This window comes from Psittacula echo, assembly GCF_963264785.1.
Source record: "Psittacula echo genome assembly, chromosome: 5".
Lineage (NCBI taxonomy): Eukaryota > Metazoa > Chordata > Aves > Psittaciformes > Psittacidae > Psittacula > Psittacula echo.
Window position 1 is genome coordinate 50,456,579 of NC_137739.1, and position 288,358 is coordinate 50,744,936.

A 288,358-nucleotide genomic window follows, 5' to 3' on the forward strand; every position below is an offset into this window, starting at 1 on the left:
TCTTCGACCAGCAAAACCGAGCATTTTTTTTTTCTTCTTTCAGCCCTCCGGATGCTGCTTCTCCGGTGCTTTCCCGCTCCGTGCGCAATTCTCCCAGCCACTACGGGTACCCGGGTTCCTCTGTTGGTCCCTGTTCGGGCGCCAATATGTCGTCGCGCACGGAGGGAACACATGCACAATCAATATGATTGATAAAAGTGATCCGTTTATTGTGCTCCAATAATGGGTATATATAGTGTCAAACTGCCACGTACACACAGCTTCCCGTAGTGATTGGTTGGCATATACAGCATTGGGTACATTCCAGGTGCATCTCGGTGATTTTCCCCTGCTCATATACACATCCTCCCCTCAAGGTCTCTGCTCCTAGTTCACAGACAATTTTTAGCTACAAGGTAGGCCAGCTGGTCTTCTATCTCTATTGGTTAACTTCCAGGGTTTTTCCACTGTTGGCAACTGTACACAACTGGTGTTTTTTCTCACTTTCACAGAATCTGTGCTTAATTAAGCTCAGACATGGGAACATGACCTTTGCTTGCTAACCATGCCTCCACAGAGAAGACTTCTGGAAGCTATATTCTGAGAGTAGCATGATTTCTACTCTATCGTGTCCGTGGTACTGAGCAGTGTCGTGGTTTAAGCCCAGGCCGTAAATCAGAGCCACGAAGTCCACTTCCCCCCCCACCTTTCTTCCGTCCGCTCCTGGAGGGACGGGGAGGAGAATCAAAAGAATGCAGCTCCCACGGGTTGAGATAAGAACAGTTTAATAACTAAGGTATAACACAAACCACTACTGCTGCCACCAATAATAATAATAATGATAAGAGGAATAACAAGGGAAGAGAATACGATACCGCCCGCCGGAAAAGAGAGCCCGACCGAAAAGAGGACGTGCCCTTCCGGGTAGCTCCCAGTTACATCCCCGGGCATGACGTGCTGCGGTATGGAATACCTCTTTGGCTAGTTTGGGTCAGGTGTCCTGTCCCCGCTCCCTCCCGGCCCCTCCTCCTCCCTGGCAGAGCATGAGACTCACAAAGTCCTTGGTCAGTCTAAACATCGCTGTTATCAGCTTTGTTCCTAGGCCAAAAGTCAAAAACACAGTGCTGCAACAGCTACTAAGAAGGAGAAAAACTGACTGCCGCTGCTGAACCCAGGACAGTATCCACCCCTTATTCCATACCATTCACGTCATGCTCAGATCCCACATTTTCCATATACCCTCACTCTCATCTCGGTGCACTGTTATCTTAGTGCACGGACCAATTCCTATAAAGCTACTGAGTCCATTCGGTTCATGATGTTGGGCTCCATCTCTTGTAACAGTCTTTCAGGGCAGGAGAGGCTGTGTGCAATGTTGGATCGTTGCCTGCTGATGCTGATCATTCCTTTACTGTAGAACTCGTCCGGTTCTATCAAAGTCCATTCTCTGTTGGGATGATGGTCGGAGGGAAGTCAGGGCCAGTCGCTGGTGCCCTGCAGGCTTCTAGTTGATGGGCTATAGCAGGCAACAGCGTACAATTGAGTTCATTGGCTGTTTTCCCCTAAAATCAAATCCCCTTGAGGTACGCATCGGACTTCCCCAGCTTCCCGCATTACCCACCAAGTATATCCAGGTCCCTGAGCAAAAGCAATCCCACGAGTGGGTTTGCCTTTACCTGAAGCAGGAATAACCCAGACTGTCTTCCCCAGCAAATTCTTCATGTGCACCACAGGAACTTTGTCCCCCTCTACAATATGTAAAAGTTCTGACTGTGCTGGGCCAGCCCTGTTGGCAGACCCTCTGGTGTTGACCAACCAGGTGGCCTTTGGTAAGTGTGTATCCCAATGCTTGAAAGTTCCCCCACCCATTGCTCTCAATGTAGTTTTTAACAGCCCATTGTACCGTTCGATTTTCCCAGAGGCTGGTGCATGGGATGCCATGCTCTTTGGCCCAAGTGTCTATAAGGTTATTCCGGAAATGAGTCCCATTGTCTGATTCAATTCTCTCTGGGGTGCCATGTCGCCACAAAATCTGGTTCTCAAGGCCCAGGATAGTGTTCCGGGCAGTGGCATGGGGCACAGCGTATGTTTCCAGCCACCCGGTGGTTGCTTCCACCATGGTAAGCACATGGCACTTGCCGTGGCGGGTTGGTGGGAGTGTGATATAATCAATCTGCCAGGCCTCCCCATATTTGTACTTCAGCCATCGTCCTCCATACCAAAGAGGCTTTAACCGTTTGGCTTGTTTAATTGCAGCACATGTTTCACACCCGTGAATAACCTGGGCAATAGTGTCCATTGTTAAGTCCACCCCTCGATCATGGGCCCATCTATATGTTGCATCTCTGCCCTGATGGCCTGAAGTGTCATGGGCCCACCGGGCCAAAAATAATTCACCCTTATGTTGCCAATCTAAGTCCATCTGAGCCACTTCAATCTTAGCAGCTTTATCCACTTGTTGGTTGTTCTGGTGTTCCTCAGTGGCCCGACTCTTGGGTACATGGGCGTCTACATGGTGTACCTTCACCACCAGGTTCTGCACCCGGGCAGCGATATCTTGCCACAGTGCAGCAGCCCAGATGGGTTTACCTCTGCGTTGCCAGTTGCTCTGCTTCCATTGCTGCAACCACCCCCACAGGGCATTTGCCACCATCCATGAGTCAGTATAGAGATAAAGTACTGGCCACTTTTCTCGTTCAGCAATGTCCAGGGCCAGCTGGATGGCTTTCACCTCGGCAAACTGACTCGATTCACCCTCCCCTTCAGCAGTTTCTGCAACTTGTCGTTGAGGACTCCATACAGCTGCCTTCCATCTCCAATGCTTTCCCACAATACGGCAGGACCCATCAGTAAACAAGGCATACTGCCTTTCACTTTCTGACAGTTTATTATATGGTGGGGCCTCTTCAGCACGCATTACCTCCTCCTCTGGTGACATTCCAAAATCTTTGCCCTCTGGCCAGTCCATGATGACTTCTAGAATGCCTGGACGACTGGGATTTCCTATTCAAGCTCGTTGTGTAATTAGTGCAGCCCATTTACTCCACGTCGCATCGGTTGCATGATGTGTAGAGGAGACCCTGCCTTTGAACATCCAGCCCAGAACGGGCAACCGGGGTGCCAGGAGGAGCTGTGCTTCAGTGCCAATCACCTCCGAAGCAGCTCGACTCCCTTCATAGGCTGCCAGTATCTCTTTCTCAGTTGGGGTATAGCTGGCCTCAGATCCTTTGTATCCCCGACTCCAAAACCCGAGGGGTCGACCTCGAGTCTCCCCTGGAGCTTTCTGGCAGAGGCTCCAGGTAGGACCATTCTCCCCAGCTGCGGTGTACAGTACATTTTTTACATCTGGCCCATTCCGGACTGGTCCAAGGGCTACTGCATGAACTATCTCACGTTTAATCTGCTCAAAGGCCTGTTGTTGCTCAGGGCCCCATTTAAAATCGTTCTTCTTCCGGGTCACATGATAGAGAGGGCTTACAATCGAACTGTAATTTGGGATGTGCATTCTCCAGAACCCCACAGCACCCAAGAAAGCTTGTGTTTCTTTCTTATTAGTTGGTGGAGACATTGCTGTTATTTTGTTGATCACATCTGTAGGGATCTGGCGACGTCCATCTTGCCATTTTATTCCCAAAAACTGAATCTCCTGTGCAGGTCCCTTGACCTTACTCCGTTTTATGGCAAAACCAGCTTTCAGCAGGATTTGGATTATTCCCCTCCCTTTCTCAAAGACTTCTTCCGCTATATCACCCCACACAATAATGTCGTCAATGTATTGCAGGTGTTCTGGAGCTTGCCCCTCTTCCAGTGCATTCTGGATCAGTCCATGGCAGATGGTAGGGCTGTGTTTCCACCCCTGGGGCAGTCGGTTCCAAGTGTACTGGACGCCCCTCCAAGTAAAAGCAAACTGTGGCCTGCACTCTGCTGCCAAAGGAATTGAGAAGAATGCATTGGCAATATCAATCGTGGCATACCACTTGGCTGCCTTTGACTCCAGTTCATACTGAAGGTCTAGCATGTCCGGTACGGCAGCACTCAATGGTGGTGTGACTTCATTCAGGCCACGATAGTCTACTGTTAGTCTCCACTCTCCGTTAGACTTTCGCACTGGCCATATGGGGCTATTAAAGGGTGAGCGGGTCCTGCTGATCACTCCCTGACTCTCCAGACTACGGATCAGTTTATGGATGGGAATCAGGGAATCTCGGTTGGTGCGATATTGCCGCCGGTGCGCTGCTGTGGTCGCGATTGGCACTTGTTGTTCTTTGACCTTCAGCAACCCCACAACAGAAGGATCCTCTGAGAGACCAGGCAAGGTGGACAGCTGCTCATTTTCCTCAGTCTCCAAAGCAGCAATACCAAAAGCCCATCGGTACCCTTTTGGGTCTTTGAAGTACCCTCTCCTGAGGTAATCTATGCCGAGGATGCATAGAGCCTCTGGACCAGTCACAATGGGGTGCTTTTGCCATTTCCTTCCAGTCAGGCTGATCTCAGCCTCCAGTACAGTCAACTCTTGGGATCCTCCTGTCACTCCAGAGATATAGATGGGTTCCACCCCTTGACAGCTTGACGGCATCAGGGTACACTGTGCACCGGTATCTACGAGAGCTTTATACTTCTGTGGGACTGATGTGCCAGGCCATCTGACCCACACAGTCCAGTAAATCCGATTATCCCCTACCTCCACCTGGCTGGAGGCAGGGTCCCTCTAACAGTCATCACAACGTTGGACACTTAAGTCGTATTGAAAGGGATTATTCTTCGTTATCATAGGAGCTGGAGTAAAATCAGCTCTTCCGCTCCATCTGGGAACCTGCTCACCAGAGACTGAAGCCGCAGCTCTCATGGGATGATTAGTCTTGACCCTTGTTCCTATTTTCAATTCATGCACCCGTTCCTCCAAAGCTGAAGTAGGTTTTCCATCCCACTTCGTCATGTCTTCTCCATGATCCCGCAGGTAAAACCATAGGGTGGCCCGTGGTGTTTGCCTTCTATATCTTCTGTCTTGAACAATAGGACGTCTTTTGTTAACAGCTGAGACGTGTGTTGGTACACGTGAGGAGCTGGATAAATCAGATAGATCGTCCCTCAATTGTTTGACATCCTGGGACAGTTTTTCCACAGCTGAGATGATGGAAGGGGTGAGATTGTCTTCGAACTCTCGGAGTTTGTGAATCATTTCATCCACTGTTGGTGTTACTATGTCACCCCAGGTTACTGTTGCCAATGAATGGGCATATGATGACGGTGCATTCCGTGTAAGTTTTCGCCACATGGGTCGTGTACATTCGACTTCATCTGGGTCTATGGGTACATCTCCGTTATTCGGTTTGATGTGATAGATCATCTCCACGATGGCTGATTCCCTCAGAGACTGGATGCCTTTGTCTAAAGTAGTCCACTTGGCCGAACGACTCGTAACATCATCCTTGTATGGAAACCTTTCTTTCACAGCTGCCAAGAGCCGCCTCCAAAGACTGAGGGACTTTTTCTCTCTTGCAATTGCTTTGTCAATTCCAAAAGAACTGTCGTGGTTTAAGCCCAGGCCGTAAATCAGAGCCACGAAGTCCACTTCCCCCCCCACCTTTCTTCCATCCGCTCCTGGAGGGACGGGGAGGAGAATCAAAAGAATGTAACTCCCACGGGTTGAGATAAGAACAGTTTAATAACTAAGGTATAACACAAATCACCACTGCCGCCACCAACAATAACAACGACAAGAGAAATAACAAGGGAAGAGAATACGATACCGCCCGCTGGAAAAGACAGCCCGACAGAAAAGGGGACGTGCCCTTCCGGGTAGCTCCCAGTTACATCCCCGGGCATGACGTGCTGCGGTATGGAATACCTCTTTGGCTAGTTTGGGTCAGGTGTCCTGTCCCCGCTCCCTCCCGGCCCCTCCTCCTCCCTGGCAGAGCATGAGACTCACAAAGTCCTTGGTCAGTCTAAACATCGCTGTTATCAGCTTTGTTCCTAGGCCAAAAGTCAAAACCACAGTGCTGCAACAGCTACTAAGAAGGAGAAAAACTGACTGCTACTGCTGAACCCAGGACAAGCAGCTATTAGTCTTTCCTTGGTACAAGTCAAATATTGAATCTCTGGATGCAAACACTTACGGATTTTCTCACTTGGCTACTTCATGGCAATCAGGCTGAATGTTAGATAATTACTTCAATTTTCCTATCCCCTTTTTTTCAAGTGAAAAAAAAAATAATCTGACATTAAACTCCAGTGTTATAGAATGGGAGAGCTTTGAGCATGTAAGGGTAGAAATCCTCAGCCTGGAGAAACACAGGTCTTCGAGAGATGTAGAAGCCATAAGAATCATGAGTGTTGTGGAGGGGATGCATGGGGATTATTTCATTACTGTGTCTTACAGTACAAAAGTGGCACCAAATGGTGCTGGTAGATAGAAGTTTCAGATAAAAGGTGAGGTTTCAGATGAAACCAGACAACACAGAACGTTATGCTGAGCAACTCTTTGCCATGGCATGTTATGGATACAAGAAGTTCATGTGAGTTCAAGGGGAGACTGGCAAGTTCATGAAAGAGAAATCCAGCATAGCTTATTAAATAACCAGACACAATCTCTGCCTTGGGAAGTCCCTCCAGACAGCTGGAGACACAGGGAGTGTCTCATTAAAGGTTGTCTGTAGTCTTCATACTTCTTGGGCATTCATATCTGGACATTGAGCATAGGGCTACAGAGACTTTGCCTCTGACCCAGCAGAGACCATCTTGCATTTTCATGTTCTCCGTGTTCCAGTGAGAAGCATCACAGCTTTAAACGCTTCATGTCTGCCCACAAAGTGCTTCCGTAACAAAGGGGACAAACTCTGTGTCCTGTAATACATAAGGAGATTAGAAAGCAAGGTAAAATATACTGAAATATTCAAGCAGACTCTTGATGTAGGGTGCGCACAAAATGCACCTGTGATCTGCTGTTCCAACAAAGAGTAAGCTCATCTAACTATCATCTTTTAAAACAGAGGTGTGGATATCAAAACACAGTTTTGAATTCTTTTGATAACCGACTTTAACAGCCTTCCCACAAGGAGCAGGGGAAATCCAAGACGCTGAAAGGCAAAAAGAGTGTATATTCCAGAGTTTAAATTTGGGGAATTTCCCTTTGTTCTGGACACCGATTAAAAAGATTCTTTTAAACACCACATTATTAATGCAGCTGCGGCAACAATTCCTCATTACGAGTATCTTAAACACGGTTTTTGAGGTTAGTGTATTCCTGTGCTTTAAAACTATACATATTGAGGAGGAGACGTGGAAATACTGTGTTTAGAAAAGGAAGCGCGGTTGTGCTTCCCTGGCTGGCTCCTGAAGGCTCTTTTCTCCGTCTTCTGCCGTTCCCGTCCATGTTCTCTAGCGCACGTAGAGCTCGTATAGCGTTTTCGATGAATCAGAAAACAGTTCAATCGACTCCCAATCCCCCCCCACTTCCACCTCCATCCGACTTCCCCCTCGCAGCCCCTCTGGTTAAACTCCTTCCAGCTGCCGCATTTCCCTCACGACACCGATGACATATCACGGTAGGACAACCCTTAGCCGCACGCATGCCTGAAGGATCCGGCGGCTGGAGAACGGCTGGGAAGAGGCGCCGCCGAGTTCGCGCGTGCGCGGTGAGGGCTGTGCAGCGTGACGGTGCGCGAGTGGAGCGCGCCTCTGCGCTTGCGCGGCTCGCGTGACCCGGAAGCTCTCCGTCGGGTGCGGTGTGTGCGGTGTCGGCGGGCTGTTGTATGCTGTGTGTCCCTCGGCCGCGCCGCTCCTTCTCACAGTGCCCGCCATGTCCCGAGGCTCCAGCGCCGGTTTCGACCGTCACATCACCATCTTCTCGCCGGAGGGGCGCCTCTACCAAGTCGGTGGGTGTCCGGACACGGGGATGCTGCTGCTGCTGAATTGCCTCGTCACGGGCTCGGCCTGCCTGCGCCGCTGCCCGCCGAGTGGGGCCGCACCGGCCCGGAGAGCCTGCCTCCGCTGAGTCTGGCTGCCTCTGGGGAGGGGGGAGCGTGGCGCTGCCCGCTGCCGAGGTGTCTCGGTACCCGCTCTGCCTGGCCCCGCGGTGTGCGGGGAGAAGCCCGGTGGGAGCCTGGAGCAGCTGCAGTCACGGTCATGCCGGCGTGGGGGCCTGGGAAACGGCCTGTTTGCTCTCCGTGAAGTGTCTTTATTTCTTTGTTTTGCAGTTTCTCTTGTCAGACTTAACAAGCGTTGTGTTTTGGAACCTATGAACTTATATAGCTGTTTGAAATAGGACTTGAGCTGCCTCAAATCCTGCATGTCAGAGTAACAAAGCCAGGTTTTGGAGGTAACCCATGCTCTCTACAGCTACACCTGAGTGCCATATGTTCTGTGCATCATGGCTTGTGAGACAGGGCAAGCATCCCTTTTTTCTAGGTATCTTTGAGCATTCTGCAGCTAAGCTGAAGTGTAGCTTCATCTTGCTTCTTCCTGTGGCTGCTGTAGGCTTAAGCCTTTTATTCTTATTTTTACAGTACACCAGGTTCTGCAGAAGAGCCTCATGGTGCTCCTTCAGCAGAATACTCTATACCAACATAGTCAACTTGCAGTCTGGCAGAACAGTTCACTGAGGGTGGTGCTGGAGAATCCTCATAACAGGGCCAGATGAATTGTTCTGGTGGCATCATCCTGATGCCTTTTTCACCTGGAGCTTAGTGGTTCTTCCCCAGCTGCAGTGGCTTCACTGCAAGGCATGTCCATACTGCCATCTGTTCTCCAGCAAAGGAAGTTGCTAGGACCAGGCTGCATGAATTCTCCATGGTAGTCAATAGTTTCTTTTGTGTCTGCCCTTGAGTTTGTCTCAGGAAGAAGGCTATGTGAAATAGGCTTCATGGGCTGGCAGCTCAGTCTTGAGCAGACTTTTTTCCAAGGAGCAACTAGGAGAGTGCCTGTGGTGTCTATACACAGGTAGAAAGTTACCTGTACTAGGTACCTGGAGTTCGTATAAGGCTTGTGTGTGACTTGCATAGTAAGCTTTATACATATGAATGGTAGGGACAGTACTTAAAGAGGATGTCAGTGGTTCTGACCTTCTGTTGCCATTAGAACAGGCTGGTTGGTCTGCATCACCTTTTTGGCTGTTCTGTATTTCATACTTTGTGTTGGGAATGGTTTCTGCATCCTGCAGCAGAGGAAACCAAGCCTTAGTTTTCTGCCTCCTGGGTATATTCAACAATTAAATTAATGTATGAAAGACGTGCATTACCTCCATAGCTTTTACTGGCTTCGTAGAACCGAGTCTCTGCACATGTATTTGAGAGTCTCTGCACACCGCCTGAAGCTGTCTTAGAGATATTTTAAGTACTAATATACTATGGGAATTAAAATTCATAGATGGGCATAGTTAACTTCAAGCAAGAATGAGCTCACTTTTCCCCCTGCCAAGCTGGTAACTCTGGCGTGGTGCCACGCTAGTGTCTCTCTTGGTCAGCATCTAGCCACAGCATGGGCAGAAAGCTCACGTTTGCTTTTGGCCAAATGTCAGAATCTAGCTGCCCATCTTTCTTCCCTCCCTTCTCTTATGAAGCTCATGTGACTTTAAAGTGATCTCATATTATAGAATCATAGAATAGTTAGGGTTGGAAAAGACCTTAAGATCATCTAGTTCCAACCTCCCTGCTGTGGGCAGTGTCTCGCCCTGACCATGTCACCCAAGGCTCTGTCCAACCTGGCTTTGAAGCACCTCCAGGAATGGAGCATTTACTACTTTTTCAGGCAACCAGTTACAGTGCCTCACCACCCTCACAGTAAAGAACTTCTTCCTTATATCTAACCTGAACTTCCTGTGTTTAAGTTTAAACCCATTACTCCTATCCCTACACTGATACTGTGTCTATCACTACATAGATGTATTAGAAAAGTGTAAGTTATTTCATATATATTTCTCATTACTGTTGTTAAAATCCCTCAGAGCATCAGTGTTATCTTGCCACCTATTAGTTCCTGTCTTCAAATGTGATGCTTCATCTAAGTGGAATTTTGGTAGGTGAAGAAAATAATTATGTGTCAAATTTGTGAGTGTTGTGATGTTTCCAGGGAACAGTGAGGGATGGCTCTTCTCAGGAAGAACATGTGCAGTGCTACTGAAATACTTAAAGTAGCAGAAAACATACTTAAAACACCACTAACCATTTGCATTGGTTATACTTTAAGAGCCACTTTACTTTTTGGCTTGCTTCTGAAAACTGAGCAATGCAAATGATACTAAGAATGGTGCAAGAGGGGACTGCGGCTCAGTCAACAACCCTGGTTGTCACTACTTGTGAGCAGAACTAGTTTGTGAGGGCACCTGTTCCTGCTCCCACAGAATGGTTGAGATTGGAAGGGAGCTCTGGGGATCATCTGGTCCAAACCCCTGCTCAAGCAGGGCCACATAGAGCCGGTTGCCCAGGACCACCTCCAGACAGCTTTTAAATATCTCCAAGGAGGGAGACTCCACAACCTCCCTGAGCAACTCGTGCCAGTGCTTGGTCACCCTCACAGTAAAAAAGTGTTTCCTCATGTTCAGATGGACTCTGCCGTGTTTCAGTTTGTGCACATTGTTTCTGGTCATGTCACTGGGCACCACTGAAAAGAGCTGTTCATCTTCACACCCTCCCTTCAGGTATTGTACACATAGATAAAAAAGTGTTGCGGAGCCCTGGCCTGGGGCTTCAAACATGACTAGTCTGTGGGCAGTGCTAGTTCATGTCTCACCAGGTTCTGTGCTTTGCTGCAGGCTAGCACTGGTCATCCTGGGGAAGGCAAATGAACAGGTGAGCAGAGTTGTGCATCTAGCAGAGAGAAAGGGAGAACATTCTTTATGACATGTTTGGGTAACCAGCAAATGCTCTGGTGCCTGAAAGTAATAAATACAGTGCCATGAATACATGGCAGGCAGCTCTTCCACAACACTGACTCAGCAGATTGAACATCAAGACCCTGGTATTGCAAGAGTTGGTTATAATTTTGAGATTATTCCTCTTCTGTTGTGCAGTCTATTCCATAGATCTGAATGCAGCTTTTAAAACAGATGAGTTTCTTGCCTCCCTTATTTTAGAAGATAGTTTTAGCAGCTAGATATATTCTAAATTCAAGTTTCATTCACATAGCTAAGAGAGAATTCATCTGCATTTAGCTACAGCCTGAAACTTGCCTCTCCTAACCAGATAGTAGGAAGTTTCGCATATTTATCATACATTGCTGGATAAACAATTTATAAAGTTGTTGTTCCTGAGGCTTTCGAAGCCATTAATCAAGGGAAATTTATTTCATGGATCACATAAAGTAAATCATAATCCATTATATTTATCTGAATAATGCTGTTTAGTTGGCATGTGCATAGGTTTCATTTTAAAAAGTGAACAAAAGCATTGCAGGGTTTGAATGTCAAGTCAGAAAATGTGACAGTGAGGTTAAACCCCACCTTCTGTGCCTGGTCCATCATTTCTGTTTTCATCTGTATCAGTTAAAATCTACAAAAGAAAATTACATCTTTGCAATGATAACAATTCTTGAAATACTAAGCTTCTGCATGTTAAAAAAATTGTGAGGATTTGCAGTTACTGTAGGTGAAGGTTGGACCACTTTGGGCAAGCACAAAACAACTTCTTTGTTTTAAAACAAATCCTGTTGCTTTTAGGCATTCCAATGGAACAAAAGGGCAAGTTATTAGAAATATTTGAAGGAAGCAGTGGTAGTGGTTTTGTGAAGAGAGTCAGTTGCTTCAATTCCTATCAGAAACTCACATGCATTTTACCAAAGACCTTAAAAACACCAAGTGTTGTGAAGTATTAAAGTATTAAAAAAGCCAGAACTTGGTGAGATTTCTGTGTTAGGGGAGGGTGTCAGACTTAATTGTTCTGATATCTCTAACACTGTTTTTTATTAACATTTACATATTTTTCTAGAATATGCATTTAAGGCCATAAACCAAGGTGGACTTACCTCTGTCGCTGTTCGTGGGAAAGATTCTGCAGTAATTGTAACACAGAAGAAAGTACCTGTAAGTAGTTTGGTTTTGAGAGTGGGGGGGACTGGAAGGAGATGAGAAAAAAGGTGTGGGGGATGAGACTTTGATATTATATTCGTTAGCACTGATCTGTATTGCTGCTTGGATTGATTATCTTACTATCATTCTGCTTATTACAAGTTCTAGCTCCATTTAGTGCTCAATTGTACATTTCTTCACTAAGTACCGTAGTACTGGTTTTCTCTGTAGTTGTGGGAGGAATAAAGCTAAAACACGAAGTTGGTCCTGCTGTACATTAGCATGCATACATTTCTCTGGCTTGTAAGGGCTGTAAGGTCCATAATCAGTTTCATGATTTCTTTAATACCCACTCACAATGTTGTACCAATAGCAAGTAGAACTATTTCATGAGTGTTTCAGCAGAGTGGTGATGACAAAGCGGGAAAACCTTGTGTTTGAAGGACAGTATGCAATAAAAGCTGTTGTGGTTTAAGCCCAGCCAGTAACTTAAATACCATGCAGCTGTTCATTTGCCCTCATTCTCTCCCCAGCCCCCAGTGGGATGGGAAGGAGAATTGGTAAAAAAATGTAAAAACTCATGGGTTGAAGTAAGAACAGTTTAATAATTGAAAAATAAAAGTAAAATATAATACAATAGTAATAGAAAATAGAGGAAGGAATAAACCCCACCCCCTCCAAGGAAGATGCCCAGCTCGTTCCCAGGCAGCGATCAGCCCCTCCTGGCCAACTCCCCCAACTTTATATACTGAGCATGACACTCTGTAGTAAGGAATATCCCTTTGGCTAGTTTGGGTCAGGTGTCCTGTCTCTGCTCTCTCCCGGCTTCTTGTGCCGCTCCTCACTGGCAGAGCATGAGACACTGAAAAGTCCTTGATCAAGGTAAGCGCTGGTGAGCAACATTGGTGTGTTATCAGCATTGTTCTCAGACTAAAGCCAAAACGCAGCACTGCACCAGCTACTAGGAAGAAAATTAACTCTATCTCGGCTAAAAATGAAGGCATAAGCACAAGTTTTTGTATTTTGTGTTTTCAAAGTTTCTTCAGAGGGAAAAGGACTTTGATGTTGGTCATACTCTAGCTGTCATCCATTTCCAGATATTGCAGTTTTATCTTCCCTATTCTCCTATTTCTTCTTTTCATGCCTATAGCAGTAAGTAGTGGTGAGCCTGAAAGGCAATTTCTAGCTGTTATTTGATCCTTTTGGGCTTTTCTGTAGATACAGGAGTATCCCAAGTCTGGTTTTGGGGGGTTGGTTTATTTAGGGGTTTTTGTTTGTTTTGTTTTTTTTTTTACTCAAAGGACAGTGTTTTCTATTAGTTTATTTCTGTTTCATCTTTAGGACAAGTTACTGGATTCCAACACAGTGACTCATTTATTCAGAATTACTGAAAACATTGGCTGTGTGATGACAGGAATGACAGGTATTTATTTCACTATCTTTTTTAAGCATCTGAAGCGTGTAGTTTGCCAACTTCGCGTCACATAAAACAAATAAGTGCTCTAGGAGATTTGTTCCACTCAGTCTGGTTTTGGAAAACTTGTCTAGTTCTGATGTATGCATGTAAAGGTGACTTAAGGTTGACCCTGGAATTTGCATTCTCAAGCGATGCTAGGAATAAACATGGTACATGTTCAGTGAAATTAATATTGGTTCTTCCTGTCTAGCTGACAGCAGATCTCAGGTGCAGAGAGCTCGCTATGAGGCTGCTAACTGGAAATACAAGTATGGCTATGACATCCCTGTGGATATGCTGTGTAAAAGGATTGCAGATATTTCTCAGGTTTATACGCAAAATGCTGAGATGAGGCCTCTTGGTTGCTGTAAGTATAATGTATGAAATTAATCTTTTCTGTTTCTTGTCTAAGCTTGCAACTTAAAGTATAAGAAAATCTCACCCATTTTAAAGTTGTGCAGATACAGATGTAACTGAATAAGTAAGAGGGATGAACAGCCAAATGAGAGAGCAGTGTTGGAAGTCTTGAATTGGAGCCATGATTTTGCTGTTGAGTCAGCATTTGAATTGGAGTAAATGATTTAGCATCTTTAAAATGTGCAGTCCTATTTCACCTTGGCTTCTGGGGCCATGCTTGTGCAGATTTTCTGTATCTTAATCATGCAGATTAAGGATGAAAATCTGCATGATTTTTGCTCTTAACCATGATATATGTAATGTAGAGAAGTGCTTAAAAATATTTGACATGCAAGCGTTTCTGCATCACTCTTGTATAATAACAGCAGACGCAGCTTAAATTAAACAGATGTGTGCAGAGTTGTTTTTTGTAGGTATTTCTGGTCATCTGTGTATTCTGAGGTTGGTTCTGACTTGTTTTTTCTCTTACATTTGGCTGTGGGCAAATTATAACTGTACTGTTAGACTGTCTGGGTTTCTTTTTGCTTGCTTGGTGGGTTTTGGTTTTTGGGGGGTTTTTTTGTTTTGGTTTTTGGTTGTGTGGTTTGTTTGGGTTTTTTTTAGGTTTTCTTTTTTTTTGTTTTTTTTTTTGTTTTTTTTAAGTTTTTTTTTTCTCTCTACTAAGTGGAATAGTTTCAGAATTGGTGAATCACTTCTCATAATCATAGTAGGCACCAGCACTTCTCACTACAGAAGTAACAGTCATGGTTGCACCACAGTTTCCATGATGGGGCAATTTTCCCATGTTTGTGATGTTCAGGAATGATTGTTTCGTTCTTCCCTTGGCATTTCCCCATGCCTTCATACTACTGGAAAGTAATTTTTGGTGTTGAGTTTTTTGGTTTGTTTTTGTTTTGTTTTGTTGGTTTTTTTTTTTTAATAGATGAATGAAAATATCTTAACTTTCCTTAAGGTTTTTTGAAAAGATGCTGGGAAATTGTTTATCTGTTGTAGTAATAGCTGCTCAGAAGCTTATCAGCTGTAACTACTAGTTAAAAGTTTCACAAGTGTAAAGCAAATATAATTTAAAACCTTGATCCTGTTCTGGTGGTTTTTTTGTTGTTGTTTTACTTTTAATATGCCTATTGAGTCTATACAAATCTAGAGTGTGGGTGAACATAGATGCATTTCAGTGATGTGACCAGTTTGTCACATCCAACTTGAAGCACTTAATCAGATGATCTTCAAAGACTGAGTTCTATGTTCTGTTATTTCCACATTCCACAATTTTTCCAGATTTTTTTTTTTTTAATTATCTTTTCCTTTGAAGAGGAAAAGGGATGTAATGCAGAGCTTTTCAGAATTGCAGTTGAGAAATCTAAAGTTGATCTTTTAATATTTCCATTAGTTTCAACATATTTGTAAAGTTGCTTTCTTGTGGAAGGCACCTGTTAATAGAACTATTGTTTACACTTTTTGAAGGTGCCATATAGTAAGCAGGATGTGAACTGTGGCTGGGTTAACTTTGTATTGGGATTAAATACTTGTATTTCCTGACTTTGTGGTTCTCTACACACATGGCAAAACTGTTTCTACATTTAATGAGGAGCCTTCTTTGGTAATGACAGAAATCTAGTTTGCACTAAATGGAGTTGCATGCCTGTTAAGAAGATGCTGGTAACAAATGGCAAATTGTAGATAAAGAGGAAGTCGCAGCTCTTGGTGTGGGATTGGTTCCCAAAAATGTACTGCTGTGCATGCATGATTTTCATAGAAGGGGGGTATCTAATCTGTTCTTCAGCTTAGCGAAATTGCTAAAATTGGGGAAAGAAACAAATTAACAAATTTTCTCTTCAAGGTATGATTTTGATTGGTATCGATGAAGAACACGGCCCTCAGGTATACAAGTGTGATCCAGCAGGTTACTACTGTGGATTCAAGGCCACAGCTGCAGGAGTTAAACAGACAGAGTCAACCAGTTTCCTTGAAAAGAAAGTAAAGAAGAAATTTGATTGGACATACGAACAAACGGTAGAGGTAGGCCAGCAGAAGGAATTAAAGATCTGATAAAGTTTTTTTAATGAACACGCTGTATGCAGGCTTTTGATGTAGAGGAATGCAGTTAGGCATTTCCTGTTTTCTTACAGTTCTGTATTGCTGCCAGAGCAAATACAGCTACTCTAACCAGAGAATCTTTTGGAGGTATTTTGCAAATGCTTGAATGGTCATCGAACCTGCTTTACGTTAGCTGAAGCAGAATCTGTAATTGTAGCACTTCCGCTGTAGCAGGTGGTTTGTTACTACAATGCTTGATTCTGGGGATACCAGTGCAATTTCCATTTAGTGGCACTTAAAACAGTCATTGTGTTAGAAAGCGTTTCAAACAGGACATGGTAGTGCTTGTCTGTCAGTTTAGTCAACATAACAGTTCTTACAGTAAGCACAACAGCTGGTGTTCATGGCCCATGAAAAAGATGTATCCCACTTATAAAATAATCCAATGAACTTAGTTTATAAATCATCCTTAATTTTTCACTTACGCTATAGAGATCTGTCTGAACAGTCCTTTTTTGTGGCATACCTGTTTCCCCTGCCAGGCCTTGTTCTTCTCTCATAATGTTACGTTTTCCGTGTCACAAGATGAGCAGTTGAAATGTAGAATAACAACAACTGATGCCCCTGTAAGATTATTGTATTGAGATCCCTGTGAGTGCTTTGCAGATTTAGACCTTCAGCTACATTACTTGTGAAATCTACATTGCTGTGAAAGTACCATTTAACCAGAAAGTTCTTCAGCATAAATTCATAAGGTTTAAGTGTATATCTTAGTAAGTACTGATTTCCTTAGTATGTGAATTCTTTCATCCTGAGGGGGTTAAATAATCATCCTGAAATTGAATGTATTTGCAATTACTTCAGAGATCCTTTCTTACCCTGGCTAAATATTTTTCACATTAAATGTATTTTTCTGTCACTGCTTGATTATATTATGCATGCCTCTTGTTGAGAGGTAGATCATAGAATCATAGAATAGTTAGGGTTGGAAAGGACCTTAAGATCATCTAGTTCCAACCCCTCTGCCATGGGCAGGGACACCCCACACTAAACCATGTCACCCAAGGCCTCATCCAACCTGACCTTGAACACCGCCAAGGTTGGAGCATTCACAACCTCCCTGGGCAGCCCATTCCAGTGCCTCATCACCCTCACAGTGAAGAATTTCTTCCTTAGATCCAATCTAAACTTCCCCTGTTTAAGTTTGAACCCGTTACCCCTTGTCCTGTCACTACAGTCCCTGATGAATAGTCCCTGATGAAGCATCCTTGTAGGCGCCCTTCAGATACTGGAAGGCTGCTACGAGGTCTCCACGCAGCCTTCTCTTCTCCAGGCTGAACAGCCCCAACTTTCTCAGCCTATCTTCATACGGGAGGTGCTCCAGTCCCCTGATCATCCTCGTGGCCCTCCTCTGGACTTGTTCCAACAGTTCCATGTCCTTTTTATGTTGAGGACACCAGAACTGCACATAATACTCCAAGTGAGGTCTCACGAGAGCAGAGTAGAGGGGCAGGATCACCTCCTTTGACCTGCTGGTCACGCTCCGAAACAGTCTTTTTATTTTCTTGTTTTTAATTCATAAAACCTCCATGGTATGGTGCAGATGCGTACTTGGTAATTAATCTGGCAGTCAAATCCTGGTTGCGCTTCTATACCTTTAGTTGTCTTTTTAAAAGTGCTGAGATTGTGAACATAGATCAGACACTGTTACTCTAAAAGTTGGCAGTGACACGGAGAAGCAAGTCTCAAGCAGAAACAAGAATCATGTTTTTGTTGTGCTCTTTGCACACACGCTGCCTTTCTTTTTTTAAAGCTTGTGGTGCAGGAGAGGTACTGCTCCAAGGGTAAGAACTCTGGGTTTTCTTAGTTTAGTGGGGTTTTTTTACAACTTAGCAGTCTTCTGATAATGCATCTTATATGGTCTTATAGAATTATTGCAGAATCAATATATTATCCTACTGAAAATAAAGTTTATCTTGTCTGGTGTTCTACACTTACTAACACTTTGCTGATCAGAATTAAATGGCAGCATGTCAAAATAACTGATTTGATAAGCATCTAGCTATATAGCTGTCCTATGAAACTTCTTTTTGTGCTCAGTCATCATTTTAAGGATATATCTGTGGCATTATTATGACCCTACTTCAGGGTTAAGTATGAGCGAGGTTACAAAGAACACCTTTTAAAATAGTTTATGATTAGGGTGCAACAAAAAATAAGTTAAGCCATGATGAAATACAGCTTTTAAAAACAGCCAACATAATTTTAGTTACCAGAAGAAAAAGGCAAGATGGAAGCTACACAAGTGACATGTGCTCTGAGTAATTTTGGACTGTAATACTGATGTCTGTTATTTGCCACTAATGAAACATATTCTCTTTTTGGGACCTGGGCTTTTAATCTTCTCATGACAAAGTTTTGAGTTTTGTTGTGTGGTGTTTTTGTGCTATGAAACCGACATGTCCCTTTGTTTTTTGTAGATTGGGCTTTTTAGGGAGAGGACTGGGGCGGGACTGTATTCTGTAACAAGGGGAAACTATTCGAAACTTTTCAGCTCAGGTTTTGAGGTGGAAGGAAATAAAACTAGAAGGAAGGGTAGTTGTGAATGCTATGTCTATTTAAAAAAAAAAAAACAAAACCTTAGTGCTTTCTGTTTAATGGTAGGGGTTTTTGTCATCTTTCAGACAGCAATAACGTGCCTGTCTACTGTACTATCCATTGATTTCAAGCCTTCAGAAATAGAAGTTGGTGTAGTTACAGTGGAAAATCCTAAATTCAGGTAAGTGATCAGTGTTATAAAACTTGGTGTGTGTTTCTCTAGTTTCGTGCAATTAATTTGAACTTCTTCGTAATGATAAGAAAAAAAAGAGAAATGTCAGAAGTTGAAGTTTTTGAAAATGTGTAGGGGTATAAAACATTGTTAAAAAACACAACACAAAACACATCTTTAAAACATTTGACATGGTTAAAGGATGTCAACAAAAGTGTTATCTTTTGTTTCTTTAAAGGGTATTGCTTTATGTGATGATTAAAATGTAGTTACATCTGGTATAGGTGGTTTTTCATACTTAAAAGAATAAAGATTTTTCTTTGTACTAGTATATGAAGTCCACTTCCAGATCATAGTCAGGACAACTAACACAGTGAAGTCTGTTTTTATACTAGGGAAAATTTTGCAAGTCACGTAGGTTTTTTTATCTTTTTCTAAATGGGGTCTTTAAATTACTCTTGCTCATCTTGTAATTGCAGCAGTTTTTAACATCTCCAGTATATTGTTAACACATTATGAATTTGTATTCTTTGAAATGCAAGATTAAAAGATTATTTTAGAAAAGAAATTTGGCAAGATTAAAAGATCCTGGGTTTAAAAATCCCTGCAATATGAAACTGTCTTGAACTTCTACTTTCTGAGTACACTGCATTCCCACCTAGCATGAAAGCAAGATGCCTGCTATTTTCTCCCTCCCCTGTTACTGCTTGAATCTGAGTGTAATGCACTGTGTGCAACAAACCAGTCAGTCTATTAAGACAGCACCTGGAAATCTTGCTGCTGAGGGCTATACCTCACGTCAGATACAGTGTCCCTGGTGGTCTTTGCACAATACAATGTATATCTGTGGACGTATGCATGAAATGTGGGACAATATGTTTTGGGGCTTTTTTGTTAATGCAAAAAGACCCTCTGGGTATGTGTTACCAAAAATTTAGGTAAGTCTGGCTTACTGCAGAAGAGTGCAGTTATTTCTGCCTTAGCCTTTTTTTTTTTTTTTTTTTTTTTTAATTATTATTTTATACATTTTAGTATATACAATTTTTAAAAATTGAGAAGAGAGGGACAGCTGAGTAGGGAAGGTAGGTCCTCTGCTGCTTTAGTTTAGCTACTTGGTAGGTGGGGACTGGAGAGAGGCTTCAAAGCTTTGGGTCTAATGTGTTTAAATTTGACATGGTGATGACAGGTGTTTTTGCATTTGCTGTGTGCTGAGGACAACAGAATAGCATAGATATTTTTGAGAAAGCATGCAAGGAGCTGCTTTACCTGTTTTTCTACTACTGGTCAAGGGTCAAGTGCTAGCTGTCTGGCAACCTTCACTTATCATTCTGTGTCCTTTTCAGAAAGGATAGATAAGTAGAGGGAGAAGGCTATGAAAACCTGTGTCCCCCTTGCAGTATCATACTAATTACCATAGCCATTCTTATCACAAGGTCCCAGCTTGCAAATATATTAGTCATAAGGAATGAGGAATGTTGGTTTACCATTTGTTACCTCTTTGCTTTCTAGTGCCTTTGATTCTTCCTTTATTTTTCAAAAAGAATTGGAATGTTGGCCTGTGGCCCTAACAGCAGGGCTTTAAAGGGCTGAAAGATGCGTTGTATATAACTTACTTGTGTAGGTACTAGGTTATAATATTGGAGTTTAAGGTGAAGAATCATTTAAGCTATTTAAGATTTCATTTTGTTCTTTCAGGATCCTTACAGAAGCAGAGATTGATGTGCACCTTGTAGCTCTGGCAGAGAGAGACTAATTAGCATTCCCATTTCCACTGTCTGTGCTTCTGGCCAGGATATTTGGTGAAACGAAAACACTTATTAATGGCTTTAGATTATGGGTGGAAAACCATGTTCGCTATATGATGTATTTTACTCTGTACAAATAAAACAGAGGTTTTTGAAATACTTAGTGTCTCTTTTTAATGTATTTTTTTAACTTTAAGTTCTATGAAATTATTATCAAAATGCTTCATACTTTGAATGTTTTTGTGGTGATTCTTGCTTTTTAGTTGTATTTTAAGAGAAATTTTATACTCTGCATGGTATTTTTCATCTGAGCTATTTGGCTCCTGACGTAAAGTTTTATATCGGATTATGTGGTGTGTATGTCTTGAGATAATTCTTATATTTACGTGTATTCTCTTTTTGCCCTGATACTGAAAGGCTTGTAACATTACTGGTTTAACTGTGGGGAAATTAAGATGGTCCTTAATATTTGCTCAGGTTTGGATGAGGTTATAGGACAAATGTTAAAGGAAAAAAACTTGAGCTGCAATTCCCAGTGCATTTCTTTAAACTGATTTATTTGGGGTGCAGGTAGTGAATTTAACATACATCTGCTATTAAGAGCTTTGAAGCTAACATTTATTTAGGGAAATAGATTGTATATATAGTATCCTTTGGGATTTTGGCTTCCTATCGCCTACCTGGTTTTGAGGCTTTGAGTAGCGCCAGAAACAATGTTGGGGCTGGATTTGGCTGATAGACAAAGTCCATCAACAAGAATGCCTGGGAAGCAATTCCCCTTGCTCCTTCAAAGTTCTGGGTTAGAAGAAAAGAAAACACTGCAAAAATTAGAGTCAAGGTGAAGAAAAATGGATTTTTGTTTTGCTGAAACTGAAGAGGCTTCAGTCTCAGCAGCAAAAAGGGATATGAAGTTATGAGGAAGCAGACACTGAGGACGAAGGGAAGATTACTAGACATTTTTAGCTGCTGGGTAGACATGGGAGTCATCTTGGAAGAATGCCAATAAAACCTACCTCCCTACCTTCGGTTCTGTCATACTGTTCCTATATTTGCTTTAATTACTTCAAAATTCTTGCTTTACAGTTAAAGCCCCTTGAATGTGTATTTTTCAAGTTCATTGTAGTAAAGGAGATGTAATTCTGTGTTTGGTGGCTTTAATAAAAGATAATGCGAACCTTATGTGATAAGTGAGTTGAGGAGACTCAAATGTACTGTGAACTGTTGACTTCACAAAGCTTCCTGAATTTCCCTTAGTGCCTCCAAATTTCAGCTTCCCTCATGTCAGATAGTGTAGTATAGGTGACTAGGTTAAGCCACCCTTGCTTCTGGTTTTGGGTAGGTTATCTGTGAATTCTGTGTGCGTTTGTGCAACAGTTGGCAGGACTAATGGCACATTTGGAGAGGTCTGTCCATCTGTCAGTGACGGCTGAGTTTCTGAAACTTCCTGGGACCTTTCTTCCTAATACTCCACTTGTATAACAACGTGAAATTTTAGTAGATTTAAGTCATCATTTCCTCTGCCATAAAATATAATCCACTGATACTTTGTTCTCTATCAGCTTTAATTAAGTGTATGAAACTTCACTAATGACTTCTTGAACAAAACAAATGAAGAAGAAGATGACAATCAGGGAGCTGTATGACTAGTGCATGTTTGTATGGTATTTTAGTAGCTAAACACTCTGCAATGCCTTTAATACTAAATTTTGGAGCTTGCATGTGATTGTATAACTCGGGTGGTGGTTCTGAGAGCAATGGGTGTTTGTTCATACCTTAATGCTTTTGCAATACGGAACATCATATCTTGTGTTCAGAGATGATGAAATAAGCTGTCTACAATATATTTCTTCGGTATGTTACATCATGTGTTAATAAGCAAAGTTAAAATTGCAGCAACTGAAATACCATTTTTGCTGGTATATTGTCCTATAGTGGAAATTCACAGTTCTCTTTTCATACTAATGATGGGGATTTTTCTTTTCCAGTCAGAGCTTTTTGTTGTTTAAGATAAAGGCAGCTGTGCAGATGGGGATACCTGACCTAATGGAAAAAAACCCCATGTATTACACATACACATGATTGCATTCCTCACACCCTGGAGCAGATAGCACCTGCAACACAACTGTGTAGCAGCCATGAGTGGTGTTGAACTGTACCTGATATCACCTGCTGTTCCAAACCTGGCACACTTCTGGTTTGGGTAGAGCTTATCAAGAGTAATACCAGACTTGGGCTCGCTCCATGTATTCATGGTTTGTTTGCCAGTGCTGAAAACTCTGGCAGGTGCAGTTATGTTGTGAATGCACAAGTAATGAAGCAGGAATAGGAGTAAGTCTTATTTGCATATAGACCCAGTTCAGTGTTACCCATACTAAACTCGGACTGGCTCTGCACAGCCTTGTAACTGTGTCCACGTTATGTTCCCAGTGCTCTTTATTTGAGGTGTAGAGTGTAAGGATGCAAACGCCGCATACGTGCTGTCAGCTTAGGTAAATCAGATGGATTATGTGCAAAGCATCTGGATTTCTTCTGAGCAGCCTTGCTCACTCCCTAAGGGGGTCCCAGAAGCAGTAACAGCAGGTATTATAGACAGAAATAGCTTAATAGGGAATCTTAACATAAATTGTCTGTGGGTCATCAGGAGCTATCTGTGTATTCATCCTGGGAACAAAAGATGTTAAGGCAGGCAGTAATGAACTGTTCCAGGATTTCCAGTACTTCTCAAGTGCAACATGTGCTTTGAATCGACTTCTTTTGAATAGACTTGTAATGCACAATGTTTAGACCCTATCTTTTTTCACTGTAAAGCCTCCAGTGGTGACAGTCTGAGCAGCACAGAGAGGTAGATGGGGAGTTCAGGTGGAGTGAGTATGTGTAGATATATTACAGCAATTTTAATCACATGGAATAATATGCTGCATTTTTCTCTTCCTTCTCTGTCTTGTTCCTCATTAAGCCAATGTCCAGGTGTACCTAATAAGAAATATTTTTGTTCAGTGCACATTGTGGGAAGTAAGATGAAAGAACTAGATTGTGAAAACAAACAACTTTACTATTTTTTTCCTGATACAGATGCAAAACCCACTGTTTTGAGTTCTTCCTAGCAGCAGCATTGTTGGCTCATGAGATCAAGTTCTTTGAAGTGTTTCCATGACAGTATTCATGTTTTGTTCTGGGGTAATAATGGCAGAGACATTGCTTTTCATTCTGTAATCAGTGATTTTTTAATTTTTTTTTAATTTTTTTTAAGATGGGAAATTCTTAAATTGTCATAGCTTGTTCCAGCCAGTTCTTGCTAGTAACAGTTTGTTCTGTTCTCTTTGTTTTGCCATAACCCAAACAATTTGGAAACAATGCAAGACATCCTGTAGTTCAGGATTTGTTGGAACAGTGAACTTAAACCTCTCATGCCCAAACTAAACCAAGCAGCATCTTATGCTGATGCACAGCTGATGAAAATAGTGTCTGGATTTTTTGTTTATCATAGTTTTCACATTGTAAAACAAAAACAAGCCCTCAGAAAAAAAGGAAAACAACCACCAAACCACTTTATCCTGTCCTTTGTACTATGTCTGTACAGATACACTTGCATTTCTTAAATGACTGATAAAACTCTCAACTATTAGCAGTATTTACTGCTGTTCACGAGGCTTTTTTTAGCACAATAACCTTTTCTCTAGGAGCAGTCTTACCTGTGTCAACGTTCGCCATGAAAATTCTGTGCTACAGTGTTAGATATGTAAACTGTAATATACTTGACAGTAAACCTGGTAAATAAACAGACCCAGCAGATCACTGGGTCAATATCCAGCCAACTGCATCTGGCAGAATTGAGTTATATACAAAGAAATGTGGTTTTCCATTTTTTGGGTTAGTATTTTTCTCCTGGTCCTTTTTTTAGAACCTGACAGCCCTAGCTAAGCTTTCCAGTGCAGCAGATGCACTACATGGCTTTGCTGTGCAACTCATTGTGGCTTCACTGATCCATATATTGAACCACAAGCCTGTGGAATAAAGTTTTCTAGCTAAGCTTTAGCTAAAGCATGGTGTAGGACAGATGAGGAGACACAAAGCCAGGCTGTGATTTTTTTTACCAGCAAATTGTATGTTTCTGTCCCAGAAACTGCCTCTTGTGACATCCATTGGCATAGAGACTTGTGAACATAAGCTATTTAATCCTTTATGGGATTTCTTAGTCTAGAAAGCAACCCTCTCTCAAGTTAGAGAATAAAACTTTGTAGTTGTGGGTAGAAGAACATGGCATGCATGATCAGGACTAAGGATGCCATTCAGTGACATCTGATGTTGCTGTGATGTTTGTAGGTATGTCTGCTCTCCCTGTTTTGATACCCGCTATGTCTGCCCTCTTCGTGCAACCAGCACTGCTGCTCATTTACATTTGTAATGAGCTCTTCTGTGTACTGAACTAAGGGAAAACATTGTTTTGTTTGGTTCAGTTCTCTGTTGGATTAGTGACCTGAATCAGCTCACTGCAGGCTGAAAGTGGCTGTAGTGCTGGTGAAAAGGAGGGAAATGGGATGGCACTGCCTCTGGCATAGGCTGCAGTGGAAACCACAGCCAGCATCACCATAGGAACGAGAGTATCTGTAGCTTGTTATCCCCTTGACTATTCTTTGACTGGAACCGATGTGATGACACCTGGTCCACCAAAGTGCATTTGCCTGTGTCATCAGGTGGCACAAGCCTACACTTGAGCAGCAGCCGGACTGCCCCCTTCTAGTCTGAAGAAGGTTTCTCTGGGACAGTGCTGTTCCAGCAGCTCCTCCCTGACTCCTCTGCTCTTACACCCATTGTGTAGCTCAGCAATTCCCAGGGGAACCTGATTTGGAAATAGCTATGTTTAAAGAAAAAAAAAATAATTTAAAATTCCATCCAGGGAAATATAATTTCCTCAGTTTGGATGCTCCAGCACCTGCAGAAGGGAGAAGGTAAGATTCTGTGGAAGCAGGGAGGGCAGGACGCAGTTTAGGGCAGTTTGATGTTTTAGCATCCTGTTGGAGTGCAGAAACCACGCCTCTCGATTTGGCTGTGCCACGTACTGCGGGTTGCCACGGTTATGTCATGTTGGTGTTTTAAACTGTTACCTAGGAGAATAAACAGTTGCTCTTGGCCAACTTCACTCGCGTCACTAGCTCGCAGCACTCTCCCGCAGTAAAAGTACAATCCTCCAGATGGTACTTCAGCCCACACTGCAGGTACCTACTCATTCATAGCCATGCAAACAGTGTGAAGCTCTTTGTGTGTGTACCTTTCAGCTCTGTGTCAAATGGGTGCTTGAAAGGGATGGATTTAAGAGCTGTGGTTGCTGCCTGGAATAGTTCCTGCTGGTGAAAGGCTCCCACTCCCTCCCTCTGGTCTTGACAAATACTGTGGAGATGCTGAAACAGGTTAGCTGTGCTGGCTAGTATGTTGTTGCCTGCTCTTCCATAATGTTCTGCCTCTGATTTTCCTTTGGAAGGTCAGTTGAAAGTAAATAAAATAAAGCAATAATCTTAAAGTGCACCTATGCTGAAAGAGACATGTCTAACACAACTTGAGTATTTGCAATAACTGTGAGCAAAACCTGGGTACTTGGTTTTGCACATCTGTTGACTTTTAGAGCTGGGAAAGAAATCAGTGTTGTCCTCAGTATGTAGGGTCATGTGAGGATAACTGGCCTAGAAAGGAAGCCAGTCCAAACGCTGCTGTGGTCTCGCGAGCCTTGTGCTGTGGGCTGCGGGAGCGGGTTCAGAACAGCCATTAAATATAATTGCAGCAGAATCTGCTTGGCTTGTTTCTGTTGGATCTGTGCTTTAACATTTTGATTAAAAATATCCTCGCTTAGTGCGGTCTTGCCAACTCCCCCACTAGTCTTTAGCACTGCCTGCTAACCCTGTAGGGCACTGTGGTTAGCTCACTCCAGGCTGCCACTGCACTATGCCGCGGCTGGCTCTTGAGGAGCTCTCTGCCACCGTTAACAGATATACTGCCTCCCTTCCTGCTTTCCTGTTCTTCACCATAAATTACTGTTATTCCAACCTTCTTTTAACATGTTTAGAGAGTTGTCTCATGCAAACTGACCAACTCCTGTGAAATGCTCTTGTGGTCAGGTGTCTTTAAAACTCTTACACCCAGGTCATGGGCATACTCTGATCTGAGAGAAGGGATCAGGCTTCTTTTTTGGAGACAAAAAACGATGAGAAGTTCTGCTACAAGTAAGTTATAAAAGAGCAGGATAAGGACAGTTTGGTATTTGTCACATCGGTGCTTGTCCTAGTCCTCACCCCTCCAACTTCCATACGCTTAGCAGTTGATTACTCCTCAAACTATAAACAGGAGAAGCTTTCCAAAGCAATTTTCCCCACCCCCAGCTGCTCCAAGTCCCACCCTCAAAGGAGCAGGGAGAACCTGGGCTTGTTTTTGTTGGTACCACACCTACAGGCAGGGCTCCACCTGGGAGGGAATTCCCACACTGGTAGGTAATGCACTGCAGCAGTACTGCCAAGGCTCAGCAAGCCCACGGCCCAACCTGGCTGCAGAGCTTGTAAATAAAGCACAAGTCTATGTGAGCATGCCCAGCCTTTTCAGAGAGTACTTCCTCCTCTGAAGATAATCTGTGCTAGTGCCTTTGAACATCCTGCAGCTGAGGCAAGCTGTTATCTGGTCAGTGCAGAGAGATAGCAAGGCCTTTGCAGCTGGGGTAGTGTGGCTTTGTTTGCTTTTTTGACAAACAGTGAATAACAGGGTTTGTGTGATAATGCTAGAGTGTTCTGGTCTGTGCTTTTATCTCTTGTGGTCAGAGAGACAGTGACATCTTTCCACCTAGGGGCTGTAGGTCAAACCTGTGTTTCAAATATTGCAATGCAGATAATGGCTTCACAGCAAAATTCGTGCTGAGTTAGCTGCTGCAGCCAAGGTGGGCGATTAAACCTGGGGTTTGGTCTCCTCAGCAAGTTTGTTGAAAAGGTCTGCTAGGACCAAATTAAGAGACAAGTTAGAGTCAGAGGGTGTGAGCGAGGAGGTGTTGCAGACTGTGTGAGGACGGTGCAACTTATCTGTGCCCGGGCACGTATGCATCCCACCTTGCACTCCTCTCCATGCCACGGAGCATGACGCGCTGCTACCACTCTGCAGGGATGTAGGACATGGGATGTGAGGGAAGTGTTTCCAGCGGCCCTACACCACGGTGGGACACAGGAGGAGCTGGGGAGAGCTGGTGGGTGCAATGCTGGCTGCTGCGGGTGGATGGAGCTCGTGGGTCAGTCCCATCTTCATGATCCAGCCCAGCTCTGCCAGCAGCGTTTTGTAGTGTCAGCAGATCCACAAGCAAATGAGGCAGGAGGTCAGTTATGTGCTTTGTGTGCACCTTACAGAGCCTGCAAGGTGGTTCTTATGGGGTGGGGACACTGCCACAGCTTCAACCAGGATCTGAGATGCTGGCTCAGCGAGGAGAAGTGAAGGTACCAAAACCCCCTCCTGTTTCCCAAACTTGTGCTCCATTCAAAAGTACCATGTATAAAGACAGTGTTGCAGTTTGGGAACCCCCTGTCTTGCACAGTTTCCTTCCTCTTTTCTTCTTCCTGAAATGCAGCGGCTTTGTCATTACACAACCACACAATGTCCTCTTAGCAAGGAAAGGAGAGAGCATGCTACATCCCAGTCAGAGTGAGCACTGTGCAGCTCCATTCATAACAGTTTCTGCAGACTCATCTCCCCAGGAGACCCTTCTGGTAGGAGGAGGGAGAGACGCTCCTTTCATCCTCAGCCATTTTGACAGAAGGATAGACAGTGCCTCTAGGCACAGGCAGCTTCTGAAAACCACAAACATTCTAACTTTTTTTCTTTTTTTTTTTTTTTTTGGTGAAAATGCTCCTGATTTTAAGCAGATATGAAGCAAGGAAAAACAGACCCAGTGTGCAAACAGAGAAGAGATGCTTTACAATCAGCACTAACAGAGTATTTAACTTCAGTAGATCTATGTTTTTCACAAAGAGGAAAATCCCTTCAAATCCCTCAAACCTGATTAGTCAGCTACATAATCTGGAGAATGAGGGGCTCTATGAACACTGCAAGCCTTGGTTTTCCTCCCCCTCCTATCAGCAGGATGGGGACCAGGCATTACTGCGGGCTGTGTGACATATAGTTCACCCCAGTCCAGCGCATTTGCTCCTCTTCTGGAGGTTAGGGATTATTTTCTGGCTGCTGAAGGGAAGCTAGCTTAGCCACAATGCTGATTACCTTCCTCTAGAAATCCACCTGAGGAGATGCCGAGTAAGCTGAACCATGGATGCTGAGGCCAGAGCAATGCCTTCCTCCTAGAGCAGATGTTGGCACATATGACCAAGCAGATGAAAAATAAGAGAAAAGGACAAACAACCGAACAAAAACACATGGAAAGAAAGGAAGGGAGGGAAAATGGGCGCAGGGAGATGTTCTGTCACCATGTAGATCTCTTGCTGTGTTCAGCTGCAAAGCAAAGCTGGCTGGAAGAATGGGAGGAATGTGCCTTTTTTTTTTTTTCTTCACATCAGGACTGCAGTGTGTCCATCCCACAGTTCCTATGGGCTTCATTTTCATACATCTTTTCCTACCTAAGCAATCTGCCCTTGGATGTGTGTTTCCACCACAGTCTTGCAAGCTTGCTGAAAACATCCTCAAGCGTTTCCTCCTCCAGATAAATGATCAGCAGGAATAGGGGAGACCCCAAGTGACACCTGGATTAGGGCAAGGTGTCCCAGCTCATGGACCAAAACTTCTGCTTCTGCAGTGCTTCAGAGCAGCAGAGTGCTACAGGGAGTTAAATGGGACTAGGATGGGGAATACAACTAATTGTCACTGACCTTCGGATCAGCATGTGGCCCTCTGAGTCTGAATACCCAGTGGAAATCAGGCCCTGACATTGTTTTTCACTTGAATCACTATGAAAATGGTTTCTCCCCTACTTGCCTGGGGATACCTCGGTGCAGGGAGCCACAGGAGCATCCCCACCCTGGCCAGTGGCATGGTCCCAGTTTGGACCTGAGGGCAGCACAGGACACTTCCCACCTGTGGTAGGGAAGTAAGAAATGCTTTAGTAAGACCCATCAGGTGTGTGCCGTGTTTGCTTTGGTCTGGGTGATTCCACAGAAAACCACAGTGCAGGCCAAGTGGGTAGCTCGGTGCTGGTGCTGGTACAGCTCCCCCAGTGCAGCCTTCTATGAGATTCACAACAGTAGCCTCTCCACCAGCTCCTGCAACAGCTAGGCACCCCTAAAGGAAGAAAAGAGTGTGAGGATGGAAAGATGATCCTCCTGGCTGCTCCTGAGCCCACCGGAAAGCCCTGCCTTCTCCCCAGCATGTCCCATCAGGGACTCTCCCTGGGGTGCATGAAAAAGCATATTCCTTCCAAACCCAAGAACAGGATTTCATCTTTGCAAGTTACCACAGGACACACTCTGCTTTCTGAGCAAAAACACTGAGAAAAATAGCAACTGTGTGGCACACCCGTTTGCACGGGAATCCAGTACATGCAGCTAGAAATTGCACGAGCTTGATCCAGGGGTCATTTTGCTTATAGGGTAGCAGTTTCAGGCAATGTCTTCATCTCTATCTCTCTACCCTGATCTGCTTTGGTTGCCTGACAATTGTCTTCCCCCATTGCTGAAAGTTTCTGCAAGTTTTTGTGTTTCTACCCTCACCCCTGGCCCTCACTGAGTTTTCCTAGGTTCTCACAGATGTTGTGGGTAACGTCATATAGTTACCATCCAAACCAGGGTTTTTCTGGCTGCCCCAAGGCAATTCCACACTGGCATCTGCTTATGCTCCTTCAAAGTGTGACGCTTTCTCACTTCAGGGTCTGGATCTTTCCTTTCACAGCTCTTCTGCATTGCCCATGCTCAGTACAGCGCATCATCAGTTATAGTGACTTCCAGGCAAATCCACCCTGTAGCTCTTTGCCTTCTAAGGAAATGGAAGAAGGAAGGGCACCACCAGCTCAGCTATGACATAAAGGATCCATGAACCAAAAAAGAAAGATCAACTCAAACATGTGCCTTGCTAGCTTAGCTGATTTGAGTGGAAGTGGCAAAACCCTCCTTGACGAGTGGCTGCAGGTCACAAGAGCTGAGTCACCAAGACACCTCTCTGTCAGCAGGTGATTTGGGAAATATCAGCCGTCCCTCAGAGGACCTGCATATGTGATGGCACGTGCCGTTCACATTGCAGGTGTTCAAAGGGATCAGATTTAACTGAGCACGTTAACAAGGCGACAGAGGGTGGCTGTCACACCACAGCTGACACAAGAAGCGAAGGGAGTCCTGCACAGAGATGCTTTTACTTTCAGCACTGGTTTTGTTTATACAGCCTGGGTGTGGACAGGAACCCCACCAAAGCAAGTTTGCAAAAGGAACATTTCATTTGTGGAAGGAACCTGGAATTTCCTGAGGCAAGAGGAGTGAGTTCAACTGACTGCATTTTCATTGAGCAGCTGGCACCCTTTCCAGTGCCCCACCTCAGCTGCCCCAGCCTCCTTGCAGGCTGAGAAGGGCTCCAGCTCCTTTGGCTGACAGCCAGGCCTGGAACTCAGCGACCGCCTACCTGGTGCCAGGCCTGTTTTCAAGGTGAGCCCTCGTACGTGAGCAGAGGCAACACCCGCATACTGGGACAGCCTGCCACTCGTCTCCTCTCCTCCCTGATGCGCAGTGGCCCAGGGGGCTGTGGGGATGGAGGCTGATGCTGCCAGCCACCACGGGGAAGCACTGAGAGCAAGAGAACTCTTCTCCTATTTTTCTCTATTTTCTCTGTTTCAGTAAGGCAGTCACTTGGTGTTGCAAGTTGTCACTTTGCCTGGCGATTTCTTACAACAGCCCCGTCTCTCAGCACGTCTACCATCCACTTCCCTGGAGTCTTCCTGGCATTGGCTGCTCCCTTGAGGGTAGTCCTTTCCTACCTCCAACCTGCTCTGTGCTCCCAAGCGTTTGCAGGCAGTCCTGCCAAGTTCTTCTGATCTTCCCCGTAATAAGTCTTCAGGGCATTCTCTGTCTTTTTATGCAGAAAGTGCACAAACTTCACTTCTCTGCTCCTCTGGGCTCACCCAAAGCCTCTTTGCCTGCTGCTAGGAAGGGATGCTGCTGCCCGCCCACTCTGGTAACTTGATGGATTTCTAGGAGGGGTTTCCTGCATGCATTGGGCCACAAGCACTTTTCTTCCTCCAAACCCAGCTCTGGAATTGATTCTCAGTCTCCCTGCTCGCACCTACCCCTCCCTCTGGAGGTTGCTCTCCCTCCGATGGCGGGTGGAGTAATTAGAGTGCAGTTCCCTGTGCTTGCTTCGGGCAAAATTGCTGAGGTTAATTTGAGCTCGTCTAAGCCACCCTGGCTCGTTCTGTCAGAACCAAACCAGGGGAAAGCTCATTCAGTCCTTTCTGCCAGCTGCAGTGTGTGTACCGCAGTGGCCAGGCAGACCAGGGACATCATCTCTTCCACCAGCAAAGCTGGGGCTTAAGCAAGCCTTGGCCTGGTGTTGTGCTTCTCCGTGAGGGGCCAAAAGCATCAAACCAGCCTCCTCTCCTTCCCTGATGCCAGGGATTCAGGGTGGTGGCATAGGGTAAGGAGCAGAGTGTGTGAGAGTGTGGGATTAGGTTGCTCAGCTGGGAGGGAGGGAAGATCTAGAGTCCTTCCTCCCAGGAGGGTGCATGCAGTGTCCATCAAAGGGTCCTTGGGTAAGGCATATGCCCAGGCAGACCCACAGCTGCCCAAGGGACTTCCAGGCCAAGCAGAGAGAGGCTTCTAGTGAGTTGTACACATTGCAAGAGGTAGGGAGCTGCTGAGCACAGACTTTCCAGATGGTGGGTTTGGATACAGACTTCCGCAGCCTACCCACATCCTGATTTAGGGTCTTAGAGCTCTTCTGGGATCTGTACCCAAGCGCTGATATACACTATGCTACTGGAGAACAAGTAGTTTTTCCTGAAGCTGGTATGTAATAGCTGGTGTGTAAATACTTCTGTAGGCCCTACAGCATCAGCTCCAGCTGGGATTGGATTATACTGTTCTTAATTCTCCTGCTGCTGGGTAGTTAAAATAGTCACCAACATGGGCAGAAGCATCTCCCTGCACAGGTCTGCACTACCAGTTGCCTAGGAGCCCAAGAGATGGTGAGGTTATACCCCAACGTTTCCAGCATTAGTCATGGCTGAAGACAACACACAAGACTGGAAAGACCTCTGGGTTGGTGATTGCGGTGGCCTTATTAAGTGTTGGAACTCTGCCTGTTGCTCAATGAGCTGTTTTCTTCATGTAACCCAGTGTCTCTGACCCAGCTTGAAATAGCCTGCCTAGCAAATAAACTGCAGTGTGATGAGCAACGTGATCAGCTCCCTCAGTGGCTCCAGCATGTGCCCAAGGGTGATCATCCCTGGCATAAATTATGGGTTTGCTCAACTCCAAGGACGAGACCTCTGTTTTACAGTGTAAATATAAGAACGCATGAGCTCAGATTACCCCGAACACAGCTTTGATTCTCACACTGTGCTAGTGCTCAGCAAGCCCATGGAGCTACTGCAGCGCCTGCCAGAGAGACGTGCTGGGGCCAATGGGGAAGAGCGACCATGTGTCACCATGTCCTGGATGCTGAGGGTGTTGCAAAATCGCCTGCCGGGGGCTTCCCTGTTCATGTAACTCCTGGCACTGCCTTCCTGCAAAGCTGGCTCTGGTTGCCAACAGAGGTTGCCAGCTCCTGTAGCAAAGCTTCTAGGAACGGACTTGTTTATCCCCTTCAAGCTGCTAAATCTAAGCAAACAAAACACAAGAGTGCAGGGAGCTGAGAAACCTACTTGCATTGGAGCTTGTATCAGAAGACAGGACTGGGCACTCCAGGCTGGCAGCTGCAGGGTGGTAATGGGCCCAGAGAAAGTGGGAGAGCATTGGGATTGAAGCTACAAGAGCAAATCCTGGAAGCTGTGTCTCCTTGTAGGTAGCTCTGCAGCCTGGTGGGAGCCTGGATCCAAGCACTGGCATTAAGATGTGGCTCTATGACTAAAGGCATCCTGCCTGCAGCTGGAACAGGATTGATAGCCAGCGGTTTACAGGGGTGCTTTTATTTGGGTCATAGAAAGGTTTGGGGGTGGGGGGATTCCCAGGTTTACATGTCATCTGATTTTGGATGGCTGCAAGCTAGTGGCAACAGAAAAGCAAGCTGTACCATGATTAATGACAAGCTACTCCATGCACAGCCCTAGCTGCTGAATTGGTGGCAGATTTCTGTCCAAACCATGGCTCAGACCAGCCAGGAACTCTTACAGCCTGCCAGGACATTTGTGGGGCATATGGAAGAGGCCAACAGGGCAGTGCATAGCTCCATCCTTGAGGAGAGGTCTGCAGGGGAGGATTTCTCTGACCTTCTCCCTGGAGGAGATGCACTGAGCACAGACCAGTATCTGCAGCCTCCCTGTGCTCTCCCTTGGGAAGTGTTTGTGCTGAAGCTGAGTACTTTGGCAGCTGACACTGAGCAACCCCAGAAAACAGCAGCTGTGACCGGTCACCTGAGCGTGCTTGGCAATCCTGGACTCCATATTACACTACTGCAGCTGAAGTGCCCTGGCTGTACTGCACAGACTGTTCCCTCTTCTGCTGGAGATCCCTCGCACGCAACCTGCCAAGCTTACCACAGGCATGGGTAACCTCAGCACAGGCACCTTTATTTTAGACCAGGAAACCCCAAACAGAAATAGGGCAACCCCTGCCTACCCAAGCAGCTTGCTGGGATTTCTCCTTAGCAGTGCACTGGGGTTTTTCGCAGCAAACCTGTAACCCAACTTGCAGTGAGCTGCATGCTTTTTCCAGCCTGCTGCCAGGCCCGGGCCCAGTCCCGTTCCCTGTGGGACAGCCTGCAGAGGCAGGCCCTGCAGCACGCCTGGCTGCCAGCACGGGGGCAAGGCCTGCAGCTCCCTTTGGCAGGCAGCCATGGCTGAGGCGCTGCGCTGCCTGCCCCAGAAGATCATAGCATTTAGTTGCACAGGAGCAGGCTGAAGGGGTGGAGGGAGTGTTAGTGTGGAGTTCAGCTCCTGGCTCTTCAGCCGAGTGTTACTTAAGCCTTGCACAAAGCATGTCTGGATTCTTCTAGCAAGATATCTACTCCTCTCCAACCCGTGGGGATTTGTGGTTACACATTTTCCAGTGGAAAAGAAAGGAGGCAAAATATTCCAGCTGTTTTCCCCCTGCCCTCTTCTTCTATGCAGAGGGAGTTTCTGCTCCAGTATTACAGTGCTTTGGAGCAAGCCTCGCTGGGCTGTCCTGCTGCAGGAAAGGGACAGTCTGCAGAGCCCTAAGCTATCCTGGGGTGTGCTCCTTTCTGCATGCCTCAGATCGGGGGGACAAAAGGAGAGGCCACAGAGAGCTCTTTCCACAGCACAGCTCTGCCATGACCTCTGATCCTGATTCACTTCCTTCTCCCTACTGTACTGGCCAGCCTGGTACTGGAGGTGCACCTCTGGCCTTGGCATTCACCTTTGTTTGTGTAGGCAGCTCCTTGCCCCCTGCCCTGGGCACTGGATGCGCTCTGTGGACTCCAGTGAGCCGGGAGGCGTGTACAAGTGATGTCTTATGCCTTTCCGAGGAGCTGATCTTTTACATCACATCCAGTTGTCCTTCTGTACACACAGAAAAGTCCTCTGGAAGGAGGAAAAGGCTTGGAAAATGTCCTGCAATTCAGTGTGCCAGATGGTCCCGGAAAACAGCACCGTGTGGCTCTGCACTTGCTGAGGTGTGGTAACCAAATCTCCAAGGAGCAGCTTGAAAGAGAGAAGGGCTTTTTCATTAGATACAGCTAAAGTGCAGGGAACGGGCATGCAGCACCTGAGATGGGAAGGAAACAGGAAAACCTGTCACTGCTTCATGCGTTTTACTCTCAGCAGTTGTCTTCTCTATTTCCCTTAAAAGAAATAAAAGGCAAAGATGATTCATGTACCATTCCCCAGCTCAGCCTTGAAGCAGTGTTAGTGTGACTAAGGTCCTCACTGCATCATTTCTTTCCCCATCTGATGCTGAGAAGGTGGTAGCAGGGTAGGCTGTGATTAAGTGGAATTTCTCAGTGTTGAAAGATATTTGAGAATGGTCCCGGTGATTAATAAGATAACTTGAGGGGCCGTAGGAAAATCTGATCCTATAGATTTATGAAGAGCTCATACCTTTTGAAAGTGCCGTGTGTGAAAGCTCAGAGAACAGCATTTGCATAGAGTGCCTCTGCCAGCAGGGCTGAGCAAAGGTGAAACCTGCTCCGCGGCATGGCCCCCACCCAGCAAGAAATCCTCCTGAATTTCCAAGTAGCTCTGCTTACGGGAGTCCACAGCCTTTTACCTTGCCTTGTTGCACATCACTGGCGGAAGTCTGCTCATTTAGTAGAGTCTAAAGAACTCGAGGGAGGCCTGGTGCACAGGTGACAGCCCAAATCTTGGCTGACCTGACAGACATCAAAGTGAGTACATATGCAGCTGGAAGCACCAACTACTTTAACACTGTAGGTGCTGGTTTTACCAGTTCATATACCTTGTGGCTCCGCAGAGGAGGGGACTGGAGGCAGCTCTGCAAACACCTATTTAAAAGTAGTCCCTGCCCTAGGGAGCTTAGAAAACAGAGCTGGGGCAGCAATGCTGCAGGCCACAGGGCTGGCATGGGCTGTGACTCCATGCCCTACAACAACATTTTGTGTCTGCTGGTTTGCAGCACCCTAAGGTGCGTGTGAAGCCTGACCGGGTGAGGAGCCGCAGAGCTACATGGGCTGTCTGGGCTTTGCCCCAGTCACACGTGGTGAGCAGCAGAGATGGAGCTGGCCCCAGCCTTTGTCAGGCCATGCCGCTGCTGTCACCAGAAGGTGCTTTAAAGGAGAGGTAATGTTTAACTTTCTTGTCGTCCTCTAGGTGCTGTTAAGGAGCAGGCTGAGCCCTCCTGTGCTGCAGCATAAGCCACTTATTATCTGTACCTCAGTTTTCCCCATCGGGGACTTACAGCATTTGTACTACAAGTATTTTTGGCCATGCTCACTGCTGTTATTGCAATTCCTAAATTTGCTGGCAAATTTGCTGTTTGCTAGCAAAAACATTTCCTTCCCTCTCCCTCATTCCTTTGGTATTGACCAGCCTGGCTTCTCACACAGAGGTTTTCTCCTGGGACATCTGCAGCCTCAGCTGGCAGATGCTGGAAGCACACAGCTCTCACAGAGGCCCCTCCTGAGGACTCTCAGACCCTGCCAGCAGCGTATCTGATGTTACAGATGAGATCTGTGTGGTGCTGTGCAGGGACAGAGGGCCCAGCACGTTACCAGTTAGCAAAAGGGAGATGCTCTGCGTTTATGCAGTTGCAAGTTCACTAGGTATATCATTACAGCTGTGCAAGACATAATTTATCTGTCAGCAGGAGAGAGACACCAGTGCAGCTGCTGCTCCATCAGAGAAGAATCATCCTATCTGCAGCTTAACGCAGCTCATGCTGCATGCACACAGTTCAAATAATTTCCCCTTTCTTCTACATTTCTTGTAATGCCAAAAGCAGCCGTACGTGTTGAGTTCTCACTGTTAAGAGCAGATCTTCAGTACATATTTCGACCAAATCTGACTAGGAGCCAAAAAATCCCTAACTGATGTTGATGGGATAAAGGGACTTATTTCCCAGCCAGGAAAGCAGTCAGTCATTGCAGCAAGATCCATGTCAGTCATAAGTTCAAACCACACAGCTCCCTTATCCTTGTGCTCAGGAACTGTGGAGTTGCTCAGGTTCCCTGCTGAGGCCTTGATGTCTTGCAGATATTTGCATTTACCATCACTGCCTCTTTTTCTCACCAGTGCTTCATAAAAAAAAAGGTAAAATGAAATCCCATGCAAAGCAGCTCAGTCACTGTGCACCAGCTTGCTCTTTCCTTTCTGAAGAGCTGCTGGCGGCTCAGTTCAGAGATGGTGAGTAGGTTGAAGTTACATGGTGCCTCTCTGCTTTAACCCTTTAAAGGGTGACATTTGCCGTGTTTACCCTCATTTTGAAGCTTGCTTTCTTCTCATTGTCATGACTGTTTACATCCGCTGTTGGTGATTTATGCCCTGAACTCTGGATTCCCACACGCCGACAAATTGATGAGGTTAAGTGAGACCGTGCTCTGCATACTTCACTGATCTCACACATCTTGTTTTTGACTTCCTCCTGTGGTTTGCTGAAGCAGGTCCCTGAGAGCTAACTGGATAGGGCCTGGGGTGCCAGGCACCAATGTGCTGCAGGGCCAGGGACACCTCCTGCTCCAACCACAGGCTCTGGCATCAGGAGCACTTGCACGCGATGGCCAGCTCTGGACAGGGTTGAGCTGCCACCGGGAGCAAACAGTAACCACTTTGTGTGTGTCACAGCACTGCTCTTCAGGCTAAGTGATGATGAAACGTGATACAAAAGTCTGCTCTACCATGAGGGCACACTCGCATTTCGGTTCGCTCTTAAAATCCCCTTTTGAGATGGGGCCCAGCAGTGCTGCATTCTCCTCATCTCTGTGCTGGGCCAGGGTCATATCCAGCCTGGGACAAAAGCTGTCTCTTTCCTTGCAGTGCCAGCAGGCAGACCTGTGGGAAGGGGCACTGAAGGACAGGAGCACTTGTGTTGTGCCAGCCCTCTGCACGGAAGAGCATCTTCACCAACGCAGCATGGTGAGAGGCTTGCCACCACCTAAAATGAAGCTGCTCCCAGAGGATTTCTTTGCTATACACAGAGACAGGACTCAGATGCTCTGGCAATTGAAGATTAAGGTATTTCATGTGCTATCAAGCAAAATTATTAATAAGGCCACACAGAGCTGTCCTCATCCTATGCTTATAATGAACATGCAGTTTTATCAACAGCATTCAAGGGCCCAGCTGTAAACTCAGTGAAGTGGAATGGATGCAGAGATAACATTTTTCCTATGATGATGTTGCGAAGCCATGTGCAGTGGTGTTTCATGACAAACGTTCTTACAATGCAAGGGACTTGCCTCCAGGAAGAGGACACACCAAGCTGCGTTTGCTTTATTGATGAATGAAAGCATCTGCGTGGGAAACACCTAACACTCCCTGGGTCATGTGCATTGGCTTCACGCCTTGGGTTGAATCAGTCTCCAGATATGGTCTAGGTCATGGGCAAATCTTGCAGCAGGACACCGATTGGTGTCAGAATCATAGAACAGTTAGGGTTGGAAAGGACCTCAAGATCATCAAGTTCCAACCCCCCCGCCATGGGCAAGGACACCACACACACACTAAACCGTGTCACCCAAGGCTCCATCCAACCTAGCCTTGAACATTGCCAGGGATGAAGCATTCACAACTTCCTTGGGCAACCTGTTCCAGTGCCTCATCAGAAGCCATACATTTGCCATGGATTGATTTGCAGCCCCAAAACTTTCAGCACAAGAATGCTCTCAAGATCAATTTTGAAAATATCATCTCCTGCAAGCTGAGTTTACGTGGTGTATTTAGAGCAGTCAAAAGATTGAGTCAATGGGTAGAGGGGACAGGATATATGCATGTGAGGAGGGTAGATGCTGGGATGACGAGAGGCAGCTAAGCAGACCTGATGGAAGGCTGCTAGCTGTAAGGCTAAGTGAAGATGTGCCCCTACACAAGCATGAGGAGTTTAATAGCTATTATATAGATGGAAATTGCATGCAAATTTGGGGGTTGGCTTTTCAGAGATGACACGGTAAGCACCAGGTTGAAGGTATGCCCAGTTCACATGAGTCAGGAGAAGACTGGGAGAGGAAATTCTGCTATGTTGCAACTGCAAAAGCTTAGGACTAAAATTTTTTTCAGGTGAGTGAGGAAACAAACACCTGAAGTTGTCCAGTGAGTAAGGAAAAACAAAATAAATTCTTGTTTTCTGAGTCTACAGAAGTGATCTCTTTCAGCTGGGAAGTTCTCAGTGCGATTTTTGTCATACTATTCTTTTTAAACAATACATTGTTTCTAGCTGAAACAAAGGAGAGCAAAACATTTCCTTTGCAAAATGGAAGCAATTGGTTATTTTGAATTATCCCACTTGTCCTCAAATTCGAAGCAGAAAATTTGGAGATATTGGCACTCATTCTAAGGATCCTGTGGTCACACCTTCTGCACACGCAAGTCTTTGTGAGAAAAGTCTGGTCCTACTTGCGGCACAGAGCTGCCACATGCTCTACTGAGATGCTTTTCTCTAATTTTGTGCACTGCATGGATGCAGCTCAGTCCTCTTGTCTTCTGCCCCTCAGCATGGCTGTTTTTAGGAAGAGGCTTCCCAGAGCACCATGCCTAGGAAGGCTTTGTCATGCCACCATGTGCCTGGAACTGCTGATGGAAGGAAGCTAACTGCCAAGTAACCTGCATGGTTTCCCTTTCTTATTTGCCCAGACTTCTCGGAAACAGGAAATGAAGATTTATCAGTTCCTTACTCCACAAGTCCCTCAGATGCAAAAGGGGCTTGCAGAGGGAAGTGAGTGATAAGATCACGCTGGGAGCCAGCTGTGTGGAGAAGGGAAACTGGCAGAAGGCAGTCCTAGCCAGAAGTCCTGGCCTTTCCTGGACCTGCTCACATCCCTTTCCCTGGGACAGAGCCAGAGGGGAGGATGCTGTGGGGCATTAAGCTTAAGCATTTCTGCGTGAAAAATGCTGCTGCTGGATGTGAAGGGGATGTGGCCACCCCAGCAGTAGAGCTGGGGGAGCTGCTGGGCCGTGTCTGCTGCCAGTGGTACCTCACCTAGCTTTCACACCCCAGTGGCACTGCTGATATTTTCCCCTCTGCCTTCTGGCCATTTCATACTTATTGAGCATGCCCTTGTGCTGTTTGATCGCCTATTTAAACCGACTGCAGGCAAAGCCTGCCAGCCTCTCACACCACTGCCAGTTAACCCCATTTCCACCTAATCATTTCAGTTTCCACAGGTTTGAGCTTTGTCCTGTGAGACTGATTGTCAAGGCAGGAGACATGACAGTCTGTGAGCTTCCCTTCACCTCAGTGGGGTAGTCTAGTTGCTTGGCACCACACATATCAGCCTGCGGCTGCTGGGAGTCAGGGCTGCAAAGATGGGAGCATGGAGAGTCTGGGGTGGATGGACAAACGGATGATGTTAGATGTTTTACTACAGCTCAGGAAACTTCATAGGCTGTTTGAGAGGAGGTGGAGGTCAAGTGTGCTTGGGGTGAATGGATAGTGTGAATCCCCCTCCTTGGGAGGGTTTTGCCCAAGCAATGCTTGGCACAGTCCGGGATAAGGAGTCTCCATGCAGCTTGGGGGAAGGCTTGCTTGTTTGCTTGCTGGGGCAAAATGACTCAGAGAAGCTGCTGCCAGAAGTCAGATCTGATTTTTTAGAGGAAATCCAGAAATATCAGTCTTGGTGCACTCTGGAATGGAAACCCATCCACCTAGGGAAATCTGAAAGAAGAGGGTGGTTTCATTTCTGTGTGCTGCACAGGTTGGGCAGCCACTCTTACTGACTGATAGCCCTTAGCACACATGCAGAGCTTTGACTGGGTCCTTTTCTCATGCAGAGAACCACCACACAGTTCTCCCACGCTGCATGAGGGAACACCACGGGCTCTCCTTTACCACCGGTCACTCCTCCTCCAAGGGACTTTGTCTCACTTGACCTCTGGGCACTGCCCAGTGCAAACAAGGAGAGTTGCTGAAGCGGAGCAGCAATGCTTACAGAGATCTTCTACAGAGCCTTGGGAAACTCCCTCCTCCAAGCTACTGAAATCCAGGGCTAATAATTAACTGGGTTAAGTGTCACACTGTAATTGCAGCTGTGTGCCCTTCACTGGGTGATTGTGTGTTAAAAATACTTGCGTTTTAAGGCTCTTTCTTGCAACACTTTGCACACATTCACTCTTGTTTTGCTTTCAGCTGGAGGGATGGAGAGCTTCCCTTGAAAGGTGGGGAGGAAAATGATTTTGAACTAGCTAAAACTGGGAATAGGAAAAGCATTTAAATTAAAAGGGTGCAGGCCTCTTCCTTCAGAGCAGGGAAGCCCCTGGGGCTGGTGGTGAGCAGGAAGAAGGCTGCACTCCCACTGATGGAGAGGCAATGGAGCCTGGTGCCATAGCTTGTGGCTGCTGTGAAGGGATAAAACTCCAGAAAGGAGTGAACGGGGAAAACCCCAGCTCTCTTCTGACAGGGACTGGAAAGTCCTGTTTGGAAAATTGGACAGGGAGACTGTTCTGGGAAAATCTGAACACTGGAGCAAGGGGAGGGAGGAAGGGCAGGAAAACCTCCAGGGTGTTCAGGGAGGTTTCAACCCCTCCAGACTTTCGCTTCTTACACTGTGCCCTGATAAATGTGTCAGTGTTTAAAGGGAGCCTTTTGGCCCTGATGCTAGTATTTCAGAGAGCTGCCTGAAGGATCATAGAGGAGTGAGGTGCCAGAGCTGTGACAGGCTGGAGACAGGGAGAGGCTGTGCAGTGGGGAGTCCCAGTAGTGTATGCCACCCTGGCTGGTGCAAGGAAACAGGACTTTCCTGCTCCCTCATCCCTTGAGATCCCACACAGCTCTCGTTCTCCAGCAAAGCACAGGCACTGGGAGCACAGTAATGCTGGAAAAGCCCTTCCTCCACCCCCTTGAAGTGAAGGTGGGCTTTCTTCTAGGGAAAGGGTCCTCCCTGCCATCCCTGAACTCCATTCTGCAATACTTCTTTCTAGAAACACCAGATGCTTAATTATTTCCACAGCTAAACCCCGCAGAAAAATGATCTGTGCTGAGCCCCTGCCCAGCCCAGAATCCACCAACGTTGAAGAGATTTCCATTGAAACAACTCACAAATTATACTTCTCCTCCTCCTCAGAGATCACAGTCTTTCCTCAGGTTTTGTTGCTAGTTCCACCTCTTCCTTTCCTCACTCAACCATATTGCTCATCCAAATATGAACTGAGGCTGTAGGGCAAAGGCAGCAGTAGTGGGGCTGCCACTTTTAGGAATAGGTTAAGGGTCCTGGTGACCTCACTGCCTTCTGGTGCATCAAGTCCTGCTGGGGCAGGCAGGTGGATGTTGCCCACCAGCTGGATGCCAGGTGCATGGTTGGTAAACACTGTCCATTGGCCCCTGTCTGGTCCTATAGTTCTTCTTGATATGTAAAGTGCTGAGTAGTCAATAGGAAGCCCCTTTCTAATGTCAGAAGACTGAAGGAGGAGGAGAGCAGAAGTTAAGGCACCCAAGTTAGAACTGTGGCCTCTCATGATCGCCAAGCCCATCAGCAGCTAGGCAGCTCCCCAGGGCTGCCCATCCCATGTCTCTCTGCTGAGGGAGCCAAGACACCCACCTATGCATCAAGCAGCCCACACAGCCCAAGCTGCATGCAAGAAGCACACTGTGCCGTAACCCGAGAGCAGCAGAGCGAGCAGGTGGGCAGAGTGGTGAAAGGTCTTTGCTCATAACTGCAAAGGTCAGGCTGGTGCTGGAGCTAGTGGGAGGACACAGCCTCCCCATGCATGTCCCTAGGTGCAGGGCTGCCTTTTGCCCTTGCTTTTAACACTTTCCAAAGCTGCAGTGAATGGAAGAGAAGGGTTCCCAATTTACTGGGGAAAAATCAGATCCTGGTCTCTGCTCTCTGCCATTGCTGATCTGGCAGCCTGCATTTTATCTATCAATCACCACCATAAGGTTCTTGAGAAGTCCAGGGTTCATGCTGAGTGAGCTGAGAGGCAAGGACTGAAGGTGGCCCCTGTGTTGTGTCTGGGATGAGGGAGCTCTGCAGGGAGCTATAGTGCAAGGAGGAAGAGGAATGTGTGGGAAGAAATGGGTAGTTCAGCTCTTTGTGTGCAATATAAGGAAGTATGAGAATATCCCTGTGGGATTATCAAAGAGATTTACAAGAATGGGCAGCAGAGAAAGGCTGAAAACAGAAATGCAGCCTCATGTTGTGCATTGTCATGATGGGTGGATGACTTCATGGTGAGCTGGTGTTGCAGGAGAAGAGAGAGGAAGAACCTGAGGAAAGGTGCTCACCCTGGAAGGGAGAGAAGAGCAGGCAGAGGTGGACACAGGGGCAGTAAGAGCAGAGGGCACATGCATGTCAGGAGCTGAGGAGAGAAAGGAGGCTAATGGAGAGAAGGTCAAAGGCAGGAAACAAAAGCTGAACTTCAGAGGACCTTGATCTGCAGCATCATGACTGCTCCTGGAGCTTGCTGAGCCACCCAGGGCAGGTGACAAAGGTGCTGGGAGAGAATTTTGAACCCTGTGCCAGCACAGGGAAACACTCATAGTAGAACAAGCGAGAGCAAGCTACTGTGCTGCTAATAGCAGCTGAATAAGGAAAAAGTGATGCTGGCAGAATAAACACATAAGGAGTTCTTGCTCCGAGTCCTGCAAATAGGATCATGCAACTTATCTGCCAAAGGGCCAAGAAGGCAGGTTATCATGAAAGCATGAAGGCAGGCTATCACCAAAACTACTCTCAAGTCTTTCTAAAGACATAGGTGTGGAAGAGCCCAGAGATAGGGTGGACATGCAGCAGTTAAGGACACACATTTGAAACTGGGCATGTGTGGGGGTGGCTAACAGTGGACAATCTCATTATGTCATCAAGTGAACAGGCAAAACTCCCCACTGCATATCCCCATGATAGCAATGCACAAATGCACAACACGCCCCAACCTATTTTGCTAACAAACACATATTCTCACATTCATCTCTGTCCTACTTGCTTTACCTACGGTTCCTCCACATAAGACACTAGGTTACTTTTGCATGACTGGTAGAGGCAAACAGTGGCATAACTATCATGCGGTACCTGTGCAATGATTTGTTTAGCTCCAAAACTTCCTCAGTGAAGCATTTGCTCAACTTATTAAGTTATTATAGCATCCTTGCAAGATTGTAACAGCACCCTCCTGAGATACTGTTTGTCCAAATGTTGCAGTGGGCAGCAGGGAACCTGCTGCTGCCTCTGAAACTACTTGACCAACCTGGTACTAGTGATAACTGTTCTTTCCTCCCTCCCTCTGGCCTTCGAATAAACAGTATTTGCTTTCAGATGGTATCTATTTAAATATTTGCATAGTAGGTCCAGCCATGTACATGAGCACTTCCAGAACACTGATACCAATAGCTGGTGAATGCCTCTGCAAGGCCTCGGCGGCATTTCCAGGTTCTGTTTTGCAAAGGGGAAACTGAAGTGTAGCTTGTTAGAGGAACATTGCCTGTTTTATTTCCAGCAGTGACAACATTGTGTTTAGTCAAGAAAGGTTGAAAACCACTAGGGATTCTTTGCAGCAGGTGGTAATCCCTCCCCCCCGCCTGCCCCTCTCCCCCAATCCCAGCTCAGTTTTAATAGCCACTTGGAGTGCAAGGTGAATTCCCAAGAAGAAGAGGAGTTTGGCAGATTCTTACCCAGCCCCACACCTGGAAAACTTTGCAGGTTTGCAATGCAGGCATGGCCCTGTCTGCCAGGAGGAAGTTCCAGTGCATACACCTGGGCTATGCTCATGCAATGAGAGTGGAAGGGAAATAAAAATGACTCAGGATGACAATTTTATATAATCCTTTCCACAATGGCCTTTGGCTCCCATGCAAATTAGGAAGCACCCAGCCAGCTGTGGTGCTCTTCCTCATACCAGAGACCCTTCCTCAGAGCAGGTCATGTGTCAGGAACCCCTTGGGAGAGCAGAGCAGAAAAGCAAATGGGTGTCCCTGTGTAATCTGGAACTCTGGCCTTCTCCAGTGGCCTGAGCTGGGCTGGGTGCCAGCAGCACACAAGTCTTCTGGCCAACACTCTTGGCAGAGCTCGGTCCTGCGTCAGCAGCTCTGCCGTGCCCCATCCCCATCCAGGGGGTTACAGCACAGAAGGAATGGAGCACAGTCACCCTTCATGCAACCCATCGTTTACATAGTCACACAATGGATTAAAATCCGTGGCTACAATTAGTCCTGTGCTGCCAACAGATAAGCAGGTGCAGGTGAGGATTTGAGCAAAGTGATTCCATCAGCTAGAATGCTGGAGGGAAACAAGCAGGAGTAACTGAAGTGGGTTAAAACCACATCCTCCACTGCTCTGCATTGGACAGGGAAGAGCTGTAACTCCTGCAGCACGGAGGGTAGGGAGGCCCCATGCCTCAATTTCAGGGGTGGAAGGCAGCAGCACGTGTTCCCAGGCGTGTGCTCCCTCTTCCTGCGGAAATCCCCTTTGGAAAATCCGAAGGTGTCTTAAGTTCAAACCAGAGCTGGGCCAGGTGATAAACAAGAGGGCAAGCAGTGTTGCAAAATCCAGCCTCCACAGGCAAGTCCCGGCAGGAGCAGCTGACTATTGGAGCTGGAACAAAAGGTGCTATGAGGGTGGGTAGATGCTGCCACAGCCAGCCTCAGAGCCCCTCTGTAGCAGCAGAGACCTGGTGCTTGGGTGTCAGAGGGGGAACCCCAGCCCCACAACCCACCTGCTGACACAGGCACAGGAAACGCCACCCACATCTTCTAAAATTAGCTGCCGCAGAAGGGCTGGGAGCTGCAAGCTCTTAGATGTCTTCCTGCTGCTGAAACCACCTCAAACCCCTGAGCCTGTGACCCCATCGGTCTACAAGGTGTTGAATGTTTCTTGAAAAGCAAATCATGTGGATTCCCCGGTATCTCAGGACAATGAGGAGGGCAATGAACCATTTCACAAACCAGGTACAGTAATCTGACTTTTTTTAATAAATACATATCTCACAGTTACCAAAATAATTATAAACAAAAATGTACAGTATTTACACAATATACAATTGCTAAAAAGTGTAGCTATTATGACACACATGGTGTGAAACATACTGTTTCCAATGCCCACAGTTAACATTATTGCTGCTTTTCCTAACAGCCTAGGAGGTCACCAGACCCCTGCCTTGATTCCTCCGCCTGGGACACGACACTGGGAGCAGCCGAGTTTGGTCAGTAAGGCCAGACAGTGCCACCAGCCCAACACAAGTTAACACAAAGTCTCTGAGAAGATGGGGTGCTGGTACATGCCTGCCTTGTCATGAGAGGATACTCATTCCTTGTGGTACTTGATGCCACAAGAGAGCTTGCTGATAGCAGGTTAGATGTGTAGTTGGCTACTTTCACAGGGTTGAGAACATAGGCTGTGTGGCTCTTTATCAGATGGTGTGCATAATCACAGATCCCTACTGTTGCTACACATTCCACTCCTGTATTTAAATACAGGCCAGAACCTGGAACCGTCCTGTCACAAGTATGTGCTCCTTGCTGGGCAGTGTAGTATCCCCCTCCTGGTTCTTCCCTCTGCATTGTGACTTTCTTTTTAAACAAAAAGCCAGTTCTTTTTCTATACATATGTGCACAGTCACTTCTTTTCACAGAAGGCTCTGCTTCAAAATGTTAGCTGTCGTCCTCCAATAAGGCAGTCATCATACATAAGCTGCAAGAAAGAAACAAAAGGCTGTTAATGCAAAACTGACTGGGAGTATTGTATCCACTCCGGGCTAACTGCCAAATTCTGCATGCCCTGACTTAAGCAGTGTGGAAAATTTCTACACTGAAATGGTTACATTTGCCATTTAACAGCACTAAGAATGTTAGAAAAACAAACGCTAGGGAGGAGAAAACCATCCATTAGCTTGAATCGTATTTCACAGGTTCTGTAGGTATCAGCAAACAGAATGGTGTTGCATGAAGCAACATTCCCTCAGGTTATTTTTTACCTTTTATTCTTTTTCTATTTATATGCTTGATGGTTGATAGTGCAGTCTTACTTTACGGGCAATTTATACCCATCTGTTACACAGATGAAAGATCAAGGGAGCACCACGAGAAAACCTACAAAGGCCTTCTCCTGAAAAGGCGCAAATAGCTACTTACTTCATCCTCTGTTGATTCGGGCTCCGATTCACTGCTCTCCTCATCCTCACTTTCTGGCAACATCTGCAGGTCAGCCATGGTCAGCTGCTTCAGCTGTTCCTGTATGCTGGAATTCTCTCTTCCCCATGTGAGCTGATATGGGGAGTATCCCTGGTAGGTCACTTTGTTCACGTCCGCCCCATGTTTCACCAGAAGTGACACCAGGTCTGAATTCTGCAGGTCGACAGCCAAATGTAGTGCAGTCCTGCCATTGCATGGCTCCTGTGTGAAAATAACACAAGGTTTGGCCATGTTAAGAGAGCCAGAGCCTGTGACAGACCTGTTGATTCTATCAACTACACAGCCCAGCTCAGTTAAATTCACTGTATACGTTACATACCTGCGCATTTACATCTGCTCCCAAGGACAGCAAGTATTCGACAACAGCAAGGTATCCTTGAATAGATGCCAAATGGAGACACGTATGTCCTGCAAAACAAATTAAGGGAAGATTTGAGTAAGTTTAACCTCATGTCCTAGCATTCAGTTAAAATCAATATAATAGGATGGGATGATATCTAAGTTTGCAATTCATCCAAGGCAAAAGGGTGTTTTCCATAAGACAGCCTTCCAGCTTCCAGTAAGTATGAATAACAGGGTTGGATTTTGGAAAGATTTCTTAGAGGCTTTATTCCAGTGTTTGAGTGCAACTTACTGCAACCAAAGGAAACAGGAGCACTGCAGAACTACTTGCTAAAAAATGCAAAATTCAAAGCCATCAGAGCCAATAATCAACAGTGAGGAGGCCTCTAAGTGACATATTGAAGTCAAGACACTGCTGTGTGCTTTGGGCTTCTCAACTCTCAATCAGGCATAACGATCCTCCTCTACCTCTCCAGAGGTCTTTGGTTTCTATGGAACACCAACCCTAACCTCAGCACAGCACACCGACATTGATGTACAGCAGCGTGCCCGTACCGTTGTAGTTGGTCGCCTGTAGGACAGCGAGGAGGTGGTGTGGCTGGCAGTACTGAGTGAGGACACTGACACTCCTGAGGGAGCCCTGCTGGCAGGCGATGTGCAGGGGGGTGTTTCCTCGGAAGTCCCTGATTTCCAGGTTGCATCCAGCCTTCAGAAGATGCTCAGCAATTTCAGGCTGGTCGGTGATCACTGCCAGGTGAAGAGGAGTCTACAGGCAAAAGAGAAAAAGCAGACCTGTAAATTACACCACAAACTTGGCAGCAACATCTGGACAGACCCCTCAACCAACCACTTGGTGGTTTGTTCCCTCAGTTAAAATCACACCCCATGAACTCAGCTCTTTATGCTTCCCAACATATTGCAGAGTTGCCCTTTAGTCTGGAAGTGACGAACTTAGGGCTCTCTGGATACCTTTCATATAGATTGACTGTTGGGTATCATTAACATCCCAGTAAAGAGAGATGCAACCCATTGCATCACATTCGAAAAATACGGGTGTTAAGTGCCACTCTCGGGGTAGAGGAAGTGTCACAGTAACTCCGGCTGGAGGCAGCTGGGGACTTGCCTGAATGCAGGCTTTGATTCAAGCAGACTATGATTTAATTGATTCCATCGATTAAAAAATAAAATAAAAGAGAAGTTGGTGGGGGGGGGGGATAGTTCCCCAGAGAGCCTTTGTGGGGTGGCAGGGGATGATCTGTATCTGGGGCTGCAGAGGTGCAAGTACCTGGCTGAGGTTATTCTGGACGTTCAGGAAAGCACGGTCCCCGGCCGTCTGGCGGATCACCTCCAGGCTCAGGGCTTTTTCCTCGTGAATAATCGCCAAGTGGAGAAAACTGCAGGGGAGGAAATAATAAACCCTAAACATCCCACGTCAAACCCCTCAAACCCCACGTTAAAACCCTCAGGGCCGAGGCGGGCCCGGCGCAAGGTCATGCGCGTGTCGCAAGCAGGGGCTTTCGGCGGCCGGGGCTTTCCGCGCCGCGGAGCCGCCTCTCCCTGGCGCCCCTCCAGGGACTTTCCGGCCTCCTCCTCCTCCCTTCCCTTCCCTCCCCACCGCCGCCCGGCCGGCGCCTCCCCGCTAGCAGCACATCCTGTCCCGTTCCCACTGTGCCATGTCCCCGCCACGTCTATGCTCATCGATCCCACCTTCCCCGACCCCCGCTTACGTGTCCCCATCCTCCGTCAGCTGCTGTGCCCAGGCGGGCGGTTCGCGGGGCTGCAAGCGTATGTCTTCCAGCTCCTTCACCAGCTGCCCGTAATCCTCCTCCTTCATGGAGCCCAAGCCGCTGTCGTGGCGATCGTCGAGCGGGAGCCCGCCCTGACGGTCTTTCTTTGGCTGCTCGTAGCCCTCCATAGCCGGCGGCTCGGCGAGACGGCTGGCACTGATCATGGCGGTGGCGTGCTGCGAGTGAGCGGCGGCGGCGGCGGCGCTTCGCATATACACCGCGGACAGGGGATTTCTGCAGGGGAGGAGCCGCCGAGGACGGGAATTTCCAGCCACTCAAAGCCTGACCGACGGGTCTGGTCCTGCTTGATGCCGCTGGCAGGGAGGGCGGATCGGCTCGAGCCAGCCCCTCCCTCACCTCCCGAGCCAACCTCTTCCCTCCCCTCCGCCGCCGCGGGAGGGGACTTGGCGTTTATCCACGTCAGGGGGAAGTACTCGCCTCTCCGGCGTCCCCGTCGGTACTTCCCTGCTGCGTCCTGGGCAGCTGCCACTTGCCGGCTTTCCCGGGGGGCTTTCCCTGCCCTGCCCGGTCGTGGGGCTCCCGGTGCCCCCTCCCCACCGGGGCTGCGGGTGTGAGCACTGCTGCGGGGTCCCTTGCTCGCTGCGGGGGTCATTGCTTCCTGGGCACCATCATGCCGGGCACTGCTGGCACCCTGCATCCCCCGCGACTTTCCACCAGTTGCTGTTTGTTAAGAGGGGCTGTGGGATGTCTCAGGCCAGAAGGCCAGTGTGCAAGCATACAAAGCGGTGGAGATCGCACTCGTAGAAGCTCCACTACCCATGAGGTGCAGCGCAGTGCAACAGCTCTCCTCCACGGCCCTCATCTGCACAAGGGCAGATTTCTGATCCTGGGATGACCGTTCTGAGGGCTGGTGAGAGGGACTCCCTTAGGAGTTTGATGAGCCAAGACCAGGCTTTGTAGCTAGTCCAGGGTAGCAAGGTCACGCAAGAAGTTCAGGGAACCAAAACTACCCAGGGTAATGCTGAGGCTGCAACTGCATCAGCATGCTGCAAGTCTCCTCTGCTGTTGCTTGGGGGTGCATGGCTTTTTGGAGAGATTCAGGTAATACTGCACATTGCTGGTGTTACACTGTCATGAGACCTGCAAGTATGCAGGTGTTGCCTCAGAGTTCAGAGGACTTCTCATCTCTGCTATGGAAGTGTTAACCCTATTTCAGTACAGTGAGATCTGGAATGAACAGGAGAATCCTGAGCCACTCATGTACATCCAGGTCTGGCACAGGACTAAACAGGCCTCTTTCAACAGGTATATTTCTATAACGGAACAAACCTCTTTAAGAAAAAAATTACATTTTCTGCCGTTCTTACTTTCTCTGGCCATTGTTAATGATTCTTTGCTGTTGTGCCATCTGTGGGTAATGAAAACTGGATAACTGCAGGCTCCTACATGGATAAAAGGCATTGTCTGTGGGGCTGAAAGCACTAAATTTTTCCCTGATGAATTTCTGCTTCTACTTCTCAGATGTGGGGGATTCCCATGAAGAATTTTTCTTCTCTTGCAACTATTGCTGGCTTAGCTGAGTAAGTGTCTGCGTTTTTGTCTTCTTGTCATTTTCCCATGGGATGGCATCCCTTTGAACAAGAACTTATGAGAAAATCCAAAGATGAAAGGGGGAGCCAGAGGAGACGGCAAACGCCTAACTTTCTGTGAGCAGATGTTCCTGATTTTCAGCCCAGCTGTGCCATTCCTGAACTGTTTTTTGCCGTTCATCACTTGGCCTGGGACAACCCGATGGTGCTTTTGGGCAGGTTTAGAAAAAAGCCGTACAACTCTTTCTTTAATAGGTTAAGGGTTATGAAAGTTTTGTGAGCTTCTTGCAACAATTTCCCCTTTGTAATGGAAATTGGCAGGGGAAATTTAATTAACAAATGAATCTCCTCCTACCTGCTTCCCTGCAAAAAAAGGAGGATGGGAACTGGAAAGCAAGCTCCTGCTCTGACTATCAGGGGAATCAAGCCCAACCATGCTGCCTCCAACCCTCCTGGGGTTTTGCTAGAACCACACAGAAATTAAACTTTAAAACTTCCTGTCCTCACTGTGGTGGTTGGAAACCGAGTTGAGCAAAGTGAGTTTCTTTGCCTCTTCTGTAAGTGACCTCCAGTTGCTCTCACAGGCAAGCACAGGGCTATTTTTAGCAAGCATTTGCCAGCAGAAACCTCTTTTTGGAAGCACGCGAGGTGCTTTCATTTTGGGTGCGTTTTAACTCAGTGGTACTGCAGCCACTCATAGGTGATGGAAAGGAGATGGAAAATGTTTTCTGGATGGAAAGTCACGCCACTGCCCACTTCCTGCCCCATGGAGATGCTGCCGCCCCACAGCTGCTTTTCAGCCTGGTCCCATGCATCAAGGGGGCCCCCAGACATGGGCCAGCAGCCCTGGGTGTCAGGCAGCCAAAAGCACAGGTAGAGAAGGGATTCAGCCCTACACCCTGATCCACATGTAAAGTATCAGCCAGCATGGATGCAGTGGTGGACAGAACCTTTGTTAACATTAAAACAAATAAAGCTGCTGTCTTATTTGTAACTCCTCACAGCTAATGAGTTTGTTGTAAAACGTTTGCCTAAAGAGATGCATATAGAAATTGGTATAAAGCAAAGGTTTTGCAGCAGTGATAGGGTCATTGAGGCTGCTTTTGTGCTACTGAGGTGCTGCCCTTTTTTTTTTTTTTTTTTGAAAAGTAACACATTCTAGCAGTTCTTCTGTACAATTTTCTACATGGTCCACAAGAGAAAAAGAATAGGAAAAACCAAGCTCAGCTTTTGGATAAATGGTTTTTGGCTGTAGAGTGGAGCCTGTCACAACTCTTGATTTCCTACATAGCCTCTCACCCACTTGTAGTTCTGGGAGGTTTAGGTATGTCTCAGGGGATGGAGGATAGGGGGGACAGGGGTTAGCTGTGCCGAAACAGGATCACAGCTTTATGAATGCTGCACTCATCTATGCCAAACTTAACCCTCATTTTCTTCTGTGTATTCTGGTTTAATACCTCTGCTATGTCTCAGTAATTTCACAGGCGTGTTTTTTATGCTTATCAGCTTGAGAGAAGATTAAAGTTCTCTGCACTTTCTAATTGGGGATTATGTTAGCAGTCTCCACTGCCTGGTCCAGCAGGCTGTTCAAGACCAAGGGATACCTAGTCACTCTAACAGTGTAGAAGGCTGTAAGCACAAGAGGTAGTTTTGCACCTGATACCTAAGGGCTAGATTTTGCAAAAGCCTCCTCCACTCTGAGTGCCCCGGGCACTCAATTGTCAGGGCTGTGGGGCTGTAGCAGGAGATGTTTCTTCTTATTCTACCTGCAGAAAACAGCTGGCCAGGTGTTGAGAAGCTGCCTTGTGTGCCTGAATGCTGAAAAGGGGCAGTAGCGTTTTAATCAGTCTTTAAAGTACATGAAGGATTCTCGTGCTGCTTCCTCCAGCAAACACATTAAACCGTAATTTTCTGATTGCCACACTAATCATGAGAGCTGTCTAGTGCTGTCGCTGTGGTGCTGTTGATTTACCAGAGTTGGTCCCTCAACTTCATCCTTTTGTGATTGCTGCTGCAGATACCTATTAACTGTTTCCTGTCATTTAATCTTGAGGACTATGCATGGCTCACAGCAAATGTACCAGGAAAGATGGTTCACAACATCCAGCAGGATCTTGGCCCAGGCTGTTAAAACCGAAAGCAAACCTGCTGTCTGCATGTGTATGTACATATGCAGATACCCCTTTGGAATAGGACTCCAGTTCGTTGCTCCAAGTCTACATACTTTGCTAGCGTGATGGAAGCCAGGGAACACTTAACACTGTCATTCTGGTAACGTTTTGCAATTAAAATCCACATATCTCAGGCTCCCATTTGCAGCTGCTGTAGAGATAAGAAAGAGGCAGCTCTGAACAATTAGTCCAGTGGTAAACAAGGAAAACATATTTCCTTCCTGCTAATAATAGCTTGACTGTTACTAATTTGAAAGCTTTGAAAAAAATGACCAAATGAGAAGTATCCCTACCTCCTCAAACTTTTTCTTTGGAGACTATTATGGGATAGTCAGACACTCCAAATAGCAGTGTGGTAGATGCAGTAGGGAGCATTTCTCCACCTTATTTGAGCCAATATAATATCCAAGCAAACAGTGTGAGGAGTAATTTTGGCACGTAAAACCAAGGTCCAAATTAGGTCATTTAAGATCCTACCCATATCCCACAGATACAGAAATGGAGTTAACTAGGGTGTTGGGCTACAGTCTAATGGGTCTACATTTCTGGCTGGCTACATTAATCTCTGTTTTTACTTTTAGACTGCAGATTATTTTTAGCATCTCTTAAACTGGTGTATTGTGTCCCTGGAAGATCTACGTTTCTCTGCTTGAAGGGTGGGCTGTTTATATACCCTTGCATTTCTGGGGATCCTTAGGGATGAGAAGTACTATACCAGCTTAAACTGCTTTTATTGTTATGCCTTAAGAGTAAATATAGGTCAAGTAATTTGAAATTGGTTCCCACTTGGAAGGTTTTCTGTAGTGTCATTCCCCTTCTCATGTGGAAGTTTTGTTAAAGCATGCTGCTTGTAAAGCTTTAAGCTGATGCTCACTGCCTGATGCAGCAAAGCTTGCTGCCACATGTGTTTCATGTAAGAAAGAAGAGACTCTGGCTGGGGGCAAAAAGAAGCAAAGGCACTTTTCCTGAGCTTGTACAACTTTCCCTTCAGCAATATGAATAACACTGGTCCCCATCAGTACAGCCCCCACTGCGGATGCAGGCAGAATGGAAGCACCTGATGTGGAAAACATGAACTGGGAACATGCTAGTGATTACAAAGGGACTTTCCCACTGCGGGCAGCTGTGACATTTGGGAATGTCATAGCCTCCGGTTCTTCCCAGGAAGTGGGAATCTTGCAGAGGTGGAGAGAGTGGCATGGTGGGACAGTGCAGAAAACTGACTGGGTGAGACTGAGGGAAGGGAGAGCTCTGCCTGGCAGAGGGTGAGCGTGGGCAGCCAGCGGAGCTGTGCCAAAGAGGGGGAGCTGCTTTCCACTTGGATTATGTATCCAGAAGGTCAAAACTGGATCTGGATACAATTTTCCTGTGATGCTAGGTAATATTCTGAGCAAATGAAAGACCTGAACTGAGTTATGCTGGGCTGCTTGAGCCGCAGGAGGCTGCATACAGGTAGAGCAAGCCATCTGTCTCAGCAGAGTTTGCTCCAAGCCCCCTTGTGCTCTTGTGGAACCGTTGTGCCTAAAGCTGGTGGGTGCAAATCATCCTGGATAAACATAAAGAGGCCAGTATGCTGCTTCTGTGAGAAACAGAGCCTGCTGCAGCAGACAGGCACACGGCAAGCCTTAACTAGAAGCTGAACTGTGTGTGGGCCCAGGGATTTCCCTGGGGACGGATGTGGCAAATGCAGGGGCTAATGCACTGAGTGCTATAGCTGTGTGTCTGCGCTAGCAGGGGAGCTGCCAGAGGAGGAAGCAGGAAATACTAGACAATACTAAGAGCATAATTCTGAAAAAAAAAAAAAAGCCAACAAGCAACAGAAGATGAACTTTGGGCTGGGTGCTTCCTGAAAAAGCCCTGGGACTGCCAGCCGAGGGACTGTCTCAAGGTAAGTTCCTCCTGTGCACACCCCCTTTGGAGGAGGGCAGGCTCTCTGCTTCATCTCCTAGTGAAAGTCCTTTGGAACCCTGAAGCCCAGCAGACCACATGGCTCTAGAGGGGGTAACCCCAATCTGCCACCCACAAATCGCCTGAGGCTGGCAGCAGGTGTCAGCAGCAGCTGCTGCTGAGATAGTGCTAAGGGGCACTTGACTTCAAGTATGTCAGTGCAGAATGCCCATCTGGGTGCTCTGGGGCTTTGCTTGGGAAGTTCCTTGGGTTTTAACCTCATTTTTTTCTCAGGCAATTGTGAGCCGTGCTCAGAGCTGGAGCATTGGCTGTGCCAGCACATAGTATGCACAGCATTGCCAAGGACTGGATCTGCTCCCGGTGCCATGTCCTGCTGGTCCAGCTCATCCTTCTTCTACCTATGCAACTGGCTGTTGCTGAGAGTGGGGCTGCAGCACCTGGGGTAGCTCAGTTATTCTCTACAGGAGAGCAAGCTGGAAGAAGAGCACCAAAGGACAGCATTTATAGGGGTGCTAGGTGAGCTCTGATTTACATACTGAGTCAGGCTCGGGAGGGTTAAATGCAGATTTTTCCAAACTTACAGAATCATAGAATGGTTTGGGTTGGAAGGAACCTGATAGATCATCTAGTTCAAATCTTCCTGTCATGGGCGGGGACACTAGACCAAGTTGCTAAAAGCCCCATCCAACCTTGAACACTTCCAGGCATGGGATATCCACAACTTCTCTGGGTATCCTGCTCCAGTGCCTCACCACCCTCACAGTGAAGAATTGTTTCCTAATGTCTAATCCAAATCTACCCTCTTTTATCTTAAAGCCATTCCCCCTTGTCCTACCACTACATGCCCTTGTAAAAAGTCCCTCTCCAGATTTATTGTAGGCTCCCTTTAGGTCCTGGAAGGCTAAACTCTCTCTGAGCCTTCCTTTCTCTGGGCTGAACAACCCCAGCTCTCTCAGTCTGTTTTCGTAGGAGAGATGCTTCAGCCCTCTGACCATCTTCATGGCCCTTCTCTGGACTTGCTTAAGCAGGTCCACATCCTTCTTATACTGGGGGCCTCAGAGCTGACCGCAGTACTCCAGGTGGGATCTCATGAGAGCAGAGTAGAGGGTGAGAGTGGAGCAAAGGGGGAAAAGTGTAGTAGAGGATCCAAATATGCCATGCCCTGCACTTTCAGGTTCTGTAGATCAGGTTATAATAAAATCTTGATTTCCTCATACAGCTCTTGCTCCATTATATTCCTGTTTGTTTTCATGCAGCCAACTGCTTACTCTGCACATGACCTCTCCTGGGGCAAGTGATGGCTGGCGGTGGGTTCAGGGCCACCAGCACTTGTGGGAGCCAAGGGGATGAGCAGTGTCACACTGTGGGGCTGTTTCACCTCTGCCACCCAGGCTGGTGGTTGGAGGCTGGCCATTCCTGAGCTGCTTGTAGGAAAGGGGAACTGGAAGCAGCAGTGTCTTTCAGAGGGTACCAGCGGCAGTGATTCATTACTGGACCTGTGCTGGGGAGGAGTGGAGCAGATGGAGATGGCATGCAGATTTTCCAGCTTGGATGGATGGAGTCTAAATTTATCTCTCTCCAAGGCTGCATCCGTTCCTGGGATGATTTCCCATTTAGCGTATGCCTTGTAGGGCTCTGATTTCTTCCAATTTCATGGGCGTTGTTTCCTAACTTATGGCTCTGGTGTTTCCCAGACAGAAATTACGGGTCCAGGATAAGTTCCTGACTTTCTAGGACAGACAGTTTATACACAGTTCTGTGAACTCTCTGTGCTGTGCGTGTGCCGTGGTGACGTCTGGAGGGCCTACACATGGCATAGTCCCAAGGGCATACAGTGCTGGACTTCCTAGATGTCCAGGAATCCTGGACAAACAGGGCAAAGGTAATTTTCAAGTTCTTCCCAGACTGACTCTCTGAGCAGGGAAAATACAACTTGCTTGGGAAAACCCTGACCTCTGGCGACACAGACTTAGCACCACGGGTTTGGTTTTGTGCTGGAGACAGAAAGATTCATGGAGGCTCTGAAACATGTCTGTGGGAAAGCCAGCAAGGGAAGTGAGATGGGAGGGGGTGATTATCCCCAGAGCACTGCAGAGAAGCCATGTTGGTCCTGTTTTCCTGTTTTGAAACAAGTGTTTGATGGTCATACTTTTTAATTCTTCTTTTGCCTGCATCTGCAGACCCAGACCCTTTTACTGGCTGCATCCTCTGCCTCCCAAAGCAGTGTTTCACCCTCTGTGTGTGTACAGGAAAACACCGTGTCATAGAATCATAGAATAGTTAGGGTTGGAAAGGACCTTAAGATCGTCTAGTTCCAACCCCCCTGCCATGGGCAGGGACACCTCACACTAGACCATGTCACCCAAGGCTCTGTCCAACCTGGCCTTGAACACCGCCAGGGATGGAGCATTCACAACTTCCTTGGGCAACCCATTCCAGTGCCTCACCACCCTAACAGTGAACAACTTCCTCCTTATATCCAATCTAAACTTCGCCTGTTTAAGTTTGAACCTGTTACCCCTTGTGCTATCACTACAGTCCCTAATGAATAGTTCCTCTCCAGCATCCCTATAGTCCCCTTTCAGACACTGGAAGGCTGCTATGAGGTCTCCACGCAGCCTTCTCTTCTCCAGGCTTGAACAGCCCCAACTTTCTCAGCCTATCTTCATAAGGGAGGTGCTCCACTCCCCTGATCATCCTCGTGGCCCTCCTCTGGACTTGTTCCAACAGTTCCATGTCCTTTTTACGTTGAGGACACCAGAACTGCACACAGTGCTCCAAGTGAGGTCTCACGAGAGCAGAGTAGAGGGGCAGGATCACCTCCTTCGACCTGCTGGTCACGCTCCTTTTGATGCAGCCCAGGATACGGTTGGCTTTCTGGGCTGTGAGCGCACACTGAAGCCGGCTCACGTTCATTTTCTCATTGACCGACACCCCCAAGTCCTTCTCTGCAGGGCTGCTGTGAATCTCTTCTCTGCCCAACCTGTAGCTGTGCCTGGGATTGCTCCGACCCAGGTGTAGGACCTTGCACTTGGCATGGTTAAACTTCATCAGGTTGGCATCTGCCAACCTCAGAAGTGTTCATTATGTTATATTCATATCTTCCCTTCTAAGAGAAGGTCCTCACCAACCCACACTGTCTGCTGTTGCTGTCATGGTAGTGTCACTCTGCATCTCTCTGTGCTACTGGCACTTCTGTGCTCTGACCTCTGCCCGGAGCAGCCTCCTGGCACCACTCAGTAAAGTTGCATGCTCGTGCAGTCCTGCACTTCTTTAGGACATCTGGGATGCTTGTGAACAATTAGCTAGCGAGTAATGGACAGCAAAAGGTGTGCATGCGATACCCTCTCCCACCCTTCTTAGTGAGCAACATCAAGTCGCTGTCACCTTGAGGTCACTCAGGTTGCATGACTATGGAGAATGCTGAGCCCTCCTGTGTGGGACAGAATGACTTCGCTCTCTGGGCTGGGGGTGCAGTCCCCCTGTTCCCCTTGGTTATGAACAACCTGCAAGTCTCTGTGGCCCTTCCATGTGTTTGGCTTAGCTGATTTCAAATTACAACATATTGTAGAATGAAAATCAAGCCAGATTGCCCCATTTCAGGCACAGCATAACTGTGAGAGTTAGTGACAGTTCTGTATCCCTTAATACCCTCCCCCAGCTGCCTCATCTAGAAGTCTCTGGGGATCCTGGGGAGTAAAACAGTGTTCTAGGGAGACCTCGTTCCTTGTGGAAGCTGTTGATCACAGGGAAGCAGGCATGGGTACACTCTTGCTGCTGGAGGAGATGTCTGCTCATTTGGGCTTTTCCAGACAGCTCCAAGTGAGAAAATTAACATCAGCTCTGAGCTCTCTACATTGGTATGATGCACAGGCAGAACCTTACCTGTGTCCCTCTGCATGTGGTAAGGGACGCCTGTGGAGAGATGCCTACAAGCCCTCCTGCGTAGGTAGGCAGTACTATGGGGCTGGGGATCAACCTGAATTTGGGAGAAGTGAGGCTGAGCCCCTCTGTGGAGGAGGGGGCAGGAGTGCAGCATAAGGGGTGTCTTTGCTCATGGAGGTGAGTGTGGGGTGTGCTTAGGAGGGTGGAGGAGGAAATATCTCAGCTTATGCAGGCTGTTTCACTGGTGCCTCCTCAGGTGGCGCCCACTCAGGCAGAGTTTGGAAAACCCCCACTTCAGCTCAGTTTAGCTCACCTTTTCTTCACCCTTTTGAGGTAAGCTGCTGTGAGACATCATCCCACATGTGATCAGGCGTGTGTGGGAGGAGGCAGGAACAGTTCTCAAATGGTTCCATTCCTAAGGACCATCCAGAGGGACCTGAATGCACTGAAGGATGGAGCTGCTGGGAGATGGACTGGGCAGATAAGTACTTGTCTTTGGGATCCCAGCTACACACTGGTTTCAGCTGCATCATTATAGTGAGTGATTCTATAAAAACAATTAGCTGAAGAAATATCACTGAACAGTAATAATTATCCAAATGTCCTAGCATTGACCATTTAGATGACTAAATCCACACAATCAATTGTGATAGTGAATGCTAATTCAAATCGAATAACCTTCTGGTTTATTTGATTATGTATAAAGAATTCACCTGCAGCATTGTGACAGGATGGGGCTAGAGAGCAGCAGGGTGATTGGACACCTGCCTGCCGTGTAGTCTCTGTGCATGTGTTGTCCCTGGGCTGCCAACAGCACACACAGCGTCCACGAGTCAGGCTTGGGAGCAGAAGGAGATGATGTCTAAGGACCCTTCAGCTGGGCCAGGAGCAGCTTTCATGGGCTTCAGAGGGACTTGTGCCTGTGCAGAAATGTAGAGTGGCCTCCTAGGAGAGGCTGTGTTCTCCTTTCTGCCTCCTTGCCTGGAGGGTCTCATGGAGGTCTGAATCTCCCAACTGGACAACTGGGCAAAATCACACAAACACCAGAAATCCAGATCGTCTGCCTGAGAATAATGGGGTGTGGAGGGAACTCATGCTTAAAAATGAGGATTACCATTTCAGTCAAGAACAAATCACACTTTGTAACTCATGCTGGAAATGGAACTTCTGGTGCAGGCTTTCACTCTTTCCTCATGTCCTTGTCACTGTGGTACCTAGGCTCTGGAGGCACACAGGTCTTCCATGCAGTGTTTCATGCTCTGGAAGGGCTGTGATACACGATCATTTTATTATGAATGGACATAGTTTTGTTGTGTCTGGACAGTGGCATCATGCTTGCCACTGCAGTACGTGGATGTCTAGAATAGTGGACGTTATACACCAAGTGGGATTCAGATTGATGCCGGATTTGCCCTCAGGCTTCCTGCAAAGGTGCAGTGAGCTCCTCCTTCGTCAGTGCCAACAGACCCACTCTTCTTAGCTGTTGTCTGTGGGTGCTCAGAAAAGGCGAGTTCAGGAAGCCTTGTTCTTTATCAGTATTTCAAGAAAGGAACCAGCAAAGGTACCAAGAGGGCAGCCTGCCCTGAGAACTGATGTCTGCTGTGGTATTTGCACATATCTGTAGAAATCATCATGTTTTGCTCTCCTCGTGCTCTACAGATGCAGGAAAGAGTGAGCGTCTGGCATAGGGACTGGTGACACACTTCCGCAACACGGGGTGTCAGGGATGGCGAAAACTGGCGCCTCTGAGGTCAGTGGCTGTCAGTCTGTACTCATATGTCTTGTGTCAGTGACCTATCCATTGAACTGCATTGTTCCCCTCAGGTGGAAAACAGCACAGGCATCAAGGTGAATTTCTCCTGCTGTCCTCACTATGACATTGTAGGGTTTTCTAAATGGGGTTAATACACAGTGAATCCCCACAATGTGTTGCAGCAGGTCCAGCTTGGTCCCACTTGCACTCAGCATCCACAACAGGACCAGCAGCTGCGAACATTTGCCATCAGCTGAGAGAGCCTGGCCATGCTGTTGGTAGCACATGGGAGCAGCCCTTGTACTGCAAGGACAGGGCTTCTCTGCCTGTCTGCTAGTATTAACATTCATTTGCTCTCTGAGCGAGGCTGGCTTTATTTGGTTTTTAGGTCATTCTGTATAACATAATCATATTGGAGTAAAATTCTTCTACCTAATCAAATGAAACTTCATGTAGTTAGTTTGTCATTAGCATTTACTAATGAATGTGATTGTGAGGATTTAGTTTCTCACATGGTTAATAGGAAGGCATTTAGATAATTACAGCTGTCTAGTGCCTTTCCACTGCTAATCGCTTTTACTGCCTGGTTCATTTCCAGACCAGCAAGTGAAACTCTGGCACACAGTCGTGCAGGAAACTGTCGCTGTGGTTACGCATTGCTGTATTCCTGATACAATGCTTTGTAGGTGTGAAGTCAGTTCCTAGTTCCAACTTATGTTCATATGAACTTCAGAAAATCACAGCCTTGCTGTGATCCAGCTTTCCCACTAGGCTGGCTACACCATGCCAGGTCACATAGTCCAGCACTCTCTCTCGGACACTGGCCAACTGAAGACATCGAGGGAAGAAAAACATATAAGCAGATATGTAATGTTCATGCTTGTGGACTGCACGTCTGGCTTTCAGAGCTTTAGAAGCTTCCCATGCACCTGTGTTTAGCAGCTACCCATGGATTTAGCTACAGTGTGAACTTCTCTAATCACTTGGTGGGCTTCTCCAGATCTTTGGTCTCCACAATATCCTGCAACAATGAGATTTAATTATACGTGTGCTGAAAAGCAAACTCTACCAAAACTTCCTGGTGTTTGTTTTAAAACTACTAGATGGTATTTAAAAAAACTACTAGATGGTATTTTAATTTAGAATAAGGAATATTTCTGTTATGTGAAACAGGGAGTGAGATTCGTTCTTCTCCTTTTTAGGCCACCTGAGACTGAGCTGTCACCACCCTCTGCTGTCTGGTTTCCAAGCTTCACCTAGTCCTGCTACCCTGGTTAGTTTTTTCTCATATGGGAGCCTTTCCATACCTGATCACATTTCATTGAACCTATTTTTTTCTGGCTCTTTGATACAGAGCTCAAACTGTATTTAAGAAGGATTTATCTTAATAAGGGAGGTGAAATAATGTTTTCTGCTTTTTTCTCTTTTTATTCCTGTTCATTCCTATTAATTTTGACCACCATGGAGCCCTGATCTTAAGCATTCACCGTGGCTCAGAGATTTTTTTCCTAGTAAAAAGAGTTAATTTAATGACTGTGACATATATAAATAGAGTTTTCCCCTCAGATGCTATACAGTGCATTTGTTGATGTGAAATTTAATGCAAAATCTGACTTCTTACTGCTCTGCTCATCACATTATGAAATATTTTTGCACTTCTCAGCTGTAGTTTAATCTTTTCTGAATCATTCCATATCAGCTGCAGCCTTTGCTACTATGCTGTTCATTCCCTTTACTACATCATTTATGGATATGGTAAAGAACTGGACATAGTTTTCTTTAAAGACAAAATCTGAGGGAGGAGACCTGTATTCTACAAGCTAAGTACAGTATGTTACAATGATGATGGTAATGATAATTCTCATAGTGTCATTGTTCTGTCCTTTGGTAGCTGTCTTCTTAGTAACAAACAATTCAGTAGTTTTTCAGAACAGTGCTGTCTTTTTAGGAGCTAAATGGGTCAAGGGTTTCCTGCCAGCAGAGTTGATTTCCGTACTGGTAAGATAAAGAGAACCAGGAGGAAGCTGTTTCTGGGTAACAGTTACATTAAAGTTAAGAGCTGTGCCCACTGGGTCTGAGAGGAGCACCCATGCACTTTCAGAAACTTTAGCATCCCTCCCAGCTGCTCATCGGTTTATTAAGAATTTTATTTTTAATTTTTTTCTTCTTTGTCATCGTCTTCTCTTTCTTCTCCTCCTTCTCCTTCTTTCCTCCTTCTCCTTCTATTTTATCATGACTTCCCCTCGTCCATTCCCGTCTGCGCTCCGTGCGGCACCCCCTCTGCCGCTCCCCCGTGGTGAGGTGCGGTACGAATGCCTCGCGGGGCTGCCCGACCCCTCCCGCTCGCCTGTTTCCGCCGCCCGCCCGCTCTCCCGCTTTCGGTGCCTCGTCGGGAAGGGCGGAGGTGGAGCGGTGTTTCCCTCTAGTGGTGCCTGAGCACTTGGCAGAAAAGCCGACAGTCCCCGCCGGGGGGCGGGCACTGTTTTGCGGGACCGTCTGGCTTCCAGAGCTCGCAAAGCTCAAGCATTCCTCCCGAAAGATGAGCCCCTCTCGGCTTGTAAAGCCACTGCCGGCGGCACGGAGACATGCTGCCGTCTCCACGGCTTTACGGCAAAAATATAGCCAGGTTTCCTCCATCAGGCTCCCAAAGTATGGCTTGTACACATGAAATCAGTGTTCGTCGTTGCATCCTGGTTCAGTAGCAGTGCTAGTAGAGTTTGTTGCAGTCCCAGTCCACCGGCATTCGGCACAGCTGAAAAGCCTGTTTCCAGAAATCCATATTTGGATAAGTTAGGATGCTGAAGTATCAAGGTTGTTCCCAGTCACCTGATGCGTATTTGGGGAAGTCCATGCCAGGGTGCGTGATTCTTTTGCTAATTTGTTGTTACTCAGTATTCCAAGCAACAGGCAGAATCTTGAAGAGTTCCTGTTTCAAGAGAAACAGGAGAATTGGTGAAAATGAACATACTGTACTGTGTATCTCCAGGGAGAACAGCATTAAACATATCAGACTGAGGCCTTGTATGGACAAAATACCTTGTATGGACAAGAAACTCTTCACCAATAACAACCAGAGATATTCTCTAGCCACAACAGAAACCACCTAGTAAGCTTCTTCTCTGCAGCTAGTGGCAGGGCCTTCAAACTTTCTAGAGATGTTCTAGGTCAGGAGATTTTCACACCCTTTGAAATAATCCCATGTCTCAAGGCACTTGGAAGTGTGTAGCTAAATCTTCCAGCTCCTCTTAGATGTAAATGCCATCAATGCGTGCATTGAAGAGATCCTTAGTGGCAAGGGCTCGGTGTGGTATGGAGCATGCTGGCTTGAGCCCAAAAGTGGGGGAGTCCTAACTGCAGGGTGTCCTGCCTCAGGATGAGGTGCCTGTGCCCTTTGGAGTTACTCTGGGCAAGCATCATTATGTGCCTGTTTCTCGCTGCCTGTTGACTGTGAGTGCTAGGAAAGCCCGGTGCGGTGTTTGTAACCTGTCCTGTGCATCATTAGCCAAATCAAAGACTTGGGAGGAGCAAGGTGCAGGACTTGCAGACCCTAGCCTCTGAGTCTGTTAGCATTCCATTGCCTTGTGCGATTGTGTCACTGCTTCAGAGGAAACCTCTTCCCTGCCTCAGTCTGACTGCATGGTCTCTCCTGAGACAAGCAAGACTGTGGGTAGAGTTCGAGGCAATGCCACTGTTGCTGATCCACATTTGACCATCTTGGGACCCTCATGCTGGCAATGTCACTTAAATTCTCCATTATTGCCCTTGTCCTTGCTTCCTCTGTGTACTTCCCTGCTAACCTGCCATCTCTCTCTCTTGGTACCTTAATCAGCAGCTGCTAGCAGCCATTGAGTAGCTGTACTCTCCTCACCAGTATCTTGGTGCAGCTCCAGCTCCTTAGCCCAGAAGCTGCACTGGCTGCGGAATTGCAAACCTTCTTTTTGATTTTCATGTGTATGTGCCATCATGACAACAACATTTTGCAAGGATTGTTGAAACCTCTCCTGGTAAAACTACGCAAGCATACAGTGTCCTCCTTCATATCTGTTTTTCTTCTTCCCCTTCAGAAAGGCCTCAGACTTGGGGGAGTATATGGCATACTTCATTGATTTGGGCAAATAATATGAAAAAAGGAAATACCGTTCTGTTTCTTGACGTCTGGTAGGGGAGCAGGTGATTCTCCTGATTATTGCTCTTAAAATTAAAAAACTATTATGGGTACTTTAAATTGTTGTTAGTGTGTTGAAGGAGTAATGTTAATAGTTAAATAATATTGATTCATTTGTGTTCATTAATATTATATATAGTAAATACTATTGTTATTATATTAAGCCTTGTAGGAGCAGCTTTAAAGGTTCTTAATTAGCAATTACTAAGGCAAAGCACCAGTATGAGGAGCGGCAGAGCAATGACTGGCAGATGATTCAGCTCCAGGAGGGATGTGATCACAGGACTCGGGTAGAACTCAGATGCTTCGGTTCAAAGCGGTGCTGTGGGTCTCCTGTGCCTCACCTCTGACACAGTGCTGCTTCATGTAGACTCTTCAAAATGTCTTCTGTTGCAGCAAAAAAGAGCAACTGGGATAACATTTACACAGGAGAGGCTGTGCCAGCTCCACCCCCTGCTCATGGCTACCCCATGGCTACTTCAAGGGAAAGACAAGCTCTCACTGGAGCATGGCCAGAAGCCCTGGACACCCCTGGCTGCAGGGGAGCACTCCCTTTCCTCATTGTCTTTCACAGTCTCCTGAGGATGCTGAATGTTTACAAGAGGTCAAAAGTGAACGGATGGAAAAGCCAATCTATTAAATCTATTAAATATAAAGACACCACTCAGGAATTGCCTGAGCCAACGATTACTGGCTGTTGAAAAGATATTTGGAGGAAATTTCACTTTGTGCTTTCCTGTTGCTGTACTTTTTCCCAAGCACCTGCTTTTGGCCACTGTAGGAGACAAAGTGCTAGGCTAGATGGGCTTTCAGCAATATATCTATAAAATATAAAATATATTTATATTTATAAAGCTACACAGGCTTTTGTGTGCTGCCTTCTTGGTAGTGTGTCGCAAAATCCCAAGGTTTTTGTAAATGTCTTTAGCAGTGATTCTGATTGATTGTATCAGAAAGCTAAAGATTGACCAGATAATAAAGTAATGAAAATGAAAATAACAGCATTAAGTTTGCAAAGTTAAGCACTTAGAGGGAAGAAAAAGTTAAAATAAGTGAGCTTATATTCTTAGGATTGTAACATGTTGGAAACTCCGAATTGGATGTCCTCCTATGTGTGCTAGGAGATAGAATTGCATTACACAGTAATACTCTTATTTTTAATGTAGGGTTCCTCCCTTGTTCAGATCACAGAGTGGAAGGTGTCAAGGGCCAAGTGGCGAGAACAGGGTAAAGGAGAGGGCTGCCTGCAGAGTCCTACCTCTACCTCCTCCACCTCCTCCTCCTCCTCCTGCCTGTGGGAGCTCATGGGCAGGAGAGAAGCTGCTGGTGAACTCTGAGGGTGGCTGCCTGGTGGTGTGAGCCCCTGCCCCTGGAGTGTGCTGCTGTGATGCTGGATGTCTTGAGTGAAACCACATTTTTCAGGAAGGGCATAGACAGTCCCTCATTTCTGGATGCTAACTGAGGGCACCTGGTGCTTAGTTATAGAATGGTTTGCCCCCACCACATCCGAAGTCAGCTAAAACTGTACATGGATGACAGCTCACTCATAATCTAGTGAAATTTCTACTTCAGATCCCAATTCTATATTTCTTTTACACAGTAAACAGGATTAACTTGCAGTATTTGGAAGTACATGTTTTGAAGTATGTATCTTTGTTTATAGCTTTATCCATGTAGTCATTTATAATTAGGCACCATAATATAAAAATAACATGAAAGCGAGTGTTTTGGTTGTGACAGTACTGATAGCTGGAATGTTGTTTAATGCTTGATATACAAGTACATGTAAAAGTAGTTCTTGCAAAATTGGATGTTTTGGTATAACCAGATTCTGTTGTGATCAGGTATGTGCGTATATATAGCTTGTCATGTTACCAGCCTGATAAATCTGAGCAAGCAGTGACTAATACGAAGACAGTCCGTCCTCTTGACAGATGAGCACTATTTGCGGTGTCTAACGCTGCAAAGTTGAGCAGCAATGAGTAGTCCCTCTGCCCAGGAACTCCCCAGCCTGCTGGGCAGATGTCCTGGCAGCCTTTGGCGCCTGAAAGTGGATTCTGCTCTCTTGGTCCCCACATTTTCATGAGCCAACAAAGGTTCTTTGTTTCTGTCATCTCGCATTATAAATATCTTCAGTTCTATCTTTAAGTCTGGTAATGCTTCCATTTACCTTAATAGTTGCCTTCTCACCTCAAATGTAACATTTCTTTTTTATTATCTTCCAGGATCCCATTTGTCACCTTTCCCTTATCTCCATCTCTTCTGCTTGAAGTCTTCCCTCATGGTGGCACTGCTGGTTTCTGGGATGAGGTTAGGGTTCAGGTGTGGGTTACAAATGCCAAATGGTGCTTGTGCCTATACAGGCTTCTTGGTCTGCAGTGAAACTAAGGGGAGTTTCCCATGATGTGGAACAAAACACGCAGATTAAAGGTGTCTAGGTGCCTAGACTGAGTTTCTTGGGCCAGAGAGAGACCAAAAAGGCTATCCAGAAGGTCTGGTTTGGGCTATAGTGAGTTGCTGCTGAAGGTGTCTCTCTCTCCACTGAGCATGGAAGGCATTTAACCAACTAATTTAGCTTAGACACCTGTTTTCTAAGTGGCTAACATTTGGTGACATGAGCAGGGACATCTTGACCTTATCTTCCTAGAGTCAGTTATAATCACATGAAAGGTGATAATAACTTCTGATTTAAAAAGCCCCCAGACAACAAAACCATAACCAGTTTCATTTTCTCTTAAAGGATGACTGAGAGCTAAAGAAAAGAGCGTATTTTTCTAATACACTGCTGTAGTTTTGCCTTGCCTGAAAAAAACAGTCACCACGAAAAAACACACCTGCAACTAGACCTGAAAATTGCCTTCCAACAGTTAATGAAGATATTACTTCCCTCTGTGATGAAGTTAAAATGTAATTAAGGTTATGTTGCTTTGGAAAAGTTCATTGTTGATGTGCTGGAAATTAGCATGAGGTGTTACGCACTCACAGCAATCTTTTGCATGTCCTGGCTGTTTGTCATGGGAGTGTCTATTGAAAGAGGTGATGCTTTGACTGTGATAGGCAGCGGGAAAGCATGCGATAAACAGGGAGACTGGTGCGATGGGGAATTTTCTAGAGTATTGGGTCTAAACTTAGTGTAAGCGGATTATTAGAAGGGGGTAAGTGTGTGTAAATAACTATTGGCATCATTTATCTGTGTGGAAACATGAGAGAACTTCCCCTTGAAGTGAGAAAAGAAACTTCTAGAATAAAAACTTCTAAAAGATTATCTGCTCAGATTTTGTTAGTTCCCAGCATTTCTACTAGTTACAGTGGAGACTGCAGCAAAGACAGTGAAGTTTTTACTGTCCATTCTTATAATTAAAATATCTGGAAACTCATTTAGCAGCAAATTTAAAAAAAAAAAAAAAAAGAACAAAACTTGCACAAAGTCCTCAAACAAAACAAAAAACCCAATAGGTGTTGACACATCCTATCATCAGGCTTAGAAGGTAAGTACAAGAAAAACGATTGTTATCAGGTGTGAATTAACATATAGTGAGTTTGCTTGCAACTGAAGAAGGTGACAGATATAACATATGCATTAATAAAACTCCAAATGAAAGGTATGGCCATCATTAGGCATGGTACTTGGGAGAAATGCTATTGATTCCAGAAATTGAATTTAATTTGATGGCTTTTACTGTAATTAACGCAATGGTTTGTACCAGCATAGATCTCTTAACATTATTAGCTAAGGTGACAAATTATGAAATTAAAGGTTCAATTAAGATGTAATTCAAATATTCTAAAGGTTTTCTCGAGTCAATGGGTCTCAGTTAATTTCCTTAGAGCTAAGAGACTTGACTTATTTTTTATCCTGCCAGTTTTCTGCCAATGAAGATACTCCTGATTTACATCAATACTGCAATGAAGGAAACATGCACAAAGGAAACATTTACTGGTTCTGATGAGTTCTTGACAGCCCCCATTGCGATTACTTTGCAAGCTTGAAAGGTATTTTCTTTGTAGCATTAGATTTTAATGGTACTGAATGGAACGTGCACATATAATAACAATAATTCATTTTCCTTTTGTTTGCCCATTTCCCTTGTTATATATCTACTAGATGCAGGGTCTGGTTCTCTTCTCTTTTACACCTCTTTTACCTGAGGGCTGTTTATTTTGATGGAGTTACTCCTGATTTAGACCTGTGTATATGAATCTGTTATCTGAGAGAGGTAAATTAATGCTTTTAATCAAGAACACTCTTCTGCCTACCCATCAACATCAAAGCCTAGACATGCTATTAGTTATTGAGAAAGGAAACACAGTGCGAGTAAGCAGCCCTCAGCTATATCTGGCTTCCCATTACCAGAATTTTAGCACCATTACCTCAAACCTGTGAATACTTTTATCCTCACAGTCACTTGGAAAGGCTATATATCCCCATTTTACAGACCAAAGCCACAAAAGGATACAGAAGTTAGGCAGAAAGGGGGACCTAAATCCAAATATAATCCTCAAGACTAGTTTGCACAGCTGCTTCCCAAAGTCTTTGAAGGTGCCTGTGTTGCGGACATGAAAGTCCCACATACCAGCAGATTTCTTTCTGGCCTTGAAGGACCTCAGTCTTGTCAGGGGATAGCAGCTGCACGTCTAAGCTTTCCCCTGTCAGAGCCTGTGGTCTTAGCAGGACTCTCTCAACTGGAGGATGAATCTGCCACCATGTGCTCAGAATGTGCTGAAATCCTCAAGCCAGATTTCACATTTAGCACCAGTGGAATTACTTTTTTTTTTTTTTTTTTTTTATATTTTTTTTTTTTTTTATTCCCTTTTCCCAGATACAAAGAGCTCTGGTATCCTTATCACTGGTCTTGTCTCTGGTAGCTGAATTAATAGATCAGTCACGCAGGATGTATGTAAGATGAGAGAAGCAAACCCTCTGTTTGGAAGGATTCAGAGCAGCCTGTGCATGCTTCCAGTTAACTGCCTGAGCCAAGGGCTAAAAAGTAGGACTTCTCAAATTACTGAGATCCACTAATTTCACTGAAACCTGGTGTCTTTGCATGCCATCACCTCAGGCAGAACCAGGCCACTGTGCTGAACTTGTTTCCTCAGAGATGGGTAAGACATATGGGATTTTGTGCTAGATTCCATGTGGACTGGGCAAAATATTCTTGTAGGCAGCCCTGTTATAAGGTACTATATAGAACAACTGTTGGATGAAGAAGGAGCCACTCTTGGAGCAAGGACAGATGGCTAGATTTTCCTCTGGTTGTCTTAGCCACCAAGCAACAAAGTTGATCTCCTTCTCCCCTTCTTCATGAGTATTTAAATAATTCAAGAACGGTGACCTCATTTCTGCTGAAGGAGTGGAGAGAGCCCCAATGCAGCTGTCATTAGATGCTGGGGGACACTCTCTTATACAGACGAAGGGTGGACTCTTCTTGACCAGACAAAAACATTGATTCTGGTTTCTTGTGTCTTGGGTGAATGTGCTGAGGGTGTAAACCATGGTGTAATACATTACAGAAACACATTATCCCTTCTTTGGTTTTCCAAACACGCAGCTAACATGCCTACCTTAGGAAGAGGTTCCAGGTCTCTGAATCCCACGTGAGCAGAAGCACTTACATGCAACGCTGAGCACCTGTTTGAGCTGGGTGTTGCAGCAATGAGCTTGCACCGTGGTGGCAAGATCTTTTCCTGGGCGCGGTGGGATTAGGAAGCAGATGTAAAGGGCATTCAGGCACTTGGAAACAGAGCGGAGACCGCCAGCCGAGCCGGGGCCTCGCCGGCGGAGCTGTTCCCTCCCCGCGGTGCTGAAACGCCGCGATGGCGCCTAATGCGGGACCGGCTCCCTCCCCAATCCCTGCGCACTCCAGCAGAGACCTGTAAGTGCTCGGGACGCGGAGAGCAAGGGCAAATTAATATTATAAAATACGTGGCCCCACATGTAGACTGCAGACTTTCTCTATTTGTTGCCTGATTACAGCTGTAATTGCTTTGCTATTTATCCGTGGAGTAGCTTCCTCCGTATTGAGGATAACAGCATTAGGAGGCCTGGTGAAGAATACCAATTACTTAAACCCAGAACTTTAAATTTTGGGTCTTAAAGGCAAAAGGAGGAATTAATTAAAAAGGAGATTCAAGCCAGGGTAGGTGGCTAAAAGCGCTGAGACAATATATGTGCTAGGCTGCTGACCTGAACAATATTCCTCAGCAACAGCAACAGCAGAAAAGAAAATGGGGGAACAAATCAATAAGCAATTCAGCTATAGAATTATTTTAAGGAGACAGTTAGAAAAGTGCACATTTATCAAAACAAACATTGTTTGTTCCAATACTGTTGCAAAGTGAATTGATGAAAAATTAGTAACAATTACTCCCAGAAGAGAAAGAATTCTTTAAGCGTAAAAAATAAAACTTAAACTCTAGTTTTACTTCTGCACATGTAATTTGCCAGACAGAAGTAATGAATAAAATTATAATTAATAATAATAGTAAAGATAATGCCAAGTTTCTATTAATGCCTATAAATACATCTTTGTTAATCACATAATGACTGATAGAAACACTCAGAAAGTAGTTAAGAGAGATTTTTTAAAAAACAAATGGCTAAGAAATATAATCCTACTGTACCTCAGTAATTGTTAAGGAAGGGCCCATTATCTTAATTATGTTTCTGGAGCAAACATTATTTCAATGTGATAAAAGATGACATGACACTAAAGGTAAAGCTACAGCAGATGTTACATGAGTAACAAGCCAATATGCCCACATTCTGGTAATTTCTGCCCCCCTAGACATGTTCTCATTAATCTGTGATTAATAGGATTTGAGTATAGTAAATGATGTTGATCTATTGTCTGTCTTTGTCCCACACCATAGAGAGAGCAATTTGTCAGCTCAGCTTTTGTGTGACTATTTAATAGCAAAGAGGGGGAGAGAAAAGATGCTAATCTTCTAATTGGCATCTACAGAGAAAGGTCTAAGAACACTGCCTGCCTGGAAATAGCTTGTGTGCAATTCCTATGCCTGGGAGGCTGAGGCAGGCAGACAGCTGCGCAACCATGGGTGCTCACCAAAGAGGAACTGTATGTATCTATCACACAATCACACGCTGTCCAAAGGGAGGCTGGAGAGCGAGGCACAATGCGGAACAAGGTGCAGTTGCTAACTCTTCAAGGTCTGTTATGTTTCAGCCTGTTACATGTTGCAGAAGTACTTCTTGGCTGGTGCGACTTTATTAAAGACAGAAAGCTTCCTCCTTCCCAGAACAGAAAGAAGAACAAGGTGGGAGATGAACAGGGCACAGTGATGGAGACCAGAACAGTCCTCTCACATGGAAATGGAGAGAACATGAAGTACCCAAATGACTTTCCAGAGATATCAGGTGAACAATGGCTTTGTGCTAAGATGGTGCCACTTGTAATGTAACTGTCCTCCTAAAAAAAATATTGTCCTTCCCATAGGACAAAATACAAATAAATTCAAAATTAAGTCACTAGTCTCAATTCAGCAAAGCATGCAAACTGCTGCTTAACAATAGGCATGAGGAAAAGTGCTTTGCTTTTCCCCCATCCCTGGATGTCTATTTGATGCCTTCTAAAGGGTCAGAATTGGGACTTGGGTTTTGGGAGCAGTTGAGGAATAAATCCCCCTGGCACATCTACACCTCAAAAAAATGCAGGTTTGTTTCATGTAATGATTTCTTGAGTGGTGGACGTAGCTGAAAAGTTCCTCATTCAGTTTAAACATGGGAGCCATTCTGACAATACAGCTATTTAAGTCAGTGAAGTAACCTTCTAAAAAGATTTTCTTGAGGACAGTTGGTAATCTTTTTACTGGTGCAACTTAGGGCACATTTTTAAAAGTAGCTTTATCAATCCAGTCAGTGGAACTAGAATATTGCATCAAAGAAGCGTGGAACTATCTTGAACCAGCTTTGCCACTGGAAACTTTACTGTGGACCTAAGCATAAAGTTGTTTCTACCTATGTAGCTCTTCAGTGAATATAACATAGAAAATCTCTGTTGTCTCTGTTTAATGCTAATGCACGTGAACAAGATTTAATGGAAACTGATGAAGTATAAAGATTGAATAAAGAGATATTTCACTAGGGGAGGAATAAAACCACTGACAGGATTGAATCTGAATGAAAAAAAGGAGAAGAATTTAAGGAAAGAAGTTGGTAGTCCTGAGGTTAAAGAAAAGCACTCAGTAGTGTGTATTTCAGTTTACAATACTTACTGCCACATTTCAGAAACAATCACATCCCTGCTTGAAGCCAACAGAATCCACTGCTCGGGTGTATAAACCAATGCTTTGGCATGTACAGCAGTTGTGGTGTCTGGGCTCTGCAGTGAGAATGCTGTCTGGATCTGGAAAGTAGATGTGAGTCTGGACAGGGACAAAGCAAGTGGGAAAGTGGGATGAATTGTACTATCTTGTATATGAATTTACAAAAATCGAGTGTTTCCCTGCTGCTTTGTGATGCTACTTGTGAGCATGCTGAGCATAATTATCACTAACCACAGAGTTTAGCCCTTTTTCTGTTTTCGGGGGTGAGCACCAACCTTTGTCCCCATTTCAGGCATGGCAGAGAGAACACATCCAAGCTTTTCCGGTGGAAAGAGCTCCCTAAGCAGAGATGCTGGTGTATTTGTGTCTCTATCAGCCACACACTGGGGAGTGCAGTGCTAAAACCTGTGCCTGAGCTGGCGCCATGTGAATGAGCTGAAACATAGTAGTACATCCATCCATGTTGGTATGTCTCTGTGCTCTAGTTAGTATGTCTTTCAGAGGGAGGAAAATGTCCATCTTGCTTCTGAACATGAGCTCATGAAGCATAGTGCCAGGCCATCAAGCAATGTAGATTTACGGTCTTGAAGCTTGGAGCTTTCTGCTTTGTGCTCTGGTGTGATGAACTCTAGTGGGACACTTGCTCTTCTGGACTGCTGTGATGAAGCAAGGGAGGATTTCATCATCCAAACCCAGGACCAGGGTATATGGCAGCCTTTGAAAATTGCAGGGTATCTAGGACTATCTGGTTGCTTCCACCAGGCTCCTTAATTCCCTTTGTAGAGGCGAGATGGGTACGGCGGCCTGGCTAGACTGTACTTAACCACCCTGTTTACACAGAAGTTATCATAGATTTCTCTGTAGTGGTCACTGGGAGAAGAGGGGTAGAACATACACCCCTAACTCCAGCCTTATGCCACCATTTGAAGGTCTTCTTGATGTCAAGATCTAGTGCCACAGAGATAAAACTCTCCAAGACTGCACCCATCTGTCTCTATGCAGATGTTTTGTGAGGGCAGGGGAACCACAGATAGCCAAAACAATAACCAGTAGTCATACATTCCCTTTTATAGGTTAGAGTGCTTTATCCTGTCCAAGACACAGTGAAAAATATTCCGGTTCAGAGGGAGTTTCAGTCTAAATACATACACTTAGGGTAAGCTCAAATCTGATGCAATACTTTTGCACAAATATACGTTGTGGTCAGGTTCAGATATGTAAGTTCTAGCTGATTTGTAAAAAATTAGGTTAGTTTTTATTTTTAAAATGCTCAGAGCTATGAGAATGGGGAGGTTTGTTAATCCTATAAGCAAGTAACTAAGCAAAATGCCCCAAATGTTTGCTCTGAATAGACCAGGAGGTGCTGGGAGGCTGTGGGTGGCAGGCTGTGATCTGAACTTCATCTGACAAAGTTCTCTGCATCAGGACATGAATTTATTGCATCTGTCCATCAACACAGCTCATTACATGGAACTTGAACTTAAGCTGTCACATATTTTCCGACAGATTAATCTCTATCTAGCATGTGAAGTTGTTGCGAGCGCTATTTGTTATTTGATATTTCATGCTCTCAGCCTGTTCAAAAAGCTGCCGAGTGAAGGAAGATCAAAATGCAGAGTGACATTTCTCTTTAAAAAGGCATTATTACAGAACGACTCCAGGACTGTTAAAACTTGAGAATACAGTGATAGCAGCGAGTGTTGTAAAACTTATTCTAAAACATGACCTGTTTTCTGCCTGTCCCTTAATTTCACTGAGCTTAGAGGGGAAAGGAGGCTGTTTTTGAAGCAGTTATCTCCCAGGCAGGCAATAGCATCTGGTGATATTAAAATGTCATCAGATGAAAATACATGCAACAGCATCAACCTCATTTGAATATGAAATACGAAGACAATCCAAGGCAGACAAATGCTTGTTTAGAGTGATATCTGAATCCAAAGGCTGGATCATCAATAATAGATTAAGGGTTTTTTGCTTGCTGTAAATTAGAGGTCGGATGGGTATTGTTGTTTTGTTTTTTAATTATTTATCACATTAGCAAGGCTGGCTGTTACAAAACACCAGCCAGAATAAAAATGTGAAGTACAAAGTGGGAAGAATTAATTTTAAAATCTGACACTAGAACAAAGCTTCAAAACCCTGTATCAACTACACTGAAAATTAGATAGTAACATTCTGGTACTTCTGTCAAAGTCAAATACAGAAGCAATTGTTAAGTGTTGATAGGCAGCGGACAGAAGGTGTAATCCACTGGGAAGGTTTTGATCCAAAACGAAACAGTTTTCTACCCCTGCTAGTCAGGCAGAAATCTAATTACTCTCTTTTGATCTCTATGGAGAGGTAAACCAAAGCGTTATAGGTTATGGACAGTTTTATTGATTTTTATCTCAGAAATCAACAAGTGCAGGCTTTACACTTTACACATACTTGCTTAGCTGGTGTTAGGATCAAATGTTTCAAACTGGCTTTCCCTGCTACCAAGTCAATAAGCATTTTAGTTGTTTTGCTCAAGTTGTACTGTTGATGTTAATATTACAGAACTTTTTTGCACTTGGAAGCTTCGGAGGAAAAGTATAGCCAGGTTTTTACTTGGGTGTTTTAAGCAGAAGTCTAAACATTTGTTTTTACATCTACTTGTTTTTCTCTTGCAAGACTTCATTGTTACATTATGGCTATAACTGGACAAGTGACTGTGTTTGCACTTCAGCGTGTAAGAAAAATATCTTCATTGTAAAGACAGCAGAACCAAGAACCTGAACAGGAAGGTTCTGAGAGTTTCTGGACATTTAGCATCCCTTCCACTGACATGATAGAGAAGGATAACTGTGATTCAGCTGGTAACAACACCCAAAACCATGTCCCAATGTCCCAAGACATTTCTATGTTAGTCCTGGAGTGCAAGGGAGAAGAAAGGTTTCTGCTTCTCGAGTATGCAGTGCATGCAGTGCACCTTTGAGACAAACCAGATGCAAACTTCTCTGCTCATATTCCAGCACTGAAATGCACCTTCTCTTTTGTCCTGTTTCTGTGGGTACAGACATTTCCACAACTACCCACTCTCATCAGCTGCGGCTTATGGAAATATTTAATCTTAACACCCCCACAATCCATCTTCGCCAAGCTACTTACCATAAATCCTTTGTAATTTTGCAGGGTGAGTTCAGACGTGGGCCAAAATGATCAATAGAGAGTCCCAGCTTTTCATGGAGACCCTCTATATGCATTTTTTACTAAGCTTAAATATATGGGAAAGAATTCACTGCTAGTCTTACCTAAAACCTTGGCACTTAGTCATGTCCACAGTTCAGCAAACAGGAGCTGTGCCGTCAAGCTAAAAGATGTCAAGATTTCGTGCCAGCTTTTTAAAGATGTAATTACTTGGGGTCTATTGTTCTTAATTACACATTTTCATGCAATCTAATTGGTCTTCAAGAATGTGCATCAAGGCAGGGTCTGCTTGCTCACGCACACAAAAAAGCCAGTCACTCGCATCTAACTACGCTGTCAGAGGCATACGCACAGACACGGAGCCTGGGATGAGTGTAGCTTCAAGATTATTTTGATAGCTTCTCTTCCCCGTGTCCTGGGAGATAAGGCTGTTTCTCCCACAGCTGCATTTTCTCCTGAATGACTGACAACCCCTTTAGAGGAGATCAACCCCTTTTTGTGCCCTTTCACTCACTCGGAGGTTATCAGCTAAAACTGCACTCAGCATTCAATCACATCTTTCCCCTGTGGCTGTAACTCCTGTTAACACAATTAACCTTCTGATGGGAACATAAAATGAATCTAAGGAGGGAAAAAGAACAGAAATGCATTCCCATGTTAAGGATTAAATGTCCATAGAGCTTATAGCAGTGTTTTTTCACCTCTTTCTCTTCCACTACATTGTACGTAAGGGGCTATTAGCAGGAAGTCACCTGTCACAGAATTCTTCCTAGCAATCCCAGCATCTCTTATTTCACTGGCAATTCTTTGAATTTAAGGTTGATGGAAAGTATTATGGAACATAGAATCAGATCACCAAAAAAGAAAATTCGCATTTGTCTGTGTTTTGGTTTGCTGACCCTTCTCAAAAAAAAAAAAACAAACCCTAAATGTGAAAGATATTGATTGACAGCCAACATTTCCCTTTTGCGTTATTTTTTGGGGGGTGGTGGTGATGGGGACAAATAATATCTGTCTTCTTTTGGGTTTCTTTTTCTGTGACTGTATTTTGAAATCATAAACAGACCCACTGTATGCTCATCTTTGTTTTCATTTACTGTCCATGTTTGTGTCCTGAGCTCTGTATGTCTGTGTGTGTCTCCCTGGCTGTGCCCTACCGTGTGTCTGCTCTAAGAATGTTTTATTCACCGTACTTTTGAGGAGTCTGATTACACCCCCAAACCTCCTGAAGCTAAGACATGAATATTCACTCAATTTTTCCATGCACAGGTTGCAGGCTGTGACACCAAGGGTGCTGTGCAGGTCTGGTGCTGGTTTTCACACTGGTTATCTATCTTGAGCAAGTTAATGCTCTGCCCTGATTTCCTCTACAAAGATACGCGTGGAGGATTTCCCCTCAATTTTAAGTGCACCAAAGTCCTTGAGCAAAGAACTAGGTGTGTATTTGAGCTGCAGAGGTGAAGCAACTTAGAGGACACCCCCTTGGCCTCACTGACTCCCAGAGGTGAGGCCGCAGGTGGAATGCGGTTGCAAGGCATTTGTTCTCTGACTGACTGAATCTATACCCCTGCTGTGGTCAGGAGAGGGGCCTGGGGATGCTGGGCCTTTTGACCTTCTCTGGTCTTGCCTATTCTGACGTGTTGTGCAGCAGCAGATACTTGGCCTGTGAATGGTTTCAGTACTCCACGAGTTTGCAGAACTCCGTGGTGAAATTTATAACTGGACAAGGGATAGAAACTAAGTACCACTTCTGTAGCATAGACATGTCTCCAAGCACAGAAGGTGGTTCAACTGAGGCAGCAGTTGAGATGAGGACATGCTGTGTTTTCCTGTAAGATTACAATAATGGTGATTTTGATTCTACCCCATTTACCAGGTTTGCATAAAATCAGTAAGTGTCCAGGTCTAGCTGCTAAGGACGCATCTGCATTCTTTTTCTGATGGTTGAATTGGCTTTATCCAATGCCTCTGGTGACAGATTGAGGGAACTTTGGTCATTTTAGCATCAGGCATTTAGCTTGCAAATGCAAAATTTGTGTTTTTAGCATTCTTCACAGAAGTAGATCTAATTGCTTAAACAGTAATTGAAGCAGGCAGCGAAAGAAAAGAAGCCGCATTTTAGTATCTGTAAGTTTTTACAGGTTTTTGTATGGTGTGATGTAAAGAACAAGATCATAATGCACATTGTAAGAACAAATGGGCAAGGCAAAATAAACATATTTTTGGGACAGACTTTAATGGTGTCCAGCCTGATTTGTGTGTCATTACATTTCCAAGTTTCTTTCTCTCTTTCTCATTACAGCCCCGCTCTCCCAAGTAGGGGTTAAGGGGTGATCCGAACATTGTGTGGATTTTCCAGTGTTGCTATTGTAGATTTGGAAAAGTGCCACAAGGTTAAAACCTATGTTGAAAACCCCACAGTTACTAATGCTGGAATGTGTCCCTGGCAAAATTAAAGAAAGTCTTCGCAGCTAGAGACAAGTGCCTTGTGCCGCTGAAGAAGAGCCAAGGGAGCTCTCTGAATCTGCCAGTTTGTAGATGGAGCAGCTGTTGGGCATGCAAGAAAAGAATGAGGAAACACAGTTGATGGAAACAGGAAGATGCAAGGATGCCAACTGACAGCCCAAGGCTGGGCTATTTTTTTTTATCTGTTTCATACCTCTTTTCTCTTTTCAGTTCAGATGTGTTAATTATTCTCCTATCCTTGTCCTGAGAATTGATTGTTGCATCCAAGTGAGATTGCTGACATGAAGAAAATACTTACAAGTAATTAAAGTGAGGAAAGCTGATGTCAGGCTTGCTTGTCCCTTTCAAAGGAACTAAGAACTTCACCAGACAGCAGTTTTGTTTCAAAGCAAACTTCATTCCAGTGGATGCAGTATTCATATTGAACCAATTGAAATACAGCTTGCTGTAGTTCTGTAGCAATGGAGCACAACTGTGGAGCTCTGCAGTGGAGATCACCCTTAAGGTAAGCATACAGCAAAAGAATTGCATATAAAAAGGCCAACAAAGGACTAGGCAAGGTTAAATGAGATTGTGCCCCTGGCTGACACCAGGATCCCTTGGCTGGCTTCTCACAAGAGATACCAGTAGGCCGTTGCCTTTTCCCACACAACTGCCTCCAATTCAAGCATCCTCTTATATGTTCCCACTGCGGTATCTTTAAAGGACACAAAATCCATGTGCATTTGGGGGGGTCACAGGGGGGTGGCCATGAGCAGATGCAGTGTGTGTCAGGGTAAGGGTCACACCCAGGACACAGGATGCGCAAGTGCTTTCTGCTGAGCTGAGCCTGCTGTGAAGCTCATAACTCAGCATGCTGGTAGGCTGAGGGCAACGGTGGTAACTCAGGTTTTCCCACTGGGGAGAGAGACATGAATGTAAACCAAATGGTTGTAAAAATGTGAATTCAGGACATATTAAGCATTCTTATCCTCCTGAAAGACATGTGAGCTGGGGTGTTATGTAAATCCTGAAAGGATACAGCTCCCAGCTCATCCCCTTGTTGAAAGGGATTAAGCTTCTGTGAGCACTGGGTGCTCAGGGATTGTGGCTCAGCATCCAGAGGGGGATACACCAGAGGTGATTTATGGTGTTTAAGGGGCTTTATACCTTCACTCAACACCTACAGCTGTTAGGATCTCTTTTAATTGTTTTCTGCAGATGGCAGGATACAAACTCTTATTTTTTCCAGGTGCTGTTGAAATGCAGAATATCATGGACTCTTTTCCTGTATCCACACACAGATGTGCTCCTGAAAGCAGTATTTGAGAGATGGCACCAGGTATTTACTACTAAACCAGGCCACCTTTACTCAGAGCAGCTATCACGTGTGTCCTCCTTCACTGCCCAAGACCCACAGCTGTACCAGGTGGATCTGTCACCAACAGTCTCCCAGGAAAGCCTCCCTATATTTTACAGTCCATGGCACTTCAGATTACTTTTTCATGTAAAAGTTCAGTGTTGCGGTCCAGCCCCTGGGAATTACAGCGTCTGAGCTGGCTCTGCAGTACTGGCGTGATGTGGTTATTAATCCTTCTGATAGGGCTGGAGCAGTCACTGTCTGGTGCAAGGGCTTGTGCATTACTACATAATACATCAAACCTCTGGTGCGGCAGCTTCTTCCAAAGAGCAGATAAATTTTCCACTGCCCTGTGTGCCTCCGTGCAGGGCTCTGCCATCCTGTGGACCAGTGATCTGCTTACCAGCATCAAGGGACTCAACCAAGAGAGGGGCAGGTTAAATCTGATTATGCTGAAAAACGCGACCCACTTAAGATGCCGCTTAAACAACTGTGGGGTTTTGTACAGATCTTGGAGAAAACTAAAAGAAGCTTAACTGGGAAATAAACGATTTGTAATGCAAGTTATTCACTACTGCTCACCTTTTCCTGGGGGAGGTGGTGGGACAATGTCCTGCACCAGCATCTCTGGGAAAGCCAGACCTTCACCCCGTCTTTTTATTTCATTTTGTTTCCTTGAGATGCACTCCTTTTGTTACAACTCGAGGTTGTACAGGTCTAGGCTGTCCACTGTGGGTTTGCCCTCCGCATTAGCTAGTTTTGCTTCTCTGAAGCTGAAGCTCAGAAAACAAAAAAGAACACAGATGCTAACGGGGTTGGAGCTGCTGTTTCAAAACGTCTCCTATTTTCTGTTCTTCTGGGCTGTGCTTCCCACACCTTTCGTTCCAGCAAGCATCTCTTAACAAAAGAGAAGTAAAATCCATTGGTCTGCATTTCAGAAAATGGTCTTTAAACTTTCAAACACAGCAGACATTTTCATCTGTATTTTCCACGCACAAAAACCAGATATGGAACAATATCAGAGCAAAATTGGCAGTGTGTGTGCCTGAAGGTCCCTTTGGAAAAATGGATCCATTCAAAATTGTGCTTCACCCTCAGCCCTAAATAACTGATTTATGTTCCAGATGAATTTGTACAGCAATTTACAGTTCTTCTACTTTTTCAATTATCCATTTTTCCACTATTGAGATCTTACTCATTTTCATTTGCTTCTGCAAAATCTTTCTTCCTGCTCACAGTACCATTATGCCTTCCCCACCAATTTCTTTCACATTAAGTGCTTGGTTCTTTATCTTTTCATCATTAATTACCAATGTCTTTTTGCCCTCTGCTTTGTAAGCTACCATGTCATATTTCTATTTCCTATCTTTTAGACTCAGCTTAGATTTTTTTTTTTCCTTTAACAACCTGCTCTGAATAGCTTTGTTCTTGTTTTTCAGTCAGTTCCTAGAATGGCCACACAGCTGAACCTCTGCCCTCCTCTCTTGTTTTTCATCTTATCTCTATTATATCAATGGCCTAGTTAAAAATGCATTTTACAGCTCCCTGAGGCCAAGCTGCTCTCCGTTTTTCATAATTATACTGATTATAATCTATATAAGTATCTCGATAACCTTTTTCAGTGACTGAGGGCCAGTTAGAACTTCTCTTCTGAGGGCCACACGTAGTTGATGTGAACAGAAGTGGGTGCCCCTGTAGGACTCAGAGTTTGGTTTTGGAAATGGGAATAGCATGAACAGAAGCCACCCTGTGAATGTTGCTTCAGTGAAATGTTAGTTGAAAGGGCTGAGGATTTTAACTGTGAGAAACAGTGAACGTTTTGGGGGAAGCTCATCAGTGAGATGGGTGGCACTTCGGTAGTTCAGAAAGATTCAAACCTGTCCTTTTGTATCCAAATCATTTCCTGGGCTGGTTGCACATGTGTCATTTCACCATGCCTTATAGTGACATTTTCATTTGCTTCTTTCTTCGTAATCATTCCCGAAGTTTTTTATTTTGTAACTGAAAAAAATCAAAGAGTTCATAAATTACTTTCCTTTCTTCGCCAGATCTCCCATTAGCGTCAGCGGAGTCTCATTTAGCGAGCAAGGCTGGACTCTTACATCGCCTTTAAGTATTCCTTTCTTGGTGGGTGACGGCAGGGAAGGAAGGCCAGCTGGTTTTTTCAGAACTCTGAGAATGACTGGGCCTTCTATCTGAAATGTATTTTATAAATGTGTAAAGGAGACATGATAAATGCCGGCATTTGCTGTCATTTTGTTCTTTTAAATAAATAACTGACTATAATGAGTCTCAGCCACAGAATGAACATAATGAACCTCCAAAAAAGATGTTGTCTGAGAGCAATATTTACCACTGAGGAAGGGATTGTTACAGAAACAAAAACTGTTTAGACGTTAGTGGGTGAGGTAAGAATCTATTAAAGGAATTAAAAGCGAAGATGATTCATCACACATTTCTGCTTATTTGTAAGAGATACATGAAAGGCAGGGATTTCAAAACATTTGTATTAGAAAAACATCAATAACAAAGCCCCTGATTTAATTTCTCAGTCTCTCGGGCTTCTAAAGAAGATGTGACTTTTCCACATTCGCCGTGAAAAACACACAGCACTGGAAGCAAGCAAAGGCTCTGCCTGCTTTGCTGCATTTATTTTTAGGTCAGTCACCTATGCATGATATTTACACTGTTTTTTCCTATGTGAAAATCTAGGAACTGTTTCTGCTGCATTGCAAGTCAGGTTTCTGATATATTTCAAAGGGGAAAAGTGTTTCTCTTGATGCTGCTGCCGAGGCTGCTGCAGCACACCGAGGAGATCCTGTGCCACCTCCTGCTCGGCCCTTGCTCCCATGTACCCTCCCCGACCCCAGTCACTGCACTGCTCCCCTAGCTAAGAAAATCCTTCTGTAATGCAGATCAAGGTAGTCAATCAATGAGACTGTTGCAATGGGTCAAGGTAAAGATTTATGTATGATAGGGTCAGACTTCTATGAGGCTATATAGGTGCTGGAGCGAGGTTTCATACCACAACTGTAGCAGAAAATTTGTCTTAAAGTGTTTTTCAAAGCAGAACACAGACAATATAGATTAATATAATAATAATAATACAGGATTTTTGTGGGTACATTTGCTGTATGGGGATAATAGAGAACAAACACAACAACAAAAGCAACAAACAGAGAAAGAAGTGAAACCAAAGGAGAACGTGTACATAAACAAGCAAGCTGTTAGCCAGCACTGGGACTCTGTTGGAAGAAAACAGGAGTTACAGTTTAGCAAATCTCAATTCCTTTTGTTGTACAGCTCGAGTTTTGCTGAACTATATTCTTTTAGACATCTCCTGTGAGTCCAGCCTCTATTAAACAGCCTTTGAAAATGAACTGGCTTGTACCAGCTCCTGCTAATTTGGAATGGGGGGTGGTCAGTAAACTCCTGATGTGGTGGAAAGCAGCAATAATTTCCCCAGTGCGGGAGTGGTACGTCAAGGACCAAACACACTTTTAAGGCTGAGCAGCAGCCAGGAAAGACTGAGGAGAGGAGGAGAGGGAAGAGTGTGATTTGGCTGTTCCCTGTGTGAGCAGTGCCCTGGGGAGCCACAGCTGCCTGCCCGAGCATCGCTGGGAAAAGCTGCAACACTGTTGCAGTGCTGCGGCTCTGCTCCTGTCCTCAGCCTCTGACTCAGCAGAGCCCAGTGCTGTAGACGTAGGCACATCTACATCAGGCACAGCCCTACAGCTTCCCTGGCTTTGGGGGACTGTGCGGGGGTCAGGGCCATCGGGTCAGGGTCATACCCCTGTCAGGCTTCTCCAGCCTGCGTCCATGGGCTCATTCCCAAGCATGAGAAAGGCACTGGTGGGTACAGGGGATGAATGGGGCAAGGAGGCACTGAGATCTCACATGGTCCTTTGAAAGGTGCTCTCAGATCTAGGAAGATGAGTGGAAAGTTAAGGGAGCTCCACCCGTGTGTGGAGGCATCCTCCCGGTTCCCTGAAACACCACGATCTCCTGCATGGCGGGGTACAGCAGGTGCTGAAACCCAAACTGGCTTCTGGGAGCTTTGCTTTTTAGGAAAAAGTGATTCCTTCCTTAAGTGCAACTTTATGGGGAAAAAAAAAAAAAAAAAAAAAAAAGAATAAATAGAAGAAAATAAAATTTTGGGAATTAAAACCCCCTTTTTATCAGGATTGTTTGTTTTAATGGCAATTTCTCTCTTTCCCCCATACCATTTAAAAATGCTGAAGTGCATTTTTGCTCCCACTTAAAGGCGTGATGAGCCTTGTAAACATAAACCAGGCACAGGACATTTCAACTCAAGAGCTGACAGTTTTGCAGCCTTTATGCTAGGAAATACCATGCAGCCATAGGAGTCTGTGCCTTGTTTGCTATACGATTCCCAATGCTTATTTTAAGTCCTAACTCTGCCATTCTTTATTGCTATTTTCATTTCTGATACAGTTCTGCTCGTGTATCTTCCAACTGAACATGCTGTGCTTCTGTTTAACTGTCTATTTATAGTCATAAGAGAAATAAACATATAAAATAAATGCATCTTGATGCATAGCTGTGCAGGAGTACAGATGTTTTATTAATGAAAATGAATCCAGCTTTTTGTAAGTCATGGCAGCAATATAACATATCATTGTTTGCTTCTCCGCTAGATAGTCCCTGCTGTTTTTACATAGAAATTCCTGTAATACTTAATGGACATCTGGAAGAATTCAGCCAATTAATCGAATTCACGCAGGAGCTAGGCTAATGGCTGTCTGAAAGGCAGATTACATTAAATCAAACTTGCAATATGAATGAAAGTACTTAATCATACATGCAACATTCATTAGACGCGGCACAGCAAGTGTTTTGATTACTTTAATGAAAGATCAGGTAAAGTGCATCAACTGAACAGATTGAAGAGGCAGCACGCTTACAAATGTTTGATTATGTTGACTATCAACAGAAACAGTGCCAGTAATTTATAGCAAAACATACTTGGAGGAGGAGGATGGAGCCGGTGAGCTTGGGAGGGGAAGTGAAATTTGGGCCTTGCCTCTAAGCACTTAAATTAATAGTCAGGATAGAGAGACTTTAATCAAATGTCATGAAAGAAGCAAACCAGATGTATTTGGAGAATCCCGTATGGCAACGGCTAGGGATCACTTCTGTCTGCAGTGCTTAGAGCCTGATGCTGGTTTTGAGTCCCCTGTGTTTTGTCTGACTTTGGAGTAAACAGAGCTAACTGTCCTAACCGGAAAAAGTGTTTCCAAAACAATGAGATTTGGGCTTGATTTTCTTGGTCTGCAGAAGGTACCGACTTCAGCTTGGTGCTGCTCTGCCCCGTGGGCTCTGCTGGAGACCCCCTCCAGCCACCACTGCCCTGGCCCTCTGCAGCAGGCACTGGCTCTGGGCAGGAGAACACAGATGAAGAGGAGATTCCAGTGCGGATCATCCTGAGGCCCCGCTGCATTTCCCCTTTTCCATCCTCATCAGCCAGCAGAGTGCTTTGTCACTGCCCCCCAGGGCTGACCATAGGTGTTGACTCACCGAAGATGGGCAGTCTCCAGCCTGAGGCACCTGCCGAGAGCCAGCGCTGCATCCTCATCTTCCGAAGCTTTGTTCATGATGGGCATTCGCCAGGTCTCATTTGAGGAGGAGCAGGGTGACTGACCTGAGACGCCAAGGGTGCACTTTCAAAAAAGAGCAGCAGGTTTCTGGCTCAGTACTGCCTTTCCTTTGCCTTTCTCCTTCACATTCCCTGCGTGGAGATGAACTGCCATTTCCTTTTGGGAGCAGTCACCCTCCTTGTTGCTTTTGTGAGATGCAGGCACCCAGCTCAGATATGTTTTATTTCCTTGTAATGCAGTTTTCCTGCTTGTTTCTTTAGGGTGCTACGCTGCCCAGCTGTTCCTAGCCAGCTTTCTGTGTTGGTTTGCTCTCCTCCCATTCCCTGCCACTGTTTTTCCTTATCACAGTCTCCCATGCTCCATCTGCCCCTTTGCAACTGTTGCCGGCAATGAGGGCTCCTACACTGCCATCTGCTTTGCAGTGGCCAGGATGTACCTGCACCTTATTCCTCAGTAATTCCTGGTATTTCCTTTGCATAGGCAAGCAAAACTACAATAACATCCTTCTGACAGGAGGTATCTGCAGCTCGGGCAGGAGAGGGAACCTGAAGAAAACAGGAGAAGTAGACAGGGTACCATGGAGTGGGGATATGAGAAAGCTCTAGGGCGAAAGCTCTAGGGCAACAGCTCTGGGGAATTGCCTGTTGCCCCTCCAAGCCAAAGGAATTTTGTGCATTAAAAGATTCGGGTGGGGAAAGAAAAAGAAGGGAAGAAAAAGATAAATATTTTCCTGAGGGCTCATCTCCCTGCACCAGCACCAGCACAGGAGCAGAACAAAGTGTGGCCAAAGCAGAGTACCTGTGGCTGTGATTCAGATGGTCCTGTTCTCTGCTTTCCAAAAGCCTCCCGGATTGAGCCTTTTTGGGAAATACAGAAAACCACAGTCTTGCTGGAGGCAGGCACGGAGCTTCCCAGCGCAGCACACAGCACTGCCACCGCTCAGGAGCCACATTTCTCCCATCCTCCTGCTGTCTTGTCTTGTCTTGTTGGTTGTTGCTCTCTTTGCATGCAGAACTGTCCACCTATCTGCAACCACATCTGCAAGCAGCGCAGCTGGGACTCAGCCTCACTGAAAGCCGCTACTGCTATTCATATAATTAATAACCATGACCTTTCTGTACAAGGAGTATCTTTTTCAGTGAATTACAATATATAATGATGTTTGTAGGAAACAGACTGCTGAGTATCTCATGCCCAAGGAAGCCAAAGCTTCCTATTTATGACACGGCGAGATCAATAAATAACTCCATTACACGAAAATTTGTCTTGGCAAATGGCTTCAGCCGGTGGGGTACAAGCTGAAACGCAGCTGGAATCCATAATGAAATAACAAAAGTTATAATGGTCCCATCGAGGCTCTTGGGTGACTTATATGAGTTTGGGAATGTCTGGGTGCTCCCTGGAGAGGACCTGGTGCCCCCACAATGGGCTAATGCAGATGGAGATGGGGAAGAACCAATATGTGGGAGCACTCTTGGACATTATGTTGCTGCTCACTCATAGAGCAAGGACGGGAGCCACAGCATCACTGTCCTCACAATATCAGGTTAGTGAAGGCTGTGTGGTGACATCAACAGCACCTCTTCATTTATGACAAAATAAGGTTGAATGTTTTCATAGTGTCTTAGTACCCCTTCAAATCCCTCTAGCCCGAGTACTTTCACAGAACAGTGTTTCCTACCTTCTCTTACAGAAAGCTTTTTGTTAATATTTGAGCAACGGAGAAAGCACAGCAGCTGTTAGCATCATTTTTCCCTTGAGGCAGATTGTCCTCAGGTAAAACAAAACACAATTAAGGTACCAGCAAGGTCAGCTATATTAGACAATTCATATCCTCATAATGCAGATATTGCCTTCAATGTCTGTCACCAGCATCGAATGCCCAACCACAGCAAGGTAATTGGCAGCCTCCTTCTAGGGGGAAGATGAAATGGCTTGTGCTGCCACCAAAACCAGCCTGGATTTTGTTTGTGTAAATGCCGAAGCCTGGGGGTGGTATCGCTCATCTAGCTATATTGCTGGAGAGTCATGTATCAAGGACAGGCTTCTGAGGCGGCTTCTGTCTCCCTACCATTTACTGCTCCTTTAATTACAAACCAGATGTTGGGGAAAGATTTAAAAGTCAACTTTATTTGAAATTCTGAAATATAAAAAACCTGACCACAACAATTTTTTTTGTGGTGGGGAGGGGAAACATGAAGGAGAGAAATGTTCTTTAATCCTTTGCTTACAGCTCTTTTCTACTTTATTTTTAACTCTTATTTTTTAAAGCTGTGGTTGCTCTTTTCTTTTATTAAGTGGCCAAAGGCATTCCTCTTCTTCTTTCTGTCCCCTCAAGCCCCCAGAAGAGTTTTTAGGATTTTCTCTGAGAACCAGACCTCACCCGAGACCTTCTCCCTCCCAGCCGGGATTGCTGTCATACATTCCTCTGCTGTTTATGCCCCAAGACTGCTCAGAAACATCAAATGCAGCTGTCCACTTGCTTGACTATGTTTTATTTGGGGAATGCGTTGCACCTCCTCTCCAGCACCCGCGCAGGCTCCCAAGTGTCTGGAAAGGAGCCAGTGCTGCCTCAAGGCCCTGCTGGAGGCATTCCTGGAGCAGTGGGATTCCTTCCTTGCAGCTGGAGATGCTGGTCCCTAGGTGATGTGTGGGCACTGGGATGCAGAAAGGACCTGGGTGATGAGCTGCTGGTGCCATATTCCGAAACACTGCAGTCAATTAGATGGAGAATCCTCCAGAATCATAGAACTGTTTAGGTTGGAAAAGACCTTTAAGATCATTGAGTCTAACCATTAACGAAGCACTGGCAAGTCCACCACTAAGCCATGTCCCTAAAAGAAGGCACCAGGAGCTCCCTGATCCAATAGGGGAAAGTGTCTAGAGGAACCTGAAGTCTATCATCGTCACTTTGGAAGGTCCTCAAGAGGTTGACCTAGCCATCATTGAACCTGAGTCCTGAATCTCAGCAAGGATTAAATGGGTGTCATAGGCTTATTTTAGCAGGAAAGTTATGTACAAAGGTAAAAGTCCTTTCATACAAAATGGGAAGCTTCTGTTAAAAAGGAGGCAAAGCAATGCCATACCACTCTTGTTTCTGTTCTAACACACCAGCACTCAGCCCCAACCAGAAAGGAGAGAATGGTCTGAGGAGGCAAAGGATGTAAGAGGAGGAACTGGTTCCTCTTGTTCTCACCTGCCAGCTACCCCCAGCTACTACATTTTTCGCTCAAAGTTTGACTACCTACTTACTGCGGTATTAACCCTTTGGTCAATCTAAGGTCACCTAAGGGTGACTCCCATATGGAGGCACCCAGTACATTTGATCAAGTCCAACCTAGTTTTATCAGACTGTAGCGAATGTAGTGTAAGGTCAGGAGCAATTACATTGTTCAGTTCCTTGCTGAAGAAAGCCTCGACCTTAAATAAGGTTCCCCTTTTGTATGATGTTAAGGCAGGCGAAGTGCTCCACTCACAGCTACATGATGGGACTAATAGAATGTAATGTCAGTGGAAAAAAAACCCAGCAGATTTCCACAGGATTTGTGTGTGTGAGCACACAAATTGTTCAATATCCTTATAAATTATCTGAATTTTCTAATTACAAATGTCTGGAAGGAGTAAAAGCTAAGGGCAAGAAGACAAACCCATGTAACAGTTTGGAAAGCTGTGAGAGCCAGGTGTAATGCCAGTCACAGGGTTAAACTCACTTGTGGATGCAGGGAGGGAGGAGAAATAATCTGTAATCATGCAATAATGACCCTGTGAGGGGCTGGGAGCCAGCACTGGAGCAGGGGCAGCCAGAGGAAAATGGTGTGTTTATTGAGACAAGCAAGTCACAAGATGGCTGCAACAATTCGAATCCCAAAGCAATTTTGTTGGTGTTTTCGTTGAAGATGTGTGGGTGCAGGCATATGCTGCAGCAAGAGCAATGATGGGATGAGGGGTTCTGCGGTTTTGGGTCCCATCTCAGAACCTGGTAATAAACTGAAGGCAGATGGAGGAGGCTGCAAGAAGGCTGCACTTGGAGGGCACTGAGGAGCACGGGGGGAGGCTCAGGCTCTCACCAACTCATAGGGAAGAGCTGAGGCGTGCAGCAGCGGGGGCAGCGGAGCAGTGATTCCACCCCTGCAACTCCGGGAGGGGAGACCCTAAGCTACGACCCAGTCTCCCCGAGACCTCTGGGCCATATCAGACCATGACCCTGGGGGCCTGAAGAAACTCCCTGGCACAACTCCAGCCTACAGCTTCTGCCAGAGAAAATGTCTGGGTCCCAGTAAATGCACTCAGTGCACCTGCTTTCCAACTGGCACTTCACCTCCCGCTACTCCTGTGTAGGAAAAGGCATCACCAGGCTCCTCACGCCCTGGGACAGAAGCTGAGCTGGACGTTCCTAACACAGACTGTTCTTGCAACATGACAAAAGGAAGCGAAACATTAATGGGAACATTGCTTACAAGGAGAAACTGGAAGAACTATTTATATGTCGCTTGGAGGAACAGTATAAAGCAGTGGATCTGTAACCAGAGACCCAATTATTCAGTGAGAAATGTAGCTGGGAAGTCCCAATTACAAAGGTCAACCCAAATACTAGACAAAAATCATGCAGTCAGTCAGTCAGTGGAGCAACCTAACTGTGCTGCAGCGTGGCTCATTGGTCCCAATTACAGCGGTTTGCACTAACAAAGGGTGATGTCTAGGCTGTAAAGTCTATAATCTAATCTAAAATTCAGTGCGACCATGAAAATGGAGGAAAATGGGAGAGGAGAGTAATGTAAAACATGATTAAGTCTTTGCTAAGCAAATATAATCAGCGCACTTACACAGACAAGTGGTTGAGCGTTGTGAGCAGTGGGGCAAGTTCTGGTCTCGCATGAAGGCTTCAGATCTTTCTTGCCGCTTGTGGAAAGCCCCTCGATGTAGAGGTGCGGGTTCTCCCTCTCTCCCGGCGCCTTCCAATTTCTCGGGTCAGTCCGACCGTCCCCCCGTGCCAAGGGCTGGAGAGGCTTTGGCGTGCTCCTTGCCAGCCACACGCCATCTTGTGTGTACCAGAAGCAGCAGGTCTCCGGGCAGGACGGCGCCGTCCTGCCTCCGAAACCGGGCTCGGGTAAACGAGCGATCGGACGGGAGATGCTGGTAAAGGGGCCCGGGGAGGCTGCGGACAACCCTGCACTTCGCTCCCCACTGAAACTCAGACTTTCTAAAAGGCGACTCGTGGTTTAGCAAACACAACTGCCTCCTTGCTCCAGGGATGCACAAGCTGCTACTGGGCTCAGGGCATCCACAAACGGGTCAGGAGAGGCATCGGGGCGGGGTGTGGGCTGAGGGTTCAGCACTTCGGCAGTTCGTTGCACCACTGTGTTGCTCAGTCTTGCCTCACCCGTGCTCGGAGGCTGCCCATGAGTGAAGCTGCCTGGGGACCACAACCATTTAGCATTGCAAGCGGCAGTGGCAATTCTGCTGTTGCATCGGGAGCTCGCCTTGACACTACATCTTTCTGACTACTCGTGGGAAAACTCTGTGGCGGGCCCCCAGCTCCCGCTCCCCTCAGGACACACACGCAGGGCGGGCCGACCCCGGAGGTGGATGGAGGCTCTTGGCACACACACCCGCGACAGATGCTCCTGCCGGAACCGTGCCCGGCCCCTCGCAGTTTCTCCCGTCTCGGACCCACGCTCCCGGCCCCGCACCTCCCTCAGTCCCTCAGAACGCCGCTTCCCGCGGCTCCGCTCTGCGGGTTGCGCTCCCTGGGACACTCCGCCCGGCCCCGCAATCCGAGCGCGCCCGCCCCGGCAGCGGGAAGCCCCGGCCCGGCCACGGCAACCGCCACCGCCACCGCCTCCCCCCGCTGCCAGCGCCGTCCCCAACTCCTCATTGGCCGCCGCCGCCGGAGGGAGGATGACGCCCGGTCGGGAGCGGGGGCCGGGGGTATAAATGCGGTGCGGGCAGCCGGCGCCGCGCTCCCGCCGCCCCGCCCCGCCATGCCGCGCGGGTTCCTCGTCAAGCGCAGCCGGCGCCCCGGCGGCTCTTACCGGGCTCGCCCGCGGGAGCGGGACCCGGACCGGGACCCGCCGCCCGCCCCGCCGCCGCCCCCGCCGCCCCCCGCTGGAGGCAGCCCCGCCGCCAGGCCTGGGGCAGAGGAGCAGGAGGAGGGCGAGGAGGAGGAGGGCGCTGCCGCCGCCGCGTACCCCGCGACGTGGCCCCCCGGCGGTGGCGGCGGCCCTGGGCTGGCCCCGCCGGAGGGTCCAGCCGCCTGGGGCACGGCGGGGCCCTGCAGCGCCGCAGGGCCAAGGGCAGCTCTCTTCGAGCGGTGCCTCAGCTCCCCCGCCTCCGCCGAGTCCTTCCCCCTGGCCGCCTCCTTCCCGCCCGCCGAGAAGCTGCTGCTGCAGCCCCGCACGCCTCTGCCCGTCCCGCCGCCGCCACCGGTGCCCGCGCTGAAGCGGCCGTCTCGGGCCAAGGCGCCGGCCAAGAAGGCCAAGGCCACGCGAAAGCTGAGCTTCGCCGACGAGGTGACCACCTCGCCCGTGCTGGGGCTGCGCATCAAGGAGGAAGGTCCCGAGGGCAGGCTGGGGCCGCCGACGGGGCGCACGCCGCTGGGCGAGTTCATCTGCCAGCTGTGCAAGGAGCAGTACGCGGACCCGCTGGCGCTGGCCCAGCACCGCTGCTCCCGTATCGTGCGCGTCGAGTACCGCTGCCCCGAGTGCCACAAGATCTTCAGCTGTCCCGCCAACCTGGCCTCGCACCGCCGCTGGCACAAGCCGCGGCCCGGCCCCAGCTCCGACGGCCCCGCCGCTGCCGCCGCCCCGCCGGGCAAGGAGAACAGCCCCGAGCGACGGCCTCGCGGCCCCGCCGCGCCCTCGCCACAGCCGCCGCCGCCGCAGCCGCCCCGTCAGCACCGCGGCGGCGCGGACAGCGCCAGCGGCTCCCAGGTTCCCCCCGGCCCCGCTCCCGGCCCCGTCGGGGAGGCGTTCGCCTGCCCCTGCTGCCAGAAGCGGTTCCGGCGGCAGGCCTACCTCCGCAAGCACCTGGGCACCCACGGGCCGGCGCGGCCCGCCGCCTACGGCCTGCCGGAGCGCGGCCAGGTCGCCTTCGCCTGCCACCTCTGCGGCGCCCGCTTCCCCTCGGCGGACATCAGGGACAAGCACCGCCTGTGGCACGCCGTCCGGGAGGAGCTGCTGCTGCCGCCGCCGCCGGCAGGGCCCCCCGAGGGCGGCGCGATGGGCGGTGAGCGGCAGGGCTTCCCCTGCAAGCACTGCCCCGCCACCTTCTTCAGCGCGCCCGGGCTGGCGCGGCACGCGAGCAAGTGCCACCCGCCGGAGAGCAGGCAGGTCCTGCTGCTCCAGGTGCCCGTCCGACCGGGCTGCTAGGAATGGGGCTGCTCCGGGAGCCCGGGCGGGCCGAGCGAGTCCTGTCCACGCTGTAATTCCTATGGAAAGTCACGGCTACGACGGCCGAGGGGCCATCCAAGGGCTCCTCTGTCTGCCCTCCCTGTTGGCGGGTACCGCGGTTCGGCCCCGCGGCAGGAGGCTGAGCCGACAGGCAGCACTGCCGGGCCGGGCGGCAGCGCCCGTGCCGAGCCTCACAGAAGTGGTGAGAGCGCAGCGGGGTCCGTGGGACACCGGGCAGCCGAAGGGGGGACTGGCGATGTTGGCACGAACCAGGGCTGGCGGCAGCACGCAGGGAGCCTGGCCCTGGGACGCCGGCGATGCGGGGAGCCAGGCGTCAACTCACTGCGAGTACATCTTCTGTAGCTACCCCTCAGATAGAAGTTCAGCTGTATATATGATATTTAAAGAGAGGAATTATTTTTCGTGAGAAAAGGAGCCTAATCTAGTGACCTTGTTTTAATAGCCTTAGCCCCTGAGCTTCAACATTTAAGTTATTGTGAGGTGTTTTGTTTGCTGTACTCTGTACTAAGATAGTTGAGAAGGTAAATGTTCATATTAAGTCAATGTCAAGTCATACAATAGCTAGCAAAACATATGGAAAATGAATTGTGCTGTCCGCTTAATTAAAGTACGAGGCGTCAATCTCTGTGGCTAAGTGCGCATCTCTCGCTTGCTCTGTGTTCCTGTGCTCTAGCTAGCGGCCGTGTGGTAGGCAAATGCAGCTGCCCATTTCAAAACCCGCTGTCAGTGGCTTGTCAGTGCGACACTGACAATGGCACAAGGCACAGTTGGGTCTCACCAGGCCCTGCCAGCCCCTGTGGCGTAGCAGGCAGAGGGGCTCTGTTTGCAGCTGGCCTTTATGGGCAACCTCCGACCCCTCTTCCCTGTGAGCTGCTGAAGTGTGGGTGGTGGGCTGCTGGCTCTCTCCCTAATGAGACCTACCTTTAGCAAAGCAACCTGAGGCACATATTCCCTGGCTTTGACGGTGCTCTGGCCAGATGCTTTGAAATACTGTCAAATTTACCAGCTCTGACATTTCAGGCAGTATTTATTTATTATTTATTTATTTATTTATTTTTCCATGCAGGAGTGCCTGTTTCTAAATCTGATAGCAAGTGAGGCCAAAAATAAGGGCAAGCAAAATTCAATAAAGGATTTAAAACAAAGCTCACCTTTTTCTTGAATTCAGCAGGACAAAGTGGGTCAGCTGGTGATTTCTTAAGAATCAAACCGATCCCAGCCATAGTCTTTGTTCTAACACTCTCTCTGAAATGAGCATGCAAAATACGTCAACCGCTTGACTAGCATCCTCTAAAGCAGTTATTGCTGTAGTTTTATATTTTGTTACACACGACAAAAGAATCATGTGTATTTCAACCCAAATGCTGAAGCAAGTGCTAAGTGCTTCATTTGAAATGAGTTTCATGGACTTTCTTGGTTTAGTTCCAGGACCTGGACAAATGAATACAATGTAACCTCTAATACAATATAACCTAAAGAAGTCAAATTTGCCTTCTGATGGAGGAGGCTGAACTAGCAGCTTGCTCTTCTCATATGCCAGAAATAAAGCATGTTATTTTAAGTTGTGCATTTACCCATCATTTGGTAGTTAACGGAGACTTAGCTAAAAATGCCTGTTTCTGCAGTTACACAAGTTCTCCCCTGGAGAAGGCTGCTGTGTTACAGTCATCACTCTCCTTTCTCCACTTGTGAAGTCGAAGACGAAGGGCTCTGGATGACAGAAACCTGATGATTATTAACTGCTCCTACAATTAGCACTGGAACAACCAGCCCTGTTGTTGCAGGAGGGAATGTCCTGTGCTCTGCACTGCCTGTGGAGCTACATGCATTCTATTTACTAGATCCAGGGAGAAGCTTGTCAAGAGTACGGCGTACAGTACGTGGGTTGGGAAAGAGCTCCCAAGATCTTGTGTGTACTTTTTACCACAAATGAAAACTAAGCCATGTATCACACTTAACTGCTCCACGTGTAATACTCTGTTCTTCAATCAGCTGTCAATGGGAGTAAGAATCTAATCACTGTGGTGAATGACCAATTTCCAAAAGGTGGTAAGAATAATTTTATTGTATTATTAAATAGCATGTGTTCTCTTCAACCATTACAAATCTGTAGATACTACACAAATGACAATACATAATTTATCTTTTTATTGTTGCCCGTAAGATATATTTACACATGCAGTTAGTACTGATGTCATGCTACATTTTGTTAACAGCATTTTGTTGTTTGCCAGGCTCAAAATGTGAGCATTTCATCTTCTGCAGGAAAGCGCCTCTGGGAGGGTGGAATGCGTGTACTAATCTGCACTCACAGGGTTGGAATTGTCAGCATTTCAGCCAGGCTCCTGGAGGATGTTCCCTTGTCTCCCCTAGCACACATCATCAGAGCATGAATTTCTATCAGGAAAGTTTTTTTAATTTTTTTTTTAATTTTTTTTTTATTTTTTTTTTTAATATTAGGAACAAGAATTTACCTCTAGACCCAGCAGCCTGGTGATAAAGGCTAAAAACCCCGTGGAACTCGATGGCATTTACTATTGATACCAGTTGGACCAGGCATAAGTAAAATTTCAGCACAGTGATTTTTTTGTTTGTTTTTTTCTGGCAGAGATTATGGCATCACCTGCAGAGTTATGAAATAATACGTTGCTTTGTGAAGAAAGATTTGGTGCTATGAGCAAGTTATTCCGCTTGGACTCTGCAATGCTTGAAAGGCCGTTGAACTATTTTATTCTTAACATAAATAACCTGTACACATCCTGTGCATTAACATTGTGACATCTGACAAAGACTTTACAAATGCAACGTCAATTTAAAATTGTACATTCATTTTCAAATTGTACATATTTCTTTGTTACAGAGAAAACTGCAGTGGGGCACAATAAATATTGTGTATTCAAAATACAGTTTCCAATTTCATATATGACTCAAGATCAGCCAGAGTTAAAAGTGACTACTGTTAAGATATTGTAATCATCCAGGAAGGTAAAAGGTGCAGAGGACAAACTGCACTGCAAAGGAAAAAAAAAGAAAAGAAGAAAAGGCAGCCTGAAGTTTGATAAAAATCCAAAAGCTGAAACATTAAAGTAAAATTCCAGTGTCACTGTTTAAAATAAAACATACAGAAAAGGGGAATGCAGGAGATGGGCATTCGCATTAGAGACATTATTCTAATGGGAAGAAGTGAGTCACTGTGGGAAGGAAGGGTGGCCGATCGCTGTTCACTAGAAAGCTGCAGGCATCTCGCCACTCAGGACTTGTTGGCTGAGCCAGAGGAGCGGCGCAGTTTCATGGACATGCGGCTCTTGCTAGTCCGAGGAGACATTGGAGAGGCTAAGTCTGTTCCATCCACCTGTGCTGTTGCTGCTGCTGGAGTTTCTCCCGGCTGAGTCTCTGGGCAGAAGCCTGCAGAGGACAGCAAGAACCAGATGGGTCAGTGCTGCCTTCCGCACTTGTAGCTCAGGATCTATTCACAGGGGGCAGACAGGAATTTCAGTGCTGCTGTCACTCCCACAGCATCTCCTAGCCCTTTACCAGCTGTGGGTGATGGTACTGCACATACCTCAACAACCACGAATCCACCTCTAGAGAAAAGAGGATGCCAGAAACCACTGAGGTATGGGAATGCAGAACCCCCTCACTCTCAGGAATTGAGGCAGCACTGAAGTGGGTGGTGTTCTCTTGCTAACAGTGAGAACACACACCTCCAGTTCCCTCGAAGGGATAGGGAGTTGGTATTCAAACCACAACCCAGAAGAATCCAGTCTTTAATGAGAACATGAAGGTTAACAGCTTGTTGAGCATGAAGGGAGCTCTAGGAAGGCAGCTGAAGAGGTGGAGTGAATCAGGGGCCAACTTGGGAGAACAAAACATCTCCCATCCCAACTTTAGTCAGTGCTTCAAAAGGCAAATTCCTACAGGGTCCACAAGGCAGAAGCTTGAACAGATCATACTAACTGGATGTACTATATGTTAACGTTTCTTTGTAAAAGGAACAAGATGAATTTGAGACAACGGGAAGTAGTTCATTAGCCCAGCACCTGGAGCTATGCTCCAGTGGGCCCTCAGTCCTCACTGCTAAGAGGACAAGGCTCTTCCTCACAAACAGCCCATTTCCAAATCTTCTTCCATAAAGATACAAAAGGAAAGGAGAAAATACGAAACCAAAATTACATTCTCCTTTCCATGGTACAGAAAATTAACACTGTGAACTCGTATCCACAAAACGAAACTGCATTTTAATTAGCCATTTAGAGAGGCTGACAGCCTGATTGAACTCAGCTACCTGTCACCACTTTGGTCGCTTCTGACCTATATAAATTACGGACAGAAGCTTATTCCTGCAGAAGTCAATAGGGAAACCCCTGCTGACTTCAGTAAGCCAGAGATCACTCGCTGTTTCTTCCACATCATGCTATTACTGGTAATTTTTTAAAACAATAATAATGCCATGATCAGAACTGAAGATCTCCCTGCCTCAGTATACATTTCATGTATAAGGGGTGCAAAACCCATTCAAAAGTGAGCATGATTTATTTTGAAAGACTCCTCTAAAATCAAAGGTCATCAGGTAAAAGTTTAAGAGTACATTTAAAACATACTGCATAAAGTTCTGTGATTTAGTGACCTGGCTGGCATCCTCGCCCGGTCCATCACCTGCCTGCTCCAGAGGGACAGCACCGTACTTTCTATCTTTTTCAAATTGACATGACCCATCGAAGTGACAGGGAGGAGAAAGGGCTGTTACTTGTCCCCAGCTGGTGACAGTAATTCTGTTCATGGTACTTCATTGCCAAACAATCTGGAAAAGCATGATAATGCCTGACTCACTGTGCCTTATAGAAAAAGGCAGGCAGGGAAACATGCACTCTCATTTTCTGAAATTCTATCTTGTTCTAATTTTACAAGGAATTAAAGCATTTCAAATGGTGCAAGTTAGAGAACAGAAAATAACCGTTGTTGTTTTGCACAGCATACCATTCACAGCTAGCGTGAAAGACCTTCCGTTTCAAGCCTTTGCCCTTTACCTTGATGTGGCCAATGCTTTCTAGTGGAGGTTTTGGAAGGAGAAGAAATATCACAGCATTTCTTTCTTTGTTGAGAATGAAGAAGTGATGAGGAAGGAGGAGTGGAAAGAAGTGAGGAAGGGGAAGGAGAAAAGATAAAAGATAACAGGCGTGAGACATGAGACACGAACCGCAGAGATTGAAGGGTATTAACAGATGAGCACAGAAAACGGAAATTTCGAATTTCATTATGCAATTTCTGCTCATGCTACAGGTTAAAGAGAGTGATGAGTTAGTTATGTGCAATGAAGCAACAGCTCTGAAATCCGGCGTCATACTTACCAACTAAGCATTAAAAGAGAAAAAAAAAGGAAGAGAAAGAGAAAGAAAAGAGTTCTATAACATTATCCAGATCCAGCAACCTTATTCATAGCAACTGAGATACATCCTAAACATTGTCTGAAATGCTTGCTTAAAGTCTGTGAAAACAGCTACATACTCACACACATACACACAATCAAGAAGGAAAAACAAATGGCAACTCGAAGTATGGCTTCTGCTCCCCAGCTGTTCCATAATATTAAGTATGCTATAATTTTAGCCAGTCTCAACATGAGACTCCTGAAATCACATAAAGAAGAAAAACCAGAGTATTTAAGCTAGTGAGTTTGTGTCAAAGGGTTAAACCCTAATATGAAATTTGATAATGGTTGGATAAAGAAAATATTAAACCCCCTGTTATTTTAATTTTTCTGGCCATAACTTAAAATTTTGTTTCTAATTCCTGCAGACCGAAGCATAGGTTCAGATGTAATCCCACTTTTTAAGAAACCGACGTACAGCTATTGAAGAACAGAAGTCATGTAAAGTGATTTTCACATCCAAACGTACCACACCAGAAGAGTGAAGAATAACAGCACTTAAAATATATTTGAAGTCTGACAGCATTCAGCAGACTTATTAGTAACTGAATTTCTTTGGATTTTAGACAAGCATATGTATCTCTATATGCATACATACACACATAAACACATGTGGGTATTAAATGTGGTATATAGAAATTTTACAGGTTTTGTTTTCCCTTCAGAGTTTTAAAATTGTCAGTGTAAAATGTTATTATCTTTATCTCTCCATGCAACGAAATATTTAGTTATCCAAAATATTAAAATTGGGTTAGATAAGAAGGACTTGAGAACTGACCTAGAACCAGAATGTTCTATAAACAAAATAGACATGTTAGGATTTTTAAGAGGTTGAAAACTGTCAGGAAGTGATCCTTATTTTTCATCTCTAAGGTTTGACAAGTGACAAGTATCATAGCCCGATGAGCTATAATATTTTGGGCTATAATGTAAAGCCGTTTCAATTGCTTCTGAACAAGGAGGTGGATCAACAAAGTTGAAATGCAACACTTTCCACACTCCATTTGAAAATTTTAGGATTTTCTAATACTTGTATGTTGGTTATTTGAATCAGAAATTAACTATTTAAATGTAAAATGGCATTCTAGCTACACTCAAACTGAGTTAGAAGTGAGGTGAGGTGAAGGAATCCAGAGGGATCATTAACACACACATTGCCATGACTCATCTCGCTCATCAGTTCTGACTTTTAAATAGGTGAAAAATTCACCTAGCAGAAGCCTGACAAGGTGCTGCCATGGCAAGGCTACTCTCGGTGCTTCTGGCTTTATCACACTTCGTTGTCTGGATCAACAGTTTCTTAAGTACCATCTCTGAGAATGACCGCAGAGGAAAATACCACTTATGCATGTTGGTATATTTTGATGGTCTTTTAAGATCCTTGAGCACCCCCCACCTGACCTCCAGGGAAGCAGGCAATCATCTTTGTACAGCTTGTGCCCTTTGCCACTCCTAGAAATTTCAGTCCGAATGCAGCCAAGTTGTCTGTCATACTCAGCAGAGCCTTGCTAGAGTCAAGTCAATTAAGTCTCTCGCTAATTTTGGGAAATGAGGAAAGGAAGCAAGAAGTGGATGCAGACAGAAAGACTGCAAAAGCTGCTGCAAAGCAAGATGAGAAGGCAAGGAAGAGATGGTCTAAAGATGTGGGAGCCTGGAACTGCATAGGAGACAGAGAACTAAGAGCCAGACATGAGAAAGAGCACAGCAAAAACGATTAAGTTTATGGTGAAAGAGCAGCAGAACCCATGTCCAGTACTCTTCAGAACCTGGCTGGAAATATCAGTGTTGGGTAAACTGATCCTTCTCTGTCAACTAATATCTGTGAAACACAGTGCAAAACTCCCAATCTTTCCACTTGAGGAGATTCATGCAGCAGTAAGGCAGCTTACCATTACCACCAGTTACTGCCCTATCTCAGTCTGCAGGAGGTGGTGGAAGATCCAGAGCTTGCATTTTTGCTTATGAATCATAAGGCTGTTAATTAGTGTCACAGAATTGCTTTTGCTGTATGTGTTAAAACAAAAGTGGAGGGAATTACACAAGGAAAATGTCATCACAAGACAATAAACTCATAAAGTGAAACACTCAAAACCTAGGAAACATCAAGATTAAAATTTAATGTTCTTCCCTTGTGCTTATGCATGGGATGCTTTTTAATTGGACAATCATACTCTATTTTTTTCCAGTGGACCTGTTTAATTTAATGTAGAAAGTTGATCTGTTTGGGGTTCTAGCAGTTCACACTGAATCTACTGCCTCTAAGTGCTGAGGATGCTCAGCTTACTATCACCCAGGTGGTCGACTTAAGGACAATAGTTCAGAAATGTGCAAGGTTTCAGCTTCAGTTATTCCAAAATGAAACTTCAGTGAGTTGTGAGGTTTCCTCTGATTTGGAATGAAAAAGATTTTTCCTAAGTTTAGACTGAAGAAGGGGTAATGAGAAACTCCTCCCTGCCCTGCCAGACATGCAGCCCTTGTTTCAGTTTCACATCCAGTCCCAAACTTCAAGCACCAACACCAGCAGGTGTTCCTTAGACCCTTCTACGCTGAGAAAAGCACCATTATTCTCACCTGTGAAGGGGTAATACAAGGCCAAAAAGGTTCTCAGTTCAGAGTTACAGAGCAAGTAAGCAGCAGGAGATATTAAGATGCAGGCTACTGAATTTGGATTTTTCTTGTGCAAGGCTGACCGTTACCTCCACACTCCCCTCCTTCGCTTCTTATACAATGACATTCCCACTTACTTTGGGAGTGGGAAGCAGAATTGTTCTGAACACAGACTTGAAAATATAGGAATGATTGTTTGGATCAAAAAGTCTGATGCTTTTAACACAAGGAAAATCTATGTAGAGAAGCCCCTTCTTTATGATATTTACTGTACTGAGTTACTATTTTTATTAAGAAGAGAGGGAATGAAAGAGGATTGAGAAAAAACAAACCCAAGATGCTAGTACATTTTAGAGCTCAGAATCTTAGCATCATAGAGTCAATAAGCCCTTCAATATCATTGAGCTTACCATTAACAATTCCTTTGACCTGTTCTGGTGTCAGAAATCTGGTTTACTCAATAGCTGCACAGGAAGAGTTACTCCAATTAAGAGAATATTTGCAGTTACTCTGTTTAACAGAGTCAGCACAAAGTAAAACATAGAGGCAAATGAATTATATTCCGTGCATAAGTGCAGGTATATCTCATTTTTTTTAAATGTACACATCAACTGCACTAGTCAGGTTCCCAAATATGGGAAGGTGGACTTGTCAGATATTTTGATAGGCCAAACTAAGCACCTAGCTAAAACAGCAACAGCCACAATCACACTGTATTGAAGGGCAACCACTGTAAGGATGGAAGCAGCTTTTGCTAAGGGCTGAGCTTTTGATAAAATATGTCAGTCTGAGGAAATAGAGTTTGTTACCAAATAGCATGTTCTCTACTTGTGCTGATTATCATAGCTCAACTGAAAAAAAAATGGCATGCTGAACCTGGCCAATGCTATCACAACAACAAAATTGCAACACCTGGATGGGCTGTAGCACCTTCACAGTTTCTGTATCTCTTTCTTAGAAGAAATTGCATATATTTTATAAAAATTAAACATATTCAGCAATTGTAATCTTGGAGGTCATGATCCAATTAAAGAATCAAGTCTACAGTATCTAAAATGTGGAAATTTTTTCTAGTCTCTTCTGGTCAATTATTTTTCATTTAAAAACCCAGACGTAAATGAAGTATTTTGTATCTTGAAAATAATTGTGATGTATTTTTAGAATCTGGTCAAATTTTCAGATGGCACAGTCAGGTATAGCAGGGAGCCCGCACGGTTTTGTGTGAGTCATCCTGGGGGTGATGGATGTGCGTGGATTCCCAGACAGGACTCTAGTGCCCCTCTTATGTGCAGTCTGGCACAATTCAGAGCTCTGTACCTATCTTTCAAAAATCTGCCTGTTGTAAGGACCCTGGAAACTTAGGGGTATCTAGTTTTTAACAGGACATCTTGTGGACTCTTTCTTGGAACCACAGTCTATCACAGTTCTAGATCATCTGTAGCCACCTTGCTTACAAGTCTGCCTTCACTAGAACTGGAAACCAGTGGTTTCCAGGCTAACCCCAACCCCTGGGGTAACCTTTCTGGCAGATGACTGCAGTGTTAATTTATACCTGCCTCAGGCTTTAGAATTTATGGACTCCAGAGTCAGCCTGAAAGTAGATAGTCTGGTGATACTCCAGGCACTCTACTCCAGAACTGAGTATCAGAGCTTCAGGAGTCCCAGATCAAATGGGAGTCAGCCTACAGGCTGCAAGCAGGACTGCCATAGTATCCCCAACTTCCCTGGGCTGAAATGAAAGCTCAGTCAGGTAGGTGTGGGGACAGGTTGTCTGACTTCAACATTTGGTCACACTATGCTGAATGTCTGTTCAAAGAAGCTTCTGGCTGCTCCCGACACATGTTGGTCAGTTTCACTGTTCACCACAAGGTCCAGAAGAATGTGTCCCTTGGGACTGGACAGCATGTTTCGTGGTATGTAAACGCACATGTACATACAGATGTTAAATAATTGCAAGGTTCTATTAATGAGATTCCTGCAGATAATTATTACAGTTGCTAGAAAGGTTAAGTCTAAAATCAAGTTTCTAAAAATCTTATTTTTCCAGATGTTAGAAAATACAAAGCATGACTAGGACAATTTTTAAAGGAATACAAGAATAGCCACTCTAAAGCAGTGTTCTCCAGTGCACCAAAATAATACAGAAAAACAGCTTTGCTTCATCCCAAAAGAATGAACTAGAGGAAGATGGCAGAAGGATTTAGCCTGGAAGATTTCCAAAGGTGAATAGGCAGAACCAATATGAATGCACTAACTACAGGATATATACTAGCCGTACGAAAGTGTCTGGTGTTGAATCATAGAATCATAGAATAGTTAGGGCTGGAAAGGACCTTGAGATCATCTAGTTCCAACCCCCCTGCCATGGGCAGGGACACCCCACACTAAACCATGCCACCCAAGGCCTCATCCAACCTGGCCTTGAACACCGCCAAGGATGGAGCAATCACAGCCTCCCTGGACAACCTATTCCAGTGCCTCACCACCCTAACAGTAAAAAATTTCTTCCTTATGTCCAGTCTAAACTTCCCCTGTTTAAGTTTTAACCCATTGCCCCTTGTCCTGTCACTACAGTCCCTGATGAATAGTCCATCCCCAGCATCCTTGTAGGCCCCCTTCAGATACTGGAAGGCTGCTATGAGGTCTCCTGAACAGCCCCAACTTTCTCAGCCTGTCTTCATGCAGGAGGTGCTCCAGTCCCCTGATCATCCTCGTGGCCCTCCTCTGGACTTGTTCCAACAGTTCCATGTCCTTTTTATGTTGAGGACACCAGAACTGCACTACTTACTGAGTCCATTAGGTAGGAAATGTGCAAGGACGGGTATCTCTGGTTATTGTTTGTAATGTTTCTGGTTACAGATTTTTCCTATTCAAATGTTCTCATACATTAAATTATGTTACTATTTTTTTATACTGATTCAGTTTTAAATTGCTTTTAATTTCATTTCTCTTTGGTCTTGATTATTTGCACTAGTGTAACTATACCACTTATTATACTTGAAAACCACATCTTATTTCTACTTATGTTTTATACTTTCAAGTGAACAAGTCTCTATAATTTTTTAATGTTTTAACATCTGTCAGTCTTTCTGTAGTCCTATCACTACTCTTCCATAATTTAGAATTTATTTGTGTATTTTTGCAATTGAGAAACAAATCTTGAGATAACTTGCCAAGTTATTCTTACAAAATTTGTTTTATTCAGATTTACACCTTTTCCACAGAAGTGTTTTGATTTATGCATCATGAAATAAAGGTTTCTGAACAATGAATTTCAAGTGTTACACATTCTTCTTCTCCTTCTCTCCTATGTTATCACTGCAGAATGTCTTACAACATCAATGAAAGACAGTACAGGGTACAGAACACACCACTGCCATCCAGTACTACTTTTTCATGCTGAGAAACAGAAGTCAACACAATAAAGTGTTACGCATTCAACAATTGTCTCTATCATTAGTTACCTTAATCCCAGAACCAGTGTTAGTGCTTCATGCAGACCTGAGGTTAGTAAAAGACTAAAACTTTTAAGAAGATGTAGTGGTCATTTCTGAATCAGTGTGAAATTCTTTTTAGTGTGAACAAGGGCAACAAGGAAAGTTTGCAAACAATTTGGTTACAAGCTTAGTGCTCTAGTAAAAGTAAGAGGAACAAAGGGATTTTTTGGACACTTTGTCTTACCTTCAGATATACAGAACTGATATTTAATGATCTAAAAAGAGGGGAAATAAAATAATGAAATAATCATAAGGAGTTCAAGAAATGTCAGAACAGGAAGGCCTCGAGTTACTCATTTTCTTTACAGATTTTCTCATTAGTAACCGAAAATGCAGTATCCTTTTATAAAATGGGTATTTTATGGCAAAGTAAAAATTACCTTAAAACCAACTTTGCAGCTAATAACCTGGACACAAAACTCATGATTGCAAGGCTCTCAGATTGCCAATTTAAAATTTTAAACTCCAAAAATGTAGTGAGCCTTAAAACTTTCCTATGATGGTGTACTTAGATTAAAGAATATATCTATCACAATTAGTCTAGATGAAGGAGTACCAATGTTTCCACACAGACTCTATACAGGGGTGGGAAGGTGATAAAATTCACTGTAAAATGCAGGGCCTGGGTGCTATATTAAAGCTGGTTGCCAAATCTTAATGCCAGGCATTGGCTCATGATGCCAAGAAACAGAATAAAGATTCAGAGGCAACTTTGCCCGGGCTCTCAGATATGTACACATAGTCTCTCTGACTAACGATAATTCTTAATGATGTACAAAAGGTCTGAATTTTTAGTCTTCATAGGTAAGGATACTGCATTTCAAGTAAGATTGTATAAAAGCAGTTCTTGACTCTACTTCTTACCTGTCTCTGAGGGCAAATGGTGGTAAGGTGCTGGACAGAAAACCTGAGCAGCAAAATCCTCAAATGTCGTAGGCTCTAGATGATGTTGAACAATTGTCTGCAGGTATCGCGCTCTCTCCTCATAACTAGTTTAGCCAAGAGTTAAGGATGAATTTATATCATGTACTGTAACTGCTAAATAACACTGCCTAGTAATTCAGAATTCTTTTTGCTACACATATATCATGTATTTCAGTGACTGTACACACTTTTGATTCTTTGCATACGATATAATCTGATTCACTGAAGTAATACTGACCTAAGATAAAATGATTAATGAAAATCTTATGGTTCAACCATCTTTTTTTCATGTCTGATGCAAAGCATTTTGAATTCTATTATTTTTTCAAAACAACAGTAACTTAAATACTCTCTTTTAAGTAACTGATTTGCCTGTCGTATGATCACAATTAAATATAAAAACATTAATGTTTTTAACAGGTATAGCATGAAAAATAATCTCAGCATTAACAAAATGAATGATTTTGCACTTCTCCATAACAAACTGCTTCCATAATTGCTAAACACAGATACACACAGCTAAGATAAATACAAAGTGAAATTTGAGCATTAGGAAAAACACCTCTTCAATTATGCCATTAAAACAAGCAAGAATATTTGTAAAGAATCTGCAGGACCCTTAAATACTGGCTAACAGGGTGTCGGCAGGGCACTGACAGCAAAACACTGTACTACTTCCTTTTCTCTGTGTTCTCTCCTCTCTAATATTATTGACAAGAGACCAGTATCTTGAAGTGTTGCTTTTGAAGAACCCTCTCCAGGCTTCTTGTTCCAGCAGCTCTGATTGTGCTGTTAGCACAGAAAGAGCGAGAAAAAGAGAGAATATTTCTGCTGTTCATGAAAGCAACTATGGAAATGGCTGTCAAAATGTAAAGCAGCAGGCAGCAACATACAATTATCAAGAAAAACTACCATGCTGGCTTCATGTCGTACAGTTCCCGAACTGAGAAATCAGTTAACCTTTTCTCTCACAACTTTCAAAGTCCTCCAGCTGGACTCAGTACACTGACTGAGGGAGACCTTCTCCAGTTATCTTAGAGAACCGTAAAATGATCAGAAATTTTCCCTGGCATTTATGCTTGTGCACATTTGTTTTTCCTAATTTATATGTACATCGATCATTTTCTCCTCGCATAGCTCTGTTTTCCTAGGAAAAAAACCCAACCAACCAACAAACAAATGACGATGCTGTGGAGGAATGCACTCAGAATCAGTTTCTTGATTTTTTTCTTTGCTGCTCTTTTTGGGAGAAGAGGGACAGTGAGGAAATGACCTTTCTGACTCAATTTCACCACCTGTGAAATGGGGATAATATTCATTTTACACACATTTTTTCAGCAATCCAAACATAAAACCCGCATGACAAGTGGAAAGTGTTTTTAATAACAAGTGCTAACATTTAAAATAAATAAAAATATTATTTTCATTTATAAGCAATAATATTCTCAGGTCCAAATTAAAGCTGGAAACAATACCCTTAATCTTAGCTTATAAAACTATGCTTCAACATATACAAAACTTATCCCACAAAAAACAACTTTTTGTAGTTTTCTGTACCATATCTATAGTAGGTTTTGCAGTATATCTGAATATGAAAAAACATATAGAGAATATATTATCTGAAAACAACTTCTAGTGAATAAAATGATCTTCATTTTCCTTAGACCACAGCTTGGTAACATAACTACAAAAGTGGGAAACCACTTTCCCTCCAAAATCTCTGTTCCGAATTCTTCCTGGATCCTGAGACAGCCGAACCTCAGCAGAAGTCTCAGTCTGCAGAAGCTATAACAGAAGCACTGGGACAAGAGAAAATATAAAAATCTCCCATTGTAATGGTTCTTAGGTGGGGGATAAACACAGTATTAAGCCTTAACAGAGGAGAGTAATATAGCACAGTTTTTAAGAGGCTGTGTATAAGTGGTAGAGGATGAAACTGATGGTTCAAGTCTAAGTAATACTACGTATCGCACAACTTGTTGAAAAGCACTTTTTCCATTGGGGGAGATTCACAGCTGCTGAATTTTCTGCAGTTAATAGAGTCCTTTGATTCACAGCAGTGCCCCTTGCACAAAAAATACTGGCCTTTGTGTATTACCAGAAACTAATTTTCTATTTGGCTGAAAAGGGAAAAATGGGGTTATTGCTTCTCCCTCCTACAGAGCTTTTCATTATGCCTGATGCACTCAACTTCTAAGCTCTTCTGAGAAAAAAAAATAACTGAAGAGGCAAGAGGTAGAAAAATGAGCTTGTTAGCACATTAGAAGTGAAGTATCTTGGTGGGCCCTAGAAATTCCCAGTGGTGTGTTAACTTATCACTCTATGCATGCTGGCACTGATAGTCTCCCAATTGATCACTCTCTTTTCGCACCAAAGGTGCTGCCAGGAAGCAAAGGCTGAAGGCCCACAGGAGAACAGGCTGCTATCAAAACAAGCTGTTTTTAAAAGTCTGCTTGAATGGGTAAAATGTTTCATGAAAAACTAGGGTGGAGACACCTACTTGCTTTTAAAATGCTCTACTTTCAGAGGTCTCTAAAGGAAACCTTTTAGTTCATCCTATTATATCCAAAGCTTATACACAAATAAGGCAAAAATGAAGGAAAGTTACTGTTTTGAACATGACAAGGACATTCCCATTCTCCAGTTTAGGTACCTATCCCCTAACCAAATACAGAAGTCTTGACACAGATGCTGACTGAGGGGGATAATGATATTTTCATTACACAGTGGAGAGGACATGCTTATATCAGTTCTAGAAGTCTAATTCAAATGCACACTTAGTACACCCAAAGAAAAGTAATTCAGCTAGCCAGGTTGCCGCCTGTCCTAACAACCCACAAAACCATCTGCAGCTTGTTAAAAACAGAAGCCTGCTTAAAAACAAAACAAAGCTCTGATGCGAATGCCAAGTCCAAAGCTTGCTGTATTCTGCACTAAGAAATGAAACATTCTCCACAGAACTCCTTTTGTGTATTAGACTGACTAGCTGAGATTGGGATACTTCTATCTTTCATTCGATTTGAGAACATTCCAGTATTTTAAAACTCCACATTTGTATGCTTTTGTGGCCAAGATAATCTAGTTCCATCCTGTATTTGAATGCAACTATCTGCAAGAGTGACCATAAACCCATGATAGTTAATTTCTACATTACTTCTAATAGGCTAGACATTTATTTCTTTAAAACACTGCTCTCTAGGGAAGAGTTATTAGCACCTACAAATTGAGTAGCACATACAAACTCAATGGCTAGTAATAATAGGGCAATGCAAACTGTATTCTTACTGCCTGGATGTTGCCACTGGCATCTGCAATTAAGATGGAATGGGAAGGATGCAGGGACAAACCAATGGAGAAAGACTCTTGCACAGAGAGTGACTAAACACTTAAAACAACAGCGTTGTGAGCTTTCTGCTTCTGAAGAAGGTGCTAGCTGCAACAAAACAGAATGGATAAAATGGTAATTATACGGGCACTCTCCCACATCTCTCAGCTAAAAACTTGAAGATACATAATCTGCAAAAAAGGGTAACAAAAAAAAATAATCTCATGACTTCATTATACTTTTTCAGAAGATACTGTTCTGAAAAATACAATCAGTACAAGAAAAAAATCAGGAATTGTACCTTTATAGGACACTTAGGTGGCAGTCACTGCAACTAAAACTTTATTTGCATTACAATCCCTTTTACTCATTCTCTAAATCTTCAACTACTGCTATAAATACTGAAAATACTGTACTTCCCATTATTCCTGTAAACAAGCAATTTTTTTGGACCTGGTGATTTGCACTTGGGAACAAGCACTAAAATCCTAGCTGTCATATCAACCACTTACGCTCAATCTGTCTGAAAAACACCTCATGTCTTCACCTAATAGCTCTATTTAGATTCCTGTGGCACAGTACAACCACATCCTGGAGATTCTTTTTACCTATTATAAGATAAATTATCTAGGCTCACTCTTCTCATCTGAGTTACTGCCATTCATACATACCTGGTCTAGTGAAAAGAGGTGTCTTGGGGGGCTTGGAACTAGAAGATCTTTAAGGTGCCTTCCAAACCAAACCACTATGTTTCTGTGATATGCTTTTCTCTGACCTCAGCAAATGAATTTTTATCCCTCCTTTTATCTGCTCAGAGCATTGCAGAGCCCACTTTCTGAACACACTGCTTAGGTGGAGTGTTCTCTTCAGATACTGCACCCCTTAGCGCAAATGCAGGCTACTTAACTCCATAGTCCATACCAATTTGATCAATTTTACCTAAACTGCTCTTGCCTCCAGTCAGTTGACACAGTCACTCTCACTCACCTTGACATTTTTTGACAGGTACTTTGGTACTTTTTTCCATGTGGCTTATGCCTAGCATCAGGTCTCCATAAGCATCCACAAAACAATCCCCCTGCAAATCCCCTCTATGTATTGCTATGATGTTTATCAAAAAAGAAACAAGGAAAATATCTTGGAAGACAAAAATCTGAAACAATTCTCTCACACTGCCATTTTATTTTTTTTTTTTTTATTCATGGTTTTGTCATTCTTCAGTTTGGTGAGGAAATGTCTTTGCTACATATTCCCACATCTCTAGTTCTTTAGTCTTTATTTTTCCTTTCCTGTAATTTTAACCATGTAGTCTCCACAAAATCCTGTATTTCCCATTGTTCAGCCTCTTCTGCTGTCTCCATCTTTCAAGTCCTTCTGTTGAATTCATCTCCTCATAGTAATTTCCAGACTTATTTTGTCATTCTTTCCATTTTTTTTATTTGCACCTCTCAGTTTTAGAACTGAATAAAATGCATTACAATAAATCTATCTAGTATTACGCAGTTGAATACTAGATGTATAATTACTACGTTACAGTTATCCAGGAAATACCGGCTCTAAAATGTCACTAACCTGAGGCTGAAAAAAAATGACAGCAGTTTCAACATGGAGTAAAATTTCCAATACTTTAATTAAGGATATGCCATTTCACAATGCTGTAATATCAATCTAATATCAGGGTATCTAAGTGCTAGATTCACAAAAGGGCTGGAGAGGAAATTCTAGTGCCTGCTCCAAAAACCATCTGATAACAAATGCTTCTTGAGCAGAGACTGGACTCCAGAGACTGTCTTCTCCCAGGAAAGTACCATAACCATTAGGCTATACAGATGAGTGTGTACTTTCCCTGTGATTCAGAGACCTTATTTGATGAAACGAAGAGCAATTTCAGCAGTGAACAGAGTGTGCCTGATTATAAAATGTCCTTGGTCCCAGTGGTTAGAACGGATTTGTAAGAGGCAGGAGATGTGGCCTCAAAATTGGAAACTACTCTCTCGTCTCCTGGCTGATTGATATAACTAGGGGGTTACCTCCTGTTGTGTTTGTGTGGGCTCTAATCCAGCGAGTGTACCTTCAAAACTCTTAAGCTTTGCTGCCTTGCAGGTCAGATGGGCAAAGAAATACCTACCTACGGTTGGATAAAGAGAGGCATGAACCAGGCATTTGGCTATTCAGGATACATCAAGGACTTAGCTCCTAGTGTATACTTAAGTGGGCAGATCTCCAGGGAATGTTGGCAGTGAAAGCTTTAGATACCTGTGAACACCAGGGGCACTCAAGACTAGTGAGGAACTTGTGTCAGATCAACAGAGTCGTTACATTCCTAAATGCTCTTAAGACTTTTGGAAAAAAATACAGAAAATGTTTTATCAAGACAGATTTCTTCAGCAGCTTCTGGAGGGAAGTACTATGCTGGGGAACCTACTCAATGACAGAAACTTAAAAAAGGGCTGACGAGATGCACAGTTCACCACTACACTAAAATGGTGATGGAATTATTTGTAATGGCAGATTAATAATTCATTTGTTCGACAAAATTTAAAAGGAATGTATTTGTGAAATACCTAAGTCATCAATGGCAGAAACTCTGTATTTTTCCAAAAGTCAAAAGAAAGTATTTATCACTTCAGATACTCAAAATAAAATGTTATGCCTTAGTTTCTGTTTTAGTAGATGACTTCAACATGATGTCTGGATGATTTAAAATGTATCAACATCACTATAGTTCAGGAAATACCCTGGAATTATAAAGTTTCAAGTTATAAGCTCAACAAAGCTGCAGACATTCCTACATGCCTAATGATGGGCAGGTGAAGTCCAGTAAACTGGTAATGTGACTTTTTTTGTTGTTGTTGATTTTTAGGAAAAAAACCCAAACAGAATTGTAACAAAAGAGTCGCTTTGTGAAAGGGAGTAAAAATGTGGGCTCTTCACTTGGTGTTTTTCCATCACTGTGTCTCTCATTCAGAACAAAAATTGAAATGAGACACTTTCATAAAGTTTTTGTTCATAAATCTTCCCTTCTGAACCTTATGCATTTTTATATATATACATATATATAAATATGTGTATATATGCATATGTGTGTAGTATATCACAATATAAGTGTATATTGGAATATGATCACAATAATGATAGGATGCAGCATCTGAGATTCTTTGATTCTGGTGCTAGGAAAAAAAAAGAGGTTTTGATGACTGCCTGGAAATACCTCTTAGAAAAAAGCCAGAGAATGCACTTCTAAATAGCAAGATGGACTTCTTCAGGTTGAATTACAGGCTACTGTCAGAAATACAGGTACAGCTGCATCCCTGGAAGTTCCAACTGTTAGCAAAATCATCTAAGAAGTCAATATATATTGATATGATTGTGGAGAGTATGACTTTGCCAGCCAGGTATTTGGAAAATAATTTAGACAAGCAGAAACCAAAGCACTGTTCCATCTTTAACTGGAAAATGAAAATCCTCCACTGAGAGATACCTGCTTGCAGGATCAATGGACACCTGCAAGAGTTTTTATAATTGCATGTATACATTATTTATATAAAAGAGATTAACAGTATTTTAAGGAAAGATGCATATGATGGCACCTTCTTGTTTACTACATTTGCCTCCTCAGCAAATTCAGAAGCCCACCTCTTCTTTTCTAGAAAAAAACCAAATGTGTAGTATTGTCAACATACAAAAATGCTCTTAGGATACTGAAGACCAAAGGAAATGAAGAAACAGTAAGGCACAATGAACAGAACTTGGTGGCAGGAGATTTCTTGCTCTCTGGCCTGAAAAGGTGTTCAAGCCCCACAGAATTAATTGCTACAGTTTGAGGTACTTAAAATTATGAAAGCATCAATTTTATTTGGCCATTTTTTCCTAGTAAATTACAATTCCTGACATCAGAATGTGAAAGGAGGATTGCCTCCCATAAAAAGATAAAGCACACAGGTTAGGACCAAGGTTTTATAGAAGCTGAAAGGAAAAATCAGCCATAGCAGAATTTGACTTCTAAAAGAAGATACGACAAAACCCACACATCACAGAAATGGAAGTTTTTTCTGGGAAATCTACTCTGAAAGAAGAGATTGTGCAGTGGTTGTCAAACCACCTGAACTCATACTGAGTCACAGCAATTTGTACTCTTTGTTGGCTCTTAGAGTTAAGGATGTAAGTCAGGCTGCTATCGATCCGGTGTTGGAAGCCCTGCAACTAGCTGCATTTTGTATGTAGGTGGGTGATGAGTATCAACTGTCCACACTGAGAGGAACAGTTAAAGTTCTCTTATATTCTGAAAAGTGACTCTGTAGAAGTGGCATCATGGTGTTCCCTATTTATTGCATTTCAGCGATTTCCACATCTAGTTTGCACAGTATACAAATAGAGATTTTTTTTTCCAGCTGCAACTTCTGTTTACTGAAGTCAACTTGGTATCTCAAAGTCAGCCTGGGTTCTTTTCTGTTTTTTAAATACTGCCAATACTCAAAATGGCATATAAATATTTTGCTCTGTGCATCTGTTTACACAGCTATGCTGTAAATGAAAGCAGCTTCTGCATATGCAATTGGAACTTAGCCATAACACTGATGATTCATAAAGCAGAATTCAGTTCATTCTCTTCATATCTGATGCAAGCTATTTAGATGAAAGAGAAGGAAAAAAAATTACTATGTTTGACACTACTAATAAGGTGAAAGAATAAGAATTTTATATTTTTCTAAGGTGATTTTTTTTCTCTACTGAAACCATATTTTCAATACTAGCAACAGCACTTTTGGAATAAAATGCAATAGTATATTTTCTTATTCATAAAACCAGAACATAAACTCAAAGGAATCAGTTATATTTTAAAATTAAACTTTATGTTGCATTTCATTGAAAACATTTTAAAACTGCAGAAGGGATTCAGTGTTAACTACCCAATATCACTAATTTTAGGAACTAATGTATATGACAATCTACTAATTAATGCAGTTATCTCATTAAAAAATGAAAATAAGTATAAAAACAAGTAACAAACTGACTGTAGAATTTAAACAAACATAAAATGTAATAGCTAACATCTTTAATAAAATTTTTTTTCAACACAAGTTGTAACTGCAAAAGGGCTTTCTGAGGTATATATATTTTTGAGGTACATATATTTCTTCTTCATGAAGAAATTACATTGACAAATCCATATAAATTAATCCCATCATTCCGGATCTTGCAATTTGTTTCAAATGCACAAGTTATATCATTCTTTAAATTAATATAATTAAGATTACTTTTCATTTTTTACACTACGAAAAAGTTCAATGAATCTGTGATAAATTAAAAGTTATCAGGCAAATGATAACACATACTTTTGCCATTTAGAGGCTTTTTTTCTTTAAGAGTACTAGTCTTGCAGCTAAAGGAGATTACTTCCAGTGTATCTAATCTATGGTTAAATGTCCTGCAAGGTAAGCATAGGCTAGATAAAGTTGCAGCCACTAGGTGTTTCCAAGTCAATCCTACTGCTTTCTGCCTAGTTTACTAACATATTATATATTGAAAAGGATTGACTTCATCCAAGTTCACATAAAAATCTTCGTTTTTACAGTGTAAGCACTTTCAAAATTGCTAAATTATGGCAAGAAACTCTAATTGCTGCTTACATTTTCACTGAAAAACCAAATAAACATTCTGCAACACTGTCAGTTCTAGGAAAATTCTTGATATATTGTTTATTTTTATGTTATTCCATCAGATCTTACAGCTACCCAAATTCTTCAGTGGTTTGTAACATCATCTAGGAAGGAAAAGCTGTGATTCATCAGCACAGACAGAGCTGGGCTTTAATCCATTCCTATAACCATATTGCCAAGTCTATATTGTTTACATTGCGTCTCAATTAAGAGACAGGCAGGACACCTGGTACTTCTTTATCTAAGTCCCACGGGCTGCCAGATGACTCAAAATCCATAACAGGTGCTAAGGCAGTGTGAGTGTAGCACCATTAACACAAGCGGGAATTGGATAAAATTTGGCCTATGCTTAACCACTTAAAACACTCAATTATGAAATGAAAAATGTAACCACTCTGCACCAAGCTCCTTTACAAAAGGCACTTACAAAGATATGCAGAATTAAAGTGCAAGTGTAATGGACTTAACATAAATTTTAAATTTTAGTATAAATATTCCTAATAAGAATAACCTATAAATTCCCCAGTTATATTAAAAAAAATTGGTTTTTTTAAGATAACCATATAAATATATGTACTTACTGAACTGAATAAATTCTAATTTTGATCATCTGTTTAGGCAGCAAAAATGACAAAACTGATGCTCAGATTTCTAGCAATTTCAAAATTAAGGGGGAAAAAAATCTGAATTAACAGTACTACTGAATTCTTAAACTCTGTAGAATGCAGATGTTATTTTATTTTAAGGACTTTGGCAAATGAAAGCATCTTACGAAAGGATTTAAAGACCAACAAGGTTCAAGTGAGAAACTATATGATAAAAGATACTCCCTTTGCACTGAAAAAGCCCACTGCAGATCTCTTTTCTGCACTTTTTCAGCTGACTGAACTAAGTATTAAGTTTAGACACCGACAGAAAACACTGCATGATAGAAAAAATGAGTATCAGAAATTTTACAGTGGACAATTACTTAAGAACTATCTGTATCTAAATGTGCAGTAATCCAATTAAGTTTCTATTTAATATTGTAATTATCAAGAACACAATATAGTGATTTTATTACCAGAGTAAGCAGTAACAAAGTACAGTAAACTGTCATTTAAGACAGTGTCATAGTATCTATGATAAGCAGCATATTGGCTTAAACTAATGCACTATATGCCTCTAGGGAATGACAGGCTCAGAGACTGGGTTTTAACATCAGAATCTATCCATTAATCTTGACTTAAATATAATCTACTCTGCAGTAAGAGGAAGAATGGGCATTCAATGAATTATCTGTTTGAAATATAGCAGGAGCATATTAACACAAATATATAGTAGAAAGTCTCTGTTTTGGTACCATTTATTGTGCATTGTTGGGTTTACAAATGCTGAACTGCATTGTAGCATCAAATTAAAAAGATAGTAAGAACAAATGACTGGTGTCATCCCAAGGACGAATACCTCAGCACAGTAACAGATTACTCATTAACTCTACTGACTGTGTGGTTAGAGGAAAATTACGGTATTTACAAATACCCCACTCATGTTTTACTAACAGGCTATGGAGGTGAAAACAAAACAGTGAAGGAAACAGTGCTGAAGCCCTTACACAGGCAGAATTCCTACTCCAACGTCCAGGGAGGATTTGTCTTACTAATGTATCCAAGACAATCGATGAACCTATAAGGTATGTTGTGCTAATTGTTTTGAAGCCCATTACAGCTGCCAGTGCTTCAGGCACTCTTTGGAGCAATGCTTCTGCCAGCAGCTAGCCCCGCTGGCATGCAGCCACTTACCTGGCAGTGCTGGCTTTGCAGGAGGCAGCAGGGGAGGCACAGGCACAGGCACAGCCAGGGGGCCACCGGGCTGAAGTTTATTAAAGGTGCTGCAAGGGTGCCAATGAGAGATGTTAAGGTGCTGTAGTCATCACTTCTGCCCACAGATAACATGAAATAGTACAGGCTGGGGGAACCGCAGCCCCACATACTAACTCCTGATTTTGGGAAAGGATTTATCCCTGCTGTCCCTCAGCGTTACATCAGTTTTAACTCAAGTAATTAAGGTTGATGAGTGTAAAAATAGAGAAGCAAAACTGGCTCTTCACTCCGTGGTTATAGGGAATGAATGTTTAAGCCCACTATTTTCATACATTCAAATATTTGAATTTCTACCTTAAATACTTTTTTTGCATATACAGACATATCAACTGATGAGGAAACAGTACAGCAAATGCCCTTTATGAAGACATCCCTACAGACTCTAAAACTACACAAATAAAAATTATTATTAATATTAAATATTGTCCAGTGAAAAGACTGCCCATATAGGTATGTATTAAATTGCAATTCTACACTACACAGTAACAAAGAAAACTTCTCTAATGAGAAGCTTTGCCATTAATTACAATCTGTATTGTAATAAGCTTGACAACTACTTTTCTTTTTTTCTTCTCTTTTTGAAGAGAGTATTTTCTCTTTACCCTGGGTTGCTGCAATTCTGGTATGAGATAATCTACTTATAAGTCATTTCAGAGGGCAGCAAAGTCGATTTTAAAAATTATTTTTAAAACTCAAAGACAGGCTTCTTCTATCTAAATGAAGAAAACAAATATTAATGGTCAGTTACTTCCCTCTTTCTTTATTTTGAAGGGTAATTAGTAAAGCAGCCCTTTCACTCTCCTCCCTAGTGCTGTCAAGCTGTTGAGAGCAGTTTGCAGCACTACAATGGTACTATTGTGAACACAGCCTGGGCTTCCTTCCCACAGAGAGTTAAATGGGCAGTTCCCGCTGCCCATGATTGGTGTCCAGTGAAACAATACTCAAGAGCCAGGTTTTATCAGCTCTGCGCCAAAGAAGAGAAGCCAGGGAACCCAAGCCTTCATATCATGCTGAACCATATGCCAACCCTGCTGGCCCCAAAGGTTTATCACTAAGAATCAGGATGCATCATGTCCCCTGTGAAATTTCACTTCACATACCTTCTGTGAAATGCATGGCTTTGCTGAAAACTGACCTTTTTCCACAATTGGCAAGAACAGATGGACGGCAACTATGGTTTGGCAAGCAGAAATGAAAAGATTTTCTAACAGCCTGCATTCTTCAGTGTTTGGGAGGAGAAGCATTCAGAAGGAGATAGATACATTTGTGACCCACAGATCTAGTCAGGTGCAGTTAATCAGCAATTAAACTATTTTCTCAACGGCCAGAAACTACACTGAGATTAATTTGATTGGCCAGGCCATGATTAGGACTCATGTCCTTCGGACTACCATATGGTAATTCCAATTACTGTAATACTAACTTTTAATCCTTGCTTTATGTTATTCTTTTTTTTTTCTATTAAGTATCTACATACATCCTTTTTGTTATAATTTCGACCTGTTTAATTAGTGAAGTACATTCCATTTCCTGCTAGATGTTTCCATATACTGAATGGTATTATATATAACCCCTTTTCTCAGTAACTGAAATACAGACCTATAAGAGAACAAAAGACAACCAGTGTGCTAGTTTCTATTAATCTCCTCATTTTTTTTGGTACCTATCATCTTCTAATCCCACTGTTGGCACTGGAAAGCATGCCCCAACTGTCTTGATTACCATATGCAGAATGATGCAGAAACAGTTTGCCAATATCTTATTCAACTCACTTGAAAACATCACTCTGTCTCACAGATATCACTGTTGGTTAGTTTTGCTTGTTACAAATAATCACCCACATTTCCCACCAATTTAAATACCAGAATCAACCATACACAATGGTATATACTTGTTTTTTATATACACACCTCTTTTAGTATTTTAACATACAAATCTTTCAAGTTGTTTGCAAGTCACTTCTGTTATTAGGGGTAAAATTATGACTAGGAAAGGATTAAACCAATAAACAACGCTGTCTTTTGCAACAGAAACATTTAAATTTTTAAATAGTTTAAAAACATTTCTATGTTTAAATCTTAGGAATGTCAGGAAAAACTGTTTAATCTTCCCTGATTCTATTCACAGACTTCTGAGAGCTATCAAAGAAATCTGCATGAATTTTAACACCTTAAGGGGCAAGAGTCTTAACATTTTAACAAAGGGCTTTTGTTACCCAAAATGTTTAATTAATTAAAAAGGTTAAGTAGGTATTAACAACAACCCTGTCATTTTGTGTTATGTACAAGGCAATCAATCTGCAAAAGATTAAACTAGTTTATCTTTTTCATTCCAGTTTAAGGAGTCCTAGCCTTCTCCCTGCAAATTTTTAAAAGAGGGGTGTATCCACATTTAAAACAGATTTGATAATGAAAGAATGATTGCTCTACTAACTTCCAGCTTACAACATACAAAAATTTCCTCTCCTAAAAAGACGCAGTAACAAAGAACTCCCCTCCCTCAAGCGATCTGTACTGACAGATTCAGAACTTCCTGAAGGCTGATAAAGCACTTCACTGCCTTTCACGGTATCCCATTGACATCCTTTTATTCTAAACCAGAATGACAGTGGCATAAACCTACACATATTTTATACAGAAATGAGTAGAATCAATATCTCCCTTCAGATGGGTAAACTCAATTTATGGAAGAATGTAGAAGTAAAAGAACCTAGAATATATTAATATTACAGAAAGATTTGAGCTTCCAGATCTGAGAGACTCAAATCTGTTGCCGAGTTGTCTGTTTACAACATCAACAGAGCACTCAGCCTTTTATAAATGCAATTATTAGCAGATAATTTTATTGCTAGAGTCAATCAGTTTTGTCTCATTTGGTATTTTGCTTTTTTACCGCTTTCAAGACAGTCTCATCCATTTCATTAGGGAAGAGTAACTAATAAAAAAAAGCCATACTTACTAGTTATAAAATAAATCATAGCTATTTTGTGATGACAACAACATTAATACCTTTTAACCCATGCGATTACACTATACCTCTTTAACAAGTGCTTCCAGCATCCTGGTTCATAGATAGCCTATAAGAAGAGGTAGAGACAGAAGAGCTACATGGGGTAAAGATGGCGGGTTCCGTGGGATTAGAAGCAGGAAATTACTGAAAAAAATACATTTACCTGAACATGTACAAATCCATAACTGCTGCTAAATCAAAGTATGTATGCGTGTTTTGCTAAAACGCTCAGACTATATATATGAAAATATACATTACAACACAGCCTTCAAGTCTGACACTTCAATTTACTCCTCATTAAAAATGCATGAAAACCAATTAAAATTATATGTATGTCAACATGAAAATGCAGTAAAACAAGTGGCTTGGTACACGTATCTGCAAGTATTTCTCCAGCAGTTACTTAAGTGTCTATATGATAAGAACTAGGGCAAGAGTTTAAAAACCCATCACAAATGTTGGTTCAATCAATTGTCTCTAGTGGCTAGAATCAAAGGCATTTAAAGTGATGCTTTGGAATTATTTTGTGCAAAACAATCCTGTTCTTTCAACAGGTAACTAATAAATGATGGCTGAGAACAGGCTTGCATTACCTCTGAGGTCCAACTGTTACTCAGAACACTGCCTACTTTTGCTCCCTGGTGTTGCATTTTAACTCTAATTGCATGATCAAGCCAATAAATTTGACTTGGGAGACAAAAAACCACTACAGAAGTATCTACCCTGACAAAATCAGAGGCTGCAAGAAAATGCACTTCAAACAGAAGTCAGACAAGATGAGACAAGTGAAGGAGAGGTATCAAGGCTTGAAAGACAGTCATTAATACTGACAGATTACTGTAATTCTGGCTGTCAAGGTGATCGATTTAAGCAGCATATGCCAATCAATACTCTCCTCATTTACTGAGCAGCATTAAATATATAGTTAGGTAAGATGTCCCTAAGACACGATTCAAACCATACTTAACAAACATAAATTGCACAATTTATGCTTTGGAATCTTAGCTGTTTTTTCATTTGGCCATTTTAACTGGGCAAACTTCAGTGTGATGTTATCCATACAAAAGTTACTTTAGATGATTCTATTCCACTGCATTGCCATCATGTATACACTTCCTTTATGTTTCAAACTGTACCAATTTTCTGTATTTCTGTGTATTAACACATAAATCTCAAATATAAGCATTCTAAAATGCAGCAGTTATTTAAGCACTGCTCATTTTGCTTTTTTTTTTGCATTAGTGGTTTGCCATTCTGATGTATGTTAGCCATCCATGGTTAAAAACAAACCAAATCTTTCTTGTATTTCTCCTGGAATTTTCCTTACAATAGTCTCTTATTGTTCAAATATACTTGTGACATCAAAGGAAAATACATTAACTTGATGTATTTGTTTAGGTGGAAAATCCTATAAATATAATAGCTATTACTGTCATTGCATACCTACTAGTAGTCACACACTCTCATGCATAAATGCGCAAATGCACGCAACTCTAAATAAAATTTTTCCCTTATATTTAAGTCTTTTTATAATGCAAAGAGAAACTGTTACACGATTCCTTGAAATGGAAATACCTGAACAGCCCATTAAAACAATCAGATACTTATAAATGCCTTGGAAATCTTCAGTTTTTCATGTTATATCATTGTATGCATGCATTTAATTAATCACATTTTGAATTGTTAAAAGATCAAGAATGCTGAGGAAACTTCAAGGGAAAAAAGAGGCTTATAAAAGGTGGAAGCAAGGACAGGCTGGCTGGGAAGAATACAGGGATGTTGTCTGGGAAGCTAGGGACCAGGTTAGGAAAGGTAAGGCCCAGTTAGAATTAAACTTGGCTAGGGATGTGAAAGATAACAGGAAGGGATTCTATAGGTACACTGCAAATAAAAGACAAGACTAGGAACAACATGGGCCCTCTCCAGAAGCTATCAGGAGAACTGGCTACCCTGGATTTGGAGAAGGCTCAGGTTCTTAATGACTTCTTTGCCTTGGTCTTCACTGGCAAAGGCTCTGACCACACCACCCAAGTCTTGGAAGGCGAATGCAGGGACTGTGAGAATGAAGACCCTAGGCCCACTGTAGGAGAGGATCTGGTTCGAGACCATCTTAAAAATCTGAACGTGCACAAGTCCATGGGACCTGATGAAATCCATCCGCAGATCCTGAAGGAGCTGGAGAATGAAGTTGCTAAGCCACTGGCCATCATTTTGAAAAATCATGGCAGTCAGGTGAAGTTCCCGACGACTGGAAAAAGGAAATATAACCCTCATTTTCAAGAAGGGGAAAATGGATAACCCAGGGAATTACAGACCAGTCAGTCTCACTTCTGTGCCTGGCAAAAACTTGGAGCAGATTCTCCTGGAAGGCATGCTAAGGCACATGAAAGACTACAAGGTGCTTGGTGACAGCCAGCATGGCTTCACCAAGGGGAAATCCTGCCTGAACAATTTGGTGGCCTTCTATGATGGGGCTATGAAACTGATGGACAGGGGCAGAGCAGCTGATGTCATCTACCTGGACTTGTACAAAGCATTTGACACTGTCCCACATGACATCCTTGTCTCTAAATTGGAGAGACATCAATTTGATGGGTGGACCACTTGGTGGATAAAGAACTGGCTGGATGGCCGCACGCAAAGAGCTGTGGTCTATGGCTCGATGTCCGGCTGGAGACCAGTAGCAAGTGGTGTCCCTCAGGGATCAGTGTTGGGACCAGTCTTGTCAACATCTTTGTCGGTGACATGGACAGTGGGCTTGAGAGCACCCTCAGCAAGTTTGCTGATGACACCAAGCTGTGTGGTTTGGTTGATACGCCGGAGGGAAGGGATGCCATCCAGAGGGACCTCAACACTCTTGTGAGGTGGGCTGATGCCAACCTTATGAAGTTTAACCATGCAAAGTACAAGGTCCTACACCTAGGTCGGAGCAATCCCAGGCACAGCTACAGGTTGGGCAGAGAAGATAATCAGAGCAGCCCTGTGGAGAAGTACTTGGGGGTGTTGGTTGATGAGAAAATGAACATGAGCCAGCTTCAGTGTGCGCTCACAGCCCAGAAAGCCAACCATATCACGGAGTGTGACCAGCAGGTCAAGGGAGGTGATCCTGCCCCTCTACTCTGCTCTTGTGAGACCTCACTTGGAGTATTGTGTGCAGTTCTGGTGTCCTCAACATAAAAAGGACATGGAACTGTTGGAACAAGTCCAGAGGAGGGCCACGAGGATGATCAGGGGACTGGAGCATCTCCCGTATGGAGACAGGCTGAGAAAGTTGGGGCTGTTCAGCCTGGAGAAGAGAAGGCTGCATGAAGACAGGACAAGGGGTAACGGGTTCAAACTTAAACAGGGGAAGTTTAGATTGGACATAAGGAAGAAACTCTTTACTGTAAGGGTGGTGAGGCACTGGAATGGGTTGCCCATGGAAGTTGTGAATGCTCCATCCCTGGCGGTGTTCTAGGCCAGGCTGGACAGAGCCTTGGGTGACATGGTTTAGTGTGAGGTGTCCATGCCCGGGGGGTTGGAACTAGATGATTTTAAGGTCCTTTCCAACCCTAACTATTCTATGATTCTATTCTAAGCAGAACTAGGACTTGGGAGAACAGCAAAACAGAGCAAATCAAAGTACAGGAAAGACTGAACATCACATTCTCTACCTTATGATTCCTGCTTGAACTTGGAAAACAATTTCTGTAGTGAAACAGTAGATTTTAGAAACAACTCTTATCTTCTTCTGTAAAAAACAGTGGGGGTCATATGATGAACTCATCCATGGCTCTCCCTTGAACTTATTTCAGATAAGGCTACAATGTTATAATTCAGCGATTGGAAAAATATTCACTGAAATTCTGAATTTTTCAATTATTTGTTGTAAAGGCATATGGAATAGTATCTAAAAAGTGTATAAATCATTATTTTAAATGTTCCTTCTCATCTGTGATGACAGACAAATCAGTAACAGGCATGTTAGAACATTATTAAATGTCTTGCATCAAAATTGTATTGCCAGAAATATAGCAGTTTGCTGAGAATCTTTGCATATAGCAGTTAAAAAAAAAAATCTAATCCAGAACATATTAGAAGAGCAACTATAACGGCATGCATTATTCCTTTCAGTATACCAAAATCAACTAGTGGCACTGTAAAAAATGAATTCATGATACACATTTATGGAGAGAGATCACTCCCTAAGCCTCTTCCATTTGATACAAAGTTATCACTAATGTTATCGCACATACCGATTGCTGTATTCATTTTTTTCTCAATGCATCTATAAGATAGAAAACTTAATGGACTAAGAGGAAGGGAAATTGGCATTGCCAAAATCAGTGCTTTTCAGCTTTAACTTCTAACTTCCAGTCTTAGTAAGAATCTCCAAAGTCTGCACAAATTCCAGTTTAAAAATGTAAATCAAAACAAATACTTTTAATTAAATGAAGCAAACGTGGTCAGAGAACCCGAAGAATACCCTTTGCTCACTACATATCATTATTTTTATATATCAGTATTATATCAATACTTTATTTTTAAAGATGAGCTTTCCAATGTCTGCAATTCTATCTTGAGGCAGATGATGGTTGAAGAGGCACAACCAACAGTGACACTACCAGTTCCAACAAAATCCTTTCTTGGGGCAGTTGAATATTACATCAAGCAAGAAAGCTTCTACTGATCTATGAATTTTTAATACAGAGTAAACTTTTAACAAACCACTCAAAGACATTATTTTGTTTATGAAGAAGTTACTGTCTTGTCAGATACGATATGGGGTTAATATCTTCCTTTTGTCTGGAAGACAACCAATAAAAAGGTTAGCTACATCAAGTACCAAATGCTTAGACACAGAGTGTCAAAAATTTTTCAATTTTGATAAAAAAAAAAATTATCCAATCATTTACATATATTTTCTGCAATATAACATTCTTTGGATGGAATTATTAAAATAGCAAGATATTTTTGCTATCTAAGTTCATCTGTTTCATATGACAAAAAAAAAAAAAAAGCCAAAAAAAAGGCCGGCCAATTCTTGGCATTAGGTCAAACACTTCATAGATGAATATAAATAACTGAAAATCATACTATGATGACTATGGATAAAACAGTCTTCTACATTCCATTAAAAAAAAATCAGATTTAAAAAATGCTAAATTGGATTTTTTACTCTGTGTCAGCTATATACTATGTACTATCATTTGTGAGGGAAATACTACATAAGACAGAAGCCATGGTGTCTGAACTGCACTATCTGAAGAGCAGATAGCTTGAAATAATTGCTAGCACTCCAAAATTTGTGTACAATGTGCAAAAAGTAACACTAGTTGTTTCACAATTGGAATTTCACTCCCATAGATTTTACAGTATTTTTCCAGTTCTGTTATAATAATTTTAACAATTTGGATCACTGGAGGTACTTACTAAACCAACTAAAGAACATTACTTTGGTGTACCTCTTGGCATCTGGCTAGCATCTGTTGTTTATTTAGGAAGTTCACATAAAACTTTATATGAAACCACTCTTTCTATTGTACAAAATATTTAGTATTGATCCATTTCCCGCACATGGTAGAATCTGAATTCAGAATGTAACAAAGTGCTTGCTCTGAGATGCAAGCCATGAATAAAACTATTCATATCAGGAATCTCAATGCAATCTAGTAAATAGAGTATTTAATAATTCCCTAAATATTGGTCTCCTGATTCTACATCATAGTGAAAATGACTGTATTTCGCATGTCACTTGCTGCTGCGTGCACATATGCTACCTGTTGGTGAGGGAGTACTAGTACAAGAAAGCCAGGTCGCCAAATGATAGTGAGGGAGTGCAGAATCCTCGAAGGGGGGAACTAAAGCAAATTCCAAACATCAGTGCAGAAACTGCACTCAAAATGGCAATTATTCTGTTCACAGAGCTGCAGCAACGAGTATATCAAGCATCAAGCAGGATACCTGCCATGCATGACTGATGTTGGTTGATAATTTAAAGAATTTTTTTCATCTTAAAGTACTACAATACAGAAACATAGTATTCTGAACAAATAATAAGACACAAAACAGATGAAACCTTTAAATATCATTAACACAATCAAATCTTTGAAGTGTTTGCTATCTAAGTTTGCTATCAGAGATGTCAAAATAATACCAGAAAGAGGATGGTGATTGACAGAATATGTCAATCTCAGAAAGCTACTTCAGCCTGTACAATATATGCTCAAAGTTGAGGCAGACTAAAAGGGAGATGAGTAGTATTTCCTGTATCCACGCAACCATTATTATACTATTCACACATACTACCCATTGCCGCATCATCATTAACAGACTAGTGCAAAACGGAAAAAGTTGCAATCAGGTTACATGAAGAGGACTGAATATCCCTGCTGATTACAAATGACAGCTGCCTTTTTTCAGTCAGATCTGCACTTAGAAAATGCACTAACTCAGAGGACAGGTGAACACTCCTTGGAAGCAGGAGGGTCAAACTCAGTGCTACTTTCTTCACATCCCATACACAAGCAGATCAACACAGTCCAATTAAGTGTTTACCTTGGTCCATCACCACAGAGATCTTCACTATGCCATTGTAAATATTCCTCAAAAATACATAAGCACATACCTATTGTATCATCAACTCGACACTGAGTCAAAAGGTGCTCACCAGGTATTACATAGCAGAGTGAATTGAACCACACACCTGCAGGCACTGAGACATCCATACACTGATGCTGGCTTTGAAACTAATTCTGTTGGTCTGCTATGGGAAAAGGAGATCTAACATAGAAGCATAGGGCTTTAAATGTGTTCTGTCTGACAGCAGTCTCAAGTACTCCTGTTTCCTCAAGAACCACGTTCAGCTGAATTTCTACTAACCATCATCAAAGTTCCTAATATAACTGGTATATTAGATACTCATAAGTAAACAAAAATTATTTTCAAGCAGATCACTTCATAATTCTCTTTCATTGACAAAATTATGGTCTTGGATGTGCAGGAAGTCTTGGTTGTCAGCTTTACTTACCCGGCTGGGTCTCTGCTTTTGGTATACCTTCCAAAAAAATAGCTTTTCTGTTCCTTTTATCCTCCCCTCTTTGAACATACTGTTTTCACCACTGTGAGCCCTCTTTTAATTTGCTCCAGCAACACTCAACACAAGGAAAGACCACCTTGAACAATGAGTCCTGTCTTCTGCGAAAGACAGTAAGTCTAGCAGGGTCTCAAGAAAAGCTATTTAACCACAGACCATCAAATACTCTTGCCCCCATGCCTTTCAGTCCACAACAAACTTAAAAGCCAGTAGTGAACTGCTACAGCCATAGCTAAAATATGCCAGAGGAAAAAAGTGGGAGACACTAAAGACAATCCTTGATGTCTTCAATTCCCTGCTATTGCAGGATCATAATTAGATTCAATTTTCAAATATTCCTAGTTAACAGACCATGTCCATGTTACAGGAAACACCCATGAGTCTTCGCCATTCTTGTTTGAGGGAAATTCCTTCGCCATTCTTGTTTGAGGGAAATTCCTTCCTGACCTCAAATCTGGACATGGGTTGAACACCAACAGCATGTCCATGACTTTTTTAATCAAGATCTTTTTAAACCACTGAGAGTTAGACCAAGCTTTGAAGTATAACATTTTTTTTGCTGTTCTCCACTGACAGCTGACTCCACTATAGCCTAATTCAAGCCAGGGAAGTTTGTAGATTTTTTTCTAATTTTATGCCAAGCAAACAGCTTTTAAAGAACTGCCCACACCCCCATTCTAATTTTTAAAGTATTAAACAAAGCACTCCAAGCCAGGTGGAAAAAGAATTCTACACACTACTTAACAAAGTCACCCTTTAACATCAGTGCCCAATCAACTGGTGCTTCATAAGCTTACAAAGTGATGGTGCAAAACATACCAACCAAATACTATCTCATCTTAAATACAGGTAACACTTTCCAGTTATCATGCTAACCATATTAGGGGACAAATTATCAACATGCTAACGGAGGCCATTAATTATATCATGAATTACATGCAGTGCTGTGATCCATATAAAAACCCCACAATTCAGAGAACTGAATTAAAAGTGCAATATACAGCTTTTAGGAACCAGCCAATTCCTAGACATTGACTTTGGAAGATATGTCCAAGGTATTTATTATAACGTCCATAGTCTGTAAAGAAGCTTAAACATACAAGTTTGTGGGTTTTTTTGGTACTGAAAGTTTGCTGTTTCCAAGTAAATTGTTTTCCAATTGCTCACCACTATACATCAATATAATGCTATAAGCCATCACTTTTCATGGTATAATGATGATAATACATTTTAAATTCTTTGATTAAGCCACTTGAGTAATGGCAAAAAGATCGGACCTTTCCAAACATAAAAATACAATGAATCAACATGTCATCTAAAGAAATGGCACAAACGTCATTTAATGTGATCACATCAAACACTATCCATCATTCATCTGTAAATCCACTTCATTATATCTAATACAACCTCCAAGTATTAACAATCAGCCTTAGAAAAAAACAGTCTTTAAGCAACAATCTATCACATGACAAATAAAAATATCTACAGCTTGGGTGGAAAGTAAGAATTGAATTTCTTTTGGATCAAAATTTAAACTTATTTTTCAGTTAGGAAATTGAAAAACAGTATGTTCTTTATTTAACTAACAGGTATATAACAGAACTGAACCTAAACAAGGGGAGAGGTAGAGGTGACTTGACTTACCTTATGTTTTTTAATTTCTGGTTGGTAAATCTATTCTTCCAAGAGCAGCCCTTTCAGAACATTACAATTTCAGTTCCCCTCCTCCCAAAAAGTGAGATAACTTTTGACATCTTTACAAAGACACTATCACTATTTTGACAACAATTCTGTATTCCGAGCTGAATAAAAAAACCCTGTATGATGAAAATGTAACAAATATCACATCTTGAAGGAAAGCAGCATTCATATCCTTCTTGGGACTAGACAATGAAACTAAATCATATTAATACTGGATAAATATTTAACATCTTTAAGTAAAGAAAGATTATTAACACTATGGCATTGCTATTTTAAAAAAAACTACTCACAAAATGGTCACAAAAATAATTTTGCTAAGAAAAAGTGATACGTACATGTTATAAAACATTACAAACAGGCAATTTTTCAGCACTGAATCTATTTTTCACTCAATTAAAAAAGATGGTCTTAATCTGAATACTCTTCTATAGGTTTAAGTTCCCTAAAGGCACCATCACCAGGGAAAAAAATAATAAAATTACCCTATATTAATCCAACAAATACATAAGATGACAGAAAACAAGAAAATCGTATCTTTAGAACTGCAAGGAAATGTATATGCCTTGGAAACCATTTGAGTGAAAGGATACAAGTTTTGGTATAATGGTATTAATGATTTCAATGCACGGCTTGCATTTATAGCTGTTGCACGAACCATAATAGGAAGAATTTTTCCATTCACAATAGCACCATCAAAGAGTGGACCAAAAAATGGAACCTGAACAAAAAATTAAGAAATTCAACATAAAGCAAGATCTTAGCTATAACAATTAGCAATCAACATTAACAATAGAGCACTCAAATATATCTTTTTTTCCCCTCCTCATTGCTAGATAATCAGACCAGTTATTGTGCTCCATGACAGACCTTTTCTCTTGTGGAAATATACAGCCATATAACTGCTTGATATCCTTGGTAACAGATAACACAGCATTTGAAGAAAATTAAGCAACCATTTGAATGCTATGTCTCATCAAAGCTAATTTCCAACATTTGCTGCCAAAATCCTAGGAACAGTCATACATACGATGTTTATGAGGTTGAAAGGCTAAATGACAATATTGTAGGTGGTAGTAAGCAAAAGGAATAATTACTCAAATTTTTAAGCAATATTTATCATGGTTTTAGATATAACATGCCTGTAAGGACCAACTCAATGTGCAACTGCCATACACAATTACTGGTGGACCGACCCTCACCTTCCATTTTCTTTTATTCTTCTATCTGTTCTTCTTCCTTTCTATGGTATCCATAGAAATGGATTGTAAGCCCTTTACAGGAGAAATCTGTGGTGAAAGTTCAGCCTCTTTGGACTCTAAGTGGAAGGCCTTATTTGTGAGATCAGTAGAAAACCCTGATGTTTATTACAGGTAGCACCCAAACAGTTTACAGAACAGATGGATCTTACGTTTTGGCAGGAATTTCTCTCTGATAAGCATAACTCTCTAATTAAAAAAAAACACAAAAGAAAGCAAAACAAAACCCCCTATTAAATATCTTAGTTTCCTGTATGTGTGAATAAAGTTCTGCAGTTGCTAGCATAAAGCATGTGAAGAAGAGCAAAGTTTGTGTATCAGGTCAGCAAAGGGAGCAGAGTGTACACTAAATATTCTTCCTGATCAGATAAAACCAATGCTGCAAAGGGATTTTAGATCCCAGTATTATTTTCTCCATCAGTCATTTAACATAGTTTTGAGAACACTAAAATCTGATAGAAGGCACATCTTCTTTCATATACAAGGACCTCTTCTTGGACTAACAACAATTCCTGATCTTAGTTTTCTTTCTTAACCTGCACACCTCTAATAATACAACTCTTTATATTTAAAGTAGCAAAAGAAATATTAAAACTATACATAACCAGCAATAACAAGACCATGTGCTGTGTATCATTTCATGCCTATTGTCAGATAAAGACCGTCATCCTATAGGGGAATCCTATTTCTGTTATACCTCATTTATTACTATTACTGCTTTTAGAAAGAATATTTGAAGTACAGAAATTTATGGCAAGTGGCTTCACACACAGAATGTATGCAGGTCAAACCCTCATGACTACTTTTAGTCAGTTAGTATTCGCTACCCTAAACCATTGTTTTAAGAACAGGGCCAGTATAGACATTTGAGGAACAGTCATTAGAAAAAGTGCTCATATGCCTAAGAGCTGAATGGCCTTGCTTTGCCTAATTAAACTCCAAATTTTTGTGTGGAGTCAAGGAGAAAGAAAACTAGCTTTCAGAAGAAAATATGACATGGAGGTGGATAAACTGGAGCAGGCTATTATTCAACCACCACAGTCACGTATCAAATTTGATAAAAAAGTTTGCCAAGTTTATCTTAACATTTAAATGATTATGCAGAATATTCTAGCTTTGTTTCCAGTTTATGATGTTAGCAGATATGCGTGACAGCATCAGGCCTTTACAATTTCAAGTTACTGGTTTTATTATGAATTGTGCTCTTCCTCTTCCTCCTACCACCACTGCAATTGTCAATGTTAAAGACACATCACCTTGTTGGATCTATGTATTACAGCAAAAACTCAGATTCTGAACAAAATTCAGTTGATACTAAATATAAAAATGAAACATGAAAGAAAAAGAACCAAAACCACCTTACCTCAGGCTTTTTCATGATCTGAATACTGAACATATGGTTTTTCATGGGATAGATAACTATAAGAACATCACCAAATTCTGTTGGAATTATTCCTCTTCTATAATCCCGAGTATGCTCTGACCAGACAATGTGCACTTCATCATTTCCTAAATGTCTTAGCTGGAAAAGTAGCAATAAAATCCCATCAGTTTGAATATATTCTACAGTCAAACAGCTATACTAAATGCTTGTACTTCAAAAGAACAAACCCACTAAAAAGAAATGAAGAAAAAATGAATAAAATAACCAATTTACACTATTAGTTCTCTTACAATTTCAATGACAGTATTAGTTCACAGTATTGGTCTGTGTTACAGATTTTTATACACTGGTGCTAGTGTCTATTTAAATTAACAGGTATGTCAATATCTGTTTTCTACTGAAAGCTAAAATTTTGTTGATATTATCCTAAAAAATGCAGAGTGATTCAATCTTATTTATTAGAATGCTTTCAAGATTGCCATCACAAACAGGCAGTAAATTACTGAATTATATATGAACTTTTAAAGTATATGAATGAATTTGTTTAAAAGCTGCGTATCCAAGCAGTCTTTAACTTCGTCACTTTAATCTCAAACTGACTACTACAAAAAAAACTCCAAAACTCCACCCTTGAAAAATCCCAAATAGTTTTTGACTTGGTTCATAATGGCCAAATGGATTTCTCAAAATGCATGCTGTACCCTCAGTTGTAATCCTATAACCAGATTAAGGAATATCTTGAACTCTTTGGAATTATCTGCACTAAAGCTGCAAAATGCTCCTTCTGCTAAACATTACCATCTGATAAACAAATGTTAACATCATGGAGAGAGGCTTTCCATATACTGATTGAACATATTCAGATTATTAAATCACAGTATCACACAGTATCACAGTATGTTAGAGATTGGAAGGGACCTCAAAAGATCATCTAGTCCAATCCCCCTGCCGGAGCAGGAACACCTAGGTGAGGTTACACAGGAATGCGTCCAGGCGGGCCTTGAATGTCTCCAGAGAAGGAGACTCCACAACCCCCCTGGGCGAATTAAATGTGAGTTTTGTTTCCAGTAAAGGCCATTTCTGAAAATTCAAGTTGGAATCACATTTTTTTCCTCCTTGTATATCACCAGTTATAGCTGACAGTTGTCTTTACCCACAGTTATCACTTTGTTTGCACAGCTTTAGATAGGTAGAATTTGTCAAACAATTGCCTTGATAGTATTCAAAGGACAGCACTGTGAACAGGTAACATGCAGACACTAACCTGAGCGCTTACAAGAAGTTATTGTATATAAAAAGGCTACAATTTTCTGAACTCATTTACAGAATGTGACTGCACTTTAAATAATAGCAAAACAAACATGCAGTCATGAGAAAAATGTCATTGCAAGTATTCACTTGTTTAGATTACAAAACCTCCTGGAATGCTATCTTTGTCTTATCTGAAAGCTTATACAGGTTGTCCAGGAGCAGATATAAACAAACAAACAAAAAACCAAACAAGAAACAGGAAAAAAAGAAGCTACCTCTTCTCTGCAAGCTTTAAATTGTGTAAGACAGAAAAAAAGGTGTTGGACTGGGCAAAGGACAGATAGCATCAATACCCTAAATCTCGTCTGATGCTCAACAAGTCATTTGTTTTGCCTGGACCAGATAATAGATACATCTAATCTACAATGATTGCAGCTCTTTCGAAGTGAGCTGTTCTTGCCTCTTTTGTAGATGGCTGAATTACTTTGAACAACACTTCGTTAGGGATGATCTTGTGCCAACCGTAAATGCAGCCCACAAAAGAATTGGTTAGAAGAACTTTCACTACACAGAGTTTTATTTGACTGGACTGGAACAAAACCAGGCAGCAACCTGAATGACTGATGTGCAATACGCAAACAGCAGCTGCAGAAACCTTGGATGACACCCAGCAATGACAAACATCATAAAAGACAACCAACGGTGGAATTGTTCTGAGGGCCTGAACCTTTCATACTTTCAGTGGTGAAGTGACAGTCAAACTATCTGTTTAATGTGACCAAGTTGCTGTCTCTCCTTTAGGTTTCAATGAGCAGAGGTTGATGAAGGTAGGACAGCTCTCCTGCAAGCAAAGCAAACATTTGGAGAATCCATCATTTACTGTACTTGTTACAACACAGGAGAGCCAGAGCCTGACCTCGTTCAGCTGGATTCTTCATGTCTTTGTACTGAATTGGAAGCATCCTAGAATTCATGTCCTGGACACAAGGGGGACAAAGATACGGAGCTACAACCACCTCTGCTTAGTAAAACCTAAAAGACCGACAACAACATGGTTTCCCAAGAAGTTGTGGTCTCAGTGTTATCTAACAGAATCATATTTGGTGCACACAGAATGGACAGATGCTAAGACTGAAATCTGTATCACTGGTTACTCAAAACTCACCACCAGTTGTGTAAACCACTACATCTTCACACTAACCCTAATCCTGACCTTGTCTTCTTAAATTTACAACTTTCTATGTGCCTACAGTAAGCAAAACAAAGTGCAAATCCTTATTAGAGATGTAAAGCACATCAGTAATATAAATAGTAAAAAGCTCTAAAATAATGTTATACTTCAAGTAACCTGTAATGCGCTATAGTTGAAACACCTGGAACTGTAGGTTACACACCAGTATTCCAAAATGCTAAATACTGCATAAATGCAGGTCAAACTGCTCTAGAGAGTTTATTATCTAAGTATAAGGCAAAACACGAACTGGAGAGAGACAAATGCAAAGGAACTGTAAAAAGGTGTTAAAGCTTAGAAGAATATCTTTTATGGCAGCATTCTTCAAGAATGAAAGTGTCAAGGCCAGAGAAAGGAAGATTCAGCAATCAAAGCAACAGTTTAGGATATAATGGGTTAATTTTAACTTTGTGTATGGAAAGGCTATGTTGCAAGAAACACTGGGTAGAAAAAAGAACAGTCTTAAGAACAAACAATGCAAGAATCCTGAAAGTGGGCCAAATTAAAGATGATTTCAGGCTATGGGTACAAGTGACAGGCACAATGGTCGTGTTATCCATGGTGATCCAGAAAGGTGGCAGTGAGAGAGATTAAGAGCTCTGCTTTAGCCATTTTAAACCTGAGCTGTCGGAAAGACTGCCCTGAGGAGATGTCAGAGACAAACAGATTTTTTTTAGGCTTTCTTTGAAACTCTACTCCATTAAAACAAATATATAAAAATGACCGACTGTTAGGTTACCTGAAATTTCAAATTTAACTCAAAATACTTTAAAATATTCTTGCTCTATAGCCATCACCATGTGTCAGCTCTCCTAATACATTTATGTTAACTGAATACAAAAGAAATGTGAAATAAATATAACCAGGAGGGATGATCAAATCTAATTTTGATACATTAGTGTCATATGCTGTACATGTTACAATAGCAGCCAGACTTAATACTAAGCTGCAGGCTATACTGAAATTTCCAAATGGCAGATTGTTCTAAGTGATACCAAGTATAATTGAAGTAATAAACGATAGTAAAAGCAAAGCGCGCTGTCAGGAAGAATTTAAGTATTTACTTTTTAAAATTAAATGAGTTAGGTTTGGAAAGGCAAGACAAGTGAAATAACGCAGGGCTCAATTTACAGAAAATTCCTTTTATTTATCTGTTACATTAACCCTTGAACTCTTGCCAAAATTACTGTAATTTCTAATACCTACTTACCTAAAGGAGGGAGAAAAAAGGCTATTACGTTTTCTTATGGTACAACAGCTAGCCCCAACTTTTTTTCTTCAAAATGAAAGTGTTTATTATAAAAAGAATGGAAGGAGCAGAAACATCTGAAGTAATGGCTTAATGCAGCTACTTTTGCCCATTAAATGTAAGCAGCACTGCTGTCTACAGCATATGTACCCTCTAGTTGAATTTATCACACAACTTTGTGTCTACAACTATGGTGTGTTTGTTTTGGGCTTCTTTTGGGTTGTTTGTTTGTTTGGTTGGTTTTTTGTTTGTTTGTTTGTTTTTTTTTTTTGTGGTTTGGTTTGTGTGTGTGTTGTGTTGTGTTTTGTTTTGTTTTGTTTCTACTTTTGTTTTTCTAAAGCAACACATTTACATAATTGTAACTCCAAATAAAGTTGTACTACTAATTTACATCTATAAACCTTCCAGTTCTAAATACCTGTTAATATCACAATTAAAAAAAAAAAAAAAGCTATAAATACTGGGAGCTATAAATCTTTTATGTGGTTAGGAAAATTATCACACATAACCTAGAATCATGAATTAGTATTCCAATAATTAACCACATTACTACTTTTTATTTACATATCTTGTGTGTAACATTCTCACCTACAACTCCTCCATCACTCCTTTATCAGGCTAAGGAAGGAAGCGCTAGCCAGGTGCTAAGCTGTAGAGGCACATACATGACTTTCTCATTCTGTGAACTGAGTCTTCACAGTTTCATTTAATCCTGATTATATTCTTTGCAAGTTTATTCTTGTAAAGGTAGTGTAACTACTTCTTACTCTGACATTCAATTCTAATAAAAAAAAAATGGATTGCATTATCAGCATTAAATTTGAATTTACTATTTGCAAATTAAATACCTATTTTATATACGTATTTCAATGCTATGTTCCTTTGCACATTCAGAACATTTTTATCTGCTCTCTGTGAATTCATGGCTTCTCTTGCTCTTGTTCGTATCTTCAGAAACAAATGCATATGAGGTATCCAAGACGCTTAAAAGTTTTATTGACTACTTTGTAAGACTGATGGAAAATAAGTTTAAAATTGGCTTAGCCTCCGAAACAGCAGAATCTTGATTTTGCACTGGCTCGACTGGCAGGAAGTTTTGTTTTAATTTAATTTAATTTCCATTTATAAGATGAACCTATCATGCACCTCTAGGCACATTTACAATGTAAAAAACAGCAGCAGTTCTAAGCCAACTACTGCAATTTTGCTTGGTTTTCTCCTATTGAATGAAACAGATAAAGAAAGCACAAGAAAGACCTGCAGAGATGCTCAAAACTCAAGTTTCTCTGGAGGTCACAAACAGTGCATGCACTCAGAACAATTCAACTGTAACACACACAGCTCTCAAATGATTTTCAGGTCCCCTATAACGTGTGAGAGCTGGACAGGATCTCAACACATTCCTTTTGCTCATGTGTTCAGTCTAAGCAGCACCGGTAGTTGTACCACTAGTAAAAGAATTAAGCCTGTTTTCCTATTCATGTCTCCCTGATACCATTTGCTGGTTTCTCCTAAGATGAAAACTTGAGTTCATGCTTTTCTCAAGTTTGGGATGATTTGCAATAGCCTCTCTCTCTGGTGCTGGTTCCTTAATGTAAAATGCTGCTTCTCATGCAGGTTTTACTTGTGGAGTAGGAGCACTAAGAATCTCTCTCACTCTATCTCCTTTACTTAGCCTGTCCTCATAAAACATACATGAAATGAACACCTTGAAACATGTCTCTTATTAATTTTGATTGAAATGGGGCAAAAGGTGTTAGGGAAGGGAGGACAGACATAAAAGAAGGCTCTCAAGCCTCCATTCATGGGGAAACCAGGCTTAAAAAGAACAAAAACCACACACAGAAGAACAGAAATAAAGTAGCTTCATTACACAGTCCATCAGGAGCTGAGCTACAGATATAATCCCAATCTTTTGATACAGTATGTATCCATATAGTATAGCATCCATGCAGACCTCAAATATTCCAAATTACTCACAAGTGACATTGAGGGTAAAGAAGGAGAGAAGCAGGCCTGGGGCAAGCTGGAACTGTTAAAAAGTCCAGCTGGTACCATTTTCACAAGCTAAATCAGAGGACGCCTGGACAGCACTGAGCCCTGCCTATCAGGAACAGCTATAGATGATGTAGATTCAAGGTGCTCCCAGAATCAGACATTAGATCTTGCCTGTGTTCTGCTGAAGTCCACAGCATTGCAAAGTATTTATCATTACTTAATTTTCACTGTGACCCATCTTCCCCCTTAACAACACTTCTTAATGCTCTCATTCAAACAGATTATAAACAAATATTTTAAGGATAATTACAAGCTGTGTTTTATAAAAAAAGTTCCTTTTAAAAATACAGAAGCCAATAAACCTAGAAGAATATATACACACATTGTTCTGTACTAGAACAATAGCAACAATCTTGTTTTTAAGTTAGTTATTTTTGCTGTAGAACCAATTTTATAAATCATTCTACTACCTAAGTATTATCCTGACTCTATTTCAGGAAATAAAAGAACAGAAAGGGCCCAGCACTATAGACATAGAAAAACACCCATTTTTTAAATAACACTCCCCCTCAAATAAACAAACAAACCACCAAACCAAACAACCTAAGATGCAACAGTGAGAAGTCAGAACTCGTAGTCAGTCTATACTAATAATGATATCAATAATATTTTTTTTTCAAGTTGAACACAGAGAACAAAAAAGTCATTAATAATTGAAGTTTGCCAGAGGCATGGCTATTTCTCTTTTTACTAACTGTCTACTGTCTAATTTAATTACAAGTATTAAGCTCCATGCTAAGGTCAACCAGCTTCAGTTCCTCCAATATTACACTTCAACCAGCGCTCATTAACGTGTCTACTGAACGGATTAGCACATCTGAAGATGTATGTACGCAGGACGGCGGACAGTCTAATGATAGCCAATTGCTCATTTATAATAGGACACATGTTCGAGACTGTAACTTACTATCACTAATGTGGAATTTATTAAATTCTAAAAAAAAAATACCAATACAGCAAACCATTTTTTCTTAATGCGTCTATGAGAGATCATATCACTTCTGAGCATCTGTGCCTGCTCCGAGACAAAACACCCTAAATACAATTAACATTGTTGAATTCTTTAAGTTTTAAACTTTTTTTAAAAGGTAAAATTATGTTAATAGCCATCATGTGGCTCCTGCGTGAATAAAAAGTCACCTTAGAAAGTACTCACCATATATAGTACTCACCATATATTTACTAATTGGCATTTAAAGTCTGGAAGTACTAAAAACATCACTCAGATGTAATGCTTTTTCTTCTGCACAGACCATTACCTCCCTGTAGTTTTCACCACCACACATGTGATCCTGACAACAGTTGCAATGATGGCAAAGATCACCAGTATCGCAAACTCAGAGATTAGTAGGTAAAAGTGTTTTATTATAATAAATAAATTATAAAATTATATTTTATGATTTTTCAGAAAAAGTTAGTTTTCTTTGACTCTTAATTTCTCTAGGATTATTATCAAAAGAAAACCTGTTATTCAGAATCACTTACCTTTTTTGTTAAAGAGTCATCTGAATCTGAAGGCATTCTTGTTGACACATGGAACATTACTTCTACTGTTGAGGTAGCAAAATATGGAGTGGTCAATCCAGTGCTTTTGTTTTTTTGCAGTCCTCCCATGAAGCCACAATGGTTTGTGAGATTTACCTAGAAATAAAGCACAGAAAGCATTATGAGAAGGAGAAAAAAAAAAAAATCAGGTGATAAATGCATTCTTTACACTTTAAAATATGCTTTCAACCATATTTTTTAAAGTGAAGTTACTTTTCACAACAGTACAGTTAGGTTTTTCTAGAACAGCTCAGACTTGCCAACTAGACTGGACATCCACTGCAGTGCAGTGGCATTCTATGTTCCACCGTCACCATGGATGCTGCTAGGAAGATGAGGTTAGAGAAAACAAAAGGTTGTGTAAATGAGTATTTACTGCATTATTCCCTGACCAGTTGCTTACCTGTGCTTTTTTAACTTCTTAAAATTCTCTGTTACTACATCAGCCTTGACCTAAGCTCTGAAAAAATCCTGAGAGGCAAAAATTTTACATCATCTTGTTATCTTCCATATGTTTTCTTGAGAAATATTGCTTCTTTGAATATGAAAAAAGAATACAGGAAACTAATTGATAATTCATAAATAAGTTTGTAAGTCTTAGTTCTATGGGAAATATTTTGACCCTGAAATAAATAAGCACACTTAATGTGCTATTTCACTTTTAAAACTGCCTAAGGAACGTTGAATCTCAGATGTGAATACATTTAATCTCTGCCCATATGTGATATATATCTGCTTTTCTATTAGTGAAGGATTCAGAATTTAATGCTAAGAGGTTAAAATACTAGATGTCTGTCCTGGTTTCAGCTGAGACAGAGTTAATTTTCTTCCTAGTACCTTGTGCAGTGCTGTGTTTTGGCTTCAGTCTGAGAATACTACTGATAACACACCAGTGTTTTAGTTGTTGCTCAACAGCACTTACCCTGATCAAGGACTTTTCACTGTCTCATGCTCTGCCTGTGAGGAGAGGAACAAGAAGCTGGCAGGAAGCAGAGACAGGACACCTGACCCAAACTAACCAAAGCGGTATTCCGTACCACAGCACATCCTGTCCAGTATAGAAACTGAGGGGAGCTGGCTGGGAAGGGCTGACTGCTGCTCGGGGATGGGCTGGGTATCAGTCAGCAGGTAGTGAGCAATTGCATTGTGCATCACTTGTGTTTCTTAGGTTTTATTCCTCTCTCTCTTTTCCCTATTCTTATTATTTATTAACATTATAATTATTATCTTTATTTCAATTAAACTGTTCTTGTCTTGAGCCACAGGTTTTACCCTTTTCTGATTCTCTTCCCCATCCCACTGTGGGTGAGGGGATGAAGGGAAGGGAAAGGAGAAATGAGCAAGTGGCTGTGTGGTACTTAGTTGCTGGCTGGGGTTAGACCATGACATTGAATATTAATTAATATTTGAATATTAATTCAAATTAGCAACACTTTATAGTAACACTTCATTAGTAACTATACCTAATAAAGGCTAAAGGAATTAACCCATGAAAGAAGGATAGTTGAAGACACTAATAGGTTGGAGTTTTTTTCTCCTGAAGAATCAGGAATGTGGAAGATAAGCATCTATGTTCATGACAGTCAGCAGACTTCTTGCAGTTTTTTCTCTGTTCCTATGGAAAATTCAGAACCATTATCCACACAGCTAATCTACATCTAAAGATTAAAATAAATAAATAAATGAATGAGTAAGATGTACACTCATGTGGACACTCCTGATGAATCCCAAGTCGCAAGAGGAACAAAAAACCTGCCGTTTCTGATGCAGCCAGCCAGGAGCAGAAGCGATTCCTAAACTTCTGTGTGACTGTGCCAAATTGAACTTCATAACAGAAGTTAATTCTGTGCAGTCAGAAAGAAAGGATGCTAAAAAAGGAAATCCTCGTAGGTGTATCAAACTAGTGACTAAAGAGCTGCAGGCCCATATAGATGATAGGGTACATCACTGTGTGAATAGTTACATGTCTGCAGTAGAAGGCAAGAAGAAGGGAGCATGACAGAAGCTCATCGTTTGTACTTTTTGGATTCCCAAATTTGAGCAAAGCTCAAACTTCAGTGGATGTAACACTTAACCAGCTTACAGAGAAATCAAGATGCCTCCTAAGTCTATGAAAGCCTAGTACAGGACTGCACATTAAAGAATCACCTCTGCCTGCACAAACTTTCTTAAATTCAAAGAACTTAAAATTAAATAGCTAGTTTTGCTAATGAAATTAAAACCAGAATTCTTCTCTACATCTTACTTGCAAACCAGTGTATTTCAGTACTTGTGAGTAATGCTGAAGAACCAAAGACTTACAATACCTAAAGGATCTGTAACTTTCTCTGTAAACAAACTTAGGATAAAAATGTTTTAATACCTCCCAGCCAAGACCAGCTACAAAATCCTCATAGGCTTGACTTCCGCCAGTATTCGTAAGAATGGAGTGTTTATCTTCTTGTCCCTCAGCAACATAAAACACTGCGATCTTGTGTGTCTCTCGGCTGTAAAATAGAGAACGATCACTGCATGACAGTGTCTTTACTAATATGAAACCAAAATATGTAAACAGTACGCACAGAGCACGGCTTTTAAAACACCAAAAAATACAGTGGATGTAAGGTACAACTATATGGCTTCTTTTTTAATACCTTCTACATTTCTACATTCCCAGTCCCATTCTAGTCCAGTCTTTTCTAGAGTCTAAAGTTTCGCTATACATGAACAGCATTTACCTCTTTTATCACTTCTAAGATATAGGATGGTACTGGCAATGCCAGTTGGGCATTCTGAAATGAACAAAACCTGTAAGATGGGAAGTATTGACACTGCACTGTCCATTAACAGTGCCTTGTGTATGCTGTGGCAAATGCATCTTATGCAACTGAACAAAGGATCTATTAGTACTATAGCAATGTCTTCTGTCAAGCTTGCTCTTGGACACTGGAGCAACCAAATGTGGTTTCTCACACTTCTAAAACCTCCACTGGATTTTATTTCAACTTTTACAAAAACAATTCAGTTTTTAATTCTGTGCTACAATGCCAACTAGAATTCCATGTCTTCAAACACTAAAAGCATTGGAAAACAGCTAAATAATTACCCAAAGCTTAAAATGCGGTGACTTCAATTTATCCAAGTTTTAAAACTATTCCAACATACGCATTCAAGTGTTCATAATTTTATTTGAAGTTTGTTCTGTCTCATGATATTCTACTTCTAGAGTTTTACTTTACAAATAATACCAATGTAACTTCAAGACAATACCAGTAACTACTACAGTGCAAAATACATGAATAATTTATTTAACTATTTTAAAAATCAGTTCAACTCTTACACCTGTGCAATTAGACCCATTTAAGTACAAGCAAACTGAAATAGGCAGCCATTAAAAGAATTTACCATTGTCTTGAGTCCAAATTTCTGAGTTCTCGAAGTAACTTTTCATTTTTCTTCAGGAGATGAAAGCTCCTTCTAAATAGAGAAATTTGTAACTATTATATCACCTGTTCACCAATGGATACAGAACAGTACAAGAATGATAAAAGAACATTTCCAGGTCCATTCAAGAACAATCAGCAAATGCTTTTGCCTTTTCAATAGTACTTTCTTATATAAAATATTAAGATATATTTTAAAAATATATACAAGCAATTTTTTTTTTTACTCCAGGAAATCCCCATTATAGTCCCAAGTACAACCTTTACTTCTTTCCACTTTCCTCTGTCAATCTGTTGGACCTAACTGCAATCAATCCCTTCTCTACAGAACATACAGAACTCCCTCTGACACATATAATAAGCTGCATGCTTTACTAGGCCATAATATATATGCTTACTGACAAAAGACACTTCCATAACCTACTGTCCTAGGGAGTTAGCACATTAAACACAGAGCTTTTGCTATTCTGAATTTCAGAAGACAGCAGAACATAAACTCCCTAGTCACCCTTCCAGCTGTAACAATTTAAAGAAAAACAAAACAATATGTTAGAGCAAGAAAGGCACTTTTAATTTCTTTTAAACTGTGCTTACGATGTTTCCCACAAAACACAGTAGAATGAGTTTAAAAGCAGTACTGTTCAAAACCAGACTGCCTTGAGCAATTAAAGACACAAATAAGGGTTATAAGACCAGAATTTTGTCCAATTCCAGTGATATGTCCAGTGACATACATTATTTTTGGTTTACTTCCCTTCATAGTATGAACATACAGAATTTGACAGCTAGGGCCAAAATAAAAAAATATTTCAGAAAGACCCCTGAATTCTAGGATGCTAATATTTGTGCATACCCTCATGTATATGCAGACATACACCTAACTACACCCCCCAAAAAATAATGTAAGCAGAGACTTTACTTTTGTAACTGAACATGGCTTGTCTCCTGTTGTTCTAAACAATACCCAAATATTGCCAAGACACTGTCCAGCAACACAACAGCTGAGAATATGACACTTTTCAGAGTCTCACTCTGGAACAGAAGGGTAATGATTTTCACAGTAACATACATGGGAAGAAAAGAAAGCAAAAAGATGCCTTCTTCACCCGTCGTAGTAACTCTTAGTACAGTTGGCGAAAGGATAATTAGAAAAGATATTACTCCTTTAATTCGCCTTCCAACACTGTTCTAAGGAAAGAATGTAAATGTCAATAAATGGCAATAAAGGCAACAGGTTCCTCCTTTCTGCCTCTCTAAACGACAGATTGAAATACAGAAGAAAACTGCCATTTTCCCCTTAGTTGCATACCCCCTCTCCTCTTTTATTCGGCTGGCCTGGAGTATTTTTGCCTTAACCTACTCCATGATCAACTATTACTACACGTTAAGAATAGCACAATTCCTTAAGAGAATTTTCTTGAATTGCAAGTCTTTTTTACCTTTTATCCCAAGAATTCATTCCCAATATACTCAGAAGTAATCTGCAGTAGTAAAATGCTGACTGGGGCTTTTGTGAGGTTGGCTCATCTTGCTCCATAGCCCTCATATTTAAGTCATTGAAATGCTTTTCAACAAACTCCCTCTCTTCTGTGTGCTGTTTCAGAATTGCATTAATGACATCGTTCTCCTGCTTCTCTGAGATGCAGACTGGCTGAGGAGCAGGAATGTTGAGTGAGACACCAGTTCTCTGTAAGCATTCAGGGCTTGTAACACCTAAATACTGCAGAAGTTCATCAAGGGCATCTTCTTCATCCCTAATTGTATCCCACGTTGGCACAGTGTCTCTAAATTTTGTTTTCACTTGGAGTGTAATTCCATCCCTTGCAGATACATCCTCCACATGCTCAAAAGATGAAAGAGCATCTTCTACTTTATCTTGTTGAGATAACGAAAGTGCAAAAGACGTTGATTGTGAAGATCCACATAAAGATGATGGTCCATACAGAATGGCTGAATCCCATGAGTATTTGCCAGACAGATCACGTACGATAATTCTAACATTTGAATTAGCAGATGCAAGTCCAGCAGACAGTCCTCCCCCAGGCATCTCATCTTCTGCTTGGATTTGTATGCAGGACACCAGGGATGTATTGTTTAACACAAAGAATTGAAGATTTGGGTTCTCAAAAAGTTCAGGAGAAAGCTCAGGACTTTCACTGTAGGGATTGTCGTTGTTTTCACACACTTGACTAGTTAGCATAGCAGGACCACCACTCATAGGATAGTGGCCTAAGTGGTTGACTAGATGTGTTATCACAGTACGAGCAGCAACAGAAATTAATCCTTGTTGCATGTGAGTTTTCACTGCGAGAGAAAGAACACAGGTTTTAAAAGGAGAGTTCAGAAAACAACACTGAGATTCACATATTTCTTTTGGTCTCCTCTTCTGCATGAATTTTAAACAGATGATGAGCACTGCAAGGTTAGTCCAACTCAGTAATGGAAAATATGTATTTTGATCAACACTGGTCTCATATAAATAGCATGAAAAATCATAAGATAGTTAAAGAAGCATCCTCGTTATTTTACAGCCTAGAATACCTCCTTTACCATAGCTTTTAAATCAGCATAGTTCTTATGAAATACGTGATTTCTTAATCTAGTGAAAATAAATCTTAAATTGCTGATGAAGTAGAGAACATAATTGTGTTGCAAGAAGTCCATTTTCAACTGCAATGGATTTTTATATTTATACACATCATTACATTGAGAAAAACAAAGGAACAAAGATGTACAAAGCCTCTAATCCATCTTAATTTCCCTGGGGAGCCCATAGCTGTAGGTTAGGTTGAGAATAATACTGGATGATTTTAAAGTACCAAATCAAAGACCAGGTTACCTATACTGAACACAATCTAACAGTAGCTAAATTTTCAAAAAGCAACTGCATTTTAAGAAGTTTCAGGCTGGAAAAACTTGGAGGGAGAAAGAGAAGTTAATCGTGCCTATCTTACTTGATATTCATCTTGTGAGATGCACTGGTATCTCAACATAGTGTTGCCACCTCCTTCTTTGTTGTGTACTTTCCATGTGCATGCAACATTATCTAAATTCACAGAAGTAATTTCTTAATGTTTATATCACACCCTTGCTAACCCAGTAATTCAATGGTTTTGGATTCTTCTATGAAATCCACTCTACGTTATCCATGAAGTAGAGAGGTGGTCAAACCGACTGTCAGTCAGGCTACCCTCAACTAGATCAGGGTATCCACTGAAGAACCCATACACAAAAGTATTACACTGTAGAATATCGCAGGTAGAAAACAAAAGAGGATTAACATGGCAAAGCACATATTTCTGCAGCCCTTCTCTTGTAACAGGACCCGGATGCCCCAAATTTGGGATTAATGAGGGAAAGATAAATCAAGATTGTATTCCTCAGGATTATATCATATATTTTAAACTATATTAAATGTTGCAAACTGCTGCAAACACTTCCCACTTCTTTCTCACCGAAAATCCATCAAACTAGAATGTTCTGAACCATGTTGTTTTTTCAGTCAGTATTTACTGAGAAAATACAACCTTTCGGACATGTAAGCATGGTATAACTATCTAATCTCCCTTTATATTGTGTATTTATACACAATAAAAACTCATGCTTAATAAGCAAACTTCTTTTTGCCATGTAAGGCATCTGAACTGGTTTATCTGGAAAAATAAAGGCAAATTTGTAACACATACTGACTGTCATGATAGATCTTTAGTTTTTGAAGCACAGGATGCGTTCTGCATCTGCAAAAACCAAACCATTTATATTTGCCTTTATTTTCCCCCACAAGGTTTGGGCAAAGCATGTAAGAGATGTTTGGGATTCTGGCTCTTCTCTACTTTTACGGAGCACTAGATCTGAACTACAAAAAGAGAATAATTTCATCTAGTTAACAGTTGGCTAAATTAATTAACTGGCAAAATCAAGTTCATTTTTACACTATTCCAAACTCAGATAAACTCAAATATTTTAATGAAAGAAGGTCTTGAAAATGAATATAAACAAATTCAATATTATATTTTTTTATTTATAACCACTTTGAGATTTAAAATTTACAAACACAAAAACATTCAGTGAAGCTGAATTAAATGTCCAGATATTGATAGTATACAGGAAATTAAGCTATAGTGCCATCTGCTGAAATGTAAGAAGGAACTGTAAGCAAGTTTATACAAGACAATGACAAACTAAGCTGGATGCTTGAAGAATAATTTATCAGTGCAGTACTAATGACCACCTGCACAATGCAGAGGCTGGCTCATCTTTGTCAGGGTATTTATGTTAAGCGTTTAGTGCTTGGCACTGCAACAGGTAAGCAAGGTAATACTCTTCTCAAGCTCCTAGGAGCAAAACCATGCGAGCTTCCCAGCTACCTGAAGTCTCATACTGCATAGGTTAAATGTCTTGCATTACGTTTCACTGAAAAACCTGAAGAAATGACAGGGACCTGTCAGCATATAAATTATTACTAGTTTCGTCACAATTTCGTCACAAACCCCAAACATCTCGAACCTGACCATGGCTGTATTGTGCCTGTGTGCATGAATTTACTCCCTTAGGAGTCTAAGGGACTTACAGAAGAGAAAGGTGACACAGTGATTCAAAGAGCAGAACACAAAATTTAAATTTGGAAGGTCCATTCCCAGTCCTACCACAGTTTTTCTCTGAAAATTTTGTTCTTGAATTAAACTTGAATGTAAAAGAATTGGGATATAAACCTGAATTAAACTAGAACGTAAAAGAATTGGGATATAAATCTGAATTAAACTAGAACGTAAAAGAATTGGGATATAAATCTGTTATTGCCTCTTTTATAATATGGGGAGAGAACTTCTCACTGACTTTTCTCTCAGAATACAGTATTGTGGATCTAAAATTGATACAGTAAACTTGAATCAGAAGTATTAAAAGGAGGAGACTGAAAAGTAAACTCTGATGTAACCTGTTATGTTGCAATAAAATTAAGCAACCTTGGATAATTTTTGCCACACAGCAGGTCAGATTTTGATGGTGTTTTCCTTTAGCAAAAGCCAAAACCAAATTCAACTCAAAAAAGCAAACCCAGTAATGCTTTTAGAAAATATGAGAAATTTAAATTCTCAACTTAAAGGACACATATTAATAATGTGTCCTCAGAAGCACATCTCCGCAGTCAGGAACAACTGGGCATTCAACATATTAGAACTCTTAAAATGAGTATCTAAACCTTGCTCTTTGTTTCTGGAGGGCAGATCAAAATATGCAATAATGCAAGTCATCACAGCCTTACCACAAACTCTACAAATGAAGTCATAGCATTACACATTGAAGCAGTCTAGCTGGCTGCTTTGCCAACTTGTCTTCCTGAGTGAACACATTTCTGCTCTCTTTACAGTGCTACAGTGGTTTGCTTGGTCAATGTATTTTATATGTGTACATGATTACTTAGCAATTTACCAGAAGCCTGTAATATTAGCTATTTTTCTTAGTCCCTGAAATTACCTCTTTTGTGGAAAGGCTGAAGGTCTATCACCACTCATTTATATCAGTGGCATGAATGGAGGATTCCTGAATTTCCTTAAGATCTGTTGTTAACTCTATAATTCAACTTTGGCTGAACAGTTTCGGAACTAGCTATGTAGCGGAAGGAAAAAGTAATGACTGAGGGTGGAATTTAATGCTACTCACCCTTTTAGCAATCTAAAGAATGATGCACACGTACAGACTGATTCACCTCAGAAGCCCTGGAGAAATGGGATGAATCACTCTCTGGAAACTCTTTGTCTATTACATTTAGAGGAAGCCTAAGAGAGTTCAGTTTAGCTTAGCTGCCTGTATTTACATTAGCTTAAGGAAGTCTCGCTCCTTTCTAAGCTTCAGGTAAAGAGAGATGCCGTTACAGAGAACCCACCTCTAGAATATCCCTCATGAAACACAAACTGTGCTAATCTTGATTCACCATGTATAAAGCGTTGGTTTTTTTTTAAGGATACTTTTTGTCTTCTTTCAGTGAAAACCTTAGTACTTTGTATTTTTACTTTTTTAAATAAAAGCAAAGACTAAACATCAGATGGGAAATACTTTTTCTTCAGAAATGGAAATAATCTTTCAAAAAATGAAAAATGAAACTTATCAATCTATACAAAAGAGTTTAATTTATATTTGAAGCAATATGACAAATGGGTGAAAACCCATTAAATCAATAACTGATAGACCACTGTATCTATGCAATGTAACTGCTAGCTTCCAATCACAACTATCTCTAACAAATCTGTGATCTATGAAGAACAGGTTTCAAAATGTTTTTGTCTGTAATTGCAAAAAAAAAAAAAAAAATCCCTACAATATTATTTCCTTATGGGTAGACTCTATTCAATAGTTTGATTTTGCTATGTATTAACGGTAGAAGATGTATAGCACTTCTTGTTAAATGTTATGTATTTTCATGTAACCAGCTTCTCTGTCAATACAAGGGCCACAAAACCCCCTCAAATTTTACTTTTTCCTAAATGTTTGCATTATTTAATATAAACAACAAAAAAGCTTTGAAGAGAGGTTCCATTGTAATTCTCCCTTATTTATGTTTATGGTCCTGTAACAACAAATGAAAGACCAGAAGCAGGTAAGCAGATCATGGCACAATGCAGTCTAAGTTAGTGTTTGCATATTTAAACTGCACAGCAATATAATGCTACACTACCTTTGGAGAAAGTGTATCTGCCAGTGTGACACTGAATCCACGCTAGTTAGGTGTGTGGTTAATTAGCACAGACAGCACTTACATGCCTGTACAGTAGGTAGAGAAGGCTGCTGTCAATACTAGCTAGAAGAAGAGCCCATTACCCTTCACATAGACATGCTCTGTGATTCTTTAGAAGTATAAAAGCACCACAGACTTGTCTTCAAGTTCTGATAATGCAAGAAAAGCTTCCTGGTTTAAACAAAACACTTTAATATAGGTAGCACAATTTCATAATTATTTTTTGTGAATCTTACACTGCAACCTGCCACTTTACCTGAAACCTACAGAAAGGAGGACATACACAATTTCACAGGCAATCCTAGCACTTGGAAAGTTACTGAAACAGAGAGGTGAACAAAATTCTCTCCATATCACCTGTTCCCAGGGGATTTAAGAAATCTTTGCCCTGCTGTTTATTGCAGGGCTTGCTCCAGCCTCTCAATAGATCCTGTCCCCACTACACAGCTGTATCTTTGAAAGTCCCGTATCTTTGTGGTCTCATACCACATCATACTGTGGCTAAGTGTCCATAAAACTTATGATGGATCTGACCTTGAACAATGGAAAGCATAACCGGGTATGTCAATCATATATATTAAACTGATCAAAAGCAGCCTGTCTTAAGAATTCTGGCTTTTCAGTACTTTTGGCTTTGCCTGTGACCTGAAGAAAGAATTTAGCAAACCCCACCCTGCCATTGAAGAACTTCCCTGATTTCCCTACAACTGCCATCCTGCCCATTGCCATTCCTTAAAAAAAAAAAAAAAAAAAAATCATTATAGTATTTTTACTCTACTAAAAGAGGTTGACCCACTGGCATACTGTTCTGCTGCTAGCTTGTACTAACAGACCCTTTGTCTTGATCGAGTCCCAGACTGGTTGTTATCCACTGGCTTTACTCCTCTCACTCCTCCAACAATGCCAGGAAGAACAGATGCTCTGTGATCAGTCAAGCACTGCCAATTTTATTCTCTGCCTGGCAATGCAGACTAAAAGCGCCAAGGTTGCAAGACCATGGTTGCATTATAATGCTTTAGTTTGCCAATTAAATTTCACGATCTGACTTACAATTCCAAAGCCCTGAAACTTTAAAAACATATGGGGCTTCCTTAATTTATTTGGAGAGATAAAAGGCCCAGCTGAAATTACTTGTATTTAGAAATTTAACAAGAAATCATGAAAGAACTGATCATGTACGGAAATGCAAAATGAAGATATCAATGCTAAGGTTTTTTGCAACTACATTCATTTAAAGAGAAATCTATTCAGGGTTGTCTTTTCAGATTGTCAGATTAAAAAAGCCACACAGCATTTGCTGCTAACCCATAATTACAGATTATTACAGAATACAAAAGATGCCAGGCATAAAAAGCTACTACAATTCACTACACTGTAATAGAACATGCAGTGAAAGTTAATTTTGGCAAATGCTTTAAATATTAGCTTTACATAATATGTATAGGTGAGACTGTAATTAGGACAGAATGAATCTTTCGAAGCCTCATTCATTCTGACCCAGCAGATGATTACTTTTTACTAATAAGACCACAGCCATTTGACAAAAAGCCAACTATAGTACCTTGCTTCATTCTTCAGTAAATTTAATAATTACAGCTCCTCCTGCCAATAGTTCTCAAATCAGACTTGTTCAATCCAATACTGAGCTTATTAGGGGACAGCTCTATGTTTAGAATTCTTTGGCCAAAAAAGTACTCGAGGATGATGAAGCATGCCTTAGACAAGGGCACAATGATTAGCCATTTTCTCTACATAAAAAACAGCACGTAGTCACTACAGACCGCAAAATCACCTGCTGTTAGCACACAGCTGCTACAAAGAGCTGCTGCATTTATCTGGTCCTTAATACCTTTAAGGAAGCCTAAATGGAACAACTTAATATGGAGGGAGAATAGCACTACACAGAGTTTCTGGTATCAATATTAATCTCATCTTTTTCAATTTTCTTCCCAATGTAGCCATTTGATATTGACTAGACACGCTGCATAATATATGCTACTCCTCTGCAGCTTAGATTCTTTATTTTTTTTTTTAAGTTGTGAAGAAAATGTTAATTTCTGGGGCTTTTAAGTTTCTAAGCAGACAATATTTTTTTTTTTTTTTTTAGGTAACTGTAGTTTTAGTGTAAATAGATCAACAACACATTATGATGGGCTATGACAATTCACAGAAAGCTTTCAATATTACAAGCTCAGAAAGTAAAAAGTCCAAAATATTCTTAGAGAAAATTAAGAAAAAATAAATTTATTTACTGAAAATAAAATGACAAGCAACATTTATCCACGTTGCAGTACTTAACACTTTTCAGAGACAGACGGAACACAGAAGAATCCATACCAAATCGATCTTTATGTTGTTCAGAAGAGACTTATTTCAGTTAATTGAACAATAATTGCTCAAAATTATGTTAGCTCATTCCATACTAATGGTTCTTACCTACTGTCTAGGTATAATTTAAAACTTATGCTTTAGACCAACACTTCAATACTAGAAACCAAGATAAAATCTTTTTGAAAGAAAATGTATTTAGGCAATTTGACAAACCTTCAGTGACTGGCTGAAGTTTAGAAGACCTCTCTGAGTCTGGAGAATGCAGTGGTTCTGGCTCCTTCAAACTTTCTAAATGCATAAAAGGATCATAATCCACACATGCCAAATCAGAAAGGCTTAAAGGAAAATATTTAGGGTTGCTAAAACACTGAGACCCATAGACACATCCATGCAGAACCTACAATAAAACCAGAATTTCATTACATTAACTACTGAAATTTCTACTTGATAGTTTTATAAGAAATGATTTTTTTTTTTTTTTTTAATTTTTAGTTGATTTGTTTTAAAAAATAGCTAGGCAGGACAAAATGTTTGAAAATTTTTGTTGCTTATTGTTTACAAAAACAAACCCTGGTCTGCAAAGAAAATTGTCAAGACAGCATCAACACTGAAATGGAATTTAACAATAAAGAAAGAAGAAATAAAAAATACAACAAATCACTAAGCTACCCTTATTTATAGATCTCCTATCTTATTTAATTATATATGCTAGGTCTAAGCTGCTGGAGGTTTTAATCCCCTTCCCTTGTGAAAAAAAAAAAAGAAAATGACAACCTATCTTTGTTCTGTGTCCCTAAAGACAGTAATTAAGTGCTTTTTACTTTGCTTATTGCTAAATAAAATTGCTTGGTATATAAAAGGTACACCTTCCTGTCTTAAATGTATAGCTGGTCTTCTACAACAAAAGCATCTGCTATTGATATGTCATGCAAAAATGAACTTGGTTAAACATCACAAAATGTAAACCAAAATCAACAATTCCAAATATACCAAAGATCAACCAGTTACAGTAAAATGTACAAGAACTAAGACAGCACTCCATATTTCAGTAGTAGAATCAAGGTCAGCTTACAGAAAACTTCTGTCTTCATTTTCATGAAAACAGACACTAACTCCATACACAGAAATCCTCATTTAGCAAGTTAAGAAACATGTACCTTATATATACAATTAAGAACGGATCTTTCAGTCTTATCATTTTCTGCTCCTGTAGCATGAAGAGGCTGCAGCAAGGTCTTTAATGGCAAAGCCATTATCCAGTCCAATAAGCACAGAAGTAAAGAAACCACCAACTGGAACAAAGACTTTCAATTAAAAATCAATTAAACCAGCACCTGCTACTTCACATTTATCACTGCATTTTACTTCTCTATTTTACTTTGGTTTTGCAATTTGGTAGAGTCATCATTATTCAGTAATGGCAGGTCACACTAGTTTAAAAGCCATTGTATCTTCAAAACCTACAGCACCAGTGAAAATTTGGCTACTGAGGTATGTAACAATAAACATCCAGATACAGTTTCTCATTGTGGTGAGTCTGTGAGCAGATATTATGCTGAGGAGAATATCCATGCTTTAAAAACTGATTTGCAGGGTGCTGTTTTCAGATTTCACAGGTACAAATTAAGGCTGATCTGCCATTCTGCATGCAAACCTCACTGTAAAGTGAATCAAGGATTATGCAAAACTGAACTATTTCAGCTGCATTTAGTGCTGTATAAAAACTCAAGAGTTTTCTTCACAACATGTCAATAATGCTATGCAGCACCAGGTATCATCTGAAAGAAATCCAACCGCTTTCTGTCTTGGAGGCTACTCAGTCAGCAAAAGAACCAACTCCCTCTAGGGGATGTTTTTAAAGACTGTAGAATAGAATTAGATTAAGAGACAAATACACACCAAATTATTAATAACTTACTGGTTTCAAATATTTTTTTTTAATTTTTAAAATTTAACTGTGGAAGAAACAATTCAGTGAATAGCTGCAAGAGTCTCTAAAGTATTTCCCAAGTTAAATAAAAGTCTTTCAGAGAAAATCCACTTTATTTAATAAATGACAAATAAACATCATACTCATTTCACATAATACAAGTTTGTCTCTCAGAAACACCATATAATAAGCCTAATCCTGAAGAGTTCTAAGTACTTTTTACATTAAACCAATTTTTAAGAAACCCATTAGGACTACTTTGTCAAACTAGGTAAGCAATTTTTTTTATGATATTTAACATACAACAATCAGCATTAGTTCATGGAAAATTTTTCCATTATGGGAAGCATCCTCAAGTGGAAAGCTGACTAGCCTGGCACAGCACTGTAGTCTACAACAGCCCCTTACTTCTTGCAAACAGATACGAGAGGCAAAACGGAGCTCTGGAGCCCAAAATGAGTAACAGATCAGCGCGAGCTCCCATGGGAATGTGTAGCCCAGAACATGAGAGCTGCCAGCGACAAACTGGACCAAAGTGCCCAAGTTTAAATGACCACTGAGTCCCACAGTCCCAGAGCAAAGCCAAATAATTCAAAAGAGACACAGCTCTCAGGAGGCAGAAAGTACTGCTGAGAGTATCAGGTAAAGAAAGAGCCTATCTTAGCTAAGGGACTCAGACCCATTGAAAATACAAAAAGGTAGCAATCATTCTGAAGGACTGCAACAATCAAATTCATCTGAAGATTATAGGCTGTCTTGCTCAAGAATGTACTTACAATGGAAAGCGCAAAAAATCATGACCTTATATGTGTTTTGAAATGTACTCTGAGTTGAGAAAATATTTTTACTGTAAGACAAGTTTGAAAAGTCTACATTACTATGCTTGTAAGTTTACAGAGGGTAAGGAAAAAGAAGACTAATTATTAAAAATAATAAATCTCAAGTAATTTTAAATGCATGTTTTCCCACAAATACTCCAGAAATTCACTAGCACAAACAATATAGCTGTAATTCTAGAACGACTATACTGTATTATACTTAGAAAGCTGAATCCTTGCTTTAAAACACAGCTTAGATTTCATAATAAAGTTATGTCGTACACCTTTGTAATTAAACTGACACACTAAAAAGAAATGAAAAATATTTACCCTCTTGTCCTGTTCATAAGAGGAAGCTTCCGTACTGGGCAGCAAATGTGTAATAGTTGCTATCAGAATCTGGGGAAAACACAGTGTGGTTTCTTTAAAAATATAATCAAAATATTCAAGTTTAAAATAGATTTTTAAGCAGGTAAACGTGACATAATACTAGATTGATGGTTAAATTCTGTAAAAGTTATTTTGAGGCAAATAACCATATTCCTTGCTGCTTTTTTTTCTTTTTAATACAACTCTTTTAATTGTGTTTCACAGAAGACCCTGAAGGAATACATTCTGCTTGTCTGATGTAGGTGCATTAAGGGCAATGAAATTATACAGCTATGACAAATATTCAGGCAGGAAGAAAACTTGATTCAACACACCTATAGGGTGCAGGATGTGGGTTTGTGTATGGGGCTATCTGAGCTCCAATAGTTCTTAGAACCACTAGAATTTGGAAACATCCTGCCTCTTGAGCAACGTGACTGCAGAGGAGCAGGGAAATGCTTGCTACACTTCTTAAGAAGCTTCCACACAATAAACTTTCCAGTTACCTGGGAGAGCTCTGTAATTTCTCTCTGATTCAGACTCACAGAGGCCATAACCTGCTTCCTTGTTATTTAAAGTGTATTCAAAATAATGATTTTTGATTTATACTGAAACTCTATAATGTACATGAAAAATACAATTGCAGATCCATATTTTAAGTAATTGCTTTCTCACTAAACTTAAATAAACATATTTGAAGATATTTAATATTAAAAAAAATCTGGGCTTTATTGGCAACATTCTCACGTAAATAATGACAGTTGTAGCTGAGAAAAAGTAAGTATGATATAGGCATTTTACATTTTAATATTGAAGCCAGCAAGCAATGTGATGTGAATCCCTGCTGTTAATATTAAGTAAGATTATGTTTATACTAATATAACATTTTGTGAAACAGACTTGTAAATATTCTCATATTTTAATTTCAGGGAACTACATTCTACTATTGCATTTAAAATAACAAAAATTTTCAAATTTTTAATTACTTACTTGAATAATCCTTACAGGTGAATCAGCTTGATACACTTGAAGTCTATGTACATAATGTATCAGCATGTTCAGCATACTGCAGGCAACTTGAGCTACTGTTTTATTAGGAAACTAGAAAAGACAACACGGCACAGTAACAATGACTACGTGATTTCACATAAAAGCACATCAGGTGGTAAGGTGCTAAGGAATTTCAGTGGCAGTTTTGTACCTATAGTTCCTTATGTTCCTGGAACATAAAGAACACAATGAAAGAGGAACAGAACTAAAATTTTATAAAATTTGAAAGCAATTACTTTAGTCATAAACAATGATAGCAGCTAGCATCAACAGTTTGGGACAGACTATCAGTGAGTGGCACACAATGAGAAAAAGGGGAGACGAGTCTCCTGATTTCAGTGCAATATCATAAAGCCAGGAAATAAAAAATTAAGTTCTTGTTACCTTCATAATTATTAACACATCACTGCAAAAAACCCACAAAAACCCAAGGAACCAATTCTGAAATCAAGAGATCTTTGTTGAGAACCAAGGGAGGTAAACAGCCACGTATCCAAGCATATAGTACTAACAGACTAACTGTTCTATGCTAGCAACTGGCATGCACAGCACTTGTCTGAATAGAAATGAATGCACCTTGGCTTCTGTGCTTAATTGCTGTTATTTTTAAAATGCAGAAGAAAGTTGCTGTGCTGGAGCCTGCCTTCAACAGTTAGTAAAACTGTTACTAACTACTAGTTACTGTGCTGGTCAAAGCAGAAGTGAATGCATCTGTACAATTAGTCCCCAGACTTGGAAGTGGATTTACACACTGCCCTACAATTCTAAGTGAGAAAGCAAAGAAAGGAAGAGGCAGAAATACACTTTCCTCAATTGTTAATGCACAGGATATGTAATTGAGGCTTCTTCCTTCATTGAACTTGCTTTGAAACATTAAGCTGTGACCCAAACAGCAAGCACAAAGTGAATTTTACAAGTGAATTTTACTCATCTAGGACATGAAAGTCTTGCACATCTGAGCTAATGACAAATTTGAGCTTGAGTAACAAACCAAGAAAAATTAAACTGAAAGTATAACAATTTGATTTCAGAACATGAGCTCAAATCCAGATTGCTGGAAATATCCTTACAAGCTTGCAGGAAAACCCCAGAGTCACTGGAGAAGACAAAAGGTGTGTACAAACCAGAGCAGCTTAACATGGAGTATCCAGATCACTGAATTTAAGACAAAATTACCTGAGAAAAAAAGCCTGGTGACTTTTCAGAGTCTTTGAATAATCAGCAGTTCACTACTTAAAAACAGGGAGCATTTTATTCCCTTTTTTTCTTTTAAAGAAGATAATTGGGCTCTAAAATGAAGAGGAGTGAATGATTTTTAGGGGTGGCTTATGCAAATTAGTTAACCCCTTTCTGTTCTCTGGTTGATTTTTTTTTTTAAGAGAGGGAAAAGTCAGTAGAGACACAAATTTCACTGAAAAGCTGAAGAGTATAAAGTAATGAATATGAATAAAGCTCAAATCTTGTGCACTCAAGTTTTCTTATTCATGGGAAGCGCACCAGGAAGGAAGTTTTGATCAAGAATATGGCAACTGACCCAAACAGATCAAACCCTTCATCTGCTTCAGAAACCCAGCATAGTCAATGTAACACATTTCAAAAGAATGCACGGACACTTTAGAACAGTTATAGAGCTGTGTGTCCTGGACAGACATTTTCCTCAACTCAAGCAGCACCACTGAGTTTATGCTGGATAGCAAAACAATTCACCCCTTCCTAGTCAGCTGATTTGTTCTGACTTCTTTTCCAAGAGCCTTCAGAGGCATCACAAAAATGGCTGTGTGACGCTACAAACATTTCACCTGCTGTCCTCTGTCTCTGGAAAATGCTGTATGTATAAAGCATAAGAATTCACTACTTTGATATTTTATATTTAGCAGTGTAATTGTAGACATAATTTTTAAAAGTTACTTGATGGGGGGAAAAAGAAGCAGCTTTCAATGAACTGGCACTCTACCTTGTACCTAATGCTCAGGGTTCTTCTCAGAAGGGTAGTCTTTCCACACTTCAGCTTTGCAAGGATCCATTGCTTTCTGGATGTTACGCTGGTAGTATAACTTTTTCCATACTTGCAGACAACCTATGTTTAGTACTTCTTCAACTAAGCCTGAACAACACAATTTTGTGATGTATCTGAAGCATTTCTGAGAGGAGCAGTCGTGAGATGCAGGGGCCTGGGTGGCTGGTTAGGATCCCTTGTGCTTAGACTTCAGCAGAGGTTAAAACAGATACAGCAGTATCGCCAAACTGCTGGGAGAAGCACTAGCGGCATTTAGAGCGAGCTGCTGGACTACAGTTCTGAATATGGTTCGGTATGTCAGAGATAGGCATATAGCTGCTGCTAACATTTCTATTCAATGTTATTTGCTCAATTGTACTTATGAGTAAGTTGGACCAGGTCTGTAGCTCCTTATCCATTCATTTCTCCTGAAAATAATAATCCACTCTGGGAGTTCAAATCTCCATCTAGTTGGAAACCAGGAGATTGCTTAGGTAACAAATTAGAGCTAATCTGTTCCTCTCATGATATATTTATGAACTCTTCTTTTCATGATTAAACTTGATTGTGAAAGGATATGACTGCTCTGAACAGGAGAAAAGCCAATATGCTCTGAATGCTTTTGACAACACAAAGCAAAGCAAAGTAGAAATATGAAGATCTTTGTCTTCTCATTCAAGAAGTAATTTATGTTTAATATAAATGAGATACAAGTAATTGGTTTAATAAATACATCAAAGAAAAATAGTAAAAATCACAATGAATGTCAGGATTAAAAATAGTTCAAACTCTGATAAATTGCAGAAGTAAGATAAAACCAGCATTTGCCTAATACCAAACTTGCACAAGAACTTGATAAAACACATCAGTTAAGGGATATTAAAATGCAAGGGAAAAACCCTGGAAGAGAGTATTAGTGAAGCTGCAAAGAATGAATGTGATTCCGCAAAACAGGAAATTGCAATTTAGAGTCTAATACTAAAAGCCCTGCAGCTACCCATTTTTAGACATAGACTCAAATCCTGCTTCACAGGATGTGATCAGCTGATTTGCTAAGATATTTTTCAGATTCCTGTTGCTGAAAAGAAAGAATAGTTAGTCCCCAGCATCTGACACAAGCCATGTACAACAGGTGTACACCCTGATTTTTATCAATGTGTACATACAGAAAGACTAGATTATTCATTTAATTTTGATGTAAACAAAGAGCATGTGGAAAGGTTCTGGAAACAAACTGGGAAACATTTAAAAAGTTGAAGATACTGTTCATGATCATGCAAGCTTGCAAAATGCAAGAAAATACGTATTTTTAATAATATTCTAATTATTATATAAAATATGAATAAATATGACGAAGATTTGTAAAAAGAAGGAAAACAAAAAAATTAAAGAAGGGTAAAGATCTCCTTAGACACAGTTCAGAAGTCCACCAGTTAAACTGAATTCAGTCTTTTGTAAGGATTGAAAATGAGACTGTGAAGTAAAGATGATAAAATGTGATCATGACTTGGAAAAGGCAAAGCATCTTTACACTTGAAGGCAATATATACCGTAAAAGTGTTAAGTCTCACCTTTAAAGAAACACAAATCACATTCAATGCTTCCTTGATCTGAGGATGATGCGATTCATGAACTAGCTCCTCACAGATCCAAATACCAAGGCTGCAAAGAGCAACACACCTGCAAAACAATGAAACAACATCGGAGAATAAATTATTAAGAAACATGCTACAAGAATATACAATTTTTATGATTCCTGATATGCCTTGCTGAAGTCTAACAGACATATTTTCAATATTTTAAAAAGAACTCCACAAAAACCTTTATAATGCTGTAACTTATTTAAAAATTAGCAAGTACCCTGTTGAAGGCATGGAAAAGATAGAGGAAGCACCCTTCTGAGCAACTGAAAAATCCAAGAGAACTCCTGCATCCCTATATGCTTTTTGGATTAAAAATACTACCTGAAATCAATCTATGGGAAATCCATATGTATTTTCTTAAGACAAGGTAAAAAAATGTGGTGGGATGTTCCTCCCCCCCAGCATGACAGTTTGCTCATATTTGTTTAGAACTTCTGAGACAGAGACAAGAGAAAGGAATGTTATTTGTAAATATGTATTTACATTTTTTTAGACTGACAATAGGGGATGTATGGGGGGGTAAATGAATGCTAGAGACATTACACATATTGTGATTATATAACTTCTGTTATTGTGTTTTCATTTAAAATCAGGAAACAGAAGGAAAGTATAAAGGTAAATGGATGAAATTTGTCCAGAAACGTTAAGGAGATAGCTTAAGCAATCTCCAAATTGTTCGTAATTATCTTCAAGAACACAGGCTGCAAAATATTTCATAAACAACTTCAAAATTCAAAATGCTCTAGATAAAATTGGAGAGCAATCCAAAATTGACAAGATGAAAGCTGGTCATGGGAACTGCAAAGCATTACATCTGGGAAGAAAAATCATACATAGAATCAAAACAGAAGTGGCTACAAAGCCTGTGATGTAAAAAAATAATTTTAAGGCTACTCAGAATCATGAAACTAATGACAGGTAGCAAAAATACATATTGGAATTAGTTCTATGTGATAGTGTAAATAAGATTGTCAAGACATCCTGTTTTGTACATTGGTACTGAAAGCTCAATTGCAAGACTGCCTCCATTACATTTTGATTAATGCAATTTAAGAATAAAGACAAACATAAGTGAGTCTAGGAGAAGAGCGACAAAAATAATAAACAACTTTGGGAAATACTGCATGTGGATGAAAAGTTGAAAGGTGCACTAAGTCTAGATCACAACTACGGAAGGACATGATAAGAAATCTTCTGACATGCAGTAAGTCACTGAAGAATTTAATTTTCAGTAGAAAAGATTTCTCCCGTATAGTGGTCATAAACCCAGCCTGACTGTAAAAATTAAGTAAGTATTGAAACAGTCCGTCTGAAATTTTTGTAACTCTTCTTTAAGAAAATTTTCAGGACCGTTTAGGCAAGCTGCCTTACTGCTAGGAATATTTTAAACACGCTCCAGCCTCAGGGGAGGAGAAACAATCTACACTTCTGCTACTTCCATTATATGTGTTTCAATCAATTTTGAACAAAATAAGAACATAGCATGGATTTCACAATAAATGTGGACAGTTTGTGTAAGCCGTCTCAGAAAATAAACCTTTATGATATAGAAGAAAAGACAAATCTGAGTTTGTGTTACTATTTAAGTTTTCACCATCTACTGAGAACCATTCCACATCTGATGACACACTGAGATGCAAAATATCCAGTAGTCTGTAAGGTTTCAACTAAGAACATCAGTTTTGTTATCATTATTCAGAGTAGTCACTGAAAAGCTGTGTAGTTATATGGCTACAATGTTGTTATTAAAGAATCACAGACTAACAGCACAAGCAGAAGAGACGAATACCGAGTTAGGCAACCTATCACTTCTTTTTCAGGCTTAGCAGCAGGAGAGGTATTTGATTAATACAGTTAATCTTTCCAGACAGAGATCCGAGTAGAACATATTTCAGATAACTGATTTCCCTGAAGCCCAGCTGGGTCAAGTATGTAATGAAACGCAAAACATTGAGCCTCTATGGAAGAGATAAGGAATAGAGATTTATAGCTTGGGTTAACAGTAACAGCACTCAGACTTGCTAGAGATATATAAAGCTATGTACCTAAATTTCAAGAAATCTAAGTTCTCTCCTAGGAAACTGCAAAGAGAAATTAAGCCTCTACTAGTGGCTGAGCCAACATGGCAAAAACATAATGCAGATCCTAAATATGACCTCTGACAGTAACCGAGGTGAACTCCATATTGCTGTGAAGCAGATGGTATGACAGAAGTTATTACCAAAAAAGACTGTGGATAAACTGCCAGTGAGGAGTGAGGCAATCAAGTTTCAGGAGCTGTGGGATCATTATTATCCCCACAATGAAGACATAAACCTTCTGTCTCCCAGATGAAGGAGAAGGGCACAGGTAACCCAAAGAGACATTGGGAATCTATTCCTTTTTTAGTCTTCATTTAATATTATTATTACACACTGCAGTCCAACTTTGCATTTTGAGGGCAGCACACCTCAGAAAGATTGGGCAGGCACATGTGCCTCTGCTCCTGTAAACACACCCCTCACAGCCATACAGGATATGGGGACATGCAGCATGTTCCCTTCCTGCTCCCAGCCACACTACCAGAACTGAAGATGCTAATACTGTGTGCTTCAGTGCCACAAGATCAGTATATTCTGAACCAACAGATTTCAACCACCTTTTTCAAAAGCAAAATGGAGAGTGTAATGCTTTTTAGAATTCAGTTTTGGAAAAGAAAATGAAAAATGAAATTAAAATTATCTCAGAACATTCCTTCCATTGAGAGATACTACCACCTAAAGCGAAGAACAGGCAAGTGAGCCGATGGAAACTGCTCTTGGTTTTTCAGCAAAACATTTTAAGGTTAAGTGAGCTGATCTTTCCAGTAACATTTTTCAGGCATACAGATCTAGTATTCTGCATTTGTCAAGTGACAATAAATTAGTTGAGCATGTATAAACACTCTACCCAAACATATAAGGCACACAGGAATGCTCTTCCTTGGTAGGTGTTTCAGATTCCTGTTTCAATCCTGTATGCAGGACTCTGTAACTGAAAGCCCCTGGGCATGGGTAAGGAGGAACAAAATCCTAAGCAAATTAAGAAATGCAAAAGAACACTGGTTCTATCCAGTAATTATCCTCTCTGAAGTTCTGTATTAGATGGAGACCCTTAGGTTTAAGCATCAGAGAACTCACTCCCAGTTTAATGCTTAACTCAGTATTTTCCGCTTCTTTGCCATACCTTGGATTATTTCTGATGTTCAAATTATATCATGTGGTGTATTCAAAAATAACCATACCTCTTTAATAAATAATCTTGTCCTTCATCAAAGTAAAAAAAAGACTCTCTAGCATGCAAAATCCCTGAACTGAACATCAGCGTAGGCTGAGAAAGCATACTGCTTATACCCTTACCCATATTTACAGCCTTTCTTATTAGTCACTATCAGAGAAAGAATACTAGGCTCGACCAGAATTTGTTCTGACAGGTGTATGTTCTTTTAATATCTCTGTTTACAAAAGAATTTGAATTCACGTGGTGGACCATACTTTTGACAGTGGTGAAGAAAACCTTGAATAAAAGACATAAAGTTTAAGTTCTCTAATATATCCACTTCAAAATGGTATAATAAAGAAAAGAAGCTACTGATTTAGAAGCTCTGTTTGCATGACATACCGTGCAGGACCAGATGGCTCCTCTCTTGCTGCACTTAACACAGTTTTAATTATGAGTTCCTAAAACAAAGAGGAAAATACGTATTGCTTTACTAAGAACTCCATCACATGAAGCATCTGAAAATTACAACTTTATTATAGTACACATAGGCATGTTGCTTAGCTGAGTCTCTAGGTTTGTGGTCAGATTGTTTATTTACCACTACTCCAAGCTTCTAGTCTGCCTCAGATGCTCATTATTGTGCTACCCACAAGAATACCTCACAGGTTATTGTTCTAATTTCTGCTGAATTATCCAATTCTTGTCAATGTATTTCCATAAAATATCAAGTGTAAACAAAACCAACAACTCCCTAAGGCTAACTTCTGTAAAAAGTGCTGAAGAACAGAAAGAATTTTCAAAATTATGTTGGATTAAAATGTCTTTGGAAGTGGCTGCAGAACACGTGACTACAGTGCCTTCAGAATGATGTCAAGAAGAATTTTGTCTCAACTGCAGTGAAATGTCCCTAAAGCTATAGGTGGCTCTCAATAAAGCTCAAGAAAAAGCCATTATACGATAGAAATGAGAAAGAAGGAATGCAAAATTAGTCTCCAAAAGGGAGCAAGGCATAAAGCAGCTTCCAAGCTATCATCTGCCTCTAAACTGAAACATAAGTTTGGAAACTTATGGGGAAAGCCTTTCTTAGACATAGCCATCATACCTGACACACATATAGCAATTAAACACAAAAACTGAGCTCTGCCCTCTGTTTTTGTCAGTACACTGACACACTACTCAACTCTGTATTATGATAGAGAAGATAACGTCTCCTTTAATCTTTGCTTTTTGCCTAAGAGAACATACTGATGTATAGAGGTTTTCTAAACCCAGCAAATTTTGCCAATTGTGAATTATCAATGGATTAAATATTTTGAACCTCTCAATCTCCTCATGTCAGTTGATCAAATCTGTGAGACCTGCACATCAGTGAGATAACTCATCATTTCCTTCTACAATCATACAGAAACACTTTATTATTAAGTTAATAGCAATTATAAATTATAAAATGTTTAGTACTATAAAGTTTGACAAGATTTTATGTGATCTTAAGCCTTAAAATCTATTTGAAATTACTTCTGGAAAAAAAATAGAATCTTCAAATTTTAGTTAGTACATCCTGTAAAAACATCATTATTAAACATATACCTGATAGCTGAATACTATTCAAATATTCTTAATATTCCTACCTTAACATCTGTAAACTGTGACACAGCAATGTCAGGAATGTTAGGGTGAAGAGCTGGCAGTTCATGATATAAATTGGGAAAACAGACTAGAGATCCTAAAAGAACTTGTGCTTCAACTCTTGGAGCCTAAAAGAAAAAAATGTGGGGAGAAATACGTATTCTTACTGCAATCAGGAGGCTGACTGACGTATCTAGCTGCTTTAAAAAAGAACAATGGCTAAAACTCCACACAGCTATCTCCTTTCTCTTTCTGCAAATTCTCTAGAGCTGAGGAAACCCAGACCACAGCTCCATGAGATTGCTACTCATGCACACTCCCTGGTCCCATTTGCCAAGATGGACAAAAGGACACAGAGAAATTGTCAGGACTACAGACAAATGACTGAGCTTCTAACTAGGCTTAGGTCTTACATTCTGCTAATTCATCAGCGTGCGGAAAACAGGAAGTGACGTGAGTCATTGCTGGACATGACAGGTAACAGTCCAAGATGTTGACAAAGGCTTCTGACAGTACTTTGAGAGAGGGTGGATTTTATTTGGTTAAAGTGGGAATGACATGAGAAACAGTCAAAACTCACAGACAATTGGTGAGGAGTATTGGGGAGCTTTGAGGGAGTATAGTCATGCAAGGCCAACAGCACCTAGGTAATCATATCAGTACTAAATGAGGCTGAAGTTGCCTGGATAGCAATATCAGACAAGTGTTCAAGCAGTGCTAACACTAGCAGATTTGAGTTCTCAAACACAACCAAAGTCATTACATAGCAGAGATATGGAGGAATAAATAAATTTTCAAAATAAAAGTACAGTCAGATGGATACTTATTTTAAAACATTTTAAAGCACAGATAAATGGCAGTCAATTCTGAGAACTCTGAAGTAAAAGACTGCTTCAACAGTAATTTTTGCATTCTTCACATATTTTCTGGAGAGGACTTGCCTGTGTAGTATTCTAGAATAAACCCCTGAGAGTGTGGGTATTTGCTAACCATTAAATTGAATTCTGGGGTCAAGTTAACATCCTAGTAAAGGAAAAATACTGCTAAATTTTCTCTAAATCCTTTCAACTCATACATAAATTAGAATTAACTGATAGATACTTACATTGAGAAAAGAAGAAGCTGCCACTCTTCCTGCTGCTACAATGAAATCCATAATGAGCATGGTGGCTCCAGGCAAACCAAGTGAAAAGAACTGAGGAGAACAGTGCTTGATGATTGTATTGACAATATCCTTGCAGAAGGAAAAGGAACAAAAGAAAAACAAGAGTATCAACAACAATGAATTAAAAAAAGGCAGCTAATTATTAAAGCTAGAAAGTAAGAATGCAAGAAAGCAAATGCATTGTGGCAATTAAGACACTCGTTACTGAGCAGAGTAGCATAAAAGGATAAATTCCTTAAGCATACTCATATTAATGTAAGCAAACTATGATATATATTAAATAGATCCATTTAAGCTTGAACAATATTGTACAAGGTCAGTACAAGGTCACATTTTATATTAATTTATATTTAGCTTTTAAAGTTATATAGATGATTAACCATTCATTTAAATATGTACAAAAGAAACATACAGACAGCCAGGTATCATACCTCCATGTTTAATCCTCTCCAAGTACCATCTGACTGTCACTTTAAAGAATGTATTACATTCTTCCATATATTGGTATGTAACCAAAATATAAAGAAAGAATCACAATAAAGTGTTATGTAACACCTCTGCTACATAGTTATCCAACACAGATTATGTTCTTGTAGACTTAGTGAGGAAGTTTTTAAAATTAATATACAAGATGCAATTTCTTAAGAACTATTAGAAAAAAGTATAAAATGTTTTAATTCTTAAAAAAATCCCAAATTCAGAGATAGGCAAAAAAAACCCCGTTTTCTCCTTCAAAGAGCAGTAATACCCAATAGAATGGCAGTATGTCATAGGAAGAGTCGCAATCCAACAAGAAAAGCAGTGTAAACTGGCTGTTAGAAGAGAAAAACTGGAGGTCCTATCCATAGCCATTTGTGGAATAATTTTAGACTAGGACTAGCTCTATTTTGCCCAGTTAATGAAAACAGGGTTGTCTGAATCTTTGATCTCCCTGAGCTTCTAACTGCTCCTCAAAGAAAATCACAAAACCAACTTTTTCATACTTCTGATGCAAGCCTTTAAGAGTGTTTAAGCCACACAGTATTTTCAGACTTGTTAATATTAAAAGCTGTGAAAAAGATCTACTCCCACTGATTAGATACACTCAGTATGCCTCACTTTGCTGCTTCCTGTACTTGCTGTATGAACCACTCCAATGTAGTTAGCACAATTTACTTTCCCACCAGCTAAACTGTTACATCAGGGAGCAAGTAAGAACTATAGACCTTAAGAATCTGCTTCCTCCTCTTTCTTGCACGCTTCAATCTGTAATATATGATCGGTAAAAAATGAAAAAGCATCTTCTCTGCCCTCATGTTTGCTTGAAATGGACTCAAAAAAAAATCCCATTTCTGATTATAACCAAAGACAATTTATCAAAGTTTACAAAAAGTATCAGTCACATAACTGTTTTCAAATCACTCAGTTGAAAATCCATTCAGCATTTCTGATAAAACCATTTTATTATTAGTTATAAAATTTGTATTAACCTGAATTTTGTAATTGAACTTACCTGATCAACATGAAGAAGTCCACAGTGCATTATATTGTAGAAATGAGTTAAAAAATCCCTGTTTGGAGAAACATCTTGTCTTCGCTTCATTGTCTTACAAATGAGTTTATAAGCGTGTAGCTTCCCTTGTTTGTATTTATCAGTCAGCATTGTTGCCTACAGTATTAAAATGATATTTATTATTAAAAAATAAAAAAATTACATCAAAAACTCCTCTATGTCTACAAGAACTTTTATTTCTGTTTCACTATTTAGTGCTCAAATTTACCTTGAACAGCCATGGTGTTAGAATTCTTAGTGGTGGAATTAAAACTGGTGGAGATGGTGAAGTTAGGTTATCTGTTGATATACCAAGATTGTCTCTTATCTGCAATTATTAAAAACACACAAACAAAAGATAAATATTTAAGGAACATATATAAGGTGTTGGGTTTTTTTCTTCTGAAAAATCCTGCCCTATAAGGTCAGGTTGGAGAAGAGGTTCAGTTCTTTCACCTTGGCCAGATTCTGCCATAGTTCACACAGGTAATCAAAAACCTGAGCATGAATCTCTGGATCCATGATGCTGTTGACATCTCCCAAAATTCCTAGCATTCGCCTCCACATCACAGTAGCAACATCTGCATGCCACCCTGTAAGTGTTCCCCCAGCCATCACACTGCAACATTCTGAGGGGAATTCACTAGTTTCTGTAATGGAAGAAAAAAGTATAGTGAGACCTACTTCTCCAGCAAATGTAACAGTTATATCACAACTTTCCTTGCATTGCTTTCTTAAAACCAAAAGGAATAAAAAGATCCGGCTTTCAGAGTAAGATATTTCATACCCATTCAGCCATCTCAACACTGGATTTAACAATATGTCAATTATCGAACTCTGCAGAGGAAGAATTCTCTTGTGTCATATAATCTTTCCATAAATAGCATCTAAGGTCACTACTGGAGACCTAGTATGGATTTGATGGACCTAGTAAGTTCACTCCATTTCTAACTGCTGCCTTACAGTCTTTGGAGACAATGAATGTCCAGAACTCCACTTGCCTGCTTCCATGTAAATTTACATTTCAAGTTTACATATTTCCTAATAAAACAGAAACACGATTTTCCTTAGAATCTATTAGAAATGTATTTTATTGCAAATTAAAGAGAAAGGCGAGAGTAAACTTGCCTCTGGCTGCTGTTCTTTAAGCAGTAAATTTGTATGATTGGAGAGGCAATATTCAGTAAGATAGCACCACAATCTAACCCTCACCTAGCTCTCTTTACACATCAGTGTTATGCGAATGAATGTTCTTTCTTGTGTGGAAGATGAAAATCTCATAGAATCATAGAACAGTTAGGGTTGGAAAGGACCTTAAGATCATCTAGTTCCAACCCCCCTGCCATGGGCAGGGACACCTCACACTAAACCATGTCACCCAAGGCTCTGTCCAACCTGGCCTTGAACATTGCCAGGGATGGAGCATTCACAACTTCCCTGGGCAACCCATTCCAGTGCCTCACCACCCTTACAGTAAAGAACTTCCTCCTTATATCCAATCTAAACTTCCCTTGTTTTAAGTTTTAACCCATTACCCCTTGTCCAAATCTAGTTTGTCCATACAAAGAAAACTCTGACAGATAATGATGCCTAAAGTCTACTCAGCTCACACTTAATTAGCTAAACAGCCACACAAAACTAGCTAACAAGCCACAGTTTTAAAGCAGCAGGCATCCCACATTTCCTTTCTGCCCCTCTCAGACAGATTTTCAAAACACCTCAGCAACAGAATTTGCTGAGATTTTAGAAAAATCTCACAGCTCCCACAGGCATACAAAGTCGAAATTAAACCTGAAGTCAGCCTAATCACATAGCTTCTTCTTTTGAAGATCTGGACCACTGTGGTAGAGACACTAATGGTTTCTAGGCTGTAGATATCAAAGTGCAAAGCAAAATGATGATATTTCTGCCCATCAGTAGGCTGCTTCAAGGAAAATGGTCTGAAATATAGATCAGATATTCTTCTTTTTCCATGAGACCAAATACAGGAGAAATGGGAACTCTGCATTTACAAAGTGAATGCAGTCTAGAATTCAATAGCTGACATAGTTGAAGGAATTATAAATTTGTTTAAATGTGAAAGGGAAATGAACAAAACTTCCAAGAAGAAATCATAACATTACTTTAAAATTACGTCTTATTATTTGTAAATCAATAATAAAACAGTCCATGGCAGGGCCACATACTAGGTTAAGCTGCTATAACTCTAAGCATCAAAAAGAACAATTATAAACGTGTGGACTATAAATCCACTGCTAATAATTCCAATGAAATGCAAGATAAAATGCAAAAGGTTTTTGTTTGCTTTTAAAGGAAATCACGGTAATGAAATATCTCTTAATAGTGCAGACAAAACACCCTTGTACAGGATTGTTTACAACTAATGTGATACTAGCTACTTCAGGGTATTGCATTCAAAAAGAAAGAAAGAACAGGTTTATGTTTTCTGTTCCAGATATTGCCTAGGTCATCTGGCGTCTGTAAAACAGAGTGGTGGAGCTTCTCATCCAGCTGCAGATCCTTCTGCTCAATATGATCTGCATGAAGAGTGGCAGGAGAGGGTGTCTGTGATCTGGATCCAAGAGCAGATTGGATTGGAGAAGCACTTTCAGAGCCTGCAAATGCAATTTTTAACAGTTACCTTAAAAGCCGTTTCTATTTTCTTGAGCTACTGAAATGTTGTCTAAACGCAGCATTAAAACTGAGCTACTTTTATGTATCAAATTGGGCCAAGAAAAGATAGAAAAACTATAAGCAGATCTCCCTGTGAATGGTGCTCCGAAAGAAAACAAGTAACATGCAGGACAGCTGAGAGATTAACATCAAAATCAGATACATAAATGGATTAACAGAGCTCTATTTTAGGTGCATATAATTTTAAATGTGTTTGTTCTGCAGCACTTTCAGTGCTCTGTACAGTCAAAATTCTCTTCACATTCCCTCACCTACTCTCCAGCAATTTAAGCAGAAATTTTCCCAGAACAACTGTTTTTCCAGGTTTATGGATGCATTCAAGTTAATTTATAAATAAAAGCTCAAACCAGTAACTAACAATCTTTGATGCTTATGTACCAATTGGCCTGAGAAAATCCATACAGAGGGGAAGTTCTGTATAGTGAGAAGAATGTTATTTCCTCTAAGACAGGAAAATACAGGTGTTTGAATGGCGGTGCTGCAAAGGCATTTTTCCATGATCACCACTGAGCAACCTCTCTAGGCAACTATTTGGTCTCCTTTACTGAGAGATCTGCAGAGAGGGAGTAGGTATTTGTATTTTACTTCTGCACTACACTGGTTTCGCTTCCTGAATTTGCTTAAAGAGGCGTATAAGAAGCTGGGTCTGGCCAGAACAGTCACATCACAGGAAACAAGAGAACAGATATTCAACACATACTTCCCCACACATCAGCATATGTTAAAATAGAAGAATTCAAACCTATTTATTTTTAGCTTTAGATAAACGTAACTGGGATCCAAAAATATTATATATGAAGCTCAGTATTAGAGAGAAACCGAACTTTAGGAACAGAATGAAAAAGTGAGTCTCCTAAAATAGTAATTTTCCCAATCACTGGCTGTGAAGTGCTCTTTCTTGGAAAGAGAACAAATTGTTTAAAAAACTTGACAGAAAATGTCAGTGTTATCAGAACAGAAATTGTGGTAAATAACCTTAATCGCTAAACTGCAAAGGTATCTATCTGCTTTAAATGGCACAGGCAATGAAGCTTTTGCCATCAATTTAAATCAACACCTCTATGCAGGAGACATTTGCACTACTGCTTCACACACAAACTACTGTTTCATGCAACAGGTAATGATACTCTCCTCTTGCTACCAACCACTTGTTTTTCACGTGCTTACAAAAATATTGTAAACTACACTTAGATGTTCAAAGAAATCCTTTCCTACTTCTCTTCCATTCTGCTCATTAAGCGGGGATGGATGAAAGCAGATCAAGAGAAAGAGTGAGAAAGACTGATACAGAGGAGAAAAAGTGAGGAAGAGTGGGATACAGAGGGAAAGAAAGGGAATGAGACGGAAAGAAAGAGTGAGGAGACCTTCATATGATGGAAAAGAATGGACAGAAATAATTACAGAAAATTTGCTGAACTTCAGGAGTCCTGTCAGAAGCACCAAGAGATACACCAGCATATGTGGATCCCAATTTGACTGAGACTATGTGGGTGCAACTTGTTCTAGGACTAGTAAACAACAATCAGTAGTAAACTCAATTGTGTGCTAAGAATATGAATAATGGCTATATACCAAGAAGAAATTTTCCTTCCAAAAACCTTCAAAGCAAAACTATTTAGAAACACATGGATTTCTGAGCAGCCAAACCACTGAAAACTCATTTTTTATGAGCATGTTTTGAAGCTGACTTTCTGCATGGATTTGCTGATGTCTAATACAGTGAATTCAAGTTGCAAGCCTCCCTGCCATGGGGCTCTGCATACATGCAATTTTCACTAGATAGCTGCCTATCTTTTATAAAACTTTGAAGAAAATAATGTCCTTCTGTTTTCTTATATGGGGTTTGTGTGCCTATATCTATATAGATATCTGATATCTATATATATATATAGATATCAGAAATTAGACAATGGACTCCAACATTGTTGGGAGCATGGAACAGTCAGAGAGAGACAGACAGTGTAATGGCACAATTCTTGCTTCTCCAGGAAACCCAGCTAAATGCATGTGACACACAAAAGCTGCCTCTCTAGAACAGTGGTCTAAACAACAAGAAGAGAGAGCCACAGAATTTCTCAATGGACAACTCAATCATTAACTGCAATCTTATTAATGCAATTACAGTGCAAACTTAGACAAAAACACCAAACAGTAATGAAATTATTAACACATAAAAACAACCAGAAAAAGAACATATTTTCTGCAAGGACTTTCAACAAGCACAGAACAAAGAGAAAATGAAGAGAACAAAAGTCAAGCTGAACATTGCTGAACAAGCCAAACAGCAATGTACAAGAAAGCTAACACTGCTTTCGGCACAAAGGCAATTTTAGAAAGTGAAATTGTGGCCAGGGAAGGAAAGATGTCTTCGAATATCTCTGAAAATGCAGAATTTGATTTCTCACAGAGAAGATGACACTGTATGTAAGTATAAGCTTTCACAGGTAAATAGGTACTTGTTCCCAGGGTAGCAACAGGAATGGTAGTGCATACCAGTTATGGAACAAGGAGTATGAACATCTTTACTTCTCATTTACAAATTCTGGCAAGAGATTGTTCTTCCAAATACTCCTCAGAGAGGAAGGTTCTCTCTTTCAGAAAGAAAGCCCATTCAATTTGGGTAAACTGCATCTCTTGGTGGATGTTAACCTAATTGTTATTCCCTCTTTCTCAAGAAACAGTTGGAAAGTAAACTGGTGGAGGCTCAAGCTCATCAACTGAGACTGTAAAACACTGCTTCCAAACAGGTTTACTTTTTCATGAAATCAACAGCGAAAGTAATAAAAAAAAAAAAAAGAATGAATTTTTAAGTTACACAAATGGAAACTGATCTTACATGGCACAATAAGTAACATTTTGCATATTAAAAGTTCCTCTCAGTTACACAACAGACAACGTATAGAGAGGTTAAGACATACATATATAGAAGAATCCCATGACACTTCAGCGTGACACACCGATTTAAAAGAGCACTTTCAAAGCCTTCCAAGGAAAAAACTCTTGCCAAAAATTAGCCATTTGACTACCAGGAATAGGACACTTGTAAGAGACCTGGTATAAGTTATGTGGTAAGAGTTTTCTCCCTAGTAATTGTATAGATTTTCTCATGAAAAATTTAAAATACATTTAACATCAAGCCAGGGATCATATGGGTAACTAAGTCAGACAAAGGTTTTCCACTTATGTTACTTCATACATTACTTTTCAATAGCAATCAAAAAATAATTGAATCCAAGAATCATCTTATATAGAATACAGATTCATTGCAGAAGCTGGAACTTGCATTCTTCAGGGTAGGTGGAAAATATCTGAAATAAATGCTTTTTTAGAAGTTTTTTTTTTAACTGCTTTACCAGTAATAGTTGCAGCTTCAGCAGACAATGGTTGCTGATTGAGACTACTTGTTTCCGAATCTATGTGGAGTGTAGTTAGACTGGCCACTTCTTGCTCCTCGGCACTCTGTTGCTGTCCTGAAATTGCATTGACGTCAATGGAAGCTGGTGTCCCTGCCTCAGCGCCAAAGCTGAAATCTGAAGGAGGAAAGCACTGTATTAACTGACAACCTAAAAATATCATTAATATAAAAAAACAAAAGCCCAGGACCTCCAAATTCCTCCATGGAAAACATGTATATGCATCTCCTATGTTGCTAACACACTGTTGCAAATTTACATAAAATGTAACAATAAAAAATAATTTACTATTATGAATATTCTCGCTTCTGTCACGAAACTGTGACTGTACTTTTGGAGAAGACATTCCTATTGCATGTCCTGTTTTTCCTAAATACTGCCTTCAATAGTAACAGCGTGACTTGTGCAAAGCCCTGGACTTGTGCAAAGCGTTCGACACTGTCCCACATGACATCCTTGTCTCTAAATTGGAGAGACATCAATTTGATGGGTGGACCACTCGGTGGATAAAGAACTGGCTGGATGGCCACACGCAAAGAGTTGTGGTCAATGGCTTGATGTCCGGCTGGAGACCAGTAACGTGTGGTGTCCCTCAGGGATCGGTGTTGGGACCGGTCTTGTTCAACATCTTTGTCGGTGACATGGAGAGTGGGATTGAGTGCACCCTCAGCAAGTTTGCCAATGACACCAAGCTGTGTGGTTCGGTTGATATGCCGGAGGGAAGAGATGCCATCCAGAGGGACCTCGACACGCTTGTGAGGTGGGCAGATGCCAACCTTATGAAGTTTAAACACGACAAGTGCAAGGTCCTACACCTGGGTCGGAGCAAACCCAGGCACAGCTACAGGTTGGGCAGAGAAGAGATTCAGAGCAGCCCTGCTGAGGACTTGGGGGTTTTGGTCAATGAGAAAATGAACATGAGCTGGCAGTGTGCGCTCACAGCCCAGAAAGCCAACCGTATCCTGGGCTGCATCAAAAGAAGCATGACAAGCAGGTCAAGGAGGTGATCCTGCACTTCTACTCTGCTCTTGTGAGACCTCACTTGGAGCACTGTGTGCAGTTCTGGTGTCCTCAACATAAAAAGGACATGGAACTGTTGGAACAAGTCCAGAGGAGGGCCACGAGGATGATCAGGGGACTGGAGCACCTCCCGTATGAAGATAGGCTGAGAAAGTTGGGGCTCTTCAGCCTGGAGAAGAGAAGGCTGTGTGGAGACCTCATAGCAGCCTTCCAGTATCTGAAGGGGGCGTACAAGGATGCTGGGTATGGACTCTTCATCAGGGACTGTAGTGACAGGACAAGGGGTAATGGGTTCAAACAGGGGAAGTTTAGATTGGATATAAGGAAGAAATTCTTTACTGTAAGAAATTCTTTACTGTACTGGTGAGGCACTGGAATGGGTTGTCCAGGGAGGTTGTGAATGTTCCAGCCTTGGCGGTGTTCAAGGCCAGGTTGGATGAGGCCTTGGGTGGCATGGTTTAGTGTGAGGTGTCCCTGCCCATGGCAGGGGGGTTGGAACTAGATGATCTCAAGGTCCTTTCCAACCCTAACTATTCTATGATTCTAAGTACACCCACAGGAGAATAAAGTGAGAATAATGGAAAAATACATTAAGGAATTTACTTCCAAAACCTATAAGCTGGAAGAAATATCCAAGTTGGTTGGTAAAATGCTAACTTCAAACTAAAAATATAATGGCAAATGATATTCTAACAAATGTTTTTTTCAACACTAAATTAAAAACGTCATGGTGAAACTTTGGTTTAAATACGATCATTAAGTTGCATAACATCTACATACCTAAAACTGTAATTTCTTCAATAAATTCTACCACGTAAACATCATTTCTGTCTTACACAACACAGAAAGTCATAATCCCTGGCAACCATAATGATCCTTTCTGTTGAACAAGGGTGCAAATGTATAAATGAAACAAATAAAAAACATTATGTTATTATGCAAAACATACTGATTTTACCGTGATATTGCACTTAATATCTTGATTAATCTATAGCTACAGAAAGACTGCTGTAAAAATATTAGAAAACGTTCAAGTTTTACTTAAATGTTTTCAGAAGAATTAAAATAACTTCCAAAATAAGTAACTTTTCATTTTTATATTTTGTGCAAAACAGACAGATACACTCCAGGGAGAAGACAATATTGTTGTAACTTCTGTTCACTGTTGTTCTGCTTTTTTGTACAGTAGTATATTCCAGTGCTGATTCATATAGTATACTAAAACCACAGTAGCCTCTCTCAAGGACTCTGCTTGCTCCATTAACTTGTTAATGATTTCAATGGGAAATCAAAATAAGCTCTCCTTACAGAAAACTGCTGCTATACAACTTGACCAAAAAAAAAGCAGAAATAAAAAAAAAAAATTTTTTTTTTTTTTTTTTTTTAAAAAGAGAAAGCAAGCAAGCAATAAGAAATGTTATACTAATTTTGGAAAAATATACTTGCTTTCAAATTTGCGTCCATCATACTGGAAGGCGCTGAAGGAGTCAGAGTGGCTGTCTGAACTGATGAGGTCACTGCTGCCCGCGCTGGCAGGTGACGTCCATTCAGAAGGCACGCCTGGGTCGTCTATAGGACGCATTTGGTTCTGTTTGTTCAATATATCAGGAAGGTCTTTAGGAACTTCCAGGCTGCCAGGACTGCTTCCTCTTCTTGTCACATTCTAAACAATAAAAAGACATAAGTTACCTTATGATCTTGGATGGGTTGTTTTATATAAAACGGAAAAAGCAATCCCACATTTGCAAAGGTCAGAACGTAACATACAGTTTAAAAGTACCTAAACCAGAAATTGTCATCATACTATATACATAGCCAAGACTTTCCAAAATCCCAGACAGGCAGCAGCAAGTGAAGAACATGTGCAGTCCCAGAATTTCATAAATACAGATTTTATTTGCAGAATGAATTTTTGGGCACATACCTTAAAAGGCTAGGGTTCAGACTAGCAAGTGCCACACATGTATTAGGGAAGACTTGAGAGAAAAATAGTAAAAAGTATATTACCTTCAGATTATGCCTAAATCACTAAAGAAAACTTGTTAGCCTTGGTTCCAGACACAAGCAGAAAAAATCGTAAAGGAATTTTGTGTTTTCTGGCCTACAGACTACCACGCTATGAGCAAAAACTTAATGTACACCACAAGCAAATGAATTTACTAATTCATGCATTAATTTTCTTATGATTAAGCCAAAATGTTGGTATTGACTTGGACACCAAAGACGGCATATAGCAGAAATAAGGCACTTAGATTTGCTCCTGTAAAAGTCAGGTGGTGTTCTATTTGGTGTCTCTTTAAGGCATTTTATTTTTTTTTTACAGATAGGTTTGCTTCAGACGGAAGGGAGATAAAAGTAGAAAAGACGTCTTATGAAAAATAATAATGTCCTTTTACACTGTGCCCAGTTGCTTCTGTATTCTTTTACCACCCTACTACTAATTAGAGATCTACTCAAACTGACAAGCTTTTCATGATACGTCTTAGCATTTAATAGATATACCAACCTAAAATTAATCTTACTAAGCTGGCACTCTGTTTTAAGAAAATATATCTATTTGTGTGCTAGATTACAAAATCAGTGGCAGTTTAGAAGTATTTATTCAAACTTATCTTGGCTGGTTTTTGTCAAGTTGAATGAGACTATCCACCTGACAGTAACTTCTGCACAGCTTCCACAATGAAGATTGAATAGATACGAAACTACAAACAGCTTAAAATGGCATGAATCTAGGTCAAAGGCAAGGAAAAGCTAAGTGATAGTCTTAATTCCTTCTGATTCATAAATCCAGAGAAATACATTTTAGTGAACTTACTTATAACGTCACTGATGAGTTCACACATAATATGCAGATTTACATACTGAAATGTAGGAAGTTTAGAGGCTTACCAGTGCACTACCACTGCGGAGTCTTTCAGCTATAAATTCATCCATGAGATCAGGAACATTTGTATTATTATTGCCAATGTCACTATCAATAGGGTGCAGCTTTTGACTCATGTCTTCTCTATTAGCTAAAAGCAAATGAACAACTGTAAATAGTAAAGAACACATGGAAACATTTCCAAAACAAAAGATAACAAATGAAAAAACCTGCTAATTAACAGAAATAAAAAAATAAAAATGGCCAAACATGCATTTTAAGAATTTCCCTATTTTAAAGCAGATTCTACTTTAAGAATTAGTACAGCTTCTTCTTCCCACTAAGCAGGGGTTAGTCAATTTCCAGGACCACCTCTAAGAGCAAGAAGCTTACAGGTAAGCACTACTCAAAGTTGTTAATGCTTGCTTTAAGGATACAGCATATATTCTTCCTCCATATCATAAGTAACAAATCCTAAAAATTTTATTAGATTCCTACAGGCTCCTTCATTGCATTCCTGATGAAAAACAATGTGGCCAAAAATGTAAAGTAGGCTGCAATATGTATGAATGACAAATGTCAATATGGCACTGTATACAGTTAGTATAAATAGTGCAAAGAAAATGTTATATAATAAAATCACATGCTAGTTCATGGAACAAAAATTCAAATTCTGGATGGTCAATGGTTATGAGCAATTCATGAAGTTCACTCATTTACCAGTGTCACATTTTCAATATAACTATACAGTTCATATACAACTGGGGCTGTTACACCTGACTTCATGATCTTCACCTTTAAATTCTTCGAGTTATTTCAGCTTATGTTTACTCTGTAAGAATTTTTCCCTCATTGTCATTTTCATGAGACCACAGCATAACTTATTCTAATAATGAGGCTCTGTTAAATGTTACAGATTTCAAATAAAAGGTACTTCTAAAATTAGTGCTTTCTAGATACCTCTTTTTTCAGAAGTCTATATTCTGCAGAGAAGCAAATAACTCTTTTGAGACTCATGACAGTCACGTTCTTCTGGTGCTATGCTTATAAAGACTGCCCTCAGGTGGCATTAACATCTTGATGCAGGATGCATTACAGAATCCTTTGTTAATCATGCCAGCATAACAATGGAGAAAAAAAAGAAAACCTACATTACTGCTGAAAGTTATTTTATTGTTCATTTAAGGTTTTGTGAACTAAGACAATGGATACTAGAGTACCAGCCTTCTTTTTTGATCAGTCCACAGAGGTCTCATAGTCAGCAGGAGAAAGACTATTATCATGAGACCTTCATGAACACCCATGATTCCAAGAAAAAAGAAAGCAATGAAAGATGTTGCCAAGATGTAACTGCATCAAATTTGAAGAATTAATATAGAAAGGTCTAGAGCACGTTTTTAAAAAGACCCAAACAAAAAACTTTATGATTGGACTCAAGAGAACTGTCACAATCCAATCATTCCAGTAACAGGAGATTTTTGTTTCAGACTATTTTTTGAAAGTTATCTAAACTGACCTCCAAATATAAATTTGAGGGGCTTTTTTGGTTTGGAGGAGGAAAAGGAGGAAGAGGAGGAGGAAGAAGAAAACACATTAAATGAACCAGAAATATAATTAGTTCAACCTAGCTGGTTGAGCCAGGTCCTTCTGACAAACTACACTCAGAGCGGAAAAGCACATTCGGATAAAATACACATTTGCCAATCATTCAGTAGGCTGAATTTTAAGGCTCTGCATGGCATATGAAAATTCAAAACTCTAACAGCTTAATCCTTTATTAGGTCATTTACTGTCTCTTCCTCTTCCCTAACCTGATGGTCTTCAGCAGCAAAGAGGTTCAACTAAATATCTTGAAAAGGAAAATTAGTAATTTAAAGTATGTAACAGTAACTTTATGCTGGGAGAAAAATCAGCTGGCTGTAGGCGCATGCATAACCAAACAGGGAAAGCAGTGATCATCCCAAAGCCTTTTGATTGCTTATCAGAGCTTGCTTCAGTTGCATTAAGCCAAACTGGTGCTGCCTTTCTCCTTTTGCGCTCTGCACACTTGTTAGTGCTCACCTGCAGCTTTCCTTCCAAAATAGCCCATTACATGACTGTACAGATCCCTCAGTGGAGCCTCTGCTGGCATTCTGTTCTGCCTCTGTGGGGAAACATTTGCCTTCGGCTTCGAAAGAGCATGTACGACAGTTTTATAAACACCACCTAGGGAGCCCTGCTGTTGTGCTGACTCCTGACCTGATGCTCTAAAGGTGCTACGATTATGGAACTGGTTAACTGCAATACCTTCTTTTTGCAACATGGCTGCTTGAGCTTCTGTAGATTCCTTAATTTGCTTGCTGCCAGCTGAAGCAGCACTGATTGCATCTAGAGGTCTATATATTCCAGGTCTAACCAGCTCCGTGACAGATGATGAGCTAGTGCTTGCACTGGTACTGCTGTTGCTGCTGCTATTACCACTACTACTGAAGCCACCAAGCTTACGAAGTCTTGCTTTCCAAGCAGCCTCTTTGCTCTCAAGAGGATTGTAAAATTGAATTGATTCTGTAGATGGCCTAAAAGTAACATGAACACTATTTCTTTTTTTAGTCGTTATTTTCATTATTTTGGCCCTATGAGTTACAGTTTCAGATATACTTCTTTTAGTCGGCGATAGTTTGCTTGGGCCTGTGATGTGAGGCATTTGAGGGTTAACTTGTGTTTTAGGAAGAATTTTCTTTGCATGCATGACACGTGAGTTGGTTACTTTTTCATTAAATTGGGCACTTTTATGCTTCTCAGCTACTGCTGCTTCCACAACTAAATCTACATCAGCTTCAGTGGCTGCTTGCCTGTACAGGTATCTCTTCCCTTCTTTGCTGCTAGGACTGCTTGGCCCACGATCAACCATGCTTTCATATTGTTTATCAACATTTAATTGTCTGGCTTTATCAAGCACTTGGTTTCTTGTAAAAATGTCTACTTGAGTAGGTGTGATAGTACTTATAAAACCACTTTGGTTTTGTTCTAAGTGCAGCTCTGTGTTATCGGCTCTTTCTGTAACAGTGATGCTATTCGTCCATTGACCAGTCTGATCTCTATGTTCTAATCCATCCAGTGGTAATCTATCATTCCTATTTATTGATGTATCAACTTCATGAGCAGAAGCCTCACATTTATCTATCTCAAAGTTACCGCAAAGTTCTTCTTTAAGATATTCTCTCAGAGAGGAAAGGAGGTCATCTTCACCTTCAAGGTCAACATATTGGCTTTGTTCAAAGGCTGTGTTTGCAAATTCTACCGGCCCTATTAAATGACAAAGATGGTCATAAATGCTATCCCCAACTTCCAAGGAGGACTCTCTGCTATTTGTATCAGTGGTATGGCTTTCAGTGGATCTATGCATTGAAGAGGTCTCAGTGGAACTCTGTAAGCTTGGAGCGTGATGGGATGAATTGTCAATGACAGGAACTGCACCTTTGGCTCGTTCAACTGTGAATGGTTCCAGGATGTCAGAGGTGCTGCTGCTTCGCGGCAATGGCTGTTCCTCATTTAAAGCACCAAAAACTTCACTTGGAGCATCCTCACTCTGTGAAAAATGCCTGACTCGAGGTGGACGTGGAAGAATTTGAGCATCATCAATGTCTGTAGGAAAAAAGTATATGTAATATGCACTAAAATTTACAGAGACAGTATTTATTTACCACTACATCCTAATTAAGTGACTTTAAAAGCCAGCAAAATCCAGAGCCTTGTTTTCATAAGTACAACAAAAATACTTTTTCCAGTACTAGAGTGTTAAAACCACACGCACATAATATCCAGAAGAGAATGTAATATAAATGAGTTAGACCATCAGAACACAGTTTTAAATGTTAACATGCATGAGAACAAACAGTGAGACCATGGAGCATTTGGAAATACAGTTAAAGCTAGGGCTGTGCCAATAAGTTCAATAATTCAACCAATATTTTTCCAGCTAGATTATTCAGAAAATAGTCACCTGGAATACAAATTAGCTTAACAGTAGTACCCTGCATGGAATTTACATCTTCAGAATAATACACAACTCCAAAGAGAAATTAGTTTTCTGGAAAATCATTGTCTATTGAAGTAATAAACTATTACTTTTTTAGAATTTGTATGAATATATAAATTACTGAAATATCACAAAGAATACTATCATATTATTATGAATAGTATGGCATATGAAATATAGAGTATACCTAAAGTTTGTAAATGACAGGGAAGGGCTGGTCCTGTACAGAACAGATGACTATACATAATGGATAATTTAAATATACACCCTTCTTCCCTAGAAGGATGTTTTGTCTTTCATCTTCAAAATACAAACCTAAATATTTAATGGAGGCTTACCTCCCCCTATTCTTCCAGTTTTACTCAAGCAAATATGACATTTACAAGAACTACCAAATTAAGGACTGTGCTACTGAAAAACATCCTGCAGCATCACAACAGTTAACATTAGAGTAAAACCACTTTTGTTTAGGAAGAGACCAGAACATTTGTTATGATCCTTTAAATTAGCTACTTTGTCTCTGTTGAGACTGCCAATGTACAAATCAGTACAAATCATAGTTAACTGTAATGAAAACTGCAGTTCCAACATGGACCCCTAGGAATTGTACAGAGGTATTTTCAGACCTCTTCACATCATCCAGCAAAATAAACCTTCTCACCCTTTTTCAGATCTCCTGGTATGTTCTAGAAACACTACATACTATCAGATCCTCAGCGTAGGCAAGACTAAGTATCTCTTACAGACAATTCGACTAACTGCAAGAACTCACGTTATGCCTTGCAGTCTTTTTATGGGATAGGCACTTGAAGAGTTAGGTAAGAACAGCTTTCTCAATTTTTTGTTGGTTTTTTTTTTGATAGAATCCTTTATCGCCCAGATTTGGTTTTTACTACCTACCACTTAAAAAGTTGTAGATGTGCTTTTAAGGCTAGGAAAAACAATAAAGAGCTTAAATGACCGGCAACAAGCTACTTCCCACAGTAACCAGACTTACCTTGTTTTCCTATGGAGAAGGTTTATCTTCAGGACCACACTGGTGAATTTACTTAAAATAAAATTTAAGCCCCTTTCCCTCCCCTAAATCTGTTACTGCCAGAAAAAAAGAAACTATGTTGAATTAATTTAAAACTATTTCACATCATTACTTCACGGATCTCTATACCTATTTCAGTAGTACTTAATAATGATAATCTGAAGTCACCTTAAAAACCTGTTTTAAAGTGCTCAGACTTTTCTGAGAATGTTAGAGGTAAAGATGAATTTCCTAATATTCCTTCTGAGCAAAGCATATAAACTGAAGGCATGAGATATATCTGTACTTGAGTAAATGTATGTGTTGGAAGAAAATAAAAACTGGTATTTCCATGCTTAATATTTCAGAGAAGTTAAAATTTGAAAACTAAAAGTTTGACCTGATTCTAAGTTTACTGAGCTGTAAAGAAGCTGTTACACAGGAAACAGAGAGGTCCACATTGGAAAAAGAGAGTAGACATCCAAGCTATTTCAGAAAATAAGTATGAACTGAAGCATCATAACATGGCAGCTTATTATCCTCTGCCTCTCTCTTCAGCTTTGACAAACAACAAATTTGTCATCGTTGTTCTTGTTTAACTTGCAGCTAATTACATGAATTAACATCCTCTGAAACGAAAGGTCTCTCTGTAGTCAGAACTTGCAAACTCTCTATTGACTTAGGCAGAGATTTACACAGGTTATATTTATATAGTCTCAAAACTATTTCTTACAGCCACAAAGGAAGAACCATAGGATTCAGTCAAAAATATGCATGATGACATTACATATGAGATTAATATGTGTAACGATACACTGATCTCATCTTGACCCCTCAGTATGCATCATTCACACCTTTTATAAATGCAACTTTTCTAAAGCAGCATTCTGAGGACTGCAAACTGTGCACACATGCAGTGATGATGATTTTCTAGGATGTTAAAAATTCCTGGATGGAGAACTTCAAATGCACGCCAAGCAGCTCCACATATTGAAATAAATTCAGCTAGATTTATTTCAATGTTGATCCAGTATTAATTTTAGGTGCTCATGTATGCATGACTAGCACATACAGGTACACATTTTCAAACAAAAGTGTACTGTTTGTGCCAACAGAGATTTCTTTTGTGCACAACGGAGGAAGACATTAAGGAAATTAAAAATATACTGCTATTGGAGTATCAGCACTTAAAATACAGACAATATTTAAAAACCCAAACTAACAGCTCCTTCAAAACCAGGGCTCACCCTTGCACACAGGTATACAGTCAAATTGGGACATCATCTATTCCTCAGGAGTTTTCACTAACTACACTGCAATTGTGTGCCAGAAGGCTGTTTATCTGACACACTGCACATACTTAGGAGAAACACTGACCTGGTTCATAATATGTTAGAGTGGTGAAGATACTGAAATTGGTAGCTGTAGTCAGTATCACCCAATCACAACTTTCCCTGAAGCAACTTTACTTTCCCTTTTTCTGCTAGAAAGCAGAAAGAAAAGGTAGGTTTTCAGCATCAATTGGAAGACAGATACACTAAATCAGAAACTGATGGAAAGACACATTCTGCCAAGACAGCATGAGTGCAAGCGGAAGATTCCATATAACACTGGGACTGGATTTTATGTCACCATAGAAAGTAAGTTCAGAAAGTTGAGAAAAAAATAACAGTTTGCTTCCCAGCTTTCATTTTGATTGTTTTATAAGACGACATTCATTCTATGAGTTTTTGAGATTAAAAGAATAATTACAGCCATACTGGTATTACAATTATGATTTCTTTTATATTTAATCTTAGTGATTACTTAAGTGATTAAAGAGCAAGGTGATAAATGCGTAACACTTTTCATATAAATATAATACTTATAATACTTATACATATAATACTTCTTTTCATACTTTAAATTCCAATGGATAAGGAAAAACCTCCCACCTGCAATTCATTAGTCTGTCACTGTGGCCCACTGCTTCCAGGAAACTTGCCTACATCTCACCAACACTTTTTTCCACAAGTGGTCCTGTACCTGACAGTCCTCAGCAGTTCCAGGAATGAATGTTTACTTTGCTAGTTACCCCATAAATGTGTAAGACTGTATTTCCTATGATTCTAACATGGAAATGCAGCATAATTTGGAAATATGAAGGAATAACAATCTTAGGAAAAGCATCCTCTCTATGGTAAGAGATGACTAGACGTCTGTATTGAGCTTCTGCAATAACTTTTGTTAACCTACTGTCTGCTCTTCAAGCAGAAACATTATGTCTCAATAAATAACAGTGGGGTGTTCTTCCTTACTCTTGAAAATTAATATACTGTACTGAACATAAGGTAAAGGTTTTGGCATAAATGCTTTCTTTTGGACTACCTGTCAAGATTCCTCAGTGAGTCAATCTTTCAATGAGGAGTTTCATAGCTAAAAGTAGCTAAATACTACAATTTAAGATTAGGGTTTTCTATTCTTTTGAAATACTTGACATATCCTCTCTTTCAAGCTGTGCTGGATCTGAAAGTCAGTTTGGATAACAGGATATTCATATCATCGTGAAATAAAAGTAAGGGCTCTCACAGCTAGCTAAACATTATTCATTACCTAAAAATGCTTATAGTAGAGCATGTTATTTGGGAAGTAAATTGTTTCTACATCTGGACACAGAAGGCTTTCACAAAAGAATCTATTTATCACAACAAGAAAAGGCAAGGAAACCAATAAAACTCCACATTTTAAAGAGAAAAGAGAGAAAGAGAGCGCACACAATAAAAAATGCAGAAAATTAGAAAAGCAAAGTGTATTCTGATTGGGCAGACAGATTTTCCTTTACTCGCTAGTTCCCCATTAACAGCTTACTTCGCTTCACTAGAGCTTTTTCATTTCCTGGCAGTGTTCAAGATTCTTAGGCACAACATGAAGCTGTTTCAACACCAATCTGTTTGAGAAGACACCAAAACCAGGAAGCACCTAGCACTTCTTTTAATGTTGTAAGTCCAAAGGTCTGTAAAATTATTTCACTTTCAAGAATTACAGTGGTTGAGCAGTTTATGCATTGGATGAGTATCAACAGAAAGGATAACAGCATGAGGTCTGGGACACATTAGAAGAAAGATGCAAGCCAGGACTTTTCAGAAACATGGATGATAAAATCGACTGCAAAAGCACTTTTGCCTTCTTTAAGACAGGATAAAAAGTATCAGTGACTATATAACAAAACAATAGTTCACTGTGAAAGCTCATTACCTTCTACAGGTGCCCCTGAGATTTCCATTCTTATCAAAAAACCCATCTTCTAAATTAATTTATATCTCAGAAGATATACCCTTTGTGCTCACACATTTATGAATTTATAATAATAGAATAATATTTTTAGAATAATAATCTCTTATTCTTCATTTCTGGTGTCAAAATTTGCATCCAAATACTTTAAAATTTTTCACTGTGAAAGTCTGGTCTCCCTAGAGCGGGTTCTTCAGACTTTCCTAATTCTCCATTTATGTTTTTGATTGAATACTAAGGCAACAAGTTTCTGTTTCACAACAAGACTTAATTTTGGCACATAACAAAATACATTTATGAAAATACAGTTCTTAGTACTTTTTGTAACAAAGGCAGAAAAGAAAAAAACACCAAAACAAACAAAACACCAAAACTACCATTAAAAAACCCACTGCCATTACGTCCTTACATTTGTACACAGTTTTGACTAGATATATACAGTCCTTCCACTACGGTTTTGTTTTCACTCACTGAGACAAAGGCATAATATGATTGTCAGCCTCACATAATACTCATTTACACCTATGTAATAGCTGGAGCACAGGAAAATAATAACTCCAACTGTAAACTTTCATGCATACGTTTTTAAAATCTGTGCTAATTCTAATTGTTGAACCTATCTGTTCAAAGAAAACTATCCAAAGAAAGCTACCGTAAAACTTTTGGCCCACCGTGCTGCTGGACCAAACAATGTCGAGAAAAGCAACAACCCTGTGAAAAATGGATCTGTTGAAAAACACCACCAAAACACAGCATTTGAGAATTCCAAACTGTATAGATTATTAAATGTTTTTATAAATAAATGAAAAAAGGCACATGGTATCATATAATACACTTTACAGTATACTTCAGACATCCTTTTTTCATGGGTGCTAAAGTATATCATTATCATGGTTGCCGACACACCTATGACACTGAATTCAAAAATTTACATAGAAAGATGTAAAAGGCAAGTCAAAGTAAAATTATGTTCTTCCTTTTCCTCCCTCCCTTACTACAAATAAAAATGAGTTGTACTTTCTGGTATACAGATGCTATATTACTGCTTACCAATTAATTGAAAAAGCAAGAGATTTCTTCAATTTTCACTTTCATGATAGTAAACATTGGCACAGCACTAACTTCTAACAGTTCCAGAATGAATTGCAAAATAGCATGGTATTTTACATATCAAAATATTCATTCTTAATCTCTTCCCCTCTCCCCCCATCCCCCAAGTATTCTTACTCTGAAAAATTTAATGATTTAGCAGAATTTGAAAGCAGAAGGTTTAAAAAAGTGATAAAGGGGGTGCAGAAATTAGCAGAGGTGGCACTACCTGAAAGCTCATCAGAAAGGGGAGTGAGAACAATATCAGGCAAGAAGGGTTTGGAAGTATGGATCAGAACAGGAGCACTTTTAGCACTGCGTATATAGGCCGATGGCAGAGCACATTCACCAATGGATCGGCTTCTCATGGCTTTAAAAAGGAAAAGAAAGAAGTGGGGAAGGAAAAAAGAAGAGTGACTATAATGAAAGGCTTGTGTCACAGAAAAAGCAGCAACAGAGAAAACAAAGATAAAAAGGAAGAAAATTCAAAAATTAAAACATTTCAGCACGGCAGATATTGGCAGGGCTGTAAGAAAGAAAAAAAATCAGTGGACACATAAGACATTTTGAGTTTTTAACTTTTATGTAAAGCAGCAACAATGCCTTTATTATGACGATTACAGAGATTTTGCATTCAAAATCAAGAAACTAATTAACAAGTTTTTTCCCATTGCATCAGGGGTTGAAAAATCAAGGTTAAAGTCACTCCACAAACACTCAGAACTTGGAATTTTTTTTACCAGAAAAAGTAACTTACGCTACATCTGCATTTTTTCTAGTTTCCTTTGGTTTACTCCTGAAAAAGCATCTCTGAATTTTACACATACCCATACTCTTGAATTCATGATTCTCCAAAACAGATTCAAAATCATAAGGAGAAAATGACCAGTTCTGTGTGGAGAAATCTGCAATACAACTTGTTATAGTTCCACATTAAAAATGAAGTGACTCAAGTGAAACGGTTTGACAACGAAAAGCACTAAATTGTTTCTTATCCACCAGGTCTGGCTATTAGTCGATACTGCACAAATCTTGCTAAACTGATCCTAATTTACATTTTCATATCTCACATCCTGCCGAGAGCCCTACAGAATGGAAAACTTATGTAAGAATCATGGCATCAGGATCAGGGTTATATCTGCAGCTTTTCTAATAAATTTTAAATGAATCTTTATAATATTTATTTTACTTTGTTAAAGGAAGACATAGCAAGAACTGATACTGCATTCAATCTCAAAGTACACTTGAAGTTCTTCAAAAAGCAATATTCATCGCTTCAATCAGCTTCCTTTTCAAACTGTTGCAAATTTGATACCTTGTTTTAAAATAGTTACTGATAAAGTTCTTTTAAGGAAATTTCAGTGCATCTTACCTAAATAATGTCAGTGCAATATTTAATCAGTTTCTGAACTTTTCTATATATACTTTCAAAACAACATGAAATATGGACTTAAAATTTCAGTGCTCCTGGTCTGTATGAGAATCAGAAGTACATGAATGAAGTGCAGTGGAAGTTGAGCACATCACACTTCTAAATCAGGTTAAAGCATTGTCCCTAACAGCAACATGCAGATAACTTGTGTAGGTCAACGTACACAGGGCAGAAAACACACTTGACAAATGCAGCACAATTTAAATGCAGTCTTAACATCAGTTTGAGAAAACAATTCAGAAGGACAGACGTTTTAAGACTGAAGCAATTTTCAATTAAACTTAGTTTATAAGACAGAAAACAATTTTTTTTTTTAAGGCAATTATGTGTATTGCTTTAACATCTCTGTTTAAGAGATACAATAATATAATTCAGGATACAGTGATAGATGCATTACATTCATCATTGCGCCATCTTAAAATGAATTTAGGTAAGAGAAAAACTAACATGCTACATAGTAAATCTTAAGGGTCTTTCACAAGCTAAATGATTCTACGATTCTAAATAAAGCAAGCTTTTGAGATTCGATACTGTGCGGATTACAAACCTTAACCTAAAGTGTCGCTTGTAATTTGACTGGATCTTTTCCAACATATTACATTAACAGTAGCAAGGGGGGTGGGGGCAGAGCAACCAATTTACAAATTAGAAGGTGGAAATTTTACAGAAATTTTTGAAGGAAAAATTGCAGTGTATTATTATTGAAAAATTATGTAAAAGGAAAATGTTATCTCAATAAATTATTATCTTAAATAAGACGCGACACATTCAGTTAAGGACTCAAGTAGAGGCACACTTAATACCAGAATGTGGACTAAATATTTGACAGTTTATAACCTTCCACTGTTGTCTATAGGCAAAGGCAGAACAATAGATCAGTAAATTCTTTCTGATCCAATATTTTTATAGCACCAGAATCTGTTGCCTAAGCCACAAATTCTGTATCTAGCCCTACAGAAGATTTTTCAACCCATATGCGCATAATTTTTAAAGGCCCTTTTTCAAAATTTACTTTACATAAGTTCAGGCTAAAAATGTACACACTGCATATCAGAAAAGCTGTGATTTTCATTTGAGTAACACACACATACACACATATTTGGTGCAGCAATAAATGTGTACTGGCATGAGGATGGCTCAAAAAATATAGGTGCACAGATGTACACAATATGTGTACAACAAAATAGATGGAAAAGAAACCCCAGCTTCTTCTTACCATAAAACATTCAACATGCATATCCCCCCTATTCAGATATAAAAGAATGTATTACTCATGATCAAAGGAAATATACTACATATCAGATACCATGCAACATATCTGAGGTCTAACACCAGAATTAGCTGTGGAGCTAAGGTTAAACTAAAGGAGAAAGTCTGCCCAGCAAAATGCTCTATAGAAAATTTTACTTATTGTGACTATAAACTACTATTTTTATTATGTGACCCTTTAATAACTGGCACAGATTAAGAAGCATCCAAACAGCTTCTAGCAGACCTGAGAGACAATAACAAGCAACTGTTTGCAGACAATGAAGAGGTATGTTTTTGTAACATATTCTTCAGAAAAATTTGTAAAAAATGGAGGAGTTTGGGATTCTGACTCTGGCAACTCTTTTGGGGCTTTTCATCTTTTAAAATTGTCCTACTAACACTGTGATGCTTGTCCGCAGATGGTATTCTAAAAATATGAATAGAGCTGAAATTTTAACTGGTTACAGTACTACAAACTTGGCTTATTAATATCAAATATGTAAGATAATTGGAGGAAAGGAACAAAACCATGGAAGCTGAAATACAATGAAACTAAAATCAGATTAGTTTGCTGCTAACGAGGTCAATATACAGCTTGATTAGGATAAATTTCAGTCATTTTAGGGCTAACATCATGTAAATAGCCATTTTTCAAATAGCAGCAAAACAAAACCATTAATAAATTGACCAAACTACATAACCTTCTGACAGAATGTCTGAAATATTAACAATTTGGGAAGAAGAAATTTTAACATGAGCTTTACCTTGTTAAGGCAATTGAGATTTAAAACAAAAACACTGAAACAGTTAATCACAGACTATCTACAGAGAAACAGAAATTACATTTAAAGTATCTGTGATCCATAAAGAAAACTAATCAAAGTGGTTTCAGCATGAGATACAGCAAAAGCTGTGTAGCATCTGAATGCATGAAAAAGACAGGAAATTTTTGAGCAGTAACTTTAATTTTCTCACGTCTATACTGCTTATAGGATAATTAACCCTCCCACACCAACAAAAGCCTCATGAGAAAACGAATTTTTTAAATGGAGAATGTTGAAGAATATTCAAGTAAAAACCTCTGCGACGTGAAAAAATTTAACTGTAAATAGTTTTGGAAAAAAAAAAAAAATGAAACAATGTTTATTTCTGAAAAGTTAACACAATTATATATTTAACTGCCAATACGCATCTCCAGTTTTTAAAACTGTGTCAGAATGCACCTGCTTCCAAGAAATATCAGTGAAGCGACAACACGCAATGACCAAAGCCACTACAGTTACAGAAATAGTAAAATACCAAGACATATTCCTTAAAAGGTTCTTCTTTTAATAAAAATAGAAAAATCAGCTTAACTTTCCTTCACATAAGGAACAGCACTGGGATTAGCAAGATGAGACAAACAGACTAAAGAAATTTGTAGTCCAGTTCCTGTTAAGATATTCTAAGCAAATCATACGAACATAAATTGAGCCTTGAGCAATCCACCTAAAGCACTGTTTAGCATCACTCATTTCTAACACACCAAAGAGTATCTGCAAGTAATGAAGTTGAGAAATAGGTGACTTCAGAAATGGACAACTGCATGCATTTCTGTCAATCTTTCATTAATGCTTTTATAAAGATTCAGGGTATAGTAAAAGACAACACACTTTATAAACTACGCAGACATATACACATTTCTCACACTTTTCTTTGCACAGCTGAAAAATACTCAACCTATTTTGGGCACAGTCCATGAAAACATGCTCTTAAAAAGCCTTCTATTACCCACCTATCCATACCACTGATCAAACCATTCCAGCTGTTTCTTTTCCATATACATACAACAGTATTATTTTTCTAGTCCAGCTTAAGTATTTGATCAAACTCATTAAAAATTAATATATCAATTGTATTACTTTAATTTGCAGTTACTATAATTCTAGTAACCGCAGTTATTTGGCTACCCTAAAAGCAAGTAAGTCTGCCAAAGTTACACATTTAACTTGTAGAGATAACATACTTTTGTGGAAAGAAGTTACTCACTTTGCTACAAAAGTCAGTCATCAATTCCTTACCCTTTCTCAAATGCCACTTATATCAGGTTTTACAGATACGTACCCACTGTTTTCTGACGAACTATGCTCCTTGCCTTTTCTGTTCCTGGAGAGCCAGTGGTTGTAGCACTGCGCTGTCTCATTGGTGCTTGTCCAGGCTGATCACGGCTCCAGCCTCTAGAAAAGGACTTATCAACAGAAGATTTTGGGAATTCATGCCCAACTCCTGCAAAAAAAGATTTGCAAATCTATTCACTTCTATTCTGGCATTGTCAGATATTTGTAGTTAAGTTCTGAAAAGTTTTAAAGCTGGACAGAATAAATTCTCTTATCAAAGCAAGTATGATTTCAAATCTATACAGCTCATTACTGGTTTTTAAATATATAAACCCACTAGCCAGTATTAACACTGAGAAATAGCCAAACTTTTTCATAAGTGTTGGTGCTATTAGACTATTGTGATTTCCTTTTCTGACCAGTCAAGTGCAAAACCACATAAAAACTGGGTTTATAAAGGTTGTAGCCTGACAAGAAACGTAGCTATAGAAATTTTCCCTTGCTGTACTTGTTAGACACGACACACAAAATCATACGTTATAGACCGTTAATACTGTGGTTTTCTTCTAAATGATTTTGTGACATTTGAGGAACATGAAATAAAGATGATAAAATGAAATGCAAAAGCAAACGAAATGGGAGAACAATGCTCTTTGGAAATTCACAAAAAATGCTATACTAAGATTAAGAAAAGATGGAACAAATTCACATTTTACATTTATACTGAAGTAAATAAAGCTCATAAAAGGAAGTATCAAAAAAACCTGTATGTAAAAAAGAAAGTGAACTAAAGAATATGTGCATTGCATTTCCTTATCCACACTGAAATCATATAATCCAAAATTATATTTGATAAACAATTACAAATATTGAAAATGCATATTCTTGGAAAGTTAGCCTGAGTACAACCTGTTTATTATTATTAGCAAACTGACAGGGACAAAGAAATTTGGCATAATTTGTATTATATTTGTTACTTCCAAAGCTGGATTCAACTCTGCCACTCACATTTAACAACAGAGGCTTTCTCTGGAACTCTTATTACTAAAGACTAACAAACTCATGTCATGTGGCCCTGTATGGGTGATATGGCAGATTCGAAATGTTTTTTAAGCCTACATTCAAGTAACTATACACATTCTTATCCAACATCAGACTTTAAACAAAACAAACAAACCCCAAAAACCCAACAACAAAAAACCCTCACCCAAAAAAAAAAAAACACAACCTGTGTCTTTTGCGAGAAAAATAATCAAGCTGTATAGTAGGAAAACAAAGATGAATGGTCTGGAACAACCTCTCAGGGTCAACTACAGAGAAATGTATTTTTGTCCGGTTGTCACACACCAGAAGAACGAAAGTGTGAATAATGCCTCTGCCCAAGATAAGCAAAAACAAGAACACCCTCTTTAAGAGGGAATCCACATTGATTACTCCACACTGACAAACCCAAGGACACCAATAGGAAGTCTCTTCCCTGTGGTTTAACTGGAAAACCACATCAATCAGAATACAGAGGGATAAACAGTAAACTAAAACTTTTTTCCCCATCTTGCTCAGCCTAAATCTAATCCTGCCTCTCACCATTACATCTCAAAGCACTTTTTAAAGGAGATCAGTGTCATTACCCATTTTTCACAAAAGTGGAAAAAAAGTCAGAGGTGATTGTCAATGGTTCCATGCAGAAAGTCAGTCTTTGATCTGGGAAGAGAATCCAGGTTTTGCAACTCTCAATCCAGCACCTCCTGTCCTTTACCAATTCCAGAACTGTACCATTACAAGCAAGAAGCCACCTCCTCTCCCCATATCATGTCCTGCAGAGTATTTTCTGCATAGTTTGGGAATCAATTTAAAAACTGGTAGCATTTACATGGATTTTTAACAGTATCCTTTTCTCTTAAATAATCCAACAAGGTCACTTAAGCAAAACCTGTCTTCACCATGGTTTAGTGATGAACTGGCATCCAAACAAAACTATGCTCACTTTACACTTCATCTTGGATTTCAGGATCAATATTCCAGTGATGATTGCAACAGCCACTTGCTAACTAATTTTTACCAGATGTGTAACCTTTGTTATTTTCAAGAAGCTATGATTGGGACTCAACTATTTAATTGCTCTGACACAATAAGAAAGGCATAACCTACTACAGTGTAACATTTCAGGTTAAACTCAACACTTTTTTTTTTTTTCTTTTGAAAAATTACATTCCATACGTGGCTACTTGCAGGACTGACTCTTAAAGTGAGAGTTTTGTGGTGGTTCTAAAAAGCACCTTTATTATAAGGCAACTGGGTTATTTCAGGTAATGCCTATTTAGGTATACTAAAAACACTAGACCAAAATCATGCTGTATCCGACATCTTATTACTCCAGCCGAAATTGAACTGATGTGTATACAGTGTTGTCTTACCTTTGCCTTTGTGTTTTTTCTGCTTCTGCTCACTTAATTTATCCAACGGCAGGTCACTGAGGTCCAGACTGTACAAGTTTCTAGCTAATACTTTAGTTAGTGTCTCCATAGTCAGGGACCACTCAGTGGCCAGCTCTTCCCAATATGTCAGTGATGACATTACAGAGAGCAAGTCATCCCAAAGTTCTCGAGAGATGTACACATTTAGATTCGCTTTGATCCAAGCTACTATAAGAGTCTAAAAGAATAAAGTGAGAAAAGTTGGGTTCTGAACATAAGATGTCATCATTCAACTGTTACTGCTTAAAGCTTCCAACTGCCATAGAAATTTCTGTGTAATCCTGACATTCGTTTCATCACCAGTACACTCAAACTTTTCATGAATTATCAAATGTTATGTTAAAATGGGTTTTTGACTTAGATACAGAAACAACGGACTCATGAAAGATCTTTCACTGTCTTACAAGTTTTGCCTAAGTTTTGAAATACTGTCCTCAATTAGTTCTCATCACATTCATATCTTGTGTATCCTTTTTTTTTTTTTTTTTATCTACTGAAGAATCTGGATACTTTACAGATTCTATATACAGAGAAGCCACCACAACAGCACACTGCACCTATAAACTCTGAAAGTATCCGCTACAGCTTACTGTAAGGAATAACAAAATCAGTTTGTTTTGCATGGATGGCACAGAAGATTTTGTGTTGACTTGAGCCAACTTTGCAATGGAAGCAGGCTAAAACTGCACACATCGACAGTTATCCCAACTCAACTAAAGGACAGCAATTTTTTAGTTTCACAGTACCCCAAAACCTGTTGTTGTAGTGTCATTACATATAGGACAGAAAGTAATAAATGTAGCCAGCTCTTTAACCCACACCATTCACATTATCTGGGTAACGTAATCAATGACTTAAGATGACAAACCAGCCAACAGTAGTTGTTGCATCTAATCTCTTAGTCAAAATTAAGCTGAATTAATTAGAGGGAATTTATGTTTAATTGCCTGGAAAAGAGGTCCTGCAAGTCTTCCAGCTAAAGTGGAGTTTTTCCTTCCTTGGTACTGCAAGAAAGTTTGGGGTGGTATTTTCAGCACAGATTCAGTAACCCTGAGCAGCACAAGTAGCATCTGTTCCCTACAAAACATTAAAAAAAAAACCATAGAGCTAGCATTTTGTTATACTTCTGTTTATACCAGTATACTTTTGAAGATAACAACCAAGCTTGATTTGCTCAAATACATTCCAAACAGGGCACAGTGATCATAAACAGCCTAACTTGGTTCTTGCAGAAGAAATTGCTCCAATCTTCTCTTCACACTTGAGAGAGAGAAATCCCTATCACTCTCTGACACCTTCTACCAGGTCACTCAAGCACTATCACCTTCAACAGCCTGAAGTTACACACAAAGTTGTAACTGTATTTCCAGTCTGAATTTACTTTTTTTTTCCCCTCCCTCCCCTGGTATGAATGACATCTTTTGCCAATATTACATCATCATTAATATGCTTCATTTATTATTTTGTGTGGCACAATCTTTGCCATCACAGTCTAGAGTCACTTCTTTACAGTGATGTGAAACTGGGGAATACTAATCTAGTGGAATCTGTTTTCTATTATTACTCCCAATTTCCTAGTGGTTGGCCTTGAACTGACTCCTTATTTCTTCACAAGAAGAAACAAGTTCATGTTATGTGTAATTCCAGCTCTATTTACCCAGAGTTCAGGAAATACTAGTTACAGACTGAAAGCAAGTCAAATTAAAATGGAATAAATCAGCCAGTTGAAATCCTCTTGCTACTGCTTCCTTGCAATGGAGAATGGTGGCAATATACTACCTCATTAGAAACAGCTATTTAAAGGAGTCAGGAAAATAACAGACAGGAACTTGACAGTGGGGTCCTCTTGTACCTGCTAGGCACCCTAAGCACTGGAAAGGAGCAAAACAGTATGCTGTCTCCTTTATGCAATTACAGATCAACAGCAAGTCAAATCTGATTATAATTCTTACCCATGCTTATCTGAAAATTTTTTGTTTACTTTTAAATAAGGCTGTGAAGCTTTACCTGTTTGCATATTTTTAGCACTTTGACAGATGAGCAAAATGCCCTGGAAAAAAGTAATCAGTAGCTCCTTAATAGTAGCTGTATATCCTAGCTTACTTCCTTTTTTCACTGAGTGCTAAGCTGCCTCAAATTAACTAGGTGCTTACTAATGGCTTTAACAGAGCAGATAACCTCTTCCCCTGTATTATGTTGTCTGTGATGTTAAAGTCCATTTATTTACTGATTTACAGAAACCAGTTCACATAATCAATACCACTCTACTGTGTTTAATACCAAGTAAATTTTCACATGTATCTTGTGATCTGATAATCTAAGATAAAAGCATTAGCATTTTACCATGTCTTCTTGTCCATCGACACTTGGACTACCATGTGACGGTAGATATTAAGAATGCGTTTACACATATCAGTGTGTTCATCCAGCAGAGCTTTTATTTCATTTGCAGGTTCAAGAAAGAATATATTTGAAGAATTTATTATAAAAACCTGTAAGTAGAAAAGAGTGGATGTTATGAGCTTGAAATACATTTGTGTTTTCAGCAATTCCATTGCTATTAACTAGGAAGAGCAAATCTATGATTTACAGAAAAGACTGCATATGCAATCAGAAGTAAATACGGCAATATAAGTTAGCTTGATATGATGATAAAGCATTAGTACGATGGATTTTTTCCCAATTTTTTTCTACAAACCATATTTGCATATTTTTTCTTTCATAGGCAGATGGTACAAACTACTCAATACAATTATTTTAATACAATGGACAAAAAAGGCCCAGTAAAGAAGTCCACTGCACAAAAGTTCCACCTGGAAGCCAGAAACCAACTAATGTAATATATACTAAACTACTTGAAATAGTCCTGGCACAAAGCATGTGCTTTAGCATAAGAAGGCCTGTATTTTTCTGGGAAACTAAAGCATTCATCCCACTATGATCAGTAAGGCTTACCAAAAGTAGGAAACAGGAAACCTTCCAAAAAGCAGCTGACTTCAGTCGACAGTGAATTAAGGCTTTCAGAATGAAAATAATAAAAACAAAGTAGGCAAGGACACTGTGTAGGAGTTACAGGAGCTACTACTGAAGTGTTGTTATATTTTTATGTAAGTTTAGGAAGCATCTGAATCACAGTGAACCTCAGATCTTAAATTACTGTATTTGTCTCTTAATGCACACCAACAGGAAATCATTGGTTCTGCAGCTGTAATTTCCCTCTACTAAGAGCTTTGAATTTTAATAATTAAAAACCAACAGTATGCAGTTTTACATTCACTCGCCTCAACTAATGAACCTACCCCACTCTAAGTACCTAAATATGTTGTCTATACAAGAATCAAAAGGGAAGAAAACTAAAGACAAAAGTCTTGGATTTCTGATTCACAGAAAAAGTCAAATGTGGTTCCAGGTCAGGAAACCTCTCAAAATCAGATAAGTTACTCGCTTAGAATGATGTCTTGACCCCATCTCAGGCTAAAGAAGGTATCTAGTGGTCAAACGAACCTTTGCCTAAAAAAGTTCAACATGGAAAATCTCTCAGACATTCTCAGATGTGTAACCATTAGTGATACATTGCAAACAGATTAAGATGCTTTTCACTGTTTCTCTTCTCAGAAAAACTTCATATTCTTAAATAATCATTGTATGCAAAGATTATGAAACTTAAATTATTGTAATATAGTTGAATTTACAGGTAATTTCAGTTACAAAGTTTATTTCTATATATAACAATCTACAGCACAATAGGAAACCCTATTGAGGAAATCACCCAACCTGTGGTAGAAATGAGTTCTAATTAGTGTTATCACCCATAGTAAAAGCGCACACGGTGGAGTGGCAAACACACATGTCTATTTCATCTTGTTTAGAATCAATTTTCTTCTGGATAAAAGAATATTACAGAGGCTAGTCATATATGCACCTATATGTATGTATATGCATGCACATACATAAAATGGACACATATCACCTTAAAAGCATTTCAAAGACCCTCAAATTATACATACTTGATTTACTAGATCAACTTCAGTGAATCATTTTGCTGAACATTTGAAATTAACACAATTTCTGCCCTGCCGAATTTCCTAGAAACAATTAGAAAACTTCTGTTAGGGAGCTTCTGCAACTCTCCCATTCCTTAAGCGTACCAGTGGAGGGCTGTGGTGTCTGCTCAAATTATTTAAGCACCTGCATGCTCATTCAATCTGTAATTCAGAAAAAGATGAGAAAATATCCCTGATCACCTTATCATTCAGATTAAGAGGTTCAGATATTTTGTGTGAGGTGAGTGATAGCTTAAAAGAAAAAAATCTTCCTAGCACTCTCATTAAATACTTAATTAGAATAATTGCAAGATGTGGCACTCAAATGAGAACTGGTTTTTCTATAATGTGATAGAGAGCAAAATGCATGTCCTGATGCAAAATTAAAAGATTTTTTACTGTGCTATCCAACACTTGTGTATACACTGTCCTACTTAAGGTCAATAAGGATACAGTGAACCACAGTAATTATTCCAACATTATTTATCATGATTATTTTATATTTAAGAAGTATTTTTGGAATTTAGAGATGCTTTGAAGGAGTATGGGATTGAACTGCATTATATTATACTCTTTATGTGCTGCTAACAAGAGCATTATTATTATGATGAAAATATCAAGTCTATTTCATACCTGCAATACTGACTGCACTCCAGCTCGTACATTTTGCTCTTCCGTATCAATTTCAGACATTTTATGCAAAGTATCTTCATAACAGCCATTTCTTGCCCAGTTTGAGTTTCTACCATGACTGGAGTTCATGCCTTTTTCCTGAAAAATATTATTTTTAAAAAATCACATAGATTTGTAGAGAGATATTTTGTTTTTACATGGAAGGAAAAAGGATATAATAGATACTAAATAATAAACAATGGTAGATGTTTAAGATGCATCTTAAAGACACAACTATATTTTAAGAAGTTTGCAGCAATTATTTTAAAGTATTCAGAGGAAATAATTACTATTTTCCTCATCCTTTTATTTGTCTATGACTTACACATGGCTGAAGGTTGGCATATCGTATAATCCACATCTTGAGAACAGTTCATAAAACTATATGAAATTTAAATTGAACTAGCCACATTTTAAATCTACAGACAATGGATCAAAGTGGTACCCCATTCACTGTTTAATTAGCATTGACTTTCCCCAGTAGATGGTCTGACATCAAATGAAACCACAAAAAGGAATCTGGAGAGGGACTTTTTACAAACGTATTTAGTGACAGGACAAGGGGGAATGGCTTTAAACTGAAAGAGGGAAGATTTAGATTACTATGAAAAAATTCTTCATTGGAGGATGGTAAGGCACTGGCACAGGTTGCCCAGAGAAGCTGTGGATGCCCCATCCCTGGAAGTGTTCAAGGCCAGGTTGGATGGGGCTTTGAGCAACCTGGTCTAGTGGAAGGTGTCCCTGCCCATGGCAAGGGATTAGAACAAGATGATCTTTAAGAACCCTTCCAACCCAAACCATTCCATGATTCTACTCTGTCTAGCTGCAAATCAGAAAGATGCACATACATTAACCAACCAATATTAACCAATATTTTACCTCTTCTCTTTCTTTTGCTTTCTCTGATGAACTGTGATCAACAATATTTTCATCACAACCTACAGTTGTGCACTGCATTATTTCTTCAGGTTCTTTCATAAATAAAGGCTTATCCTCTTGCTGAATCCATTCCTGATACACTTTTACCACTTTCCTCATTGCAGCTGCTTCACATATTGGCAACAGAAATGCCTGCAAGTAGAAAAAGAAACAAACAAAAACCCAATTGCAATACTTGACATCAAGTTGGGCTCTATAACATACGGTTTCTAAGGGATGGGGAAGAGGGGGAAATGCAGCCACTGCAGGATATTTACAGATAAATGACTCCTAAACCTAATTGTTTGCTCACTGAAAACTGTAAACTGAAATCATGAAAAAAGTTCTACAAAGAAAAGTCAAGCAAGTACTTAAAAAAACTTCACTGCCAAAGAAAGAGATATGAGAACCCATATAGGCATATCTAGTCCAACACCTAGACTGCTGAAATTAAGATCAAACATTCATCAAAAGTATGCAAAATGAATGAGCAGAAGTTTCTATTGCAACATCTTCTATTCAGACAATTTGGAAGATTGGAGTTAATTCTAAATTACTAAAAAATTTCAAGTGACACACACTACTGGTAGACATCTATCTTATTTTTAGTTAAATAAGATTTTGCAAAACACTATCCTTAAAACAAATGCCTCCCTGAAAAGACTTCAGAACTCCCGTTTCAAACAATAGTGCATTTGAGTCAGCGTGATGGCTGATCACTGCCCTCTTCAGGACGTTTTCTGTATCTGCTGTGCTGGCAACTAGTCACAGATCAAAAACTTTTAACATTAGTCAGGTTTTAACTAACTTAAAATACATTTACCAAAGACTGAGATGCCCTAATTGTATTTAGAAAAGAACAGATTAAACTACACCAACACATAGTTTTATGGAGTCCATGGTGTGAATGTTAAAAACTCATTGCCCACGTCTTTAGGAGTGCTCACTTGACACAAGCAGTGTGTTCTCTCTCTGGAAATAGACATTTCGTACCAGTATTACACTAAAAATCGTTGTGTATTACAGAATTCAACTGACAAGTTCATCAGTCACACACTACAGCTCATCATTAGAAAAGACAGGCCCGGCAGGTGGGGAGGGGGAGTTGCTATTTATGTTAGGGATAGGCTGGAGAGTATGGGACTCTGTCTGGAGACAGGTGAGCAGTCGACAGAGAGTTTGTGGGGCACGGAAAAGATATACAGCTGCTCCCAAAACAACTCTTTAACAGCTGCAGACTCCCACAGAAGGCTTATTTTAATATGCTTGGTTGAGAGTTCTAACAGCTATGGGGTTGATGTATGAAAACATCAAACATTCCTGTCTATGGGGAACTGTAAAGTCCAAGTTAAATGTTGTCGAACTGCTTATTACAGAAATAAAATAAGAAAAATCAGAAACTGCAGATATTCTACACAGAAAACATTTCAGAATTTTAAGTTTTCAATACTTAAAACACTCAAGGCAAGATGACAGAAAAAAACTGCACATTTATATAACGTTCTGCTTAATAAACGCTCTTGAAAAAAAACAATGACATAATGATCATTTATAATATAATAAAGATTCCTGCATTCTAAAAATGGTTCTTTACCTGTCGAAAAATCTCAGTTAGAAAATTAACATTGCTTCTTTTAGCAGAAAAGACTTTTCGGACAATTTCAATATCAGTTAAATGCTCTTCGTCAATACTGCAGAGGCTGGAAGAACTTGGTTCTCTCTCTGTTAAAGTACTTGTATTAGAATGAGATTGTTCTGGCTCTGCATTTCTATCCTGCTTATCAGTACTGTCATTTTTGCTGTCCTCCCGTGAAGCCATGCTAGCAGCTGCTCTCTGGAAAAAAACAAGAATATTCCATAGCTCATGTTTAGTGCAACCATTAACTTGTAAAAAGTGTACTGTACAGGTTATACAACAGTATAATTTAAAACAGTACAAAGGATTCAGAAAAAAATAAAAAAACCCCACAAAACCAAAAGAGGATTCAGTGTATTTCAAAGCTTCTTACAGCTATGTGATTAAAAGTAAAATAGCAGAATATGAAAAAAAAAACCCAACCAAAACCCCATAGTGAGTCTTTCTAAAGTGAATTCACAAGCATAAAATTTGCTTAGAAATTCCTTTTTTTAATTCTTCATTAGCTATAATTTTCAGGAGTGCAGGCTGCTGACATAATAATTAAGGCAAAAAACCAAAACTTTTTTTATATATTTGGTTTTACCTGAATATTCTTTGGCACATTTTCACCTTCCATCCCAGGAATATGAGGTCCTGTATGAGGTTTTGGCTCAAGCCAGAAAGACACCAACCATCGAATGACAATAACACGAGCCTTAATAAAAGGTTCTTTTGTGCAATACACCGCCTCATTGATTTCAGCATCTTTCTTAACCATTACGTAGTGTGGCTTTGGTCTCATTTGTGGTATATCTGTCAGGAAACATATCATCTTAAAAACAACTGCAGAAAGCAAGCTCTACACAAAAAAGAAATCCTAAAATCATAACCAATACATGTGAACATTCAGAGGCACTGTTTTTTCTATTCACTATTGTACAACTCATTCTAAGGTGTGCCAAAATGGACACAGAGAAAATTTCAAGACTAGACTATAAGACTTCAAAAGGCTGTAACTGTCTCCTGGAGGGAGACAATACTGTTGGTCCGAGAGACAGCAACTTGTTTTTGCTATGCAAAACCTTCAGTTTTTTATCTGAAAGTGATTTCTATAGCCTTACATCTTTGCTTGCACTTTTTTCTAAACAAGTGAACACATTTAATTGTTTTGAGCTTGTTTTAAGCTACATGCTATACCAAAAATTTAAAGATAAAACTAATAAAGATAAAGCAAACTCACTACTCCACACTTGCACCTAAAAACTACAAAGGGGTTCTAAGTAGCAAAATAACTGTTAATTAGACAAGAATATGGCCTACACAAGAAAACTATCTTCATGCAGAATTACGATATTGTCAAATGTCTTCATTTTTAAGATGTGCTTAGAGTTGTTTAAGTTACTAAGTAACAATGCATGTGAGTGATATCATTTTACAGCCTTTTAAGAGTCCTATATGTCATATCCCTTACTACCAAACTTCCTGGGAAAAGCAGATACAGTTCAGAGGCAAGTGATCACTGCATTTCCTAACGCATCCCTAGAAAGATCTCTATGGTGGTCTACAGCAATTCACAATAAAGCAATATAATTAGCAATAAGGGTCATCAGTTATTACTGATACAGATCCCAACATCTAATCATGGCTATAATGGGAAAGCTTTAATTCCAAACTGTATTTTAACAGTAAACGCAATAAGCACAGTCTCTTCTGGCCCTGCAACAGGTGAAAGATGCAGAAAAAGATGAAAGAACAGCAAAGATGACTAGAAAGATGAAACAGATGAATAGAAAGATTAAATAGATGAACAGAGATGAATAGAATAGATGACTAGAAAGACAAATAGAAAGACAAACAGAAGACGTTCTGCTCCAAAGCCACCACATGAGTCTGGCAGCTTCATCTAGTCCCACATCTGCACTAGCTAATTTTCCCAGAGTTTACTGCCAAAGCAAAGGCACATTCATCTTCCTATGACTTCGCTGAAAGATGATTCTGTGGTCGTAACTTCTGTATACTGGCTTGCAGCGAGTATCATGAACAATGCCCAGTGATGTGCCAACTGGCAGGCACTGTGGTTATTTGGGGTCTATAGCCTAGAATTCTATTTTCTCATCAGGCATTCTACATGATGGCTCAGAACCATTTAGTTCTTCTGGTTCTCTACTGTGCTAGTGACAAAGATGCCGACAGTGTCATCAGTATTCCTGAATCTGCTTCAGAAAAAGTGACAGTCTTCAATAACTCAACAAGGTTGGAATTTACAAGCAAAGTAAACCCATAACAAAGATGGAGCAGGGAGGGCAAGAGGAAAGAGCATTTCATATGTGCTGGGTTTTTTAAACATATGGACTGTTCTTTTAAATTGTGCATAATGCATATTGCTGCATAGACAAATATCAACAGCCCAGTTCAATCCAGCCATGCAACAACCAACTCGATACTGCAAAATGTCATTTCTGCAATACCAATCATCAGTCTGAAGTACTTTCAGATGGGAACGACATTTCTCTGGGAGTGGCATGCCAAGTCTATTTCTAGTTCTAGAAGGGCAAGTATGAGATCTGCTCTGATAGAAGAAGTAGATGAGAATTTGTCTGAGAACCAATTCTAACACATGCTGTAAGAACACACCTTGCTGGTGGTGTTCCAGTATCATTACTTTCATCTGGTGACAGCAACCTTCTCTCCCCTCAAAAAACAAGCAAACAAACAAAACAACAAAAACCCCCAAAAAACAAACAAAATAACCAAAACCCAACCAGCCAACCAAACCAAACCGATCGAACAGAAAATAGAAATATGGTCCTATCCAGATCTGAGTAAGAGATACATTCCATGGTTTTACAGGCCAGAAGGCAGTTTAAAGATACTAATGGCAGGAGTCAAAGAAGATGCAAAGTAGTTGAGTTGAAGAACATAAAGTTGTTCTTTGACTATATTTTACTAATGCAAGGCTGAGAGTTGCTTAGTTGTTTTAAGAAATCCAGCATAACTTCTGGCACATTATGGTCTCATACTTCAGGAGAAACAAATCTGTACAGAAGCAAAGAAATATTCGGCTACTATCTAGGCAACTGACTTATGACAGCCTTTTTCAGGCATTTGAAGTGAACACTGCCTACCTGCCAGACTGCTGGAAAGGTTTCCTTGTTAACATTACAAATAAACAATACAAAAATCCAGCACTAGCATTGAGGATATCGAAGCTGGTGTATCTCAGTGTCACCTCAACAGCCACAGACAAAAGTAGTGATAAACTCATCATGATGTTGCTAAACTGAGGAGTATTTCCATAACAGACTTTAAAGTTACATCCACTATTTTTAATGGAAGCATTATTTTAAGAGGAAAAAAACTACATGACTCTTGCATATAATCCACCTAAGTAATAGATGCACAGAATACTCTATTTAGTATTTATTACATTTTTAGTATTTATTACAAAGACTTTATTTACCACAAATAAAAACCAGTACACTGTTTGCATTCTGTGGAAAGCAGCAGGTTAGTAAGAAAATTTATGTATCTTAAACAGAAGCATATATAACAGCATAATCAGTTTAAAAAAGGAAGCAAATGTCTGGTAGTGCAGTATTTAAAGATGCAAAAATCAGTTTCCTCTGGTATCTATTAGCATTCAGCAGGGCATGAAGCCTGCAACACTGGCACTATTTTCAAAAGGACAACACATCCAGTAGACATGTAGTTAAAACATCTTTGCAGCACACTGTCTCCTGTAGTTTCACGATACTCTCTCAGAATATCCTCTTTTTCTAGTTCCTCTCAGCTATATTATTTGGTGCAGCTGATTCTCAAATGTATCCTCCCTCCTTCAGTCATTTCTTGTACTTTCACATTTCTGTCCATCTTGGAAGTAGCTGTCAAGGCTCCAGACAAGGATGCTGACACAAAACCAAAGCAAAAAGGCTTATTAGATTAACTCAAGTAGTGCAGGAAGAAATATTTCCTTCCCCCAACTTTCAATTTTTCCTTTCTTTTTTGTTTTGGGTCTTTCCTCATCTCCCGCCCCCTCCCCTCTAGGAACTTGATGTAAGCTGGTGCCAAAAATGGCAGGAAGCTGTAAGGTGGAAGACATACGCAGGGTAGAAAATGAAAAGGCTAGCAAGAAGTTATAAAGGTGGACACTTGTAGTTTTGACCATGCTTACTTTGTAAGATAATAAAGGGTTCAGAAAGAATGAAGTGCTGCAGAGAACAGTGGGACTGCTCACTATGTTTCCCAGTAAAAGAAGGAGCCCATCTAAATGCCTTGGAAATGGCACAAAGGCACATTATTATGATGAAAGAAACAATGCCCTTGGAATCTTATTGTCAGATCCATAGTTCTTACTAAACAGTTTCTAAAGACTGTATTACAGGATTCTAAACAGATGTTAACAGACATTTAAAACAAACAAACAAAGCCCCAAACTACTCTCTCATGGGCTCTTCTAAGCCTGTAATACTCAAGCCAGAATTTGGAGGAAGCACAAAACGGGTGCTTGTTACTGTAACTAATATACTTATCTAAAAATCTGGCTTCACAGAAAGAAAAACTCAATCGAATAGACTATCTGCAGTAAAGCCCTGTATCAATGCTTGCTTACTAAAACTACTGTTTTGATTTGTACCTCATGACAACCCCTAAATTAAACATTACACCAGTAGCATAAGAAGCTGGTTTTAGTAGCAGGCTCAGTGCCCAAATGTGCTCTGTTTTCTGCATAAATGCTGTCAATTTTGTTCAGAACAGGCACAGAATTATTCACAAGTAGGGTGGGAAGATGCATGCCAGAGAAGAACTTCTTAGAGGAGAAAAGGCTGTTCCACTTACCAGTGTTTCTGTTGTTTTCATTACTGTATTCTTCCCAAAATTTTTGTTGCTGACTTTGCAGTTATTGATAATAGTTTTGGATATCTGTGCCCATTTCTTCTTTTTGCTTCCCACTGTCCTTTTCATTACTAAGGCCTTGAAAGCTTCTTGTTTACAGTTCACAGAAAAGAGAGATGACTACATGAACTATGGAAGACTCAGTCAAGATCTTCATGGGAAGAGAAAATATCATTTCCACATTTCTTGTTCAAAGATGTCAAGCAGCAGTAGGTTTGCTCTCTCAGCATCACTTATCATCATCCCTCTTGTACCTATTTTATCACTGAACTTCTTCAGCATCTTCACACAACTCTCGTTCTGCTGTTGCTTATGGCTAGACTTACACCGTTTCTTCTCCCCTAGATGAGACAGTCCACTGCTTGTCTTTCCCAGGAGAACAGGGATTTTTAAACATCCATCTCTGATGGAAGTCACATCCAAATACATGTACATGGCCTGGCAGAATCTAAGACCTTTTCAATAAGCTTCCATGACAGCTTGGTTTTAGGATATGAAATTGTGTCTGGAGATCACTACTAACCCTTGAGATACCACATAAACACGTAAGAGGCGCTGTGAGGTGTCTGTGTTATTCAACTAATGAAACAGCAGCTTAAAGCTTATGTATGTGGTACTGCTTTGCAAACAAGAGTCTTGAACTCTATTATCTTACAACCAACATGTGCATGGGTACTTGCAAATCTAAGCTACTAAAAATCAAGATTTGCAAACAATGTTCTAGTTTAGAATAGGCTAAAAGCCTCTGAGCAAAACTTTAGCTAGGTTCTCTTAGAAAGCACCTAAAATTCTGCTCTCTATATGGAAAGGTATATTCTAGCACCATCAGCTTCAACGATTCTGTTAAACCCTAACTTCCTCTTCCTACTCACTACTTCCTTTCCTCTTCACAAAATACAGTTGACACAAAAAACATAACTAACTTTGCCCTGGCCAAACTATGAGCAAGCACCATATGATCCAAACACTATGATTCTATACAGATAAAGCCAACAGCTCCCAAACAACGGCACACTAACACCTTTTATCTCAGCAGCGGTAGTTTCTCCTCAGAGCACAACTTAAATTGACAATGGAGGTCATGTTAAAGAACTGTTTTACAAGACCATACCTGAATCAGGTTAATATATCTAGACTGACCCTGAACAAAGGGTCAGGTGCCTTCACAGAGAACTGAAAACCATGAAGAGGAACCATAATATTTTCTTTCATTAGAAATACTTTTGGAGAACGTTCTTTATGGGCAAAGTGACCCAAGCAAAAAAATGCTTTGCTATGCACTCTACTACAGAAAATGTAATGACTTTATCAGCTGTGTTAACACTTACCAAGTATAGGGTTGTACAAGCTGGTCTCCTTACAGATGTTAGGGAAAATAGAAGGTAAGTAGTATTTCTTAAAATTTGAGAATAAAAATGAAAATCCCTTCTCCTGGTTTTCCTTGTTCTTCCATTCTAAACTCTTAACCTTAAAAAAAAAAATAAATAAAAAAGACTGGATAAAGTAAATATCTAGAAGTAGAAGAGAAAGATGACTGATGAAATGTTTTCAGTTATTTCTTTGGGCAAAATAATGCATTTTAATAAACACTTTAAGAAAGATGGAACAGAAACTAGCTATGAAATGTCAATGAAACAACGATAGTTCTTTTCTAAAATGTTGCTTCAAAATGAACTTGAACACATCAAATAACAAAATCAACAGAAATACATCTGCTTTTACGGCCATCTTGCCAAGCCGTCTTGCTTTCAGGCAGAAATTTCCCCTTAGTTTGAAAAGCAAAGTCCCTGACCACCACAAAACCCATGAGTGAACAGTTTATACTTCCACTGTTGAAGGCAAGAAGGGCAGGGACAGCGAGTTGAAAAAGGGAAGAGAGCTGGAATTAGCACTGCTGGAAGTGACCGGCAATTCTTTCCATGCTGCAATTTCACGCAAAAACGTGTGTGGTAAACAAACCTACGAGCCTTCACACAGAACACAAATAAAAGATATTCTAGGATTTACTTATTACAAAGGACACTTAAGGGACAGGAAGGGATAGGAATGTTTATAACATTTTCATACAAGACGTTTACTAGTAGCACTGCAAATCTGTAATAGACAAACAGGTGTTGGTTATTTCATATTTCTTTGCTTGAAAGCTACAGACCATACCTGAATTACTATGTATTTCAAAAGTGCTTCTAAGAAATAGCTTGTTAAATCTTCTTGTCCTTTATCTCCTGATTGTGGAGGAACAAGTGGAGTGATTTCCTCTATAGTCACTTGAGCTATTTAATAATAAAAAAAAGTACATCTAACATTTAGATCATTTGTTCTCATGCACAAGTATCTACCAAGTTATGAAAGTATAAATACACTGGGGTAAGTAGAGACAATTACAGGAAAAACAATCCACCCATAGATTAATGAAAATTATGAAAATTTAGCTAATAAACCACCACAGAAGTGATTTTTATATATATAAAACCACAGCCCTATATACCCTGGGAATCCACCTGCCAAGACATTTTTTCCAGAAGGCATAATCCACTTCTTTTGGAATTATGCAAACAATAGCTTAACATTTGTGTTACACAAATGCCAAATTTTTATCTGCATCTCTCACGATTTTCTTCATTCAGCAGCTGATCACTTACATTTGTGTAAAGTTTTACTAGCTCTCTCCTTCCTTCACCTCTACAGTGAAGCTACTTCAAAGTTTACTCTTCTGTCGCTCCTCTAGTTAGATGTTTGCATTTCAGTCTTTGCATGCTGCATTTCTACACTGCCTACATTGCCTTTAATTTGTTCCTCCTTTCCCTCAGTAGAGATATAAGCAAGATAACTCCATAACAGGGCTTAAATTATGTAGCAAACTTATCTGCAGAGCTATCCTGCCACAGAATTCATCAATAAATTGAATTATCAGTCAAGGAGACACTGCTTGTTTCTAAAAGCAATACTTGTACCAGCTCTAAAACACTGGGTGGAGATGGAAAATAAGTAACACTTAATGTTCAGAGGAAAAAAGTGGTTATCTTCTTATTCACATTTATGTGAATGCACAGTTTGCACTTATGACCCCACATATAATGAAACACATTAATAAATGAGTTTAAAATCCTACTAAATGGATTTAGAAGGCAAGAAACTCCCCAAAGTAATCAGCACCTGATACTTACTGCTAGAGTGAATGGTCAGAGGAAAAACTGTCCTAAGAACCATCTTAATAGCAAAATCATCCTCACTCTATTGAATGACCTTCACATTAAAAAACCCTTAAGATCTAGAAAGTATAAAAAGCTTATTTCAGAAGCTCAAGCCTTTCCACTAATGCAGACCTTTATGACCTCAGGTTTTTCAATTTACAAGGTCTAATTCTTTTGGAAGATTCCAAGCAACCACAAGAATACCAAAGCTTTAATTGCCTGGTCATAAACAGACGCAGTCGGAAGATCAACCATTTGGCTTTACTTACAGCCCTAACAACCTCTTGAAGATCATATGAGGTAAACTGCTTTGCATAGCTTGCTCCCTAGAGCACAGCCAAAGCCAGTGCGCAATTGTTCAACACAAGTGGAATCTGCCTGTGCAAGTTTGCAGTAGATTTAGCATCTGCTTGTAGCCCTCAAAAAAATAACATAAAATTGGTCATTAACCAATTCAAACACGTTATGTGTTAAGCTACTATACCATACCTTAAACAAAAAACCCAAAAATACAAAAAAACCCAAAAAAACCACAAAAAACCACAAAAACCCCAACAAAACAAAACAAAAAACCCCACAACCCCAAAAAACCCCAAACACAAAAAAAAAACCCAACAACAACAAAAGACAAAGCTACTCTTGGAAGAAGACCTGATAAACTGCCAAGAAACTCATTAACAGCTCCACATAACCTCGATAAGTACATACATACATTAGTTCTCTGTTACTGCAACTTGACTTTTCTGTGCTAAGAATTACATACAGAATTGAGAAATATAACCAAATTACTTACTTTCTTGAACATTAAGTGGGGGGTTAATGAGATTTTCTAGTGTTCGGGGGCCATATTCAGACTGTGGTGATGAAAATCCAGGAATCAAGCAAGAAAACATCCACAATTGTTCTTTACTACAGTTATTCTGAAGTGCTTGCAGCCACAAAAGAAAGAGACGCACACCCTCTCGACGTATCTTAAAAGGAAATAAAATGGAACAAGTTAACTTGTCCCAGAATACACAAAAGCATTTCCAAGAAGAGGAAAGAGGAAAAAACCCAACGCAAGTCTATAGTCACTTGCTTGACTACAGGACTGCAAGATGCTATGTCAATTTTCCAGAAAATACAACTGTCACAAATTTTCTAAATGTGTTTGTAAATCAATAACAGAGTGAAGTTTTTGCAGCAGCAGAACCCATTCCACCCTCTTACATTCCTTCTTTAAGGTCGTGACGTCCTAGAGCAGTCCCCTCCTCACTCTCACACTGGAGAATTTCAGCACCAGCCAAGACTGCATGTTTACAGGGGAGCAGCATGATTGTTTGCTGCAGTACCAAAATTATGGTTTTTAATGCCTTCTGCTGAGGTTCTTGATGACTTTTTTGCCTCAGTCTTCACTGGCAAATGCTCTGACCACACCACCCAAATCTTGGAAGGCAGACACGGACTGTGAGAATGAAGACCTTGAGTTCACTGTAGGAGAGGATCTGGCTCGAGACCATCTCAAAAACCTGAATGTATATAAGCCCATGGGACCTGACGGAATCCATCCGCAGATCCTGAAAGAGCTGGAGAATGAAGTTGATAAGCCATTGGCCATCATATTTGAAAGATCATGGCAGTCAGGTGAAGTTCCCAACAACTAGAAAAAGGGAAATATAACCCCCATTTTCAAGAAAGGGAAAATGGATGACCCAGGAAATTACAGACCAGTCAGTCTCACCTCCGTGCCTGGCAAAAACTTGGAGCAGATTCTCCTGGAAGGCATGCTAAGGCACATGAAAAACAAGGAGGTGGTTGGTGACAGCCAGCATGGCTTCACTAAGGGGAAATCCTGCCTGAACAATTTGGTGGCCTTCTATGATGGGGCTACGAAACTGATGGACAGGAGTAGAGCAGCTGACATCATCTACCTGGACTTGTGCAAAGCGTTCAACACTGTCCCACATGACATCCTTGTCTCTAAATTGGAGAGGCATCAATTTGATGTGTGGACCACTCGGTGGATAAAGAACTGGCTGGATGGCCACACGCAAAGAGTTGTGGTCAATGGCTCGATGTCCAGCTAGAGACCAGTAACGAGTGGTGTCCCTCAGGGGTCGGTGTTGGGACCGGTCTTGTTCAACATCTTTGTCGGTGACATGGACAGTGGGATTGAGTGCGCCTTCAGCAAGTTTGTTGATGACACCAAGCTGTGTGGTTCGGTTGATACGCCAGAGGGAAGGGATGCCATCCAGAGGGACCTCAACACGCTTGTGAGGTGGGCTGATGCCAACCTTATGAAGTTTAAACATGTCAAGTGCAAGGTCCTACCCCTGGGTCAGAGCAATCCCAGGCACAGCTACAGGTTGGGCAGAGAAGAGATTCAGAGCAGCCCTGCAGAGAAGGACTTGGGGGTGTAGGTCGATGAAAAAATGAACATGAGCCAGCTTCAGTGTGCGCTCACAGCCCAGAAAGCCAACCGTATCCTGGGCTGCATCAAAAGGAGCGTGACCAGCAGGTCGAAGGAGGTGATCCTGCCCTTTTACTCTGCTCTCATGAGACCTTACTTGGAGCACTGTGTGCAGTTCTGGTGTCCTCAACATAAAAAGGACATGGAACTGTTGGAACAAGTCCAGAGGAGGGCCACGAGGATGATCAGGGGACTGGAGCATCTCCCGTATGAAGATAGGGTGAGAAAGTTGGGGCTGTTCAGCCTGGAGAAGAGAAGGCTGTGTGGAGACCTCATAGCTGCCTTCCAGTATCTGAAGGGGGCCTACAACGATGCTGGGGATGGACTATTCATCAGGGACTGTAGTGACAGGACAAAGGGTAATGGGTTCAAACTTAAACAGGGTAAGTTTAGATTGGATATAAGGAGGAAGTTCTTTACTGTAAGGGAGGTGAGGCACTGGAATGGGCTGCCCAGGGAAGTCGTGAATGCTCCATCCCTGGCAGTGTTCAAGGCCCGGTTGGACAGAGCCTTGGGTGACATGGTTTAGTGTGAGGTGTCTCTGCCCATGGCAGGGGAGTTGGAACTAGATGATCTTAAGGTCCTTTCCAACCCTAACTATTCTATGATTCTATATGTTACATTTGGGTGGCTTTTGTCTCACAGTCAACTGTTATTACACTACCCACCAATAGGCCTCTTTGGCATAGATAATCCTCTACTGCCAAGACAGCCTGAGCCCCAAGACCAGTTTCCCTGCCCCAACAATGAATGGCTAAGGCTTACTTCTGCTTTAACGCAATATCGTCCAAACCATTTGCACACATTCCTAACTTAGCTACTCTACGAAAAACACGTTACTACTATGAGTAGTCCTACCAAGTTATAGTTGATGATCTGAAGTCATTCTTTCATGACACACAAGTCATGATCTGGTTCTCATTCCTTTGCTTTTACTATAAAAATTCACCCTTATGTTCTTATTTTTATTTGCAGGTACTTTTGACAAAAACAGTACGCAACATTTTCCAATACCTTTAATGAATTTCCAGTGTGAAGAAGCTTCTTTAAAATCAACCCTAAAAAGAAGGGAAAAAAAATAATACACATATTTGTTTGTTTGGTATTTTTTGTTTATTACTATGTCAGAGTTCTCGGTCAGACTTGATAGTAACTTTTAAACAAGTCCTTGGCAATCTCCAGTTTAATCTTGGTGAACTCGATATCCTCAGGCAACTCTCTCGATGCCAGAAGGAAAAAAAAAGATCACCTTTCATAGCCTCCTCCTAACCCATAACATCTTTCTTTAAGAACTTTTGGGGATGTGTACCTTATAAGCAAACGATCCTCAAGTCATTAATATGCATATCATCAGCACTGCCCATTTACAAATACAAACCTCATGCCGATTTTGCAATTACTACGAGAAGAAAAAAAATTGGGTTTTGTTTGGGCTCCCCCCCCCCAGGCTTGCAAGAGTTAAGACCATAATCGTTGTTCTATCACTTATAAAGTAAAGGACATGAGTAGCACTAACTACTAATGAAAAAATAAGATTTTTTAAAAGAGAGGAGAAGAAAGAGAAGAGGAAAAAAGAAGGAGGGGAGGGGCAAAGGGAAATAAACTTACCAATACTATGGAATTGCCATCTCTGATGAATCCTTTCTGGAAGAAGTTGCAAAATTTTCTACGAAAAACAGAACCCAAGGATCCATGTTGCAGATGTCACTCTCAGAAGATCAACGAGCACTCTCACAAAGGCCACAGATCAGAAACTGTGGTTAACTTAGAAGATTTCCACAGTTCTCTCCTAGGAAGCATTACTGCCCTTTCAAGATAACCCATTCCTAAAGCTGAGAAGTCCAAAGGACTGTCTGGCAAGTCTTGCATTGAAGACTTCTGATGTTACTGCAGTTTTATCTGGCCCCACTGCCTTTCTGCTGGATACTGCTGCTTGTAGTAAAGGGAATGGAACGGAATGAGTATCTGCCTCAGCTGCTCTGGTTCACAACAGGTTGTATTAGGTTATCCTGTCTAAAGACAGATGCTTAAGCTAGCATGCTTAGCTGTCAACTTGCCTCTAGCACAAGCAAACATTTGCTTCAGCCTTTTCAACAGAGGGGTAATGAGCTACAGCAAAACAACAAAGAACAGACATGGGGCTATAAGGATCTAACTAACACTTCCCAAGTTAGACTGGATAATGATAATCTTCAGATGGTAAGAAACAGAGCTCTGTCAGTGACAGACGCAGTTAAAAATCTATTATGTAGCACTTCAGTGTTTATGCTACAGGAATTGACAATTTGCAAATAACCTGATTTCCCAAATGAAATTCTGACTGTGGTCCTCCAACAACCTGTGCAACTGCTTCCAAAGCACAGGTCACCTAGTTGCCCTTTAGGCAGGAACTAGTGAACAAACAAACTAGCTCTCTTCAGATTCAGAATACAAGTTCAAAAAGGACTTTGTATTCAACCATGTGCTAAGCATTCATCAGCTTTCAATTTTACATATTTTTTAAAAATCACAATCCCTGTTCTATAACTAGAAGCTTCCATCAAAAGGAAAGGAAAATTTTACATTCTAAGCTATTTCTAAACTATAATCTCTGCTCAGAAATGTTTCAATATCATTAGTTTCTAATTAATCTTAATTAAGATATGCTTTTGGTAAGGTTATTGTGAAAAGCTATTTTCAAATAATAAATCCTTTTAAAATAAAAGGGATCCATAAAACTAATTCTGCAGTAGTAAAATGAGAAAAATCAGTGATAACATACATTCAAAAGGTCAAAAAGATCACGACTAATCAGAGATCGTCTTTGTGTGAATTTCAAAGCATGTAATACACGGGAAACACCACCACCAAAAAGGAATGAACTATGTGCAGATGCAGAAAACATTTTTTTCCAGTTAAGACATCTTCGTGCAAAACTGAAAGTCAAATTCTTTTTCTTCTCACACAAAGCATATACATTCAATTCAAAGCAAAAGGAAAAAGAAATGCAGTTAAATGTAAAGTGTATTTCAAGCAACTGTAGGATAGGTATATTGTTACTATCTAACAGGATTTCATTCCAAGCAAAAAACCTCATACAGGAAGAATCAAGTCATCTTACCTCAAAAATAAAAAGAATAGAATCTAATTCTTCTCTTTGAGACTTGTGACCTAGATGCAATGAAAAAAAATCAATAAGGATACAATTTAATTAACAAAAAAAAGTGTAAAGAGAAAAGATCCTTAGACATGTGAAACAAAAACATGCATTTCTACAACCACCATTTTGCATTCCTTCTGCAAATAAAAAAAGTTTCATAGTTATGGTTTATAACAGTTACAGTTTGTATCATTTTCCACTATGGCGTCAACAGCTGCTAGAGATTATGTTACACAGCATCTTACAAGGCAAAACTTCTGCAGAACTTAACACCTTAAGAATCTTTGCTTTGTAAAAAGGCAAAACAGTCATCAGAAAATCAACACACTCTGCTCACCTCGACTGTACCCACCTCAAATTGCTCTGCCTTTATTTGCAGAGTTGGTGCTAACACGTATTTCTGCACAGCTAATGTTGCCATTTGTGACCACAGACACACAGAGCTTTATTTATAACACCGTGCTTTGCTTCATAACAAAAACACAAGCATCAAAACAAAAAATGTTCTACTTGAAATACCTACCTTTTTGTTTAAGACCAACTTCAATAGTCACAAAGTTTTCAAAGAAGACATAATATATATGTGAGAAATGTAGGTCGAAAAACTGTTTGAGATCAATTGATTCTGCATTCTCTGAAAAACAGAACATAAGGTTGTTTTTATTTCTTTCAAATATTCAGTCAGCCACTGCATAGCATTATCTTGTAGAAAGAATTGAAGATATTTTTTTAAAAAAATATTATTGGTAAAGAAGTTCTTAAAGTTTTCATTTTTTTAAATTGAAGCTAATGAAATTCAAGATGATATACCAGAAGTGTCTAGTGAATTTTAAAACAGGAAGCAGCATCTTCTTGCACAGTCATTGTTTGCAAAACCCAGTCATGAACCAGGATTCCATAAGGACTAGCACTGTACAGATGAATGATAACTGCTAATTTAATAGAAATAAAGCTAATGATGCTGCCCAAACTCTGTAACAGAAAGACCATCACTATCCTCAATTGTAATTACTAGACACAACCAAGTTTACTTCAGAAAGTGGGAGAAGGATGATAAGCACGGACCATATCTACCCTGTAAAGAAAGAGGTTGGGAAGAAGCAAACAGCAGCACTGGACTCCCACTACTGCCTCCTTACTCCCTCCAAGCTCCAATAAGCGCTTTCATTTCCCATCTGGCCCAGCTGCCAGCGCTCCTTTGATCATCTGTCTCAGGAGATCAGAGGCTGGGACCTCAGGGACACCCTGAGATGGAAACATCATCGTGAGTGTAGAGAGATGTGCTTTCTTGCATAGCCCAGGCAGGTTACCAGACTCTCTTCCCACAACCCCCTAGATGTTTTTGTGCAAATTCTCAGTTCAAGAAATACACAACAACTCATCAATTTTAAATTAATCATTTTAAACAACCAATTCTTTCAAGCCTTAGTAAACACTGACCCGAAAGACACTCCTTGTTCTGTTATTGGCTAAGTAAGACTAGAGAAACCCTTTTTAGAATTACACCCATCTTCATCATCTCATGTGACTGGACATACAACTGGTACAGTATAAAGTGCAGAAACAATCAATTGAAAGTATGGCCAAAAGCATGGCATATTTTAATTTCTATTTTATTGTGTAGCTCTAGAAAACTTTCAACTCCATTTTGCCACAAATCTTGCTATAAAAGTTTCCAATACATGTTAAATTTTCACAGTATCACAGCATTCTGCTAATGTCTTGCATAACTAGTGTGGTGAAGCTAGAGTGCTCTTGAGCAAGACAGTAAATACAGCATTAACAGCTAAGATCAACTCTCAAAGTAAGGCAGCTTAGCTAGCAATAAACTTTGTGGTCCAGAGTGGCATGTGTATGACCATCTGCAGAACTGCAAAACTGGAAGCTTTGCAGAAATTGCTACAGCAGTAACAGATGAGCAGCTGAACTGCTCAAGTTTACAGTGAAATATTGAAGCAAGGACAACAAAAAACAATGCCACTTCATGCAAACTAGACCACTACATTCAGGCGGTCAGGACAAGTGCACAAGAAAGAGCTATGACTATAACACAGGCACAACCATTATAACCACTTCCACTCATGGGCAAAACCCTAAGTGAGCTCTAGACTATGGACAAGAAAATACAGCAGGAAGCAAATCAGAAGGCTTTGAGATCAGAGGATTAAAAGTATAAAGAAAGCAATGATAGAGACTTCTGGGAGAAAAGAGGGTGGCAGAAGATAATCCTTTATTCCATGTATTTGACTGCTTTATTGGAATTGCTCACGGAAAGCAGTGGAATGGTTCATTGGATGCAAAGGAACAGAAAACACTGGTTCCAAATACTACAGGGATGGAAAGCAGTTAAACAGAACCTCTATCCATCAACACACAGGAATACTGCATTTTTGCAGGTGCATTAAATGTTTCGTTTCCTGGAACAGGCCCTCATTCTGTTCCCAGACATAGGTCAACTCTGAAACAGACAAACAAAAAACCCAAACCAAATGCACTCTTTGAAGACTCAGTCTTCACACAACAGTAATTTTTGGAGACACTATTCTTAGGTTCTTCAGGTGACAAACTAAAGGCTTGCCTACATAACCAGCTGAACAGTGATTCGGATTTTACCACATAATTACTCTGTGACTCTTGCATACATACAACTGGCTCTGCGGTAAAGCATTCTGCCTTTCTCACCTCATGAAAGGCTCAAAGGAGCATTGCTAGGCCTGTATTATTACCATCAATACCCAATTAACACTAAAAGCATACTTTAACTTCAGAAAACAGCTATAGCTTGGATGAGAAGAATGACAGTAAAAATTCCTTGACCTTGCAACTTTTCTATCAAATGCCTTTCACCCTGATTTCTTCTTAAGATCACACCTGGCACCATAATCAAAACCAAGTTTTTGGAATTCAAACCAAACAGTTAACAACAACAAAATTTGTGCAATAAATTCTATCTCTTCAGATGAAAGAAAATAAAACCATTACATTCTAATGGGAATTTTGTCCTGTCATTACCTGAAAATAACACTTAAAAACTCCAAGAAACAAAACCCAAACAAACAAAAAAAACAACAAACAAGAAATTCCACACAAACTATTTCTATTAATACTGAAAAACACTTTCCTTCTGAGGGAGGAAAAACACACTTGTATATCTGGCAGGTTTGCCACCTACAGCAAAAAGTAGCATTTGCTCATGACTGAAGGACACCTACAGTGATTCAGGTCTAGGTATTTGGAACCCTGTGTTGGTCAAGAAATTCGGAACCCATTAGGTATACCCTGGACCAAGAATTATGGCAAGAAGGTGGAAAAAAAAGCAGATACAGCACAGAAATAACAATGTAGACCTTAGAATAGTTTGATCTGGCAATAAGCAACTCTGGCCACCTGCATACATCACTCCATTTCACAGCTACTGTTACGCTGAATACAAACCACAGGACTAACAAATGCATGGAGAGTCTACTGCTCTCATTGATTACTTTAACATTGAAACTTCCAGCTATATGCTGCTATAACAGCTTTCTTCATTAATGAAAGGTCCAATTATTTCCCCCCAATGAAAACTGTCTCTTGAAACACTCAGTTCACCTTTGTCCTCATGATCAGCTAAAGATACAGCTCTTAAATTCTCTCATCTTAAGCCATTTTCTCTAACATTGTCACTGCCTTTTCTCTGTGTGCTCTCCCAAAGTATCATGAACACTGCACACAGAGGTAAAAATCATTTCCTGTGCAAGGAGCATATGCATGTCCATTTCAAACAGCCTTGAACTGGGAATTTGCAGGAAGTTGCTTGTCTGTTTTAGCTACTTAATCTTTAGAGCCCTTTTAAGAACAGAGAGACATATCCTTGCTTTTACATGAAGTGGGATTACACAGAAACAGGCTTTCCCCCCTAAGAGTGCTTTTTTCTTTTTTTTTTTTTAAATTTAAACAAAAGAACTTTGTATTCTCCTACCACAGATTCATGTAACTAACACAAACTAATGTATTCCTCCTGTTCTTTGTACTTATGCCCAGAATGGGAGGAAGAAAGGATTTTGAAACAGATCAGGCATCATATAAAATAGTTAGAAAGGTTTTTCAGAATGGGAGAGAGAAAAATGGGACATCACTGTATTCCAACAATGAAAAAATAAGGCTTCCACTGTGCAAAGCACATTTCCAGTACATTAAAATTCATATTTTTTATGTCCTCTGTCAAGGCCAGGTTGAACAGAGCCTTGGGCAACATGGTCTAGTTTGAGGTGTCTCTGCCCATGGCAGGTGGGTTGGAACTAGATGATCCTAAGGTCCTTTCCAATCCAAACCATTCTATGATTCTATGATTTCCAGCATCATTTATGGAAGCTGTTAGCCAAGAAAATGCAGCTCTCTTTATGCTTCACAAAAGCAAGAAACATGGATCTTTGCTGATTTTTCCTTAGTAACTTTCGTGCCAATATTTGAGTTAAAAATCTGATCTCTGCATTAACTCTGGGTGTTCAGTGTTGTCTTTTGACTTTTTTTGCAAGGAGAAAGTTATACATTTAAGCACACAAAAACACTGTGCAGCTTCTCTGTCCTTTTCTTGCTACCACAAAACTTTCCTAAAAGTAGCTTCATTTTTTTCCTATGTTCAGCATTAAGAAGGTAAGTTACCTTTTTTGGTCTAAGTTTTAGCAGTCACATTCATCTTATGGATTTCTGTTCTATTCTGATGCACAAAACACAACCAAACTAAAAATGGAAGACTACTTATCTAAACTATTTGTATGACCTTCATTTCAAGAGCATTCAAGTACCAAATAACTGGAATTCATATTTCCATTAAACCACTGAAATTTATAAGTTCCACTATTCCCTACCTTACAGACTGGAACTACAGCAAAGAAGGACTAAATTAAAAATAAAACCAGCAATCAAATAAAAAAAGCCCTCTACCTCTTTACCAACTTCTGAGCTTTCACATGACTGCACTTTAAGGAACTTGCTTTCCTACATTTTCAAGTGGCCAACTCTTTTCTTAGGAACTCTGTGATGGTTAATTGTTCAAGACTTCCTAAAAGGTTCCATTCTTCTCAAGTGTCTCAGAAAGCAATTAAAAACTTAAGTGCCCACAATGATCATTTCAGGAAGGGAAGATTCTAGGCCAGATTTTTCTTACAGAAAATTTGTTCTGCCACAAAACTCTGGTGACAGTAAACCCAAGCTCCAATGCTTTTATTGTGGTTCAGTTAGCAGCACATCACTTTTTAAGCAGGAATAATAAACATTGACAATAGTATTTCCATAAACATGTAACTATAGTACACATTAGAAGAAAGATACTATTTACATACCACATCAGAGTTAGAATTACAATGAAAGAGCACCACCCCCGAGAGCTTAAAAAATTGTCAGATGTAAAACATGAACCAGAAAAAGCCACACAGATCACTACCCATAAGGGATCAGCTAAGCCAGATTCTGTAAAGCTTACAAGTTTACTCATTGAACACACCAATCCTCTGTAGGAAGAGGATCTCAACTTGTAAGTTACAATTGTAACTTATATATAGTTAGTCTTCCCTGTTTGGTTTTTTCCCTACATATTACCTTACAAATTATTATAAACTAATCCACAACACCTGTTACATAATTATAATGAGTTGAGTTAGAAAGGGAAATGCATCTATGCTACTTAGATGATTACCTGCTGTATGAAATGAAAATATTACAAAGCAGGTACTCGTACTTTCTGCAGAGGACAGAACTTTAAAGGTAAACAATCAAAATTCTGAAATTAGAACACCACCACCACTACCCCCTACCCCCCCCCCAGATCTTAGATATCGATTAACTTTTCTGAAGAGAACATAAACATTCACCAGTTCATGCGAAGCATCACAGAAATTTACTACAGCATTCAGCAGAATAGTCATCATCATTACAAATAAAGTTGTAGTTAATTTTACAAATGACTTTAAGCATTTCAGAATTTAATAACATATTTATACATAAAATTTTAACAGCACATAGTATAAAAAATACAACAACAAAAAAACCATTATCCTGTCTCATTGGAGACTTACTGGCTTTTATGTCACTTTCCCTTATCCTTTCCCAAAAATAAAATACCAGTGACAACTGCAGCAAACAATGGCTTGGAAAATGGCCAGATTTCTAGGTCTATTTCTGTAAAGCAGACTTTCTGTAAAGCCCACTACAGACTGAAGTGTTCAACATCAACTCCCATAACAAACTGGTGCCATTAGAAAGCAAGAAGTTTCTAAGCGCACTCAATTTTCGCTAACACAATCAAAATGGCCAACAGAACTTACTAATTCTTAATTCTCCAAGCTGAAACAAAAAAAAAAAAAAAAAAAAAAAACCACAAACCCAACAACAACAACAACAAAAATGGCTGCTTTGCAAAAAACAGCACAGAGAGGTTCAGTTATATGCAGACAGCATGCCATTTAGAAAGGTTATGTGGAAAAACTCCGGAACTAACGGCTTTGCCATGGTTAACAGACTCAAAGTGAGAAAGACCCAATGATAACAAACCACAACACTTAACTGGTAAGCTACAAATGCAGATCTATTAAACAACAGCTTCACATTAGCTCTTACTGTTCCAGATCACTAACAGCTATTTAGCAAAAACAATTTTTCTTTTTTATAAAGGTAATTTTGTCAAAGAAAATATTCTTGAGGTTTTTTGGTACTGAAAAGGAAACACACTTCAAGACATCTTTTAATGGACTTCTATTTTGCATCAGACAAGTCTGAAGTCCCGATCACCACCAGCTTTTAGATACAAACATGCAAAGGGGAGAAGGGAAATTCTGAATGAATAAGCAGGTTTACAGCACTAATGAGCATCACCTACACAATCTGTTACAGATGACCAGCACTCCATAAGAATGAGCAGAAGCAGCTAACATCCCTCCAAATTAATTCTTTTAGATTGCTTGCAGACTCCAGTCTACGCTAGTAAACTTGTAAGAAACACTTCCATAACAGCTCACCCATGTTCCAGAACTTAACCTTTTTTTCTAAGTAAGTTCAAACAGTTCTGTAGTGACATACTTATTTTCCTCCGGACTGCCATCAGCTAACCCCTTTCCTTCAAATCCAAGCACTCAGAGCCTGGGACTTTGATCCAACTCCATCCCTTACCCTGGCAAGCCAGCAGCACTGGCCGCTGCTGCTCTCTGCAAGTTGAGTGTAACTTTAGCAAAAATCCAAAAGCAAAGAAATTCTTCCCCTGTGCTCCTGGCTAAAAGGGAACAGAATGCATTCGGGGTTAAGTCAAAACGGAACATCAAGTATAACTTTTTAAACCGCATAAAACCCATGGCCAAATCCATGAATTACAAGTGACATGTCCTCTGCCATTAGAATTACCAGAAAAAGAAAAAAGTAAAAAAATGTACAAGTCTTGCCAAAAATAATACAGCTTTACACATGCACAGAAACTTCTGGAATGGTTATCTCCAAAGAAAATTCCAGGCAACTAGCTTTGCTATAGCTTCTCACTTACCTCTCGCCTTCATGACTATAAAACATTTTTCATTTATTATAGTATATAAGTGGTATTATAATGAATTATGATTGTGGTTTAAGCCCAGCTGGTAACTCAGAACCATGCAGACACTTGCTCACTCCCTCTTTTAGCCCCTACCCCAGGTGGGATGGGGAGGAGAACTGAAGGAACATAAACCCCACAGGTTGAGATAAGAACAGTCCAGTAATAAAGTATAATATAAAACTAATAATAATAATTATAAGGGAAATAACAAGGGGAGAGCATATAAAACTAAAAAAGGAACAGGAAAGAAACAATAAACACAAGTGATGCACAATACAATTGCTCACCACCTGCCAACCAGGACCTAGCCCAACCCAAGCAGCAATCAGACCCTCCCACCCAACTCCCCCCAGTTTATATACTGGTATGACATGCTGTGGTATGGAATACCCCTTTGGCTAGTTTGGGTCAGGTGTCCTGTCTCTGCTTCCTCCTGGCTTCTTGTGCCTCTCCTCACTGGCACAGCATGAGAAACTAAAAGGTCCTTGATCAGACTAAGTGCTGCCCAACAACAACTATAACATTTTGTGTTACCAGCACTGTTCTCAGACTGAAGCCAAACACTGCACCAGCTACTAGGAAAGAGAAAAAAATAACTTACAGCTGAAACCAAGATAGTGATGTTGATGATGTGAAACACCAATGAATGCCATCCAGCTGAAGCATTAGGGCTGACTGCCAGTAAAATAGATCTTTTAAATTAAAATCCCTTTAGACAAATGCAATCTCTGTTTAAGTACCTTGTTTAATACTAAACAATGTATAAGAATGGATGTCCAATACAGCCTGTTTCATTCCATCCAGAATAGCTTGATTTTCCCTTTCAGAGATTGCTCACATCATCCGTCAAACACTAACCACCCACCAAGAACAACAAAACAAAATAATAATTAAAATAAATCCCACACTTCAAATACTCTGTCCTCTTAGCATTACATTTTACAAGCATTTGTTCCAGAGATAAAAGTGGTGTATTTTTAAGATAAATAATAAAAGTTTATGAAAACCAGTATATTTTTTTCCTTTACTCTGCATTAACAGATTACAAACCTGTAACTCCTACTTTGTAACAAAATGAAGGAAAGAAGAAAAATTCTGAAGAATTCAGCCCTTAAAGTAAATCTTAAACCACGTATACTCATTTGAACTGCTTGCACACAGCAAGATTACACAAAATCATTAAATATTTAAGGAGTTTAGCTTTTTTATTTTTAATATACATATTTACAAATTCTGACTGAAACCACAGATTCAACAAGCAGCAGCAACATATTTGATATCAAACCTAGAACAAAACAAGAAGTCAATATTATTAAGGTACAACATTACAAAAGAGTCACATATCTAGCTGCCTTATTTACAGAGTACTCAAAGCAACTGCTTTAACACAGGGAGAAATCAAGCATGATTTGATGCCTGAAGGATTACTAGAACAAACTTTTATAAGCTACCATTTTAAAACCATAGAATTTTCATTTGATGTTGAAGTCTGATTAAACAATGCAACACTGATTATAAGAATAATGGAATATTATTTCCATGTTATTTACTCTTAAGGATCCCAAAAATTGCAATTAGCTGCTAATTCACTGGGAATTGCTAAAACATATATTCTTCCGGAAAATGACAGGCTTCGTTCAACAGGCAATACCTAATTCCATAAAGTACACTGTGTGCCTCCACTTCCATCTGCTAGAAAAGCCCCAGTGATCACACCTGCACTAACTGCAGCTGGCAGCCTTCCTTATAGCACAAGGGCCTTACTTCTGACAACGCTGTGCCACTGCCATATAGAAACTGCAACGGAATTCCATTCAGTGCTGCTGCTCAAGGTTAACATGCTGTAACCACTGCAGCAGCTCACAGTAAACAAAAATGTTACAGCCTTTCCAGAATATAGAAAAAAAAGACAGAACATTCTGATTTAAAAAAAAAAAATAAATAAATAAATAAAATAAAAAAAAAATCACATACTGACCAAGATAGCATCAGGGAACTGTATGAGACTTCCCAGACCTAAGAAAGAGGGGAAAGAAAAAAAAAAGAGGGCAATGGAGGGGATGGGGAGGGAGGGGAGAATAGGGGGGTGATGCTGTCTGGGGGTGTAAATTCTTCCCTATGGGAAGAAACTAATAATCACAGAATGGTTTGGGTTGGAAGTGACCTTAAAGATCATGTCGTTCCAACCCCACTGTCATGGGTAGGGACGCCTCCCACTAGACCTGGTTGCTCAAAGCCCTGTCCAACCTGGCCTTGAACACTGCCAGGGACGGGGCATCAGCAACTTCTGTGGGCAATCTGTGCCAGTGTCTCACCACCATCCTAGTAAAGAATTTTTTCCTAATATTCCTCAGAAGTCTCAAATCTCTTAAAGCAGATAGTTCCAGCTGTTTCAAGACAAATATTGCACCAGGAAAACAATGAAAAGGAGATTATTTTCACTCACAGAGAGCTATGTCCCAGGATATGAGACATCAATCTCTTTCCCATTTTTCTTACGATTTCTTAGCAGTAATAATATTTATTACTATTTTGAGGTTTCTTAAAGGCTTTAGCCTCTATTAAAACTAACTTATGCCTGTGACATGCATAAATTGTTCATGTATTATATTGACACTGACAAATAATTTAGTCAATTCATGAATTGACACCTGAATTTCACTGAGTTTTCCTTGGTTCCTGAATTATGAAAAAGGCTGAATAAAACCATACTGAAGCAGAGCAGAGAACCAGCCACAGATGGGACGCAAATGAAGTGGCGAAGAACAGTTATCTACAAGAGTTTCACCAAAAAAGAAAAGAAAAAAAAAAAAGCAAACAAAACCAAACCCAACAAACAAACAAACAAAACAACAACAAATACATTTCCCCTGCTATGTCTACAACTCATAGTCTAGCACTCAGGAGCTTCCCAAGCCAAAAATCTTTTACTGTAACTTTAAATTTGGTGGGCCTTAGCAAATTTTTTCCTAGTTTTTTTCATATATGTTTACATATTTTTCCCTATCTGCCCCTACAGAAAGGGATTCCAAAGCTCCCAATGTCTTTTCACATTAAAGTTTTTCTTTCATCCGAGTCATTCCCATCTCCAAATCCTCCATACACTGACTACAGCAATAAGACTACTAAAATGACAGTGGTGTTTGGTGTAATGGTACAGCACTGTTTTATGAAGACCACAAAATTTTCTATATTTCTTATGCAGATTAATTTGCATTTTTTACTAAATTTAAACTGAGTTGTCACCAACAACAAGATACTTTTTCCTGAAGTGATACAACTCACCGCATTCTAAGTTATCTTGTAAAATGCATTTAAATAATTCCATCTAATGTACACTAATTTCTTAAAAATATATGTAACTTGCCTTTGTGCTGTCCTTTCACTTAACCTTCATACTAGATTCTCTAGAATTGTTAGGTCTTTTCTGGTCTTTACTAAAAATCACATTACACTATCTTAAATATTTTTAGATGATGCCTGACCTGCACCATTACCTTGCAGTATCCAACTGTTAGTATTTTACTGTAATGAATATTTTTGATTTCTCCTGTTTGGTTAATAGGCAATCAGCAGTCTATAATTCACAAGCACCCATCTGTTTTTATAACTATTCATTATTTTAGCTTATGGAGAACTGCTGCTTTGGATGCAACTAGAAAACCAACTAGTACTCCCTTTCCTTCCCTAAAGTGTTAACCATGAATCCAAGGTCACATTTCAGTTTATCATTGCTGAATCAGAGACTAAAAGGTACAGAAAAACAAAAAAGAAAAATCAACTCTGTTCTAATACACCTTGCAGGCATATTGAAAGGATTTTAAGTTAGGAACAAAAGAAAATTCTCTCCTTCTCTTGGATGTGAAGCAGCAGAGAATTCTCTTCTGGATAGTCTTTTAGCCTCTGATATGCAGGGTCTAAGAGCAGTAAACAAGACAAATTGGGTTTCATCCAAAAAGATCATGAACAGAGCTAAACTGAAATTTCCTCTCTTCTCCCCTCAGTCTGTTGGCAATAGCTATTGTGGTTCCCCTGAGCATATGGAAACATGACAATTACTATGCTGGGGAGTTGTCACTGAAGAAACGAAGATATGCGGCACTATGCTGCTCAAGCTGCAGGATAGTGCCTGCATGTGAAGCCACCTGATCACAGAAGACAGATTTCAAATAATCTGCTATATACTTTCCTTGAACTACTGTAGGAATACTTAAGAGAAATATCCTAGGCCCCTCTCAAAGGCCTTGGTTTTGTACCTCATGCATCTAAGAATATCTGCATAATGCCGAAATCTTGTAGATGCATTCAAGACAGACAAGCCAAATTGTACTGTTGCACCCTTCGCTACTTACAGTGTCACACACTATATTCTCTCAACCTTGGAGAAAGGGTATGTGGGAGCTGTGTTACAACAGGCAAGATATACGCATGTGCAGGGCGGAAGAGGCAATGGCTATCACGTGAAAACATGCCCCAACAGATTTATTCTGTCCTACAGCCAGTAAGCAGAAACCTTAGCTAAGCATGTCTGCTTGACACAGAACTCACAGCTTGCACCTTACAGAATGCACCCAAGTATTAACAAAGATGAAGAAAAACCTTGTAAATAAAAGACCAGCAACAGGAATATCAAACTTAGAAAAGATTAGATTAAAATCACAGACTGGCTTGCAGACTAAAGCAGAACTAGGAACATTCAACATGCTTTAGCTTGGAAACCTAAATTCAGAGAGGTACTTAGTTTCTAATGCTCTTTCCTCTTAAGTTTCAGCTGTTAAAATAGCTAAAAATAAATGTAAATCCACACAAAGCAAGCCACAACTGGCTCAGTACAGCTAGTTAAGATGGCTGGTAACATTCTGAGTGAGGCAAGAGGTTACATCGCACTACTGAAGCATCTTGAATAGCAAGCTACCCAACTATTCTCCATTTCAAAAGTCTAAGTAATTATTATGTTGCAGAAAATAAGACATGCAGCAGCAGATGCTGCCATACAGGAATACCTGTTCCTTCAAACACGAATACAAAAGAAAAAAGGGAGCAATAACAATTTTCCTTTGAAAAGAAAGAATCCAGCTTTGGAGGACAAGGACAAGGTACTTAAATACCTCCGGACTGTAGGCAGAACTCAAAATAATCCATCCAGTACTCTGTACTAAATACAGAATGTCTCTGCCTTTGATCAAGCCCCGCTCATATGCTGATAAAGTTTTAGAAGCAACACATGCACTGACAAAATTGAAGGGCCCAAAAGACACTCCAGAGCAAACTTCTTTTTTCAGCGACAGCTTGATGACAGTAACTTAGATTTTTACAAACATTTGCAACTAACAGCTATTGTGGAATGGTTAACTTTGAGGGTTTTCTTTTACACTTTTTTCATTAGGCAATCATTCCATATAACCACAATTTTTTATTCACTGGTCAGGTTAAACAGCTGTTCACATGGAACTCCAGCAGTACTTAAGCGTGTACGTTAACTTCTTGACCAACTGGCAAAACAGAAGTGTTCTTAGACTAACTGTATGAAAGCTCGTCTACATCTACTCTAGTGAGCACTTGTTGTAGCTCTTACCTTGAAAACATACACAAACGTAAGCTGTAAGCATTCAGAGGAATTTGATTAGGGAGTCGCAAACACTATTAACGCTCACCAGCCACTTCTGTTTAAGCGTACCAACTTAGCAGCATTCATGTAGCTAAAAAGAATAATTCGTGGGGAAAGCACGCCAGCTTTTCAACTCCATCCACAGCTGGCAGATGAACTCCACCTTCAAATTCAACGCCAACGTGAGTGTCTCAGCGCAACAGCGGGGAGCATCAGAGGCCTCCCTCGCTGAACCCGACCGCTCCTGCGACCCCTGGCACACAGCTGAAGCCTCACAACTGCCACCGCCCCACGATGCCCGGCCGCCGGGTGTGGTCCCTCGCCGGAGCAAAGCCCTGAACCCGCCTCCCGCCCCAGCGCCGAGCCGGTCCCTCCAAGTCTCCGGTCTTTCCAGCGGCAGGACTCGGGACCAGCGGCCGCACGGCCCCCTCTGACCCGCTCGCTCTGTCCCTCCCTCCCGGCCGCCTCACCGATGAGGACGCGCAGGTGCTTGAGGCGAGTGAGCGGGTCCTTGCGGGTGTCCAGCACCTTCTGCGTGGATTTCCGCACGTCCCCGTGCGGCTTCTTGGAGAACATCCCGCCGGGCCCGGGTTTGGCCCCGGCGCCGCGCTCCAGAGGCGGGCAGCGGCCTCCGGATCCGCCCGCTCCGGGGCAGCGCCGCCTCCTCCTGCGTCCGACTGAGATGCGGCGCGGCGAGGCGCGGCGCGGAGCCAACTCCCCACGGTGCCGGGGGGGACGGGGGGCCGGGCCGGGCCTGGGCTCCCCCTTCCTCTTTCCCCCACTTTCCTCTTGCTGCTTCACGACAGCCGTCAGGTGCGACCCTAGGCGTCCCTATGGCAACCGCACCGTGACGTCACGGCCTGCGCTCCCCTGCGCACCTCCGAGGCGCGGCGGGCGGGGCTCCGCCACTCTGCCTCCCAGGAGCCAGGCGCCGCCGGAGCCCAAGGTGCCCCTGCTAGAGATGGGAGAAGGCTGAGAGGCAGGGCGCGCAGGGGCTCGCGGCGGTTCTGTCTGCGCAGCTCGGCAACAGCGACTGGTGCAGGAAGTGTACCTCAGCTGTTACAAGTCAAATGTCAAGTTTTCCCATTATATAGCTACTCCGGGCTATACAAAGGCACCGAAGTGTAGCGAAGTGAGGGGCGAATCTCCTGAGAAATAAGGAAATAAAATCTAGGTGGGACCGTGTCCACCAAGGCAGTGACTCCAAACCTTTACTCAATCCTCAGTTGTGCAACCAGCAAAGATGTGTCTCATAGTTCCTCTTTGCACACTGGTCCTCAAGAGTGCTGCAACATCTTGCCTCCAGCTGCTGCCCACAGTTGCTTCTTCCCGGCTTTGCTGCCTACGTCTTTGAATGCAGTGCCGGCATTGAGGCACAACTATCAGGTATGGCTGGATCTAGCACAACAGTCTGGAGCATCCTTGTTCCTTGTGCGTGCCGTGGGATGGTCATGTCCATGCTGCTTCTGCAGCAAAGCCAGAAACGGGTTCAAAAGCCCTAATTTGTACAGATCCCAGACATGACCTTGTCAGCAAGCCCCACAACAGCAGCCAAGGAAATGCACAAGGTCCAACATAACCTCTGCAGCTGAGAGCTGAATTAGTAATATTGAAAAAGCCCAAAGTTTATCCTAAAAGCCTGGCATTGGTTTACAATCACTGACTTTGCGAACTAGACAATTCTTGGACTTTTCAACAGACATCTGTTGTATCATTTAAGATACATGAATTCCTGTGTCTCTCTGCTTGGATGTTTTCAAACAGTCCCTGGTGCTTGGTTTTGCACTGATGAAGCCCAAATTCCCTGAGCTAAGAGCATTGTTACAACAGCTGGAGTTTTTAATATTAGCAATATTTAACTATTTGAGATGTTCTAAAATCGTAAGAGTTCTCAACATTTACATGCCTGTTACATAAATAACATAGCCTGAGTATTTAAAGGCATGACCAATAACAGTTAATGTTCTAAGCATAAGGGCAGTGTGATTTAGTCAGCAGGGAATCAGTGAGGGAGCCAGCATCATCTGCCTACCTTTAACTCAAGACAAAGCTTAAAAATAATAGGTTAAGACAGCACCAAAACATTAAATGATAGGAGGTGGTAGTGTTAACCAAGGTAATAATGGCTTCTACAGAGAATCATTTCGTGCAGAGCACACTAGGCAGGAAGGGCACGTTCTGTGCGCAGCGAAAGCTGTGATCTTGCAAAGGCTTGACTTCAAAGCATGTGCCTCCGATGCCTTTGCTTATGCATGAAGGACATGGCTAGAAAATAGCAGGATTAGTTGGGGGGGGTTGGGTTCTGCTGCATTCCAGGCAGCGAGTACTGTACCCAGTTCTTTGTGTTTCCGCTTCACAGAAAGAACTTTTCAAACATTTTTGTCCAGCTGTGAGGGGACCCTCATAGGTAAATTTAACTGAACTTTTAAAGGAGTAGTGTAGACAATTAAGCACTGCAGAACTTCTTTCCCCTTCTTTTAGCTCTCTACAGGGCCCCATCAGACATTCAAAGTAGTGGGGACATCTGGGTCACATTCATACCATCAGTAAACTTCTCACAATTCATCTAGGATTTAAAATTTCCAAAGAATTCAGCTGCTACCAAGTACTTGAAAAATCATGAGGGGTTTGGTTTTGTTTTGTTTTTTTAATTTTTTTGGTCTCTTGAAGAGAGCACAAACCCTTCAGTTCTAGCCTGGTTCAATAGTTCACATTTCAAATGGGTGGATTATGTTTTGGATTTTTGCATCCACTCCTAGAAATACAAGTTTCTGGAACTCCAACTTTACTAGTATTTACACCACATTATGGTACATGATTAAAAAAGAGTTAAAATTACTCAGAATTTCACTAAGTATTTCCCTTTTTTCAGGTAGCTAGCATGCGTCTTAAAACTGATCCCTTAGAGGTGCATGGTTATATTCCACAAAGAGCTATTTGCCTGTAAGGTCCTCCAAGAGAAAACAATACATTTGAAAGAATTTTTAAAAAGCATTCCACTGCTTCTCATCTCTTCCTGTTTAGCTCAACAGCTGATCCCTGTCAGGCTTTTCTCTAAGTACTCCTATTCCTACTTTTCTATACTAGCCTCCACAGTTTCCTTCCTATGTTGGTTGTCTCACTTTTGAGAAAGCAGCCTCTCTGAATTGCACCCTGGGCATTAGAATGGTGTGTTGTAATCCTCTGGGTATATGGCTTTTCCTGTTTTGGAACCATTCTGAATAACAAACTTTTAGTTAACTTAATTGGCAAGTATTTAGTTTGAGAGAAAGACCCCCAAAACCTAGATACTTAAGCTTTGAATAGTCAAACACAGGGTTCTGTACGGTTTAGTTCTGTAGTGTAACATATTGATACTGGAGATGTTTGCTACTTTGACCTAAGCAGTCAAATATCAGCATCCTGTAAGATATTTCTAATATGAGAATAATGGAACAGCTAGCTGTTCTTTGACAAAATCCTTTTCCTGTGCAAAAAAAGCACAAAATCCCACTTCATTTACACAACCCCATATCTCACAGATGAGATGTGGAATCTATATGCTTCTGTAATTAAGGGAAAGAACTGTTCATGAGTTTATACTCTCCTGAACAATCAATTCTTGCTTTATTGCTTTTTTTGTTAAGCAATGTGTCACCATTAATACCTTTGTGTGAACATCTGGTACAAAGTTAGAACACTGCAGTTTTTCCAACCACTACAGATCCCAAGATTGAATAATTTTTTCCACGAGTTGCAGAATTAATGAAACCATATTTCCTCTGCATTTGTACTCTAGCCACTGAATGCCATGAGTCACCTCCTTCTACAACCATAAACCTTCTTTGTTTTAGTCCTTCCCTACCTATTTGAGATGAGCAAGAGGCTGGACTGTAGTTAATTCTTAACTGTGTATACAGGTTGGTGAGCTGACTGCTGTCCCTTGGAAAGGTAAAAGATAAGTTGGCCTTCTATGATGGGGCTACGAAACTGATGGACAGGGGCAGAGCAGTTGACATCATCTACCTGGACTTGTGCAAAGCGTTCGACACTGTCCCACATGACATCCTTGTCTCTAAATTGGAGAGACATCAATTTGATGGGTGGACCACTCGGTGGATAAAGAACTGGCTGGATGGCCGCACGCAAAGAGTTGTGGTCAATGGCTTGATGTCCGGCTGGAGATCAGTAACAAGTGGTGTCCCTCAGGGATCGGTGTTGGGACCGGTCTTGTTCAACATCTTTGTCGGTGACATGGACAGTGGGATTGAGTGCACCCTCAGCAAGTTTGCCGATGACACCAAGCTGTGTGGTTCGGTTGATATGCTGGAGGGAAGGGATGCCATCCAGAGGGACCTCGACACGCTTGTGAGGTGGGCTGATGCCAACCTTATGAAGTTTAAACATGACAAGTACAAGGTCCTACACCTGGGTCGGAGCAATCCCAGGCACAGCTACAGGCTGGGCAGAGAAGAGATTCAGAGCAGCCCTGCAGAGAAGGACTTGGGGGTGTTGGTCGATGAGAAAATGAACATGAGCCGGCTTCAGTGTGCGCTCGCAGCCCAGAAAGCCAACCATATCCTGGGCTGCATCAAGAGGAGCATGACCAGCAGGTCAAAGGAGGTGATCCTGCCCCTCTACTCTGCTCTCGTGAGACCTTACTTGGAGCACTGTGTGCAGTTCTGGTGTCCTCAACATAAAAAGGACATGGAACTGTTGGAACAAGTCCAGAGGAGGCCCACAAGGATGATCAGGACTCTGGAGCACCTCCTGTATGAAGAGAGGCTGAGAAAGTTGGGGCTGTTCAGCCTGGAGAAGAGAAGGCTGTGTGGAGACCTCATAGCAGCCTTCCAGTATCTGAAGGGGGCCTACAAGGATGCTGGGTATGGACTCTTCATCAGGGACTGTAGTGACAGGACAAGGGGTAACGGGTTCAAACTTAAACAGGGTAAGTTTAGATTGGATATAAGGAAGAAATTCTTTACTGAGAGGGTGGTGAGGTACTGGAATGGGTTGTCCAGGGACGTTGTGAGTGCTCCATCCTTGGTGGTGTTCAAGGCCAGGTTCGATGAGGCCTTGGGTGACATGGTTTAGTGTGAGGTGTCCCTGCCCATGGCAAGGGGGTTGGAACTAGATGATCTTAAGGTCGTTTCCAACCCTAACTATTCTATGATTCTAAGTTACATGTTTTTCTCTGTGGGACATTAACAGTGGTTCTTTGTTCCAGATACCATGCAGAAACTTGGTATATTTAACACTAGTGCTGTCATGTAAAATCAGATCTGAATTAGACAGTGGATTCAAGAGTAGCAGTTAGAGTGCAAGCAGAAAAAAAAAAACAAACACCAAACCCCAAACAACAAACCACAAATCCAAACTAACCCCACAACCAGTACCTAAACTTGTTTTCTTATCACACTAGGACTATGTCAGCCAAGCTCAAAGAAGAGAAGGGATATATGGCATACCATGATGAGGAACTCTCATACATGAGAAAGTTATTTTCAAATGACGCAACCAATACCAATTCCTATCCAGTGGTGCCAGAGAATTTAGATTTTTGCTGTGCAAAGTCACCTCCAGCTCACAATGTCTGAATTCTAATGTAAGCACTAGCACTCATATCTGATATGAAAGATGCTTTGAAATGTGAGTAAATAGCAGCAGTTACAACTTTTTTTTTTTCCCCTGAAAGTACTCAAACTCAAGCACTGAGAGGTTTTCTTTTTCTTTCCCAACTTATGAAATAGTTTTGTAATATTGACAAATCCACAAAAGAACTCCTAGAAAAGCCCAGCAGAAATTCTGAATGTCTGCCAGCCTCTTGAGGAGAGCCAATTTTGCACAGATTATTTCCTTTTCCTATTTCCCTTATCTCTCCCCTTATCTCACCTTCAGGAGTAAGCAGTCTTTTAGAAATAAATCATAGCACTTTGAGTTGATTTAGATTAGCAGTTTTAAGCAGCATTTGCAGCACATACCAGATTATCTTGCCTAGATAATATACAAGCTAAGGTAGGAACATGATCCAGTAGCCTTCAAACATGGCTATCTTACACAACGTGACTGCTACTTTAACTTGCTGCTGACCTTGTTCTGCAGGGGAAATAGTCTTTTTGCCTTCCTGTGACCCACTTCCCAGTGTTACTTTCAAGAGCACCAAGTAGGTTATTTCTTTTGTGATACTGGATAAAAAATATTTCAAGTGACATAATTTCGTTTGCCAGAGCTCACAAACACCTCAGTACTACCACTTCTTTCTTAACCTGCACTACAGGTGAGGCACAAGAACTAACTAAAACCTCCCATGTTGCATCTTCCAGATAAATGTTGCTCATGATTCTTCTTTCATCATTAATAACGCATACTGATAGACCTGGCTGATATGTTGATGTCCTCTTTGAAGGACCTCACCCCCCATAATCAAACTTGTGATGATGAGTCCAAGACAAACTACATCTTCAAACTGAGAAAAACTGGTAATGACAAAATATTTCAAGCTCTTTAAGATGTAGAGCATTAAACTGGGTCAAACACAGTAAAAGCTCTTTCATCCATGCTTCTCCTTCAAGGTTTCATCTATCCCTGTATCCTGTTGACTCACATGATGTATCTTTGGCCTTTTTAAAATTTTCTTGTCAGAAATATACAGTTACTGTGCAGTTAATGCAGCAAAAGCTGGCAATCAGGTTGATAATCAGAAAGCTAGTAATTGCTTTTTGGATTCTGGAATGATACAGGTTTCCACTCAGTGTCTCCATTCAACAAAGTAGGTGTCAACAAAGTAGGTGTATAATTACAGCTCTACTTCTTAGCTCTTCCTGAAGATGTCTGGTCTAACAGCCACCATGCCTGTGCTAGGTTCCACTCTTCTGTGTGCTTCACAGATATGATTCAATAGCTAGATTCAGATTATTAAGTGCCCAGATTAAGTCCTAGGAAGCTGGTGCCTGCCTTTCCAAGATGCCTACTTCCCCGCTCCCCCCCCCCCCCCCAGCTACAAATAGAATAGAAGCATGTGAAATTGTGTATTACTAAAAAAAAATATGGCTCAATTCCCTACCCTGGTTGCTGCTTTCCACTGTGGCATGGGAACTTTGATTTCCTTCTGGGGTTTATTTTTAGCTCCCTTAGAACTATTTCCAACTGTTTGGATAGGAAATTACAATCAGGCCAAGGGTTTCCTGGTTTTCTGCCATTCCTTCCCCTGCAACTGTTTTCCAGTAGTTTTTTTATAATCTTTTTATCTGGCTTCTCCAAACTGCAACGCTTGATTTCAGGATTGTTTGACATTTTTTTATTTCTGGTTCCTATTTTTTAAATCCCTATGAATGTCTTAAGAGGAATTTCAGATCCAGTTTGTGAAAATCATTGGTTTTCTTTGAGGACGTGTCCAGCTTTTGGTTCAGGCCTTCTCCTAACCCCTCTCAGCTGTCTGAGTATCAGTCATCACTACTAACTCTTTTGCCACAGTAGCTCAAATGAATACTGGCTTAAAAAACAGTTCCTCGGTAACCGCCTCGGTAAGTGTTTGAAACGGTATGAATCAGCACTCGGCCAGATCCCGGGTTCCCGCAAGTTGTTTCTAAGCAGAGAAGAACCTGGGGCCCAGGCCCGTTGCCGTTGCTCTGTTAAATAACCGGAGACTAAACAAGCCCGAGCCCGGCTCCCTCGGCAGCGGCGAGGAAGGTCCAGGCCCTGCGTGTTCCCGGGGCTCCCGCTGCCCCCTGGCGGCGGCGGCGCACACGGCCCCGCGCCCCTCCCACTGCAAGCGCGGCCACCTTCCTTGTCTTCCCGCGGCACTGCCGTGCTCCACTGGGAGTGGGAGACCCCGAGGGAAGAGGAGGCGGGAGAAGGGAATGCGTCTTCGGCAACCGCAGCTGCCTGCTAGTGCGGGGGCTCGGAAAGGAGCCGGTCCCGTGTGCGCTGTGGGTCTCGGAAATTACAGGTGTTACTTATCATGTGCTTAAAATTATAACAGTTGTGGTGGGTGTGGAGAAAGCATGCCAAGTTCTGCTAGTCCTCAGTTCACTACAAAGCTAGAGACATCAGCAACAGGGATGGAGTTTACCCTGTGAAGGATGGAAGGTTGTTAATTTTGTCTTATATTTCTGTTCTTGAAGAAGAGGTGGGACACCTGTGCACACTCCTCTTGGTGGAGATACAGGGAGATTAGTTGTATCGGGTATACAGAGATGTGGGAGAAAAGAAGTAACTAACATACAGTGATGGTTGTGATGGGTGAGGTGGGTAGCAATTGCCATAGAGGTGGAAGTCTGTGATGAAGCTCAGAATCATTAACTGCTTCACAACATAACTTGCATAACAAACATTCTTCCAGGCTGCAGAGGATGAGTAGATCTGGATCTCTCAACATGAAGAACTGCTACTGCCAGGTAAATACTGCCTTCACTTCACTGGAGCAGCACATCACATCCCACAGGGGGACACAGAGTTTGTGCGCAGGTGGGACAGCCTTCGTGTCCGTTTAGTCTCTCCTCGTATCTACTGGGAGTGGCTGCTGTCAGCTTTAGGGGCCCAGATCTGATTTAATTTAAAGCATATCCCAGAAACCGGGGAAGAAGCAGGTTCTGGGGGGGAGGTCGCTACCCGCAGGGCCCTCTGGAGCCCGGGGAAAGGCCGGTGGGCGGTGGCGAGCAGCGACAGACAGCTTGCCAGGATGCAAACCCCCTGGGCAGCAGCATTGGTGCCGGGGTGCAAGATCTCTACAGGCCCGCTTGGGCCACCTGTGCGAGATGTGGGCAGGGCTTCTAGCCCTGTCTGATCGTGATGCAGCCACTCAGTGCGGGGCAGCCCCATGAGCGGTCGGGAAGGGGGATTCACAAAGCCCCCGCTCCCCCCCGGCCCCTCACAAGAGCAGCTCTTCCTTCGCTCCCGCGTGCCTGTCGACGAACGACAACTCCCAGGATACCCCGCGCGCCGGCTAACGTAGCCTGTTGGTGGGGCTCGGCCAATGGGAGCGCGCGTAGGCCACGCAGGCGGGGAGGGGTGGGGCAGCAGGGGTTGGCGGCGGTGGAGCGGCGGCGGGAAGGGCTGTCGTAGGGCTCGGCGGCGGTAGGGACGATGCCGGTCCATTCCCGGGAGAAGAAGGAAACCAACCACGATGAGATGGAGGTGGACTACGGGGAGAACGAGGGCAGCAGCTCGGAAGAGGAGGAGACCGAGAGCTCGTCCGTGTCCGAGGAGGGGGACAGCTCAGGTGCTGCTGCCGCCCTCAGGGGATAGGGGGGAGCCGCGGCGGTTCCTTCAGCACCCAGCGTGTTGTCCCGGGAGAGAGATTTGTTCCGCCCCGCCCGGGTCCTGTGGCTGCCGGTGCTCACCCCTGCCGTGACCCCGCCCCCTTGCCGCTCTGGCCCGGCCCAGCCTCTCCCCGGCTCCGCTGGCTGGAGGGCGGGGAAGTGACGGGGCACAAGGGCATGGCAGCCCCACTTTGCCATAAGCTACTGGCTCTGGAGTCGGCTGGTACCCGGCCTTGGCGGGCCGGCCCGTGGTGCTCCCTATAGGTGCTGTGGGTTGTGCCTTGCTGGGCTTGGGAACATGGCCTGGGGAGGGTGAGGGGGACTCGCTAAGGTCTGCACTAACAGGCTTGGCATATATGCACACATCTGTGTGAGTGCATGCAACAAAATACGGGGGGTATATAAATATATGTATATATATGTATTTAATCATATGCAAAACCGGGAATTTCGATTAGGCGTTTTGAGGCCTGTCTTTGAGGGGGCATTGGAACCCCTGTCAGTACCGTTGGCCTCTTTTGCTAAGCATTTCAGCCTCTGCTCTGTTGAAGGTCCCTTTCTTTTTCCATAGCTTCCTTGGGACCATAGATTGTGAATTAGTAGATGAAATCCAGCTTTAAAAGGATTACTTTTTCTGTGGGCAGTATCCACTGTGTTAGAAGGTGGTTATTATCTATTAAAACTTCTCCTGTAATTACAAGGGGTAAATTATAAAGTGGAAACATGCTGATCATCAGATGCATACACTGCTGTTCTGGCATCACTGGGGCTTCATAAGTATGTAGGCTCCATTAGCAGGATAGCAGTCACTGGAAGGGCTAGCTGAGGAACAGCTGTGTTCAGTGCTAGCTGTGGTCCTGGCGTGTATTTCTGGCAGCTGAAGTGGTATAGAGTGGTCTTCTGGGATCCCGTCCCATGCCTGTACTAGCACATTGTCTAGCTTGGCACAGTGGAAGGAATGGGACACCATGAACTAGACAAATTAGGCAGCTGTGAAATTATATTTTTACATATGTTGGCTTGTGATTGATATATCTGTTTATGTTAGTCCTCAATATACAGCTAATTCTTCATTTCTGTTGTTAAATCCTATGGCTTTTAGATTCACACTGACTGATGCAGTTCAGGGAAAGCCCTGGTATGGTTGTTCCATGTGGTCTCATGGAGCTTGCCCTTGTCTGGGCTGTGCATGGACTAACAAGGTGCTGGGAACCCTACAGATGTGGTAGAAAGATCCAAGCTGACTCTGCAGAAGTAGAGTGAAAACTCTAGTAGTGATGGGAAAGTGAGACTGCTGTGCTGGGAGAGAGTGTAGTCATTCCCTTTGACCTTGATTTAATACTCATTCCTCACAAGAGTTGATCCCCAGTAGAGGCCTTTGTTAATCTATAAATCCAAGTGATCTGCCTGTGTTTTATACAGAGCTTCCCCTGCTTCTCTGCCATCCCACCATGGCTTGAGCTGGCCAGTATGACTGAGTGAGCCCCATTTTATAAGTTAGGCTGCTGGTCAGTGGCTGTCTATCTGAATCAAATGGCCACTGTCCTGTCTCTCATCCTTACCCATCCGTTCTGGTACACTATGCTTTCCTGTCCACTTTTTTGCATGGTCTTCAATGTTTGTTGGGCCTTTGCATGTAAACTGTCTGAACAATAACCCATGAAAAAGGTAGCTAACTTACAAAAGCATGCTTCCGTTCTTTTACTATCAGAATTGTACATAGACTAAAAAGGGAATATTATATTTTGGATAAGAAATTAAGAGGCAGTTTTCAAGAAGCTGTAATATACAAAGTTTGTTACATCTTTTGAGGGAAAGCAGAGAGTGTAAATATATAAGTTTATTTGGCAGTAGGTGGGTGATACACAGGATTATGAAAGACTCCTTGATGAGGTCCAGGAGCAGCATTGCAGCTATAAGCACTACTTACGAAGCCCATCTTAGCCTTCCAGTTTGTACTGTAGGTAGATGCTGTCTGGGAATGCCCTTTCTTCATCTCTTATTCTACCTAATCTGTATGTCTAAAAAAAAAAAAAAAAGTAATTTTCTTCATGAGAAAGGGAGAAAAGGATGTAAACTTTTCTTATTCTCTAGCTCCCTGGCTCTGGTGGAGAGAATTGTTTCTGCTAGTTCCAGCTTTGAAGTTTGCTCTTTTTTCAAAACTTGCCTTTGCTTCTGCTTGCAGTTGTGTTAATTGATATTTTAAAAGAAAACTTTGAAGTCTACATGTCCTCAAAGACGCTTTGGTTGATTCTTTTTTTTTTTTAATTGAAGGCAAATAATTCTGTTGTCTTGCTCCTGTTTTGTTTTCTTCTGGGATTAGGTCATGGAAGGAGGAATTGCGTTTTAAGTGAGTGTAGTCTGTGAATGTTTCTTTAAAACAATACAAGAAGCTCTCCAGATAATTTCTATTGCATTGCACAGATAAACGCTTTTAAGGAGCACTTAAAAAGCAATGATTACAGGAAATGAGGTGCTTGTCTCAGTGTCTTGACAAATATGAACATGCTCCATGGAAGCAGGTTGCTCCTAGGAATATAAGATGATTAGCATTGCAAGAAATAAGTCCTTATTAAAATTATAATAAGAAAAAAAGATTTTGAAGTATTTTTGTTGTTAAATTTGTCATTTGCTTTGCTTGCATTCAGCATTTTTTTTTTTGCTATTTTGTTTTTCTTCCAGTAGATGTCTAAGAATACAGAAGGTGCAGTTAGAAGAAGTATAACTTGCCCTTGAGAGCTGGCACTATTTCTGTCCTTGTTTTTTTATGTTATGTATTTAATTTTTTTTTTTTTTTTTTTTTTAATTGACCAGGATACAGAATAGCATATTGGGGATGAATAAAACCCCACAAGTTATGCCCACTATCCCAGATGAGAATTTGGCCTTTTTTTATATAGGCCACAACTTATTAAAAAAAGCTGGTTTAAGCACTGTTATATTTTTAAGTACTGTGGGTTGTTTCTTTTTTTTTTTTTCTTTAAACCAGGCTGCCTAGTTACTGAGTTGGACTGCTTGAATATGGTAGGAAAAGAATTACTGTGGCTTTTAAGGTATTTAAAAATACTCTAAATACTTTCAGGATGGGCTTATGAACAAGTGTTTTAGTATATAACGATGTACATTTTTCAAATACTTGATCGTAAAACCCTTTACTTGTTCAGTATTGCATATTACCCAATCTGTATGTCATTTAAAGCCATGAAGAAGGAGTTTCATAACTGGGGAGTTAAAGATATTTCAGGAGTCTGAAAATCTTCATCATTTTATGAATCTTACTGAAGGCAGGATAAGGGTGAAACAGTTGAAGAGTTACTTAGCATGCGAATTGCCATGCAGTATGAATAATAGACAGAATGTAGACTTCTAGGCGGAAGTCAAAGACTTTTGAGTGTATATGTAGTTGAGGGGAGGTTGGACAGAGCTTGGAGTTATTTCACTGTCTACAAGAGAGTCAGCTGTGTCCTTAGATACCAATGCATTATAGTTTCTTTGCAGTGCAAGTTTAAAATGTAAGATGCAGTCCTCTTCCTTTCCAACAGTGGGTGTTGTACAGATCCTCAGCCAGGGTTACAGTTCTTAGAACATACTTAGAACCGAAAGCATAGCTGAACTTATCTGAAATGCGTATTTGAGCAGTAGAACTATTGGTATCCCAGTGCTGCTTCTTCTTTGGCTTTATAGGGAGGTGCCTTCAAATTTTAAAGAAGCTTTATTTTTATAGCACATAAATGCTTTAGGCAGCTCTTTGAGTAATATGACTACTGCCACATTCCTTAAATCTGTTTGAGTTAAAAGTTGCCCAATCAGTTTTGGCTTGAGTATTGCATCAGATGGCCAAATAAAACTGCTCTTTAATCTGATTTTCAGCCTTATTCTGGGATTCAGGATCTGCCTTACTTTTGAGAACAGAATTTTAAAATAGAACGGTATCTCTCAACAGCCGGATACTCCCTCCCCCCCGTGTGCTAAGCATTCAGCTTTTGGAGGTCTGCCTATAAATTTTCTCTCTCTGCTTTCAAGTAATTCAAGATACATCATGTTTTAAAACTTTGTATGCACTCTTTTTTTTGCTTGTACTATCTATAACAGACTGCAGTAGGTCTTTGATTTGGACTTGTAAGTAGCATTGTAGTACAGATGAATACTGCTCCACTACCTGCTAGTTTTCATATTCAGGCAGAGAGGGCTGGTGTAGTTTTTAGTCTTAAAAACTTGCGATGGTTTCAGAAAGAAGCTATGTGCAGAAAACTTCATACATTGAGAGGTCTGAATGGAAGATCTGACTTAATCAGATCCTCTGAAGCAGCTACACTGGCCCTGAAGCTACTCCTTTCACTTTTGCAAATTGCCATACTCTTCTGCAGAACAGTAAGGGTGAAGACTTGCATGCTGCTTTCTGTAGTTGATGTAAGAGACAGAGTAAAGGAGTTAAATGTGTGCTGGAAAAATGTGGGTACAGAAGAAGCAAAAGGTTCAGAGTTTTTTATGGTCTAGAAGAGTGAGTCCAGGCTGTCTCTGCTTGGTTCAGGATCCTACTTTGCCTTTCTGTCAGGAGTTAGGACTTGATGACAGAGTAACTGCTTAGATGGATACGGCCTCCTTAGGGCAGTGCCTTCTCTCAAACACCTGGCCTGTTAGCACTAGTTCAGCTCCAGTTCCTGGCTTCATCCTGCCTGTCCTTTCTTCGGCATGTCTTCTGCTACTGCTTGATAATTGGTCAGTTGTACCATAACTGTTGAGAGCTAATTCCTGGAGATAAGGCTGCTATAAGGCAGTTTCAGGACATCTCTAACTTCTGAATGTGGCTTAACAAGGCCTTTTGTTTGTTTTGTTGTGATTGGGGTTTTTTTATTATTGTTTTTTATTTTTTTTAATTGTCATTCTGGGAAGGGTGGGAAAGTGTCAGGAATTTTGTGGCTTATTTTTTCTGTTTTCTGGTGTAAGAAAAGGCTGGGAAGGTAACAACTGGTGTTTAATAACATCGGATGACTCCGTGGCAAGTGGGGCAAAATTTCTGGCCAAAAAGTGGGATACTTTACAGTTGTGTTCACTAGGTAAATTAAGAAAGAAATCAGGAATATAAATTAAAGCAAAACCTGTGGGAAGAGTTTAATGTCAGTTACTCTTGTTTCATAACAGCGTATAGAATAAAATTTCTGCAAAATTCCGGGCTTTGCAGGTTAAGAAGTGTTTCATTAGAAATGCAGTAATTTTAAATGGTCATTAAGGTGAACTATGGATATTTCTACATTAATATTTTGGCTTCAAAGAAGTCTCTGAATTGAACAGGATGAAACGTGCTTTCAAAACCAAGTGTTACTTTTTTATTTAATGCATATTAGTAAAACAAATGCTTGAATTTTATATGGAATTTTTAACATTCAACTGTGCAGGCTTTCCAGGGATTGCTTTTGCTCACACTAACTCAGGATACACTTGAATTTTCAGTGGTGGCTAATAGCTGTCCGTGCTTAATGGCACCTTTCCTCTGGTGTGATGTGCAAGGTTTAGTTTTTCTGTTTCATGCATTCTTAGGTACACTTTATATTATCAGTTATGAAATTTACCCTCTTGAAGCCTTACCATGATATTGTTTCCTGTTTTGAGGAAGAAAAATTGCTGTTTATGGAGTTTCTTCTAGAATTAGATCCGAGTTTCTTCCTTTGTAGTTTATATGGCAAATAATTTCTCATATTGTGCTATAAGATAATATAATGGATAATCTGTTCATAGCTGAAATTCAGGCTTGCTTCAGATTAACTAGAAACAAAATACCCAGTTTATTTGGTTATGCATTACATTGTTCAAACCAAATTATCTTTCTTTTATTTGTAGAAATGGATGATGAGGACTGTGAAAGGAGGAGGATGGAGTGTTTAGATGAAATGTCCAATCTTGAAAAGCAATTTACAGACCTTAAAGATCAGTAAGTATTTTAATGTTGTAAGTGCCTTGTTTGAGGATCCATTCCATAAGAATATTGTGTGCAGCTGGTGTTTCTTGTCTTTCATGTATGTGGATGCTACTTCTGGAGAAGAATAAGGATTGGGAATTCTGAAATTATTTACAGGCAGTCGCTCTAGAGTGCTTTTACATATTGCTGTAAGAATGGTTTTGAAGTAGTTTTGCTGTGAAGGGCTAGTGTGGGTATATTACATCCAAGTCCTTAGCAGAAACAATGAATTGTAATTTTCAGGAAATTTGTGGTGTTTTTCAATGTATCTATTTATTAACTCAAGATCTTTCTCATCCTATTATATGTGTGGGACAGATGTAAGTACTGTCTCTGCTAAATGAGAAATTAAATTGTTATTTTTCAGAGTATTGCAGCAGTTTTTATAGTTGGTACCAATGAAAATTTCTTGTGTCTACTGCTACCCAGATACCTATAATAATAAAAAAAAAGAAAATAGTGTTAACTCTCTCTGTAGTGTGTCTGCCATAATACCTACATCAGCAGTAAAGACCTAGTAAGTATTAATAGTAATAATTAATATTTATTCAAAAGTGAATCTCATTTGTATTAGAGCCAGTTTTTTGTATGTATTTTAAGTTGTTTGTTTTTTTTTTTCCCCCACATGCCCAGACAAGCTAGATACGTCTGTTCTGATTTAAATTGGTGGAAACTTGGCAACTAGCTTAATCGAGTGCCTGACAAAGTGACAGTTTGAGGAGACCTTTTCTATTCTTTGGCTTATATTGAAAATCAAGTCAGTTGTCACTGTTTCAGGTATTTGTTTATATTGTGAGATCTTTCTGCTGCAGAACTGAGACATACAACTTGCTGTGCCTAACAGGACACTGTGAGGCCCACCTAATTGGTGCTGGAAAGAATTGCCCAGCAAGCAATTTCTTGCTGCAGTGTTTAGGGAATACTGTCTTGCTTTTCTTTCTTGGGCTGAGCAAGAAGCAAGCTGGCAAATGGAGCCAGCTGATGAGTATTGGAACCAGTTGATACTGACTGGATTGGCATTTGGATATCCTCCAGCTTTTGAGTTCAGCTCTACTCTTCCATCTTTTGGACAGCTTGGATGACTGAAAACAGGTTGTGGAAACAAACTTTTAAGGAGTGAATATGAAGGAAGGTGATCTTAGGAGGAAGGAAAAAAGTATTTCAGGGGGGTTAGGGGTTGTGAATGGTGTTCGGGAGTTGGTAAGGCTGTGGTATATGAGGAAGAAGGCCTTGTGGAGACACTGGTTAATGAGAGATTGGTGTGGTTTTAGGGGCTGGAAAAACTGTGATGGTGGGATTACTAGGAAAGGAGCATTAGACTGATGGAACAAAGCGTATAGGAAGGAGCAGATGTGAGTAGGGAAGTGATAAAGTTGGAAAAGAAGAAAAAGATGCATGAACAGTGGGATGTTTAGACACAGCCAGTAGCAGAGATGAATTGATTGCATGTACCTCCTTTTCCTTTTCAGAGAAACTGAATTTAGATGCTATGAGATAAATAGCATTTACAGTGGCTGATAGAAGTTAAGCAAATCAGTGTTTGAAAGTACTGGATAAACAGTTTTATTCCATCAGCTGCTGCATGGTACCAAAGACTGCTCACTCTGATGTAGCTTGAACTTGGTGCTGTGTAATCAGATGTCAGTGACCCACTCAGTCATGTGCTGTGCAGCCATGCTTATGCTCTAGCTAAATAATTCTGCTGTAGCTCTCTATATGCTAGCAGTTGTGTGCTCATCAAGGATTGAGCCCATCAGGCTGGGTTTTGATCAGCTGCAGGCTTTGTCAGTTGACTGCAGGACAGATTGCGTGTGTAATACTTGGTTTGCAGGTAAGGAGGGGAGTGACCACTGACAATTGCTAGGTTAGGTACACAGGCTTGAGCTATGGAGTTGTCATCAAAGTAAGGTGATGAGCAGTAAAGCAGCATCCCTGTCCCAAAGACATCTGTTACATCTGTGTAAACAGATACAACAAAAATATGTTTATCTGTGTAAACAAGCAACACCTGATGTGCTCTTTAACCTGTGCAACAGAGTTTGTACATGTTTGCCTTAATTTTACAGATTTTGATTGTTGAGTGCAAGGTTAAAAATGAGAACAGGGAAAGCTGGTTATATTGACGACTCTACTGTTCAACACTATATTGTATTGCACTGTTTGCAGCTGATAACTTACCAGTTACAAAGGCCAGAGTTTTATTGTGATTGAAATACTTGTAATTGATATTACATTAAATTCTTTAAAATGGAAACAGATTTTTCATTGTTTACTGGTAAATATTTTAAACACACTTCCTTTGGCAGGAATGGAAGATATAAGCTACAAATTATCCTGTGATATTTGTGATAATATGCAATATGTGGATTTTCACAGGAGGTGAAAGGAGGGTTGCTTCAGTAAGAGCCTGCCTCTCTTTTCTCTTGGCTTATGATAGGGTGGGAGCAGATGTGTGAACATGAAAGCAAATGGGTGTTTCTATCCACCAAATGTCTTTCTCTCCCGTGATGTAAGCCGTATTGTTCTCATGTATTGTAGCACCCTTTCCTGTCCTCTTCCATGTTGATTCACCTCCTACTCCATCTTAATCCTATTAACAGTTGTGTGATTTTATTTTTTTTTTTTCCTTCTTCCTTAGAGATGGAATATTTCTTCTAGGCTGTGTTTGCTTTCAAATGAAATAAATACTTTTTTTTGGTGGGGTTTTTTTTGTTCATTTTTTCTTTGTATTATTTTAAGGCTTTACAAAGAAAGGTTAAGCCAAGTGGATGCAAAGCTACAAGAGGTCATAGCTGGAAAAGCACCTGAATATTTAGAACCATTGGCAGCTTTACAAGAAAATATGCAAATCCGAACTAAGGTGGCAGGTAAGGCATGTAAAATGAGTATTGCTGTTTCTACAAGTACAAACTTGCTATGCATTTTGAGGTCAATCTTTTTTTCTTTAGAATTGTTAAAGAGTGCATTTTAAAATTAGAAATACTGTCGGATAGTTTAAAATGTATCCTGTGTAAAAATATTTTTTAATTCAAAATGAATAGGTTGCTTACCTGTTTGCACAAGTTGCCTGATAACATCACACTAAAAATGTCTTTTTTTTTTTTTTAATGTTTCATTTAATGGCTGTCTGTGTAGTAACCACAAAATTACTGAATTAAAACCACTAATTTTTTATTAGTCAGAAGATTTGGAATCAAGTCTGCACACTGGCTACTGTTGAAATGAGGAGATATGTAGGTGCTATCTCGTGAAGTTCTTGCCAGATCATCTTAGCTGATAATGTGTTTTCTGCTCTTCTAGTCTGTCTCTTCTACTGCTACTATCCTCCTGTTCCATCTGGGGAGGGAGCAGGACTTTTATCCGTAGCAGCTTTTATCTAAGCTGCTTTTTAATTATTAAAACTAATACTTAGATAGGCTTTTATGCTTACAGAAGAAGCAGGCTAAAACTTTTATCTTTTTCTGGGATACAGCCGTATTATCGTGTGGAATGGTAGTATTGTAGGAAGACTAAGTTCTGTTCTTCCCTACTGTAAATTCTTTTCATGGTATAGCTCAACTTCTTTAGGAGTAATTCAGCGGTCTAAGGGTTACCTAACACAGGCTGTTAGAAAGCCAAAAAGCAGACATTTTAATCTCTTTAGCCAGGGAAACTATGTTAGTGTCTTTTCTAAGAAATTCAGCAGAAATATGGTGCAGGCAAACTGGAAAATGGCAAGCTTGCTTTCATTTTTAATAATGCTAGTGCTGCTTCAGTGCTATTCAGTTTGTCTTCCTTGGTACTTTTGACATCAGGCTATGAAGAGAATTTGAAATCTTTTGACCAATTGCATTTCTCTCCATCCTGGTGGTCATCACTTTTCCATAGCTGGTGACCCAGAATGTCTTGGGTTTTAAGTTCTTAACCCAAATTTACTTGACTAGTCCTAAGTAGCCCATTTGGGCTTTGTAGGAAGTTTACACGTGAACTTGCAGAAGATTTGATGTAAAAGCAACCTTAATCCATGCTTTTGATTTTCAGTTTTAAATGTGTCTGCTTTCATTAGGTGGGGATGGATAGGCAGCATGTTACAGGTTCTCCTGATTTGTCTTCAGCAGCGCTGAAGATCAATGTTCCAATGTAAAAAGAGTCCCGCATAAAAACTACGAACTTGCCTTGAAGTTGAGACTGGAAATCAGGATTGTTTGGGTTCCCCCCCTCCCCACCCTTTTTTTCCTCAACTGAATGAGATTGATAAAATTATTCCAGGGAAAGCAAGAAAATGCAGAACAGGCTTATTTGCTCTTGCTGTTTGAAAGCCTTGGCAGAAGTGGGTGGGAGTAAGGGTAATCCCTGAGTATCTGAGAAAGGGATGGGGGGAAAAAAATGCTGAAGTATGATTAGCTGAACTAGGGATATAATTGCATCTGTGTTAGAAAGGGTACTTGTGTTTGTCTGCTATCTAAGACACTGAGCCCTATTCACACAAAATGTGGATCCCAACTGTTCCAGGAAGTTGGGAATAGAGCTGTTTCTTCTAGAAGTATTCATATTTATACTCCTCAATTCCAGGGAAATAAGCCATGATTATAAATGGGTAGACCTAGATATGGCAGTCAGCCATAAATATTAACCACCTCCCCTAAACAAACCAACCCCAACCAAACCCAAAAATCCCAACCAACCAAACAGGATAACGTCCTGATGTAAGAAAAGAATGTTTTGAATTGTAGATCAAAAGCGACTTCACAGCAGAAAGATGATTGACATAATACTTTGAGGTTTATTTTTCAGAGCTGTTGTTGGTAACAGAATTATTCCTCTTGTACTGTATTAAATTATAGTTAGATGAATTCTAAGTGAAGTTGTTCTTTGGAGTTCTTTATTTGCTGGACAGCACTAATGTATGTGCAAACTTAACTCCTCAAGATGGTAATCTGGAACAATTTTAAGTATTTTATGTGAATGCCTTGACTGTATTAAATCAAGTTCTATCTATGCTTGCCAGATACTAAATTTCAGATTACCTTTCAGATTTTTTTTTTCGGCTGCCTGTTTAGTAGACACATTTTCAGAAATGTGTAAGAAATGGTCCCAATACTCAAAAGCAGTATCCTTTGTATTGCAAGGTGGCTACTTCAAAGAATAGGACAGTGTCTTGTTAATTGATGTAATTTATTAAGGTCATGCATTATGAAGTAAGCCTTATTCTAAATATTAATTTGTAAAAGCTTGTTTTTTTAATTCAGTTTTCTAGCTATTTAAAAACCTCAAAACATTATTTAAAACTCTAATTAGAAATTAAAAGAGGCCATTTGGTACTTTGATTTGAAAATTTGATTTGGTAATGGATTTGAAAACTGAGGATATCCAGGATAATTTGAGCATAAATATGAAATTGACCCATTTCGCAAAGTTAACATGACTGCTGGTTTAATTTGTTGACAAATGGGAAAAGTTAAAATAGCATTTATTTTTCCTCAGATCTTTGGAATTAAGGGATTACTTGTTCTTATGTTTACTCTGTAAAGCAGCCAGCCACTGTAAGTGCCTAATATAATAGATCTGTATTTTCTAGTATGTACATGTTTTGGGACTTGCAGGCAGTCTTAAAAGAGATTTCTAAAATCATACACTAGCTGAAGAAAGTCATATTGCTGTAATTTGTCTGATTACAGGTATCTATAGAGAGCTTTGTCTGGAATCTGTGAAGAACAAGTATGAATGTGAAATTCAAGCCTCTCGACAGCACTGTGAGGTTGTGCCAGCTATTTGACATTGATAGCTAATTTCATCTAACTTTATGGTGTCATGCTTTCCTAGTTCAGTGCATGCTTTTATTATTGCTGTTATTTGCTATTTGAATGCAGTTGCCTTGTGAAATTTAAGCCTACCTAAGAGGTTATTCAAAGCTTATAAAAATTGGCTTTATATTACTTTGGCTTTACATGTAAGTATAACTAAGTTTTCTTATTTTTCATTAACAAGTTCTTATTAATAGATTACCACATGATTTCTTTTACCTTTGTTATAAAAAGATTACTAAGAACAGTAACTAAAATATCTGACCTAGTTTTAGCCAAAAGAACCTTACATTTTAGTAACAATGACAACTAAAATAATAATAATGATACTACTAATAATAAGAATAATAGAAATGTCTTTTTTAGATGCCTTAGCTGGTGGTGGAGTTGTCATTTCACAAGCAGTTACAGGAAAAATGTATCTTTCCTTGAATATAAACATTCCTGTTTAAGTATCCAAATATACTGGATATCATAGTAAAAATACTCATGTCCAATGCTGTAATATACCTGCTTAGGTAGTGAGCCCCACTGCAGTTGCTTAAAGGTGTTTTCTTTGGAGTGGTTCCTGAAGTCCACGGCTCCTTCTATGCCAATAAAGCACACACTTTAAAAAAAAAAAAAAAAAAAAAAAAAAAAAAAAAAAATCTGTATTCTTGATGCTGTGGGAAAGAGCAAGGTATAATAAGGACTACTCGTTACTGACTGTCTTTGCTTCTGGGAATACTCTGTAATTACAGAGTAATTACAGTAATTACAGAATCCTGTAAGACTTACAGGGTTTCTCATCTGTGATTGAATGATTTGCTTTGGCTATATATTATTTCTCCTTAAGGTGGTCTTTCTACCTTGTTTTGCTATTACGTTTCTACTGAGAAACCTTCAGAATTCAAATACTCATCATGCAGTAAGGTCTTTAAAGTCAGCAGTGCTGCTTATTCCACTGGAATATGACCATTCAGCAGGAGGGCCTCTGATGCCTTAACAGCTTTTCACACCTTATTTGTCTCAAGAGCTTGAAGCAAAACACAAGCACTATTTAATTTTAAAATGGAATTTTATCATGTTCTCAGAACAGATAACACTCATTTGGCATTTCAGGTGTACGTAAGAGGCTTTTGCCTTTTCAATTCTACTGGGAATTATTTTTTTTTTTTTTTAATAAGGGTTTGAAATATATTTGAAAGGAGGTCTTTGGAATTTAATATGTTGTAACTTGCAGGGAATAGTAAACATGACAGCCATTTAGTAGAACAGGGTTCTTTGTCTATTCCTCAGCTGCTTTGCTTCACTCCAGCATACTAGCTTGAACACTGGTAAAGGTTAAGTTTCTGTTAGTGTGCTGTGCTATGGGCAGGAGCAGTTGAGGTGCAGAGTTCTGCTGACTTGGCTTTAGGGGGCTGCAGCTTCTGGCAGGGACATGGTAACAAATAGCTAGATGCAGCAACTTGTGCTGCTTAAACTGTTTTTTGTTTTTTATTTTTCCGGGGGGCATATCCAAGCCCTCTGTTTTCCAGAGTTGTTAAATATGTTGCTTAGTGATAATGAACTTTAAAATGTAACAATTAGCTGTATTTCCTAATCGTGCTTTAGGAGATGTGCAAGCTTATGAATGAACAGTAAATTTAGAGGCCTGGAACTCGGCTTAGTTCCAAGTTACTGGTTTAGAGAGTGTAGTGTTTCTTGATGCTGCCTTTGAAGGGGTAACTGGTCTAAATAGATACTGTGTTAATTTTTGTATCCTATGCGATGGACTGTAATGAAGAGCAGTTTACTACAAAGTTGATTTTTCTAGTTCAGAAACACAAAAGAGATGGAAGATGGCGTGGATAGCATCAAATGCTGTAGAAAGTTCACATCAGTCTGTTGTTTTGTTTGTGTCTAAAAAGTACTAATGGTACAGCTAACACTGAAGGCATTATGTTAATCTATTTGGATCAGAAATTGCTTTTTAAAAGGACGAACCAGCTAATTTTTCCAAAGCAGTGCTTTAAAAGTGTTTCTCACAGCTTTAGGTTAGATGGTTTTGCTTTGACAACTATAAATATTTTATGAGCTCAAATTCTTCTGTGGGAAAGTGTTTTTCAGATCTATGAAAATAGTTAAAAATACATGGTAACAGATGATAATTCTGTATAAATTACTGCAGATTTATTAAAATTGGAGGCAGCTGAATAAAAAGCTTTCCATGAAAAACATTATGTTTTCTGATTTGTAATGAAGGATGGCATAGAGGTCATTACAGTTATTCGTTGTGAAAAAATCTTTGCTATCCACAAGGAAAATACTGTATTTGTGTCAAAATGCAAACAGTTATTCTGGCGATCTAGCTGCATGCTTTTATCCACTTAGTTATTCTTGGTACTGATATTCAATAACTATATTTACGCTTATGCTAAGGGAATGTGCTGTCTTTAATGTGGTAGGGTGTCATGCTAAGAAAGTGGATAGAGGGAGATGTCATGCTTTATGGCTTCCAAAAAAATTTCACCTAAAGCTACTCTTGCCTTCCTTCCGCTGAGGCTTTAAATTGTTGTCATATCTTTAGATGATAGTAATGTAAAAATGTGTAACTTATTTCTCTTTTAGAGTGAAAAGCTTCTGTTGTATGATACTGTACAAAGTGAACTAGAAGAAAAGATTAGAAGACTTGAAGAAGACAGGCATAGCATTGACATTACCTCAGGTGGATAGAAATTCAAAGTTTTTGGGGTGGTTTTTTTGTTTGCCTGTTTGGTGTCACTATTTTTTTTTCTTAATCTTCTGGTAGCTACTGATTAATGGACTGTACACATAGAATGTCTGGTGAATTTCAGGTTATCCAGCAGGATGCTATTCAGCTGTAAACTTTGGGCAGAGGTTGAATTTAAGCTAAAACCAAACTTTGATCTAGTAATTGTCAGTTTTCCTTGTGTGTTTTGAGAGTATTAATGTATGAGTATGTACTTATGTAAGACTTTCACTTCGTTCAGAAACAGCATCTCACCAGAAAAATGTTATTTGTCATTTTTTGACAATTTCTCTGCTGTTAAAAGAGCTAAACTTTTAACATGTTCTTATGTCTCTTCAGAATTATGGAATGATGAGCTACAGTCCAGGAAGAAAAGGAAGGATCCATTTAGTCCAGATAAGAAGAAACCTGTTGTTGTATCAGATATCCTTTTACTGAAATCGTTGTTCTTTCTAGTAGCATTTATAGCTAGTCTTACTATATATGTCATAAACAACAAGTTGAAGTGATAATGCATTCTCAAAATCTGTTTTTGTGCGGCAGCTGTTATTCAGGTTAGGGAAGTCATGTTGACTCATCCCATTACAAAAATTGAAATCAAAATTCTCTTATCTAACTACTAGTTTAACATAAAGAACATTTCTAAAAGTTGATTTTTTTCTAATTCTTCAAAAAAATAGAGCTGCAAGGCAAAATCATAAAAAAAATTAGGCATTATGTTTGCAAAGTATAACTTGACTTGTGTAATTTCTCCTGACTTGTGTAACTTTGCTTCTTATTCTGATATACCTTTGTCTCAATTTATTACTTCTTAACAATTCCATAAACTACAGAAACTCTTTAAGCAAAAGTTTAAAATTCAAAGAATTGAGCTGATAAGAGGGATTGTTTGAGGGCTTGGGGTTCCTGTAGAGAGTATAGTATTTAAGAATTGTGCATTGATGACTTCATAGCTGTTGACAAGCAAACTTTTTAAGGTATAACAACTAAGAGACAGTATCATCTTTCTCCACAGAAAGAAGGAGATGCCTTTTCAAACTTGTGTATTCTTTCTACTCCTACCCCCAGCCCAACATTTTTATAGGGTAGAAATGTGGTGGCTTGGAAGTTGCCAGAATTGTGGAGACTTCCTAGGAAAGACCAGGCTGGATGGGGCTTTGAGCAACCCAGTCTAGTGGAAGGTGTCCCTGCTGGCCCATGGCAGGGGAGTTGGAACAAGATGATCTTAAGGTCCTTTCCAAACCATTCTGTGATTCTAAATAGTGACATTTTATAGTATAAAGGCCATTTTTTATTGCTAACCTGCTGCAAAAAATCACGCTGCTTTCACAAGCTTTCATATCAGGAGAAGGTGGGAAGGAAGAAGTTTCTGGAAAAAAAAAACCCCAAAACCCTCCTTTGAGGATGTTCAGTTTACTGGAACATATACCAGATGGATGATTTGTCCTAGTGGTGACAGTTCTTCCATAGGATACATCATAAATTCAGTTTAGTAGAGATGGTTTTTAGCTAGTGCTCAAAAGCCAGGTGGTATTAATCAATGTACCTACAAGTGGCTTCTTTAGTTTCTTAACTCCTAGCAATTTGAATGCCAGGTTGTGTGAAAGTATTATTTTCTTTAGCCCTCAGCCATCCTTGTCTTTGGGTTGTCCATACAAATAGCATTCAGATTCTGTGAGTTATGAGCTACCTTGCTATTTTAGAATACATTCCAATCAGAAAATGCTAACATAGTATTAGGTCTAAAACCCCAGCAATTTCAGGCAATTAATAAAGTTGAAAATCCTTTCAGTTGTGAAGTAAATTAATTTTCTTTTTGCTTATGATTTTAAAATAGTTGTGAACTTGTCACTTTCTACAGGTCTGTCTATAATCCTAGGAATTTTACGTTTTTTAATTTATACTACTTTATGTTTAGAGGGAAACAAATTTGAAAATGGCTAAAGATCCGTAAAATTTCAAATGGAATGTGAGTTAAAGCTCCTTTATCCCATTTTAGAAGATTTAGTTTTTAAACGTTCCTAACACTTTTTTCTAAACTTATTTTTAAGAGATGAAATGGGGAGAAATGAAGAAAAAACTTAATACTGTTGTAATGAAATAGCAGTGCTATATGGAGTTTTGTTTTGCAGTTTGCATATTGTTCTAATACACAGTTTTTACAGTTGATGGTTCAAGGGAGGGGCTTTGCCTTTCTACTTCCTATGTTCTTTTTCTTGGGTTTTTTTTTTTTTTTTTTTTTTTTTGTATTGTTATTCAGAGATGTGGTGCTGTCTGTGCTTTTCTCTCAGAAAAATATGATGCAGAGTACTGTAAAAATAATTTTATTAAAGCTGATACTAGTGTAGATGCTGATTTTCAGTGGTCTATTGAAATTACGTATTTTTTAACTGTAATTTGTAGTATTGCAAATGGAATGATTTTTGGAACTGTTAGGGATGAAATGGTTTTATCACAACTGTTATTTTATCCTCTTCTTGAACTCTAGTAGTCTGAATATCTACATACTATTAATTATCTCAGTTTTTAAAGTGTACTTCTAGCTTGCATAATTCAAAGATGCATTTATTTTTGCTTCACATAGGTATTCTTTGCTTGGAAGATTGGCATTACAGAGCTAGCTGTTACTATCTTTCTACAAACATTTTAGTATTTTTATTATTGCTGTTGAAAAGAGTTTTCCCTAACTTCTCCACGACCCTATATAGTTTATATGTTACAAGACCTTGATATTCTTGAAGACTGGACGACAATAAGGAAGGTGAGATTAAAGGATGAATGCCAAAGGTTTTGTTTGGGTTTTTGTCCAGTCCTTTTGCCTTGTAAAAGTATGTAAATGTATTTCTTACATGATCAAAATTCTAAATAGGTTTTTATTTCTTCAGTAGTCAGCTAATCATTCCACTCGTTTTACACTTGTACATATTTTGTTAACAAGAAGTAAAATGTGATGCCTTTGTGAAAGATTTCTGGCTTTTCTCTTTGTATCATGTCAGACGAGTAGACACAAACCAGCTTTTCCTCAGTTTGTTTCCTGTAATGTAACGTGATTTTTAAACAGTAGTGAATCCCAGAATTTACTGGGTATTTTGCCTTTTCTGGAAATAATTAAAAACAAGCAAAAGCAAACAACCCCAGAAAACTTTGGGTGTTTTTTTTAAAACCTACTTTAATACTATGTGATCTACGAGTTCACATGAGAGAACAGAGAATGAGCTTGTATACCGTATAAATCAGAAGACTAGATTGATCATATAGCATTTTGTTTTTTAGAATGAGTAAATGTCATTTTGTATTTTCTTGACAGAATTTCAAAACAGAAATGGAGGGTTTAATTTATAAAACGTCTTGAGTGATTTGAACTCAAAACTTACATAAGAAAGTGATTCTTTTTCACCCTCAAAATTCTGTTTTATTTAGTTATGGAGTCACCACTGAACACATATCTATTTTAGATTTGTTCCAGTTTTGGGTTTTGCATGTAAAAGCAAGTATCCTGAGCTAACACCACTCATAACTTCAAAGTCAAAGCTGGTAATTTAGTTAAAAAAGAATACGCTTGCTGACTAACTTAATTTTTATTTTTGTTTCAAGGCAATGGCTACACTGGGGCCACACAGAGTAAAGCCAGAACGTAAGTAAACATTGATTTCACAAGACAGAACTTGCTGTGTGTAACGGTGTAAACTGCATCTAGGCAGATCATACTTATTTTAGCCCTGGTGTAGTGATGGAGGATGGGGTGAAGAAGCTGAAAGATCTGGCTTTTGTCTTTCCCCTCTCTTGTGTGCTGATGCTTGTAGCTTGATTGCTGATGATTGTGTTGATGCCTGAATTCTAGAAAATTTGCAACAAAAATATAGACTTCCTCAAGTGGGTTTTACCAGTTAATGTCAGCTAGCTACGCCAGTGTTTATGCACAAGATGAGGCAGGAAACTGAGAGCACCTGCACCTTAGGAATGCGTTGTGAAGGATGTTCACATTCACTGCAAGCTACAACCCTGAAAAAGTACAGCTATGGGAAAGGAGTTGAGAAGCACATGAATACTAGGTAAAATCAAATTCTTGGAGGTGGTGAGTAAGGAGGAAAAGGGAGAGGAAGCAAACAGATGATGTATTTCTTTAGTGGTGCATTACTACTCGCATGCTGTGGTAATGTGCTGCTAAAGAGGTTTCAGGTTCTGACATTTGAAGTAATCTTTATATTGCATTATTCGATTTGTGAAAATTCGTAGATCTGAAGGTTGTAGGAAAGATAGCTTCTATTTGAAAATGGAAATATAACTTATCTGACTGGAAATAGAAAAGTATCTTGCTTCCAATTTTTGTGCATTCTTGCAGTTCCTTTTGATCATGGAAAACGTGTATTCTATGTAAATAACTTGATGAAAGTATATTTAAACAACTAACTGACTTCTGCCAAGTCAATATTAAATTACTTTTATTGATCATTTTAGCACCTGTCAAATTAGAAAAGCACCTACACAGTGCTAGATCTGAAGAAGGAAGACTGTATTATGATGGAGAGTGGTATGGACGTGGACAGACAATATGCATTGATAAGAAAGATGAATGCCCTACAAGGTAAAGATTACTCAAGGTTGTGCAGCTCTGTACGTTCATGTTAAGCAGTAGATAGGATGATGGCATTGAAGAATAAGACTAATTAGGAAATACTGTCACCTCAGTAACATTTATTCACCTTGGAAGACAGTGACTATCACAGAAGTTGTGTGCTGAACTTCTGAGAGGCTAGTAAGGGTTGGAATTAACTGAAGGTCATGTTTGTTAAAGTTAGGATCTCGCTAACAATTTAAGCTCCTCCTGGTTTCTGAATAGCCTTTAAGTAAGTTTTTTGAGTATCTTGGGATTTTGTTGCTTTGAAAATTTGATCTGCTGGCACACCAAAAATACTTGATTATAAAAAAACACTTTATACCATTAAAGATAGTTTTTTTTCAGTTGGTTAATGATGTGAAAGAAAAGAGTTGGAACTTTTTAAATGGGAATTCCTTCTCTTAAGGAAGATTCTACAGGGGAGCAATCTAAATATTACAGTGAAAATTTGGCTGAATGTTTTAGATATTTAAATGTATTTTCTCTGTATGGATAATATTTGCAAATTCTAAAAAGTTAGTCTATTTAAAACAATATTTAAAATTAAATTTATATCTTACCTTTTACTGAATGAGGCAAGTGAATCTAAGCAAAGTGTTGATTAAATATGTACAGCTACCCAGGAACTTCATATAGAGGTAAACTATATATATATTATATATAGTAAACTACTGTAAAGCTGGCTTTTTCTTTTCTTCCCCATGTATGGTAAAGGGGAATGGATTTTGGTGATTTTTGGTGTTCGTTCAGGGTTGAACCATGAAGGTATTTTAGTAAACTATGTATTCTTTCTGAAATAAAAAAAAAAATCTGAGTTGGTTTAGCAGAACATAGCAGTTACACTGGGACAGAGAAAGATCTCAGTATCCAGTGTCTGACAAAAGCCAAAACCTGACACTTAACAGGGCAAGCACACAGTGGAACTTTCCCAGCCTTTTCAAGATTTCAGCAACTTTTAAGGCTGAATTGTTTCCTGGAGGGAGTTTTGTCACACTCATTATTTAATTGATCTTTCTTCCATTAACTGTTTTAATCTTTGATTTTGAGCCTTTGTCATCAATTGTAGTTGAATTTTTCTTTTTTTTTTCTTCCTAGGGGTTATGGGGAGGGCGTTGTGTTTGCTATTTGTGTGAAGGTTTGCCACAAGGGGCATAAAAGCATGGTTCATTTAAGAATGATTCAGTAAATCAGATTTTGACTTTCTCTTGGTATAATGACTAACAGTTGAATACTTTATCTGCTTTAAATCTTAGGCTTCCATTTGTTTAACTTTTTTTCTGAATACTTTGTATTCAGTGTAATTTCTGGGTGTGTTTTCCAACAGATCTGTTTTTTACCATGGGTCGTCTATTGTGTTTTCTATGGGTGACTGTTGTTCTTTTAAAATATTTGTACATATTAAGGGTTTAAATAGATGGCTGAAAAATTAGCTGCCTTCACTAAAGACACATGCAGTTACCAAAGAATTCTGTTAGAGCTATCCTTACAATGGAGCCAATATATTTTTGGTCTAGCATTTATAAGTAATGCATATTTTCATTTACTGTGTGGAAACACAGCTGCAGTTTTGAGGTTATTTATCAGCTTAGAAGTTTTATAAATTCTTCTTGTTTTTCTTCCCCTGACCCTTCTTCCTTCATTTTCTGTAGTGCCATAATTACAACAATTAACCATGATGAAGTTTGGTTTAAAAGACCAGATGGAAGCAAGTCCAAGCTGTATATTTCTCAACTACAGAAAGGAAAATACTCAATAAAGCATAACCACAACTGACCGTTGGTAATCTATGAAACAAGTGGTATTGCCATGCTTGATGTGCCATGGGGTGAAAGTTGTATTTAACAGTGTTTTGTATTCCTTATAAATTTACAGCAGTATCTGATGTGTATTTGTAGTGCTGTATGTAGACTTCATATGGACGGGCTTCAGAAACCTGAGGATGGTAAATCATGTCGACAAACATTTTACCTCTAAATTGGGTCCAGTGCCTAAGATATGAAGTATGCTCAAGTATATAATAGCTCAGAACTTCTCATCTTTGTAAAATAAAAAAATAAAATGCAGATTTAAAAAAAAAAAAAGACTTTTTTTTTTCCCCGTTGGTGACCAGTTGGTGTGATAAAAATGATAACTGTAATTACCAGCAACTCGCTTTGTTTTCAGTGAACATGTCATGCTTCTCTTGAGGATGTAAATTTAGCCTGTTCAGCTGTTGCTTTTGAATAGATTGTAACATGAATAAGCATTCTTTTATCCAAAGCAGACTGATTTATTAAAATTATTGCCCACCACAGCTCTGCTAGGACTGGCTGTGTTATATTTTGTAAGGTTTACTGTATTGCTTGTAATGGGACAAAGCCAATATTTGGAGCTACATTTTTTGAGGAGCATTTTTCTGATTTATGACTCTATTCTATAGTAAACAAGTTGTTGGTAAATTTTTTTTTTCTTTCCCAGATTTCCAGCAAAATTTACGTGTGAAGTAGACAGTGTTGCTCCAAATCTGTATTGTACGTAGCCCCTAAAGAATGACATGTAAATACTGTTGCATGCTCTGCTTGTTTGGTCCACAGTTGGATGAAATACTATGAGTCTTTTTTTCAAAAGGAAAGCATTTCCCCAGAAATCATATGTGGGATAATTTATACAGACTTCGCCACCAACCACCATTTTCTGAATTTCTTTACCTTGCTTCATCTTACTGTACACCAGAATTATTTTATGCAGCTTAGAAAGCTGAATTTCTCTTAAATCTTACAGTTTAAGTCACAGTGAAAAGTCCTGAATCCTTGATATTAATGTGATGTGTTTGGAGCATCTAGATTGACAGAAGGGATTGCCGAAGAATTATTAATGCTTTGGTTATGTGCACTTTAATCTCCACTTTTGATGACATTACTTGGAGAAAGAAAGCATCCATTTGCTTTAAATGATCACAGCAAATAAGTATTTTTATTGTAACATATGAATGTTCTATTCCTATATTAATTATCTCTTCTAGTGCAGGATGGTAACTACTTTCCAAATGCCAAATCAATTTCTGCTGAGTGATGCTTTTCTACAGTTGTATGACATTATTAATCAAATGTACATAAAGTATTAATTGACATGTTGGCTTTTAACGATATAAACTGTATGTATACAGTGGTTTGATAAACTTTTTGTAATAAAATATTCTTATTTTTTAACTTGGTATGTAAATAAATAATCTGTGGTAGTGGATATCTCTTATGTTGTTTTGCTTTTTGGTTTTCTATTCTTGTTGGAATTGCTGATACACAAAGTACTAAAGGGAAATCTATTTACACTTTCAGAAGGCCTAAATCTTTTTAAAAATCTTCGACTTGCGCTTCTTTTCTTTTGAAATTTGAGAGTTTGAGTGTATAGATTGTGTGTTTTCACAATTTTTTTCTTTAATATTTTATGTAAGCACTATTCTGTGCTTTTATAAGTGTAAGTACTGTTAAAAACCTCATGGCTATCGATGTGCTTGAAATCGTATGTTTCCGTGGTTAACCCCTTTCTTCTTTCCTGTATTCTGCACCTCTCTAGCTGCAATTGATTATTTCTAACGCTGTTTCTAATCTGATCTCCTTTGGTGCAGAACTTTGTACAGCCCTGTAGTTTGGACTGATGCTTGGTGTATGTGTCTTCTTTATTCAGAGAAAATATAATTTGTATCAATATGATAGGTATTAAGTGTAGCAGTATGGTTAAAGGAGGAAACAACTGGGATCTACCTGTTCCATTACCGGAAGTCCAAGAAACTGAGCTATGGCTTTCTTTTTTACATGTAATCACTTCTGTGCATGCGGTTGGAAAAGTGAGTTTGGTCTTTTGGTTTTGTTTTTTGGTTTTGTTTTTTAATTGGTTAATTGTTTCATGCCTAGAAAAATTGTTTTTGGAACTTGCTCTATATCTTTTCAATATTTGAACAGTTAATGTGGTTCGCTTCCTACATCATAAAATGTAAGAAGTGTCTTCAACAGATTTTAGTCCTTTGAAGTACAGATGTTGTTAGCCTGTTGTCTATTGTTTTCTTTTACACTGCTACCATAAAGCTTTCCCAGCCTTGATATCGTCATTTTAACCTACAAGTAGGAATAAGATCTAAAAGGAAAAAGATATTTGGCATACGGTTTATTCCTTGAGATATAATAAGTGAAAAGGGAAGTAAATGAAGAGTGATGGGTACCAAGTGACAAAAAATAATGTTCGGTACATGTATAGAAAAGGCTTCTGTATCAACAGTTATGTTTCAGAGAAGATGCAGTTTGGGTTTTTTTTGCAAATCACACAAAGCAAGCTGATACGTTCCCATAATGAAGTATCTGGTATACTTAGTTGAAATGCAATTAATTTAACCTGCAGTACTTGATGTATAAATATCATGTGGAATTTAGCATTAAGTTTCTTGTAGCAAGCAGCTCTTTAAAGTTTCCAAATACACTTTGGTTTTGGCATTCTGTCACACTCTGTTTTTATTAAAACCATTAAAGTTGGCTATTTATAGTCCATGGAACATCTTGGTTTATATTTGTAAGCCAAGGCCTGTGTAGCTAGCTCACCACCCCCATCAAGTGGCAAGTGATGATGAAGTACTAAAATTTTCACTTGTTTTGGAAACCTATGCTGTCTTCCACAAACAGGTTCAGTTTGTTCTGGGAGGGTATTTTTGTTTGGTTTGTTTTTTGTTTTTTTGTTTTTGTTTTTTTTTTTCCTTGGAGTGGAAAGAAAAAGAGTAGATTTTGTCTTTTTAGCCAAGAAAAGGACGTCCTGGTACTGCTCCCGGTCTCTTGGAGAAATTCTTTAATTATTACTGTAGGAAGAGCTGCTTTTTTTTTTTTTTTTTTTTTTTTTTTGGCCTGTTTTGAGGACAAGGGTGAGATGTAGGGAGAAAACAAAGCATTCAGTAGGTATCACATTTAAATATCTAAATATTGAGGGCTTTTATGCGTATCAGGTTTGTTGGAGCCTTTTCCTTGTGGTAGCTAAATGGGACATGCTTTCTTGTGTTGCTGCACAACCACAGCAGTGAAAGGGTGTTTGCTGTCCAAGCAAGTGTTCAAGTAAGCTCTGTTTTCAGGCACATGATTGTTCCTAAAGAAGTTCTTTACAAGGCTTTTCTTGGGAAGGGGCATGGTTATGTTGGAATTAAGACCAAGTAGCCTTGGTATTTCACTTCTGGTACCTAAGGTACCACAGAGTTCTGACAGCCAGGATGCTGTGGATGATATATACTTCTGGATAGCACGGTAGTAGCCCTTCCAGGTAGCGCTTTAGTGTTTCTGCAGGGTATGTATAGGTCAGCTGCGCAGTACACCTGCAGTAAGTCAGCATGGGATTTGCAGTCAACTATTTAATCAAAAGCACAGCATGTGTTTAGTAAGCCTGATATTTCCTGGAAATGCCAGCCTACCTGTAGTTGCATGGCATTGTGTATGCTTTTATTTCTCTGTACGAAAAATCTGGTCTTGATGGAATGGATGTGACTTCTGACATTTAAGACTCATTCCTGTTTTTTCTGTAACTGCCAGGCTGCAAAAGTGAAAAGTGATGTGCTGAGCTGATTCTTGTCTCTGTGTGCTGGCTCCCATAGACCTCCTTTCTAGAAATCTAACTTTCCCAGACTTTGTAAGATGAGTTTGAATGATGCAACTGAGCTGAGAGATTCACTAGCAGGCAGAGGAGCTGAGGTTAGGTGTTGAATGCAATGTTAAAAGGGAGAAATTCCTATTCCAGAATGATGAAATGTGCGTCAAACACCAGTGTTTGTTGGTTGGTTGTTTTTTTTTTAATGGTGAGATGAATAACATACCCTGGTTACCCTTGGCACTGACAGAGGCAGTTTCTGATAGGAAAAAGTACTGTATTAATTTGTAAATAAGGATTGTTTCACATGGCAAGTGGGTTCAAATAAAGGTGTTGTAGGTAAGCTTGGCATTTCCAAGCTTTGAAAGTATCAATATTATTCTTTTGGTATGATTTGTGTATGAAAGAATATGAATGTATAAAACTCAAGCCATTTAGTAAGGCACTAATCTCCAAATTCTCCTGAAAGTGTTTTCAGATGTTTTAACTACATACATAGTTTTTACTGCAAAAAAAAAGTTGAGTTGCTAGGTTTTTTTGAAGATCTGGGTTATGTTTTTGAAGATAATGATTTCTTTGTGTTCTAAGTGTTTAAGAGGTGGTTAGCAGCAGTAGGTCTTGTATCCTTTTTTTTTTTTTTTTTTTTTTAGCATATCAGTTCAGCAGAAGGATGTTCAGATATCACCAGTCTCTGTGAATAGAAGCAAGCTGGAACAGGGCAACAAATGAAAATTAGCTTCATTGTTTCTTTGAACAGGGCAACATTAGTGGATCCTCCTTTTTCTATAAGCAAAATCAATAAAAAAAAATCTATAAACAAAATCAATAATTAAAAATAAAATAAATATTAAAAAATTATTTTAAAATATTTAAAATATTTTTAAAATTTAATATTTAAAAATATTAAAAAATATTAAAATAAATATTAAAAATAAATAAATAAATATATAAAAAATCAAAAAAATCTATAAACAAAATCAATCTGGCTGGAATAGGATATTAAATCTGCCTTCACTCCATGCACGTGGGCTGTGAGTGGGGGTACCCTTGCTCCTGTGCCCTGGAGACCCACGTTGCTGAAAGCCTGCAGATGGCACTCAGTTTATGCTGAAGTTACTTGATTGTGGTTTTAGAATTTTTTTGTCTAGATCCTGTTAGGTTGTTGTTTTTTGGTTTTTTTTCTTGGCTTATTTTAGTTGTAGCGCAACTACAACTAGTTTTAATCCTAATGCATACTAATTAAAGGATATTTGGAAAGAACAGATAGTACCTGGAGTTCTAAAGAAGGATTATCTTTTGCTACTGTATAGTGAAAGAAAATTGCTAGGTAAAGGCTTAGGAAGAAACAGAAATGGATTAGATGCTTTCTAGTTGCTATAGAAACAAAATATGTAATTAATCAAAATGAAATATATTACAACTCTTACACTGATGAAAGCACTTAGTAAAGGTTGGACAATGAGTGAGTGTGTTTCATATTGCAACACCAAACTGAGAAATAAACAGAGGTTCAGGTTTATTTTTCTAATGCAATTTTCCCCTACTGCATTTTTTTTTTGTGCTTGGTTAACCAAAAGCAAAAATATGTATTTCCTAAGGTGGAAAAAAAAGGGATGTCGATAATAATAAGTAATATGGTGAGGACTTGCACCACCAGAAATTAATAACTATTATGTGATACTAATGATGAAATGAATACAAACCTTAAGTACATGCTTTTTGGAGAGAAAAAACACCCACCTGATTTTATTAGTATGAACTGTTTAATTACACTTTAACTTTTAACAGACCACGTCAGTGTTTCTTATTCTATAGAAGTATATTAACAGTTTCATACCCTTGCTTCATAGCTAATAAATACAATTTCATAACGAAAAATGTGTGTCGAGAGATTTCTTTAATCAGAGAGTAAGCGCTGCGGATTTAGGACGCCTTTCAAATGAGCTAGCAGTTAGTGCCAGCTGCCAGGAGAGGGCACTTTGAGGTTTCTCATGAAATGCTATTTATTTCCAAAGTTTAACTTGAGTTCTCAGAATTTTCTTTCTTTCTTGTATCATAAATTTTCCCTGTTTAAAGTTCAGAAATGTAGCAGTGATTGATACTTCTCTTTGTTAGCTGAACTCTGAAGGTGACCACATTCTGCTATTTCTGAGTTGAGGATGCACATTTCCATGGAAGGCTCCCTTATTTAAAACATGTCTCAATGTGTGGCTGTGGGAGATGGATGGAAATTGGTTAGCTTTTGTACTTTACACCACTACTGCCCCCCCCAAAATAGTTATATATTTATAAATTACCTGGAAAGTTACAAGTTAAGATTTCATCAAAAGAGTAAAAGATGTGTCAGGGAGTATAACAGTTTGATCTCTACAGTGCTTCTTTTATGTATTCTGAAATACCAAGGATGACCATAGAATATTACAACATCTCCCATTTCTTTGACTGAAATAAGCTGGGATGCTCACACTGGCTGATGCTCACACTGGCTAATGCTCACACTGACATCATGAGGCATGGAGGGGTTTGTACAAGTAAATACAGTGCTAATTATTAATCAAAATGAGACTGGGGCTAGATGTGAGAGACACCGAAGTACCCGGCCACAGGCCCAAAACCTTGGGGAACCAGAGCTGAAGGTCCTGTGCTGTCACAGGTTATTTCAAGCCTCTTGTGGGCAGGACCCAGAGCAGTAGTTATGCAGGTGAATCTGCTCTTAAGCACAGTGCAGTCGCTGCCTCGCTAAGTTGTCTGAACAGTGATGGTGCTCTAGAAACAAGAAATCAAGTGCAAGTCTGATGCCAGAAATGATGTGGGTTTTGTTTGAGTTTTTTTGTTCCCTAACTCCGATACTCTTTGTTCCTTACCTCTATTGCCAGCCTTTCTGGAAGCTGGAGGCAGCCTGCAGAAAGCATAGGCTGCTGTCTAGTGGAAAATGCAGTTGTTTGGTATGGAAAAGATGTACATGGTAACTGTGTACTAATGTGTGCCCAATAGCTGTTAATGATAACAAAAGCAACAACTTCAGTAATCTGTGAAAGCACCAGTTTCTGAGGTATGGTGCTGATGCTGATATGGTGATGATGGTGCAGGTCTGGGATATGCAGCTTCACCTCTTCAGTTCCTGTCCAGACATGGATGCCTGTTTGAGTTGGGGATGTTGTAGCCACGTGCAGGTGATGACTTTGTGTGCTTGCTCTTGAATCAAAATCCTGCAAGGCATTGCTGCTTGGGCCCTAAATGCCACTGAGTGTTTGGCTTTCATCTCTGCATATGTCTGTTTGGGACTGGTTTGTCAGGTCATTTAGTTGTGGGAACCCAGAACCTAACAAAAATACTTAGTTATGTTACACAGAGGTATTTGGAGCCCAACACAATAAACAACTTATTGTGCATTGAAGACTATGAAGTGGGATCCAGTTTTTAGTCAGACAAAGAATATTATGTTGGAATGGTTATTGCATTGAAGTATGTGAGTAACTTGAGTGAGACAAAGTCTGTGCATGCTACGTAACCGATAGCTAACCATTTTTTTAATTATTATTTTATTTTTTACCGTTTTAACAGCAGGAATCAAATCACAAATGAACTTTAGAAACGTTTCACTTCTGTTTCAAGAACTCATAACTGAGCTCTTGACTTAAAACTGAAACTCAGCCCCTGTGGAAAAAGTTGTAAGATGCTGTGATAAAATGTACTATTAATTGCAAAACATGATTACTAAATTCTTGTATTTGTCCAGGTTCTTGCATTCTCCAATTGTGTGGTCTTGCTGCTTGCGTGACTGGACTATTTATTATATCTCTAAATAGAAAGCAAAGGAAAGCTTTTTGGGATGAAATGCATTTTTGATATTTTTTTATTTCTTTCTTCCAGTGTTTCCCTTTAAATAGTTTGAAATGCATATAAATATTCCTAATAACTAGGCAGTAGCCAGCCAATTCCAACTTGCCTACAAATGAACCATTTTTAATCAGGCTTCGTCTGAATTGGGCTCTCATAAAAATTTCACGCACAATTGGGAAAAAGTTGTTACTCATTTTAAGAAATGCTCTTTCTTTGTGGCTTTTTGTTTGGTTTGGTTTTGTGTTTGTTTTTTTTTTTTTTTATGCTTTTTCTTTTTTTTTTCCTTTCCCTTTTTAGGGTATAAATAGTCTGGTATTGTTCAGAATAGTACAGAATAAAAATGTTTCCCTGGTCACATAGGATTCAGGATGTGGGTTGCTTTATTATTGTGCTTTATAATACAAGAAAGATTTTTTTGCTACAGAAGGCTAATCATATTCTGATCATATTTTATTTTATGACGGAGGTGATCACAGCAAGGGTTATCTCCTGAAACTCAGCATCAGGCTAATCTCATTGTCTCCTGTTTTAACTTTGGAAACACACCCAACCAGACTGTTGTTACTCATCACGTTTTGTAGTGGTAATAATTTGGAAAAACTTTTCAGCATCATCAGCTTTTGGGATTTGGCATCCCTCCCTTGGAAGGAGCAATTCTAGCACAGATGGACAGCCACTTTCCTGGCCTGGTGGTTACAACTCTTCAGCTAGGACCTGGCAACAAGGGCACTTCTGATGCTTTGAAGACAAGAGGTGGAGATCATGTAGCTGGTGGAAGAGGAGCAAGAATGACCTTAAGCCTCAACCTTCAGGTTTCCCCCTGCCTCCTTCCACAGGGAACAGCAATGTAAACCATTCCCTCCCACCCACAAGATCTCACACACTGTGTAATAAAGTGCTTTCTCTGAAATCACTTGCTGCTTTGTCAGATGTAATTAAAGCTGATGAAGTTCAGAATTTGTTAGAGTGAAAACTGATAGACAAACAAGTGGTATAGTTGAATAAGTACTCTAGAGATACAGAATCTGCTTGTGTGGGTGTGCAAGTGCTGGAGGATCAGGCTTCTGGTGTTTAGAGAACAAGACGAATTACCTGCAATTTGTCCAGTCTTGTATTTAGAACCTCTGTACTGCTGTAGTGCTAAAGCTACTCTGAATCTGTTAGTGATAATATTCTCTCCATGCTGGTAGGTACAGGTGTGAACTATAGTATCAGTGGAAACTGCTGTTGACTTTGCATAACATATAGCTTGTCTTCTAATGGTTTTCATAAGATACATTTAGGAAAGCTGTGGGATTTTTTTTCTTAGTGGTCTGCAATTTTTAAACAAAAATACTTACCCGTTTTATACATGTGAACAGAAAATGGGGAGTGATGTGACCAGCTGTAAAACGTTGCAAGGTTCACTTTTCTGTGAATTCAGGGCTGGGTACTGGCACCTAGAGTGCAGAGTCCTTCTGGCATCACCATGGCTAAAGGACTGCGTTTCCTTCTCTGATGTATTACTCAGTTAAATCAAATCCTCTTTGCGGTTTGACACTGGGTTGTGGATGCTGGGACTGGTACATTGAGAGAAATGCAAGTGAACTCTTAAGTGCTCAGTGCCTGCTTAAATGCTCCTCAGAGGACAGCCTAAGTCATCAGAACTAAGGATTTCAGAGGAAGCCATGAGTGTGCACTTTTAAGAGCTGCATAGTAAGTAGGGTTGAATTCCGCTGCAAGATCCTTGATTTTCTGGAATGATGGAAGTTTCACAGCAGCTTCTCTTGAATAAACAAAATTGTACTGAAAGTGAAAACACAAACGCAATTGGTACATTAGCATTTGTGTATTTTCCTCTAAAAACAATTTGTCAGTCTTAATTTGTGTGCAGTGAATACTCACTTTTAGCAGCTTTTATCTGCCGTTAATTTGTTAATATACACGTACTGCAGTCCAAACCCGCAAATGTTGTGATTTTTTTTGGAATAAATGTGCGTGTGGACTTATGGTATTTTGAGTGCAAATGGATATTTGGTTATTTGGTTAATATAAGATCATCTGGTGTTCTCATTGCAATGTCCTTGCAGCTGCAGACAATACCAAAAAATACTTGACCAGTGAAAGTGTGTGCAATCTTTTTACTGTACTGTTGTTATACATAACCAATAAATGCTTACTAGCATTTATTAGTAAATCCTTAGATGCTCAGCATAGTTTAACAGCAGTATTTTAAAGGAAGCTTCAAGTGTAGTGCACTGTGAGTAGGCGGGAATGCTAATAAATGCATCCGTGTGTGAGATTCACTCCACTACTGTCACCAGGTTTTCCTGGATTTTTATATAAAGAAACTGTGAATTTGTCCTTTGTATATTCGTCACAAATATAAAAAACACATTCTGTTTTCAGAACCGAAGCTTCAGAAAGACCACCAAAGGGAAGTTCCCTTTGGGTTTCGGTAAAAGTTGGTGATGACTTCTGACGTGTAATGATCTATGTCTATGCATATTGTTTTATGGTATAGTAGGCTTTTCTTTTTCCTAACAGCAGAAAGTTTTTTGAGTACTAAACTAAAACTAAAACTAGAACAAACAAACAAACAAAACCAAACTTCCCTTTCTCTTTTCCCCTCAGGAAACCAAAACAACACCACCAACACCAGCTTTTTGTAGTGGTGTTCCAACGTCTTCATCTTTTGGTCTTGGCTCTTCACAGTTGCCAGTTTCAGCCTGGCTACCTGGGGTATTTACAGGGTGGCTGTAGGTGTCACCTCAAGTCCATGTAAGTGTACTTAGAATCATAGAATAGTTAGGGTTGACAAGGACCTTAAGATGGGCAGGGACGCCTCACACTAAACCATGTCACCCAAGGCTCTGTCCAACCTGGCCTTGAGCACTGCCAGGATGGAGCATTCACAACCTCCCTGGGCAACCCATTCCAGTGCCTCACCACCCTCTCAGTAAAGAATTTCTTCCTTATATCCAATCTAAACTTCCCCTGTTTACGTTTTAACCCATTACCCCTTGTTCTGTCACTACAGTCCCTAATGAATAGTCCCTCCCCAGCATCCTTGTACGCCCCCTTCAGATACTGGAAGGCTGCTATGAGGTCTCCACGCAGCCTTCTCTTCTCCAGGCTGAACAGCCCCAACTTTCTCAGCCTGTCTTCACACGGGAGGTGCTCCAGTCCCCTGATCCTCCTCGTGGCCCTCCTCTGGACTTGTTCCAACAGTTCCATGTCCTTTTTATGTTGAGGACACCAGAACTGCACACAATACTCCAAGTGAGGTCTCACGAGAGCAGAGTAGAAGGGCAGGATCACCTCCTTCGACCTGCTGGTCGCGCTCCTCTTGATGCAGCCCAGGATACAGTTAGCTTTCTGGGCTGCGAGCGCACACTGAAGCCGGCTCATGTTCATTTTCTCATTGACCAAGTCCTTCTCAGCAGGGCTGCTCTGAATCTCTTCTCTGCCCAACCTGTAGCTGTGCCTGGGATTGCTCCGACCCAGATGTAGGACCTTGCACTTGTCGTGTTTAAACTTCATAAGGTTGGCATCAGCCCACCTCACAAGCATGTCGAGGTCCCTCTGGATGGCATCCCTTCCCTCTGGCGTATCAACCGAACCACACAGCTTGGTGTCATCGGCAAACTTGCTGAGGGCGCACTCAATCCCACTGTCCATGTCACTGACAAGGATGTTAAACAAAAATGCACTTGTGGTACATAAAAATAAAGCATGGAAAAAAATAATTGTAGTGTTCCTTCCTGTGTATCTCCATTTCCCTATGCTACTCTTCTTCCTTGAATTATGTGTGCCCTAAAGCCAGCTGTTGATGTTGCCAGTTAAAGCCAGTTTAAGTGGCACTTTAACTTCTCCATGTGCATTTGGTTTTGATGGTTGGTTTTGTTTGGGTTTTGTCCACTTGGGTACTCATTGCATGAGACTCCGGCACCTTGCTTTAGCTGAAATTTCAATACGTAAGCATGTGTAAATAGATGGAATGATGACAATTTTAATGAGCTTATGAGTAGCAGCAGTGTTTCCTTTTTGTTAGATAAGAATTATTCTTACTGAAAAAAAAAGGAGTCAAATGTTGCAAATGTGCTTATGCATATCTTTTTAAAGTAAACTTGGGCTGTTAGACTGAGCAAAACCCTGTCATGTCTACCTGATCCTCCCCTTGAACATCAGATTTTGAAGTCATCTGTTTTCTTTGCAGGAAAGTGGACCTTGAAGATGACAGTGCCTGGGAATTCTACTTATTTTCCAGCAATTGAGAAATTAACTCTAGGCTTTGCCCTTGCCCAGGAATCAAGTGCTGAGGAGCAGGGTGATGCTGATGAACTCAAATGCCCAATTGCCTCTTGGAGCCGAAGTAGGAGAGTATAAAAGCTTCTAGGGCTGGAAATGAGACTTCTTCATGAAGGGATGTTTTTTTTTCTCTGCCATTTGTGTCATGGAAACGTTTTCTATTTGATTTCTCTTTATAAAAAGATACTTCGCTGTTAGAGCTGTATGCTCTAAAGCTTTGAGCAGAATTACTACTTGCAGAAAAATCATCCTTGATTGTTACATGAGCTGATGCACTTATTTACAGTTAACATGTCTCTCATCTTGAGCTGCTATGAGCTTATGAAAACCAATTAAAACCAATACCATTCTTACATAATAGAGTTCTTGCAATATACTGCACTTAGTATGGTAAGATTTAAGAAGCATATTTGAATCAATTAATCCTAGAACTCTGGTAATATTCCAAAGAAACATATGCATCATAAAGCTCTGTATGCATTGATCTCTTACTCTTGGACACATGCTTTTCCTTTTTATGCCTGTTTTATTTTAATAGCCAGTGCACGTGCTGTTGCTCAGCTACAAAACACTTGAAAAAGTTGTGTGACACAGGTATTCTGCCAGATGACTTTTTGCTGTGATTTGTTTCTTGGATGCTGTGTTTCCATTTAATACTTTTCTACACGTTTGTAATACAGTAGTTGCATTTTTCTATGAAGGGCAACTAATGTACTAATCAGCTAAGCCCAGAGCAGTAATTAGTCTGGGAGTGATCAAAGGGTGCCCTTTTAAATCCCAGCAACTTGAGGGGGTGAGCAAAACCAATGATCTTTCTTTTGCCTTGGTCTCCCATTCATTTTCACTCGTTTGACGCAGAGCAGCTGCTTTCCTGCCAATCCAGTGCCCTGCTTGAAAAAAATCCATTTGGATGTCACAAATGCAATTTCAATGGGCTTAGGAAAACAACTACTCTTTAACTTAACCTTTCTCTTCTGCAAGGGACTCATGGGAAGAAGAAATTCTTTGAGCAATGGTGTCTTTAAAACCCGTAAGAACACATCACAGGGGGAAATGTTATCTGAAGACAGTGAGGTGTGATTTAGTCTGATTCTTTCCCAAGGGACAGACACAGAGGTGTCATTTGAAGGGGGTGGGGGAAAAGCAGTGAATGACAGCCAGAAACTGATGAGAAGTTGCAGAGCTGGAATGGTAGTATTAACAGCCCACCATTAGTATTGTCAGCAGATAGACTTCTTCCTTAACGCACCCTGCTGACCTAGATGATCTCTTGAAGTCTATTTCAGACCTGGCGTTTTTATGATTTCATGACAATACCTCAGTATTCTGCTAGTACTCCAAGTCCTGTTCCCTCTTCTTTCTCTGCCCTAGCTTGTCAAGTGGCTAGGGCAAAAAAAAAGAGAGATGTTTCATTCAAGTTCCTTGCTCTTAAAAGCAGAGACTACCACTGCACTCTGCAAGAAAAGAGAAGATAGGAGCATGTTTGTGTTCCTGTCCAGAGCAGATGGAGCGTGAGGTGGAATTAAAGGAGATCCTTACAGAGCAAGACGGAAAATGAAACACCACCACCCCACCACACCTTGCCAAGCGCTACACAAGGAAATGATGGAGGAAATTTTACACACTGGAGGGCAAGATGGCATACAAGTTGCAGAATGCCTTAGGATGAAGGGGAATAAGAGAAAAACAGCATCATACTGCAAAAAGCATGCCATGGCCATAGAGTTTCCTTCCCTTGACTAGTTGGTTGTCTCTTTGCCTGCCTGGTGAATGCTATTTTTATAGTCCCTTGCACGGGAGTGGGAAAAAGGAGGGTGGGAAGGTTTCCCTAAGGGTTTAGTCAGGGTCCTGAGCTACTACATACAGAGGTCTGAATTTTGATCCCTGTGGCCTTCTGTTTGGTTTTATGTGAACAGTTGGTAGATTATAGCAGCAGTGAAAGTTTCTCCCCTTGCCTGGCTATAAACTGGGCCGATGATTTACCAACTAAGGCAAACTGGCTGTGCTTGCTTTCTTCTAGCACTGGTGGAAGACCTGATATCCACTCCCAGATTTGATTCTTGCGGAACAGAGTAGCTGGAGTCAAATACTTCTGTCCGTGATAGTTTGCACTGGAACTACATCCCAAATATACTAACAGTTCTCAGTTGCCTAAATACATGGAAACCCGAGACATCTTTCCCAGAGATTTGCCACTATTCATAAGTGTGTACATTTTCGGATGCATTTTTTGTGAATGCTAGAGATCTGGGTACATTTTTTCCTACAAGTTATCCATAGGCACTCATTTGCAAGAGGTTTTTTGTTGTTATTCATGCCTTTGCATTACAGAATGGTCGAAAGAGTGCTCAGCCCTGATTTGACTGGAGAGCTGCCCTGGTCTGTGCTGATGTGAGAACTGTATCTTCCTCCAAGTATACAACAAACCTGTATCTCCTGCAGTGCCAGAAACTTCTGCTCTCCAGACGCTGTAAAGTTGGAGATAACTGATTTACAGTTGGTAGGTTTTTTCTTTTTTTCTGTTTTTTTTTCTTTTCTTTTTTTCTCCCTGCTCCTCACCCTTCTGCTCTTTGAATGCAGATGTAGTAAAACCAGATTATTGCATTGTCAAACGCCCATAACAAGTGGGCTAATTGTGAATCCTTATGGCATGCCGACTGCCTGCAAATAGAACCAAATGGAAACGATCTCTGTTACCTCAAATGTTCTAACGTAGGCTGTTTTAGTGGGGATAGTAGTTACAATTTTCAACACATGAGCAATCTCTTTGAGTTTAATTTGAAATTATCAGACAATTATAAAGATGTTTGAATCAGGTAGCCGTAATTCAACATTCTTAACATGATATGAAGGCTTTTAAAAACATGTCTCTAAATAAAAAGAAGCCCATTTGCATTAAAGAATGGGAACATTTTCTCTTACTGCTTTTGTTCTGATCTCTTTTGAAGTGACAATGTCTGAGATCTATGTAAAGCTCAAGTGTTGAGTATGATTATAGGAGCGACATGATATTAAGTGGTTGACCTGCCTATTATAGAATTTGTAAGGCACAGAACTTTTTATTACACAGTGATAAATATTACACTATGGAGAACTAAAGCTGCTACTTCCTATTTGAAATGGAGCAATTTTTAAGCCAGCTGTGATATGTTAAACACAGATATTCTTTGTTTTTTCATTAGAGAGAAATAAATCCTGATTTTTTTTTTTCCCATCTGTTCATGGTACCAACCAGTATTTCAGAAAATGATCCTGTTCTATATTTGGATATATTAAAAACATATGAAAAAGCCTAAAAAAAAATTGTTTTAGCCAAAGACTGCTTTAGTTAAATGACTTATTCCTCTGAGTGTAAACAGGCATGTCTGTTAAGCATGTTTGTAGGGGTGAGGCCTTATGCGTGTGACCTTTCAGTTCTCACTACATGTTCTGTTACCAGATAACATAGTCAGAAGACCTGGATGAAATAGAAGCAATCAACATTGTAAATCCTAACGTTTTGAAAGGCAAGTAAAAGCCACTGCTTGCAATTTTTAGGGAGATTTTTTTTTTTTTTTTAAATAATAATAATTCTGAATATAAATGTTCTCCTGTAGAACACTTCGACATGTACTTTAAGACCAAAAGAGCCATTGTGCCAGCTGGGCACTGAAGCCTGCTGCTCATTCCTCTGGGAGAGGCAGCAGGTTTCTCATTTGCCGGCCAAGTAGGGCAGCAACATGAAAGAGCAACTTCCAGATGTGGAGAATTTGAGACATGGGAAGGAGAGGCCAGCTGTGAAATTACTGCAGTTTGTGTTTTAGCGCACATTTATAAAGGCATCGAAGACTAAGTCATACAAAGCAGCAGGAGTTTCTTTCCCGCTTCATGATTTTAAAGTTCCATGGAGATCTGCTGAGCCTTTACAGTCACAGGCATACAGAGTAAAATAAAGAGGAAATAATGAAAAGCAGGTGATTCTGTGCTAACTAAAAGCAGTTTTCTTTGGGGCAAATTAGTCTGAAAAAGTTTCTCCTGGTGTTATTCTGGTAGAATCTCTGAGGATATGCTTTTGGAATTGTATAGCAGCATTTGAGGTCAAAGCATGGAAAAAAAATCATATTGTTTTTTCTGAATAACAAATCTCTGACAAGCTCTAACTATAGTGAAAGTTATTCCAAAGTGTGTAATGAAGATGAACACAGCTTAGGGGGTTCCTGAAGTCTGCGGGTTGCACCTTTTAGACAAGACTTATGTTAAAACTTCTGTAACTTTTGTATTCTGGATGTGACATGGAAACAAGTAGTAACAATTAATAAACAATTGGGTAGTAGGGAACATATTTATTTTATCAGGATATCCTTTGTGTTTTCTTCCATCTTTCAAAAGTACAGAGAAAGAAAACAGACATGCATAAAGTTTCATGGAAAGGGTCATGGAAAACCTGATGTAAATGGATAGATATCTATAAAGGGCTCATTTATTTCTTATAATAATATCCCTGTAGTTTTATACAATTTAAAACAAGACCTCTCTTTTCAATTGCCTTTATTAATAATCTTATATCCCACAGTGAGGTTAATTTAATGATTGTTTGAAAATATTACTACTCTGTATCAATTTTTTATGTTATCAGCCTCAATTTGTAATAGGTTAATTATGTATGAGTGAAGAACCCATTGATAAATAATGCAAATCATATTCAGACCATTAAACATAGAAGTAAACTAAAATCTTAGTTCAGTGTCTGTGTTGATGTAATGAATTCTGTACATAATGGATTTGAAGAAAAAGTTAGCAGCTTGGGAAAAAAGTCCACCTTCTGGCACTAAATCTGTGTACCAGCCCACATGATGGCAATGGGTAAAAGAAAACACCTGTATATCATTAATCTTAGCTGTCTTTATCAATTCTTTTATTATAGTGGCTTTCGTTTGCATTGAAGAGGAGGAATGCGAAATCTGTTGCTTTTGCGGGACTGATTATTGCCTAGTTCATGTTTCTGGCTCACAATTTCTCACCTGTCTGTATGAAGTGGAAGGTGTCCCCTGCTGGTAAGCAGGGAATTCAAACAAGAGCCAAAGTCCAAGTAAGAGGGTTTATTTTTCTTCAAGGTTGGACTGCTAGTGAATTTTACCTTTTGCCTTTGTAGTGCTGTGCTCAGTTCTCTCCCTAAAATCATCTGGGAATTGTATTTAATCCATTCCCTGCAGCATAAAGACCTAGAACATTGGTGCAGCTTATTCTGCTTCTTTGGGTGAGTTGTCAGTCATGAGGTTTGATTTCAGGTTAGTTACAGAGTTCAAGAAAGCTTTCTGGTGACTGGTCTGCATCCATGACCTGTAGCCTGTAGTTGTGGGAACACTTTTGGAAGGAATTCTATCTCAGCCCCCTTAAGTGCTGGAATTTCCCTCGGCAGGGCAATTTTCTTTAGTGGTTTTTGTTTTCTCCCCTTCTGTTTCATATGAACAATTTGAAAATGAATGCAAGTATACAGGCCTAACAGAGAAAGGTGTCTGCCTTGTTCAGATGTAATGTATTTTGTGGAGATAGTTACTTCCTTTCCGCTGCACATTAGCCACCTACTATGAGCACAGTAATGGGAATCCATTGCTAATCCAAGTTATGAGTTGTTAATTAGAGCAGAAACTGTGGTGGTTCTTTGCCTCTGATGTGCTTTGCAAATTCGCTTTGTATAGATGTTGCATTCAGAATTGTTAAGAGCCCTGTTTTTATTGTGCCCTGAGGTTTTTTTCCCAAAACATTAGAAGTGAACATTGTAGTCCAGTGAGAAGAAAAGACGTTAATGTTAATAGTGGATGTGAGTTCAACCATATTTTCATTTAATTTCCTTTTTGAAATAAATAAAAATAAATTACTGTGCCCTCTAAGAATTAATGAAATGGTGTAATAATGTGTCCTGTACTGTTGTGAATGCTGAAAGAGCTTCCTTTCTTGCTCACAAGGTCCATTCATGCAGCTAAGAGAAAGTAAAAGAAATTATTTATGTGTACCTTAAAAACTAAGTTTTCTTCTTCCCACAAAATGAGACTTTAACATTGGCTACAGTTGATGTGAATAGTAAAAGAAAAGGGACAAAAAAAGTCCTTTGGAGCTTGGTTCAAGGGGGTCTGACACACTACAAGAGATCCACATGACATCTGCACATTTTTCTGTAGGTTGGCGCTGGAAAGAGGATAGAATTACCAGGAAATGTTGCCTTGTGATTTCTGTATTGAAGTGGCTGCATCTGTGCCACCTGTTGATGACATGATTGGAGCATTAGTTCTTGCTCTGCCTTAGCACTATTGATAACTCTGCTTAACATCGCCACAGGGGATGCTTTGTTGGAGGCTGCAGTCACTTTGCCTGAGCAATGGTGTACATTGGCTCTGCCATTCAACCTTTTTTTCTGACATTAGTGCATTTGAATGGGCCACCAGTGAAGCCATTCAGGGAGCCCGTGCAGCAGGGCTCCTGGGTGGGCCGGCTGAGCTGTGGCCTGGTAATGGACCCCGGCCACCGCCCAGGGAGCTCCATCAACTCTGTGACCAAAGGCAAGTGAGACAAGGATGTCCCCTGCAAAATGTGCAGTGCTGGACAAAGGCGGACAGGGACCGAGCAAGCCTGTTCAAGGGGCCTGCTGCTCCTCTGCCCCGCACCCATCACCTGGGCATGGGGACGCAGTCCCCATTACCACTCCAAAGGCTTAGCTGAGCTCCAGCTCTATTCACAGCAGGGTTTGCATTCCCTTACAATTGGTACACTTCTATTGCTGCAGACTGCTTATAAACGTACATGTAACCCTCTTGTATACTATTCACCTATATACACATTGGTATGTACATGAAATGTCAGTGGCAGCTGTGTGAATTAAGTGCAGAGTTGAAGCTCTCTCATCTGACTACTTGTGCCTATTATTTTGGTAAAGGTAGCAATCTTTTTCAAATTTTGACCAAAGATTGGTGAGTTCACGACAGAAAGTGGCAGACATTGTGTTGTGTCACTCTCCCGAATAACTAATATGTTCAACAATAAAATCCTCTTCTGTTTAAAGAGGATTTTCATTGCATCTCACTGCTGGTTACAAAATATTTGTTTCAGTTTTTTTCTTTTGCTTCTGACTTACACCTGCTGGAACTAACAGCTGCTGTTTGCAGTCATTAAAACTGCTGCTTTAAGTCAGTTGGACTCCAGGTAGTGAGAGCTTTTCTGCTCACACTTAAGCAAAAGAGGCCAGGGGGGGAGTTGTCAGCTCTGAGCTCTTTACTAGGCTACAGTTACGATGCACTGATTTGGATTGGTGGCTTGAAAGCCATTGGCTGGCTTGGAATATGGATAATATTCAAGACTAAAGAACAAAAGAGGCCAGGGGGGGAGTTGTCAGCTCTGAGCTCTTTACTAGGCTACAGTTATGATGCACTGATTTGGATTGGTGGCTTGAAAGCCATTGGCTGGCTTGGAATATGGATAATATTCAAGACTACCCCTGTCCTTGATTCTCTCTCTGCTCTCCCTGAAGTTCTTTGGGCAAGATATCATGGTTTTCCACGAAGGTTAGCAGAAGAACTGTGAGAAACATCCTGAACTCCAAGCAAAGGTTGTGAGATCATTTGTTAAATTTGTTCATTTAATGAACTGAAGGGAGTACACCTCTGTTACTTATTTGTGTGGATCTTTGCTTTCAACCTTGTGAAAATATTCCTCCAAAATTTGTATGGGTGATAAATGTCCCTGCAGCGAGGGAACAATGTATGTGTGACTTTGTATTTCCTGCACCTCATTCCTCACTTACTTCAGAAAACCGCCTTGGGACTGAGCTATCTGGTTCCCAGAAAATGTGGGCTTGCTTTGTAATCAATCTCTCACAGAGCTAACCCTGCCTTGTCCAGATCATGTCTCCTGTCTTCAAGATGCGTGTGGGTTTTCTGCAGCAGAAAGCAGTATGCCAAGCTCTCAGCTTCTTGTAAATAGCAAGTTTCCAGTTTGATCAAAGGTGAAGGACAGAAGGGAAATTACTAATTTTCTTCCGTTTACATTCTATACCTTACAGCAAATATCCTCTACCAGGATTTTTGCTTAGTTTTGTGTTTTTACCAAAATTAAGACAAACTGGACCTAACCTCAGAGGCCTTGAGGAGAAAACGAGATATGTGGATGTAGAGGTGGGAAGGGGATGCTAAAGCAGTAAGAATTAGTTGAAAAATACTGTGGGCATCTCAACACTACACTTTATTAATTTTGAATGGACTGTGGTTTCAGGAATGTGAAACATACAGTTGAAATCAACAATATGAGCTGAAAATTATGTGTAAAGATGTGAAGCACAAAGATGTCCTTTGGGAGTGCTCGGGTTGGTTAAAAAGATGAGGGGAAAAGGAGACCAAAATAAAGAACGAGTGGGAGTAAGGTAAGGCAGAGGAACAGATCTGAGACTGATTTGCTTGGAAAAGATTAGAGAGATCTAGGGAAAACCCAAGTACATGTAGAGTGGCCTGTTTCTTTAATGATAAAACTTTTTCCTACATTACACAACCATTCATGACTTTGGATACATTTTATTGTCATCAAAGTTGTGATATTTTGCTGCTTTTTCAGTAACCAAACTCAGCATCTAGAGAGGCTTGGAAAGAATAAGTGGGAAGCCTTCTCACTTTGATATATTCTGATGGCTGCTAAGCAGATAAAGTAAAATGCAGTCAAATCTCTCATGTTATTTTCTTAAATGCAAACGTAGAGAAGCTATACGTGGGGACATGATCCTGTATGAGTGAACAGTATATATCCAGGTTATTTTTATGACTGCAGATAAACTGGAAACTTCAGATGCAGAATAGCCAAAAATCATAAAACATTGCACCTACCTATTGCCTTTAGAATCAGATTTCAGCTGCATCAGTAAATAAAATCATTAGTTTCCCTCACATGGCTACTAAAGCCTACAACAGCTCAGAAGTAAGTCTGGGCTTTGGGCGAAGCGAGAACATGAAATTTTTCTGCTAATACTAAAAAAGAGAGTTGAGAGAAGCAACCAATGCAGTCTCTAGGGGGCAGCACACTACCACCTCCTGTGCCTGGCTGTACCAGACACTTCGCACATCACCTGAGAAGAAAAATTGCTTCTATTGCTAAGTCTTCAGAAAACTTGGGTTCCATTTCATAAGGCTTCCTACACTACGTACCTTGCATTTATTTCTATGCACTGATTATAAGACTATGTTACTTAAAATCTTGTGACTTTGCAAATATTACCAGTTTTGTGCGTGCTCAGCAATATCAGTTTAATTCTCCTGCTATGCACTTGTCTTCGTGGTTACAATCTGGTATAAAATTTCATAATATCACCTTGATAAAAAATTATTCTGATCATTTTTCCCTCACTTCGTGCCAGATTGCTTCCATCACTGTAAATGGTCCTGGCACACGGGAAAGCAGTCCTTTATAAAGGATGTTCTTTTCTTGCTTCTAGCCAAGTGGTTTCTGTATTGGGTGTTATGGGATCTTTTGTGCACACCTTTCTAGAATCTCAGTGGAGCAGCTTGCCTGCTTGACACTCCATGTACCTAGTTAGAATCAAATGGGTCTATGGCATTCTCAGTATATATTTGTTCCTATGGTGTTACGAGTAACCTAGAACTGTGTGATGAATAAGGGAGAATCCAGGGGCTAATTTAAGTCAGATTTTTTTTTGTTATTAACTGTCTTCAAACATGTGCTATAACTGAAAACGACCACGGGGGCAGAGAAAAGAATTTCTCTTAATCTTTCAATATGTTCTATGGTAAAACATCCTGCTATAAAGTAGTAAACAGCACTCTCTTTATAGCTAGCAGATGGTTCTTCAGTTAATAGTTGTGGTTCTTAAAGCTGAAGATGAACACATGTGAGTGCCCTCTTTGATTAATAATTCATGTGCTCAATAGGATAGTTTTTTTTTCAGGAGAAAGTTCCAAGAGAAATGAAAAACTTTGCAAATCCCAACAGAATTTAATGAACTGGTTTTAGGTGAGTATAAATTTTAAGGTGTTAGGGAGCATTCACAGGAAGAGCAAGGAGAAAACTCCTGAATCTATCTGTAATTGGTAACCAAGACTCCTACTAAAAATGCATAAACCTACATTCAGATCTCCTTGTTGTCTGATTTAGGCAAGAGGCTGCAACCCAGGTCTCCTGTGCCCCAGTAGAATACTATAACAAGCAGGTCAAAAATTGTGTGCTTTGGAGTAGAAACCTATGCCCTGCTTGAGTTTTTGTGTGTGTTACTAAATATCTTAAATACCTATTGGGCATAGAAGAGACACTGACAGTTCAGTCACAATTTTGGGAGACCTATGTTTCAGTTCTTGGATATCGAATTATTTGGATTTTTTAATATGAAGAAAGGTGCCTCCAGTTGGAATGACTGGAGCATCAGATGGGTTCTTTGGGGGCTTCTTTGAGGGACTGCTTTTGTGAAACAGGTAGGTCTTTATTCTGAAGTTTTGCTCTGAATTGCATAGGAAGAGGCTGAATCCTGAGTGCAACTGTCCTCATCATTGCTGGAGCAATACCTCTGTCTCCTTTTCAGGTTTCTGGAACATTCTGAATTGTTTGCTTTAATCCAAAACATGCACACAAATTTTAAAGCGTGTGCCAGTACAAAGTGATACGTATACAAATAAAGGCTTGATTTTTCAAACTGGTACTGAATGAACTGTTTGCTCACTCTTACTAGCAACTATAAACATTATAGTTTATAACTATAAACTGTAACAGTATAGCTAAACTATATAACAAAAATAACCCAAGAAAAATGGAAGAGAAAATGCGGAAACTTGATTCATCATTTCTAGACTGAGAGGGATACTGTGAACTTCCTTGGGATGTTAGAAAGCTTTGATGGCTTTTGTAAGCTTCCGAAGGGCACACCGCTTATTAATTGCTGTTGTCAGAAAGTAAGAAAGATGAGAGAGAAATGTAAGAAACCATCACTGTGAACAAATGGAAGACAATAAATCTCTGCATAGCATTTTATTAAAACTCTGGAGGTCTGGAGAACAGCATCTAATTTAGGTGAACAATGTGACATGCTGGAATAAGGCCTTAATATTTCTGTCCATCCTTTCTACAAGCTCAAACAATGCTCAAGAAGTTATTTTACGATGGATAATCTGGAAAACAGACAATAGCTCATGTTAACTAACAGTTAAGATACAGAGACTACTTGTGCCACCAGCTAAGATACCTTCTGCATAATACTTAGCCATTCTGCTAGTCAGTACCGCATATTTCAGGAGTGCCCAGGTCCCCATACTTACTCGTCAAATCTGTTATTTTCAGTAGAGAAATCTTTATCTTTAAACTTCTGATCATCTTCCTCCCTGGCTTCCTGAACACATTATTGTGTCCCTCTTGTCCATAATAAGTTCTTCTGAGTCATCTTCCACATCAATTGCAAAATTGTTTCCAAGGTTAACACTTGGATGCTGGAAATTGCCCAATACAATTTTATTAAAGTATTGGCATGTACAGCTCAGCTGTTGAATATTGCTGCCTAGAGCCATGCTTACCCTACCATTTTTATATGAAACACAGAAGAAAGTGTCTAGAATATGTATCTTCAGCATAACTGTTTAATATGCTGTACTAAACCAAACATGGATTTCTGTTTCGTACAAAAGGAAAAGTCCTTTTTTGGTATATGAAAGCTGCAGAGATTTTTGTCAGAAAATGTGATGGACTCCATTATTCTTTTCTTTAAAAGATTGCATTTCCATATGAAAATGAATTTGAAAAGAATTAAAAATTGGGTCATAGAAAAAGTTTCTGTATTTTTTGTTTTGCTGTGAATCACTGTAAGACTATCCCTTCTGCTGTGAGGTCAAAAAAAAACCCAAAAAATGAAGTGTGGTTTTTAAAGTGGATTTTGTCTGGGAGTACAAGTGCTAAAATCCCCCATCATTTAAGAGCCCTTTTTCAGTTGCGGAAATTTTCTGTTTCTCCTGGCCTGCTGTAGCATCTATTATTGTTCTTTTAAGAACAAATTCTCTAAAGGCTATGTTAAAACTATAAGTTTCAATATAGCTCTACAGAACAGCTGCAGGTCTCTTAACTTGGCCTCAACAACCATATTTGCCTAATCAGAATCTCATGATTATTATCTCGTGTTATTCCAGGCCAGTATGTGAGGCTCTTGAATAGGAAAGGGGAAAAAAAAGAAAAAAGGCACATAACGATACCCCAGATATCCTCATATATTTGGAATTATTTCAAGTGTGACTTACCCTAATTTTCCAAGGGTTTATAAAGCCTGATTTTTAGAATGGTTACAATTCAGCCTTGTAATGGTTTTACCCCAAGTCATTGCTAAATGCGTCTTAACTTCAGCTCAATCTTCCTGTAGCTTTTGTTTGACAGTAAGCGCTGATCTCTGTTTCAGAGGAAGGTTCAATGCATGTAGATTTACTTAGAATTTGCAACATGAAATCCTCTGTTTAAACACAACAATGAAGTGGGGACTAACATGATACAAATAAGCCTTTTACAAATCTAGGCCATGACATCTTTCTGTTGCTCTGAACAAATCTTGAGTACAGAACTGTTTTTATCTAGAGGTAATTTTAACACATGTGGTCTATGGTTATAAATGAAGACTTCATCTTTAAGAGCATGTTGAGAGCGAACTTAGCATTTTGGGAGCAGACATACAGTAAAGAAGATGTTTGTAGAACATGTCAGTGAAAAGAAGGATGTATAAAGGGTGGAAAGCCAGACTAACAGCATAAGGAAAGCAGGAAAATAGGGCTAGAGAGGGTTTGGCAAGAGGGACAGGCAGCAATCAGTATTGCAGGTAATTTGGGTAGGTAGGTATCTCCCAGGGAAAAAGTTTATGATGCCAGGTTCAGACACAGTGGAAATCAGCGCAAGCAGGGTAAACCAAAAGTAGTAATCTTGGTTAAAGTAGGAAGGCAAAAAACAAACTTGTTACTGATTTAGCAGCTTTTCAAACACTAAATACCAATACACATGAAACAAAAATCCTTCTGCATGATAAACCGCCATTAATGGCAAATATTTTTGCAAAGAAACCCACAAACTGCTGCTTTGTGTAACCCAGAAATGCTGGATTTACTGGCAGCCTGCAAGTAGAGAGAGCCCCAGAAAACGAGCATAAGTAGTTCAGACATGTAAGCGTGGTAGTTGCAAGGTTTTTCCAACGTGAGATTTTGCTAACCTGGCTAGTTTGGGTTCCAGCTTGCCTCTAGCTCACAGTAGCACCATGGCCCAGATCTGAGATGTGCAAGTCATCGAAAGTCTTGTATTTAGTATTGCCCACTTTGTATCAGACAAAGAGCTTTATTTTAAGCAGGGTGTTGGTTGCCTTCCCTGCCATGCTGACATGTCCCCTTCTGAGAAGCCATAACAATGGGTGCTGCCAGAAGCCCTGGTACCCAACAGCACTCCTGTGAGAGGCATCTGACAGAGGAAACCGTCAGCAAAAGGTAAGCCTAGTGTGCCCACAGCTTTGAGCTCCTGGAAAGGTGTGCTAAAACAGTTGGGGGGGGTCTAGAAGGAACTGGTGCTTCATGTTTCAGTGGAGAGGTAAGAGTGTCTTTGCGTCAGGTATCAACCCATGCCTGAATTCAGAATTGCCAATCAGTCATAACCAACATAAAGCCAAAATCTAGGCTCCACTGCAGGCTTCAGATGAGCTTCCAATAGGAGGCATAAGAAGAATTTTGCTTTGGGTGTCCCTGGCCCTAGCTCAACAGCACACCTACGTGCAGCATGGCTGAGTCAGCACTCCTGGCTCATCAGTATCACACATGTCATTTGCCCCGCAGCAAGAAGAAATGCCTCAAAAAAAGGCCATGACATCAAATGCCATAAAGGCAAACAGGATTTACAGGCAGCTTGGCTTTTGGCTTCTGCCATACCCATATTGGCAGTTCCTGCCACACTCACAGGCATGAGGAGAGCTACATGAACCTGACTGGGGGAGAGCAACAGGTCCTCCTGTCACTCCTGCTATCTTATAGGCAGTGAAGTCGTAGCCTAAAGACTCCTTCAGCAGACCATTTTTAGACTGGGGGACAGGTTTACACAGTACTCTTGCAGGTGTACAGCAAGGAGCTTCTAGCAAGCTTTGTGGCGCTGTCATCATGTAAGAAAAGAAAGTTAATATATTTTATTCACAAAATGTCCTGTGGTGGTTTGGAGAATGTTGACATTTGGAGTTGATGTTGTGGCACGCTTTATCTTCACTCTAGACTTTTGTTTGTGGTAATATTTCCTCCGGGAGGAAAAAAAGTGAGGTGCCAAAGCTCCTTTGGGACAAAGACCGTGGGTGAATTTGGCATGCCACTGCCTCACTGTGCTGCGCAGGACTGCCATGAAAGGTGGGGTGGCAGAGCAGCACCAGCAGACCACATCCTCGGGAGGAGCATGAGGTCAGGAGCACTTGGATGAGAACAGGGTCAGGAACATTGCTAGGTACACTACCAGGGCCTGTTGTGAGGGATTGATATGTGGTTATTCTTGTCCTTCTTTTCCAGTTAAAGAGAGTCTGTTTAACCCCATATGTCCCACCGCTTGATTGAGAGTGGAGGTGGATTGTCCAGAACCCAAATGGTTCAAGTCAGGATGATAGCTGATGGACTCTTTCCTCAGTCGCACTCTGTCCCTCCAGTTGTTTCAGTAACTGTTCATGGGTTTGTAAATGTAGTGAGATTTGGAACTAAAGAAGACCTTTTGAGTGGGATGACAGGACACCTCCTGCCTGGCCCCCGCAGCCTTGCACCAGTGAAGCTGTGAGGCAGGAGTGGGCTGAGGTGAGCCTGCAAGGCGCAGCTCCATGTGGCACCACTGCTGTGAGTCCAGCGGTGGCCTTCGGTGGCCTTCATGTGCCAGGTTACTGTGGGAAGGAGAGCAAACACTTTTTTTAGTGTTTGATTGATTTAGGATTTGAACTTGGCCCCTGTGGCTGCCAGGCAGTGGTGCCAGAAGGATTACACGGGAAACTGCCTCACTCCATTGAAACACCTCCTGAAATAGCTTTGGTCCTCCTGTCAGCACACTAAATATCTGCTGTAAACCCAGCACAGGAGGGATTTGTTTCACCTGCATTACACTCAGAGGGTGAAAAAGTCTGGATTTCCTCTCTGATTTACTGCTCTGCAGTAGTGACAGAAGATGTTTTGCTTATGCTACCCTCTTTGATCTGTTCTGAGTAATTTGGTGCTGCTTGCTGAATCACCAGTATAAAATTCTTTTTTTATGAGTAGAACCCTAAATTTTTCTGTCTAACTCTTTATTTGATTTAACTTGTTGAACTGTTATTGAATTTGCACTATGTAAACATCTATCTGTGGGACTCAAATCTGACAGAAGAGAAATCAATTAGGGTAGGAACAAAAACCATACTTGAGTATTCTTGAAGGACACTCAAATTTATTTAATATCCATTGTGGGCAGGGAAGCCTCTATAAAGTGACTGTTCCCTGACATTGGGAGTGTATTTACCATTAAATCATAATTGGAATAAGAGATTGCATTTTATTACCCAGAACTGTTAAAATGTAGAAAGGTTTTATTTCTGCCACAGGTCAGAAAGGTGTTAAGAGTAGGTTATGCATATTTGAACATTTATATCTTGAAAACAGTAGATAATGAGTATATTTTAAATACTTTTTTCTGAATAACAGATTGATGCCAAACACTATTATATTAGGTTCATCTGTATTCACAAAAGGGCTGTATGTTTACTTGAAGCTTTGAATTTGCATGGCATATATCCTATGCAGTCATATAGAAGAAATATTTCCATTTTAGAATTCAACTTTTATAACCTTTGGCAACATGTAGTATCAATGGCTCTTTGTTGTTTAAAAAAAGTAAAACTGTAAGCTATCCACAAGGATATGCAGGGCATTGCTATAGCAACACAGCCTCCCTTCCAGCACCAAGGGAGAAGTCATGAATAAAAGATAGGGTTCTAAAGACAACAAAATAGAAAAGGTTGTTTCAACCCTTCTAATACCTGACATTTGCAGTTATTTTGCTAAATGCAAACTGAAAAAAAAAAAAAAAATGTTGGGAAAGGGCATGCCTTTGCTGTAAGTATGCCTTTATTTATTGGGAATGTTTCCAAGCAGATACACACTTTTTACATTTATCAGTTTAGAGAAGCAGAATAGAAATCAATAGCGGAAGCTGATAGCATGCCGTTTCTGAAAATGTAAAATAATCTTACGTATCTATCTGACAAAACAAAACAAAAAACCCACCAGTGGATGCTTGCTGCCCGAATTAACATAATGAAAATATAATGCTGGAAAAACACCACCCATTTTCTCGTTTATACATGAAGTAAAATAAAAAAAGAAATTGTCCAGAAAAGGAAAGATTCTCAACCTCAACGGATAAGTGTTTTCCTTCAGCTGTATAGAAATTATAATGAAAGTAAAGCTCAGTCTCATTTTCCTCTGTGCCCTACTCCGCTTTCCAGTCCTTAGTAGTTTTGGTGGAAAGGTCTTAATTAATGAATTAACTGTGAGGCATAAGAACAGCAGTATGGTTTGAAAGGTTCTTTTTAAAAATGCATGTTGTTACTGCATTTGAATTCTGATTACATCCAGGGAGGACTGCAAGACCATTTCCTGGCTACAGTCTTGCTTATTAAAAGATTGTTTCTAAAAACACTATTGCTTTAGAAACAAATGTAGTACTCATAAAGCACTGTCTTTGAAAAGTAGAGGAACATGTATTTCATTTTTTATTTCATTTACTCATTGAAATAATTTGCTGTGAGAATCTGCACTTGAATTTATTCTATTTAAAATTATAACATCGTGATAGCTGATTCTAGGTTATGCTGTCAAATTTTCATTCAGTAACTGTAAATGTGATGTAGGAAGCTGTGTGAATTGGTAGTAGTGTTAAGGCCTCTTCGTCTGTCAGTCCTGTAGTTTGGCTTCAAAGCAGGGAAATTCACTTCCTTCAGGTCTTAAGTTTTTTTTATTTGAGGATACACTTTGCTTGTAATTAGATACTTGCCTCCAAGTACAAGTGCACTTGGAGGTGAACAAGTATGGAGAAAGGCTGTCGAACAACATTGCTCCTCACTGTTAGCTAAAAAATTGGCAATAATGATTTTTTTCTTTTTCTTCTTTGTTTTTTCCCCCTTATTCCAGTCCAGTCACTTTCCTGCACTTTGAGGTACAGCAAGCAGATGAGATCTTATCCTCCAGAATCCTGAGAAATGCTTTTTAGCAATTTTGCAGCATTTAAATGCGGTGTGAATTGTATTTGGGCTTGCCAAAAAAAAAAAACCTTTTTCAGGGAGCTTGTTACTTTGGCAAGATAAATCTCCTTTTGTGTCTATGCTGCTGCAGAGCTGCTGGTCATTGCCATTTCTCAAAATCACCTTTATTCTGCCTGGTAGTTCCGCAGTGTGTCACCCATGTTGGCAGTGAAAGCCTTCCCTTAGGAAAACTCATGACTATTTCACAGCCCTGGACGAAAAAGGGCTGAAGTTATTCTTGAAGACTTGTAGCTTAGTGGTGATGAGCAATGGTGTTGAGCTTTTCAGGTGGGGTTTGGATTGGCAGGGCTCTCATTAGTGTCTTCTGTTGTTATGCTAGTAATACAGTGATCAGAGTGATGAGTGGTGCTGCTTGGATCATACGTTAGACAACTGCCAATAAGCAGCCTTCTCTAGAACAGACACCTTGTCTGAAATCCCATTGACTTTTATTTCCTACAGTTTTGACATTTACTGACTCTGGTCACTGATTGGGGTTTTGTTTCTTCTATCAGTGACAGCAGGAAACAGATAACATGAGCAAAATTCAGTTCTCTGTCTCCCTCCAAAATTCTGGTTTGGTGCAAGAGACTTGCTTTAAGGCAAACTGGAATGGAAAAGAGATATATCTGTATTTAATAATTTTGGATATATTCAGCCAATAAATTTGTTTGAGATTAGACATCTCAGGACATTTTATATTCTCATAAAGCTTCTAAAAGATGTTTTTCCTCAAAGAAGTATCTCACCATCTTCTATCACAGAGGACCTTCATTTACACTATTGAAATTTTTCTAAATGACAAGAGAAACGTCCCGTCCAAATCTGTTCAGCAATACTGTTGTGTGACAGTATTACCCTGGAAGATGAAGGAAAGAGAAAAATATCACTGGCAGGGCTGGGGGAGGAATTAAAATCTACAGTTGTTAGCATATTATTCTAATCAGCAAAATTGTACCACTGTCAGAAACAGTTAGTAGCATGATCCTATGCCAGTTGTTAAGGGTATTTTAATAACCTTTCTAATGTAATTTCATAATGATTCCTTTTTCTGGTCCTTCAGGTGATGGGCATGTTCAGACAAAGAGCAATCATTTCACCTTCTGTTTACCACTTTGAGCAATGGCTTTATAAAAGGAAGAAATCTGCCCAAGGAGGGTATCCACATTTGTCCTTCAAGTCTCTAGCAACCAATCTTGTTGTGGCATTTGCTGTTTAGGATTTAGTTATGACTTTGTTTATGAAGGCTACAATTCTAGTAACAAAATAACAGTCCTATTATTACTATATTTTTGTGGATGCATTGGATGGCTCAATTTAATAGCAAATGACAACAACGAAGTGATTCCCAGAAGAATTCATTTTGAAGAAAAGAAACATTTTTGTCTAAATGTAGGCAAATCCAGTTTCTCAAGCTTTTGCATTTCTGGAGAACAGGACTTATTAAGTCCTTTACAGATTAAGGCAGAATTTTTTCGCAAGTACCTCTTGGTAGAACAATTGGCAGAGTATGATTGAGAAGGCTTCATTAATGCCTTGCTAGCACTCCTTTAAAAAAACCTCCTCTCCTCATCAATACATTTTTATATAATTGAAGATTAAACATATTTAAACTGTACAAAATGCAGCAAACACCTGTTAGTTTCTCTGACTAGATGTATATTCGGCAATAAAAACTTTCATTCTAATGTTTATAGCTAGATATCTTTTCAGAGCTCCTCAGGTACACATCCCACTGATTACACTGTGAGATAATTACACACCAGAGTAATACGGCAGAGTGTTGTCCTTGAAAACCTCATGATGTTGGCAAGAAAAAGAGTGCAAGCGATAGATAGTTACCTGGAGAACTTATCTGGCTTCTGTCTCAACTGGAACCTGGGTCTGTATTTGTAAAATGAGCATTGTGTTTTCAAGCATTTCTCTGATCCTAAGGTGGCTTAATATTCATCATAGGACATATTTTTATAAATGTCTCCAAGAATTCCATGAAACCACAAACAAAGTTCAGTGGTGAAATTGTAAAATAGGGTTTGCAAGATAAACAGGGTTTCCTCTCTTCCCTCATGGCCCCATGTTTCCCTGGTTGCTGTGCATGACAACTGCCTCTGTTATAGATGAGTGGTCCAGCATGGCAGAGATGGGAGGAGAAAAAAGACACTCACTTTTATTTCATTGTTTGACAACACGCTATTGAACAGAACAAATGTAAAACCAGATAAACCAGCACAGTGAGATATCTACTCTTTTCTCTGAACTGCAAGTAGGCATACAGGTCTCTAAGCCAGTAGGCTTTCTATTCTTATTTTTA

General features: G+C 40.5%; 5 protein-coding genes across 9 annotated transcripts; 3 read left to right on the forward strand and 2 right to left on the reverse strand.

Moving 5' to 3' along the window:
• Positions 1-7,685: 7,685 nt before the first annotated feature.
• On the forward strand, positions 7,686-21,484 carry PSMA6 (proteasome 20S subunit alpha 6). 2 transcript variants are annotated; one of them, XM_080617115.1, is made up of 7 exons: positions 7,686-7,853; positions 11,898-11,992; positions 13,319-13,400; positions 13,645-13,800; positions 15,688-15,866; positions 18,569-18,663; positions 20,350-21,484. In XM_080617115.1, the coding sequence occupies exons 1-7, from the start codon at positions 7,778-7,780 to the stop codon at positions 20,405-20,407; spliced, it is 741 nt and encodes a 246-aa protein (XP_080473241.1). In that variant the 5' UTR covers positions 7,686-7,777; the 3' UTR covers positions 20,408-21,484. The 2 variants fall into 2 exon arrangements, with proteins under 2 accessions (XP_080473241.1, XP_080473242.1); XM_080617116.1 differs by lacking the exon at positions 7,686-7,853 and adding an exon at positions 10,746-10,763.
• Positions 21,485-46,007: 24,523 nt separating this feature from the next.
• Positions 46,008-49,636, reverse strand: NFKBIA (NFKB inhibitor alpha). Its single transcript, XM_080618544.1, has 6 exons — positions 49,318-49,636; positions 48,876-48,984; positions 48,146-48,356; positions 47,568-47,656; positions 47,189-47,449; positions 46,008-46,748 (listed from the first exon to the last, which is right to left on the reverse strand). Exons 1-6 carry the CDS (start codon positions 49,587-49,589, stop codon positions 46,701-46,703), a joined length of 990 nt encoding a protein of 329 aa, XP_080474670.1. The 5' UTR covers positions 49,590-49,636; the 3' UTR covers positions 46,008-46,700.
• A 42,028-nt stretch (positions 49,637-91,664) lies between these two features.
• Positions 91,665-93,050, forward strand: INSM2 (INSM transcriptional repressor 2; the record flags this gene model as incomplete). The annotated part of the gene is made up of 1 exon (XM_080619140.1): positions 91,665-93,050. One exon carries the CDS (start codon positions 91,665-91,667, stop codon positions 93,048-93,050), a length of 1,386 nt encoding a protein of 461 aa, XP_080475266.1.
• A 1,760-nt stretch (positions 93,051-94,810) lies between these two features.
• On the reverse strand, positions 94,811-227,509 carry RALGAPA1 (Ral GTPase activating protein catalytic subunit alpha 1). Of its 4 annotated transcripts, XM_080618064.1 has the most exons (42): positions 227,206-227,509; positions 214,093-214,203; positions 213,531-213,580; positions 212,039-212,096; positions 211,445-211,488; positions 208,775-208,952; positions 206,945-207,060; positions 206,116-206,254; positions 200,499-200,707; positions 199,871-200,110; positions 198,238-198,429; positions 197,320-197,457; positions 194,987-195,135; positions 193,591-193,720; positions 192,584-192,821; positions 190,177-190,338; positions 185,620-185,760; positions 178,060-179,622; positions 176,025-176,149; positions 174,578-174,798; positions 172,056-172,225; positions 168,471-168,623; positions 166,465-166,658; positions 166,238-166,336; positions 165,970-166,125; positions 164,418-164,546; positions 163,315-163,440; positions 162,086-162,144; positions 158,375-158,483; positions 154,748-154,858; positions 153,719-153,787; positions 151,798-151,932; positions 150,854-151,037; positions 143,016-143,880; positions 141,539-141,610; positions 140,517-140,640; positions 138,095-138,250; positions 130,800-130,958; positions 128,771-128,898; positions 105,489-105,613; positions 98,070-98,184; positions 94,811-96,497 (listed from the first exon to the last, which is right to left on the reverse strand). In XM_080618064.1, the coding sequence occupies exons 1-42, from the start codon at positions 227,309-227,311 to the stop codon at positions 96,401-96,403; spliced, it is 7,845 nt and encodes a 2,614-aa protein (XP_080474190.1). In that variant the 5' UTR covers positions 227,312-227,509; the 3' UTR covers positions 94,811-96,400. The 4 variants fall into 4 exon arrangements, with proteins under 4 accessions (XP_080474190.1, XP_080474191.1, XP_080474193.1 ...); XM_080618065.1 differs by lacking the exon at positions 98,070-98,184; XM_080618067.1 differs by lacking the exons at positions 98,070-98,184; positions 185,620-185,760 and having other exon boundaries at positions 179,455-179,622.
• Positions 227,510-235,764: 8,255 nt separating this feature from the next.
• Positions 235,765-257,356, forward strand: BRMS1L (BRMS1 like transcriptional repressor). Its single transcript, XM_080619797.1, has 10 exons — positions 235,765-235,934; positions 241,813-241,903; positions 244,670-244,797; positions 247,588-247,667; positions 250,303-250,399; positions 250,784-250,867; positions 253,141-253,205; positions 254,039-254,078; positions 254,903-255,029; positions 256,712-257,356. The coding sequence occupies exons 1-10, from the start codon at positions 235,799-235,801 to the stop codon at positions 256,833-256,835; spliced, it is 972 nt and encodes a 323-aa protein (XP_080475923.1). The 5' UTR covers positions 235,765-235,798; the 3' UTR covers positions 256,836-257,356.
• Positions 257,357-288,358: the final 31,002 nt, after the last annotated feature.

Bases quoted from the DNA above. Each gene is read 5' to 3' on its own strand.
- PSMA6 (XM_080617115.1), top strand. From the start codon at position 7,778: ATGTCCCGAGGCTCCAGCGCCGGTTTCGACCGTCACATCACCATCTTC. The intron at 7,854-11,897 runs GTGGGTGTCCGG...ATATTTTTCTAG, and splicing joins GGGGCGCCTCTACCAAGTCG to AATATGCATTTAAGGCCATA. The intron at 15,867-18,568 runs GTAGGCCAGCAG...GTCATCTTTCAG, and splicing joins CATACGAACAAACGGTAGAG to ACAGCAATAACGTGCCTGTC.
- NFKBIA (XM_080618544.1), bottom strand. From the start codon at position 49,589: ATGCGAAGCGCCGCCGCCGCCGCCGCTCACTCGCAGCACGCCACCGCC. The intron at 48,985-49,317 runs GTAAGCGGGGGT...CCTCCCCTGCAG, and splicing joins CTGACGGAGGATGGGGACAC to TTTTCTCCACTTGGCGATTA. The intron at 47,657-48,145 runs GTACGGGCACGC...TTTGTTTTGCAG, and splicing joins ACAGGCGACCAACTACAACG to GACATACGTGTCTCCATTTG.
- RALGAPA1 (XM_080618064.1), bottom strand. From the start codon at position 227,311: ATGTTCTCCAAGAAGCCGCACGGGGACGTGCGGAAATCCACGCAGAAG. The intron at 197,458-198,237 runs GTAAAATATTGG...AATATTTTTCAG, and splicing joins AAGCAAAAGAAAGAGAAGAG to GAAAAAGGCATGAACTCCAG. The intron at 151,933-153,718 runs GTAAATATTTTT...TCTTTGTTCCAG, and splicing joins CTTATGAACAGGACAAGAGG to TTGGTGGTTTCTTTACTTCT.
- BRMS1L (XM_080619797.1), top strand. From the start codon at position 235,799: ATGCCGGTCCATTCCCGGGAGAAGAAGGAAACCAACCACGATGAGATG. The intron at 241,904-244,669 runs GTAAGTATTTTA...TATTATTTTAAG, and splicing joins TTTACAGACCTTAAAGATCA to GCTTTACAAAGAAAGGTTAA. The intron at 255,030-256,711 runs GTAAAGATTACT...CATTTTCTGTAG, and splicing joins AAAGATGAATGCCCTACAAG to TGCCATAATTACAACAATTA.